Genomic DNA, 248,008 nt, shown 5'->3' on the forward strand with positions numbered 1-248,008 from the left:
TCGGTTCGGCCCCGCAGCCCCTAACCGCCGCCTGTTCCTAACGCGGCCCCAGCCCCTGTGGGTCTCTGCTTCCCTGGGGACACCCCCGCCCGCCCGCCTGTGGCCGCCGCGCCCTCGCCCTGCCGTCTGCGTTCCCACCGAGCGCTGGGTCAGGGCTCAGGTCCCGATCCCGTGCCTCAGTTTCCCTGCACCACCACGGCCCCGCCTCCTGGGGGTTGTGCTAAGGAGCCCACGAGACGAGGCGCCCCGCACCCAGGAGAGGCCGCGTTCCTCCCATTATGGCTACTTTGGGGTCATTGTCATGAGACTGCAGGATCCCTGCAGCGCGGCACGGGGCGCGGGAGCCACTCGGCCTCTGCCCGGCCCGCCGAGGCAGCTGGCGGGGCGGCACGGACGGCGTCGGCCCTGCCCAGCCGGGAAGGGCACGGCAGCACGGCCGTCTCACGGAAGGCCCGGCGCACAGGAGGCGCTTCAGAAACGGCCAGCCGACACCAGGCAGCCCGCGGCCGGTCCCCGCGCGCTCCCTCCCGCCCACGGCGCGCGGCGGGAGGCTGCGGCGGCCCGCACGGCGCTTCGGGCGTCTCCGCTTCGAGCGACACCCATTTCCACAACAAAGAGGCTCGCCTCCGTGGGGCCGCCTCCCCTCGGCGCGGCCGGCACGCGCGGTGGCCGAGGGGCCCGCCCCGACCCCGGCGTGGCCGCCGAACCCGGTGGGCGCAGCCGCACCGAGCGGGGGGCCCCGCACGGCGACCCCAAGCCGAGGCGGCGCCCAAGGGGCGTGCGGCGACACCGCCTCCAGCCCCCATTTAAAGGGCAGCGAGGGGCGGAGGGATCCCAGCCGCCGGCGCCGCACGGATCCCTCCGCCGCGGGGGGCGCTGCGGCGGCCGGGCGGCCCTGCACAGGCGCTGTGTGTCCCTCCGCCGCGGGAGCGCCCGGCGGGGACTCCTTTCTTTCTCGGGTTTCTCCGCCTCCCCCCGCGGAGTCCCGTAAAAGCAACAGAGGTGACTGGGACGCGCGAGCCGGCTGGTGTCCCTCCGCCCGGCCGAGGGCACTCCTTTTCGGGTCTGCCCACCGTTCCCGGGCGGCGGCCCGGCGGCTCACCGGGGGCGGCGACTCGGCTGCGGCGCGGGCGGTGAGGCTCCGGGGCTATGAGGTGAGGGCGCCCGGCTACCGGAGGCGGCAGCGCGGCGCCGGGAACCGGCGCGCAAGCCCTGACGCCGGACGCCGCCTCTGAGAGTCCGCGGCCGCGCGTGAGGCGAGGTGAGGCCTGGGGCGCGGGGGGCGCGGGGCCGCGGGGGCGCGGCGCGAGGGAGGCGGGGGGCTCCGACCGCGGCTGGGACTCATTTCCCGGCAGCGGAGGGAGCGGGCGGTGCTGCGGCGGGCGCCGCCATCTTGGATTTTACTCTCCATTTTTCTCTGGAATTATTTTTTGGTGATTAATTTTTGGGGGGGACGGGAAGTGTCGCCCGGCAGCGCGGACCCCCCCAGCGCAGCGACCGGGCAAGGGGCCTCGACGCGCCCTGAGGAGCGGCCAGGGCCCGGCGGTGAGCGGGGCTGCGGGCGCCGGGGCGGGGGGCGGCGGGCGGCGGCGGCGGCCGGCTGGGGGCGGGCGCCGGGGCGCGGGGCAGGGCGGGGGCCGGGGCCGGGGCCGCGGGGGGGGGGCGCGGCGGCGGCGGCGGGGGCGGCGGGGCGCGGGGCCTGCAATGGGCGCCGCCGCCGGAAGGGAGCGGTAGCGGCCCCCGGGCGGCGCGGGGCCGGGCCGCGGCCGCACGAGGGGAGCAGCCCCGCCGCTCGCGATTGGGGGACTCTGTTTTCCCTCTTCGCCAATGGGCAGCCGTGCGCGGCCTCGCCCAATCTGCTCCCGCGGCCGCGCTCGGCTCCGCGTGCTTGTGTTTGGGCTCCGGCTCCCTCGCGGGCCGGGCCCCCACCCCGCTCCGCCCCGGGCGCGGGGACTCGCGTGGGTCCTTCGGCGCGGTCGGCCTCGCACGTGCCCCAGATGATGTGCAGCCGCGTCACTGCCCCCCGTGAGGCGGGGACACGTGTTCGCGAGACGACGCGGGGACCCGGCCCGTTGGGAAGGCGCCGAGCCCGGGGCCCCGCAGACGCCCGCTGGCGTCGGGGCGCTTATTTCCCGCCGCCGCGTCGGGCCCCGCGGGCGTGGGAACGGGCTCTCGGAAGTTAAGTTTTAAGAACTTGCCGAAGGAAGGCCACGCGGGGGGCGGGCGAGGTGGCCGGTGGCCCTTCTCAGGTTCGAGCTGCGGGATGCGACCGGGCCGCGGCGCCGTGGGTCCCGGGATCGCGCCCGCCGTTGCGGGGATGGGCGGGGAGGGCGTGGACGTGGCGCAGAGCCGGGCCGTCGGGGTCGCCCGCGCGGCCACCGCTCAGGACTCCTCGCGTCCGCGGGGCAGACGAGGCTGCCGTGCACGCCGCGCTCAGCACCGGGAGCCGGGCCGCTTGTCTGCGCTCCGAGGTCCGGGCCCGGGCAGCGCAGACCCCGTGCTCACGTCTGAGCGTCCCGGCCCTCGGCCGCTGAGCCCTGCGGTGCACCCAGCAGCGCCTCCCGCACGCACGCTCCCCTCGGGTGGCCCTGCGCTGTCCCCGTGGCCCGCAGCGGCGGGTAACTGTGCCCCTGGCTACTGCCCTGCGTGTCCCCTCAGCTCCCTGCGGTGCTGCGGCCCCTTCTCCCCGTTCAGGGGCGGGCGCAGAGGACAGCGTTAAACTTACTCATCTCCGTGTGTGGTTTTCCGAAGTGCCCCGTCTAACGTCGTTAAAAAGTGTCATTAGCCAAACGACTTCGGCGGAGAGTGGCGTGAACGTCGCGGACATTGACTCTGGAGAGGGTGCGGGAGGGCTGTGTCCCTTGCCCCACGCTGAACGGGGCTCTTTCCCGGCCACTCCCGGGGCCCGGGGCGGCAGACACGCCCGTGGGCGCGGCTCTGAGCGCGGAGCCCTGTGGCTGCGGTGTCGGTCTGTACGGCTGCCCGGGTCTCTCCGGGTCACGTAGATCCGTCGTGGCGTTTGCTGCTTCCTCCCGGGAGGACGAGCTTGTTTGGGCCCCTTCCGTGCGTGCAGCGCCGGAGCAGCCCCACCCGCGGCCGTGAGCGTGGGTCCTTCCGGCAGGCCCCGCAGGTCCGCGGCCTCGCGCTGCGCGGCTTCGCGGGAGCTACGCCTTCCTCTCCCGGAGCCCGCGGGGGCCTCCCCACAGACGCGCCTGCTTTTATTCCGCCACGCTCCCGAGTTCCGGTCCCGCGCCTCGTCTTTTAAGTGCGTTCCAGGGCCTCACTGTTGGAAGGGGCGCTTGGAGAGAGTCGCCCGCTCGGGCGGAGTCCCCCCTTGTTCGTGGGCTTCACACGCGTGTGTGACGTCGACCGCGAGTTCGCGCAGGCGCGCTCTGTCCACAGCGTTGGTGGCGGGCCCAGGGGCCACCCGCGGCGCCTGTAAATACTCTCACGGAGACGGCCGCTGGTTCCGTGATACTGATGCTGAGTTACACGCGCTTCGTAGTTTTCTTCTCGTCGCGCCGAAGGGCTGCCAGGACCGTGGCCCCGCGTGGGCGCTCGGCGCCTCTGGCCCTGCCAGCGGGTCGGGCTGGCCGGTGTCTGCGCGAGGGAGGCTCAGCCGCACGCCCTGCGGGGCTGCGTGTCGTGCGTGTCGCTGTGACTGCTCGGCCGTGTCTGCACAGGGGCCCCCGCCCCGCTGCTTCGTCTCCAACGCGATTGAACGCTGATCTCTGCACTCGTTCCCAATCCCACATTTGTAGTTTATCTTTTCTTTAAGATAATATTTTTTTAAACTTATTTTTAGAGAGAGGGAAAGTAAGGGGGAAAGAGAGGGAGGGAAACAGATTGGTTGCCCCTCACATGCCCCCAACTGGGGACCTGGCCTGCAACCCAGGCACGTGCCCTGACAGGGACCCGAACCGGCGACCCTTTGGTTCACAGGCCGGCGCTCAGTCCACTGAGCCGCACCCGCCAGGGCCGTAGTTCACCCTTTAGACTTCATTGCTGCTCTTTTCTCTTCTAAGGTCTATTTTAATCATATTTTGACATCTTAATTGGTTTACATAGTTCATCTGTATATTCCATGTATTTTTTTTTTTTTTAATCAAATTGATGGTATACCTCACATTCGGGTGGGTTTGGAATGGAGAAACTCGGATGTGTCAGTGGCCCCGAAGCTCAATTCGTAAAGTCTGAGTGGCTCCTACTTGTCAGCTGCGTCTCTGCGAGACGTTTTATTTTCCGTGTTATAACAGTGCCCTAAAGACAAGAGTAAATAGACCTGGGAAGCAGTCCTCGGTGATAAGCCCCTTTCCTTCTGGAGGAGGCACATGTCACTCATGTCCTGGAGTCAGTCCCCAGACTGCAGCCTGAACACTCGGGTTTTAGAAGCAGCCTTACCGCTTAAGAGCAGCGTGCCGTCAGGAAAGCATTTCCATTTATGAGCTTCAGCCGACCCATTCGTAGTGACAGCACCTGACGCACCTGCATCGCGTAGGGCTGGAAATCCTCGCCCGTGTTCTAGTTGGGCTTCTGATGGCAACGGTTGGTCACCGGATCTCTGATGGCACTAGGATTGTCTCTCAGGTCTTAGGCAGAAGACCCCTTCAGTGAAGGGCCCTTCTGCTTGCTGGTCTGTGGACTGGTGGTCCTGAAGGCTGAGGTTCTCCCGCGCCCTCTGCTGTTCCCTGGACACGACCGATATCCCAGCGCCGCAAACAGTGCCCGCGGCTCCCAGGGGGCTCTGGGTAAATGCTGGAGTGAATGGACCCTAGGTCTGCAGGGTGATTCATTTTGTCTGTCTGATTTGTATGAGGGGTTGCAGTATCTGATGGAGTTTAGTTATCCCCGAGGAGTATTTCTATTTTCAGAGGAAAGGCTTATGTGGCATGATGTGAGGAATATATATTTTTAGTAAGAAAACCAACCCAACTCTTAGAAAGGTGGAGCTCCCTGACTGAGGAGGAAAGGGGGGCCTGCTCCTTCAGCCAGTGAGCCGTGGAGTCTGGGGCTAGCGAGGCCATATGGGAACCTCCTTTTTCCTCTTCCTTAAAGAAGGAACAAGAACAGTCCTCATTCTGGGCCCAAGAGGATTTAGACAGCCAGTTGCTCCAGACACTTTTGTTCATTGGATATAAATAGATACCAGGAGTGTTTTGACCCCCTAAAAAGGTGATTGTTCTTGTATTTATGCTTTTGATTTAGTTTCCTTGTTATCTGATCTATAAAGTCTGTTCCCACATTATTCTGTCTCCTAATACCCTATTCGTTTCCTTTATAGCTCTTACCAGAATTTATAGTTTCATGCCCATTAGGTTGTTTATCTCTTCCTACTCTGTATCAGGAACTATGTCTGCTTTGTTCTAGGGTCTTACTCTTCAAATAGGAGGCAAAGTACTCATGTAACATCATCAATGGGTTCCGCGACTTTAAGTCTAATAATGTGTAACGAAACCAATTTTAACCATAGGCTAATTGATAGAAACAAGAGTTAAGCGCCTGTCCTGGTTGGTGCGGCTCAGTGGGTTGAGTGTTTTCCTGCAAACTGAAAGGTCGCCGGTTCGAGTCCCGGTCTGGGCACAGGCCTGGGTTGCACGTTAGGTCCGCAGTTGGGGGCATGCGAGAGGCAACTAATAGGTGTTTCTCTTACACATCGATGTTTCTTTCCTTCTTTTTCTCTGTCCTTTCCCCTCTCTGAAATAAATAAGTAAAATCTTCTTTAAAAAACTGAGTTAAGCTCCTACAACATCTTATCAGGGTTATAATGAAACAACATCATTGGAAAACCTGCTTTATGTTTAAAAATTTGAGTCTGGATTATATTGCTTTCTTATATGGTGTGGTAAGGCTTGCTGTCATTTGTAAAATGGGGGTGATAATAGTATTTCATATGTTGTATAACTTAAATATTTTTATTATTTGTGAATGAATATGTTAAAGGACTGTGATAGGAGCAAATCGTATGATACACATAAAGTTATCAGCACAGATCTTGGATCATAGTTAGGGCAATAGTGTAAAGTAGTGCCCAGAAGACTAGTGCTCCGAGGTGTCTCTCTGTGGCGCCCAGGACTGAGAAGTTGTCCCCAGTGTTCAGTGTCACTTACACCTTGAGCAGACATTTACTGAAGCGTATGGTGGATGCTGTGCCAGGTACTTCCTAGAACGTAACCCCAACACTGGGAGTGGAGGTGCTGCTTTGCAAGACCTGTCTCGCTACTGTGACTATACGTGTGTCTCCTGCTCATTTCATTTCCTCCTCTTTCCTCCCCTTTTCTTTACTTAACTGCCCGTGATAAAGCTCAAAAACATATTTTTAATTGATTACAGAGAGAGAGAGAGAAGTGGCGGGGGGAAGAGAGCAGTTTGTGGCTCCCCTTATGCGTTCATTAGTTCTGGGTTCCCGTAGGTGCCCTGACGGGGGGCAGACCCGCGCTGCCTTTTGCTGTATTCCGATGACGCTGTAACCAACTGAGCTACCCGGCCAGGGCCTCAGATTTTTTTTGGTTTCATGTATTGTTAGCACATTATTTGGTCAAAAGAAGTGAATTACTTTAGGTAGATAATTTATACTCCTGAGCCTGTTTCTTTTACCTTAAGACTTTCTGCTGTGAAATTCTTCAGTTCTTTGAATTAAAATAATGTTGGATTACTTAGTAAACTGTACAGCCCTTGTTGTTAATGTTGCCCTCTTCAGTCCGGCTTCTCTCCTGAGCGCTCACATCCTGCGCCAGCTTCACCTGGGTGGGGCCCCTCCTCAGGTTCCACAAATCCACACTCCTCATCTTTCCTGCAGACTCAGTTAGGGGGCCACCTTGCAGTGCCCCAACTAGAGATTTCTGGCTCAGTTGGGATTCCTTTCTGCCCCCACCATCGAAACCTAATTTGTTACCAGGTCTTGTCAAGCTTGTGTTTGAAGCACCAGAGCTTTTCTCCCTTCCCACTCACTGCCCCTGTCGCATTTAACTTTCTAACTGGTCTCGGTCTCAGCCACACACTTGCCACTGCAGTCGTCCGTCTCTGTACCGCGGCTCACTTATCGCGGCCTCACTGTATCGCGCGATTTTTTGAATATTATATTTAATTATTTATCACGGATTTTTCGCTATGTCGCGGGATTTTGCGGTCCTGTATACGTATGGTGTTAAAGTTACGTGGGTTTAAGAGTGTAGGATAAATGTAAGGTTCCTACTTCGCAGGGGGTGGGGTCTGGACCGTAATACCCACGGTAAGTGAGGGAATACTGTAGTGGGATCCTTTCTAGAGGATGACTTTACAGGGTGTGAGAATCGTGATAAAGTGAGTATAGGAAGCCCTAAACGAGGGGAGGAGCTATGGTTTATTGATTTTTTTATTTTTATTTTTTGTGGGGTTACAGCCTACCAGACACACAACAAGCTAAATTCCACTGTAACAAAATCCGTGGTCCCCTGCATGTTGGTCATCAGGTGTAGTTTGGTATGATTTTGAATTACACTGTCACCAGAGTTAGGAGCAGCAGAGAAGTAAAGCTGCCCCAGCCCTGGAGCATGAATTCACACCCCAGTCCTTCTTTATTCTCTTGAAAACTTTTTTAATGCGGGAGATGATGTGATTTTTTTCTCCGGGTTGTGGTAGGATGAGGAGTGAGTGAACATTTATACTTGATGATTTAAGGTTTTGTGAATAATGCGCCAACACGCCCGGCCCTCTGTTTCTGCCTTAGTTACTCGAACAGAGACACTTGGATACCTTTCTTAGTAATTTCTGCTGATTTCATCCTTTTGCTAAACAGAGGAGGGAGGCTCTGTTTTCCTTTTACTAAAGCCATCAGCAGGGTTAAATGACAGTGTGTGGTCCCACTGCTAGAGTAGCGAGCGGGGCCAGGGTGGGACCCAGGCGCTTTCACTCCATCCAGGGCCGCGTCCTGAACCACCTGGCGAACTCAGTCCTGGCCTCTGAGCCAACCCCTGAGTTGCCTGTTGGAAGTTTTTCTCGCCTTTGTCTTTGCCAGTAAGAATGGATTCTTCTTTGTTCGACTTACCTGGGAGCTCCTGAGGAGCTGTGGGCTGTACTTACAGACTCTTGACACAAGGTGGCATCTGTTTATAGAAAAGTGAAATGTTTGGGTCTCAGAAAACAATAACAAAGGAAGCATCCTTGATGTTTTCCTAGGCCTACTAGGTAAGGAGGTGGGTCAGACGTGGAGAGACTGGCAGGCAGGCTGGTTGGTTGGTTGTGGGATTTCCCTCAACAGCTCTGTTTTAACAACACCTGCTGAGACAATTGGGGACCCAGATCTTCCTTACATGAAACCCTTTGCGGGGGCGTATATCAGACACGTTAAGGAGCTAAGGAGCAGCTTGGTACATGCCCGGCTCTAGATCCATGGTCCCGTAAGTAAGTGCTGTAAATACCTGGTCGTTGAGTTCCCAGTACTGGATATTATGCTGTTTAAAATGTGCCAAATGAAAAATTCTACTAGTTTTAGTTTCCTTTTTATTGTAAAGTTTATATAAACATAAAATGTTCAATCACAATACTTCCAAGGAAGGCCTTGGTTATCTGGGCTTAAGTACAGTGCTTGAGTCATTTCACGTGTGATTGGGACGCCAGCTTTATCTTTAAACTCCATGCTACTCTCTCTGTAGCTGTGTGTCATACCTGCAGGGAAAGAGGGAAAACGACTTTTTTAAAGGGTAACTTAAAACAACTTTTTTCCTTTATCCTCACTTGAGGACATGCTTATTGATTTTAGAGAGAGGGAACGGGAGGGAGAGAGCGAGGGAGAGAACGATGGATGTGAGAGAAACAGCGATTGGCTGCCTCCTGTACGCCCCTTAATTGAGGATGAAACCCACAGCCTAGGCGTGTGCCCTGGCTGGGAATCGAACCCTTGACATTTCGGTTTACAGGAGGACGCTCCAATCAACTAATCCACGCAGCCAGGGCTAAAATAACTTTTTAAAGGTGTTAGAATCTTTCTTCCTGTGGTATGTTGGACCTTTCTGTGTTTCTCAAGTCCGCTCACTGTACAGCACGTCTACTTTGGTTTGCTTTTCCGTGGTCTCTGTATTAGCTTCCTGTGGGCGGTGTCACAAGTCACTGCACACTTGGTGGCTTAGGACAGCAAACATTCTCACAGTTCTGGGAGGCCGAAGTCCACCGTCGGGTTCACCGGGCGTAGGGTTCCCTCCAGAGCCCCTAGGAGAGACTCTGTTCCTTGCTCTTCCAGCATCTGGGGACTGGCAGTCCTCTGCAGGAGGCCCTGTCACTAACCTTTGCCTCTGGTGTGTGTGGTGTCACATCTCCCTCTGCCCCTCTCTTATGAGGGCACTTGTGAAGGCATTTAGGGCCCACCTGGATAATCTCTTCCATTGCAAAATTCGTAATTGAATCCTATTTCCAAAGACCCTTTTCCTTATAAACTAACATTGGAGGTTTGCGGCCTTTGGGGATTGTTCCCAGCCTCCTGCAGTCTCTTTCAGAGCAGGGGGTGCTCCAGTTCAGCACAATGGGCGGTACTGCCCCCCAGCCAGCCTCAGAGGTGGGCAGAGCATTCTTACGCGGCGGCGGTGGGAAACTGCTCGGGGTCAGGCCGTTCTCTTGCTTGTCCCAGTGGCTGCTTGGGAGAGCTGAAATTGGCTGAAGCAAAGTGGATGTGAGTTTGACTCTATCAGAGCTGGAAAACTTAAAGATTTTATTTATTTAATTTTAGAGAGTGGGGAAGGGAGGGAGAAAGAGAGGAAGAGAAACATCAGTGTGTGGTTGCCTCTGGTGCGCCCCCAACTGGGGACCTGGCCTCCGACCCGAGCCTGCGCCCTGACTGGGAATTGAACCGGCGATCCTCTGGTTCACAGGCTGGCACTCAGTCCACTGAGCCACACCCGCCAGGGCAGAAGTGGTACTTGTAACAATAACATGACACAGGTACCTATGAAAACCTATTCTTTGCTCTGGAGTTTGGTGCTAGATACCAAATCAGCACTGAATTTGCACCGACATCTCCAGTCTTATAGCAACAGCTCTGCCTTAGGGGAGGCTTAATTGTGAATGCAGAAAAGCGGCATTTCCCAAGGCTTCTCTCTCCTCGCACTAGCTGAACTCTGACCAGTCATCTAAATTCTCAAATGAAGTTTGTTCCTGACAACAATATTTGTAGGAGCAAGTTTTAAGGTTACAGGTGTGATCATGAATTGATGGTAGTTTTCTCACAAATTGGCAATTTGAGCAGTTGCCCTGCCAAAGTGCGTTATAGTCTTATGAAGGGATATTGATCATAAATGCTCCTGCCAGCTTTGCAGGGCTTCTTATATTGGTCTAATCATACAGGTAATTACTAGAGGATTCCATGGAACCTTGGATATATAGTGACTGCAGATGGATTTGGATTAGCCATTGTTAAAAACCGATTTGGAATTATTTGATATATTGTAGGGTTCTTTCGTAATTTTAGATCTGAGGGAAAGCACTAGTAACTACTCAGGCTTATATGCAGTAGTTAGGGTTGGGACTAGAAAGGGAAATGTGAGGCCCTAGAGGTGACATTGATTTTTCACTTAACTAATAGGAAGTTGTTGGAAATGGTACCCGCCAGAGTGGCCTCACTCCTGGTCCAGGGTGGGCGCTTTTGTTCACGTGTGTGTGTGTGTGTGTGTGTGTGTGTCCTCCTGGGACAGAGCTTTCTCTCATTTCTGTGCTTTTATTTGTGTTCATCTTCCTTGTGCTTATTTTAAATATAAAATTCTGGAAAGTCTGGGATTATGGTACTTGAGCATCACAGAGCCCAGAAGTGAAGGTGTCAAAAATTTATACAAGTATTTCAATGACATGTTAGACTTCCCATCACTCTAAAAAGTCTGATTTTTGAATTGCTGTATTATGGTTTTAGAAATTGGTTTTAACTTACATACATATGAATGATGCAGAAGGATTTTTGTGAGGTCTTTTTTTCTTTTTATATATATATCTTTAAACGTTTCATTACGAGCCCTAGCTGGTGTGGCTCAGTGGATTGAGTGCCAGCCTGTGAACCGAAGGGTCTCCAGTTCAATTCCCAGTCAGGGCACATGCCTGGGTTGCAGGTGGGGTCCCCTTTTGGGGGCGTGCGAGAGGCAACCACATGTTGGTGTTTCTCTCCCTCACTTCCCCTCTCTCTAAAAATAAATGAATAAAATCTTTTCAAAAATTGATGTTTTATTACTTTCATAATAATGTTTTACTTTATGAACGTAATAAAACATTTTGAAAAGTTGAACCCTTTGAAGAATATGCCATATAATAGGCAAAAATTGCTTGTAATCTCATTCTCTAAGGGATACCAATGTTAATCGTTTGGTGTATTGAATTGTTTTCTTAGCAAATTGTATCTGAATCACTTAAAATGCTTGCTCTGCTTTTTCTCAATAAAGATTTCCAAAAGCTCTCTAGCAAGCTAGGACCTACATTTTAAAAATGTGTATTACTTTTTCTTTTTAACCACTTGGGGATGGTTTTGTTGCCACTGGATAATTTCTCTAAGATAAACTGTCTGCAGACAAGTTCAGCATGTAAACTGGTTAGAGAGTTCTTGGTAATGTCACAGGAATTATGTTAAAATCTTTGAGAGTCATTCAGAACCAATGTTTTCATTTTTCTGACAGTTTTTAAAATCCTGGTTTGTGTTTAGAACATTCAACAAAAAAACTCCTGTCCAAAAACTGTAAGTAAAAAAAAAATTGGAACCACAGTTCTCACATTGGGCATGAGCAATTAACTGAAAAGTCAGAAGCAGCCTCTAACCCTGTGTGTGTCCATGAAGAGACAGTGGGAGTTATAATGGTGGCGACATTTGTTGGTGGCCCCTCACTGCTGGAAATAGAGTGGACACTTCACATAAACCAAGCACATTTTCCATTAATCAGTTCTGTGCTTTGTTTTGAAACTTCTTTCAAATATCAGAGTATTTTTGTTTTTGTTTTCTAATTACAAATAAATTTACTATAAACATTTTGGGGAGAAATTTTGTTAACGTTAATCCCATTCCCTCAAAAATATCCATTCTGTTGTTGATTTGAAATAAGGGGCGGCGTGATGTGTGTATGCTCTTTCCTGTGGTGGTGTTACAGTGTAATTAGAAGTTTCTTCTTTAAATACAACTCTAGATCATTCTTTAAATACTTTCCTCTTTAAACGCAACTCTTGAACTTCCAGCCAAGATGGAGGCCTAGACTGACACGCTCCGTCTCCCTCCACAACTAAGAAGGAATACAATTGCCTCAAAACTAGAGACAACCAGAAGTTCCAGAAAATAAAGCTACATGGAAGTCCAACATATGAAATTATAAAGAAGTGGTGCTCGTCCGGATGGGTAGGAGGGGCGAAGCTGGGGCAGAGAGTTCAGGCTGTGCTGGCAGCAGCAACCTCGGTGGGACAGCGGTAAGCACAGACACCCGTATTTAAGGGGAGGTGAGAAGCACCTGGGGAGCACCTTCAGCTGCAGACCAGACCCGTCAGCTCCACAATTCCAACGCCAGGGAAGGCAGACCCCCATTACCTTGGACTGTGAGGCCCAGAGTGGGTGGGGATGGAGGAGGAGACTCCTGGTCTCTCAGCGGAGAGTGAATGGCAGGAATCCATCTTGGACCCCCGCCCCCACAGAAAACACCACAATGTGGTGAGAAGGGTGGCCCGGTTGTGATGAGTGCACAGGGCTCCGCCCCTATAGTGCAGGAGGTATGACAGTCCCACCCAGGAAGCAAAGGTAAACACAAAACTGTCAGGATGGCAGAGATTATGATAGAGATTCCGGTGACACAGCTGACCAGACAGCAAATATCTAATCTAAGAAGCAGCAGATAGGAAATCTTTCTGAGGCTCAGTTCAGAGCTTTGGTTATATGAATGCTTACAGACCTAACAGCAGATCTTAAACAAGACGGGGAAGGAATGAAGGCTAGTCCTGCTGAAGTGAACAAAAATACATACGAAACAAGTGGTGAGGGAAGGGAAAACCAGGGATCAAATCAACAAATCGGAACATAGGGAAGGAACAAACAGTCAACGAGGGCAGAAAGAGGAAACGAGACGTGAGGAAAATGAGGAGAGGCTCAGAAACCTATGGGACAGCTACAAGTGGGCCAGCATCCAAATCATAGGGTTGCCAGAAGATGAAGAAGAAGAACTAGAAATGGAAAAATTATGTGAAAAAATAATGAAGCAGAACTTCCCTAACTTGGGGAAGGAGCTAGACTCACAGGTCCAGGAAGCACAGAGAGTTCCAAAACAACTGGACCCAGGGAGAACCACACCAAGACACGTTATAATCAAAATGTCAAAAATTAAGGATAAAGAGAGAATCTTAAAAGCAGGAAAAGAGAAGAAGAGACTTACATACAAAGGGGTCCCAATAAGACTATCAGCTGATTTCTCAAAAGAAACTGCAGGCAAGAAGGGACTGGCAAGAAATATTCAAAGTAACGCAAAGCAAAAACGTACACCCATGATTACTCTATCCGGCAAAGCTGCCACTCAGAATAGAAGGGCAGAGAAAGTGCTTCCAGGACAAAGTAAAACTGAAGGAGTTCATCAGATCCAAACCACTGTTATATGAAATGTTAAAGGGACTTGTTTAGGAGGAGGAGGACCAAAACTATGAACATTAGAATGAGAACTGTATCACGACAACCAACAAAGGCAGACTAAGTAGGCAAGGAGAGTGGGAAAAGAAACAGGTATGGGGAACATTATTGGGGGAGGTCAGCAGGGAGGGGAAGGGGGAAGGGGAGGGAGATGGTACAGGACATAAGAAGCATAGTAGGAGGGAGTGGGGTAGACAGGAAGATGTTGAGAAGAACTATATGCACAACCAATGGGCATGGACTGACGGGGGGACAACTGGAGGGAGGGGGGTCACTGGGTGGAGGAGAACAAAGGGAAAAGGGGACAACTGTAACAACAGAATCAATAAAGTATTAAAAAAAAGCGCAACTCTTATTTTAGCAGTTTTCCAGTATATTTTGTGTTATAAATAGTCTGCCCTTTTATTTACGTTTGGTTTGGTACTAGAATCCGAAGCATGTGCTTGCTTCCCCACTTGTCCTGTCCTGTTGACTTTAGCGTCAGGGGAGCCCTCCCTTTGCAGGGGCACAGTCACACTGCATTTCCTTAGAGCCTGATGGCACCGTTTTTTGTGAACCCGTCAGAATAGAGGGAGCAAAGCTTGTGCAGTTCCCTCAGGAATTTCACCCCATTACCTACACTCAGATGGTCTTCAGTTCTTTTTTAAATCCTCATCCGAGAACATTTTTGCATTGTTTTTTAGAGACAGGAAGGGAGAGAGGAAGAGAGAGCAAGAAACAGCGAAGTGTGAGAGAAGCGACGATTGTTTAGTTGTCTCTCATATGCTCCCCGACTGGAGGTGAACCCACAGCCCAGCTGTGTGCCCTGACTCAGAATCGAACTGGTGACCCTTTGGTTACGGGTGATGCCCAACCCACTGAGCCACACCGGCCAGGGCCACTCAGATGATGATCTTTATTTTATTACTTCAGTCCAGAGAATTAACTGTTCATTTAAAAAGTTTTTTACAGAAAAGATTCTTACAAACTCTCTCTCGAGGCATACTGTTATCAAATTAACCTATCTGCACCTTCTCCCACCCTCTGAATTTAATTTGCATGTATCTTTTCTGGCATATGAAACGTCTACTCTTTTACTTGAAACAGATGACACAAGAATTTAGCACTCTCTTCCTCACTATTCCTTATATTCCCCTCTGCTACGTAGCTCTGTTCCCGTGAGCCCATGTTTCAAGACATTATGTCCATTTTAGGAGTTCTGTGTTGTTTCTGAAAGAGACTCACAGATCGTGCGTGGCCCGTCCCGTGGGTCTCAGCTGTCGCAGAGGAGGGCTTGCCTGGGAGCCTGGCGGCCTGTGCCCGGCCGGCCGCGCCGCCCGCCCCCGGAAGCGCTGGCCTCTGCTTTGCTCTGGCCTCCCCTCCTTTCTCACCAGCGCTTTCGCTGTTCTGCTCTGCTCTTTTATCGTCTTGATCGCTAAATGCCGGGGGACCGCCACAGTCCTTAGACTTCTGTTACCTACACTGCCTCCCTCCGTGATTTCGTTTCACCCCGTGGCTTGAAATGGCATTAGTACTGATTCCAAGTTCACCTGTCCAGCCTGGAGCTGCACCCCGGGCCTCGCCTCAGCTCCACGTGGCCCCTCATCGGCATCTCAGATGTGACCAGAAGCACTCCAGCACTCCGACCCCCGCCCGAACCGACCTTCTGTAATCTTTGCCACCTTCTTAAACACTGATTCCAGCCCTCATTTGGAGGCGTATTTGAGTCCTCTTTCTTCCACACAAGCTGTTCGCAAATCCCATGTATCAGCCAAACCTTGAGGAAAGACCCTGGAACCAGTCACTTGTCACCACCTCTGCTGCTGCCGGCCGCCAGTATCTCTCCTCTCCTTTATTGCAGGTGTCTCTCAGCTGGTGTTTTCTCTCTTGGCCTCCCAAATTATTAAGCGCTTTATTAGAACTTGTTTTTTAAAAGCACTCATTGTGAGCTCTTCGCCACATAGCAAGCAGCTAGCATGGGCCTTTAACACTGTAACTTGCATCACGTCACTCCTCTTCTTTGCGTCTCCCTGAAACTCAGTGCCCAAGCCCCCGCAGGCGTGGCTGTGGCGTCTTCAGGCCGCCTCTCCCACCGCACCCCGCCCGGCCACGCCATCCCCCTGGTGCGGCCCGGCTTTCCCCAGCAGGCCCCGGACACCCGCGACATCCCTGCCTTTATTTGCGAATGCGTTATTTCCCAGAGCTTGCTTTATTCGAATGCGAGCACAGGGGGCAGAAACTGGTCTTTGCTGTCTCCTCAGTGCCTAGAACAGCGTCTGTAATACAGGAGGTGGCTAATGATTTTTCTGATATTTTGATACTGGGAGATCAGAACAGACAAAGATTTTCTAGCTCTTATGCCATTTACGGAGTGGTCAGTACCCCTTTCTTGAAATTTTTTTTCTGCCCATTCTGGGATAAATTAGTGCTGTCAACCAAGCCCAGACCATGGTGGCATTTCTGTGTGCGCCAGCTGCCCCCTAAGCCAGGGAGACGCCCCCTTGCTTACGTTGGAGGGGGACCTCCATGGGGGCCAGGAAGCCTCCAGACTTTGCCCGCTGCCTGTTGCCTTCAGTCTGTCTCTCTGTGGTCTGCCGCCACAGGGTCTGGGTTCGCTTTTGAGATTCCATCTCCTCCTTTAACGTGTAAGTGTTCTTCCCATTTGTAACCTTACAGGAAAGACCATGCCAGCAAGAACAGATTCCACACTCGTGGAGCAGAGCAAAACAGTTTTTATTGTATATACTCATACTCATCTAGAAGATTATAATTAGCCCCAAAATTTCTGATAGCTTTACTATAGAAGCACTTTCAAAAGGTATTCATTTGTGAGCCTAACTTAATGAGCTGTCATTATCTGGACGAGTGGGGAGTATTGGAGCCTGCGCCAGACCCTATCCAGACACGTGCCATCTCATCAGACTGGCGCGACTCAGCCTTATTCTGTGATTGACAGAGCACCTCCTACACTGAGGTCTAGCGTCAGTGTAAATGAGACTGAGGTTATGCATTTACTCAGTTTGGGTCATAAAGCCACATTTGGTTGGAATTATGTGTAAGTTAAAGTGATCTCAATCTGTGTTCCATGAACTGGGCTGAAGTATGCTACTAGAATGGTTTATTGGTGAACTTTTCCTAATTCTCGGGGAAAATCGGGTTGATAGGCACACGTTTCCTCCAATTAAAATGTCTTATTCCATAAATTTTAATTAATATTTTAAAATTCTCACCCGAGAGAGGAACATTGACCGATTGCCTCCCCTATGTGCCCTGACCAGCGATCAAACCCACAGCCTTTTGGTGTAGGGGACAAACTCCAATCGCATGAGCCACCCGGCCAGGGTGCCTCCATAACTTGTCTTAAAATTTTGGCATCTATTCGTTGCCCCAACAGCTGATGAAGGGAATGACGAGGTAACCTAGAACAGTAGTTCTCAGCTGGAGCTGCGTCCGAATCCCCTGGAAGGCTCATTGAACCAGATTGCTGGGCCTTGTTTCAGGTTTCCACTTTCTGTCTCTGAGTGGGAATCTGGGCTGGGACTTAAGCATTCTCTGTGGACAGATGACTTGCTTTTCCTTGTGTCTCTTAACTCTTGCTAAAGCCAGCTTGCTCTTTTCCATTCCATGTAGTTACAGTCCATGTATTATCATGAGGGTCCTGGCTGGTTTGGCTCAGTGGATTGAGCGTCGGCCTGTGAGCTAAGTGTCGCTGGTTCGATCTTCCAGTCAGGGCACATCAGAGAAGGAAAACTCTGACTCCAAAAAACCTCCGCTGCCTTGCGGCATACCTCTTCAGGGGAAAGGCTAAGGGAGTAAACCCCGACAGAAAATCCGGAGCCGGAGTCCCTAAGGCGGTTTGACGTTGTAGTCAACACCGGCAACTCCTGCGGCGCACCTGAAACCAAGCTGTATTGACTCCGTCTTTCCCTTGGATCCTTCAGCTGCGAAGAGAGGGGGGGTCTGCTGCATGGGCAACAGCAGACCCTCCATATCACCCTGCCCAGGCTCTGTAGCTTCAGCTTCACTGGAGAGGACACTCCAGCGTCATCGCAAGATGTCGATTCAACACGGGAGGAGACAGATACCGTGTCACTCCCGAGTCGGACTGCACAGCCATTCTCGGCGGTGCAGATAGACTCTTAAGAAGCTACACCATCGTCTCTCGAGACGGACGGCTGCCGACGACGACGATTATCATGAGGAAGATGAGGGCTCCTAAGAGTCTTAAAAACACCTTCTTCAGTCATCGTCCATCAGTTCAGTGTCACATGTGGGCATCCTTGAGGTGGACTTGCTGGGAGACCAGAAGCACTTGACTCCTTGTTCTTTCTGTGCGGACATGCAGAGCTAGGCAGTGAACCAGGAAGCAGGAAAGCAGGTGGGGGGCGGGGGGGGCTCTGGCTGCTGCGTCTGAGCCTGTGCTAGAGCCCCTCTCACTGCCTGTAGCAGCAGTGGCGTCCTGAGAAGGCGACTTGAAGAGGTCAGGTGTAACTCCAGTGTACATTCAACAGACTAACAGAAGTGCAGTGTCTGTCAGGTGACTTAGACTACAGCCTGATTTATTTCCTCTTTCATCGGCCGAGTGCCTCTGATCCACTTTGCACTATGCCAGATACTAGGCTTAAAGAAAAGGAAAATAAATTCTTGACTTCAGGACCTGTCAGTCCATTAAAGAGGCAGAAAGACCATTGCTGTGCAGTGACACAGGGCTGTTACCTAAGTTTTAGAGTGGGAGTGTCTACGTGGCTGTGGCCTGAGGATCAGGGAAGACTTCCTGGAGCAGGAGGGGTTTGTGTGCCAGGCTCAGGAGGGAGGAGGAGTGTCGTGGGCACTGCCTTTCCCCTGACCTCTCTCTGCTTCTGTGCTCCAGGAGTATGCTGCTCTTGAGCTCCCTGCCTTCTCTTCTAAATGTGAGTATAGGGTATTTGATCCTCAGTGGGAAGTCTTATATTTAATTTAACAAGATGTAATAATTGAAAAATCTTTAGCCTATAACTGATATATCAGTAGTTTTACTCACCCTTTCCAAATACTTAACACATTGACTGCCACACTAGAAAAAAAATAGTTTTCCCTGGAGCCATGGTACTTTATTACAAAAATAGAATAAAAACATTGAAAACAAAATATTTCTTTGTGATTTGATGAAAAAGTAATGGGAGAACTTGGAAACAGTTCATAAAGGAAGTGTTTTTGTTTACATGTCAGACTTAGTGAAATTTAAAGGTTAAAATAAATAGAAAATAAATTAACTTCTATTCATTTGATCCATGTTTTCAAATTGCCAGTATTAACAATAACACCATCAGTAAGTAAGATTTTCACGAACCATCTGCGGGGTTTTATCCATGAGGCCACTCTTCACGTGATATGTATGTTATAGCATGGTAGCGTGAGCTGCCTGTGCACCACGAGGCACCCAAGGTAAAGTGACATGTGAGTTGTGTGCGCTTCACAAGGCTCCAGGCTTAAAACCAGGGTGAGTTAACTATAACTCACATGGCAGTTAATGTGTTAAGCAGCAGTATTTTTCTGGATTTAGTGAAGCCTATAAGAAGAATCAGAAGATAGGCACGCTAAAAGTTGAATGCTAATTGAATTTGAATAGTGAAGGAACCAGAAAAAAAATGCATGTTAGAGAATAATTGCACAAGTATCCTTAATATTCATCAGATATATATTTTTTCTTTTTTACTTAGGCATTTCGCTCACACATTTTATCCTACTGTGAATTCACACAAAATTCCTGTCACATGAAAGTGATCTGAAGTCAAGTAAAATTTAATGTTTCATATTTGTGTTGGTTATCGTTACAGATATGTCCAGTTAGTCATTTTTCTGGGGGTACTTCAAAATAATTTATCATTTTTACTTTTCTGTATGTTTATAAAACGTAAGGGAAAATGACTTTGGTGTCCTGAGAGACGCTTGAGCATGAAGGCTGGGTCATCATGCTTCTGCTGTGGGCTGGTTATGTGGCATGGGTCATGTTGCCTCTCCGGCCTCCGTTCCATCTGCAGTGGAAGGATTGTATGGGATCCTGAAGTTCCTTTAGCTCCACGTTGGTTTTCCTAGAGCCTTTTACATTTGACTTATGCTAAAAGCATAATTTCATAACAAACTGATGTCATGGACATTCTTTTATTCCATTACCAACAAACGTAATCACTTCAAAGGTCCTTGTAAGTTACAGGCATCCCTTACTGTCCAAATCGTTCCATTTCCAAATTCAGCTAATTAAAATTCATATAGTGGTAGATACAAATACAGTCTCAGTTTTCATGGCCATTGTTAACACTAAGGAAGACCTGTTATGATGGGCGGTACTGTGATGTTGATATGATGTCCCTAAATACCTTGAACGTTGACTTTAATAACAAAAAGATGTGACAAAACTGTTGTAGATAAGAGAGGACATCTTTGTAGTTTACTCAGGGTAGTTAATAGAATCTTGTGCCTTGCCTAGACACCAGCTTACTGAGGAACAAAGGTGGTTCTTGCTGATAACTGAAGGACAGAGGTTGGCCGAGCACTTGCTGTAAACAGCACCAGCAGTGAGGATGCGCCTCCTCAGGGCCTGGGGGCGTCGCAGACTTCGGGATAGGGGTGGCTGAGGGGCCAAGATAGTCTTCAGTTACTAAGTTACTTTTAGTACTCTGTGTCTTTCTCGGGCCTCTGTGGAGCATGGTCTCTTGTGTACTGACCTCCCTGTTTTGTTCTGTTTTTCTTATTTTGTTTCCATTAGGAGAGACATTGACCTTACCCTCTAAGCGATTTGAAGAGAGTGACTAAATGCACCTGGGTCAGGCTGTCTGTGGGTATGAAGTGGCTGGGAGAATCCAAGACCATGGTGGTGAATGGCAGGAGAAATGGAGGCAAGCTGTCTAATGACCACCAGCAGAGTCAGTCCAAGCCGCAGCACACGGGGAAGGACGCCGTGAAGGCCGGCAGGAACGCGGCGGAGAGGCGGCCGAGCAGGTGTACGTACGCGCGCCGACTGCCGCGCTTCTCTGTGCTGCGAGCGGCGGCTCTGTCCAGTTCGTGATTATTCTGTCCTCTGGTGTTCTCGGAACAGTGTTTTATGTTCTCGTAGTGAACAGCATAGTTGTTTTACTCTTTCCAAGTTATATCAGTCTTTATTCTCATCAAACATTGTGCACAGCTTCAATTGAATGCTTACTATAACTTCAATCATGCTTTTATATCCATGGCTTTAAATTATATTTTGTAGAACTTACACCTTAATGGTTAATCTATTCTGTAAAAAATATTAAAATAACTGCTACGGAATTGGATTTCTTAAAAGTTCATACTGTATTTTTTATATTTGATGTAAGTATGTATGCCTTTGAAAACTGCAGTGATAGGAATAATAAGGTCACCTCTGATCTGCATGATAAGTGGAGTTTAGGCCAGCCTCACAGATTGTCACTGCCACTTCTGTTTCTGTAGGTTGAGCAGTCCTTGATCCTGACCGCGAGACACTGTTGATATTAAGTTGTTTTTTTTTACCTCTCTACCTCTAGTAAGAATGAAACTACTTGTTGAGATTTCTGAGAAGTTGTAGAGTTGATACATGTTTTATAGTTCTAAGAGCAATAGATTGCCCTGGGATAAATTTAAACTGAAGTAGACAGCCATGTGAAGGTTGTCCAAAAGTATAAGGCCGCGCTAAGGGGCACAACTTTTTCTGTTGCTGTTTCCTGCTTTCGCTGAGGTTAACTTGGCCCCGGCGGAACGGCCTCAGCTCATGTTGGAACCGGCCTCCCCTCAGCGGGTGGGTCAGCCTGGGGTCTGCTGCCCAGCCTGACTCACTTCAGTCTCACCTTTCGGGGGTTTCCGCAGCTCGTTTGGGCCCACGCTGCCCTTACTCTTTGCGCAGCAGATCAGGTCACTGTTTCCGTGGGGAAACAGGCAAAAATTCCTACTTCAGGTAAGAGCGGAGGGAGAGGCCAAGACCAAACGGGTTCTCCACTGTGTGGGCACCCCCTCACCCCTTAGCAGGTGACGGGAACCTGACGGAGCTGAGAAATGCAGTGGCGAGCAGTGGCGTTGGCTCTTCAGTAAATTAGGCGTCTCTGAGACTTTGTTTTTTAAGCAAATTGTTATTGGCCTCCTTTCGTACATCACAGTGCAAAAAGGCCCTCATTGGTTTAGTTGTTGGAGGTGCATGCGAATTCAGAAAGTGACCATGGTGTGAGCTCCACCTTGCCGAGTGTAGACAGACAGAGGGATAGGTTGGAAAAACCCAAGAGTGTGGAGACGGGCAGTACCCCATTGCAGCCGTCCCTCGCTGTATCGCCGCTCACTTATCGCGGCCTCACTGTGTCGCGGGATCTTTAAAAATATTTATTTATCACAGATTTTTTGCTATATCGCAGGATTTTGCGGTGCTGTATACGTATGTTGTTCAAGTTCCATAGGTTTAAGGGTGTAGAATAAATGGAAGGTTCCTACTTTGCGGCGGTGGGGTGTCTGGCACGTAATATGCAGGATAAGTGAGGGAATGCTGTAAATGTTACTGTGGCGAAAACAGCCAGTGCTGACGAGAAACAAAGCAGCGCCCGTCTCAGGCAAACTGCAGTGACCTCACCTGACGTCAGAGCCGCAAGGACGTGAAGCCAACACTGACAAAATGGAGGGAAGAAGCAGAGAATTCAACAGTAATTTAAAGACTTTACTAACCTGCTCTCAGTAATGTATGTAGAACAAGGAAAGAAGACAAGCATTTCTCTAAACCAGCTCTCACTACAGGCGCTGTAGGGCAGTCCACCCAGCATCAGCAGAACGTATGTTCCTTTCAAGGGCACACGGAGCCTTTTTAGGGTAGACCACAGACCAGGCCGCACAGCAGGCCTCAGTAAATCTAAAAGGACTGAAATCACACATTATATGTTCTCTGACGAAAATGATGTAAAATTAGAAGTGAAAAATAGAAATTTGGGAAATTCACAAATATGTGGAAATTGAGCAACACACTTCCCAATAACCAATGGTTTAAAGAAGGAATCAAAAGGGGAGTGAGAAAATACTTTTAGATGATTGAAAACAGGATACCACGTACTAAAATTAATGAGGTGTAGCTGAGGCAATGCCTAGAGGGAAATTTGTAGCTGTGAACAACTATATTAAAAAAAAAAAGAAAGAGCTCAATCAATAACCTAACTTTTTTCCTAAAACAAGAGAAAAAGAAATGCAAGCTGAAAGAAGGAAATAATGAAGTGAAATTAACAAAATAGAGGATAGAAATATGGTAGAGATAATCAACAAAAGTAAAAGTTGGTTCTTTGAAAAGATCAATAAAATCGGCAAAATCTTTAAGCAAGAATGACCAAGAAAAAGAGAAGAGTCAAGAAAGAGGGAATATTACTGTCTCACAAAATTGAAAAAGATTATAACAACGTTATGAACAACTATGTGCCAACAAATTAGATAACTTAGTTTAATCGAAAAAATTCCTAGAAAGCAAAAAACTACCAAAACTGAGTCAAGAAGAAATACAAAAATAACACTGCTTACAAGAAAATCTCAGGCCCAGATGGCTTCATTGGTGAATACTGGCAGGTGTTTAAAGAAGAATTAATTCCAGTTCTTCATAGACTATTCCCAGAAAATGGAAGGGGAGAGAACACTTGCCGATACATTCGACGAAGCCAGTATTTTCCTGCTACCAAAATCCTCAGCAAATATCAACAAACCATATCGACCAACAGATGAAACGGTTCCACAGCATGGTGAAGTGGGGTTTATCCCAGGCATGCAAGGTTGCTATAACAGCTTTAGTACACTGTAATTAATTAATACACTCTATCAAGAGAATGAAGGACTAAAACCATATAGGGATCCTAATAGATACAGAAAAAGCATTTGACAAAAATTTAATACCCTTTCAGGGGAAAAAAAAACTCAACAAACTAGGAATAGAAGGAAAGATAAAGGACATCGGTGAAAAAAAAACACAGCTGATGTCATATTTAATGGTGAAATAGTGGTTTTCCCCAAGATCATGAACAAGACACAGAATCCATTCTCACCATTTCTTTTCAGCGTTGCACTGCAGGTTTGAACCCCCGCAGTTAGGCAAGGAAACAAACTAAGCATCCAGATCAGAAAGGAAGAGGTTAAACAGTCCCTATTTGCAGATGACATGATTGTGTGTATAGGAAATCCTAAGAATCCACTAAAAAACCATTAGAACTAATCAAGTTCAGCGAGGTTGCAGGATACAAGACCAGTATACAAAAGTCAGCTGCAGTTCTGTACATTTGCAGTGAACAATTCAAAATTGAAACAATTTTATTTACAGAGGTATCAAAAAGAAAAAGCAACAAATTTAACAATCAACATGTAATACCCAGACTCTGAAAACTACAAAACATTGTTGAAAGAAATTTAAAAAGCCCTAAATAAATAGAAAGATGTCACATACTCATTGATTAGAAGGCTTACTACTGCTAAGATGGCGGTACTCCCCAAATGACCTACAAATTGAATGCATTTCCTGTCGAGATCTCAACTAGCTTCTCTGCAGAAACTGATGAGCTCATCCTAAAATTCTTTTGAAAATTTAAGGGACTCATAATAACTAAAACAATCTTTAAAAAAAGGACTCTCAGTCATCACGAAAATGCAAATCAGAGCCATAAGATACCACTTCACAATTACTAGGATACCTGGAATCAAAAGGACAGATAGTAAGAAGTGCTGGTGACAATGTGGAGAACTGGAAACCCTCATATGCTGCTGCTGTTGGACGTGTAAAATGGTGTGTCCACTCTGAAGAACAGTCTTGACAGTTCCTCAAAAGGTTAAGCATGGAGTTCTCATATGACTTAGCAGTTCCACTCCTAGGGATATACTGGAGAGAATTGAAAACATGTACACACAAAAACTTACTTGATTGTTCATAGAAATGGTGCTCAGAATAGCAAAACCGTGGAAACGGGCCAAACGTCCGTCAGCTAGTGGGTAAACAAAGTGGTGTATCCATACGGTGGGACACGGGTGGTCCGTGATAAGGAGCAAAGTGTTGACACAGCGACACGGATGCACCTTGAGAACATCGTGCTCATTGGGGGCAGCCAGTGACAAAATCACACATCGTGTGTTGCCCTCTACAGGAAGTTTTCAAACTGGACACAGCCATGGAGACAGAAACTAGATTAATGGCTGCCAAGGGCTGGGAGGGAGAAATAGGTAGGGACTGCTAATGGGTGTGGGTCTGCTTTAGGGGGTGATGAAATGTTCCAAAATTGTGATAGTTACATGATTATGTGAATATATTAAAGAGAACACCTTTGACTTGTACGCTTTAAAAGCGTGAGTTGTATGTTATGTGTATTATAGTTCAATGAAGCTGTTACAGAAAATGCGATTTGATAGCTTTTCACATACCTGCATGCCAGGAAAGTGCTTAGTTTTCCTTTTACGTAGACGAGAAGAAGTTGCACCTCCCACTGCGTCTCTTGCTCTTTCACATATTATTTGGTTGGCCAGAAAGACCATTTAATTTTTCTGTAAAATAAGACACATTTTTTATTGTCATTTGGATATTTTGAGTGTCAGCCATCCCCTGCATGGTGTAACCTTGCCTGTTCTCAGTTAATGTCTCGATTTGATCACTGTTGACTTCAGCGGGTCTGTCTGACTGTGGAGCATCATCTGGCGAGACATCTCCAGCACGAAACTTCGCAAACCACTTTGACGTGTTCGGTCAGTCACAGCACCTCCTCCATACCCTGCACCAGTCTTTATTTGCATTTCAATTGCAGTTTTTACTTTTCTTGAAATAATAAAGCATAATATGCCAAAAATGTTGCATATTTTCTTCCATCTTCAATATTAAAATGGCTACACAAACATTCACCAATTTTGATAAGTTTTTTTCTTTCAAATGCATGCTGATATGACACCTGTCACAATACAATCAAACAAAGTTGTTTCTAAGCTAACTAAGTGCTACCAGACCCATCTTATGGAAAAACAAACTAACTTTTTGGCCCATTTTGAGTCGCTTCAAGTTTTATTGCTGGTGTCTTCACTGACCGCTGCCAAGACCGTCAGTGGCGTAGACATCAAACTTCAGTCAGCACTGACAAAACTTCAGACATCACGGATTCCGCCTGCCTTTCCTCTCTTCACATTGTTTTTCTTCCACGATTAAACCCGAGTACTTCAATCGCATATACATTCAGTCACCTTTCCTATTTTTGTCCAGTCATTCAGAATTATTTTAAAGACAGGCCAGGTAGAAGTAGGTTTGTCATTCTCTTCTCTTCTTTCCCCACCTCTACTACCTAGCGCTGTAGTCCTAGGCAGGTTTCCTGACCTCTGGGCCTGGTACTGGCAAAGTGGAGCTAGTCATCACTCATCTGCCCAAAGGCAGGAAGATGGAGTCAACTCCTTGGACTCTGTTTGGTCCTTAAGGTCTGCCTTCTGGCACTCACTGCAGAGGGTGTCTTGTGCCCCTCCTGTCTCCCCAGCCCAGCCCTGTCTGCAAAGGCCTTTGCTGCGCTCTTGCTTCCTTAGGGACACCTGCCCTCCTGTTTCTCACCTCTTCCTCAGAGGGGCAGGGCATCGGAGCCAGGGTCTCAGACCCTCTTCTTGGGAAACCTGGTGCTACCTGCTAACCAAAACACTCTCAGTAATGGGTTAGTTCACTGCATTTGGTTTTCTGTTTATAAGACTAGTATGCCACTCTCCATTATTAAAATTGATTGAAATAATTTCAATTCTTGATTACTAACTTGAATGGGCAAAAGTTATTTTAAGATAGAATTCAGTGGTTTTCAATTTGAGTTACTTTTCTTTCTTTTTTTTCTGTTCACAGGTAATGGTAATTCAGGATTCGAAGGACAGAGTCGATATGTACCATCTTCTGGAATGTCTGCCAAGGAACTCTGTGAAAATGATGACCTAGCAACCAGTTTGGTTCTTGATCCCTATTTAGGTTTTCAAACACACAAAATGAATACTAGGTAATTTTACATCTTTATCCTGAACAGAACAGATGATGTTGAATTTAAGAAAAGAGATGGCTAATTTTACTTTCAGTCAAAAATTTAACATTAAAGGAAAATTCTTTGCTGCAGAAAGATTGTTCTATATGTGTACCAAGAAAAGCAACAAAAGCTTCTAAAAATCTTGTCAGTTTTAATTCTGTGTTCTTATTTTATATCAGGATATTTCTGTTAAAATATAAGGCTGGGGGTGCATCTTTATATGCTATTTTAAATGTTGATAATTAGCTGAAAGAAAAATCTTAACAGGCTTCCTATAAAACCTTAAAAATGCACTGGGGTTTTTTCCTGCTAAAAGTAGGCTACATCAGTTTTTTCATGGCTTATTAAAGACTTCTAAATAAGTGCCACTATACGTAGGGAATTCTGCCATTTGTTTAATATTTGAGATACAGCTAAGCATTTAAGTGAGAGTGAATATTTTTAAAGGCGTGTGCTTACGTTCAGTGTGCACATAAAAATAGATGTACAAGTGCTTTATTGAGTAACAGATGGCATCTACATAAAATATTACTACATTGCCTTGAAATTCATCCTTTGAATTTCTTTATTCTAATTCTCTTAAATACCATTTCTTCCCCCCCAGCGCCCTTAGATAACTTAGTCATTGCCTCCCACCACACAGCAAGTCAGAGCTTTACAGCTTCTCTACCTCTGAACTTCCATGGCAAAGGGTTTTCAAGTCATGGAAAAGCACAGGGATTTAGAATGTAGAGCAAGTTCTAGACCACCATTCGCTCTTAACCTTTGTCACCCTTGCTCTGGTGTTCAGTAACTCCAGTGCCAACGACTGACCCTGGAGGACCCGGTCAGCAGGTGCCTAGTCACCGATAATTAGTTGGGGGGGTGGGAGTTAGTGCGGTGAGTAAAGGTGATTAGGAGGAAAAACTTGTGTCCACCTCTTTCTCTTTCAACTCTGTCCCTTGCTAGAATTAAAGCAATACTGTAGGATGCATTTATCCACCACTTTTGAAATCCAGAAGGAAGAAATTCAGGTAAAAATGTGCCTTTGGTGTTTTCATGTAATTTCTTGTAATCATATATCTTTACTTACTAAAATGAAATGAGAAGCTGGGATGGGCTTGAGAGATTCTGTCTTCAGAGGGGCAAATACCTAAATTTCCTAATTAGGCAGACAGATGGCTGTTCTCTCAAAAATCAGCAGAATTAGATGCCCTCGTGTGTAGGCACAGTCTAGTTTGCATTATGTTAAGTCCATTTCCCCTTTTTCCCCAGTGAACATGAGACCAGCACGGATTCTCTAGAGGATCCCGATAGTATTAAAATCACCCTTTAGCCTTTTTTTCCCCTGAATTAAGAAATGTGAATCACTGATTCACATAACATGTTGTCCAGTGGCGTTCAGGATATTACCACAAAGGCCCGTAATTATGACCTGGAGTCATCGAGAATGAGTTAGATTATATTCACTGAGCCTTACGTATGCTGAAATACGGAAGCATATAAACCATTTTAGAAAGCGTTCCATCAAAATTACAAAATATTTTCAGTGCTTGAGGGAAGAAATTTATGTATTCAGAACCCCCGTGCTTTGTTCCAAAGGGTGAAGGGTTGCCTTTGATTATCTTCTGCTAAGGGAAGTAACTCCTGTTTCCTATAAAAATCCTCCTTGACAACTGCTTCTCGTAATCAGTTTCTAGGAGTCATTTGGGGAATCTTGTTAGGATGCAGACACTGACTCCGTTTCTGACACATTCCCGATCAGGCTCTTAAGAGCAAGGCCCCGAGCGCCGGGCATGCTGAGCTTCCTTGTGGTGTGAAAAGTGGATAAAAAGCACCTCACCCGTAGTTTCCTGGGCTCCCGTAGAAACCTGTGTCCTTATATTGTAAAGTAGGACTGCCACACCAATATTACACCTCAGGGCCTTGCTATATACATCCAGGTACCCCCAAGTTGAAATGTATCCAATATGTAAAATTTTTTATGAATAGAAATTAAGGGTCTAAAATGAAAATCGGTTAAAACAAGTTAAACACGGAGAAGACATGTACTCATTTTTCAGTGCGATGTTCAGTTCCACTCACAGTGCCCGCAGCAGCCGCTGGAGGCGCAGACGGCCCCGCTGGCCCCTGGCGGCTGCGCTCCACTGTCGCTGTGTCCGGGAGGACACTTGGCATTCATTTCAAAGGCGCTTCAACAGGCTCATGAAAGCTGACATTTGGGAAATACACAGAAATTTTACTAATGAAGTTTTTAATCTTAGGGAATGATACACATTTTCATGTAATCTTAGTGGACTTAGTTGGAAATAAAACCATTCATTCTGGTTCTTTATCTTTTGAGCAAGAATTTACCAGAATGTTGACTTACATCATATTCAAAGATATTATTTTATAGATAATAAGGAAAATCTATAGTGCTTTATTTGAATAAGCCATGAATATTTTTTAAATTACTAGCTTGTGGACTTCTCTCTCTGTGAGGTGCAAATGAAGTGACTGGAAAATAGGAGTGGAGCTTGGATTTTAATAGTCCAAGTTGTCTATTACTCTTATAATGGTCTCTTTGTTTTCATGTTTACACATCTATAATTTGTCAGTTTTTAGTTTCTCTTTTTTTATGCCTTTTTTTCCTCTTCCCAGCCCCTTTCAGTGTGCTGTGTTCAGAAATAGCAGATCTTTGATGATTTGAGAATTTCCCAAACTAGCTATATTATGAATGTTCATGTTTTAATCTTAAAATATCCCTGATTTACTAACAAGTAAGTCAGAGTTATAGCATGAATACCTAGAAATAGTATAAACAAAACCATTTCAGCTTATTGGGAAATATTTAGACTAGTCGACTTGTCAATTATGAACCTTTTAGCTGGAGAACAGAGTTGTTAGTACCTGCTCTGATTTTAGAGCAGGATGGTGGGTATTCTGACGCCAGGGCCAGTGCCACTTGTTCAGGCTGAAGACCCAGAGGGTTGCCGGCGGCGTGAGGAGGGGGGTTCAGGGGAGCCGAGCAGGGACTGACGTCATGAGGCAGTGAAGCATCATCTCAGGACACTTTCTCTCTGGGGTGTCTCTCTAGTTTTCTGATCCGAACTCCAGGGCAGTCCCTCCTCACCCTTCCACTGCTGGAGCCATCGGGTTCTGCTTCCCTTAGTCACGTATTGGAGTATTCATGTCGGCTGCTGGGTGGGAATTTGTGAACCCCTTTAAACGGCACTCTGAGAGTAAGTGCTTGACTAGACAGCCTAAAGGAATTCTTAGGCCTTCTAATTCAGTACAGTCCAGGGTAAAATGATGTGCCATGGGAGGGGAGGGGCAGCTTCCAGGCTTTTACCATGTTGGGGCTCCCCGCAGCTCCGTAAAGTTCTGGAATTTCAGTGTTTGAAGGATTTCTGCTGTGGCTAATGTTGTAAACCTGCTTAGAGATGACGAGTACAGACTACAAATCGTTTTTATTGTTGTTGTTTGTTTTTGCATTTATATAGCGCCTTTCCTCCGAGGAGCTCAAGGCATTTTTCCAAATCCGACAGTTTCCCCCACAACAACCCTGTGAGGTAGGTGGGGTGCATTGCGGACGGTAACGAGAGGCCCGCTGCCCTGTCGCGGCCTTTGTGGTGTTCTTTTACGTTAAATGGTGGCCGTGGCGGCGAGAACATGAGTTCCAGAACGTTCTGCAAACCTTTGAAAATAGTTTGGTCTTAGTCATAGCTGTATTTAAAAAACCACTTGTACTCCATAACAGGGTAATTTTAAGAGAAATCATTCATCAAAAGATCAGGAGTCATTCCCTGGGATTAGCTGAGCACTGGGTGCAAGACACAGCCAGGTATGTTTCTGGTGGTTGTTTATTTTCAGGTGAAGAAGGAACAAAGCGTGTGGCTCTGGCACCTCCCCTCCTCAGCGCCATGCCCACCGTGTGCACTTGACCTTCCTCGGAGGGGAAACGTGTTCACAGTGCTGCCTCGTGGTTTTATTTTCCATCTTAAATATATGAGCATTTTTCTCTCCCTCTCTCCTTCCCCTGCTCCCTTCTCTCTGCCCCTCCTCTCCCGCCCTTCCTCCAGTCAGCTCTTGGTGGTACATGCTGTGGAAGGGGCGGTAGTGCAGCTAATGCAGCCCTGCAGCCTTGCTTCAGTGCCACAGTGGTCTGGGGTTTGGAGACAGAAAAGCCAAATAGCGAGGAAGCCTGGGAAGTGAGTCTCTGGAAAGAGTGGGGAACAGGTGTGTGGGAGTGTGGATTCATGTCTTTTTCCTGCCCCTTTTAATTGTGAATGATTGTAAGTGACATTAAGAAAAATTCTTACAGCAGCAGTCATCAGAGTTGTGGGAAGAGAAAACGAAATGTTTGATTTATTGAAAATAGCAGATTTTGTGTTAGAGAGGGAGGAGGGACATACTGATTTGGAAATATCAGGCGCCTGCTTTCCCTTGCCTCTCTGCCATGCCACTTCCCCCTAAAGGCGAAATTTTAAAGTATGTAGTACCCTCCACTGTATTGTCAGAATCCCAGCCGGTGCTCTGGCTGGGCTCCGGGCTGGGGCTCCGTGGCAAGCACAAGTCAAATCCTGCTCTAACGTGAAGCGCCACAAGAGGGCCCTCGGAGTCCACGCGGCAGCGGGCTTGAGAAAGGCCCCTGCTCATTAGCCCTCAGGAGCCTTAGTTTCCTTGTTTATGGAATAAGAGGGGTGTTTTTGATAGTCTAGATTTTCTTCTAGCTTTAGGAAGCATGGTGCAAGGACAGATCTGTGCAATTTGTATGGGAGATTTAGTGATTGTGATTGAGGGCAGAGGCTATCCCATGCAATAACGGGAACTTATTTTATGCCCTGGCTGGTGTGGCTCAGTGGATTGAGTGCCGACCTGGGAATAAAAAGGTCACTAATTCAATTCCTAGTAAGGGCATGTGCCTAGGTTGTGGGCCAGGTCTCCCGGTTGGGGGTGTGCAGGAGGCAACCAATCGATGTATCTCTTGCACATCGATGTTTCTCTCCCGCCCTTTCTCCTTCCCTTTTGCGCTCTCTAAATAAATAGTCTTTTTTTTTTTTTTAATTATTTTAATTTTTTCTGAGGTCCTTAGAGCACTATTTGCTCTGGCTCTAATAGTTGTAATAATCTCATGTTATTGGATAATTTTTATTTCCTCACAGTACTTGTTAATAATGAAATTTGATTTGAATTGTCAGCCAGGTGATTTTGATGTATTTTTGTAGGATTATTGAGAAGAGCCATTTCTCCCCCTTCCTGTCTGCACCAACCATTTTCTTCCTCCTCTGCCTGCCTATTATTTCACACCTGTAGCAACCAGCTGTGGCGGGGAGTTTGGTAATAAATTGTGTTTTGTGAAATGGAGGGTCTTGCTAGTGGGTAGCAAGTAGCAGTTTGGAGGGGTTTTGTTTTTATCTGAGCCGATAGAAGTCAGGAAAACAAACAAAAGTCAGCACAGGAGACGTGGAAGACAGTATTACTAAATCAAGAGTTCATTATTTGGGGCTGGTGTTAGCATATAAATTGGCATCACAAACAAAGAGCGGGTGAAGGTACGGGTGGCGGGCAGGCGCTCCCGGTCGGAAGGAGCAGGTTTCAGGAAGCGCAGCGCACACGGCACGCGCAGCAGCACAGCCCGTGTCCGGCCATGTCTGTACCTGTGTTCCTGTCATGTTTTTAAAGCTTCAGGTGAATTTCGCCCTGACTCTGACTTGCTTGCTAACGTGTTGAGCCATGCAATTATTTTAAAATAGGACGTCACCACTGGTCAGTTCCATGTTGGACACGCGGAGGTTGCTGGGCTCCTTCTGCCCTTTGTAGCCCTGTCATTGATGCCGTGGACTATACACTGCATTTGCCCAAAGGGGAGTGCTGCTTTTCTGTTCACTGCACTGAGCGTGGGTCACCCACTTCCTGCCATCTCGCATCTCCGGACTGTGTGTAGTGGCGTGCCGCAGCCCACGGCGGTGTGGTTGTCCTAGCTGTCCTTCGCGTGCAGGGACGCCCAGCACAGGCTTGCAGCGAGAACAGTTTAAGAAACCCAGGCTTGACAAAACCAGTTGTGATCTCTCCAAGTAGCTTCATGTCATGACTGGAAGTGTGGATACTTTCACAGCTCTGCAAATTTTTAGATTGTTTTTGTGGTGGTTCTCTGACACCATATCCTGACAGTCTAGTTAAAGACACTCTGGTTGTCTAAAGGACTTCCACGAATCTGTCCGTCAGGGCTGGTGTGCTAATTAATTGAAAATGGAAAAATAAAATACAGCATTGTCATTTCTTTGTATCATATCTCTGGGATGTGTTTACGCTGTTTCAGGTGGTTCTGCTTAGTTGTGAGAACTGAACTGAAACTAGAGTCTGAAGCTGGTAGGTTCCTAGGGGTGTCTGCGCCCGTTAACGCATCTGACATCCTCTGGAGAGCCTCCAGTGAACATAGTACATCCGTGCTGGACCTCACGTCTTCCCGCTTCCTGTTCTAGTACTTTCCTCTACTGTCCCCTGATGCCCTCCGCCCCTGTTCGACTCTCTGAATCTGGCCTTATTGAGATCCTCTGCTTAAGTTCCCTCACTTGGCCTGCCCTCCTTGGAGTCTTTCTTGCCCGTAGTAATATTCTAGAAAGCTGAATTCACAACTCTCCTCATTGCCCATATCAGTCTTTGCTGGAAAACTCCTTCCCAAACAAATCTTCACTTTAGTTATAATTTCCATACTTTATAAAGTGCTATAGCAATGTAGTCTGTACCATATTAATATGCATTTGCATATTGATGCCTTGCTTAACTGTTTGATGCATGTGTATATCTTTCAGTGTCAATTAAATTTTTCATTTAGGAGCAGCGGCCAGCCCTGGCTGTACGTCAGCTAGTTAGAGCATCGTCCCAGTACCCCAAGGCGGCGGGTTCCATCCCCAGTCAGGGCACGTGCTAGAACCAGCCAGTGATGCCTAAATGAGTGGGACAACAAATTCATGCCTCTCTCTCTCTCTCTCTCTCTCTCTTTCTCGTTCTCCCTTCCTCTTTCTCTAAAATCAATCAAATTTAGAAAAAGAGAGAGAGCAGTGGCCAGTCTGTCTCTTCTGTTTTTCACCACAGTGCCCGCGTGCACAGCGCCTGGTAAATGCCCTTGGTGCCACACTGCGGCTTCGCATCTTACCGAGATGTCGTGAGTGCGTTTATGACGGCGCCTCTAGAAGAAGTCTGCTTGCGTGCTGCTTTCCTGGGGTTCATGCTGCCTCAGCTCAGTTTCAGCACCTTCACATTCGTGAGGTGTGCAGTTCGAATTCTTAGTCAATTCATAGTTCAGATCTTTTTCTCCTTGGCCATTAATACATATTTTTAACTTTATTTGAATAGCAGTCTTGTGGTTCCTTTTTTGGTTGGATTTAAAAAAACAAGTTTATTTGGGAAAATAAACCAAATGAAACTGATATGACAAGAAATTTTTTAATTAAGATCCAAGTACCCCCAATTATAGTATGTGTTTTATTGAGAACACAACTTTGGAATGAGAGGCTTGCTAGCTTAGGTTTTCTTGGACTGTGTTGTATCATGTGTTACTCTGTGACTAGAAACGTAGTATTCTGAAATCATAATGGCCGATTTTACACTCGCGGCTGTTTATTATCCTGCGTCACCAATTTTTCTCATGTTGCCAGCAGAGCAGTGTCTCTGCGGGAGCTGCGCTTCCGCGCCCCGTGTGCTCTGCATGCAGCGGTCAGAGACCGACCTGGCGTGGTGGCAGAACACCAAGGTGTGTTTCACGACCCACCCGGCACTTGGTTTGGGGTTTTTCTGTCTTTGGAGAATGTTTGTTAGTGGCATGATTTTGTTTGCTTCTCCATTTTTCTGAAGCTCATTGCCTGGCACTCTTCTGGCTTGATTCTGCATGTTTTTAAAAAAAAAACCTTGTCATTCTAACACACGAGGAGAGGAGCGCTGTTGTAGGTCCTTCGTTCTGTGCCTTCCGTGGCCGATGACTAGTGCAAGCCTGCGTCAGAGAGCCTGCGCTCCAACCTCCAGTTCATGAGACGGCAGCGAAGTGAAAACAGGAAAGTGCAGTTGTAAGAGAGAGAAGTTCCCTCCCGGTGATAACTAGTACTGGAGTAGTAATTATCAGGATTATCGATCTCTTCTGTTAGGGCTGGTGGTTTTCAGGCTCTCTCTTTCTCGGGGTCTCTTTAACAGTGTCCCAAGGGTGATGGCACGCAACTCCAGCTCTTGTCTTGATTTCCAGATTTCGGCCTATTAAAGGAAGACAAGAAGAACTAAAGGAGGTAATTGAACGTTTTAAGAAAGACGAGCACTTGGAGAAAGCCTTCAAATGTCTGACTTCGGGCGAATGGGCGCGGCACTATTTTCTCAACAAGAACAAAACGCAGGAAAAATTATTCAAGGAACATGTAGGTTTATTAATAAGATTAATATTACTTATCTGTTTGGATAAGGGTAAAGGAAACTAAAGCCTAAATTTTGGTGAATACTGAAACTTGAAATCAGTTTTTTTGGCCCTGACCATTGTGGCTCAGTGGGTCTGTCATTGTCCCACAGAGCAAAAGGTCACTGGTACAGTCCCTGGGCAGGGCCCATGCCTGGGTTCTGGGCTTGGTCCCCAGTTGGGGTGCATGTGAGAGGCAACCGATCGATGTTTCTCTCTCACATTGATGCTTCTCTCCCTCTTCCTCCCTCCCTCCCCCTAAAAATAAATAATTTTTCTGTAAAACTAATCATGTGAAGATATAATAACATATAAGATCATTTGTATGACTATCCAAAGAGAAAACTTTGTCATCTAGAAGAAAAATTCTTTGTGAACTTCTAGAGTAACTTAGCCAGGAAGTTAGGTACTCACATACGTGAAATTTTAAAATACCAACAAACTTTGTTACTTGATGATCTTAAATTTTTTCTATCATTGGTGGTGGTTTGCTTTTATAATTCTAAGAAAGTCTAGCAGGATAAACAATATAAAATTAATGTCAATTTTTTTTCTGTTTTAGGTGTTCATTTACTTGCGAATGTTTGCAACTGACAGTGGATTTGAAATACTGCCCTGTAACAGATACTCATCAGAACAGAACGGGGCCAAGATCGTGGCGACGAAAGAGTGGTAACTATTATACTAGTACAGACTCATAGAGTTATTGTGTTTAAACTTGCTCTTAAGTGACTGCTGAAGTGCGAAGAGAGTTGTGGGGAGGGATGAAACCAGAGCTCAGCCTGGAGGAGCCAGCGCAGGGCCAGTGCTGCGGCCCGGAGAGCAAGGTCTGCTGATGCTCTCCATTCCGGTCTTTGGGGTTCAGGATTAGAATTCTGAGGTGAACCAGAGTCTGTCTCTTAGCCAAAGTGCTTTTTGTTTTTGCTTTTTTATTGAGTCCTGCTGCCTGCTTAATGAGGGAACTAGTGAAAGGTTTGGGAGGCCAGATGTTATGTTAAATTACATTTTTCGTTAATGTTTCTTACACTGACAACCTGCTGAAATTGTATTTGTAATGTAGTGGGTTGAGATACATTACCGAAAGTAAAAGAATCACATCACTATGAGACCACGGAAGACTCTGTGCTGGGCTTGCGTTCCATGTCTGTAGGGTGGCAGCGTCCCAGCTCTGGGTCCTCGTAGCCCTTCCCTGCTCTTGCACTCGTCTGGGGCTCCTTTGTCCACTGCCAGCAGGTTGAATTCAGTGGCCAGGGATTTGAGTCCTTTCTGCTTGCAAAACACTACACTAGTTGCTGCAGGGCATACGGAGACTTAGATCAGTAGCGCAGCTCTTGTCCTGGAGGACCTCCCAGCCTCTCACAGGGGCGAGGCAGCTGAACAGGTAACCGCGGCAGAGGCTCTGGGGCTTCCAGGTGGGATCCAAGTCAGCTACAAAGCGCAGAGCTGGGTCTTCTCAATACTTGGTATTAATTTTATTAAAAGAAGCCTTATTATTTATAATTACTAGTAATTTTTAACATCACATATTTTAAATAGGAAACGAAATGACAAAATAGAATTACTGGTGGGTTGTATTGCCGAACTTTCAGAAATTGAGGAGAACATGCTACTTAGACACGGAGAAAACGACTTCAGTGTCATGTACTCCACAAGGAAAAACTGCGCTCAGCTCTGGCTCGGTCCCGCTGCGTTTATAAACCATGGTAAGCGCTCTTCCTCGGGGGCGGCACTGGTGCCGGGCAGCGCGGCCCACGCTCGAGGGGCCGCGTCCGACTGCGGAAGGCCTTTATCTTTCTTTAAAGGGGGTTAAGAATGTAATTTTTATTACCACAAAGTTGTTAAAATAAATATTCCTGTAGTTAAACTTGAAACATAAACTTCTGTCAAAAGGTTGTAAACTCATATGGAAAGCTTATTTCAGATTTCTGTAATTGTTCGTGTTTCAGATCTTATCTACAGTTAATTGACTTTATCTTTTGGACATTTTTCAGATTGCAGACCTAACTGTAAGGTAAGCACAAACATTTTTGTATCTCAAGTATTCTGGTTTCTGCTTCGGGTACAAGTTTCTTAGTGAGCTCATTTCATTTCAGTTTGTGTCAACTGGGAGAGATACAGCATGTGTGAAGGCTCTAAGAGATATTGAACCTGGGGAAGAAATTTCTTGTTACTATGGAGATGGTTTTTTTGGAGAAAATAATGAGTTCTGCGAGTGTTACACTTGTGAAAGGTAAGGTACCAAGAAAGATTTTCAGCTTTTTCATGCTTTTAACCCCCTGATGATCATGGGCATTAAATCACATTATCTCCTCATCATTTAAGTGCAGAGACAGTCTCGTACATTCCAGAGTGTCGCACCCAGTACCAAACGCGTAACCAAAACCAGAGGGTCCCGGACTTCCAGGGGCCCTGGCACCGGGCCTTTCAGGTCTTACGGTTGCCGGCTGTTATTCTTATGAGTGGGTCAGAATTCAGATGTGCCCAAGGAAAGAATGGGAAATGCTTACACATACACGCACACACAGCGGGGTTGCCGTGAAAATGCCAAGTGAAGCTCTGCCTCTGACAGTCACATAAACCCCTGAGGTAGTCTTGTGAATGACCAGGCTGTGTCCTCTGGAATTTTTACTTTGATGCGTACACTCATCATAATTCCTAAGTTCCGTCACTTGGTGAGGAGTCTGTCTGTGACCCGTTGAGACCGGAGGCCTTGTAGGAACCCCCAGATCTGCCTCAGCTGCACGGCTGTCAGACGCCCCGCGGGAGCGACTCCTGCCAGCCTGAGCGCGCAGAGGCGGCATCAGGAGCACCTCAGGGTGGGACAGCGGGGGGCCCGCCACAGCCCGGTGCAGCCCGTATCACGCACCTGGCGCTGTCCCGGACACCACTGCTCTTGACTCGTTCAGCCCTCCCAGACTCCCTGTGAGGGAGAAAGAGCGGGCGCCCACTGCGGGGCCGAGACGGAAGCGCCGAGCCCCGGAGCCCTCGCTCCCACTGCACGCTGCCTCTGCCAACGGGAGCAGCAGTGCCGTCCGTGCCGCCCCTCCCACCGGCAGCGCCGCGCCTGTGCGTCCTAGAGCAGCAGACGGTGGGCCCCCCGAGGCCGCCTCCTCTTCCTCCTGGGCAGCCAGAGGTCTCCCTCTGCTGGGGCGGAGGATACAATTCCTTTTTCTACGTAAAAATGGTGTGAACATTGGTTGGATCTTGGACCAGGCCACAAGAGACCCTTTAATTAATGAAGCAGTTTAATTCTAGCTGGATAGGCTTTAAAGTCACGTTACGGAGACAGCACAGTGTGGCGGTCCAGTCAGCGCCCGCGGGCCGGGTCAGGCGGCCTGCGCGGGGCTCCTGCGCGTCTGCGTTGCGCCGGCTGCGAGCTCTTGGGCAGCCGGGCTGCTTTCGCACCTTAATTACCCACGTGTGATGTGAGGAAAACACGAAGTTATTTCATAGGTTTGCGGTGAGGATTAAATTGGTTATTTCACATAAAGCACGTAGGACAGCTCGTGGTTAATTCTCTAATGCTAACCATAAGATTGCATCGTGGTTTCTGGTTACTTTCTTGTTAGAGTAGAAGCTCCAAGAAGGGACAGATTTCCACCTCCACTAGTCCCAGCGTCCAGGACAGTGCCTGGCACATAATAGGTGCTTGATAAATATTTGCTAAAGGAATGATTGAACGGAGCAGATGATACGCTGATAAGGTGTTAGAGACTGTCCTGAAAGTGTAACCATGCTCACCGAATCCCAGAGCAGCCCTGCCGCTGCTCCCCAGCTCGTTCATAACTGCACGTCCCACCGTGGTCCTTAGGCAGGCCCGTCCTCGTGGGTGAGCCTTGGCTTCTCACGGGTCGCGTGGGGCAGCCCCACCTGCTCCCCAGGCCGAGTGTGAGCAGGAGGTAGAAACACGCAAGTCTGTCCTAGGCGGAAAGGCCGACCAGAGAGAGCAGTGCGCATGGCTGCCGTCAGACTGCATGGACAGTTTGATTTAAAGTATTGTTTAAACTCTCAGGGGCACCAGTCTGGTGAGAGGATGAGACTAGTCACAGAACTCATTCAGTTATTCATCAGATATTAACCGAACAGCTACGTTATGTTAGGCCTGCATGTGCATGATAAACAAGACTGGCACAGCGCCAGAGGTGAGGGTCGTGTGTGTGCACACGGACACACACTCCCTCACTCACTCACTGTGCTGGGCGCTGAAAGGGGCGGAGAGGAGGCCCAGTGAAGAACTGAGAGTGCTACAGTCGCAGGGTAGGTGTCCGGGATGTGTTGGATGCATGCATCTGGGCTGTAACTGTCCTGCCACAGCAGCAATCACAGTGTGTTTCTAATGAGCGCTGCAGGCTTCACTCTAGAACAGTTAAGGAATGAAATCTCATGAGGGACCAAATTGTTGTAAAGCTCATATGAAAGGATGTTTGATAATAGCCAAGAAAAAATTATTCTAAAGTATAGTTGGGGGAGATTTGCCTTAAAGATATTAAACGTTATTGTGAAACGATTATAATCAAAACTTGAAGATACTGGCCCAGAAATGGACCAGTAGGTAAGACTAGAGTCCTGAAATAGACACAAGCATGATGGCATAGCATTTTCGATCCGCAGTTGGAACTGCATGTGCAGAGGGCTGAATTTCTGACTGCACGAGTGACTGGCGTGCCCTAAGCCTACATGGTTCAAGGGACGGCTGTAATTCATTCATTCAGTGCCTGGAAGAAAACCAAGCTAAATCCTGATCTCACACTGTATGAAAATTAATTCCGTATGGATTAAGGACTTAAATTGAAAAGTACAATGCAGGACTATTAGAAAACCACTTAAGAGAATATATGTCTAACATGGGGTAGTAGTATTCTTTGGAAAGAAGACAAGAAATGGTAAATACTAACATTTTTGAATGGCTGAAAGTCAAGGCAAAGACAAATGATCAGCTGAAGGGGGACATAAGTACACACGCAGAGTTAACATAATAGCAGAAACTGCTGCAAAGAAAGCTGTTGTCCTAGACGCTCACAAGGGAGCGACAGACTCCAGTAGAAAAGGAAGGGTAGGAGGATGCTGCACAGAAAACAAGGACCACAGACAAGGAAATTAAGACAATTAGGTATTCATGCTCACTGTCAGCAGGCAGAATTTAAGGGGTGTGCTGTTTACTGCTGGCGAGGACGCGGAGAGACAGGCACAGTGTTACTAGGATCGTGAATAGCTGTAACCTTTTGGGAAAGTAATCTGGCAAAATGTGTCAAAAGTCAGTGCATCGTTTACCTGGCAGGCAGTCCCGTGTGGAAGAGTCCAGCCTGTGGGAGGGTGAACGCTGGGTAGCAAAGACTTGGTTTCAGGAGCAGCAGTTCCTGGGGGCAAACAGGAGAAGTAGCCTCCAAGTTTCAGCATCGCTGGTGGGGAGGGACTGAGTAAACTGTGGAATGTTTGTTCTGGGTAAAAGTGCAGCTTTTAAAACATGTCCTATTGTAGTGTGTTTGTCTATGAGGTAATGACGAATGCACGTGTTATCCTGAGGCTTCGTTTGCTCGGAAAACCCCAGCAGTGTAGACAGGTGTGCGGACCGTGGTAGAGACGTGGGGGCCGAGGTGCTGGCAGGCGGGCAGCGCTGGCACCACCAGCTCCTGCTTTGTGGGTGTTTATGTCCCGGGATTGTGGGGCCGGTCGCAGCCAGCGTGCGCATGTACCGCTTCCCTAGGCTAGAAGGAAGGAGGGCGCTGGAGGGGCGGGGAACGGTAGGGTTCTACCTAAAAAACTGATTTCCAGATAAACCAATCCCACTGCAGTCATTAATTTTGTGTTCAAGCATACCTTTAAGTCTGGCCCGTCTTTCAGAAATGCCGTGTGGTACGGTAAAGGCCATGGGGTGTCATTACTTTCTTTATCCACGTGGAATGAAACGGCCTTTGGGGTTTAGGGATTTACTTTCTGAACGTATTTTGGAGTGGGGCTGAGCGTCACTGGTTGCCGAGCTCGGTGAGGATTTCTCATGCACCTTTCGAACAAAAGAATTGAGGCTGGCCCACAATGAGGTTTTTTATTATTTTTACCAAAGCATTAATTAAAATTCCAGGTGACTTCTGTGAAGGTGAGGAAAACAAGAATTCCCACCTTACGTACCAAAAATAGCTGCTGCTTTAGGTTTAGGTCTGTGCTTCCAGCGTTAAGAGGTGAGAGGGTGCGGGGAGAATATAAAACGGCTGTCCCTTAGCAAAAAGGGGAGCACTCCATTGGGGGGAGAAAATCGTGAAGGGAGTCAGTCCCACAGGGTCTCACACAGGGCAAGATTGCTTTCCCACTGAGGGTGTTCGCAGTTTGCCACACACAAGCGTGCACTGGGTGGCGTTTCTTGTAACACGTTAAGGGCGATCTAGGGCAAGCCACCACGGAGGGCAGTGTTAGCCAAGCAGTCGTCCCGCTTCCTAAATGCAATGGATAATGCTTTTTTTAATCTCATTAATGTCTAATGTATTCATTCTTTTGAACAGCTGAGTAGAAATTTTCCTTTCTACACTGAAGAAAGCAAAGATTTGTAAAACTGGATTCCTTTAGGAAGTTTAGGGATTCTCTTAAGCACTCTCACTTCTGGAGACGAGGTACATGGCAGTCGTTGAAGCAGGTTAGAAGTTACTCTTGTCCAGTGGTAAAAGCAAGTCTTTCAGAGCCTTTTATTTAGTAACATTTTATTAACTTAATTATGGTCATTTATGTTTATTCCAAAAACGTCAAAGGAATGAGTTAACAGGTGTTTATTGTTCTGAAAGTCAGATTTTCAGTAGTATAGCCTCGCCTTCTAACACAGATTTTCAGTTGGAATTTGTTCATATCTGACATTAAGTTCTGTCTAAGCAATGACTTAACATAAGGAAATTTTCTGGTTTCTTTTTTTAATTTCTTAATTCTCAGTGTTTGGTAATGTGTTAAATTTTGCAGAACAAAGCTAGAATATAATGAACAGGTGGGTTATTTAATTCACAATTTAGACCTAACTATTGCACCAACTAGTTTAGAAATTGAAGAATCAGTTATTTATTGTTATCTACACATGAAATTATACAGGGTCCAATAGTTTCTTATGGGCAATTAATAATTGACAGTAGTCATAACAACTTGTTTTAAGATTACAGAGCTTTTTGTTCATTTTATATGCATATTTAAGTCTTTTGAGAGTCCTAGGCTTGGCAGATGTCCGTGAGGCGGGAGGCCTCCCCGGCAGCCTGGAGCCCTCAGCAGCCAAGCGATGGTCCGTAAGTGTGCCGTTGGTTTGACGTGTGCTCTTTTCTCTTTCAGACGGGGAACTGGTGCTTTTAAATCCAGAGTGGGACTGCCTGCGCCTGCTCCTGTTATCAATAGCAAATACGGACTCAGAGAAACAGATAAACGTTTAAATAGGCTCAAAAAGTTAGGTGACAGCAGCAAAAACTCAGACAGTCAGTCTGTCAGCTCTAACACTGACGCAGACACCACTCAGGAAAAAAACAATGCAAGTAAGTAAGGGACGTTGGATAAGCTTGTCTTCTTTTTGTTCTTAGTGTTTTCACACAATTTGTTTCCTGGCACGTGCTTCAATAGTTTTGATCTTTTAAATACTGAGCACATCCCTGGGACCTGAGCGGCTTGCAAGGTTCTAGTGATGGCCTGCCCACAGGAGCTGTCTGTGTCCCGCCTGCAGACTCAGCACGCTTGTCCAGACTGGTTGTCTGCTTTTCTGGGATAGTCGGTAATTGGACCTTACATGCTTCCTCATATGTTCCGGGGCCGTCATGTATATGTCTGAGAGCAACATTCTCAAGATGTTAGTTTCACTATAATTAGGTAGTTACGTCCTCCAAGCAGTTGGGATGGGGTGGAATCATACAGGCAAGGCACACACGTGTCCCTGTGCCCAGCCAGTCTGCTTGGGTGGCCGAGGGACTTGGGGAGCTCATAGCTTCTGGCTTCAATGTTTCCACCTTCTTACTACTTACCGTCCTTTTTCAAAATGAACGGACCCAGTTCGCTAAACCACCACTCGCCAGGTTCAGAATTGTGATAAAGGAGCATGTTAATGTCCGTGTCCCGTGACATGTTATCCACTACCGAAAAGCAGCAGGGTGAAAAGGAGAAAGAAGCAAGCTTTAAGATACCAGTTGGGCGGGGGGAGGCAAGACCTGATGAAACTGGAAAAAGAATAAAAAAGAAAGAGAAAAGGCAAGAAAGCCTAAATGAACAAAAGAAAATGCATCATCTTAGAGTGCTGAAGCCCTGGGACCATTTTGATTGCTACTGTTTTTCATCTGGGTATCACCGATTTTGTCTGGTTCCACCGAAGTAGCAGGCTCTTCAGTCTGACTTACCTCTACCAGGAATCAAGTTTGAAAGTTTTGACTTGGTGATCCCCAAAGCCTGCCTATTTTGGCACTAAATGTTCATAGATACTTCTTGGCACCTAAGGATCCTCTGAGAGCTGGTTATTTTGGGCTCTTCTCCCTATCTTCATGTCTTTTCAGCCCAGCACTGGGTGCTGCCCTCCCTTGCAGAAAATCCAAAGAAAAGGGAAGCTGTCTCCCATGGTGGCAAAGGTCAGTGCCGTGACCTCCCGAGCCTGCCTCCTGCTGGGAGTCAGAGGACAGGCGTAACCTCTGTAGTGTAAGAGGGACCCTGTGTACCCCGTTTCTAACGTCCCACGTGAGCAGAAGAAGGGCAGTGAGTCCACCACTCACTGTGGACTGTTGCTTCTGATAATAAATGCAGCATAATCGATGCTTGTTTTCTGAGTCTGGATCCTTGGCAAGACTGGAGGCATGTAAAACCTGTGTGTGGGGGCAGCCACGGCGCTGTCCCCTCAGGGGGTGTTTTGTGTTTTTACACATTAACTGTGTTTCTAAGGCACAGATTCTGAACTCACTACACCACTTAGTTTAAAAGATTAAAATAGAAATATTTTTTCAGGCAATATTTATTAGTAAACCTTTTTTCAAATTTTTAAATTTATTTTTAGAAGGGAAGGGAAGGAGAGAAACATGGATGTGCGAGACACATTGATTGGTTGCCTCTTGTGTATCTTTAGGTGGGGACCCGGCCCGCAACCCAGGCTTGTCTAGAATTTAGCAGCTGACAGGAGCTGCTTCCCTTGAGCAGCATGTGTATTCTTTTTAAAGGAACATTTATGCCTAGTGGGCAGAAAAATTGTTTCTTCCATGCAGATCCTTCTTCGGAAGGTATCGTGAGGGCCACAGTCTGACTGTTAGCTTTGGTGTCGAGAGAGGAGACAGTGAGAAATCCGTTCTTACAAATTCTGTTCACAAACGGGCATTATGCCATTATTGGAAGATTCTGGTTTTTAGGTCTCTCGTGCCTCGATGGCTGGGCCAGCCCCCATAGTCAATGCCCTGATAGAGGATGTGTGTCACTGCAGGTGCTACAGGTCAGCGCAAACCCCGGAAGGCTTGGCCAATGAGTGAAGTTTTCTCTGAACTAAGGAGAGCCTGTCCTGGAGGTAGTTCTTCAGTCCGGGCTGCTGCAGGTAGCACTCCCTGACCCGAGCGCTGCAGTCTGCGTCAGGTCCTTTCCCAGGGCCTGTTCCTGGCAGCCGTCGCCAGTCTGTGTTGGTCATGTAAGGTGGCAGCTGCGTGTAGTCACCGTATTACCTTGTCTGCACTGACAGTGCGTGCGTAGGGCTCCTCCTGCCCAGAGCGCAGGCGCAGGCGCAGCCCTGGCACTAAGGAAGCCTCGACATCGTTCTCCTGCTCTTGTATCTGGCTGTTGTCATTCCTGCTACCCACGCAGGGCTGCCTTATGACTGAGGACACCCTGAAATTACCATGATGGCCATGCTGTGGCTCCTTACCCATGATTCGGGACTGGCAGACCTTAGAGGCTATGCTTAAGACCTTGGGATCTTGGACGGTAGAGCCCAGCTCAAATCCCGTCTCTGCCCCTCTCCAGATGGACAGACAATCTTAGGCACATGGGTCCACGTGTGGTGTGGTCCTCACATAGGTGTGACGGCTCTCCCCTCAAAGAATGCTTACGAGCATTGAGACCGTACTGATTTGACCGTTCGTACAGCATCTGCTATATCCTAATTGCAAAGAACGTGTATCGCCACCTGAAATTACTGTTTAGGTTTACGCATTTGGGACTCGTCCTGGCCCGTAGGGAAGAGACTAACGGGGGGTGTCAGTGCTGGCGTACCCTGTCACCACTTAGGTTAGAATCTGTAGTCTCTGTCTCTTAAAAAAAGATTTTAATTTATTTTTCGAGAGCAGGGAAGGAGAGAGAGTGGGAGAGAAACATTGATGTGCGAGAGAAACGTCTTGTCGGCTGCCTCTCTCACGGCCCAGCCAGGGACCAAACCCACAACCCAGGCCTGTGCCCTGACCGAGAATCGAACTGGCGACCTTTTCCTTTGCAGGATGATGCTCAACCCACTGAGCCACACTGGCCAAGGCAAAACCTTAGTCTCTTAGTGGATTTTTATTAGGTTGCCACTGTCTTCCTCCTTGATCCTGCTGTCACTGATCTCAGCACCATGGATAGTGTGGCCCTTTGGGGACAGTGAGCAGCCCTTGGTCCTTACTGCACTCTCGTCTTGGTCACTTTGCTCACACTTCTGCCCAGCTTTTTTTTTTTTAACCTTTGACTGGATACACACACCTTTTACCTGGACTTTTGATGAGATCATGCTTTTTAGGCAAAATGAGAACACACCACAAAGATGTAAACCCAAGTGAAGCCTTGGTTGAAACCATGCGTAGCCTCGAGCGCTCTGTCCCTGCTGCTGAGAACAAACACCCAAGGGCTTTGGGAGCGGCTCACTGCGGTCGGGTGCTGGGGGAGCGGGTAGGGGCCGAAATCCTGAATCACCATAAAAGAAGGTTCATCAAATGGATTAAAATAGGTGCCCAAGTAAGGGAACACTCAGGTGTGGGACCCATAGCAAGGGCTTCCTGACCTACATAGAAAGTCAAAACAGGCTCGCTGGGCGAAGTGTTTTCCCCAGTTAACTCTTAAAGGCGGTGAAGCACATTCAAAGCAGAGGGAATTTTGTTTAAAAAGATAAATCAGCGCCCTGGCAGGTGTGGCTCAGTGGACTGAGTGCCGACCTGCGAACCAAAAGGTTGCCAGTTCAATTCCCAGTCAGGGCACAGGCCTGGGTCATGGGCCAGGTCCTCAGTTTGGGAGCGTGTGAGGGGCAACCGATGAATGTTTCTCTTTTGCCCTCCCTTCCTCTCTCTCTAAAAATAAATTTAAAAAGTTATTTACAAAAATAAATTGGGGGTGAGAGTAGAACTAGAGCAAGTAGAGTTTGTCATGGCTGGTAAATAGAAGGTGGGCAGAAGGAATGTGAGTCTGATTTAGTTTTGGACTTTATTCTTAGGGCATTAGGTTATTTAAAGGTTTAAAGTGCACTGGTGACGTGGTGTAGCGCGCTGGGAAGACCACGCCGGCTGCATGGTAGGCAGTGGGGTGTTGGGGAAGCACCAGCGGAGGGGACAAGGGCGGAAGCTGCTGCCCGTGGTCGGGCGGGAGGCCGCGGCGTTGGCGGTGGAGCGGGGCAGGCGGCCCCGGCGGCGTTGCCGAGTGGGCTCCGCTGGCCGCGGTGGGTCGGGTGGGCCCTTAGGGAAAGCAGCGCCGGGAATGCCCTCCCGGGCTCCGCTCAGGCAGCTGGGCGGTCGGTGGTGGCCGCCGGCTGGGGGGCTGTAGGGGCAGAGGCAGCCGTGACACTCAATGGTGAGTGCCGGCCAAGCCTGTCCACCGAGGGGCTCATGAGACAGCCTCGGAGGGGCTCCCGGTGCCCGTGGGTGTTTGGGGACACGGATCGTAATTCAGGGGAGAGCCGGGCTGGAAAGAGCAGGTGGGAGCTGCCAGCAGGTGAGCGGTTTCCCGGAGGCCCGAGGAGTGCGGTCTCGGGCGGCCGCAGGGGCAGAGCGCTCGGGGACAGCCAAGGGGACGGAGAGTTCCAGGAAGATGAGTGGTTAGCAGTGTCGTTCTGCGAAGGAAGGTGAGGGCTGAAAGCGTTGGCTGGATTCCACAACCCGGAGGTTGTCCGAGATCGGCCAAGGCGCTCGTGCAAGGGGCAGGCGGGGCCGGACTGGAGGGCTGTCGCCGTGCAGGAGGCCGCGTGCGTGTGACTGTGGTGCGTGGCTGGTGGGGGGTGGGAGAGGGGAAGGGAGCGAGGAAATGGAGAACCGCTGGGCTTGCTCATACAGCGGTCCTGGAAGGGCCAGGCTGAGCCAAGGCCCACCACGGCCGCCCGGAGCAGCCGGCACGCGGGACCCCGGTGGGCACGTCCCTCCAAGCGCACTGCTTGTCTGCCATGGCGCAGGCCTCGTGAGCAGAACAGAATTGTTTAGCAAAAGAATTCCCTGAATATCCTTATACTTTAAAAATAACTTCTAGCAAATTCTGTATCATTCCAGTTCATACACATCAGTTCTCAAAGGGAGTGGCATCCAAACTTGACTACTAGTCAGAAAATGGTGGCCTGCTTGATAACAGCCCCCATGGGCAAGCAGTGGGTCTCGCACTCGGCGCGGGCCCCTCAGCACCATTCAGGAGCCAGTCTGGAGCACGGAACTTTCCGTCCTCAGTGGTGTGATCGTTTTGGAATGCAGGTTACTCACGCTGGCTCTCCTCAGTAAGAACCAGTGGTGATGTCACCCCGCCATGCAGAGGGAGCAGCGCTTGCCCTGGCGGCCACAGGCGTGTCACACGGGCAGTGTGCTGGGCTTGCCTACCTCGTTGTCCTCCTCCTCTCTGCTGAGAGAAGGTGATTCGTGGTTAGGTCCCCTCTGCTTCCTGAGTAAAGGAGTTCAGAGGCATATTTTGATGGGGAAGAGGTTTTCCGGTGGGGGCGCAGGAAGCTGATTGAGGAGCCGGCTCGTGTAAAGCACTGTCTGTTGGGTCCACGTGTCACTGCAGAGAGATGCATAAATGTGGCGAGGTCACAAGCTCGCCTGGGGAACAGTGTAGACCTGAGTCACACGGAAGCCTGCGTAAAGCCGTTCAGCTGACACCTTGGTTCTCAGGTGACTGTTCTCAGTGGGGTCATCGCAGCCTGTCAGTGTCCCGGTCCAGAGGAAGGAAGCCGGAGCCCCTCGTCCGAGCGGAACTGGCGGCCCGCTGCTTCCCTGCCAGTCTGATTGCGAGCAGCAGGCAGGCCGTTCTGCCGACCCAGTGCCGAAGGGGACAGCGTGGTGCACTTCTTCGGGGTGACTGTCCTTTGGGAATGCAGTGTGTGGTTCCCAGGATCCCTTCTGGTTTGAAACCATTGGAATAGAATTGCTCTCTGAGCTCATTTGCAATATGTTTCTGTTCTATGATTTGAATTAATGAGTAATTGGAGTTTAGAAACCTACTTTGAATGATTAAGAATTGGTGAAAAGGAAAAAAAAACCTGATTTTTTCCTTAGCTTCAAATCTTTTATGTGGTAAAAATACTAAATTAGGAAAAGAAATACTTACTTTGGACCAGTATCATGATCGATTAAGGACAAGCATAGAGTGAAATCTAATTACTTGTTCCAAGAGCTCCTTACCCAGTTCAGAAGTGAGCAGGCGCTTCATAAGGCAGAGGCAGAAATTAGAAGGCAAAGAGCGTGGGAACACTTAGGGACAGGCAGAAACTGAACTGGGGTCTTTCTCCTGTGTGTTTGTGTAATCTAAATGTTACATCACTGAGAGTCTGGTTGGGGGCATTGTTTTGTGTTACCAACCCCGTTTTTCATCCTTTTTTTTTTTTTTTTTAACTTTGCAGCTTCTAGCCGAAAATCTTCAGTTGGCATGAAAAAGACCAGCAAGAGCAGAACATTAACAAGGCAATCTCTATCAAGAATTCCAGCTTCTTCCGACTCTACCTCATCTAAGCTGACTCATATGAATAACTCCAGGGCACCAAAGAAACCGAAAAAGCCTGCAAAGCCTTTACTTTCGAAGGTGAAATTAAGAAATCATTGCAAACGGCCAGAGCAGAAGAGTGCTTCGAGAAAACTCGAGATGGGAGACTTAGTCCTTAAGGAGCCTAAAGTAGTTCTGTATAAAAACTTGCCCATTAAGAAAGATAAGGACCCAGAGGGACCAGTACAAGCCACAGTGGCTAGTGGGTGCTTAACGAGACATGCAGCAAGAGAGCACAAACAGAACTCGGGGCAGGGGCCCCCTCCGCCAGGAGAGGGTGCTCCCAGCACGTACACAACCAGGCGGTCCGTGAGGACGAGAATGAACTTGAAGGAGACCTCTGACATCAGGCTGGAACCAAACAGATGGGACAGCTATGAAAACGGCTTGAATGAGCCTTGCCCAGACGGTGGCGAGCAGCCAGCTCCTGCGGCGCAGGAAGAAGAACTGGCTCGTGATGCTGCCCAGGAGGAGGAAGCGAAGTGTCCTAAGGGTGACAACAGCATTGCAAGAAAGAAGTCACGACAAGGAAAACTTGTGAAACAGTTGGCAAAAGCAGAGGGATCCCCTGTGGTGCATGATCCTCCTGGAAAAGCTGGCGCGGTACTTGACGGGATGGGGACCCTCCCCGACCAGGGCCAGCACAGCCGCACAGAGGACGGACCCGGAAGCTACCTGGACTGGACCCCTTCGCCTGTGGCCGGGTCGGTGGTGACATCAGATAGCTTCAAAACAAAAGACGGCTTCAGAACTGCAAAAAGTAAAAAGAAGAGGCGCATCACAAGGTATGATGCACAGCTGATCCTGGAAAATAACTCTGGGATTCCCAAATTGACTCTTCGCAGGCGTCATGACAGCAGCAGCAAGACAAACGACCCGGAGAATGATGGGATGAATTCTTCCAAAATAAGCATCAAGTTAAGTAAAGACCATGAAAATGATAACAATCTCTATGTAGCAAAGCTTAATAATGGATTTAACTCAGGATCAGGTGGTAGTTCTACAAAATTAAAAATCCAGCTAAAGCGGGATGAGGAAAGTCGGGGGTCGTGTACAGAGGGGCTTCATGAAAACGGGGTGTGTTGTAGTGACCCCCTTTCTCTCCTGGAGTCGCGCATGGAAGTCGATGACTACAGTCAGTACGAGGAGGACAGTACAGACGGCCCCTCCTCCTCCGAGGGAGATGAGGAGGAGGACGACTATGATGATGACTTTGAGGACGACTTTATCCCCCTCCCCCCAGCCAAGCGGTTGAGGCTGATAGTTGGGAAAGACTCTATAGATATTGACATTTCTTCCAGGAGAAGAGAAGATCAGTCTTTGAGGCTTAATGCCTAGGTTCTGGGTCTGAACATGACCTGGGGTAGCTACTTTAGAGAAATAAAGAATTCGTCGGTTCCTCCTCAACTGAAGCATTGTAGCGGCAGCACTTCTCCGTTTCTTCACTTCTCAGCGTAATGCGTAGAAAGTGTACAGCGTGCTGACTCTTCTGAAGTCTGATTTGTGCACATTTTTATTGTACTTTTTAAATAGCTTTCTTACGTGCAATTCTGAGTTAGAGGTAAAGCCCTGTTGTAAAATAAAGGCTTGAGCAAAACTGGACAGTGATAACGACTTTCCACACGGGACACTGAAAACAATAATGTGGCTACACAGTTTTTTTTTTAACCTTAAGAGCATTAACTAGCTCTTTAATATATGACTAAACAATAATTTAAAACAACCCATAGTAGCGGCATATTAAGGTTTTCTAGTCTATGCTAATATCACCAGCAATGATCTTTGGCTTTTTGGTTTATTTGCTAGATGTCGCCCCCTTGGAGTTCTGTCAGTTCACGCTGTTGGCTGGCCCAGGTGGACTGGGTGTGGCCTTGGTTGGAAGTCAGGTTGGTTTCTTAAAAAAAAAAAGTACAATTCCACGGGTGACAGCCAACTTTTCAGTACATTGTATGTACGAGGGTAGCAGTGTGCGGGATGAGTTTCGATACGGCGTATTTATTGCTTGTCATGTAAGTTAAAGACCTTGTATTTAACACTTTTCAATACTTTTAGATAAAATTGTTCTTTGCAAGAATGATTGGTGCTTATTTTTTCAAAAATTTGCTGTGAACAATGTGATGACAACAAGCAACATTTATCGGATGAACTACAGCTATCTTAATTTGGGTCAGGTTTTCTGTTGCACTTGTAAAATGCTACAAGGAATATTAAAAAACTATTCACTTTAACTTATAATAGTTTATGAAATAAAAACATGAGTCACAGCTTTTGTTCTGTGGTAACCTATAAAAATGTTTGTCTTTGAAATTCAATGTAAAGAACTGAAAACAATGTATATGTTGTAAATATTTGTGTGTTGTGAGAAATTTTTGTCATAAGAAATTAAAAGAACTTACCGGGAAGGTTTTTAAGTTTAGAAATATCCATGCCAATAAAATAGGAAATTATAAATATATAGTTCTAAGCACTGCATCAGTGGGAGTTCTTGGCTTATGTTAGTTTATGTATGAAAATGTCGAAGAGTTTTTGACTATATTATCAGTTAAACAAAAAAAGTCATTTAATTTGTTTTTGAAGCACTTTGAGAAGAGAAATTAATTTTAAGTAACTTAATGAGCAAAATTTTACTACTTTATGTTCAGTACCAGGCTTTCATTTTTCTGGATTATTTTACAAATCATTGAACAAAGAATTTGGGACTTGAACTTGTGACAGGTGTTGGACGCCAGTGGGTGTCTGTTTCTGGGAACTGTGCGCGTGTACTTTCTGATGCACAGTGTTGCTAAGTAAAACCCAGTTAGGGTGCTCATGTCAAGTCTAGAAAGGCAGCCAGGTTCTAAAATGTTCAAAGGAACTGGCAGGTAAGAAGTCCTGTGCAGAAAACCTCCCTGCTTCCTGTTGTTCCTAATAGATTCCTGCCAGTTTCCAGATTCTGGGAAACTCACTTCCTTCACACTATTGCCAGTAGGTTCCAAGTAGAAATGAATAATATTCATAAAAGTTTTTTAAATTTGAGGGTTTTGTTCTTCCTATGTTCTTCAAGGAATGACTTCCATAGTCGTGAATCGTCCCCTTGCTGTGCGTCACAGTGCAGTCGAACCCCTCAGGTACCCGTGTGGCGTGTGGCACACAGCTCTGCTCCATGCAGTTCCTCCCCAGGGCAGGTAGGGAGCCCCGCCGGGCCTGCCCCGAGGCACCGGGGGCACTTGACCGATCCCGTCCGGGCCACACGGAGTCCCTGTGCCCGTGCGTGAGGCGTGCCGCTTAGGAAGGCCAGGCTTAGACCCTGTGTCGGGAAAGTGACAGAGAGCAGAGGGTCCCCTCTTTCATTCCCACCTTAGTTTGGAGTGTTTTATGGAGGAGCAGAGACCGTATCTTGAATTATTTCTTGGAATACCAACAATAGCCATTTCAGGAATCTCAGTCTTAAGGAAAAAGTAATAAAATAATCATTTTTCTCACTTTTCTCCATTTTTTTTAAGCTTCGTTTTAGTAACTTATTTATGATGTTTTAACTTTATTGCGGCCTTGACCTTTGAGGCCAACCTTCCCGTGGGTCTGAGCGGTGACATGCAGCAGTCGCTGCCTCAGGAGTGGGCAGCCGCTGTGGGCGCCTTCCAGGGAAACCTGCTTCCGTTGTCCGTTAGGGGCCTCGGGGCCGGCCCAGCTCTGCCGTGCGGGGTGGCGAGGTCCCCACGCGATGATGGCTCGGAAGAGGTCAGCGACACTTACTCAGTAAAACTCTTAGCTGAGCTTATGCAATGATTGGGAAAGACTTTGGCATTGTAAGGATCAGGAAATGATCATAGAGATATATGTAAAGTATTCAATTTTCAATCATTTTTCAAACTACTGTTTTAAATTGTTTTGCTGAGTTGTAATACTTTTGAGATACAATGTATTCCTTGTACTGAAAGAATGAAAAAAGGACTTTTTCAGCATTTGAGGTAAGTTCTTTAACGTTTCATTAAAAACATTTTTTACAAATATTTTGTACATGCACTTGCAGTATTGAGGTTAATCATTTTAATAAATTCGGAAATTAAAACAATTTGGCCGGTGGTCACTGAATCTAAGAAAGAAAGTTATTTTCTCCCACAAGGCTTTTACTTAAAGTAGAATTTGGAAAATCAACGTTTCTAAAGCTTTTCAGTCTCTGGGAGTATTGAGTTCTCACTTTGCTTCTGGTTTAGAACACCTTTCTGCTGCTCAGTTTAAAGGAAAAGGGACTCAGCACTCAGTCTTCTCTCTTCCAGAGGCTACTTTTAAAGGACACTCCCTCTGTAGCCCTTGGGCCCACAAAGGCTTTTGCAACTCAGTTATTAGTGGTTCCTGATCACTCGGTTTTTTCCTCACTGAATGACACAGGACCGGCGTGGGCCCACCTTTCTCCCGGTTCCTGTAGCCTCCCCTAGTTGGGAGAGAGGAGAGAGAAGCTTGCCCAGCTCTGCAGCATCTGAGTGACCCTGGGCAAGCTGCCAGTCCCGAGACCTCTGCCCAGGCCCTGGAACCCTGGAAGTCGGTGTGGCCGCCTGGTGCGCGTGAGCCCGAGCCTTGGAGGAGGCGGTGAGGGTGCACGGCGCAGACCGCACTGCAGAGCGCCCCTGTCCTGACTCGCCGGGCACCGCCCCCACTCCCAAACCTGGGTTCCCAGTGTGAAAAAAGGCCGCCCAGTGGCCAAGCCTGTTAAGCACTCAGGCCTCTTACAGTCTCAGGTTTTCTGTCCTTTCCAGAAACCAGCAGCAGCCCACCGTGTGGTGCTACCTGCAGCCCCCGCGTGATTTCTGTTTCTCAAACGCCAGGGCTCTGGCACTGCGTGCCATCATGCTGCAGAACCCCTGGCACTCAGAGCACAGTGCGCGAGCTGGCTTCCTGGGCACGTCTGTAGCCCCAGGGTGCCGGTAAGCACGCCCCTGGCCCGCCAGGGTTGGGAGGGTAAGAAGGTCTCCAGCCATCCCCGCCCCTGACGTTAGAGCCTGGGCTTAGTGCTTGCTCGGGGGCCCAGAGGAAGCGGCGTGTGTGGGGGTGGGCAGGACTGGGAAGGGGTCGCCCATCCTCCCAGGACATTAAGCATTATGTTCACGGGCACAGTAGGAAAGCTGTCTACCTGGACGACAGAAGACGGGCTGCAGTCTCAGAGAGATGGTTTTGGTAATGTTCTTCTTTAAGAAAAGTATGCTTGTCAGGTTTCTGTTTTTCAGCTAAGTTGCAACGAGACTGACTTTTTTCTTTTTAAGTATATTTTATTATGTTGTTACAGTAGTTCCAGTTTTTATTCCCTTTGCTCCCTTCTGCCCAGCAGCCCCCTTCCCTCCAGCAATCCCACCCCCCTTAGTTCATGTCCATGGGTCGTGCATATAAGTTCTTTGGCTTCACCCTTTCCTATGTTATTCTTAACTTCCCCCTATTTTGTACCAACCAATGATGCTTCTTAGTCTCTGCACCATTTCCCCACTTCTCCCCCTCCCCCTCCCATCTGATAACCCTCCAAATGATCCCCATACCTATGATTCTGTTCCTGTTCTGGTTTGCTTAGTTGGGTTTTGTTTTTATTTTTTTAGATTCAGTTGTTGATAGTTGTGAGTTTGTTGTCATTTTAGTGTTCATAGTTTTGATCTTTTTCTTAAGTAAATCCCTTTGACATTTCACATAATAATGTCTTGGTGATGATGAACCCCTTTAGCTTCACCTTGTCTGGGAAGCACTTCATCTGCCCTTCCATTCTAAATGATAGACTTGCTGAATAGAGTAATCCTGGTTGCAGGTCGCCTTTCATCACATTGAATACTGCTTGCCAGTCCCTTCCTGTCTGCAAAGTGTCCTCTGAGAAATCAGCTGATAGTCCTATAGGCACCCCCCTGTAGGCAACTCTGCCTCTCTCTTGCTGCCCCCAGGACTGACTCTCTATCTTTCACCTTTGGCATCACAGTCATGATGCGTCCTGGTGTGGCCCCCTCTGGGTCCAGCTCACCTGGGACCCTCCGTGCTTCCCGGACCTGTATGTCCATCTCCTCAAAATTTTAGAAGTTTTCCTCATTTTTTTTCAATTCTTACTTCATTCTGCACTGGTTGACTGTTTTTTTCTTCCTTATGTTCCAAATCATTGATTTGAACCCCAGTTTCCTTCCCTTCACCATTGGTTTTGTGTGAATTTTTCTTCGCTTCACTCAGTGTAGCCTTCACTTCTCTTATGCGTTTGCTGTACTCAAGCATATCTGTCAAGCCTGGGAGCATCTTTATCACCAGTGTTTTGAACTTTACGTCTGTTAGGTTGTCAATCTCCTCGTCTGTGAGGTTGGCTATCTCCTCGTCGCTTAGTTCTCCCACTGGAACCTTGACCCCTTCCCCCCCTTTTGGGCCATACTTCTCTGTCTCCTCATTCTGACAGGTTCCTATGTGTGTTTGCCTCTGTGTCCCAGGTAGAGCTGCCCCACCTGTTACGTTGTAAGGGGCGGAGCCTTTAGGGATTCATCAGTGCAGGGCGACCTGTTTCACAATGTTATGGTGCTGTATGTGGGGGAGGGGTCAGAGAGGGAACAATGCCGTCTGCCCAGCACTTCCAGGCACCCCTCCTTCCTCCGCACCGGACTGGCGCCACCCCCAGCTGCTACCCTCGCCATAGCTCCCAGAGTGGGTGGGTCCACAGACGCTCTGGGACCGTGGGGGCTCCTCAAGCAAGCGGACTCTGCTGGGAGACTGGATATTTCTGCCTCCACCCCAGCCCCCACTGGTCTGCACAGTCAGAAGCAATGAGGCCTGATCTTCCCCGGTACTGGGACCGAGAGCTGCGAGGTCAGGTCTCGTGCTGGGAGCGCTCCCCAGGTGTCCCTCCTGACCTCCCAAAACGTGACTGCGCCCTCCAGCCCCCGCTGCTGCTGCTTCCGCCACCACAGCGCGCCCCCTCCGCCCGAGCTCCGCCCCTCCTACCTGTCTGGATGAGTGTTTCTTCTTTCTATCTTTGTTTGCTGGACTTCCATGCAGTTTGATTTTCTGGAACTTCTGGCTGTTTCTAGTTTTGAAGTAGTTATATTCCTTCTTAGTTGTGGAGGGAGATGCAGCGTGTCTGTCTACGCTTCCATCTTGGCCAAAGTCCCCATCTTCTGTCTTTGAGGTGTGACCCACCCAGTTGAGTCTGCTCAGGCCACCAGGGGGCGGGCAGGGAATTGGCAGGTGACTTTCGAGTCTGAGACCCGAGCAGGCAGCCTCCAGAGCAGCGGAGTCCAGGGAGTTCGTTGCATCGCTACAGTGTGTGTTGAACACAATGTGTTAGGGGCAGGGGCGGGGGCGGGGGCGGGGGCTGGGGCAGGGGCGGGGGCGGGGGCGGGGGCGGGGGCGGGGTGGGGTGTGGCAAAATCTGAGAGTCTTCCTTGTGGGGTGTGATTAAAGCTGTGGGAGCATGTGAAGTAGCCCAGGGGAAGGGGACCGGCAGGCCCTGCTGACACAGGCGGGATGCAGGTGCCATCAGGTCATTGGTCCTCCTGACCCCCGAGAGCGCACGCAGCCCGGGACAGCACTGTCGGGAGGCAACAGAGCGGCTGAGAGTGGGAAGAGGGGGTGTCTGACTGAGGCGGCAAAGGGTGGAAGCCGGCCGGAGAGGGGTGGCAGGAAGGAGGGAGTCCCTTTCATTAATAGACAGCAAGCAGGTCTGCCTGTGGAGAGGGGAAGCTCACACGCAGGACGTGAAGGCAGCGTTCAGAGTCAGGCGTGGGGTGGGAGGGTGGTCTTAGGAGTCTAGCTCCCGCTTCCTTGTGAGCAAGAGGAGATGGGGTGCTGGAGGGTGGGCGTTGGGGGACAGCTTGTCCCAGTGACAGGGAAATAACCCGCCATGTTCTGCTGCTGTAACCCCACTTGCGTGTTGCATCAGAAAACTTTGGAACAGTTTGCCCACGACCGATCCTCCAGTGGGCACTGACTTCCGCTTGTGCTGGTGGAAGGCCATACAAGCCCACGGGCCGTGCCGCCGCCCGGGGCTCGGGCCTTTGGAGACTGCCCCTCTGGGCCCGCGTGCCTGAACAAAAGTTTGCTCCTCCACCTCTCTGAGTGCCACTTGAGTTTCCTGCAGGAGGGCTTCTACTCTGCAAAGAAGGAGGCGGGGTCACCTGAGAGTGAGGAGGAGATGAGGGGCCCCAAAACTTGAGGAGCAGGAAGATTTGAAATTGAGAAAGGGACAGCAAGATGACTAGAAACCTAGTGTAATTCCCTGCGTGAATCTCCACCCAGTCACCGTCCGGGCACCCACGGGCCAGGGCTGACGGGAACGTGTCTGCCCAGGTGAGACACTGGGCCCCCAGCCCAGAGCCTGGGGCTGGGGAACATGGGTTCAGGTGGACAGGAGAAGGCTTGAGGGAAGAGCCCTGGAGTGCACGCAGCTTAGGGAAAAGAAAAGGCTGCAGCCCAAGTGGGCCAGGGCAGAGAGGGGCCCGAGGCCTGCAGGCGCTTAGGCTGAGGTCAGAGGTGGGCTCTCAGAAGTCTACAAAGGTCCTGGGGGAGAAAGTGACCTGGTTCAGGCAGACCAAGACAGCGAACCAAGCTGATGGCACCCATGGTGACATCCTTCATCACCCATCCCGGGAACCAGGCAGCCGTGCCCGCGGGCAGCCAGAGGCTGAGCCTGCGCCCCACACACGGACCAGGCGCCCTGCTGGGGCCGGATGTGGGACACCTTTCAGCACCTCCCGGAAGGTGAGTAAGAAGAGGTGAGTAAAAGCCCCGTAACTCAATGAGGGAGCGGGTCAGCCTGAGGCCACGCAGCCTCTGATGAGTGGCAGGAACAAATGTCAAGCCCCATCAACCCCAGGTCCGACCCCAAGGCCCTGCCCTCGAGGGCCACAGAGCCCAGGGTCACTCCCGCCAACCCCAGTGACGAGGCCCCGCCTCACCAGGCTAATTCTGGAAATCTCCATCTCTTTGGGTGACACATAGCAAATCACTGCCTTTTACCCTCGTTGGCATGCAGTTATGTGGGGCCAGGAGAACTCCGTCCAAAGGTTATTGCACCGATAAGTAGGGTGCCCCACCCCCACTGGTCAAATACTATACACGCGGTGTGCAGACTTATCTTTATCTGAAAAGGTGAGTCAGACACGAGGATGCTTCCCGGTGACAAGAGTCCAAGGTTTCCTCTGGCCTGGGCGGCTGCCAGAGCTGCTATTTTAACAGTGACCTTTCACAAAATATAATTCAAAGTCAAAGGAGGGACCAAATCAGAGCAAGGGGTTTCTTGTGTTACCCCCTAACGTGACTGTGGTCACCTTTGGCTCTGTCGTGGGTCAGATTTTGGAAGCCGTACTTAGACCAGTGGGAAGCAGGGCGGTATTCACAGAAAGCTCAGCTGTTACACTTCACAAGGACACCTCTGAAGCCAGCCAGTCACACTCCCCACTGTCTGCGTGTGTGTGACTCCCAGGACACCCCCCCTGGGGGTGTGACCAGGAATAAGTTCCTTCTCAGGGTCACCCTTTTCTAAACCAAACAACAATAGTTATTTCCTCCTCTTTCCCATCAGATGACATTTTCCCTCCTCGGGGGTAAGAGGGTGAGGGAAGGATTGAGCCTTGCCAGCTTCCACCTGGGCCAGAGCGGACCCAGGAAAGGGCTCCGTCTAGGGTCATGCCCGGCAGCGGGCACCTGGCCTGACCCCCCGCCCCAGGCTGCCGGCCCGGGGATTAAGCAGGGCTTTGGGTCGTGGCCCTTCCCGAGCTGTGTGCGCAGACAACACACTGCCTCTCCCCGGTCTCAGTTTCTCACCTGTGAAATGGGTGAGTGGCCCTAACACTGAGATTAGTGAGGGTGAAGTGAGAGTTCCAGCTGGGGCTTCTCGTGGGGCCTGGCACCCGAGCCAGCAGTGAGCGTCGGCTGGCATCAGTCTGTGCCCAGCAACAGTCTGGGCATGGCACCCTGACCCCCACGGCCCCTTCTCTCCGCCTCTGCCCCCTGCCCGCTCAGCTGACACCTGCTCAGACGGCGCTAATCACGGCCTCCGCCCTCCCAGCTTCAAAACGCCGGGCGGCTGACTCTGGTCTCCGCCGTGGACAGGGATTCCGGCTTCCTCCTCGGCCGATGCCTCCTCCGCGCACCAGAGGACGCCGCTCCGACCCTGTTCCTCTCCCGTCCCCAGGGGTCTTTCTGGGTTCATCTGCTCCCTTGACAGCCTTTCCTACTCAGGGACCAAATTGGTGCTGGACACTCAAAAGGCACAGGGCCACGCGTGGGTCCGGTCCAGCCCTCCCCTCGCTGAAAGCAGACACGCAGGTGGCAAGGAAGCGTGGGAAATGCTGGAGGGGACGTCTGGGAGAGGCCTCGTCCTCCTCCGCCTTATTGAGGGTGAACTAAAGCAGCAGGCGGTGCCGGGCAGTGTCTGGCCCACGGCGAGCGGCCAGTCACCACACGTTGCCTCGATTTCCTGGAGTCTAACTGCAAAGACTGTTTTCCTCTGGCTTCACCCACTCAGACCCGGCGCCCGCCAGGCCTCCCCAGCTCCCCTGCCCCTCCCCCACTGTGTCCCAGCCATCCCAGGAGGCCAGAGGAGAGAGGGCCAGGCCTCCCACTGGACCGCATTGTGCCGAGAGGAAAACTGGCCCCAGCGAGGAACAGTGGCTTGCCTGGGTCACACAGACAGCAGGGGACAGAGGTGGGCGGGACTTGAACCCAGACGCCCTGGCAGCCTAAGCCCCCCTGCAGGCAGGGGCAGGCAGGGCCTGCGGGCAGCAGCTGCTGTTGACATGTAATAGCTGTGATAGCGCGTGTTTGTTTAGCTGGAGCCTCGCATCAAAGCGGTTAATGTTCAACTCTCTCCGTCCCCTGGGGCTGCGTGCAGGGAGCCGGGTGGTGAGACACCCTCCCCCATTCCTGAGGCCCACAGTCTGTCTGCCCTGGACAGGACAGGAGGCCCCAAGTGAAGGCTCGCGGGCCCCGGGAGGACCTGGTGGGATGTGGTCTGAAGTATGAGGGAGAGGCTGGTCGGTGGCCCTGAGCTCACTCGGGCCGGGGGGCGGGGGCGTCTTGGCTTGCCTTTCTCTCTGCCAGGACCTTCTCTGTGCCCCACCCTGATGGAGCAGACCCCCTCCCAAGTCCTCTCAGATCCCCTCTACTCAGCCCTGACCCCTCCAGCCCTAGGGGGTCCTTGGGTCCTGGCCGTGTGGGCCCCAGGGAGGCCTGGGTGAGCCCCAGGCTGGTGGTGGGGAAGGGCCTCCTTCCTGGAGGAAGAGGCCCCGGGGCTCTTAGCCTCCCTCCTCCTAGAGTCAGAAAAGCCAACACATGGGCGCTGCTGGCAGCCCCCAGAGCCCCTGATGCTTCCCGGGAGCCTGTGCTGGGCAAAGGGGCTGTGCCCAGCCTGTGCCTGGGGACATGACATCCCACCCCGCAGAGAAAGGGCCGGAAGCAGGGCGGAGGTGCTGGCTCCGTGTGGGGACAGGGACGTAGCCTGAGGTCTGGGGTGGCCAAGGGGGACATGGCAGGGGGCAGCAGCCTCTCCCCCTCCCACCGGCCACGCCACTGCCTTCATGCCAGGGGAGCGCGTGGGCCTGCAGGAATGCACTGTCCTCCGGCCCAGGCCGTGGAGGTCCCCACACTGCCCCCAGGGCCCTACGAGCACTAATCTTGGCCACGTGCAACCTCAGGGACCTTCCAGATCCACCTCTGTGCAGCCAGGATATACAGAGAGGGAAACTGAGGCGCAGGGTGTGGTGAGCAGGGACAGAGCAGGCCACCTTTCCTTGTGCGTGAGAAGGGAGAGTGTTCTGAAGAGTGAGCAGAAGTGCAGGCCTGAGACAGAACAGGCCACCCGGGGCCACCGCTGAGACAGGAGTCGGAGGGGGTTAGGCTGTGGGATGCCCAGTGGGAAACAAAGGGCCTGGGGGCAGCCGCCCCCACCTGCCAGCCTGCCTGCGCTGGTGGCGCTTGAGCCCAGTACCACCCAGTTGAAAAGTTGCCCCCTCCGTGACCCCATGCCCTGCGGACAGGGCACAGTGAGGACAGAGCGGGGCAGCCAGGCTAGCCAGCTGGGATTGCCCCTGCTCCCGTGCCAGGCCGCATTCCGGGGCACCGGGTCAGATAAGCAGGCTGCAGCCAGCGTGGCAGTGTGTTGTTGCCACATCGCTTCCAACAGCCTCGTGTCACCTGGGTTGAGAGTGGCCTTTGAAGGAGGGTTGACCAAAAGGTCACTGGTTCGATTCCCGGTCAGGGCACATGCCTGGGTTTCAGGCCAGGTCCCAGTTGGGGGTGTGCAAGAGGCAACCAACCAATTGATGTTTCTCTCCTTCTTTCTCCCTCCCTTCCCCTTTCTAAAAATAAATAAAATCTTAAAAAAAAAAAAAAGGATGGGTTGACCTTGGACTCCGGCCATTGGGAGCTGCAGATAACCGGATCCTTTCTGCCACAGCTGCCTGTCTGCAGGGTTCCTGATGCCGCGATCCCTTCCCCCCGCTCTGGGTTTGAGCTCTGTGCCATGATCTACATTGGTCACCAGGGGCACCCCCTCCCTGGGGACTCCTTGTCCCTAGCCAGACACAGAGACAGACTGCTTGGGGCTCTGATGAGGGCAGCCCAGGGACAAGGAACGCAGAGGAGGCTTCCTGGGAGGGGCAAGCCGGGCAGAGAAGGCTTCCTAGAGGAAGTGTCCTTTGAGCTGGGTTTTGAGGGAGGAGGACTGGGGCCTGGCGGTGGGGGAGGGCCTCCACACTGTCTCAGAAGCAAGGATGCCATCGCCCTGTCACTGAGCCCAGTGACTCACCGCAGCCTCTTTCCTGGGCGCAGAGCTGGGGCCTCCCATGTGGCCCTTGACCTGTCACTGCCTCGTTTTACGAGAGCAGCGCTGCTGTGACAGCACATTGAAGACAATTCAAAAAGACAATAGAGAGGGCTGCATGGGGGTGCTGTGGCACGCAAGCCTGGAATCGAGCAGACCCCGGTTTGAGGCCGGGGCTCAGCCACCTGCTAGCTGCGACGAGTGTCTTCTTGGGTCTCAGTTTCTTCATTAAATGGGTGCTCATGGAGCTTTGGTGAGGACTGGCCTTGGTTAAGCCCCAGACCTGTTGGTGGAAGCCCCCCCCCGCTCCCAGAAGGTGGCCCCGTGGGACAGAGGCTGACCTGTTTGCGTGAGGGCAGACTGAATACTCCCCTCCCCCACGAGAACACTTCCTTCCTCTGGGGCTTATTACTCCCTCCAGCACGTCTCTGCCACCACCTCCAAAGTCCACCAGGCTCCCCTGTGGCCAAGGAGGTAAAGAAAGGACAGCCACTGTCACTGGGGCTGGAACCAGTGACAGGCTCAGACCCCAGATCCCTGGTCACGGCCACTCACTGCGCCCACCTCCTGGAGGCTAGTCCCCTTCTTTGGAAGAGGCCACTTTCTGCTCTCAGGCCATGTGGCTCACGGTGGACCAGCCACCCAACCCTGACTGTAGGGCTGGCCAGCCAGAGGTCCGGTCCCCAAGCACTGTGACCAGTCCAAGGAGGGACATATGACCAAGCTGGGTCAATGAAATGCAACTTTGGGACCCTGAGACCAGGGAAGCCCTCTCTGCCGGGTCTGGTATGAGCCTGGAGCTATTGCCTACCTTCTCGCCACCCCAGCTGAGGCCACCAAGGGAGGAGGCTCGATTGGACTGGCATTTCCACCCCTGGTGCTTTAGCCCACAGCCCAGATACATCGTCCAGGCCTTTGACACCTGCTAGTGCTGGGATTGGGAGACCAGTGGTCAGGCCAGAGGCCAGTGGCCAGCCTGGTCACTGATTTGCTATGTGACCCAAAGCCAGGCATTGCCCTGCTCCAAGCTTCTGTCAACAGCAGGCTCTGACCCCTGCCTTGAGAAGTGCGCAGGGCTGGCAAGGGCCTGCCCAGCCCGAAAGCAGCAGGCCTGGGCCCTGGCCACCTGCTGCTCCGCTTGGCAGGAAGCCCCAGGAGAGAGCGGGGCAGGCTGGCAGCCACCCTCCCTCCACCCGCTGTACCTTCCCCCGGACCCCTCCCGCCAGGCTCGCTGCATGCGTGGGGCCTGACTCACAGCCAGGTGACCGAGCAGCAGGAGGTCTCCTGCTCCTGGCCTTGAATCCACACCCCGCCACCTCCTGGCTGTGCGATCTGGGGCACGTGAGGTCACCTCTTTGAGCCTCGGTTCCTCACCTGCTAAATGGGAACAGTAATAACAACTAATGGCCGGCCGTCAGCGAAGGGCAGGTGCTGGGTCTAGGTGTCCCGTGCATTGTCTTGATTTCTGCCCAGAGCCCTGTGAGGCAGACTAGGCCTCACCTCTGCATGTTCCAGACGAGGAAGCTGAAGAAAGCAAGACTCAAAGCCACAGGCCCACAGAGCCACCAGAGCTGGGGCTTGGTCCCCGGTTTTTCTGTTCTAAAGTGTCCCCAACTACTTACCAGGTCCTGTCTCTGGCAATGCCGGGCCAGGAAAACAGGATTTCAAGCAGAAGGATTGGACCCAGGCACGTAAGGGCTTGCAAAAGCATTGGAAGAGCTGCGGGAGCCAGGGGGCAGCCCCCGCTGGAGTTTGGAAATCGGAAAGCACAGGAATTGCAGAATTCGTACACCTTGTACTCATGTTGGGCCCTGGGTGGGGCCATTGTGAGGGGTGCCGCTGGGCACGGCTGGACATGTCTGTCGGACACAACGCCCCTCTCTGTTTGTCCAGGAGTGCAATCACAGCTCCTAAGGTGTGTGTGTCCACAATCCAATTGTTCCTCCACACTTTGTTGTGAAAAATCTCAAGCCTACAGAAATGGGGAATAAATGTTTAGTGAATGCCACGTGCGCTCCCTCAGGAAGCTACATTCTACTCTGACTGCCTTGTGGGCTCTCTGTCCACCTGCCCGTTCCTCTCCCCATCCATTCCTCTACCTGCTTTTGTTGATGCCACAGCATAATTTTAAGGGAAAAAGAAAGCAACATACAAAATTACCCAAAGCCCCTGACCCAGAGAGATTGGGAGCAAGTGTGTCCACATGAGCTGTGTCTGGTGTAATTTTTTATCTATCTCTCTAGAATTTCTCAACTCTCCTGGTCAACTTTTTTGAGCAAGAAAAAAAAATCTTTCAAATAAAAGAAGAGCTTTATCTTTTTTTTTTTTTCATATTTTTATTGTTGTTCTATTACAGTTGTCCCATTTTCCCCCATTGCTCTCCCCTGTCCTGCCCCCTGCCCCCCCACAGTCAATCCCCACCCTGTTGTCCACGTCCAGGGGTCATTTATACTCGTTCCTTGACTAGGCCCTTCCCCTTCTTTCCCCCCTTCTTCCCCGTGCCCCCTCCCCTCTGGTTGCTGTCAGTCTGCTCCTTGTTTACATGTCTCTGGTTCTGTTTTGCTCGTTTGTTTGTTTTGTTCATTAGGTTCCTGTATTAGGTGAGATCATATGGTATTTGTCTTTCACCACCTGGCTTCACTAAGCATAATACTCCCCAGTTCCATCCATGTTGTCGAAAAAGGTAGGAGTTCCTTCCTTCTTTTATAGAGTTGGACTTTCTTTCTCTGGGAAGGAAGTCAGTCCATGGAAATGTGAGCAGAGAGGGCTGCACCCGCTTCAAACAAAGAGGGAGCCCAAGAGAAGGTGCTGGAGGGACCAGACCGCCTTAAGGCTGCCGAACGGTTGTCACAGCTCCACGTGTTCAGCCGAAATGAAGATTTGGAAGAGATTGCGTCCACTGGCCCGGAGTGCCCACTGGTGCCAGCCCTTCAGCGAGCGCACCGCGAGATGCGCTAACCCCAGCAAGCGTCCCGATCGTTGGCAGTGGGCTAGGGAGTGCTTCTTAAGCCACTGAACTCTGTGCCAATACTGTCATGTGGCTCAGTCTGAGCTGCCCAAACCAAGGAGAACTCACCTGAAAATAGCACGCCAGTTCCCCACGGCCCCTTCTAGCCTCGCGGCTGTGGCACCTCAAAGACAGGCGGCCCAGAGGTACAGGCAGAAGGGGCAGACCGTGGGTGTCTGCACTGGACTCTCCGGCGGAAAGAGGTCAAGCCGAGAGCGCGTCTGAGAATGTTACCTGCTTCACCTCGCAGTGGCTATCAGCTTAGGGGGGCGAGGCAGCGTTGGCCCGGAGGTCAAGGTCTGAGGAGGAAAAGGCTCTTCAAAACAGGCATCCACTTCTCACTCCTCTGGGCAGGGCAGGCCTCCGGGGGAGCCCCTCACTCTCGCCCAGAATGCGGCCCAGGCCACGGCATTTGGAGCTGGGCATCCACGTCTGGCCGCACGACGGTGGATGTCACGGTCAGCTTCACCAGATCGGGGAATCGCCAGGACAACATCAGAGGTCAAAAGAGGAGCTCAGCTGAAACTAATCCAGGATAGTGTTGAATGTAAACAGTAATTGAAAGGAAAAAAAAAGGGGGAGCTCAGCAACGGGAAGATCAGGAACAAAAGGAGGAAGAGGATGATGGGCAAACATCCCACCAAGCCCAGGGGCGGGACGACCCATCCTCGGAGCTATGGCAACAGCGGACATGGGTCAGTCTTCCCCGCCCCGCCTCCCCAGGCTCCTGCTCTGCTCTGGACCACGAAGGCAAAGACGCTTCATCTTGCTTCGCCTTCAGTAAGGTGTCCAGCAGGGAAGCATGGATTTGTGCACCGAATGATGGGCCAGCGGCCTTGTTTCGGCTCATCATCTCTCAGGGGTGCGTTCCAATTTCTTTCTTTCTTTCTTTTTTTTATTGTAATTTCTTAAGTGGAAGGAAAAGAGTACTAAGATCCCTGCTGGGTAACTCAGTTGGTTAGTGTCCTTCCGATAGGCCAAGGCTGTGGGTTCGATCCCCAATCAGGAAACAAACAAGAAGCCACCAATGAACGCGTAGCTAAATGGAACAACAAACAGATGTTTCACTTTCTCTCTCGCTCTCTCTCTGTAAAAAACCAATCAATAAATCAATGGCTGTATGGATTCGCCTTAAAAATAATAGAAGTTTCTCTACTACATGAACCTGTGCAGGGAAAAAAAAGAATTTATCTGAGCCAAATTTTTGAGGATGCCCAAAGCAAGGTCTCAACAGATGGAGAAAATGCTCCGGAGAATGGCAGTTTTGTGGCTCATTTTACACATTGGAACCAAAGGAGAAAACGTGAGGAGGGTTACGTGAAATCCATGGGCCGTAGATGGGCAGGGGAGGAGAAAGCAAAGTGGGGAACTCTCTAGAACCGGGTAAAAGGGAGAGACACATCCTTTTCCCATGGGTGGGTATAGGACGGTTAACATCTGCAGCACGTGGAGACGGGTGGGCAGGCACCAAGGTAGCCAGGAGGAGTTCCGGGGTCAGAGCTCTGGTGCAGGCGGGTGAGCCCCGGGGGTCTGGAAAAGAAAATTACTCGACAATTCAAAGGTGCGCTGTCCCAGGAGAATAAGCACAATGGACAGCGATCGCTTAGGGTAAAGATTAACCTTTGCTAAGGAAGTTACAGGCCTGGGAGACACCCCAACACAGCGCACCCATTAGGAACTTGCGATCAGGCCCTCCTGTGCGTGACTTCCGGTCACTGAGCTTGTCAAGCCAATTAGCCCTCTGAGCGTGTCCCGTCTGCTCTGTTGCCCCTTTTCGTTCACAGGTTTATGTATTTCCAAGTATTGACACACAACTGACAAGTTCAGAAGTTGAGGTCCCCAGGCTAGTTAACGGATTCGTTTTCTGTTTTAGCCCACGTCTTCGTAGCCTGGCTGTAACGACTCCATTTTGTTTCTTCGCTCTTTCCTCAAATTGTTAAATAAAGTCGTTTAGCGCTACAAATTTACTCGGTTGAATTATGGGTTTTTTCTTTTTGTAATTTTTACTTATTGATTTTTAGAGGCAGAGGAAAAGAAAGAGAGAGAAACATCGGTTTTGTTGTTCCACTTATTTATGTGTTCATTGGTCAACTCTATTTATTTATTTTACTTATTTTTAAAGAGAGGGGAAGGGAAGGAGAGAGAAACATCCATGTGTGCTTGCCTCTCACAGTGCCCCCAACTGGGTACCCAGCCCACAACCCAGGCCTGTGCCCTGACCGGGAATCGAACTGGCAACCCCTCAGTTCACAGGCCGGCACTCAATCCACTGAGTCACACCAGCCAGGGCAATTCCTTTTTCTTTTCTTTTCTTTCTTTTTTTAAAATTTCATTAATTTCTTTTTAGAGAGAGGGGAAGGAAGGGAGAAAGATGGAGAGAAACATTGATCAGTTGCCTCTCGTTCATTCCTGGACTGGGTGCAACCCAGGTACGTGTCCTGACCAGGAATTGAACCGGTGACCTTCTGCTTTGCTGGACAACTCCCAACCAACTGAGCCCCACGGGTCAGGGCCATGGTCCATTCTTGTATGTGCTCTAACCAACTGAGCTACCTAGCCAGGGCTGGTTGAATTCTGGTTTTCAAGGAATTCTCTAACAGCCATAGGAGATAGGGACTCACATGCCCCATTTCACAGGCAAGGAAGAGTCACAGAGAGAATAACTACCTGTCCAGCACCAAATAGCACATAAGTGGGGAGAACTGGGATTAGAACTCAGGCCACAGGGCACCATAATCTCAGTCCACTCATGCTTTCATTCAGACATTCTCTGGGCCCCTACAACGTGCAGGTCCCGAAGGTAGAGGAAGGACCGAGGGGCAGGCAGGGGTGTGTGTGTGTGTGTGCTCACAGCTTGACCCTCAAGGACTCCGGGCTACGGGGGAGGCCTGGCCTCCAGGGAGAATCTGCTGACCCAGCTGGCCCAGCAGCTTGCTCACAGCTTCAGGCAGTTCCTGTTGCTTTCCCCACTGTGAACATAAGCTCCAATTGCAAAAGGGGTTTTGTCAAGCCTGTGGAAGGAAACCAGCAAAGCTGCTCCCAACAGAACACTGCGGGGCTGACTTCCACCAGGTCCCAAGCGGTGGGTGCGTGGATGGGGGAGTGGGACGGCTTGTAGAGTAGGGAGGCCCCGAAGCTGCTGCAGAGGGCAGAGGGGGGTGGGGCCCACACACCCTTGATCTCCTGACGTCCCCACCTCCTGCTCTGCTTGCAGGTCCCAGAGAGTGGAGATGCACAGGAATCCTGCTGGTCCAGATTCCTGGGCTGTGAGGGGGGCGGGGAGGGAGGAGGGGCACAGACTCCCAGGACCTGGAAGATCTTCCAAAGCTACCTCCCCCTTTTCCTTCATTCCCTTTTGTCCCCTCCTTGCCACCACTCCTCCCATCTGCCTGGTTAGATGGCATTTTGAGACGTTCTAAAGGGCAGGCCAAGGTCACTGAGGGTCGCCATTGGGGCCCCGCCAACCTGAGTGGCTTCTCCAGGCCCAGATGGGGTGAGGGGCTAATTGTTGCTTCCTTGTCATCGCCTACGGGGGTCGGGACAGGGCTAGGGGTGTCCAGGCGAGGAGGGCTGAGACCTTCCCAGGCGGCAGGCGACAGACCCTAGCGCGAGACAACGGGGAGTGGAGAGGGCCCGGCGGCAGCCCTGGCGTCCTGGGTGAGCAGGACCCCCGACTCCTGCCTGGGCCTCAGTTTACCCATCTGCAAGGGGCCCTGGGGCCCTGCTGGTCCTTCTCCACAGAAAGGCAAGCCTGTGGGACCCAGGGCTGACTGTGGAGAGAGGAGCCCGGGGGGCACAGCCCCTGAACCAAGGTTTTCTGACTCCCAGCCCCGAAGTCTCGTCCTCAAGGTGTGACATTGTGTCACAGAGATGATGCAGGTCGGGCCCAGAACCACAGGACAGGTTTTTGGAAAGGGAATTTGGAAGGCCTGCTTTAAAATACAGGCTACGGGGCCCTGGCCAGGGGCTCAGTTGGTGGGAGCGTCGTCCCATAACCAGAGGGTTTTGGACTCAGTCCCAGGTCAGGGCACAGGCCTAGGTTTTGGGTTCCATCTCCGGTCCAAGTGTGCACAATCGCCAGTACGGGTGTGTAATGACGGCCACCAATCCACGCTTCTCTGTCGCGTCAATATTTCTCTCTCTCCCTCTCCCCCTAAAAAGCATGGAAAAAAATGTCCTTGGGTGAGAATAAAAAGAAATACAAACAAAAACAAAAAAACATAGGCTAGGGACATGGGGTCCTAGGAGTCACTTCTAGGAGATGGACGGCCACCGCCCAGGGTCTGCCACGGGACTCCAGGAGGGCCTCCTGTGCCCCTAGGGCCTCAGATGTAGCTTTTTTGGTGTCATCTCTAAATAAGGATAACCAGACTGTCACCAAGATACAGGGTCATGCTTGAAAGAGGTTCTTCGTACCACATCCCTTCCTCCTCCCGGCTTATGAACAGTAAAATCAGCTTGTGTGGGATCCTTTGCATGTGTGTTAAAAGCATCAGTTTGTTCAGTTTAAGTGTTTCAAATGCGTCCCGGTTTTGATCATCCTGTTGAGGTATTTCTTCATATTTGAAAGTGCCGGGAGCCTGAGAGAATGGAAAAGGGCCCAGGCCTTGTCAGACCTCCGGGAGGCCCCGCATTGTCAGAGCGCTGCAGGCTCTGCTCTCCCGGGGCACCTGGGAGGAGGTGCCGCCCTCACTAAGGGCAGGCATTGGTTGCTCTCTTCCAGCCGCTGAGAATTCAGCTAACAATCAGGAGGGCCAGCGACCCCTTGTTGGGCCCCAACTAGGCCCAGCACTTTCCCTGCTGGTTTTCAGTGGTGCCCCCAACAGCCCTGTAGCTTAAAAAGCATGACTTCCATCTGGCTTAGGGGCAGGTGGCTTGTCCGTGGTGTCGACTGAGCATAAACGAACCAGGGGCTTTGCTAAAATTAAAAATGGCTAAGATTTATTCAAGGGTCTTAGAATTTGCAAACTGGAAACACAACGAGGCAATCCTCAAGAGTGTTCGGGAGAAGACAAGCTGAGTTCCTACAGTAAAAATCGCATTCTCGATATTGTCCCTGTGAGGAACGTTCAGACCTGTAGAGAATTTTAATGAGTGTATTTGAGCTACACTGACATCAATTGCCGGGAAGCAAAGTCTCAGTGGATTGAGAAAATGCTCTGGAAAATGGCAGTTTTCCCACATATTTTACACATCAGAATCAAAGGGGAAGACATAAGGGGGTTCCGGGAAGTTCACCGGTGATAGATTCGGGCGCCAGGAGATCCAAAGTGGGGGAATCTCTGGATGGATACAAAGTAGACAGAACAGACACCTGCTTCTTTTCCACTTGCGGGTGTAGGATAGTTAATAGCCAACATTAACATGAAAACAAGATAACAATAACAATGAGGGAATTTATGGTCTATTCTTTGCTGAGGTGGTTCTGCCCGGAGGGGTCCAGGGGGGAAAGAAAGGAAATTCCCTGACCTTCCAAAGGTATGTTATCCTAGATGCAAAAAGACGATAGACAAGCTCAGTTAAGGTAAAGACTGACCTTTGTCTGGGAAGACACCAGCCTAGGGCATCACTGCCTGCCATGACCTGCCTTTAGTTAGGGGGTTTTAATTTCTGACTGTCCCATGTGACTACTTTGGTCTCTGAATTTATAAGGCCGCCACGCAGGCCTCCCCTGAGTTTGTCAGGTTTAGTATGTGGCCCTGGTACCAAGCAAACTGGGGCCAGCTCACATGGCAACTTGGTCTAACACCCAACAATGTGTCGAGAAAAACAGGTCTTCACTTACAATGTTCTAACCTGAAAGGGGCTGGGAACCCTCTAGTGCAGAGCCCTGTTCTCCCACAACACCAAGCACTTCCCTTGCTCCCCAGAATGCTGTAAGCCAAAAACATGCTCAGTAGTCCCCCATTCCTTATCTCTCAGCTCTATCCTTCAGGATCTGGGTACGATGTCATCAGCCTCTGTACAATAGTCCAGAAAAGCATGTGTTGCATTGCACTGGATCATGGTGAAGTCCAGGAAAGGCACAAATCCTAAAAGAGTCCTCTCTGCATGTCCTGAGTTCCAAGAGTCCAGAGAGAGTCCAGGTCTGCAAGGCACAGTCCTTGTGATGCAGAACTCAAATGTTGGGAAAACTTAGTTTCAGGTCACAGCTAATAAGCTCAGTAATCAATGTGTGTAAAAAGCGATTGTTTCAGGAGCTGGAGGTCTGACCCACCTTGCCTCCAGGAGACCAGAAGGAGTCCCACCTGTGCCTCAGGAGGACTGCAAGCCATCAGGATGGTATCTGAGCCCCTGTGCTCCAGGGTGAGGCGACCACCGCCCAGGACACGGGACCACCTCCCAGGGCACAGGGACCACCACCCAGGGCATAAGGACCACCGCCCAGGACACAGAGGAATGAATGCTGCAGCTTTTATCCGATTAACCTTTTCCCTGAATTTTAAACCCCTTACCTACGCTTCTCCTTATAAAAAGGGCCCATTTATAGTGGAATGTAAGACGGCCTGTTAGGGAACAAACCCACTGTCCTCTCAGATCACTGACCATCTCAATAAAGCGCCCATAAAGATTCAATCCCTGTCTCTGCTTATCGGGTCTGGCAGGTGACAGGCAGCAGAAACGTGGGCTTTTCCTGTTTCCCTTGGTGGCTACGGAGTCAGCCGGAGCAGGCACGATCAGAGCAGTGGCGTGCCTGCTTTCTTACTGGCCCAGGCCGCGTGGCCGGATTCTCCCTACGAACTGCACAGCTGCCTGCTGCTACATCCTGGCTCCTCTCACATCATGGCACCCCCACCCCCATCAGGCTTCTCCCACGTGCTCCCTCTGCAAAAGGCTGCCCGCCCTTTTAAATCCTGAAAGTCACATACAGTAGCCCCTCTCTATATCACAGTTCACTTATCGCGGCCTCGCTGTATCGCAGGCTTTTGCGGTACTGTATACGTAAGTTGTTAAGGTTATGTAGGTTTAAGAGCGTAGAATATGTTTAAGAACATAAGTAGTGTCTATAAAGGTGTGGAAAAGGTTAATAAGGGAGTGGGAAAGGTTAATAAGGGACTGGGAACGGTTTATAAGTGTGTGGGAAGGGTTTATAAAGCCTTAAAATATATATAAATACTAAAATAAATGTCAGGTTCTCACTTTGCGGATTTTCACCTGTCCGGGGGCGCAGTAAGTGAGGGAATACTGTACATCTTTCCCCCCCCGGGGCGGTAGCACAGCTATGATCTCGCTACCATGTTGCCATAGAGATGCAGAGTACCTTAAATGGTATATTATCTCCTTCCCCCACCCCCCAAACCAGGGACTGTTTCAGCCCCTTTGTGCTCACAAGAACCAGTCCTGTATTCTTAGTCAATGGGTTGGTCCAAGGCAGTGGCCCCCACATGACCGGTGGTCTGGATGCTGGATGTCAAGCGGTCTGGACACGTGGACATTTTCCCCAAACTTCTCCGTAGGGTTCTCTCTAGGATTTATACTTATCTCCAGGCGCTGAGATACAACTGAACAATTCGAGTTTAATTTCCCAGGCTGGTTAAAGCAGAAGTGGCATCGTTTCCTCATACCTCAGCCTCCCCACTTTTATTCAGAAACAGTGACCCTGCTTTATTTCTGCACTTTCCTCAGAGGTCACCCAGTGGTGCAGGTGTAAGCTCCAAACACAGCTGTTTACCCTTAATGCTACACCCAGGCTCCCTGCAAGTGGGGGCCGGGGAAGGGCCTGCTCCACCCACCCACCAGACGTGACCTGTGGGCATTCATTCAAGTCACCTGCGTTAAACCTTCTGGGCCCCAGGCCCTGCCTGTGACCGCAAGGGCATGAGGCTGGGTACATGGTCGGAGGAGGCCACCGAGAAAGACTACACTTGGGCTCAGAGACCTCCAGGAAGCTGCTCGGCCCACTCTGTCTCTAGCTAGATCCTGGGGCGGGGCCAAACCCGAGCTCCATGAAGGGGCCCCGACGCGCGTCAGACTGTAACCCAATCGGAAGCATGTAGGGTTTCAGCCCGGTGGCCTCCCTGCGCTCACATAAATATTTTAAGGCTTAGAACTGAAGTAGGGCACCGGGTCCGGGGGGAGCTGGGCGGGGGTGGTGTGCGCAGCCCGGCCCTCTGGTGAGCCCCCACTGGCCAGGCGTCCAGGGCTCCGGGCCAAAGGGTGAGGCTCCCTGCATTCAGAGGGGGTGCCCTGCGGAGGACCTGGGTTCTGCCCTTCGCTGCCTGCTTTGGACAAACTGTTTCGCCTTCTGGGGCAGGTCGTCCTCCTCACGTGGGAGGTGCAGGGATAATTACACTCACGGAACGTTCAAAGGTGCTGGGTATGGGGAAGGGCCGGGCGCAGGGCCTCCTCCGGCCAGTGCGTGCCAAGTGGTCCCTTCGTTTGGAGGCTGACGGCCTCACGAAGCCCTTCCGTGGAACGGGCCTTGCAGCTGGAGTTGGGGCAGGGCTGCGGCCATGGGTGGGCCCTTCTGTACCCTGCTCTGTCCAGTGGTCCTGGAGGTCCCTTCAGGCCAGACCCAAGGACCCAGTCTGCAGGAGCGCCAGGGACGGGACAGGGACTTCCCAAACTCCCCCCTCTCCCTCCCTCCTGAGCCCTGTCATCCACACCGTGGGTGCTCTCAGAATTCAGCACCAAAGAGCTTTGGGGAATTTTTTCTTCTGTCCTAGAAGAAAAGCTTTGGAACGGAACACCCTCTCCCCAGCACCAAGCAAATTCCTCTCCAAGCCTTGTCCACTTCTACCCTGGGGACCGGAACGTACATTCCAGTGTGAATTACTTTCTTACACAACGCTACTTCCCCAGGCTGAGTTGCTACAAGTGAGCACACACTCATTATCAAGTGCCAGCCACTGGCAGAGCCGCTGGCTGCGTGGCAGACTCTGTCACAACAATCCAGGCTTCCTGATCACTGGGCACTGTGCAGAGAACAAGATAAGCAAAGTCCCCAGTCTCCTGGAGGTTCCAGGTGGGGGAACGGGGAAGAGACAGACAATACACAATAAACAAACAAGGGGGCAGGGAGAGGAACAGGCTGGCAGTGTTTCTATTCTTGATGGGAGCAGGAGCCAGACGTGGCTGTCTTCCTTACTATCCAGCTGTGAACGAAAAGGGGCAACAGAGCAGACAGGACACGCTCAGAGGGCTACTTGGCAGGCCTGACAAACTCGTTGACCGAAAGTCACGCACAGGAGGGCCTGATCGCAAGTTCCTAACTGGGCGTGCTGTGGTGGGGAGTCGCCCAGGCCTGTAACTTCCTTAGCAAAGGTTAATCTTTACCCTAAGCGATCGCTGTCCATTGTGCTTATTCTCCTGGGACAGCGCACCTTTGAATTGTCGAGTAATTTTCTTTTCCAGACCCCCCGGGCTCACCCGCCTGCACCAGAGCTCCGACCCCAAGAGCTCAGACCAAGGGACTCCTCGCTGTTATCCTGTTGCCTGCATACTGTCTGCATGTGCTGTTAATGTTAACTCTCCTGTACCCACCAGTGAAAAGCGTGAGACTCTCCCTTTCACCCAAGCCTGGAGACTCCCTTGCTATGCTTTCTCCCACTCCCTCCATCGACCACCCATGGACTTCATGTAGCCTCCTGCCGTCCCTTTGATCCTAATGCATAAAGCGAGCTGCAGAACTGCCAGCCTCCGGAGCATCTCCTCCATCTGTTGAGATCTTGCTTCAGGCATGTCCTCAAAAATGTGGCTCAAAGAAACTGTTAAGTTTTCTATAGGGTTGGACATGCTTTCATGGACACAGTGCTGCCAAGCCCTATGGCTGGCCCTCGGGAAATGTGTACAAAATGAATCCTTCCTGCCACCTTCAATCTGGCCGTGTTTAACTTCCACGGGCCCAGCATTTAGGTCACTTCCAGCCCTCTCCAATTAGAGAGAACGCTGCGTGGGCAGGTTTCTGCATGGGGCTGTTTGCTTGCGATGACTTCCTCTGTTCGGAATGGGGAGTCCTAAGCGTATTTATCACTCTGGGTTTCTCCTTTTCGAAAAGCAGTCTGTGTCTGGCACGTCTCCTGGGCGCCGACGGGGCTCCAGGCCTTGCCTTCGTCACGCACCCTCACCGAAGACCGCGGCACGTGGGTGCCGTTACGCCCAGCGCAGAGGTGGATGGCAGGAGGCTCTCGCCTGCCTGGTAAATGCCTTTTCCGCTTTTCAAAGCCCTGTGCAGACACCCCCTGGGGAGGCCCCCCCACTCCCGCAGGCAGAATTCGTCTCTTTTCCTGTAAAACCTATCATTTTGGCATTACCCTATGCCAAGCTTCCTGGGTCTGGGCCGCAGCCCTGGGGGGGGGGGGGGGGGAGGCGCTGCCGTCGGTTTGACTGCCGGGGCGGGTAGTTGACTCAGTCGCCCTTTGGAGGCGATGCTCCTCGCACAGAGGAGCCGGCACACCTGCCTGGCACGTCCCTTCGCCAGGACTTCGGCCAGGGCACGCAGCCTCGAGTCCGCACATCTATTAAATGAAAGCAATAACAGATAAAACTTCTCCAGCGCCTTTAATGAGGTAACCTCTTACTCCCACGAGGCATTGCAGTCCGTAAAGACGCCTGCGGTTTCTAACAACCCAAACCAGCAGACGCCAGAACGAGTTATCCCGAACGCGAGGCCCAGCGCCGGCTGGGGTGCCCCTTCCCCCTCCTGGCCAGGCTCCTGGCGTTCCCGACCAGGCCGGTGCCAGGGCGCAGTGGGGGGCAGGCCCCGGGCAGGCCCCACCCCCGCTGCGGGCTGGTATTTTTAGACAAAGGCCTTGGGACCTTATCTAAATGGCCAGACTGGAGACCTTGATTTCTCAGCTTTTCAAACAGCCAGCGGGGCTCCCACCCACTCCCTCCTGAACGCCTGGGCCAGCCCCGCTCCGTCCGGGGCAACGTCCAGGCCCACCTCCACAGCTGTCTGGTCACCGGTCCCCTTTCATGATAGCCCTCACGCTCAATAAGGCCATTTTTCCTGTAGCAAGTTCAGCCAAGTACACACTATTTAAACAGAGGTTTTTGCTGGAAGCCGATTGGGAAATTCCTGCAAGGAAGCCATTTCCTGTGTACCCGGCGCTGAATTTTCTGGGCAGCCGGGGAAACTTCTTGCCCAGCTCATATCCCGTAAAGCGGACCCTGTAATTTTCATGTTTATCTGTATCCCACTAACTTCCAGACATGATTGCAGTGGCCGGGTCCAAGAGTGAGGGACACGGGGCGGTTTGCGGCAAACGGGGGCAGGGGCCCTCGCTCCCCACCGCGGGCAAAGGTGCGTTAGTCACGATCACGCGGCTGCCTCCGGCGCAGGGGCGGGCGAGGCGTCGCCCGCAAAGCCAGCGGCCCCGTGGCACTCACCTTTGCCCAGGGTTTCCGCGCCCCACACGGCCCCTCTGCGGGATGCCCTCCCGCCCGCCCCGAGCATCTAGGCCCGGAGTCCTCGGCACCACGATAGGGAAACTGAGGCTGCAGGAGGCCTCGGCGCGCTGGGCCGGCTGTGCGGCCTGGAACCGGCCCCCTGTCCCCCTTTCGGGCCTCGGTTTCTGACCCGGTGACAGCCACTCCTCTGGCTCCGGCTGGAAGGCGGCTTGGCCGAGCCTGGTACAGGGCTGAGCCGGGGCCGGGAAATGTTTTAAAATCAGCCCCGCGGAGCTGCAGACGAGATGCCCCGTCCCAAGGTCGTGCGGGAAGAGCAGCCGGCCTCCGGGCATCAGCTTCCTGCCTGCCCCCCGCCAGGCCCCGGCCTCCAAAGTCGCGAGGGTCCGAGGGATCCAAGGAAAGTTCCGGCCCCCAAGGCCGAGCCCGGAGTCCGCCCCCGCCCCCCTCCGGGAGCCTCGCCGCGAGCTCCGCTCTCCGTTTCCCCCACGACCCCCGCCGCCCGCTCCACCCCCAGCCCGCGCCGGGGCGGCCCCGCGAGGCCGCAGAGCCCGGGGCCGCAGCCAATGGGGAGGCGGCGTGGCGAGGGCCGTGGCGGTTGTGACGCGCCGGGCCGCGGGCGGCGGCCAATCAGCGGCGAGCGCGGGGGCGGGCCCTGACGCGGCAGGCGCTCCGCGTGCGGCGGCGGCGGTATAGGAGCCAGCGCCTCGGCAACCAGCGCCAGCCGAGCGTCGCCGCCGCCCCGAGCCGCTCGCAGCCTCCGCGCCGCCGCCGCCGCCGCCCACCGGTGCCCGCCCGGCGCGCCCCCAACCGCCGCGGCCCCCAGCCGGCTCGTCTGCGCGCCGGCGAGCGGCCTCCGTTCCGCGTCAGCCTCCGTGAGGGGTTCGCCCGGCCGGACCCTGAGCCTGTCCTTCTCGCGCTTCGGCCGCCTCCGTGTCCCCCGCCGCCCGCCCGGCATGAAGACCAAGTTCTGCAACGGGGGCGAGGCGGAGCCCTCGCCGCTCGGGCTGCTGCTGAGCTGCGGCGGCGGCAGCGCCACCCCGGCGCCCGGCGTGGGGCAGCCGCGCGACGCCGCCAGCGACCTGGAGCCCAAGCAGCTGGGCGGCCGGCAGCCTCCGCTCGCGCTGCCCGCGCCGCCGTCCCCGCCGCTGCCGCTGCTCCCGCCGCCGCCGCCGGCCGCCGAGCTCCCCGAGCCCCGGACGCGGCGCCGGGCCTATCTGTGGTGCAAGGAGTTCCTGCCCGGCGCCTGGCGGGGCCTCCGCGAGGACCAGTTTCACATCAGTGTCATCAGGTCGGTGGCGCGCGGGCGGGCGGGGCGGGCGGGCCGGCCGCTAGCGGGTCAGGTGACGCCGGCCGCGCGCGGGTGCCACCGCAGCCGGGTCTCGCGGCCCAGGCCCCGCGGCCGCCCGGGACCTTCCCGGAGGCGGGCTTTTCGGTTCCGCGGGGAGAGCGGGTCTGGTCTGCGGAGAACAATACCGCTCGCGCCCGAAGTGCGTGTTGTGCAGGAGCGGCTCGTGGGTGGAGAAAGTCCCTTTGCGGTTCTAGGACCTGAAAGGAGGGGGGACGCTATGGCTCGTTTAAAAAAACAAGACCGCCCGGTAACTTCCATTTCTCGTTTCTCGAGTCCACGATGCCGCTGGTCGGGGGCGGCCGGCAGCGTTTGCTCCAGCCCGGCTCGCGCTGCTCGGACACGTTCGGTGTCTGAGTCGCCCGGCCCGGGGGTGTGGCTCCGGGAAGGGCCCCGCGTCACGCGGGAAGCATCTCCCCCCCGTTGTTTCAGGGTTACCAGCCTTTAATCAGAGGGTCAGATGCGGTTGCACACAGGGGGGGACGTGGTCCCGCGGCGCAGCAGCACCTAAAGGGCCCCCCCCCACTTGAGTTTTGTCTCCATTCTGTTCCCGGGAGAGAAGTACGCGGCGGTTAGTGCGCATCCTTCTCTGCAGCCCTTTAAGGCTGGGCTGCCTCGTTCTGCGAATTTTATTTTACTAGCATTTTTTAATTTTCTCTATGTTGGTTTTTATCGAGAGAAACGTCGATTTGCTGTTCCATTATGTAGGCGCTCGTGGGGTGGCTCTTGTCCGCGCAGGTTGGTGCCTCCAAGCCTGTTTTCTGGAGATAACGCGAGATAGCGTCCGCTGTCCATTGCCAGCACCAGTCACAGAGCAACGAGTGATACATATTTTAAAGACTTTGTTTATTTATTTTTAGAGGGAGGGGCAAGGAGGGAGGGAGACACCCATGTGAGAGAGGAACTGCGAGGGCTGATGGCTCTGCAGCCTTGGCGGGTCGGGGAGGTGTTCTCCGGAGCTCGCGTCCCCCAGGCCTGGGCCCCACCGGCCTCTAAACGGCCGGCCACTTGGAGAGCAGGATCCGACCGTGGCTGCCGGGCTGCCATGGAGAATCCCCAAGCCCCATTTTAGTCACTTGATTGCTTTTCTGTGCCCAGTCTCTGACGGAGCTGCAAACGCAGCAAGGTGACCTGCGCGTCACGCCCGTCCTGTGCCTCTGGCCTGGCTTCCAGGCGGGCGCTTCCAGATGTGCGCCAGAGCAGGGAGTCAGCAGGTAGGACGCAGAGAAGAGAGACCCAAAGGTGTTCAGGTAACCCCTGAATTGCGTTTTTCACTTCAGTTTCTAGTTGTTCATTGTGGGTATGTAGGAAAGCGGGTGACCTTTTTAAAATTGATTTTTGGAGAGAGAGCGGGAGAGACAGACAGATGCTGCTCTCTTGTCCCACTTCTTTGTGTGTTCATTGGTGGTCTCTCACATGCGCCCTGCCCGGGGCGGACCCGCAACCTTGACGGTCTGGACTGCACCCCGACGCCTGGGCTGGTTGGCGCGGGCGAAAGGCACTTGACTTTCAGACGTGAACCCTTGCGTGCTGTAACCTTGCCATAATCGCGTGTCAGTTCCAGGAGTTTTTGTGTCTGTTTTCCAGTCTGGCCTCTGGGCTTGTCCAGCTCTGACTCAGATGCCATGTTCTCCCTCCTGTCCCTCCACAGTCTCACCACTGCCCTTCAGCGGGCAGGGGATCTGCAGCCGCCCTGGGATGGCCCTGTCTGCAGTGCCCCCGAGTCTGCTGTGCGTCCACAGTGAGATTGTCGCCCCTGCGTCTGCAGTAACATACTGACACGTTTCACTGTGCCTGCTGCTCCTTCTGTTGAGTGTCAGGCGAGCACAGCGGCTAATGGTGAAACAATAAAAAAGATAAGGTCCGGCCCCAACTGGTGTGGCTCAGTTGGCTGGGCGTGGTCGTCCCCGCAGAGTTGAAAGGGCAGAGTGAAAAGTCGCTGGTTGATTCCTGGTCAGGGCACACGCCTAGGTTGTGCGTTTGGTTCCATTGAGGCCCGTGTGGGAGGCAATTGATTGATGTTTCTCTCCCTCTTTTTTTCCCTCCCTCCCTCCCTTCTCTCTAAAAAAATAAAATAAAAGATAAGGTCTGGGAGGTCTGTGTGGGCTAGCAGGGCTGTGCAGCACTTTGCAAAGAAAGCGGGGGCATCTCTGCACTCGGAAAGGTACGGGATCTCTTCAGGGGGGGAGAGTAGGCAGGAGCACGCTCTCTTCCAAGGGTGCGAAGAATGGCAGCGTGAAATGGGTATTTTAGGAGCACTTTCTGAGGACATTCGCTAATGGCAGGACACATTGTTTGTCGTGATTTGGTGGTGGTATGGCTGTTACCTAGTGGGCACGGAGCAGGGAGACCACTGAACGCCCTCCTTGCACAGGACAGCCCCTCCTCTTCCCCAGCAAAGAATTATTGGGCCTCAAATGTCAACAGCACTGGAGGAGAGGACTGAGGATGGAGCCTTATGCTTTCATCCATCCGGCACTCTCTTAAAGATTAACCTCTGCTGCCCTGATTGATACGGCTCCGTCTGTTGAGCAACTCAGTGGGTTGAGTGTCGTCCAGCAAACCGGAAGCTAGCCAGTTCGATTCCGATTCCGGGTGTGGGCACACACCTGGGTTGTGGGCCAGGTCCCCAGTCGGGGCGCGTGTGAGGGGAAACCCATCCATGTTTCTCTCTCGTGTTGATGTTTCTCTCCCTCCTTCCCTCCCTCTCTCTCCCTCCTTTCCCCTCTCTCTATAAATAAATAAAACCTTTAAAAAATATATTACTTGTTGCTTTGTGATTGGTGCTAGTGATGAACAGCTGACATTATCCTGAGTTATCTTCAGAAAACAGGCTTAGAGGCATCAGCTTGCTCAAGGCCCTGCAGCTGTCTGCAGAGCCAGCAAAGGCCTGTTCTTTTAACCTGATTAGTACATATTGATGCTGTCATTTTATGGGAATATTTTTTGTTTCAGCTGAGCTGTGGTGGTTTCAAGTTGAGTTCTAGATGATTATAAGAAATTTTCCAAAAATTTTTTTTAATTTTTAAAAAAGATTTTATTTATTTTTAGAGAGGGGAAATGGGAGAGAGAAAGAGAGGGAGAGAAACATCACTGTGTGGTTGCCCCTCACACACCCCCAACTGGGGACCTGGCCTGCAGCCCAGGCACGTGCCCTGACCGGGAATCGAACCAGCAACCCTTTAGTTCGCAGGCCGGCACTCAATCCACTGAGCCACACCAGCCAGGGCATACAAATTTTTTTTCTTATTTCATTAACACTCTAAATTCAGTAGCTGTTTTGGTATTATGCTGCCTTCTGTTTTCTATATACCCAGTCCTTTGGACCTGATGGTTGTATTTTTTTTCCGCCGAGATACTGTTTATGTTGTGAATTCTGTTTTCTTTAGTCATTGACTGTAGGGTGATGCTCTTGGCACTCCCGGGCCCGGGCCCTACGCTTCAGGAGGACGTGGGCCTGTGTGTGCTGGACTTGACGCTGTCGTTTGCGGACTTTGCAGTGGTTTTGGAGCCTTTCTGGTTCTTCAGCAAAACAGAGCTGGGTAGGTGCAGACCAGATAGCCTCACCGGTGAGAATCTTCGTGTTAGAGGGCTCTCTGGAGCAGGTGGTTCCTTGGGGTTATCGTTGAGCGTCGGCTGACTCACCTAGATAATGAATTCTTTCCCAAGTGATCAAATACATATAGATGTTTTTGGTGGCTGAATGGATAAGCAAATGGGACGTTTAGATGCAATGGAATATTTTTCGGCCTTAAGAAAGGACATTCTGACATCTGCTACAGCATGGATGAGCCTCCAGGACATTACGCTGAGTAAACTAAGCCAGCGAGAGCGTGCAGTCCCCGGAGCAGTCAGACTCGTAGGAACAAAGTGGGCTGGTGATGGCCACGGGCTGGGGCGGGGAGTGTGGGGGCTTAGTGTTTAATGCGGCAGTGTTTTAGCTTTTCAAAATAAACGAGCTATGGAGCTGAGTGGGGGCGGTGGTTGCCCAAAAATGTGAATGTGCTTGATGCCACTGGGCTGTCCTCTTAGAACGGCTAAGATGGTAAATCTATGTAACGGATATTTCACCACAATTTAAAAATGGGAAGAAGTATAGAAGTGTCATTTCAAGACCGAGGCCTCCCCGCTGTTGTATCGCTGTAGCCTGGATTTCACGTCCTTCGAATGCTCTAGAGGAAAACAAGTTACATAACCTCTAAGCCCTGCTGGGTCTGCAGACGAAGGGTGCGGGCCCTTGGTAAAGCTGGTTAAATACACGTTGCTAAAATAAAATTGTGTTATACGGTAAACCACTATCTAGCAGAGTGGTTTTACTGCAAAACTTTAAACATGATTTTCTGTGAGGTGAAGAGTTGCACACGTTGAGGCCACTCCTGGATGTAAATGCACGCACTAGCTCAGGGGTTCTCTCCTGGTCACGGGCCTTATAACTTGCAGTTAAATCTTGTTCTTCGGCAGAATTACCAGCTGCTTCCTGTCACAGGCCGCGTTCTTGATGCCTGGGATGTGACGTTGACGAGCGCTTGGGATCTGTCCTGTGTATGCCAGCTCCCCGCTTCTGATGGGTTAAAGGGTCACGTGACACAGCTGGACTAAATCACATCTAGATTGCGGGGCTTTTTTCTTGGGGCTGAGGTTTCGATGACATCATCAACTCAGATTTGACTTCCTTTTACACGTGGACTGTGTTTACCATCTTTGGGAACTTTTCAGAGCAGCCAAAGTTGAGAAGTCTTCATAGCCGATGCCCGGTGGTGGTATCCAGCATTTCTGGTTAGCTGGGAGCGGAGTCCCTCTGGAGGGATTGGTGAAGCAGCCTTTGTTTCCTTTGTCTGCCCTGTGGAACCCAAATGACACCTTGTCCCTGTGGCATTATGGCTGGGGCAGAGGGCGAGTCTCAGGGCAGGGCTGCAGCCTTCCGTCCTGAAGGACTGAACCTCAGAACGAGAAGAAGTGGGAGCTTCTTTTTTTACAGCCACCACCACCTGCCTGTGCTCCTCAGCACACTTGGGGGTTTTCGGGCCTCCCAGGTGAGGCCCAGCCGTGCCTTTCCGTGAACTGGCAGGCCTCTGAAGTGAAGGGCACTTCCTCGTTGCCCCAGGCAGGGAAAACGTGTTTTCTTTCCCCTTGAAAAGTCTCTCCAAACTTCCGTTGCTTGGAAGTTACTTGTACTTTATGCTAAATGTTAAGTAATCTGTTTGACTTGTAGTGACCTAGTAGCAAATTAAGAGGAACTTGGTTAATTTTGAACCTTGCCTTATCTGAGGGTCCTGAGGGTTTGCCCTGGGTATAGGTAACAGGTGAATTTCCCCGGACGCCTCACTAAGACAGCCACTGAGGCAGTGGGCTTCTGTTACAGCAGTGGGGCTGACGCAGAGAGGGGCGGGGGGCTGGGGGCAAATCAGGTTGGCTAAGTCTAGAACTTTCTCTGAAGCTGAAGGCTAGAAATGTCACTAAGAAGCAAATTTGTTCTTTTTGTTGAAGATTGGTACGAATGAACAACATTTTGGCTTTTTCAAGGGTGGATCAGGGAATTCAGGGCAGAGGCGGAGGCCCAGGCATAAACAGTACGAGGAATGTTATCTGTTATGTCACCAGAGGCAGGAGATTTGCAGTTATTGTTCAATTAACTGGAGCCCAGTTTACTGAAAATTTTCCTTATTCTTTCAAGACAGAGTAAAAATAAGCCCTGGCCAGGCGGCCCAGTTGCAGAAGCATCGTCCCCTGCACAAAGGTTGTAGGTTCGGTCCCCGGCCAGGGCACGTACGGCAGGGCAACCGGATCGATGTTTGTCTCTCACATCAATGTCTCTCTCTTGCTAAAATCAGTGAAACGTGTCCTAGCGTGAGGATTGAAAAAGAAAGGAAGAGAGAATTCCCAGCAGGGACTCTGCTTTTCAGTGTCTGATCTGCCGTGAGTTGCCTGTACCTGTTGCGTGTGAAATGAATATATTATTCTCATTTTGTTTGCTGTTTTGCTTCTGTGTGTATCTCGTGCCTCCTAAATTTAATTATGACGTGTGTTTATTGTAAAGCTGTTCTTCCAGATGACAAAGTCTGTAGTTTGAAACATCTTTGAAATCCTTAAGAGTTCCTGGGGTTTTACTTGGGTGGATATTCTTGACAGATTATGCCATAAATTAGATTGTTGGATTTTTGCTATCATTTCTGTGGCATATTTTCCCAACACATCTCATTGTTCCTGGTCATATTATTTGGCCCATTGGTAATTGGCTTATTTCTAGATAGTTTCTCACAGTTTGGGTCATCCATGACTGTGACCTTTACTTTGATTGTCACTAAAATGTAATTGCTGGTCTCCCTCCTCCCGCTAAAGCCTGTTGAGCAATGGGCCACATATAGTACAGGAGACGAAGGATTTCCAGGTTGGGGGCCCGTTTCTGGCAAGCGTGGCCCAGCCGCCTTCCTTCCTTTCGGAGCACGGGGGTGAACTTTGAATGGAGTTACACAACCTCGAACAGTAGCTCATCTGTTTGCTCCCACTGTTGACTGAGCTTTCAAGAGGATGTGACAGGAAGGAGAACTAAGGCCTTTAACTACTGCCTGTCCTGGGCCTGGGAGCCGGAAGCACTTGTTGGCTGTGCCTGGAAGTGGCAGGCGATCCTGATAAGCTAGCACGTGAGGCGCTGCCGGATCCGTCCCCACACCTTCCTTCTGCGGTGCAGCTTGCTTGGAGGTGGAGGGAACCAGAGCCCTGGGCTCCCTTGTCTTGAACTGGGGTTAGTCCTTGACTGGGGTAGACAGCTGACTTGCCCTTGGGGTGGCTAGGTCCTTACTCCTGTGGAGGCTCCCAAGGTTGCCGGGTTTTAAATCCCCATCAGAGCACATACCAGGAGCAGCTAATGATGCATAAGTGGGGCAGCAAATTGATGTCTCTCTAAAAATCAGTAAATTTAAAAAAACAGCGTACGATTTAGCGGATTTTGGTGTGCTCACAGGCATATGCCACTGTTAACCACAGTCAGTTATAGAGCATTTTCATCCCTGAGAGAGAAACCTGCCTCTTTTAGCTGCCTGCCTCCCCAGCCCTGGGCACTCACTATCTGACTTCTGTTTTCGGGACAGTTCCTATGAATGGGACCCACGTGGTCTTCATGACAGGCCTCTTTCACTCAGCAGAACGTTTGTGGGGATCATGATGTTTAGTATACATCCGTGCTTCCTTCCCTTGTTTTAGTTGTGGGCAAATGTACACGTAATAACGTCTACCATTTTAACCCCTTTTAACTGTACAGTTAGTTCAGTGGCATTAAGTGTGCTCACGCTGGGCCCCTGGCGCCCCGTCCGTCTCAGAAGTGTCTCCATCTTCCCAGACGGAGCCTCTGTGCCCGTGACACACTGACTCCTCATTTCCCGTCCTAACTCCTGGCCTTTGAACTTCATTCGCCCAATCAGAATCTGTTTCTGGTGGTTTTGTGTTTCCTGGAATATGGTCTATAATCCGATGTGCAGCCCTGCTGAGACTTCGATTATAGCCCCGTGAAACCTGTCTTCGGGTGTTTGAACTCCACAACTGTAAGATAATGCATTTGTTGTTTTAAGCCATAAGTTTTGGTCCCGTACTGCAGCAGCCATAGGAAATGAAGACGTTTGTTTTGTGCGCGTGTGCGCAGACGAGTCTTTACGTGAGGCTCCTGGCGCCCCCGGCACCTACTGTCGTGTTCGCTGTGGCACGTGGCGCCCTCCTGCCCTGCCTCCGGTGTCTCACGGAAGCGGGGTTAACCGCGAGGACCCTGGAGCTGTCCACCCGCGTTTCAGTACTGGCTTAGCTTCTGCCTTCCCCGCTGTGTGCCTCAACTTCCTTATCTGTAAATGGAGGCAATACCAGCTTCTACCTCTAGGGCTGTCGGGAGGATGAAATGAGTTGATCCTTGTCAAATACTTGTCAAATACTGCAGTACCAGGGGCTTCACGACCCTGAGCTCTTACCATGACTAATGCAGTCCTGCTTTTTACAGAGGAGAGCATTTGAGGGTCAGAGAGGGTTAGTGATGTGCCCAAAATTGCACAGCTAAGAAGTGGCAGAAGTGGGATTTGACTCCCAGGCTCTCTGGCTCTGAAGCCTGTGGTCTTTCTCTTAGCAGGACGCCTTCCCCAGCAAGATGGGACTGTCCCTTAGGGAGCCTAGACTGATCCACCACACCTATCAGAGAACAGTGTGGGACAGTGGGACAGTTACCAGACACGACAGGGAGGGGTCTGGAGCAGGGAGACCTGGTGGGACAAGGGTGCTGCTGTTTATTGTCAGTTTTGGGAAATCTTGATGGAACCCCCACGATTGTGGTTTGGGGGCCTCTGGGCCTTGAGAATTGAAGTTGGACATTCCTTCGGCTCTCCAGGCGCTGGCAGGTAAGACGGCAGAAGCTGCTTGTGAAGGTTGGACTTTGAACGTGGTCTTAAGCAGCAGGTAGTTTTTAGATAGCAGAGAAGGAGGAGTTTCCAGATTGGAAGAACTTGAGTAAGTGGGTTTGATAAGCTTTATCGGTTAGTGCCAGGCCTGAGCTGCTTATAACAGAAAACTCGCGAGTAACAGTGGATTGGACACGGAGAAGTGTGTCTCCGTCTGCATTGGGGGCCAGAGGTCGGCGGGCCAGGCCGGTCCGGAAGCGCCTCAGGCTGGATGCGGATGCAGGCTCCTTCCAGCCCCGCGCTCTGCCGCTCCTCGGGGGTGGCCCTTGTGCTCACAGTCTAAGAACCTGCTGGGGCTCTGGCCCTGGGTGCCAGTCGGGGCCCTGGCAGGGACGTGGGAACAGCAAACACTGGGTACCTCGGCACAGAGAAGTTAATGTAGGGAATTGGGTGGACGGGCGTTGGGGGAACTGAAAAGGCAGGAGTTATTATTAAAACGATAACTGCAGGAAGCAGCCCAGTCCTGGGCCTTGGAGAACAGAGGGGAGAGGTTGGAGTTACCAGAGCCTGGCAGCTCCAAGGCGGGGCCCACAGGACCGGGCCGCAGCCTCCCAGGAGAGAGCCCTGGCCCTTCGGGATGTCAGTCTGAGGAGCGTCCCTGTGGTGCAGGAGCCCAGACCGACGGCGGGCACTGAGGCCGGTTCTGGCGTTGCCGGGAGGGGCGGGCTGCCGTGTGCTCCCCGCTCCCGCTTTCCTGCCCCCCCCCGGGGAGCAGCTGACCGCGGAGGCCTGCAGCTGGCGCGGCCCCGGTGCGGTGTCACAGCTTTAGGAGACACGGGCGGGTTTGAGGGTCAGAGACCAGAGCTCAGCTGCTGGCACACCACCCTCTCCTGGTCTCCGACAGCCGGTGGAGCGTGGGGAAGAAAGGGGCAGAGTGGGCGCGTGCCTTAGGCTGAGTTCCCCGAAGTCACACAGACACAGCCTTTCCCGTTCTGTGTGCCAGCACTCGGCTGCACGGTCCCACCTAGCTGTGACGGCGGCTGCTAAGTACAGTCTTGCTGCCTGGCCCTCCGCGGCCTGAGCGAAGCCCGGGCTCCCCCCGAGGAAAGGGAGGCGAAGGGCTGCCGCCGGGGCAGAGCTGTCGGGGCGGGTGTGCCGACACCGCTGTGGCAACGTGAGCAGCCTCCAGAGAAAACATCTCTCCCTGTTAGCCTCCCTCCCCACGCAGCTGAACTGTTTCTCGTGCTTCATGGTTCTCGGCGGCGTTCGTCAGGGTGCGCTCGCCGCCCCGTGTGACGGGCACACGGGGCCACCGATTCGCTCTGTGCTGTAAGCCTCATGTTGGGGGCGCGGTGGGCTCAGAGGGACGGGCCCGGGAGGGGGCTGCTGGCTCCCGTCGCGGGGGAGCGCATTCTAGAAAGCTGTGATCTGCTTTGCTGGTGCGTTTTTGTCCCCAGGTTGGGCATCCGATGTCGGGGCATCTGGTGGCAGGGGTGCCGGAGCGCCTAGTTGCAGACGCTGTCCCGCGGCTTTGAGTCCTGTCCTACAGTGGCATCGTCTGCTCCGGCAGAGAGGACATTTCCTGGGGCGGTTTTGTTTTGCCCTGGCTTCCAGGAGGGCGCTCCGCCCGTGTAATAGCTCCTCAAGGCACAGCGAGTGGGTGGGATGGAGCGGGTCTGGGGCTCCTGCAGGCGAGGCGCCTCCTGCCTCCAGCTCCTGATTACAGGGGCGTTTGTGTCCTGTCCTTTAACTCCAGCCCCTGAACTAGCTAAGCTTCCTCTGTGCCCGGGCATTTCCCACGCAGGCAGGCGATGTGTCCCCAAGGCTGTTGCTTCCTGCTTGGACGACCCCCGTGACTGGTTTCTTGTCCTCAGGAGTCGAAGCGGAAGGGTTAGAGTGTTGAGGTCTCTCATGTGTTACAGCTCTTTTGAAAAGGCTTACTAGTCAGAGTCAGTTAGGAAATTTTTACTAAGGCGCGTGGATCTCGGGACGTACTTTAAGTGGGAAGCTCTGGAGCAGATGCTCTGAGGACCGCCCCGAGAGTCTAACCTGGCAGTGGGGAGGGTCTGGTGCAGTGGGAGTTTGGAGGCACAGAAGGCTGTGGGGTGAAGGACCCCACCCGGGCTCCCCCATCCCCAGTGCTGGAGCCAGGGCCCCCGCTCTTGCCGTTCTCTGGAGGCCAAGGCCATGTGTGGGGCGCACGTGCAGTTACAGAAAACTCCCCCGGTGCTCGGCTACAAGAACACTTGGGGATGTGCCTGGTTTTTAAAGATTTTTATTTATTTACTGTTTTTTTTAGAGAGGAGGGAAGAGAGGGAGAGAAAATCAGTGTGAGAGAGAAACTTGGATCAATTGCCTCATGCACCCCCAACCAGGGGCCTGGCCCGCAACCCAGGCAAGTGCCCCGAGCAGGAATCAAAGCGGTGACCCCTCGGTTCACAGGCCGGCTCTCCGTCCTCTGAGCCACACCAGCCGGGGCTGACTCGCCTGTGGTTAACGGTCTTGTGGAATTGCTCTGAAAACTGGGGTTAACTGTTCATGTTGCAAGTTACCCCGAGAGGGCGGGTGGAGACAGAACAGGGCACGTGGGGCCCTGACTTCTCAGCCGCCCGCAGCTTTCCAAGCAGTGACTTAGCGCCCCTCTGAGCCCAGGCGTACTTACTGCCTCTCACTTCTTCGCAGGGGTGGCCTCAGTAACATGCTGTTCCAGTGCTCCTTACCCGACACTGTGGCCACCGTTGGTGACGAGCCTCGGAAAGTGCTCCTGCGGCTGTACGGCGCGATCTTAAAGATGGTGAGTCCCGGGGCTGCTTGGGGTCGGGAGGGCCTGTCACGTTCTCGTCCTCTTCTGGGTCACTGGGGAGAGACCTTAACTACTTCAGTGGTGTTATTAAAGCTATTTAAATGTATTGCTTTTATTTTAATTGGACTGCACAGCTTGTCTTTTTGTTTATATTCTAAGTGAACTCCTGTTTTTACTGATTATTTATTAGGAAACTAGTATAAACATTCCCAGCTCTATATTCAGAGAAAGTATAACGTTGGTTAAATCCTGAATAGTGCTCGGTGATGCCTGAGTTTTCCACACGTGGAGGCTTCCAGCTCCGACTCAGGCTGTGGACCTCCGCCGTGGCGGTGTTTTTGTGGCCTCATCACAGAGGCTTGCAGGGGAGCCCTGTGGGCAGCCAGGGCGCAGGGGAGCTGCGTTTGTTACCTGCCGCCCTTTGCGCTTTCCTTCATAAAACTTGGAATTTGTTAGATTTATAATCTTCTGTAATTTTCATATTATTTAAATAACTGAATCTAATGTCCAATTAAAGTACCTTAATTGTCTTAAACAATTATAGGATATCCCAAATATCTGGAATTTTTTCTTTTTTTTTACTATTTTTATACCACGAATTTACCATTTTACTGACCATGCATATAAATGTTTGGTGGATATATTTCTTTCTTTTCTTTTTTTTGAAGATTTGGCTTATTTTATTTTTAGAGAGAAGGGAAGGGAGGAAGGAAGAGAGGGAGAGAAACATCACTGTGTGGTGGCCTCTCTTGTACCCCCAGCTGGGCACCTGGCCTGTAACCCAGGCCTGTGCCCCAACTGGGAATCGAACCAGCAATTCTTTGGTTGGCAGGCTGGTGCTCAATCCACTGAGCCACCCCAGCCAGGCCTGGTGGATATATTTCTATGGTAGATTTTTTTTTTAATTGTTGTTCTATTATAGTTGTCCCATTTTTTCTCCCATTGCTCTCCCCTGCCCTGCCTCTATGGTAGAATTTTGATATCTAGTTCAGTCTTTGGAAGGGCTTGTTTTTATCTTTATGAAATAGAGAATAGTTTTCTGACTTTAATTTTTTAAAATACTACTCTCAGCTCAATCTAAAAAGCAGGTCATGTCCATGTCTATGCTAATTTGATTATGTTTAGAAATATTAGAAGTTAAGATTGGCATGCTGAATGATAATTCATTTAAAAAATGGTCATAATTTGACCGAACCTTTTCATTGGCTAATTATTCCCTGACCCTGTCCAGCTGTGGAAGTGGTCAGGCTCTGAAAGAGCTGGGAACAACCCCTTTGCTGCGGAGGTCCGGCCACTCGGGGCCTCTGAGAAGCGGCTGCAGGAAGAGAGAGGCCGGGAGGGGCAGAGCGGGCGCAGCGGGGGGCGCGCTGGGCAGCGGCTGCCGTGCTCGGTCAGGGATTTGACCGTGCATTTTTAAGTTCTTTTTCAAACGTTTAAACTCAGTTTAAAAATTCCTGATTCTTACTTTTTTTGCTGCAGTGTGGGTGCAATCATAGCGCTGGCTTATCAACTCTTTGAATCTGGCCTATAAGGGAAGGAGAGAGATTTATAATCTCCAATGACACTTTTGTTCCCACAAGGACAAAAAAATTTGCCAGAATCGATAGTAACTTGTCAGGGTCGGCATTAAGAGATGTGGCCAAGCAAATACGGAACTCGGTAAATCACATTACTTTCGTAAATGAATTAAAGGCAGAATTAAAAACAGTACGACCCAAACGTTATACCTTCCTTTTTTTTTTTCACTCTACCTTAGATAAAAGCACACATATGTCTATGCATGTTTGTACATTTGCACAAATATAACTGGTATGGTGGGTTAAAGTAAACTCCTTTCTTGAAAAATATTAATTGATGACTGCACTTAATATGTATTTTGTTAGAATATTTTGCTTAATTATATGATAAACCAGGTTAGTATGTCCCATCTTTCTCCTCCTCTTTGTTTTAAGCTTTTGAAATTATTTTTTCTCTGTGAGAATCAAATATTAAGTAGAAATATTTCTTTGATTTACGTTTACAATCATTTACAAATGACTTGGTTTAAATAATGGGGTGTTAGTGTTTTGGTTTTTCTTTATTTTGGTGTTGCAAGATGTCTAACTTCCTTTATTTCCGTAGTGCCAGTGAAATGACTGCTCTTTGGTGCAGTTCACTAAGGGTTAAGTAGCTGAAAGCCAAGGTAAAGCCTTCCGCCTGGTCCGAGGCCCACCGTTCCTGTCCCCCAAACGTCTGTCCCTTATTTCCATGTGAGATGAGTCACAAGCAGACCTCCTCGTGGTCCCCTAAAGGCCTTATTTGGGGTTCAAGTTAATTTTAAGGGTCTTATGGAAAGTCCTGTGTTGGACAAGCAAAGAATGTAAATAAGGTGAGACACACCGCTTTGAAAAACAGCCATACCGTATTATTCGTAGGGAATTGTTAAACATAAAGATACTGGTATGATCTTAAAGCAACACACGTCAGTACAGTTTAGTGTATTTCACAGAGACTAGCTGTAATTTTAACTTGAATTTTAAAGAACGAGAGGTTATTTACATTCTCTGTATAGATGATGAAAACTGAATTCAACGATAAAATTGCCCCTAACTTAAAATAGGATGGCTTAACAGGAGTTTTTTGCTCTGTTTTGGATTTGGTTTCATAGGAGTTTTGAGAAGAAGTCCTAGTTAGCTTTTGCCATTATGGTAAGAAATGTCATTGCCAGAAGAGAGCTTGACATCATAAAATTAGCTATAAATGTAACTCGATTTTTTTCCTTTCTGATACTGGGAAGGAACATGAGCTCGGCAGCGTCCAGTAGCAGCCTTTTCAAAGAAGCAACTGTGGCTGATTACAAATAACCAGTTTGCTTATTTATCATGAATTGTGGAAGACACAAATGTCAGTACGTATTGTTCATTCCATGTCACCTGTGCCGGTTGGCGGAAGTCTCAGAGGACTGCTTTGTCCCTTCCTCTGTCAGAACAGTGACTGCATTGAGCCAGTCCCTCCTGTGCATGGATGGAGAGATCTGGCCTCACCGTTTGAACAGTCTCACAGGCATGGATGTTTATCATACACATCAAAGACCTCTCGAGTGTTGTCTGAGAAAATGTTTTTGTTTTGTTTTTCTTTTTCTTTTTTCTTTTTTTTTTTTGAGTAATAGAAGGCTAATACTAGTGCTTATTTGAGTACTAACCGTAATACAATTAAAGGTATCAAGGCACAACGCAGGTATGTGTTAGTGACTCAGAAGATTAAAATTTGGAACCTGGTCTCTTTCTGAATGCAGGAAACAAAATGTCGTCTTCCCTGTTTCCTCTTAGCCCCAGTTTAATTAAAAATTAAACCACAGTAAAATATGGAACAGCCCATAGATAGTTAATGGGAAACTATTGGCTACCGAGAAATTGACACTTTTCTCTGGAACTACAGTCGGTCACCCTTCCTGTGCAGACGGTGTGACTGATCCCCCTCCGTGAAGAGCCTGAACGCACATAGTCCTGACAACCAAACACTGGATTCTGTACCTTTTTTTTTACCATTTTATTAGAGCCATCATGAATTTAAGTTGTTTTATTTACTCTGCATTAAAAAAAAAAAAGTCCCCTATACTTCGAGTATGGTGTCATTCTATGTGTCTCCATGGTAGTCAGAACTTCCCTCTCGGGAGTCAAAACATTTCCCTAGTATTTTGTTCCCATTTGGTTAGTACTCATCCCGAGTAGCTGCCACATTACAGTGCGTAGTCCTTCCCTACCTGCTTTGGTGCCTTCACTTGGTAACTCAACAAACTGCACATGACTGTGTCTAATTTTGACATATTCAAAGTGTCTTTGTCTTGCTGGTCTTCAATTATGCTTGAGATTTATAGCATGAAGCCAATACAGATTTCTGGCCCCTGGAACGGTGGTGTGGCCGCGGCCTGCCGGGCCTGGGAAGGGGTGTCTGTGTCGGGGGGCGTGAGGGCATTGGGGGCAATGTACCACTTTAGTTGTATGTGCATGTGTTCTCTGCTGCAGGCTTGTCCATGCGATCGTGCCTGGAGCACTCTGGTTTCCAGGTGACAGTCACGATTCACGGTATAGTATGCGTCCTCTGAAGCCGGAGCATTCTCTACAGCTTGTACGCCCCCCTTCTAGTGCTTGGTTTCAAGAAATGCTTTTTAAAAAGGAAGTTGTAATGCTTTGTTAAGTAGCACCAGCTACACTTCGTGCTGTTTTTAAAAAGGTACAGTGATTAAGGTGTCAGAATGTTACGCATTGAATATATCACTTTTGGGGTTTTGTTTTTGAGGGGGAGGAATGTTTAGTTTTTGTCCAACGCAAGTCAGATCCCCTTCTTCTGTTTCCTCAGTAGAAAATAGCATTGGGTAATTTTAGTCATTTATGGGCCTCAACTTGAGAAGTGAGTTCAAGTGCTAACCTTCCTTCATACCACTTTCAGTAACAGGAAGCACCATGATATTTCGGGCAGAGTTGGAAACAAACTTTCTCCCTTGTCCCGTCATTTGGGACCCTTCTGCGGGTCTTGCTGGGCCTCTGATAGCCCCGTCAAGCTCAGGAGCGCAGAGCCAGAGCGGAAGCAGGCCTGTGAGGGCTGGGGGAGCCATGGCGCCCCACCCGGGGGCTGCTGCGGCCTGTTCGTGCCCAAGGTGCTTTCGCCTTGGGTGCCTCCGGAGCCCTGGGGCAGCAGGCTCCCCTGGACCAGACGCAGATTGTGAGAAGGTCCTGAAAGCAGCCTTCTTTACCAAGACTCTCGCCCACCTCTCGTTGCTCGCCTGGTCTGCAGAAGCTCTAGCCTCCTGCCGATGTGAATCAGGTCACCCAGTTTTGCCAAGCTCAGAAGGGTCGGAGTGTTTTAGAATGTCCCTTGGGCTAATCGGCAACGGAGGCTGCCATAGAATATTGGGACTCGTCTGTCCAAGGCCTCACAGTAAATATCACATAAGCTCTTTCAGACCATTGCATGCCCTCTCCCATTTTAATGTTCTGTAAAATGTTTTCAGGAAACACTAAGGAACTGTAAAAGCGATAAGTACAGAATGTTTTCATAGGCATCCTGGAGAAGGAAGGTTAGGGTCCGCGGTGACACTGAGGACAGGCTGCAAAGTTGTCACGGAAAGAGCCACACGGCTGCTGTACTTTCCGAGGAGGCGAGGTTCTCAGACCTCTTCTGCCCCAGCTCACCGGAGAGGAGTACGGTCCGTCATTAGCAGGTGCCCGTCCTGCGTTGAGAATCTCTCCTCTCTTCTGAGCTGAGAGTGGTCAGAAACCAGGGTGGGTCTCAGAAGCCTTCAGAGCCAAGGGCTACACAGTGAAGAAGCCCGTGTTATTCCAGGACCAAAGAGTGTCCCCGTCACGAAGCGTTCCGAAGGGTGCAAACCCTGTTGCTCTCGGTGACGGTGCGAGGCCGGGTGTGGCTTGGGACTCGGCTTCGGAGGGTGATCCTAGGTCAGCGGAGAGGAGGAGGCTTTCCCGGCCCACATCCTAGATGCCCTCCGGGTCCTTAACATTTAGATTGCCCCTTCTTAATCACTCATTTCTGGATTCCAAAGTGTTTTCAAAGGCCGCAACCAACTACTCTCATACAGCGACAACCTTTAAAAGAGACAGTCCATTTAGTTACGTTTTGGTGGGGAAGAAGAGAAAGTATTCCATGTTTCCATAAAACCCTGTAGCCACCGTTGAGTTTAACGTGCTGGCCAGTTCCTTATTGTGACATTATCTGTGACAGACGGTGACTTGGTTTCTCAGGGCGCACTTCCAGCTCAGTACGCTGCTGCTGATGTGTCCTCCTCTGTAGCGACTCCTGGCTTCTCCCAGCCTGTCCCACTGGCAGCCACACAAGCCCGGGTCCTAAAGGCCCTTGGGAGATCAATGCTTCGGGCAGGACACACAGCGTTTGGAGAGCTGCGTGCCATGTAATGCCTGCCACCGGACTTGTTATTGATTGGTACACAGACCCGGGGAAAACCAGTTGCCGCTCCGTTTTGTCTCCCAAATGTTGTGGCTGCATTAGAGTAGTTCAGTCGCAAAAGTAGCTCCCTCCTCGCAGAGGAGCCTTGTAGTAAGAGCTGGCCAGTGACAAGGGCTTATCTTGCCCAGTGGCTTAAGCAAATTTAAAGAAGTAAACTGGTTAGACTGAAATAATCAAGTGGTATTTCCCTCATCTTAAGCCCCTGAAAGATGTTTTACTGGTTATGGATTTTTATCTTCTTTGCAAATCACGAAATAGAACGTTTTGAAAACTAATAACCTGTAATATAAACGTTTACTTCTTTATGGTCTTTTAAGTATAAAAGCCTTTAAATGTGATTTTGTCAGAAAAAGCAACATTGGAAACCTGTACCAAATATATTTATTATAAAAGAAACATACCTCTGAGTGCGTTTGGGAGTATGGAAGTATGTCAGGTAAAAGGCCAAAGTCCTCTAATTCTGTCATCTCAGTTTTTATCTAATAGAATGTAGGCTTCTAGGCACTTAGGTGTCATTGACTGACTGTTGGAGAAAGGGAGGGAGGAGAGAGAAACCCCAGCCTGTGCCCCACCCCCTTCTGCATCATTGGTTGGCTCTTGTATGTGCTCTTGCCTGACCGGGGATCAACCCTGCAGCCTTGGCGTGTCAGGATGATGCTCTAACCAACTGAGCTACCCGGCCAGGGCTGAATTTAGGTTTTACATTTAAAAGTCCTTGGTCAGTCAAAACCTGTTTCAGTTTTTAAAGTCTACTATAACATTAAAGCAAAATATAAACCGTACCCCTTTATTATTATTGCTACCAGTGAGTCTATTTTCTTCCCTGTATTCCAGTCTAATGAGTACAGGGGTTCTAAGAAACACTTCCAGGCTTCTCTGAAAACCAGAACAGGAGGAAAGAACGAGGAAGGTGGAAGGGAGCCAGGGCCAGGACACTAATCACTGCTCTTCAGATTTCTAATGCAAAAAGGCCTCAGTTTTATTTTATAACTTAGGAAAGCTAGTTTTTATGGATGTACAGGTTAGTTGGCAAAAAACTTGCGGGTCATGTTAAATATTTGACCAATATATTTTAATATCCACTTCAGATAAGTGTGTGCCTCCAGAGTAAAACCCCACAGGTTCCAAGATATGTTTTACTTACTGTTTTTTTTCAGACAGAACCATACTCTGACCCTGCCTTTGGCACCGCGAGCCTCTTCCCGGCTCCCTCAGAAGGAGGCCTCTTCCCTCACCTTCCCATGAGTGCCCTCCTGGTTTGAGGCGCCCTGGACTCCTGGCAGGATTGAGGCCCCAGCATTTTATACTGAGGAAACGGAACGGAAGGCTGGCTGCGGCAGGAGTCCGTCCTGCCCTCCCGTGGGGCTCCTATGGTATAAGCGGCGCATGCGCTGGGGCGGAGGGCAGGGTGCAGGGCTCGTTTTCACGCAGTGGTGCTAACATGTTCAGAAGGAGTGGCCTTGGGAACTAAGCCAGTTCTAACTTGGGGTGAAGGGACTTGATTTTTAGAGCACCATTTTAGACAAGGGAAGGGACTTCTGTTGGCTTAATAACCCGTTAACTGTGTCTCCCTAAGCAGACACAGTTCGAATAACAGCGTAGGAATAACCGTAGTTGCTTAGAATCCCAAGCAGGTTAAATCCCGTTACGACAGATTTCAGTAGGCTGTCCAAATGCCTTATTTGTCTTAAAGAAAGCTTTCCCTACGAAGTACCAATATGCAATATATTGGATTATCGAACTTCTTTTGTGCTTAACTTTCCTTGGGGATAAAAAGCACAGGGATGTGTTCTGGGGGCATTTGAGCCCCTTTCGGTGTGGCCGGTGCTCCCCCTGCTGGGACCATGGGTGCGAGTTTGCCGTAGCCCGTCGGCTCGCCCACCCTCGGTGGCACCCTGAGCTGGCCGCCATGGGCCCCACAGGGCCGGAGTGCTCATTTATTCGTGCCATTCAAAAAGTGTTTAAGCGCCAGGACCTGCTTGGTGCTTCTGGGGAGCCACAAATAAAGAAGGGGGTCCATGTTCAGAGCTAACATCAGGCCACTAGGGGGAGGGGGCCTGCTGAGAAGTAACCATGCAGCCGTGAGAGCATTTTAGGGCTAAGGAAGGGGTGAAGCTCTCCCGATACCTAATCGCCCCCTGGGGTTTCCCACGGCATGCACCAGCCCACCTGCAAAGGCCCGGAAGTCCTTCTGTTTTGTAGCTCCCTTTGTAACGGGATTTAACCTGCTCCACCTTTCCTCAGAGAGGTGCAGATTACGCAAATGAAAACGTTATATGCCTCATCTGTAGTCTCTACTTTGTGCAAAGTGTATTTAACTGTATGGTAAGATCCTATTGAGTATTTATGTAAGGGCAAGTCTCTGCAGATAGCTTCATGAACACGAATATTTATTTTGTTTACTTTTACACTGACTAAGCTAGAACACGTACTGTTTATACAGAACGCATTAAACTGTCTGTGGAATGCTATTTCTGTGTACGATGGATGAGAGCGTTGCTTTAGGACACTTAAGTGTTTTGAGTGGGGCTGGAGTAGCTGGTGTTGCTTAACGTGGCATTTTTTTTCCTGTCCACACTTTCCACCCTCGGTACAGGTATTTTTGATAAAGCTGTGGAATGTAAAGGTATGTTTTTCATGGGGTGTTCAAGAACCTTTTACCTTAACATTTTTAAAGGGCTTGCTTCTGTGTCTGACATAAGCAGACTTTAGTTTAATTTTAACAACATATTTCTAGAGGCAGCGTTTGATATAAAATTTCGATATGACGCTTAAGTTTCTCCCTTGTTTTCCCCATCCTCTGATTAAAAGTTAGTGGGAAGGTTTTTAAAGGCGTGGGGTGGGGGTTTGCTTTTAGACGATACGGTCTGTGCTGTGAAGAAAGCGTGTAGCCAGGGAGTTGCAGGTGGTGATTGTTCCGATTGCTAGAATCCTGGCTGCCAGTCATTTGCAATTTCATTGAGGAAAGCGATGTAAAAGTGTCCCTTCATATGCTAATACGGGAAGTCAGTTTAGGGACTTACTAAATGTGCACAAACCCCCCTTCGGCAGAGGACGGGTTCCTGTGGCAGGCAGCGAGCAGAGGTAGTCTGCAAGCGGCACGTGGGCGGCTCACCTGCCCGCACGGGGCTTCCTTCTCTGTCCCAGCGCTGTGCGGGCCACGGTTGCCCCAGGCATGTACGCGCTCCCGGTCCTTGCCAGAAGGAAGCCCCCCTCCACCCCGGGATAGAGACCCACCGGGCTGAATTGTGGCCGCCGGGCCTGCCCCGCTGTCGCTCCTCAGCCAATGAAATTGCCAGGCGGTGCGCCAGGGCGGGTGTGAGTCCCTGCCACCCGGCCTCTCAGCGCGCCCTGTCCTCGTAAAGGGACCGAGCGGTTCCTCGGGTGCTGGTGCTAGTGCCAGACCCTGTGGTGCATTTTAGACACCAGGGGGCTGAGCAGTGCTCATGGCAGACTGTGATGTTTTGTTAACCCCGGCTGTTCTGGTGGTTGCGAAGTTAGTGTCTGCGCCGCGTTCCCCATCTCACCGGAAGTGTTTGCTTTTTCTCATTCATAGAGGTCCTGTAATAAAGAGGGATCCGAACAAGCTCAGAATGAAAATGAATTTCAAGTAAGTAATGAAGCCCATTCTGCATCTATGTCGTGAGGTGTGACCGTGTTAGCCGACCTTGGCCACTGTGGTGGGGCAGTGCCTGGAGGACCCTGGTCTGTCTGTCTGTCTGTCTGTCAGTCTGAGAGGATGGGCTCTCAGTGTGTGGGAGCCACCTCAGGAGAACCGAGAGGACAGGGGCTGTTCCCGATGTCTACTCAGAGTGCAGGTAGCTGGTGTCTTTGGGGTGCTGAGCGGTGGCAGTTGGAGGTGACGTTTGCGCGTGGCATTCTGGTGTGGAGGCAGCCTGGGTTTCTCTGCTGGGTCGTGTCTGTCACTGCCTAGTTGTTTCATGGCCACTCTCCCTGGGGCAGGCTGGAGTGTCTCTTCTTAGGCAGGGTACCCGGGTAGGAAAGGGGTCTTCCTCAGTTGCAAGGTTGGAGTCAGATGTCCCCGCTTTCTGCAGTGCATGTATTCAGAAGGGCGTGAGGTCAGGAGCACTGACTGATGTGTCAGCCTGTCCACTCTTGGAGGCGGGAAGTGGGACGTCCGGAGCAGCTGCCTCCACAGTCCAGGGAGGACACGACTTCTGCGCATGCTCTCCCAGTATACGCAAGTTTGCGTTTAAGGCGTGTGTGCGCGAGTATGCGTGTACATGCACATGTGTGTGTGTATCAACACACAGAATACACTGGTTTACTGATTACTAATTGTGTGCTAGCTGTTAAAATAATCAAGACAGACATTTTTAAAAGGTGCGATTATAAAGGAATAAAAGTGCTGATATTTTATCCTCATGTTTCGGTGGGTTGCCTTGCCTGCGCCCTGCTCTGGAGACCCTGGTCTAGAGGATCTAGAAGTGACCAGGAAGTCGCTGGGTGGGAGGAGGCTGACATTCTGTTTTCAGCCATTCTGAGCCTTTATGTGCAGAACTTCATACCTCCTGGGAGTAGAAAAGGTCGTAGCCCCAAGACCTCCATAATGCTAAGTCCAAAGTATGTTTTCAGTTCTCATTTTATTGTGACTTTTCAGCAGCATTTGACAGGACCCCCACCTCTGGGAAATGTTTCCTTCCCTCGGGCAGCCGGGACACAGACACAAGGTCACAGTCTCTGTTCTGCTGCTGCTCCTCGTCTCCTTCCAAGGCTCATGTCCTGCTGCAATAATTGCTAGACGTCCCCACAGTTTGGCGCAGGGCCCTCTTGCTCTGTCCTCAGGCCACCTGATCCAGTCCCTGTCCTCCGCCCAGGCCCCTGCTTAGCACTCACACCATCAGCTCGCTGCCATCTCTCCCTGGGTGCTCACTTTCCTTACGGAGCAAAGGCAGCGAGGTGCTTGGAGACCGACCCAGGGGCTGTAGAAAGAGCAGAGTGCTCCGTGCGCCCATTCGGGGGGGTCACCTGTGAGTCTTCGTGTCTGACCCACTTGTCTTGCTTGCGACCTGGCGTTTTCTCTCATTTTCTCCCATTCCAGATTCTTCCCCCACCCAGCCCCCTCCTCCCTACTGTGAATAAACACTGAGCTGCAGTGTCACTTAAGAACAAAGGTGTTTCTTGTTGACACTGTTCACAGCAGTACTCCGGAGACCGGAATGCTCTTAAGTCTCTTCCCACGCTTGCCGCCCCTGGCAGTGGGCCGGCGCGGCTCAGGGGGCCCCGGGCCGCGCGTGTTTGGTCGCTTTCAGCGCCCAGCAGCCTTGGTGCGGAGCGGGCACGCTATGCAGAAACGCTTCTGCAATGACTCAGTTTGACACTTGAAACGTCACGGGATGTTTAGATTAGATGCGTGTATGTGTTACATACAGCGCTGCCCCGAATGCCCTTTAGTTTAGCTTCATCGCTCTGCACAGAGAAGTTAGAGACAGATTTTAATTCTTGCAGAGCTCAGGTGCCTAGACAGAAGAAATCCTCGTTGTGCCCTTTGGAAACGACCGGGGATGGGTCCGAGTTCTGGCTGGGAGGCGGTGCACATGGCGAAGAGCCGCTGACGGCAGGCCAGCAGGTCCGGCCGCCGGGGCAGCTCCCTCGTCCCGCCCTGGCTTCTGCGTTCCATCCAGTGCGGGTGGCGCACCAGGCCGCTGCCGCCTGGGGGCCGCAGAGCGGGGGCTCACGTAGAGGGTTTGAGAGGTGCTTTGCAGACCCCGGTACACTCCCCTGTGGGGGTCTCTGAGGCCAGGTGTGGTCCTCGCATCTCACACGGGCTTGCTTTCCGGGCAGATGCGTGAGCGAGGACATCTTGCCAGCTCAGTAGAGAGACCAGGAGTTGTTGCCATTCATCAAGGGTTTAAAAGAAAGAAAACCCATCTGATGTCCGTCACATCCTGCCCTGAAATCCATTAGCTTTAGCTAGAGCGATGCCATGTCCCTGTGTCAGGCTGCCTGACACACTCCTCGGGAGCGTAAACTGCAGACATTGGTTTCTCCACGGTCTGGAGGCTGGAGATCCGGGCGCCCTCTTCCAGCCCTGCAGACGCCCTCTCATGGTGAGAGTGGGGGGTGAGGGCAGCTCCCTGGTGTCTCATAAGGACACTGATCCTGTTAGGACTCCACAAAGGCCCACCTCCAGCACCGGGGCGCTGGGGGGCAGGGCTGCAATGTGTGAGTTCTGGGGGCACAGTCTGGCTCACAGCAGCCATTCATACGCAGCTGCAGTGAGTCACGTCGGGCCTCACAGGGCGACAGTTAGGCCACCACTGCGGGGCACCACCAGAGGATCCGTCCCCACCAAACGTACGGGGGGTGGCCAGATTACTTTTTAGTGTAACGCGGCCCCTGCCCTTCACAAGTAGCCTTTCTTTTCCCCTTTCCTTCTCAACACCTTTAGTTCGTATCGCTGTCCCTGAGTTTGTCTCAGTTCGTCTGTGTGATGTGAGTGTGAGCTCAGGAGCTCCGTTGTATTGTGAACGGTGTCTGTTCAGATCGTATTCCCCACAGACATTTGTTTTTTCTTTTAGTAACTTTTAATTTTTCAGTCACGGTTGAGATACAATATTAGTTGCAGGTGTTCACCCCAGTGATTAGGCGTTGGAAAACTTCCTGCATGATCCTGTGATAAACCTTGTACCCATCTGATGCCACACACAGGTGTCAGAATCCTGACTGCACTCCCAGTGCCACCTGTGCTTTACGTCCCCGTGGCTGTTCTGTGACTGCCAGCGTGCACTTGTTTATGGTTGTCTTGGTTTTAGAGAGAGAGGGGGAGAGAGACGGACAGACATCAGTTTGTTGTTCTAGTTATTTCTGCATCATTGGCTGGTTCCTGCATGTGCCCTGACCAGGGGTTGAACCTGCCACCTTGGCACATTGGAATGATACTCTAACCAACTGAGCTACCCAGCCAGGGCTGCTTGTTTGTTTATTTTGTTTTTAGATTCAATTGTTGAAAGATATGTATTTATTGCCATTTGATTGTTCATATTTTTTATCTTTTTTTTCTTCCTGAGGAAGACCCTTTAACATTTCATGTAATACTGGTTTGTTGGTAATGAACTCCTTTAGCTTTTACTTGTCTGGGGAGCTCTATATATCTTTCAGTTATAAATGATAGGTTTGCTGGGTAGAGTAATCTTGGTTGTAGGTCCTTGCTTTTCATCACTGACTATTTCTTGCCACTCCCTCTGGCCTGCAAAGTTCCTGTTGAGAAACCAGTTGACGGTCTTACAGGAGCTCCCTTATAGGTAACTAACTGCTCTTCTGCTGTTTTTGAGATTCTCTCTTCGTCGTTAACCTTTTGCATTTTAATTATGATGTGCATTCGTGTGGGCCTCTCTGGGTTTGTCTTGCTTGGGACTCTGCACTTCCTGGACTTGTGTGTCTTATTTCCTTCGCCAGGTCAGGGAAGTTTCCTGTCGTTTGTTCACATAGGGCTCCATTTCTTGCTCGCTCTCCTCTTTCCGGCACCCCCATGATGCAGATGTTGGCGCACTTGAAGTTGTCCCAGAGGCCCCATAGGTTAAATGAAGCTGCTTGTGGGGAAGCACTCTGATGCCTGGCCAGTATCCCCCCTCAGTGACATCTGGTTTGTTGCCCCGTTTCAGGGAGCTGAGGCCATGGTTCTGGAGAGCGTGATGTTCGCCATTCTCGCGGAGAGGTCGCTGGGGCCGAAGCTCTACGGCATCTTCCCACAGGGCCGCCTGGAACAGTTTATCCCGGTAAGATGTGCTCGCGACTCTTGGGGTGATATGTCCGTGGGCAGAAGACGGAGTCTTTGTCTCATGGCTACAGGAGCCAAAGGTACTGGGGTCTGAAAGAGTAAATGCGACCTATGTTCTTAAACTGTATCAGAAATAAAGAAAAACCAAATTTCTATTGAATCTACATCAGAACTTCTGTTTTTCCTGCAAATGTACGTTTATCCAAATAAAAAATATATATATGGGACTTAACGTCTGCTGTCCCCCAGAGCTGCTTGCCCCATAGTGTCCCCTTCTGCTATGACCCTCTGACCTGCTGGGCCTGCTGCGTGGAGGGGCGCTGCCTGGGTGCCGGCCCGGAGCCTCATGTGCATGGTCCGCGTGTGTTCATTTCACAGCAGCCCCGTCAGGGACTTCCTGGTGTTGGCACTTATGGGGCCTGGAAAACGAGGCGCAGAGGTGTAGGTAATGTGCCCTTGGCCTCGTGGCTTTGAAATGAGCATGGAACCCAGAAATTGAGTGGGGTTTTCTAGCTTGGGGACATTCACCCTTAACCCCAGGGCTGTCCCGCTTTGGATTGCCCGAGACATGTCTCAGAGTTTCTGTAGGGGCAGTTCGTGTGGGAAAGACAGGCCTCAGGTGACGGGGCTCCTCGTGAGTCGCTGTGAAAGGGCTGCCCCACAAGCGTGGCCGCAGGTGCGTCAGGGAGCTGGGGCTAGGTCCCACCGGCGGGGCGCCTCTGCTGCTTTGTTGAGAGCCTTCTCCGTGCCAGGCTAGGGAGGTGTTGGGGACACCGCTGAACAGTGGGACGTGACTCACCTGTGTGGGTCAGTGTGGACTGTCCCGGCTGATGAAGGAGCTGGATGCCGGGCCACCAAACAAAGTGCTGGAGACCTGGGGTTTTCGCCTTGGGAGGGTGCGTACTTTCAGTGTTGGGCAGAGTCACAGATGATATGTGGGATGGAAGGGTTCCAGATGAAATTGCCCTTTGCAGGTGGGCAGCCCCTCACCGAGGAGTGCCCTGGCACTTGCGGGTCACCCTTTCAAGCCCAGAGGCTGTTCTTAGGGAATTCGGTGCACTGACTGAGGCTTAGATGCCCCATAAAACCTGCCTTTTTGTTCCGAAGGGTTGTGTGAGCTCCCACGTCCTAGGTCACCTGGATAATGCCATTTCCCAACACCTGTTTTTATTTCAGAGCCGACGACTAGACACTGAAGAATTAAGTTTGCCGCATATTTCTGCAGAAATAGCTGAGAAAATGGCCACATTTCATGGTATGAAAATGCCATTCAATAAGGAACCCAAATGGCTTTTTGGAACAATGGAAAAGTAAGTGATCAGGTCCCTTGGCTCTCACATAGTTTTGCATGGGCAGCTTCCCGTGCTGCCAGGGCGAGCCTGGCTGGCCACCTGGCTGGGGGGCTCCCTCGGGCCTGCCGGTGCGCAGCTGTTGGCTGGCGGGTCTGCCCTGTGAATAGGTCTTTGTTCCATGTCAGATCAGTTCCTGAACCAGGGAGACTGGTCTGCAGAAACGCCACTGAACAGGTGGGCGGGCAGGAAGTCTGCTTCCCAGGGCGCCCTGAGCCCCATGCCCTGTCCTTTCTCCCTGCCATGGAGATTGGGGAGCCCTGGAATTGCATGGTGTCATGTAACTGGAGCCCAAGGACAAGCCACCATGAACTGAGCAATGCTCTTTGTTCCCCCTTTTTTTTGCAAGATATTTAAATCAAGTGCTGAGAATTAAATTTACCGGGGAGGCCAAAGCGAAGCAGCTCCACAGATTCCTCAGTTACAACCTGCCTTTGGAACTGAAAAACCTGAGGTGAGTGCTTGCTTCTGTTTCTGACCTTGGACAGTACCTCTGCCCAGAAATGTAAATATTCTCAGTCACTGAAACAGTTGTCTGTGATCACTTCCCAAGCATTGCTCGTTCTGGCATTTACCCTGGTTCTGCAGGATGGGTTCAAACAACGGGTTTTGTCCCCTGGAGTTAGTTTTAGTTTTATACAAGTGACATCACTTCTCTGGTCGTCCACGAAGGTTTCATGGCGCGGGTACAATGCCCTAGGGGTGGCCGGTGACGAGGGCAGTGGAGCGCTGGCGGGGTGGTAGGCTGTGTGGGCAGGTTGCGCAGTGCCGTCCGCCGAGAGGGACTGTCCAAGCTTTGGAGGAAACGGAGCGAGGAGCTTCACGTCGCCCTCTGAGTAGACGCCGCCGTGGAGGTTCCAGGGTGCGGGGCCGCAGGCTCCCAGCCCACGTCCCCCGGGTGGGAGTATTCATGCCTGTGGCACTCAGTCCTTGAGGGTCTGTCCGCCTGGGCATCGTGTTTGCTGCTGAGGAGACAGTAACCAAGGCATTCCCCAAGGAGCTCCCCCGTTTTATCAAGAGAGACACAAAGCAAGTAAAGAAATAACATAACATTAAGTTGTGACAAGTGCTGTGAAGGAAGCCCGGGGACAAAGTAGACGGACACGGGGACGTGCTCTGGTCGATGGTCAGGGCCGGGCTATCGGCGTGGGGACTGGGGCAAGCGGCCGCTGCGTGGGGGGTGGGGCCGGAGCTCCGGTCCTGCTGCCTGTGCTCGGGTCTCTGCGCATGTGGCCGAGTTTCCACGGCTCACGTGACAAACGTCACCCTGGTTTGGGGTGCTGATGCGGTGCAGGGCTTGCTGAGACAGCAGAACTTTGCGTTGAACTTCTTACAAGTTGGATAAGTAATAGCAAAACCTTCCTCTTCCAGATCATTGCTTGAATCCACGCCTTCTCCGGTTGTATTTTGTCATAACGACTGTCAAGAAGGTAAGAGTCACTGCCCACGATGCACGTGTGCTAAAAGATTGCCTTCTGGGTGTGTGGTAAGTGCCAGATGTCCGGGACGTGAGAGGAATGGCATGACACTGGCCGGCCAGACGCGAGGTGCTGTGTGCCCATGGAAAGGAGAAGGTTGAGTTTTATACAGACGAACAGGAAAATCTCCAGGACACATTAAAAGAAAAAAGCAAGTTCCAAAAAAAACGTAGAGGGTGTCATTCCATTTCTGTAAAAACTCTACAGGAGAAATCAGAGTATTCACTAAACTGGGAGCTGGGGTAAAGGCCTTAAACTTCCCAAGGCACGTGCCCCCTCAGTGTTGGGTGCCTTTCTGTGGACGTGACAGGTCACCAGGACGAGCGGTGCGGGGCAGCTCCCTGCCCTCCGCAGCGGGCAGCACCGTGCTGTGCATCAGAGCCTCCTTATCAGTTCACATCTCGTTATGACTTCTGGCTCTGCTTTGACAAAGTTCCTGGAACTGAACTTGACCCAACATGACCTCAGACTCAGCAGTTTGATCAGAGGCCCCATCTAGCCGGGCAGTTCTGCTGCCGCCACGGGGCGCAGCTGCGGGCCTGCTTTGCCCCCCGTCCTCGCCCCCATCACCGTTGGCTGAGGTCCCCTCGGCCAGACTGAGCAGTTTGCTTTAATTTTGAACACAGTCCCCGTAAAAGACTAGTCATCAGGAAGACGTAAGTTTAAGCCAGAGTGCCATTTAGTAACCAGTCGGTCATTGCTGGCCAGGTCTAGTCGAGCTGGGTGTAGACACGTCAGCCAGTTTTGTGCGTGAGGGATGTCAGCTGTCCGGTGGTGGCGGACGTGTGGAGAGGACGGAGAGGGTGCGAGGTGTGTGTGTACTCAGCCCTGCTCCTGGGGGCATCTGCCTCTGCTTCTCTTGGTCACGGCCACTGGCAGCAGGAGGCGGAGGCCGGCCGGCCTGAAAGCCGCGCCCCCTGCGCCGCCCCAGAGGGAGCGTGGCCAACAGAAGAGACAGGTGGGCCCTGCCTGCCCACTGCCCTGTGGGCAGAGTGTAGGCTGCGGGAGTGGGGGTGGGGGCCCCAGTACGCAGGCCTGAAGGCCAGTCGGTGGCCGGCTCACTTCTGGCCCAGAGCCCAGCCCTAAAGGAAGCACGGTCTAGGCACGCTGTCTGCGGTCTCCTTGGGAAGAAAACCCAGTAGGGGCAAAGGGGTGGGGGCAGCAGTGGCCCACGGAGCCCTGTAGTGGCTGAGCTCGCCACTGCCATCCTCAATGGGAGACACCAGAACCTGGCTTCCCAGTGTCCGCACCTTGGGGCTGCCGGGGGTGTCGGGGGAGCCAACGCTCCAGTGTGCTTGTCCCTTGTGCCCCATGGGAAAAGCTGGGGGAGCGCTGCCACAGGAAACTGGGGGCGCCAGGGCTGTGCTGCGGCTGCTGTGAGCAGACGGGGCCGAGGGCCAGGCCCCCCAGGACAGGGCTGCTCAGGGTGGCGGCCGCCTTCGCTCACCGGCTCTGCTGCTCGGGACCCGCAGCTTGGCATGTAAAAGGTGCCCGGACCGAAACTGAAGCCATCCCCTCCTGTCTGCAGGGAACATCTTACTGCTGGAAGGGAGAGAGGATTCTGAGAAGCAGAAACTGATGCTCATCGACTTTGAGTACAGCAGCTATAATTACAGGTAGTGTGCCGCAGTGCTCTCACCCCCGTGTTGCTTTATCTGAGGGCATGGATGGTAGAGGGAAGATAGGTAACCATACTGTTCTGAGGTCAAGTTTCTTCTGGAAGCGAACGCTTTTTGTCCCCGTGCCCTCGCAGGCGTGTGCAGCGGCACAGCCCGTTCCTAGCTTGTGCTACAGGGAGCAGGAATAGGCGTGATCAGAATCCAGAACTGGGTGATGTCCCTGTCGTGGAAGCAGGCACCCTCCTGGGACCTCAGGGGGAGTCCAGCTCGTTGGGGGAAGGGATGCTCATAACTCAGCCTCTTCCTTTCTGTAAACAGGCCTCATTCTCTGCATTTCTTACCTCTTTTTCAGGGGATTCGACATTGGGAACCATTTCTGCGAGTGGATGTACGATTACACCTATGAAAAATACCCTTTTTTCAAAGCGAACATCCAAAAATTCCCCACCAGGAAGCAACAGGTAGGGCTGGGGCTGGTCCACTGGCGAGTCGGTAGATTGCCCAGGTCAGCTCTGTGCAGCCAGTGCGATGACACCTGCATTTTAGAAGATGCCTATTTCACGCTGGCGTAATGCTTAGGCAGACCCTTCTGCTTTAGATGTTTTCTCATTAAATGTGGACACAAACTTGACGTTTGAGTCTGGCTCTTTGCTGGAGAGGAGTGCAGCCTCCTTTGTAGTTCCTTCTGGATTTTTCTAAAAAGCGCATCCTCCGCTCTGGGGCCCGCCGACTCCTCATTTCCCGCTGTGCGGAGGGAAGCACTCTCGGGCCCCGCGCGTTAGGCGCCATTACCCTGTTGATGTCCTTTTTCCGATCCAAGTCAGGGAGTCCAGTGACGGGCGGTGCCCCCCCAGAACCCTCCCTTCCGTTTCTCGGCCCCGCTGCAGCCCGGGCTGGGGGCGGGGCACCAAGCCCGCCCCTGGGGGCCTGTGCCTGGCGGCCACTTCGCTGCCCACCATCCTGCAACGTCCTGCCCGGTCAGAAGCATGCACTGAGGCCGGGGGCGCATTCAGTGGCTGCTGTGGCTCACAGAGCAGGGGCTCCACAGGCACCCACCCACCTGGGTGAGGCACAGCGACAGCATTCCAGGGGCGGCCCACACTCTAGGGGCGGCTGTGAGTGTAGCATTGTGTTGCTCTCTTCTGGCCATGTTTCAAGGCTGCCTGTGGGGAACTTGAGTGTGTCCAAAGTGGCCAGGATGGTCTGCATCTCAAGGTCATGCTGTATCAGGAGGCAGGGTGGGAGGGAGTGGGAGAAAGAAAGCCTGGGGAGGCGGGAGCACAGCAGCAGTCCCCGGTATCTGCCTCCTGGCCGTGCTGAAGAGGAACGAGACTCCTGCAGGAGCTGGGCGGCCTTGGAGGCGAGGGCTCAGAGCGGGGGTCCTGCAGTGTGAGCGCAGCTTTTATTTTCGGGGGGCGCCGGGCTGCAGCCGCTACCGCTGCACAGCCGCGGAATCAAGGGACGTCCTGTCCTTGTTTTCCGGGAGCTTTTAAAAGTCGCATCGAGGTACTGACCTTTATCAGGTTACCTCCAGATGCAGCAAGGTCAGGCCATGCTTTTCCCTCTTTAATTTATTAGCGAGTTGTTTTTGAATGTTAAACCACCCTGGAATCGCTGCCGCCAGGGGTGGGAGTGAGCTGTGCGGCTTTGTCATGCTCCAGTGGGCCCGGGTAGGCAGCGTCTTGTTCCAGGAGTTCTCCTTCTGTGCACGTCGTGAAATGGGCCTTGGACATCCGTCTTTTAAATTATTACATCTGCTTTTGGAATCGAAACTGTTAGTCTTTTAAAGTGAGCCGAGTCTGCCTTTTTATTTTTTGGGACAGCTTTGTATGTGATGAAGGGTATCTGTTCTCTGAAAGCGGGATAGACTTTGCTTGTAATGCAGTCTGGGCCTAGGATGCTGATTTCTGTTCCGTTCGGGTGTTGATCAGTTGAACTCAAGGTCTTGGTCTTCGTTTGCCAGTTTCGGCATTTGATGTGTCCCAGAAACTAGCCCTGCTGGAGCCGGGTCCGGGCGCGGGTCTTAAACACGACTCTGCTGGGGTGGGGCCCGGAGCCGCCACTGCTGGCTGTAACCCGCCGAGGGTTTCTGCACTTCGGCGTGCTCGCCCGTAAAATCTGTTCAGTTGGGAAGGGTGAGTTATATGCAGAAACAAGAGCTCCGAACTGCGCTGTTACGCGGGCTGTAGCAGGTCCCGGCCTGCACCTCTCTGTGTGAGGCCCCTCCCGGAGCCCCTGCCCGGGCAGTGCTCTAAGTGCAGCGATGCCTGGGGCAGCAGAGCATGACAGCGGCCCCCGCCCCCCGAGAGGAGAGGGTGGCCGAGGCCGCGCAGGGAAGGGGGAGGCGGAGGAGGGGGTGCGGGCGTCCGGCCCGGTGACCGTGCGTGAGGGGAGGGTGCTGGGCAGCCGTTCTCTTGTTCACCAAAGAAGGCATCGCTGGTTTGCCGTGTTCTGTTGCCTTCTGATAAGAGTGTGAAGTAGTCGAGAGCCGAGGAGCTCCTGAATTCTGACTCACATGTGGACTAAGGCGGGACCTGGGACAGCCGTCGGTGAGCTGTCTCTTCTCCAAGCCAAAATTAGACGTCGCCACTTTATGAGCATACGTGGGTGAAGAATCACGGTGCCTTAGTCGGGGCTCGCACTGTCGGCTGCAGCTGCCACTCTGGGGGGTGCGTCAGGACACCCCCGAGCCTCGGACCTGCTGAGCTGGGGGCGGGCTCGCCCTGCTTGACCGTCACACGGTGCGAAGCGCAAATACGGACTAGAGTTTAAATTTAAAGGGCCAGTCGAGAAGCAGCGTCAGTTCCCCGTTCCTGTCTTGTCAGCAGCGCGGCCTGAGCCCATTAGAACTCTGTCACTGGGGACCGCTCTAGGGAGGGAGCCTCCAGGTCCCCTCACCCCCCCACCCCACCCCCCACCGAGGTGCGCACGCCTCACGGCAGCTTTCCGCAGCGTCTGTTTTTAACCATCACTGGTCCGTCCTTCTGTTTTTGTTTTGTTTTTCAGCTCCATTTTATTTCCAGTTACTTGGCTGCATTCCCAAATGAATTTGAAAACCTCGGTAGTGAAGAAAAGGTCATTATGGAAGAAGAAATGCTGGTGGAAGTCAACAGGTAACGTTTTCCCTTTGCTGACCTGTAGAGGCAGCGCACCCCTAGGTAGGATGCAGTTGGGGACCGGCTGTGCGGTACTTAGGAGCCCTTAGGAGCTGTGTCCCTCCAGGGCCTGTGCCCCGTGAAAACTGCACGCCCGCGCTTCTCCGCAGCTGCGTGTGTCCAGGTGTCAGCGGGGCAGGACGCGCTGCGTGGGCAGCCCCCGGCCTGGGCACTCGGTCTCTGGGGCCTGTGGACGGGTGGGCACCATCTGACCACGTGTCTCCTGGAAAACAACCAAGAACGCTGTCTGCTGGTTCTGAGTCTTCCTTTTAACTCTTCATCAGCTCTCCAAGCAGGGCTTGGGGACGTCAGGCTCCACAAAGGCCTAGGCCGGAGTTACTGCGAATCCTTGGGGTCACCTAGGAGATTCTTCAGTAAAAGGAACCAAGTAACTTCGGTCCATCTTGTTCTGTCTACCCCACTTCATGGGTCACCTCTTCGTGTGGTTTAGTATTTTGTTTCTTTATATTTTGAGAGCAGGGAAGGTAGGGAGAAGGAGTACCCGTCCCTACCAGGGACCAAAGCTGCCCCTGGGCCTGTGCCCTGACTGGGATCGAACTGGTCGCTGGACCTTCCGCCAGTCAACCGAGCCACACCAGTCAGGGCTCTTAGTGGTCTTCAGATGCGTCCACACCCCTCTAGGGTGCTGCCCCCCCAGGTTCCCCTGGGGAAGTGGAGGAGACCCGCACCTCAGGGGCAGCACCCAGGGGTGGTGGCGGGTGGGCAACCGCCAGGGAAGTGGGCTGGGCTGGCGCGGATGCCAGGCCGCCTGTCCCAGCCAAGGGCTCTTCCTCAGTTGCCCAAAACCCAAAGGTGCGAGAGGGGTGGCCGGCCCACACTCTCCCGCGCTTGGGCTCTCTTCCGTGTGGCGCGGGGCTGGGGGTGTGGGGGCGTCAGCCTGCCGAGGGGAGGCGGCGCGTGTCCTCCTGCTGGGGAGTGGCCGGTGCCGGTGCTGCGCCCTCCCTCAGCGGCGCAGCGCATCTCCGTGCAGCCCAGGCTTCAGTGGCACGGCCACCGCGGCCTCGGGTGGGCCCTGTGAGTGCGTGGGGTGTGCCTGTACCTGCCGGAGGCGGGGTGAGGACGGCCGCGGCGTCCCCGCTGGGGGACACAGCCCCACTGGGCTTGCCCGGGCAGTCGGCGTCCAGGTGAGCCTGAAGGAGTTAGGCTGTCCGGCCGGCAGAGGCGCCCTCCGGTCCCCTGGTGGGTACCACGCAGGTAGTCACCCGGTCTCCTGCTTCTGTAATTACAGGTTTGCCCTTGCGTCCCATTTCTTCTGGGGACTTTGGTCCATCGTACAGGCCAAGATCTCATCCATTGAGTTTGGATACATGGTATGTTTGGGGTGGATTTTCTATTCTCCGGGGGAAAGAGGGCCACAGTGTATGTGAACGCTTGGTGGTGAATGGTGGCCCCTTAGGGTTCCCTGCGAGCCCCTGAACCAGGGGACCAGGGTGCTGCGGAGAAGGCACATCACTGCATCACTCTGACGGGTACCACATCTGCCCACGCAGGCCGCCCTCACTCCCAGGGCCAGCAGCCCGCCTTCCCTGCCTCGGAGCAGCGCGTGGGGGCCTGTGCTTCTGAGGCACCAGAGCTCCAGCCCATGACCGCGGGGTCTGCTGACGCAGGGACACCAAGGGTGGGAGGCGCCCCTGCGAGCCTTGAGTGTGCGCCCTGTCTGTCCCCGCCCACCCTTAGGTGGGAGCCAGTACCGGCCGGGTCAGACATGCTGTTCGTGGGCTGTCGGGGCCAAGCCAGGTCGTCGTTTCAGTCCAGCCTCAGGGACCGTCCTTGTTGCCCTTCAGTTAAGCCCTCTGCTGCTCCCCAAGTGTCGCGGGGCGTCCGGGGCAGAGGGGTGCATGGAGGCCTGTAGAGAGCACCTTGCTTTGGGACAAGTGGTGGGAAATGACTAGTGATTTCCGTCCTCGGTCCTGTATGGCGATGATTTCTGCTTCTATGCAGAGGTTTGGGAATGAACAGGAGCTATGAGGCAACAGAAAAGGGGAAATTTAGACTTTTAACGCAAATTTGGAGTCATGGGCAAATGGCACCGTAAGACAAAGCAGACTGCTTTGATGAGCGCCTCAAAAGAGGAGCCTCTGTTGGCGTCCGTCCATCAGTGTCTTGAGCACTTGGGGTAAAGGAGACAGGGAATTGGGCAGCGGCAAGTGCGTAGACAAAGTCCTGCCTGGGGCAGCGGGGCCGCGCTGTGGTGACCAAGCCAGCACCTTCGAGCCGAGGCTGTGGGCTGAGCACTGCAGCAGCGGGAGGAGACGGCTGCGGGGCGGGGCCCCTGGGCGGCCCGTGGCAGGCGTGGCTGTGCTGTGGCGTTGCCCCGGGCGGGACCCGGGCAGCCTGTAGGGCGGCAGGAGCCCTGGGTGAGGCTGGTCCCTTGTGTCTCCTAGGACTATGCCCAGGCGAGGTTTGATGCCTATTTCGACCAGAAGAGGAAGCTGGGGGTGTGACCGCCAGGAGGACTTGATACACTCCATCCCTGGACTGCGTGGCGCGGCCGACCGGCGGGGCCCTCTGCTCCGACTGCTGTCCCCGCGGCAAGAAGCTAGGATGCCTCGCTGCCGCACCCGGATGTGTGTGATACGAAAGACTGTATTAAACTGAGAACATTTATTTCCTATCCTGTTTACGACTCCGCTAGGCTCCGACGTGAACTCGGGCAGCAGAAACACAGCGTAGTGCAATAGCGTGGCCGCTCCGCTTCCTGTAGTCCAGGGAGGCCTGAGCTGGCGGGCAGACCTGCGGGCAGCCAGCATGTTAGCACGGGCGCTTCTGGCTGACGCTCATTTCTTACGGACTCCATTACCCTGCTGGGGAGCGCTGCGCCAGGCTGGCTGTGGGCTCACTCCCGAGGGTGGTGGGGCCAGGACAGACCGACGTGGCCGGGGGTGGCCTGTGGCCTGTCTCCAGAAGCGGCTCTTCCACCCTCTGGTCCCAGTGGCTGACGCTTGAGACCACAGACCGCACACACCAGGAGCAAGCCGCTGTCTCCGTGCGGTGAACGCAGCTCCCGGCACCTGCTGTGCGTTCCATTGTGTGGACCAGTCTCCTTCCCTGCCATGCCCGCCTCCTCACTGAATGTGCTTTATTGACCCTGACCTCAGGGCCGGGGCAGCGTGGGGGTGCACAGACACCTGCCTCCCCTCTGCCTTCCCTGCATGGAAGACGGCTTTTGTCTCCCACTCTGCAGCCTTTCCTCCTCCACAACTCTGTGCAGCCTGGAGCTGGCAGCTCTGTACAGGACTGGCTACCCCAGGGTCCCTGGCACCATGGAGTGCCAGACGGGGAGCCAGAAGCCTTGGCCGGGGCTGGCATTGGCCAGCTGTCCCTGCCCTCCCTGCTTCCGGACACACCCAGCGCCATCCTGGTGGGAACCAGCAGCCTGTATGTGACGTGTGGGGGCATGGATAGAGCATAGCTGTGAAATTTGTTAACGATCCTTTGGGATAAATGCCTTTTTTTAAAAATCTGAAATCTTATTTGAATTGTTCCTGTGCATACATTTCTGCCACCACAGAGATTGTACCACACAATCAGTGAAGAAATAAAAACCCATCTCAGCTGTCACCCTTGGCTGTGTCCTGAGTTGTGCCGACGGCAGGCCACGGCGCATTGCGCCAGCGTTGGGGAGGCGAGGCGGCTGGATGTGGGCCTGGCGGGAGGGAGGTCCCGCTGTTCACCTCGCAGACATTTAACATTTAACCAGCTGGATGTGTTTTGATGTCCAAGCAGTGAAACCAGGCAGTAAATGATGCTGAGCCCCCGTGGGAGAGCTTGCTTCGCATAAAGCTCCCAACCCTGTCCTGTGCCCACGAGGCTGGGCGGTCGTCTGGGCCTGCCGGCCTGGCCCTCGCTTCAGCCTTCCTCTTCCTCAAGAAGCCAGGCCCGCTCACGGTCCCCTCTGCTGAGATGCTTCGGGGCCAGGTCTTCAGATGGGCTTCTTCACGTCCTCCCATGATCAGCTCACAGCCACCACCCGCCAAAGGCATTGCCATTCTTGAGGCCGCCCCCTCCCACACCCTCCTGGTCCCAACACTTCCTCAGTATGCGTGGCTTTTCCTGACGTTTGGGTTCCTTCTCAGTTCTGCGTTAGACTATGAGCAGGGGTGAGACCTGTCCTCAGTGCTGGTGACCCACCTGTCCCCCTGTCTCCTGATGACCTCCCTGCCCCAGGCCCGACAGGCTCACTGCAAACGTCCCACAGCGCCCAGGCTCCTCCCACCAGCTGCAGGTCAGCCAGGGCAGAGCCAGCCAACATCTCCCTGGGGTCACACCCGCCTCCTCACAAAACACCACACACTGCTCAGGGTCCGTCTCCACCCCCTGCCCTGCAGCTCTGCTCCCAGGGATGGCGTACAGCTTGGGGCCTGGGCTCAGCCCAGATCCGTCTGCAGTCCCGAGTCTGCGCACCAGCGTCCTTGCTTCTTCAGACGCTGCTGCCATCGCTTTGGAGCTGTCTGCCAGGCATGTGGGATTGTCACACAGCCCCGGGCACCCTGCCTGGTATCCAGGGGCCCTAAGGGACAGGCTCCTCCCTGCAGCTGGCCAGCTCAGAGCCACGGTGACCGGGCCAGGCCACCTGGCACTCTGTGCCCAGGGGCATCTAGCCTCAAAGTGGCCTTTGTTCCTGGGGTGTCCTGCTGGAGAAAGCCAGGCCTCTGAGCAGCACTGGCTCTGCCTCGAGGCCGGTGGTGGGACCCAGGCCAGAAACCGACAGGGTGCCACCCCCAACCGCAGCAGCCGGAGGACAGCGTCAGGGGAGCAGGGCTGCCTGCCCAGGGAGCTGGGAAAGGCCGTGCCCTCCCCTGACTCGCGGCTGTCCCGTGGCCAGTCTGCCCGTCTCTGCAGGACGGTGGCACTGCTTCCCCGGTGCAGCATCAGGCTCGCTGGCCCAGGCTGTTCCGCTTCAGAGGGCGTGAGTGGGGCCAGCGCCAGCTGAGGGCTGGGACTGATGGCTGGTTCGTGCCAGGCCCCCCCCACCCCACCCCCAGAACGTCCTCTTACAGCCAGTGTGCACACCCTCAAGGACGGGAAGCTCCCTTCCCCAGGCCCCGCCTGGGAAGACACCCATTCGGAGCTAGAATCTGCTGGGAACACCCTCCCTGGTCCTTCACCCAAGAGTCTGGATTATCACAGATGTGCTCATGGGTCCTCTCTCCTCGACTTCTCAAGGCCCCAGGTCCTAGACCAGCGCTTCCCTCCCACCTCACTCAGCTGCAAAGGGGCAGGCATGGAGGCCAGCCCACGCCCGCAGCCCAGGGCCCCGCCATACCAGCCCCGCGGCCCCTGCCTTCCACACACCACCCAGACACCGTTCTGGACCTTCCTGCTCTTTATTCCCTCCTGGCTTCACCCAGCAAGCTGGGGCGGGGGCGGGGGCGTGGGCACAGCCCCAGGCAAGTGCTATTCATCCTCCGTGGCAAAGGTGAAGGGGCTCAGCTTGTAGCCAGTGCCCGAGTAGAATTTGTTCTGGAACTCCACCCTGGGGTGAGAAGGGGAGCTGGTGAGGGGAAGGCCCTCCACCCTGCCCCACACCGCCCGGGGCCAGCCACGTGAGCCGCTCACCAGTGCAGGCGCAGCGCGTGTAGGAAGGCCGAGAGCCCCTCCATCACCAGCAGGATTGCCACGGTCATCACGGCAAAGGCGGCAAAGATGGGGACCAGCGCCACGGCCACCACACCCAGCTCCCGGCCCATGCCCAGGCCCGTACGCATCACCATGGTCCACAGGACCTCCGACAGCTCTGGGGGTGGAGGGGGAGCAGTGGAGACCTGGGCCCTGGGGTTCCCACTCAGCCCCCCTTCCTGTGGGGCCGGCAGGGCACCTCCTGATGTCCCCACCCAGCCAGCAGCTGCGTGCGGGAGAGGGAGCCAGAACTGGACCGTGGCCGGGCCACCCCCCACACCGATCGGTCACTCACGGGCGTGCGCCAGGCTCAGGGCCCAGAGGCGCAGGTAGGAGGCCGTGTTGGAGATGCAGCCCAGGCAGAACTCGATGGTGTGGATGGCCTGGTGCATGAGCACCTCCGAGAGAACAAACTGCGGGGGGCAGGGGGGCAGGGCGCCAGTGAGGAGTGAGCCCGGCCGGGGCCGCCCCGCCTCAGGAGGGCACCACACCCACCTCGGCCTCCTCGTGGTCCCCTGAGCACCCCGCCTTCTCCTCATCAGAGCCCCAGCCGGCCACGGACGCGTCGGACGAGTCCAGAAGCCCCGTCTTGGCCTCATCCTAGGGACGGGGAGCAGGCAGCATCAGCAGTGCCAGCGCCGGCCCCAGCCGGGCCCACCCTGCCCCTCACTGCCCACGGACAGCCACCGGGGAGCCTGCGAGGACACCGGGGTGTCTCGGGCGGGCAGTGGCCCCACCTCCCTAACAGCCCCCACTATGCCCCCCTCCTCTACCTGCAGGTAGCCAGCGTGCCTTCTCTTCAAGTGACGCTGGTGCTTCCAGCGAAGAAACAGGGGTGTGCCGAGCAGCAGGACAGGCACCGTGGCCAGGGCCAGGATCACCAGTGCGGACTGCACCGCCTCCTGCAGCAGAGGGGGCTCGAGTCAGGGCCCCCTGCAAGCCACACACCCAGTCGGACACGCAGGAGCCCGCAGTCCGCTCCTCTCCCCGGGCCCCACGCATTATTGTGTTAAGTGATCCTTAGAAGGGGCTGCGACCTCGGGGACCCGCCGTGTGCCTCAGGGTCCCTGGACCTGCCTCCCAGGGCCTCAGGCCTGCCTCCCTGTTTCTCAGATGAGGAGCCAGCAGCCCCGAGGGGCCCCGTGACCCGGGCGCCCCAGCCCACCTGCCCCCGGAAGAGCGGCCGGTTGGCGGGGCTGCGGGAGAAGAGGAACATGTTGATGAAGTGGATGAGGATGCTGGGCGCTGTGGCGGCGCTGGCGGCCGAGACGTGCAGCCACTTGTAGCAGACCAGGAAGACCAGGTAGCCGAACAGGCCCAGGAGGAAGACCAGCTCGGGCAGGGTCTCCAGCAGCAGCCGGTGCCACTGGCCGAAGTGCCTGGGGCGGGAGGAGGGCCGCGTCACCGGACCACGCTGGCCCTGCGGCCCCCACTTTGCCCCACCAGAGCCTGGGCCCTCACACGTGGTTGAAGACTCCTAGGACCACCCCGAAGGCCATGTGCGTGACCCCCAGGATGACGGACATCTTCATCTTGAAGGAGTTGAGGAAGCTCAGGTGGTTGACAGCCAGGCTCCAGATCTGGGGTGGCGGGAGGGGCAGGCATCACGCAGGGGCCTCCCTGCCCTCGTCACTCATCAGCCTGTTTGTCCCCTTTGGGGCCTCAACACAACCTGTCACCTGCCCCCCGCGAGGCAGCAGGGGGTACCGGTTAAGCACGGACGGGCCAGACAACCTGGGCCCAGCCCCAGCGCTTCCTAACGGGGTCACCTTGGGCACCTAACCTCCTGTAAAGCGGGAACAATGCTAATGCACACCTTGGGGACTTGTCACATGAATGAGATATAGTCATTGCACATGAAGGTCTCAGAACAGCGCCTGGCACAGAGGGGACGCCACGGTGACCGCATGCTGCCGTCACCACGACACGCCTCTCTGCTGCAGGGAGGGCCCGACAAGGAGGCCCCGGTCTGTCCGGGGCCCGAGCCCCCTGTACCACCACCAGCCGCCCTCCCACTCGCCTGCAGCACCCGGGCCCAGCGCCTAGGACTCACGGGGTCGATGCCAAAGGGGTAGGGTCCTAGGAAGACGCCAGTGACGTTGGGGTCCAGGGCGAGCAGCGGGTGCTCAGCCAGGAACGTGTCACTGTGGCGACAGTGGGCAGGGCGGTCAGGGCAGGGGGGACCGGGGCGGCAGGGCCTGGGGGCGCTGGGGCAGGCAGGCCTCACCTCCAGCCGGACCGGTTGGCCATGGCGGCCACGCTCCAGCCCGAGGGGAAGATGGCGGTGGCGCGGCTGAAGCACTCGTTGTAGATGAAGCCCGTGTACACGGAGAACAGGCCCATGAGCAGCAGCAGGTAGCGGCCGCTGAAGAAGGTCCTCCAGATCTGCGGGGGCGTGGCTGTGAGACACGGCCCGGGCCACCCCGCCCGCCGCCCACCAGGCCCCCCACAGGCCCTCACCTCATTCTTCGCGGACTTCACGGCCGGCCGGTCCTCGGCCAGCACCATGGCCAGGGCGAAGAGGAACATGAGCAGCCCGTGGCCCACGTCCCCAAACATGATGGCGAAGAGGAAGGGGAAGGTGATGATGGTGTAGGGCGCTGCGGGCGAGGGACCGCGTGGTCAGCCGGGACCCCACCGCCAAACGCGCATCTCTGTGCGACATGCCACGGAGGCCTGAGCCCAGAGCACTTCCAAACACAGCATGGCCGAACAGGGCATGCCAGCAACAGACTCGCTTTGGCCCGCGGCCCGCTGGTCACCACCCCTGACGACGGTGCACCTTCCCAACGCTGCTCCGAGTCTGAGTCCCATTTTACAGGTGAGAAAACTGAGGCTCAGAGAAGCGAGGATGCTTATTGGGAGAGTCAGACCTCAAAGCCGGGCCATTCTTTCTGCAAAACCGCCTCTCCTCACTCAACACCCTGCCGGCTCCCTTGTAAGCTCCCTGGGGTAGGGGTGGGGGCAGGGGGGAGCTGAGATAAACACTACACCCCTCCATCGCACCCCGAGAGAGAGTGACAGGGAGTGCGCCCCTCATTTCCAGAGGGCGGGGCGGCCCAGGGAGGCCTCCGCCCCCCCGGCTTCCCCTTGGGCGGAGCTGGGGCACTGTGGCTCTCACCGGGGTTGACCTCCTGGTAGCGGCCCACGCCGTAGGCATCCACGATGCTCTGGAAGCTGGTCGTGAAGCGGGTGGTGCGGATGAGCGTGGGAGGCATGTCCCGGCAGGGGATGCGGTGAGCCACGGCACTCACGCCCGCTTCCCGCTGCGGCACCCAGCAGGCAGATGGACAGACAGACAGATGAGACTGGTGGCAGGGCCTTCAGGGACCCTCAGACCCCCCAGCAAGGCCCAGAGGGAGACATGGAGCACCGAGGGGGCTCGCTGGGCGAGCACTGGGGGGCCGGGGTCAGCCCCCCTACTCTGTGAAGTAGGCTGACCAGCCCCACCTGCCCCCATTCAGGAGCATCTACGGAGAGCCAGCTGGACCACAGTCGTTTGGGAGAAGTCCGCTACTGCTCATCTAGGCGGCCCAGGACAGGAAGTCCCACGGCCACCTGTGAGCACCCCTAGGCGGCACGGGCAGTCTGTGGTGTTCACAACACAGCGACCCCTGGAGGCAGGGGCATCTCTTCACAGATGAGAGGCCTGAGGCTCCCTCCAGGCCGCCTGGTCACAGGGCCGGTGCCTGCAGAGCCTGGATTTGAGCCTGGTTTCTGACTTAATGCCCACTGCAGCTTCCGGGGCGCTGGGACCTCAGGGGGTGGGCTCTCTGGGCCAGGGTAGACTCCCCGGAGAGAGGAGCCCTGGCAAAGGTGTGGCGCGGGGACCGGGAAGCACGTTGTGAGCAGGGAGGGCGGGGGTCAGTCACAGGCTCACCGAGCTCTCGTGCAGCGCCTGCTGCAGGGCGGGCAGGTCACGCGCGGCGCACCAGCCCTCGGCGATGAGGCACTTGTGCGTGGTGCTCACGCTGCACTGGTTGAGGGCCAGGTACACAGCCTTCATCTTGCGGATCTGCACCTGCCAGGGCGGCAGCAGCCGCTGCACCCGGCCCAGCACCTGGCTCAGGAAGCGCTCTGTCTCCCCGAGGACCTGAAGCCAGAGCGGGCGGTCAGGAGGAGCAGGCCAGGCAGGCTGGGGCTCAGGAGAAGGGGGGCAGGCGCGGGCAGGCCCAGGGCCCTGCCAGGCCACGGTGCCCACCTCCCCCAGCTCGCGGCTCTGCTGCTGGAGCTGCTGCAGGGCTCCTCGGCGGGCCTCCTCCTGCTCCTCGAACGGGAAGACGTGGCAGTGGAAGCTGGTGGGGGACAGGCGGCAGAGGCTGAAATTTACAGGGCGGCGCGGGGGACAGGGCAGGCTCGGTGGAGGGGACAGGCGGGGCAAGTCCCTGGAAGGGACAGCTGGGACACGGGCACAAGGGCGCTGGTGGCCAGACCCCGGGGGGCTCACCAGTCAGTGATCTTGCGGACCTTCCGCCCGATCTGCTCGCCCCAGTAGGAGATGAGGAAGGTCATCCACGCTGCAGGCTCGCCCTGCCGGATGGGGCCCAGGTCACCGAAAGTCCTGGCTCCGCCCAGCACGCGCCCCCGCCGCCCCCCCCCTCCGCTCACTGTCAGCGGGTCCTCCAGCTGCTGCTCCGTCTCCCTGAAGCTGGCGATGAGGAAGCCACGGCAGGCCCTCCAGAGCAGGCGCTCCAGGGCGGCGGCCTTGTGCGGCTCCACGGCCCCTGCCACGAAGCTGCGGGGGTGGGGGTGGGGGGGTGGGCAGGGCTGCACCTGCCTCCCCCTGCGCTGCCCCAGCCCGAGGCCAGCCCCGCTCAGGGCGGGAACCCAGGCACACTGGGCCTGCCCCCAGGGAGAAGGCAAGGGCCCACCAGGCAGGGCCAGAACAGGAGACACCCCCAAAAGCAAGGACATGCCGGGCCTGAGGGAGGAGGCAGGATGAGGGAGAGCGCTGGACAAGGGTTCCCAGCCACGCGGGCCTGGCCATCACTTGGGGCCTCTGTGGTTGACAGAAAAGCGGGCAAAGAGTGTGAAGCTGCCTTTCACTTACTTGACCCTCAGGTCCTGGTGTGGTCCCCCAGGTGACTGGAGCAAGGGGGTCGTTTCCAAGGGACCATCTGTGTGGGTGGCTGCTGACTAGGAGTGGAGAAGCACAGTGAGCCCCGGCTCAAATGGGGCCCGGCACCCCGCCCCTCCCCCTGCTCCGTCTGAGCTGGAGCTGACCTGGGGGCCTTGGCCCAGGCCCAGCACAGCCATGTGGAGCCGCAGTTCGTGCAGCTGGGCCCGCAGGGTCTGCTGGTTGCTCCGCACTTCCCGGAGCTCCAAGGCCAGGCGGTCGCTCTCCTCCTGGATGCGCAGCAGGTCGCGGGGCGGGGGCGCTGGCAGCCCACCCTCCGGCAGGGGCAGCACCAGTCCAGCCCTCCGCACCTCCTCCTGCAGGAAGGCTGGGTGCAGAGGGATGGGTGTCAGGAGAGACCACTCATGGGCCCCCACCAACTAGCAGCCACTGCTAGCCAAGAGCCGGCTAATGTCTAGGGGATCCCAAGTGCCACCTCAAATTCCACTGGCCATCTGCTGATTCACCGAGTCCGAGACCCCCAGGAAAATCCCAGGCCAACGCCCATCCCCACAGGTCTGCGTTCCTCCCTCTGAGCTCAGGGGGCTGCTCCCCAACTCCAGGCCCTTGGTCCCTGCCCAGCCCAGAGCCTGGGTCCCACAGCAGACTTCTCGGCAGGCCAGCCCTCATGATGCAGGGCCTGGGACACGGGCTTGCACGGAAGCCCACACAGTACCTGCCTGGTTACCTATAAGCTATCAATCAGGCTATCAAACCATCACACAGCTTGCTTGATCCTCCACGAGGGGCTGCCAGAGAGGAGTCCCTTTTGCCTGAGTCTAAGAAGGAACTGCTCCTTGCGGGCACCTGACCCTAGATACGGCCTCTGCCCTCCCCAGTCCAGCTGCAGTGGAGAAAATTGTTCATGCTTAGAAACTTCTGTGGCTCAACAGGACAAATTCCTGGGCCCTCGCGCAGGATTCAAGGCCTCTTCCAAGCCAGCTCTAGCCTAGGCCCTCTGCTCAGCTCACCCAAGTCTGCTCCATTCTTGAGAGTGGAGGAATTGCCCTGGTTGGTGTGGCTCAGTCAGTTGGGTGTCATCCCGCAAACCGAAAGGTCACAGGTTTGATTCCCGGTCAGGGCACATGCCTTGGTTGGGGTTTGGTCCCGGGTGGGGCATGTACAAAAGGAACTGATTGATGTTTCTCTCTCATATTGATGTTTCTTTCCCTCTCCCTCTCTTTCCCTTTCTCTCTCTAAAACCAATAAGCATGTCCTCGGGTGAGGATAAAATAAAAAATAAAAAAAGAATGGAAGGATTGTTCCTACAGAGCCCAGCTTTCCTGTCCTGGCTCTGAAGGGCCCAGCCTGGACCTCCATTCTCTGCCTTCCACCTGGGTGACCCTGACTTTTCCTTTCAGACCAAGCTCCTCTTCCAGGAAGCCTGCCTGGGATGTGGGCCTGGGGTCAACTCACTGAAGGTCTTCTCCAGCTCCTCACAGCGCCGAACATCCACCACAAAGCGTCTCTGGAAGGCGCTCACCGAGGCGTTGAGCTGTGGTGGTCAGGCATGTGGAGAGGTTCATTTCCTGGGGTGGGGGCCAGGGTGGTCCCCATCCCCAGGTCCAGGCAGGACTCTTCTCGAGCTGTAGCTGCCTTCCCCCAAAAGGTGCTATGCACACTGTGACCCTCCAGGTGCCCAGCTGGAGACAGACCAGACCCTACCTGCCAGACCTCAAGGAGGGCAGGGCCAAGAAGCCCTGGCTGAACTCAGGCCAGGGTGGGGCGGCCTCAGGTGAAGACACCTGCCTGCCTCCTATGGCAGAGGCTGCAGCTGTCAAGCAGGGCTGGGGGCCACTATGGGGGGAGAGGGCCCACCATCTAGGACGCCTAAGGACGAGGAGCCTCACGCCCTTCCCAGCCCCACTCACGTCTCTGAACTCCACGAGGCCCAGCTCGCCCAGCTGGCTCACGCAGGTGTAGGCAGCGGCTGTGGGCAGGAAGAGCTGGACCAGCGACACCTCCTCACCCCGGAACATGGAGCCCATGGTCCTGCGGGGCAGGTGGCGGGGGGTGGGGAGGGCTCAGTCGGGACAGGCCACAGGTAGGATCTGTACACCTCAGCTCACATAATCCTAGAAGGTCTGGCCAACACCCCCCTTTGACAGATGGGGAAACTGAGGCCCAGGGAGGCTCGAGGGTGTGCAGAGACGTCAGGAGTCTGGCCGGGCTAACCCCACATCCTGACCCACAGCCCAACTTCAAGCTCTTTCCCAGCTGGCTCTGCCTTATCTGAGACCTCTGCCCTCTACCCCTGGTGGCTCCTGGTGACACTGACCCTTCTCACACCTGGCCTCTGCTCCCACTGTCCCTCCTCTGAGACCTGCCCTCACCCTGGATCCTACTCACCCTTGGGGCCCCAAGCCAAGGGTCACCTCCTTCAGTGGCCTCCTGGCTGCCACAGCCCTCACTGGTCACTAGCCCTTGTCTTTCTACCCCAGGGAGCATCTGTGACAACTGACACCCAGGCTGGGGTCAGGCCTGTCTCCACAGGCAGCTGGAGCCCTCCTCCCTGTGGTGTCTGTGTGTGCCGAGGGGTAGGCGTCTCTGCTGGGTTCCCAGCGACTCAGTGAGGGGGGCGGGGCGGGGGTGGGCACTGGTGAACAGGGACCTTCCCCTGTGGCCCGGGCTGCCTGGCAGCAGCCGCTGTGGCCCTGGGTGGGAGCTGCCTTCCAGGTGTCGAAATCACTGAAAGTGAAACTGTAGAAACTTTGAAATGGGCAGGAAGGGCTGGGCAGGGCCTTGCTCAAACACCAACAGGGGAGGGCCATGGGGGTGTCCAGCGGGCCCTGCACATGGCCCAGCCCACAAGCCAGGCCTCTGCGGCCACTATTTCCTGAACTCTCAAACGGGACAGGAGGAGACAGGCAGGCGTTAGGGCCCCACTGAGGGTGAAGGTTTGGCGCCAGATGCCTGGCCTGCTGTCTGGGTCGGCGGGGTCTGGCCAGCTGGTCACTTCCTCCCCCTGGGTCCTGGTTTACTTAAGTATAAATGGGGAATGCAGCCCTGTCCCCAGCTGGGGACAGGAGAGAATGTCCTGGAGCCAGGCCGAGGCTGTAGAAGCTCTGGGCCCTGGACTGGGAAGGGTGTGTAGGAGGGGCTGGATTCCATTCCTGGAGAGTCAGGGACCAGTACCAGGAGCCCTGTCCAAGCTGTGATTCGCTGTGTGACCTTGGGGAAACCCCTTGCCCTCTCTGAGCCTCCACTTCCTCTTTGGGTAAATGAAACTTGGCCACCCCCAGAAGAGACGAGACCTCGATGGGGCGTTGACACTGCAGCCCCCATGTGACCTCTGTCCCCATACTACCTCATTTAAACCTAGCAGCACATTTGGAGGGACAGGGCACTGTAGCCTGTTTTATGGACGGATCAACTGAGACTTGGAGAGGGGAGGACCAAGATCAGATGGTCAGGAGGTAGCCAAGTCAGGCCGGGCCCAGGCCTAGGCGGACGTTCAGAAGTACCAGAACCAAATGTGTGCTCAGGGGAGGGCTGTTCTCTGCCATGGGCACCCCAAAGAGTTGGGCTGGCCAAATGGGAGGCTGCAGGAAGCCAGGTCTGGGGACCTGTGGGGCGCAGCAGCTGTGGCAAATACATCAAGGTGGCCCTGACTCACGGGGTCCTCAGGCCCAGGCACGTCCCTGGGTGGGACAAGCCGCGGTGGGCACAGGTACGTAGGGACCTGGCCTAGCCCACAACCTATACACGCCATGCATCCTGGTCCCCGCCTGAACCAGGGCTCACCCCAGTCCTGTTTAAGGAACGCCTTAAGGTGCTTCTGTCCCGTGGCCTGCAGGGTCCAGCCCACTCTTCACTCCGTGCCCCTCCCCTCTCCTGTCTCTCGGGAGGCTGGAGGCTAAGGCCAGCCGCTACAGAAACCCACCAGCTCTCTCCGCTGAGCCTCTGACCCGGGGAGCTGGGCCGGGCTGCAGGAGGCCAGCCCCGCCTCCACTCCAGCCTGGTGGGCTCTGGAGTCAGGACGACCCCACTCGCCTCTAGCTCTGCTTGTTCCTCGTTGGCTGGGTCTCAGTTTCCTCATCTGTAGAACGGGTCGCTCCCTCCAAGGAATATGCAGCAGAGGAAAAGGCCCCGCGGGCCGCCAGGCCTGGCGGAGTTGGGCTCAGCAGCTGGGAACCCCGTTCTGCTCTGCCTCCTCGTCGCGTGGCCCCCAGCAGGCTCACCCGGCGCGGGCACTCACCCCCAGGTCCGCCGCACGCGGCTCGCTCTGCACTCCCGCTGTGCGATCGCAGCTCGGCGCCCCGCAACTCGCTTCCCCGCCGGCGGAACCCCGCGGGGCGGGGCCCGTTGATCCCCGCCCACTGCCCCGCCCCGAGCGTCTGGGCTGTGACCGGGCGCGGGCTCGCGGGGAGGCGGGGTAGGGGCGAGACGAGAGCGGAGACCCTGCCCAGCGCCAGCCGGGCACATCTGCGCGGCCGGGCTGCGGAGGCGCCGAGCGCACGCCCAGCTTGGGGGCTAGAGAACGCGCCCCCACTACCTGGAGGGCTCGGTGGGCCTATGGCTGCCGGGACCCCAACACACTCAGGCCTGGGTCCAGAATCTGCCTAGGATGCAAGCCCAGCACGCCCCCCACCGCCCCGACCCCCCTTACAGGAGGCCGCAGTTACACGGGTCCTCGCACCGCCCTTGCTCACCTGGCCGCCCGTGCTCCGTGCCCTTGGGTGGGCGGCTGCCCCTCTCTGGGCCTCTCTCCTCAGTGGCAGCAGGACACTGAGGACCAGGCCACGGCTATGACGCTGCAGCTGCTGGGTAATGCTGTGCGCTTAGCCGCCACTCCACCGGCTGCTGGGGTGCCCCACTGTCCTTGCTCCGTTAGCTCCAGAGGGTTCGTCAGGGCCCCAGCAGCCCTGAACTGGGGCTCGCAGCCATCCAGCTGCCTGCACGTTAGCCAAGCCAGGACCGTACCCACCGGCGACCAGAGGGACCAGGGGCTCCTTAGCTCTGGTGCTCCTTGAACCCCACACTCCAACAGCCTCTGAGCGTTGGGGAAAGTGAGCACATGGAACCCCAGAACAGGGCCTGGGGACTGAATCACAGCCAAGGCCAGCATCCGGGAAAAGTGGGGGGTGTGTTCTGGAACGTCATAGGGCTGTTTCCAGAGGGGCCCTTCAAACACAACCAAACTGAGCCCAGAGTGCGGGGCAGGGGGTCTCGGGTCAGCACTGCTCGGTGCAGGGGCACCCTAAAGCTGCAGTCCTGGCACAGAAAAACACTCCCAGGAAGGGGAAGCATCACTTCAGGAGAGAGGTGTAGTCCGATCCGTTTAACTATTCGTTTTACGTCTACTCATTTAGGCTCCGTGCCAGTTCCCTGAGGCTGGTTGTCTGGTGAGAAGCAATTTTGGGTCTGTAAGCCTGCCTCCTGCCACTGCCTCGGTCTGCACCACTCCCGCCGCTGGGACTAGCAGATGCTTCCTGGGCTCCGGGTCCTGCACTGACTTCCCACTTCTGTGCCCTGGGCTGCACATGCCCCCCAAACCTCGGCCAGTGGTGGGGTCCAGCCTGGCCCAGGGGTCAGCAGTGACCTGGGCTAACGGGCTACCTGGGAATGAGCTGGGGAAAGGCTGGGTTGCTTTGCTGCAGGCCTTATCAGAGCCTTGACTGTGTCAACAAGCTGTGCCTGTCCTTGAGCAGAGCACCTGGAGAATTTCCCACACTTACCGGTCCACAGAACCCCCTCCCCACTTCTTCCCCAAGAAGCATCTTGAGAAATTAAATGTTTTGTAAAAAGTACATTTGGAAATGATGGAGGAGGGACACAGCTCGCAGACCAGCGTTAGGTTTTTCACTGGATAGAGGCTCGGCGACCCTGAGCAAGTCGCTTGATCTCTCTGAGCCAGTTTCCCTTTGGCTGGGAATATACTGAAGTCCTTTTGGTGCTTAGCACGAACCTCAAGGGGGCTCATTCTGGCTATTCCACGGGCACTGGGCTTGAGCGTGACCCCAGAAGGCACCACACCACGTTGCTGCAATCAGAGCAGGAAGTCCTGAGAACCCAAGCAGCAGCTGGTCTGGGGAACTTGGGGAGGAAAGGGGATGTGGCTGGAGCAAGGCGAGGCCAGCTCAGGGGCAGCAGGGCCTGTGTCACCATCTCATGACTGTCATCCCCAGAGCAGACCTCCCCCAACCTTCAGCAAGGATGAGCTGGCTGTTCCGAGTCTCTGCCATTGATGTGCTTCTGCCAGAGGCCTTGGGCAGCTCTACGTCCCTAGGGTTCTGGTTGTGGGTAGCCCTCAGGAGAGGGCAGGCCCAGGCCGCCACCTGTGGACACCCAGGATTATGGGAACAGCAGACCGGAGCTGGCGGCCAGCCTGCCGAGCCCCGTGGAAAACATCTGAAGAGAAGTGTGGCTTACAGGGTGCTGTGAGCTGGAGCTCACCCCAGGAGGGGCCGGACGGGTCCCAGAGTCCTACAGGAAGGCTGGGCCAGCTCGGCTGGCTCTGCTGGGCCCACTGAGGGACCTGGAGGAGCACACAGGCCACGGTCAGGCTGCGGCCACCCGGCTTGGACAGTGGATTCATGACAGAGGCGGTGGGGAGGTCAGAGCTCCTTTATTGGGCTGCGGGGCTGCGGGGGCTGCGGGGCTGCGGGGGCTGCGGGGCTGCAGGGCTGCAGGCAGGCGGGCTGGGCGTCACCGGTACAGGTAGTCCGCCTGGATGTTGGCGGCGATCTCCGCCTCCCACTTGTCCCCGTTGTTCAGCAGCTTCTCCTTGTTGTACAGCAGCTCCTCGTGCGTCTCCGTGGAGAACTCAAAGTTGGGGCCCTGTGGGTGGGGGCACAGGCCCAGCCGTGTCAGGCCCCTCCCAAGGAGCCTCTGCCCCGCCCCCCCAGCCCAGGGCACACGCACCTCGACAATGGCATCCACGGGGCAGGCCTCCTGGCAGAAGCCGCAGTAGATGCACTTGGTCATGTCAATGTCGTAGCGGGTGGTCCGGCGGCTGCCATCGGCCCGCGGCTCAGCCTCGATGGTGATGGCCTGCGGAGCGGCGCCCAGTCCTGGCTCAGCCCGCACTGTCACCCCCACCCCCAAGTCTGCCCACGTCCTTCTGGGGGCTCATGCCCCGGGGCACTACACAGCAGACACTCTGTCACCAGTGTCAGCCCAGCCCCGCCTATCCTGGCTCCTCTCCCAACAGGCACCCCCCGCCCCACTCTATCTCGGTGACATTTTCCCCGTTCGCTTCTTTTCTCGAGAACATAAGGGGCTGTCGCCTGCTTTGTCTGCTGCAGCACCTGAGCTCTGAGGGGTCACGGCCTGTGGCAGGTGTTGTCACTGCTGTTGGTATGTTGAACAACCCTCCCACTTATGTCTCGTTTTCCCCATTTGAAAGATGAGAAAAAGACTCAGAAGGTTGAGGGGCTTCCTAAAGCCACACAGCAAGTGAGGGGCAGAGCCCAGCCTCGAAGGCCAGTCCTCCACTCTCAGTTCCCGGGTGCAGCCCTGGGCCAGCCGGGGGACGGCGGCTTGGGGCCTCCCACTGCCGGGAGGGCCTTCAAAGGGCTGTGGCAAAGGCCCTCACAGCTCCCACGCACAGCAGGGCCTGTGGCTGGGGCCTCATCTCTGTGTGCCTCAGTGTCCTCATCTATTAAAATGGGGACGATCATCTCGACTTCCCAGCGTCGTAGTGAGATAAGTCATGAGCCTGGCACAGCGCCTGGTCCGTGGATGGCACTCACCACCTGGGAGCCATCACTGTTGGGGCTGTCCTACATGCCCCAGGTCGGTGGCTGGCTGAGGACATCGAGGCCACCGCCTGTGGCCCAGGGAGCCTGGGAGCGGGCCAGGAGACAAGCTAGGACTCAGAAAGGAACCATCGTGAGTCATGGCCCTGGAGCAACCACTGGGAGGGGCTCGCCGTGCCAGCTGGGACTACTGCTGGGCACACCACGGGTCTGCCCGCCACGACCATGTCTTTCTGTTTCTACACTAACAGGCCCTGCCTTCGGCGGCCCATGAGGGACCTTCCAATAGAACCAAACTTGGGGTTCAAGGGAGCAGCAACCAGGGACAGTGAGGGCTTCGGCTGTGGTGTGTGTCCTTGGGTCTGTCCCTTTGACAGGCACACAGGCAGAGAGCCTGAAACTGCTGCTGCGTCTGATAAAAAAGGGAGACCCTTGGCTGCCACCCTGTGACTCACGGGCCTGAATGTCACATCCCTGAGCAGACCCCCAAGGGCAGGACCCACTGCCGTCACATGGTGTGCTCAGAGTTAGAAGCTGACCCTGCTGACTCACGACTGAGCTGGTCCCAGCGACAGGGCCTCCTGGTTCCCACCCGCCGGAGGAAGTGGCTCGGGGAGGGAACGGGAGTTTCCACAACCAGTGGGGGGGCCAGCGTTCGGGCCACGGCTGCCCTGCGCCCCTTCGGCAGCAGGCTGCAGCCCCCCTCTCCCAGTGGCAGGGGCCGGGTGGCGGCCAGGGGGTCAGGGCTCACCTGGGCGGGGCAGACAGCCTCACAAAGCTTGCAGGCGATGCAGCGCTCCTCCCCGGACGGGTAACGGCGCAGGGCGTGCTCCCCACGGAAGCGCGGGCTCAGCGGACCCTTCTCAAACGGGTAGTTGATGGTGGCTGGCTCCCGGAACAGGTAGCTCAGGGTCATGCCCAGCCCTGTGGGCAGCATGGGCATGGTGGGTGGGGCTCTTCACCCCTGACCTTCAGTGCCCCCCCCCAGGCCTGTCTGGCCCTCCCCAAAAGGCCCACCTCGGATGAGCTCCGTCCACAGCAGGGTTTGAGCCGCCCGGTCGGTCACTGACTTCATGTCCATCGAGGGCTCCTGCAAGTTCACGTACTCTGCACGGGAGGCAGGCAGAAAGGCTGTGGCTGGGGGTCTCACGGTCTCACCCAACCCCCAGAATGCAGTTCAGGGAGGTGACGTCCCACGCTTTTGGCAGGTGCAATGGCTGCTCCTCTAACCCAGGGGCTTGTTCATTCACCAAAGCTCCCCAAGCTGGGCCTCTGGCCCTGGGGAGGCCTTGCTCACTTCTCCCTGTGCCTCTGTGGCCGTCTGAACCCAGGAGTTGGGGGGTACAGGAAGGGGCCTGGGTATTGGGGCCCTGGTGAAGGGGCACTGAGAGTACACTGTGTAGCCACGGGGAAGGCCCCCCACCCCCTGCAGTGTCAGACTCTGGTCCCGTGAGTCATATTCAATCTTGATCGTCATCCTCGTTTTACAGTGGAAACTGAGGCTCAGAGAGCGAAAGACCGTGGCAATGCCAGGCCTCCTCCCCGGCCTCTGGCAGGACCCTGATCAGGAAGCCCGGGACTCACTGTAGGTGGCCACCACTGCGCTGCCATGGAGGCTCCGAGCACTGGGACGCCCTGCAAGGAAAGGGGTTATGCTGTGCAGCTGGGGCCTCAGGCTGGGGCACTGGGTCCCCTGCACCCAGGAAAGGTTCCCTTGGTCCTACCTGCACGTACAGCCTGGGCCAGGGCCCCAAGCAGCGCGGGAGTGGGCAGGCAGCGCATCTGTGGGCGTGGAAAGGAAGGGAGGTGTGGTGGGTCCCAGACCTGGCCCCCTAGGAACTCCAGCTCTGAAGGGGCCGCTGTGTCATCTTGTCCCCCCTTTAACCCCATTCCTGTCGGGGGCGCAGATGGCCTTCTTGTCCCCGGGGTGGTACCTCCCAGCGCTCCAACCCAACTCAGCCCAGCCTGAGAGAGATCCCGAGTTCCATCTACCTTACCTCTTAAGAAATCTTTAAAATGCATCCCTCCTCCCTTCCCCACCAGTGCTCCTGCCTCCCGTCTCTCCCTCCTGTTCATCCTCAGATCCGACCCCAACAGCACGGCCAGGGGCCACCAGAACTGACCGCGAGCTCCCCGCACCAGGCCGCGTGGGCGGCCACGCGCACGGTCACGCAGCCTAAGGAGGGCGGCACCAGAGCCGCACTGATGAGAAGCTGCAGCTCGGCGTGACTTGTCGGAAGCCGCACACCAGGGCGTTGGGACCAGGACCTGAGCCCAGGCCAGGCCCCTCCCTTTACCCCCCCACCCCGGGACTCCCCTGCTGGAAACCCTCTAGAAACTTAAATAGTCCTCGAGATCGGATTTCCCCAGCGTCAAGGCCCTTCTGGAACTGTCTCTCAGGCTGCCCAGGTACCTTGGGCAGGTGAGGCCTGTTTTCTCACATGAGAAATGGGGGCGTCATGAGAACGAACGGAGTTCCCACATGCCAAGGGTTTAGCCCAGAGCCGGGCATTTACCCGCAGCGCAAGAGCGCCCCTCCCCTCCCCTGTGACCTCGAACGGGTCCATTTCTTTTGGCCACTGACTTGAGTGCCAGGAGCCCAAACCAACTCCTTCTTCGACCTTCCCCATGACCTCTGACCTCAAGGACGCAAGCGGCGCAGGCGCCTTGAAGATGCCAGCGTCGCTGTCCGTCTGCTGCACGCTGAAGGGCACGGGGAGCGCGGGTCCCGAGCGGGCGCAGATGAGGCGCGGGCGCAGAGCCAGCAAGACCAACGGGGCCACCACACTCGCTCCCGAAGCCGCGCCGCCCAAGCCCGGCCGCAGCAGCCGAGCCTGGAACACCCACCTTGAAGGGTTGCTGCTCCTGTCCCCTGCTGAGCGGCCTGTCCGCCGAGAGGCGGAGCCTGCACCTTGGGACGCTGCCATTGGACCGGCTGGCTTCGCCTTGTCTGCGTTGACTCTTCATGGTGTAATCTGATTGGCTAGTGGCACAACCAAGGGGGGGTGGTGGAAATGCAGAAACATCTTTCCTCCGATTGGCTAGGGAATAGCAGGTGCTTGAAGTTGTGTAGGGAGCTACCATGTTGGATTGGAGAGGCCAATCACGAGGGCTCCGAGACACTGGAGGCGGGACGTCCGGGGCGTGGCTTAGGAAGCTGCTGCGGCTCGGCCCCCGCGGGTGTTGACAGTCGCGCCTGGCTGTAATGCCGTCCCGGAGCCGCGCCTACTTTACGCTAACCCTTCACGCAGGCGCCCTTATTTAATCCTTACAGCAGCCCTGGGTGGAGGAACGGTTATGCTCGCTTTACCGGTGGGGAAACTGAGGCACGGACTGGTTTAACTGCCTAAGCCATAGAGCTGAGAAGTGCAGCTTCGTGAACCGCACCTGGGTCTTTATGACTCGGGAGCCCCGGCCCTCATCAGTCTCCAAATCCGTGATCCTCTCAGTGACTCGTGTGGCAGAGGGACACCGGAGGCTGCAGACGCTGAGAAGTCCCCTGAGGCTTCCTGCTTGGGGGCGTGGAGAGTGGGAGGTGATGGGGAAGGCTTTGGAGGAAGTGATGTTGCGGCGGAAGGCGGGGAGGAGTCGAGCAGGACAGGAAGGGCGGAGATCCTCCCAAAAAGGACGTGTCACGTGCATTAGAAGAAGACAAGGACAAGCCAAGTGTGCGGGCACGGGGCGTGGCAGAGCTTCCCAAGGACGGTCAGCGGCCCTGACTGGCGGACCACGGGGAGCCTCTGCGGGGTTTCAGGCCCAGGGCGGCACAATCCCGTGAGCTTCGGGCAGATCAGCGGGTGTGCGGAGGGGAAGGCCCGCGCCTGGGGGGAGAGGGCGAGTTGTGGATGGCCCTGAACGTAGTGATTAATGTGCAGATCAGGCAGGCTGCGTGGTGTCATAAGTCATCAGGCCTTACGGAATGGTGGCACTTGGGAGATGCGAAGGGGTGCTGAGCAGGAGGCTGGTGAGTGGGGCTTTGTGGATGCGTGTATGGGGGGCCGTTCCGTGGCCTCGCGGCCCAAGAGGATGGGCCGGACAGGGAATAAATAGGTGTGGGACGTGGTGTGGGCAAAGCACCCAGGGCTGGCGCTTGGGGGACAGGATTGTGGTCAGAGCTCTTGAGAAGCCTGAGCTGAAGGGAAGGGAGAGCCTGCTGCAGGCGGCTCCGCCTGACCTGCAGGGAGAGAAGAGGGAAGCGGCCTCATCCCACTTACACGAGACAGGATGTCTGGAGCTCGGGGTCAGGGACTCGTATTTATTAAGCTCCTGAATTTAATCTCACAGCCATCTCAGAGATACCAATTGTTAGTCATCTGCATCGTACAGATGGGGGACGGGGAGCAGTTCAGGACAGGGATGGCCCAGGTCACAACAGGTCCACGATGTGGCCGGGACCAGCTGTCACCGCCTCCTCTGCTGCGCTTCCCACAGGAAGAGGGCGGCTCAGGTGCCCGTGTCTGCCCAGGACCCACGTGGCTAGTGGAGCTGTCGCACACTCCCTCACTTTAGCCCGTCGCAGTTAGGGGGCAGCTGAGGGCCAGACTAGGGAAGCCCCAAGAGGGAGGAGGGCAAGCGCTGGGCTGGGCTGTGGCCTCGGCAGGCCTCTCCTCCTGGTGCCCTGGACCCTAGGCCGCCTCTCCGCCCGCCACAGGAGACAGCGCAGGACTCAGACCTGAGCCGGGAGGGCCACTTGGCGCCCGAGGGCGGGGGCGGGCTCAGAGCAGCGTGCAGCTGCAGCCGCGGGCCTCCATGGCCGCCAGCAGCACCCTCAGGTTGCGCAGGGAGTAGGGCGGGTAGCGCACGGAGTAAATCTTCTCCATCCCGGGGCGGCGCAGCAGGCAGGCGCGGTGGTGGGAGAAGGTGTCGAAGGAGAACTCGCCATGGTAGCTGCCCATGCCGCTGGCACCTGTGCGGTGGCAGAGAACATGGCAGTCGGGCCTTCCGTGGCCGGTTGAGGTGACGTCAGGCAGATGTGGGTCCTGCTAGTCACACGGTGGGACCCGGGTGGGCTCCTTCACCGCTTTAAGCCTCGGTTTCCCCGTCTGTAAAGTGGGCTGGCTCGTCATAAGAGATTGGGGAAAGGGCTTAGCCCTGAGCCTGGCACCCTCTCAGTAAACGTTGGGGACACCAGGTACCATGTGAGGTCTTAAGACAGGTAGACCGTGGTCAAGAATGTGGATTCTGGAGCGACTGCATGGGATTGAATCTCAGCTCTGAACTAGCTGTGTCACCTTGGGAGGTGACTTTGGTCTCCTTGGTGACATGGGGTGACAGTGGCACCCACCTCCTAGGGTTGGGGGGGACTTGGCAAGTGTTCAGACCCATGGACACGGTAAGCGCTGTGTTGTTATGAGTCCTCAGTGTCTAAGTAGGGAGGTGGTCAAGGATGAGGCAGCTTCTGCACTGAAAAGTCCAGGGGACCCAGCCTGGTGGAGTTGTGGGCAATCAGGGAGGGCTTCCTGGAGTAAGGCTGGAGGGATGTGGAGTTGACCAGATGAAGAGGGAGGGTGTGGAAAGAGGGACCCAAACTTAGGCAAAACTTAAGAGACCCTTGGAGGTGCTTGACCTGTGGCTTGTTAGGACCTGGGCAGAGCAAAGTGTGGCTGGGGCAGCAGGCAGGGAAGCAGGAGAGGAGGCCAGATCAGGGAGGGCCGGCCTCCAGGAGCTGTGAGTCAGGGGCCTGGCCTGATCCCAAGGGGCCTGGGAGCCCTGGGAGGTTTTCACTGGGAGCAGTACAGTCAGATTCACTCCCAGACAGACCCCCACCTACATATGTCAGTGCAGAGGCAGGTCTGGAAGGGAGCAGGATGGAGGCGCGGAGGTGTCGTCAGTCACAGGCGGGAAGGACGCCGGGCCCTGCCGGGGTACTCACCCACTCCTCCGAAAGGCAGGCTGGCCAGGGTCAGGTGCATGAAGCCGTCGTTCCCACAGAAGCCCCCGCTGCTGGTCCGGTGCAGCACCTGCTTGACCACCTGAGAAGCAGCAGCGAGAGGCTGAGTGGCTGGGCCGCAGGAAGCCAGCCAGCTGCCCCCGGGTCCCAGGGGTTCTGTCCAGCACCCTCAGGGCCCCAGGAAGGGTCTGAGCCCACCCATGTGAGCTGAAGGAGGTGGTGGGACAGGTTGGTGGGGGGGCGTTGTGGTATAGCGGCCTGCCACCAAACTCCCAAGTCAGCCCAGGTTTCCTGAGCATCTACTCTTGTGTGCAGGGTGCTGGGGACAGACTCAGGCCCGAAGGGGAGGTGGAAACACAGTGTCTGGGGACATGAGTGTGGGGGGAGGTGTGAGTCAGGGAGGCGTCCAAGGAAAGACATGTGAGGTACCTGCTGAGTCTCGAGGGGGGCGGGAGTCACTCAGGCCGGGAGGAGAAAGGGGGCCCCCAGGCAGAGTGAAGGGACAGGGCAGTGGGAGTTGGGGTAGGGCTGTGTGATCCGTGGTTAGACTGGTATTTTAGAAACATGAACTTAGCCTTTGCTTGACTTTATGAAGACCTTTTCTTCATAAAGGTTTATTTGAAGAATGAGAGGGAAAAGGATTAATTGACATGAAGTTGTCATTATATTTAGTTACAATGTGTGACTCTTGGTGATGGCTGAGTCAGGGCTTATCGGGTGTGGGCAAGGTGGAGCCCCCATCAGTGGGCTCGGAGGTCAGCGAGACAGCAGTCATGGCCACAGGAGATGGAGTGGGAAGCTCCAGTGCTTTGAGGGGCGTCAGGGCAAGTTGCCTGGGGTGAGACACGTCTTAGGTGTCCCTGTGCCCTGGGACCAGGGCTGGGCAGTCAGAAAAGCCACTGTGCCAGGTGATTCCCTTTCCCAAAACCCTGTGTTGTGCTTTCTAAAGTGAGCACGATCCAGGTGAACGGGGGCTGCCGGAGGGACGGCTGAGCGCAGGGTTGGGCTCAGAACGCGCAAGATGGGCCTGAGGCACCGTGTGGACCAAACAGGGGGGGCAGGGCTCAGACACAGCAGCTCCGGCCAGAGGAGCCGTGACCGCTAAATGCGTGGGACCCTGGCTGGCGTCCTGGGGCAGAAAGAAAAGCAGGCCAAATCTGAATCAAGTCTAGTTTACAGCATGTGCCAATGTCAGCTTCGTAGTTCTGACCAGTGTAAGTACGGGCCTATGATGACAGGAACGGGTGTGGGTCTATGGTCCCTGGGCTATCTCTGTAACTTTTCTGTAAATCTAGTTATCCCAGAATCAAAAGTTCATTAAAAAAGTGTCGCCTAGCCCTGGCTGATGTGGCTCAATGGATTGAGCACCAGCCTGCAAACCAAAGCATCACCGGTTCAATTCCCAGTCAGGGCACAGGCCTGGGTTGCGGGCCAGGTCCCGGGTTGGGGACAGTCAAGAGGCAACCACACATGGATGTTTCTCTCCCTCTCTTTCTCCTTCCCTCTCTTTTTAAAAATAAAGAAAATCTTTAAAAAATAAAAAAAATCCCCTAGTCTGTGAGGGATCTCATGAAACCTGGGTGAGAGGGTGAGGTGTGTCCTGAGCTGGGACACCTGCCCCTGAGGCTCCAGGCCACCCCTGGGGACTTGAGCAGAGAGGAGGCCATGGGGTGGGGTGGGGGACCATAGCTCATGCTTGGCCTGTGTGTTCCAGTCATCCACCCTCCCCACCCCACCCCATGTGTGTGCCTTCCAGGAGGCAAACACTCAAAGGGGACACCGCAGCCACTGGGCGGAGATGGAGGCAGGGCAGACTGAGGAGGACACTGGGCATCGGAGGAAGTCCTGGGAGCTGCCCACTAAGGACCCACATGAGGGCGGCCCAGAGAGCAGGGGAGGGAGGCCAGCCACTCCCGGGAGACAGAACAGGCAGAACCAAGATTGCCACCATTCAGAGACTCCTGTGACTGCCCAGACGGACCAGGACCCCCGGCGTCCCTCCAGTCCCTTGGTTGATGGCTGGCACCTGACCCCGCCCCTGTCCCGGCCCACCGAGCCCCACCTGGCTGCTGTTGGAGAACGCGTACAGGGCCAGCGGCTTCTCCCGACGGTTGATGAACTCGATGGCCTCGTCCAGGCTCCTCACGTTCACGATGGGCAGGATGGGCCCAAAGATCTCCTCCTGCATCACCGGCTCCTCCTCCCGCACGTCCACCAGCACCGTGGGGGCTGCCCGGGCACGGGGACGGCTCAGCCCCAGGCATGGGGCCTCGGGCCGGGCCCAGGGACCCGGGGCTCCAGGCTTGGGGTGTTCTAGGGAAGAGAGTCTCCCCACGGCCCCCCGAGAAGCGACCGGGAACCAGGGCCCAGACAACCCCCAGCCTCGGTCTTACAGCCACGAGGTGATGGGTCTCAGACCCCCGGAGCCCAAGGTCGCAGGTCCCAGCCCGTTGGAGCAGCAGTGGCACCACTGAGTCATGTGGCCCAGAGGCCGGGGCCGCTTTGTAAGGACAGCCGGCGGGTGCTCGGGGCGGGAACCGTGGGCTCACGGGGTCCCAGCCCGTGGAGCAGCGGATGTGGGATGGGAGTCGGGACTCTGAGCCCTCGGGTGGCCCGGGACGCAGGGAGCCCAGCTCAGAGAGGCCAGGGCTTGGAGTCCTGGGGTCACAGGCTCAGACCACGGTGACGTATGGCATTAGTGTCATGGACTCGTGGCACCAGAGCCACGGACCGGGCTGGGCTCCACCAGTGGGGCCGTGGGGACCTCGGGCCCAGATTCAGCCCAGCTGTGGCCTCCAGCGTGGAAGGGCCTTAGCCAGGGGGTCCCGTGGTCAGGAGAGTGGGACTCACCGATGTAGCGGTCATTTCTGTCACTCTGGCCCCCGATGGCCACACGGCCACAGCCCAGCAGGCCCTGGAGCCGCTGGAAATGCTTCTCACTGATGATGCGGCCCAGGTCTGGGGAGTTCCTGGGGTCTTCGCCGTAGAACCGGGTGATGGCGCTCTGCAGGGCGGGCACCAGCCGCTGCTGCATTTCGGGGCTGCACAGGACGTAGTCGGGGGCCACGCAGGTCTGGCCGGTGTTGAAGCAGCGGAAGAAGGCCACACGGTTGGCCACGGTCTGGGGGTCGCAGTCGTCATCCACGTAGCAGGGGTTCTTGCCCCCCAGCTCCAGTGTGACGGGCGTTAGGTGCTGGGCGGCTGCGGCCATGACAATCTTGCCGACGCGAGGGCTCCCTGCATTTGGGAAAAAACCAGAGTGACCTGCACTCACCTGGACCCAGTGGGATGGCCTCGGCCTGGGGACTGGGACTCCTTGGAGGGGGTTCCCTTCCTGCCTGGGTCTCCCCGGGTACGTGGTGAGTCAGGAGGGTGCCAGTCACTACACCAGCAGGCCCTCATGCATGTCCCCGCCCCCTTCCTGCCTCTGAGCCCCGGCTCAGCCCTGCAGGAGACTCACCCACGTGCCCAGCACCCCGCCACTTCTCTGTGCTCCTCGAGAAACTTCAGCGACCGCTGTCACCTGAGGCTGAGGCTGGAGTCCAGCTGTAGCCTCGGACATTTGGGTCTCCCCTCTCTGCCCTCACCTGGCAGCCCTGCCACCTTCACCTCCCCTACCACCCCCGGCTTGTCCCCACCTCTCCTCTGGGTTGATCTCCTGGGTATCACGGTTCACTCAGTTTCCCCTGACCTAAAGTCTGCACCCCCAACCCCCTACTCACCAGGGCCTTGAGATGCTGCTGCCCACACCTGGCCCAGGTCCCCCCATGCAGCCAGTTCTGTGCGGAGACCCTGGCCTTTCTCCCTGGCTCCCCCTGCCCGGGGAGCCTAAAACTCAGTCCCTTCTCCTTTCCTGGCACCACCTGCTCCCTCCCCATGGTCCCGGCTCCTCCCTCAGCTCCTCCTGTCTTTGCAAATATCTCCGGGTCCATGAGGATTTCTGCCCTGTCCCCACCGCACGCCCCCCACCCCAGCCCCCTGACCCCAGCCGCCCGACCCCAGCCTCCGGACCCCCGCCTCTGGCCGCAGTGGGCCGCACACCAGTGAAGAAGATGTAGTCGAACTTGTGTTCCAGCAGCTGCCCCATCTCCTCAGGCCCGCCCGTCACCACGGCAAAGCAGCTCTGCATGGGGGGACAGGTGGAGGGATAGGTGGAGGGCACCCCCTGGGACCCCGGCCTGCCTGGGACTGCTCCCCCCTGCCTGGCCTGACCCGGGGCTGCCAGGGCTCTAGGTGGTCTGGGTGGGGATGAAGTGGGGAGCGGGGGTTAAGGTCTGGCAGGGTTGGTGGGAGGGCTGAGGCTGTGGCTGGGGGAGCAGGGCCCCCCGGAAGACAGACGGGGACCTCGAAGACAGGCTTCTCAGGGCATGGCTGTGGCTGCCGCCTGCCTGTTTTACTAGGAGGGGCGGTGGCTTGGCCGTGGCCTGCAGGGCACAGGAGGCCGGAGTGAGGCCAGAACTGAGGCCCCACCCAGCCCGGGGGGGTGGGGGGTGCGCCTGCCTCTGCTCACCTGGTCCAGGTACCGCGGCAGCTGCTCCACCAGGACCTTCTCTGTGTTCTTGCTGATCTCGGAGGGCTTCAGCACCACGCAGTTCCCTGCAGGGTGGCAGGGCAGGCGAGAGCTGGGAGGGGGTAGCCACTCCCGGTCTCCATTCACTTCTCACACCTGCAGGCCAGGGGTGGGCCTCACTCCACCTTCAGGTGAAGAGTCTGGCTCAGAGAGGGGACAGGAAGTCGCCCAAGGCCACACAGCCTGGGGATGGCGAGCCAGATGCCAGCGGGACTTTCTCAGCTACCTGGGGCCAGCGCCCTGCTCCTCCCTGGCTCTGCGGGGTCCGAGAGGTCACCAGGGAGGGGACAAGGGGACGGGTGGAAGGTGGAGGCTTGGCTCTCACCTGCTGCGAGGGCGCCCACCAGGGGCACCAGGGTCAGGTTCAGGGGGTAGTTCCAGGGGGCGATGATGAGCACCAGGCCGAAGGGCTCCTTGCGGATGAAGGCGGAGTCCAGCTGCGTGGCCTGTGCAGGAAGGGTGGGGGGCCAGCGTCACAGTGAGAAGTGAGGGGCTGAGACCCCAGTCCCTCAGCACCACCCTCCACCCCAGGGGGTGCCCAGTGGGGAGCCCTCCACCCAGAAGCCCACCTGCCTGCTCACCCCAAGCCCGCTCACCAGGTTCTTGGGTACTTTCTCATCCTTCATCCAGGCCTTCAGGTTCCTGAGGGCCAAGTCAATCTCGGCTTGGCTGATGCTGATCTCAGACATCTCCGACTCGAACACCGACTGCAGGGGAGGAACAGGAGCAGGGCGTGGCCCCAGGACCAGGGTCAGCAGGTGGCCAGAGGGCTGGGCAGGACACAGCCTCCGCTAGGCAAGGCCTGCTCTTATTTTCCCATTCATCCAGTCTCTCCACGTTCAGTGAGTGCTTGCACTGAGCAGGTGCTGTTCTTGAGCCAGGGATGCAGCAGTGGCCGGAACAGACAGAAAGCCTGTCCCACAGAGCTGCCATTGCAGGGGGACAGTCAACGTGGTGATGGGAACACAGGCTACTACGTTAGGATGGGACAGTGCAATGGAAAGATGAGCAGGGTAAGGGAGGCAGAGGCTGCCGGAGTGTGTGTCCGTGTGTGCATACAGCTGTGAACAAGTGCATGGGTGAGTGATGTGTGTTAGAGTGTGTGGATGTGTGCACGTATGTATATGTGTTTGCTCCATTTTATGCAGGAGGCTCAGTGCCTGCCTCTGGGAGGAGGTTACAACTGAGCAATGAAGAAAGGTAGGGAGCCCATGAGTATCCAGAGGCAGAACATTCTAGGCAGAGGGCACAGCATGTGCAAAGGCCCTGAGGTGGGCACAGGCTTGCTGTGCTCCCGATTAGCCAGGAGCAGAGTGGGCGAAGTGACGGGGCCGGGCAGCCAGGGTGAGGACTGTCCAGTAGAGAAGGGACAGGATCTAACTCAGGTTTTAACACGATGGTCTGTGTGTTCCATTGCGGCCTGCTCTGTGGATACCAGTCTGCAGAGGACACGGGGGCCAGGCATCACAGTCAGATTTCCAGGGCAGGAGGGAGGAGACAACCATCAATGGGGACGTCGTCCTGATCTCTGACCCCATGGGGCTGTCCCACCCCCACCAGGGGGAAGAGACCCAGCCCACAGGCTGTGGGCAGCATGAGCCCCATGGTCAGGGACACTAGGCTGTCCTAACGCCTGACACTTGGTCATCACAGTGCAAACTCTCCCCTGCTAGAGGAGAGGGCAGTGGTCTAAGGGGTGCCAGGATGGTTCTGAGGGTGAACCAAAGCCCAGAAAGGGAATGCTCTGCTCAGGGTCAACTCAGCAGGCCAGTGGCAAGGCCAGGGCCAGAGCTGAGCCCTGAGGGGAAGGGTGCTGGGGCCTTAGAGGGGGCAGAAGCCATACCTACTGGCACTGCTGGGAGTGAAGCCTGTTTCAAGCACACTTTCCCCGCACCTGTATGCTCCCCACACCTGTGCGCGCTTCCCGCACCTGCGTGCTCCCCACACCTGTCTGCGCTCCCCGCACCTGTGCGCGCTCCCCGCACCTGTGTGCGCAGCCCAGCTCCTGCCCAGGTCACTGCTGGGCCTGACCACTGCACCTGCTAGGCCCTTTTGGTGTGTGAGGTTTGGGCTGGTTTAAGGGACAGTCTGGACCCAGCTGGACACTGAGATTTGGGAAGAATAGGCCATTTTGCATCTGAGCTGTGTGCCCTCTCTGAGCTTCCTCTAGGGCTGACCAAGTGTGGCCTCCTACGTGGAAGGCCCATTGGGGTTCAATGAGAAGATTCATGCAGAGAAGGGCAGGGCAGGTGCCACATACTGAGAGGGTTGCAAGCCAGAGGGAGGGACCTGGGTGGCATTTCTGGGCTGCTGCTCCCTTTGGGGGGCCCAGCTCCTGGAGCTGTGAGGAGCTGGAAGGGGATGCGGGACAAAACCTGAGCCAGAGAGAGGAAAGGAGCCAGACAGACAGTTGGCTCAGGTCTCCCGTGGAAGGGCAGCCGGACCAGCAGGCGGACGGTGGCAGAGGCGCGCCAGGCCCCCAACCAGTCCCAGGGAATGGGACACTTCCCACAGGAGGCAAAGCAGCCCCTCGTGATGCGGAGGCCCGTGGAGAATATGGTTGGGAGCCCTGGTTTCACAAATGAGACAGCAGATAATTCCAGAAAAGGCTGATGAGGGGGCCTGGGTGTCACCTGGCTATGACAGTGGCAAAGAGAAGGTCTGGGGACACCGAGAAAGGGAACAGGTGTTACTAGGAGGCCATATGCTCAGGACAAGCCTTTGCAGCCAGCCTTGCTCCCCCGTGGAATGGGGATGCACCTCACCCGTGACTCCAGACGCTGCCAGGCACGCGTCTCCACGTCTGTGACTGCTCCGGGGGCAGGGCAGGCACTAGGCTGGGTGCCTGTGAGTAGGCTGGGTCCCAGGGAGGCTGCTGAGGGACCCCTGGCCCTGCCGGTGCCAGCGTCTCTATCATGACCTCAGTGGAACTGGCTGGCCCACTGGAAAAGGGGGAGCAGCATGTGGGCTGGCTGACCCTCGGGGGTCTAAACAGCAAGCAGCAAGGAGTGGACCCCAGAGGTCAATGTGGAGTCTCGTATGGGGGCTCCAAAGGTCCCAGACCCTTCTGGGGACATACTTGGGGTTTAGGACCAAGACAAGTTGAGCACAAGCCAACAGGGCACTGTGGCTGTCTCCTGGGGACAGGAGGTGACCATAGGCACTGGCCAGCAGCCAACATGCATTGTGGGCCCATCCCAGGTGTTACATATCAACATAACCAGCACCCTGCCAGTTGGTAAAGAGCCACTGGCCTGGCCCTGGCGGTTCCAGGTGGAGAGGGGCTGGTGGGACGAAGGGGAGAGTCTGCAAAGTGTGGCCTTTGTAACATGCACAGGAGACATTTTCCAGAGAACCCGGGACAGCTGCCCAGGGGTAGCTAAGCAGAGGGCCTCTTAGTGAGGAGTTGGGGGGCTGCCTGCGAGAAAGTGTGCTTCTCGGAGTCCTGCCAGGGCTGCTGCTGGAGTTGGGAGGGCTGAGCCCCCGGGCCTCCAAGGTTTGGACAGAGGCCACGATCCCCGCTGTCCTAAGGGAAGCTGACGTCCTCCAGTCTGTGAGGCGCTGCATGCTGTGACCCACCTCTCTGGATGGAGCTCATCTTTGGTATATCTCTGCTGGCCCCTCTCCAGCCATGCTGGCCTCCTGGCTGCTCCTCAAGCACAAACATGCCAAGCTCCTCCTGCCTCAGGGCCTTTGCTTATGTGCCTGCTGCCATTTCCCCCAGTATCCGCGTGGCTCCTTGCCCCTCCTCCTTTACGTCTCTGCTCAGAGGCCATCTTCTCAGAGGAAGCTTCCCTGACCCCCATTATAAAATAGCACCTGGTCCTGGGCCTCTCTCACCCGCTTCAACCGGGAGTGTCTCTCCGCTGCACCTGTTACCGTCAGCATGTTACGCGATCATTTATTTACAGAAGGCCAGCTTGCCAGGCACAGGGACTTCGTTGTACTCTCTGTTGCACGCCCAAATCCCAGAACAGTACCTGGTGCATAGTAGGTGCTCAGTAAATATAGTCCAGTGGATCAAGAAATGGACGAATGGGTGAATGCAGAAGAGTGGGTTACGGCACCAGAAAGGGGTGGAGTTGGATGGGCTTTTAGTTCCACTTTGTAGAGGAGGCAGCTGTCCCCATGTCTCCGTCCCAGCCTCCCCACCCCGCCCGCCTCCAGCCACCCGTCACCTTGCGCAGGTCCCGCGCCAGCGTCTCCTGCAGAAGCTGCTTGTTCTCCTGCAGGAAGCGGCCCAGGCCCTTGAGCTGGGCAGCCCGGAACCCTGCCGGCCGTGTCCGCCCCGTGCCGAAGGCCTCCCGCAGCCGCCGCAGCGTGTCCTCGAAGGGGTCCGTCCTGCAAGCGGGGAGGGGGAGCATGGGCTAGGGCTCTCCACCTTCTCAGGCACCCGCTCCACCCCTGCCTGCACCCATGTGGGCTTGCAGACACCCTCACCGGGACTCACATGTAACCCCAGAGGGCCAGGGCTGGCCCTGTTCACACATGCACACGCAAAGCACACACACACAGCACACACCAGCAGGCCCACAGACAACTCCCCTTGGCCAGTGGGCAGGAGAGCCCTGGACTGGGTTTGGGGACAGCTACTCCACAGCCCCTGAGAGTGGGCAGGTAGCCAGGAACCAAACAGAAATTAGCCCCAGGCCACGGCCTCACCCCTGTCTGGTACCCCCGAGACACGGGGCCACCCACACCCAACCAGGCTTCGAATAACCAGGAGTTTGATAAGGAGAGGGACAGTCCGCCAACCACCACCATGGCCATCACTTGGGACATTCCAGACACCAAATATTCTGTCCCACTTGCCCCCAGCCTGGCAGCACTGCCCAGGGAGGCCAGGCGGGCTGGCAATGGCCCAGAGGACTGGGTGACAGTGGCCAGTGGCCTCTCCTCCCTGTGCTCCAGCTCCCAGACAAGACAGGGGAAGAACTCCAGCCTCCCAGAGGCCCTGCCGCCTACCCCAACCTGTGTGGGAGGAGCAGGGAACAGTGGGGACAAAGGGTAAAAGGGAAGTCATGCCTCCTTGCTGTTATCAGCCAGGGCTGGCAGGTGGGGTAGGGGCCCCAACATTCCCGGGGCCCCCACTGGTTTACCTGAAACTCAACAGAGGAGCGCTCTGACGCATTCACTCCTTAGTCTGGTGCCAAGGACCCATGGGAACCCTCTTCTCCTGCCCTTTCTGACTTCCCACCTTTCAGGTCTCAGCTTGCCTGGCACCTCCTTCAGGCAGCTCACCTTGGTTACTTGCTCACACACGCTCTCACAGTGGCCCCTTGGCTCTGCTCCCAGTGGGTCATCGTGTAACAAATACCTAGCTTTATCCTGCCCACCTCCCTGGATCCTTCCCCTCTGCCCAGTGGACAGGGGAGACAGACCCTCGTGGCTACATAACTCATCATCTGGGTCCTAGCACCCCAGTCTCCTCACCATTGGGGGGATAGTGACAGCATCCCCAGCTGGCATGGTGCTCATCAAGGGTGAGTTCAGCCCTGAGCCCAGGGCCAGCGTCAGTGCCCCCAGGCTGCCAGCTTTTGTTTAGTGGCCACTGTCACCACCGCCCTCGGATTTCTGGAAGTCTCCATGGCCCTAAGGGCTGAGCCTGCTGCAGCCAACAGGATGGCCTGGCCCCACCGTTACTCTGTGCTGAGAGCCTGGCTGGAGCCCTGGACTCCCCTTGGGTGTGACTGGGGACCATGTTGACCCCATAGGCCTCCTGCTCTGTTTGGGAGAAACTGAGCAGTTGCCTTGGGCCCCATGATCCCTAGAGAGGGTGGCAGTGTGGCAGAAGGGGGACATTCTCAGAGCTTCTCTTGGCCCCAGGCTCCACCCTTTTACTGGGAGGAAGGAGCCCTGGTCGGTGCCGGAACCCAGCAACAAGAACCCCGCCACCATCTGGGCTTGTCCCCGGCTCTGCCTCTTAATGGCCTGACCTTGGGCAGGTCACTCACCTTCTCTCTGCCTCAGTTTCCTTGTCTGCCATTGGGGTGATTAAGCACTTGCTGTCGTCCTGAGGATTGAAACACAAAATGCCACACAAAGCATTTGCGTTTGTGTACGTAAGTGTCCAGGAACGCTCAGCTGGGTTACGTCACTCAGCACTCCGCGGTGTCCTTTGTCCTCCCCGTCCCGCTCTCCGTCGCAGGCTGAGCGGGTGCCGAGGGCCCAGCGCACCCACCGCCTCTTGCCTCCCCAGGGTTGTTTGCACTTCATGAGAGTCATTGCTAAACCCACAAAAATGTAAGGCGTGGTGCACCTCTGAGCAAGGTGCGGGGTGGGGGTGGGGGGCTCTCCTGGCAACACTGAGGCAAAATCACTCAACATTGCCCCCTGCTGTTGGTCACTCTGGATGGCGCCCCCCCCAAGGGCTGCCTGCTGGGGACCGGGGAACTGGGCACCACCCAGGCCAGCAGAGGAAACAGGGCTACCTCCCATCTGGGATCTGGGGGGACCCAGGGCCTGTGACCTCACAAAGGACCCACAAACAAGGGGGTTCCTGCATCAGACCGGGTTGGGGTTCCCAAGCTGCTCCCCCCCCACCCCCGGCACATGAGAGCTGCCTAAGTTCATAGGAAAGTCACGCTCCATCGCCTGTGCCTCTGGGGTGCATCTCGCCACCATGGCAGCCTGGAGAGGGTGCTGTCACTGTCCCTGCTGGAGGGGAAAGAGAGCAGGGAGCCTGCCTGATGCCACCTGGCTTCCTCACCCCCGAAAACCAGAATCCAGAGGAATCCAGGGGAACAGAGGGCTGCCCGCCCCCACGCCCCAACCCCCTCCCCGAGGCTGGGTGGGAGCAGGGCGGCCTGACCTGGGGAGAGGGGCACCGCTGAGCAGACCTGGGGCCTGGCAGGCGGTGGGCGCCCAGCCAGGGTGGACAGGTGTGTTGCTTGTGCCCCACTCCCTAGGCCTCCGCCCCCTCGGGCTGAGCTGAGCCACCGGGGGCCCAGGGCTGGCAGGCCACAGGACCATGACGGCACAGACAGGCTGTGCGGACAGCAGGCTAAGGCGGCCCCAGCTCCAACCGCCCTTCTGAGAGCACCCTCCCAGCATGATGTGGTCTGGGCTCGAACCCTAGCGACAGCTTGTAGGGGCTAGGAGACCCTGGGCAGGTGGCCTGGCCTCTCCGTGGCTCACTGTCCCCACCTGTGCCGTGTGGGGGTGGGGGGTGGGGGGGTGCCAGTAGCTACCAACAGTGCTGCCAGGAGGAGCGCGTGAGCCCGTGGGAGGCTGAGCCCTGAAGTCTCCCTGATGCTGCCTCAGCGACTGTGCTCCTAGTGTCAGGGGAGACAGCGCAGGGAGAGGGGGAAGGTCAGGGAGGAGACCCTGGGGTGGGTGGGAGCCTGCGGGGACAAGAGCCCCATGTGAGCACCAGAAAGGTGAGGACATCAACCCAGGCGGGGACAGGGAAAGGTGACAGAGGTAAACATGGTGGTCCGAGGGCCCGGGGACCCCCTCCGCTACCAGAGGTGCAGGTCACAGGCCTGCCTCGAAGGTCCCGATACCCTAGTGTCTCCAGTCTGATCTCTCCCGTGTAGCCCGAACCTGGATTTCCACTAGGTCCCCGAAGCTTTGGACAGCTGCCCTGTCCCTTCCATGGAGGCCGTGGGCAGCTGGGGACCAACCGCAGCCCCACCCTTCAGCAAGGCTGCGCCGCTGCTCCCTGCTGCCCGAAAAGCCCTGCTGAGGATCCGTTCCCGCTCAGTGAGGCACTGCCGTGGGCGATCTCCTGGAATCACTCACCGCAGACCCCGGCTCCAGCTCCAGGCACACGGCCGTGCCCAGGAAATGTGAGCTGCCAAATGGATGCTTGACCTCTGCTCCCCACCCTTACCCCGGGATGGGGAACTCTCCCTTCTGGGGCCACGGGGTCTAGAGCTGGGACCCTGGGCTCCCTTCCAGGATGTACAAGGGAGGACTCCCCCCAAAAACCCGGAATTATCTTCTGCAGGGTGGGCCCTTGCAGTCCAGGCTTCCCCTGCTAAGGGGTGTCCAGCTGGCACTGCTGTGAGAGGCTGCGTTCGGCTTCAGTGCACTTTTTTTTTTTGAAGACTCTTTCAATGAGTTTGCCCATTTCAGGACGGGTGACTTACGAGCACACCTGCCCACACGGGGCTGGGTGTTCTCAGCAGCTCTGACCAAAAAAACAGCAGGACCCCCATGCCCCACACCCCATTCACCCGATCTTGCCCCAAGTGACTGCCTTTGTTTCCCCAGATGAAAAAAGTCCTCAAAGGGAAACGTTTTGCTGACATGGAAGAGGGGAAACAAAAAATGGCAGAAGCTCTGCAAGGCATCAAAATCAGCGAGTTCAAACCTGTTTTGAGCCGTGGGGAAAGGTCTGATAGGCGTATTGCATCAAATGGAGAGGACTTTGAAGATGACTGAAGAGTGAGCATGTAAGAATGATTACACAACTTCTTATAAATAAATTCTGGGTTTTTCTGGGCCCCGCCTCAGTATAACCCCACGAGAGGAAAGACGGCAGCCGGCCTCAGGGACCCCAGCCTCTCCTCAGCGCCCCCTCTGCCGGGCTCAGCTCTCCTCCGTCAAAGGGAAGTCCCTCCCTCCTTCCCCTTCCTCCCCAGGCAGGCAGAGGAGCTCTGGGAGGACAAAGCCAGTCTGTATGTGGCCCGAGTGGCCCTGCCTGGCCTGGCAGCCCGCAGACCGGGGTCCCGAGCCAGCCCACCAGCCAGGTCCTCGGCTGCACGCTGCTGTCCCCGCAGCCTCCCCAGGACACCGTACCTGAGGCTCCACCAGGCTGCCTTCCTCCTGGCGTCCGTGCTCTGGCCTCGGGCCCTGCCCGTTATGAAATGTCCGTGGCTGGGCCGGCCCCTGGGGCGGGGCTGCCCTGGCCTGGTGCCCGGGCTGAGATTCAATGGCACCCCCGGCTGTGAGCAGGAGACTGTAGGATGGCAAGACCGCTGCTGGACGCCCGAGCTTGATCTGGGCCAGAATGGAGATGGCTTCCCTTCAGTCCCCCCGAGACCGTCCTGTGGACCCCTCCACCAGGCCCCGGGGGCTAGAACGGGCCACTGCCCCCGCCCCCACAAGCATGGGAGGGGTTTTCCCTCACGTGTTCGGGACAGGCCACACTCCGGCAGCCTCATCCATCTTGGCCTGTCCTACATGACTCCTTGACGCCGGCCACACATCCACGTCCTCATATGTAAGTTCCTGGGACGGACTTCATGTGACGATGGCGTTCTCAGCCCCTTCCCTTGGTCTCCCTGGCGAGGAAATTTCACATAACACTCAGGAGCCTCTAGGTCCTCCCCCGGGTTGCAGAGAAGGAGCTGGGCCCAGAGAGGACCAGCCGCAGGCTGGGGCCACACAGCAGGTCTCCAGGGAGCTCTGAGCTGTGGGGTCCACCTGAGGCCTGGTGGGGGGGACCCAGGCCCCACTGGAGAAGGAGGGGAGGCCCGGGCAGTTGGCCCTGGGGATTATGGTGTGGGGTGGAGCCCCTGGCCTGGAATAGCAAGGACAGTCCTGTGCCCACCCCGTCCCCCAGCCCGCCCGAGCCTGTCTCCCACCTGTGAAACGAAGAGGGCAGATCCGAAGATGGCTGCAGTCCAGAAATGCAATCTCAGGGCGTACGGCCTCCGCGTGGCTGTGCCGATCAGCGCCACCTCGTCCAGCACCCACTCACAGAGCCTGTCCGCCTGCACCCTGGCGTTTTACAGGGAGAAAATGGAGTCCCAGACAGCACAGGCACGAGTGGCAGGGCTGGGATGCACCCGGAAAGCTTGTTGCTTTGGAGCAGGGGCTGCGCACTTCCCCGGTGTCCCTCCCACCTCCCGGGAAGAGCCCGCCCTCTGCCCTCTAGGGCAGTTGTCAGGATGGTGTGTCACCATGGTGCTCCCACTCCTCAGGTGCCTGAGCTGTGCCAGGGAGACTGTCCTCTGCCTTGCCCGGGCCCCCACCCCGGTCACACCTGTCGGAGCCAACACAAAGCGAGGTGATTCCTGAGCAGCTGCTGGTGTCAGCCAGCCAGGTGATTGGGTTACAGGTGTGGGGGCAGGAACATCTTCCGTGCCATCGCCCGGTGCCTGCTGCCCCGGGTCCGCCGCCGGTGTTCCGCGGCCCCTTTGCCCAGGTGCCCTGGGTCTGCCTGGGATGCTGGTCTGAGGCCTCCCGGCCACCCGGTCCCTGGGAGAAGCTCCCCACTACCCCTGCCCTCCCTGCTCCCCCGGCCGACCTGGGAGGGCAGAGAAGGTCTCCGGGCCGCATCTGCTCTGGTAGCCCCTGGAGGCTTCAGCCACTTGGGACAGGGGTCAGGGGCTGCAGAGGCCCCCATCCTCCGTGAGGGATGGAGCCCCCAGCCGCCGCCGGTCACGTGGCTCTGCATGTGACAGCCCTGCTCTGCTGTCTGGAGCTGAGCCAGGCAGAAGCAGCGACAGAGCCAGCTCGGGTGGGGCTGGGCTGGGGCCGAGCCTGGCAGCCCTCAGCCAACAGTCAGGCCCAGAGAGGGATGGCCACTGGCCGAAGGCCACACAGCCTATCAGGGACCCACCTCGGGAGGTACCAGTGAGTAGGAGGGGTGCTGCAGGATCCCGAGGGGCCCCTCCCTGGCCAGAGATTTCCCCCTGCAGAGGCTACTCCTGAACTTGTCATGAATTCAGGGACATCCTGGGAGGTCCCCAAAGAGGCCTGACCTGCTGGCACAAGAGCCCTAACGGGGTCTGGCAGTCTGAGGGGCGCCGCTTCTCAAGGGGGAGTAGAGGCTAGTCCGCTCCCCTCTCTGGGACACATGCCTCTGTTACAGATGAGGCAACAGGCTCAGAGAGGTGCAGTGACCACACCAGGGCCACGCAGGGAGAGGGACTGGCGGGGATTCTAGCCCAGCAGGACCTGACTGCCGGCCCTTGTTAGGAGCTGGGCAGGGGGGCGGGTCACTCATCCTGGGAGCCTCATGTGTCAGCTGAAAGCAGCAACCACCATTTCCTGGACATCTGCCGTGCCGGGCACAGGGCAGGGTCCTTGGCACCTCTCCGCGGGGGACTCCCAGTGGCCTGTGATGGTCACCCGATAGCTTTTAGTTTTAGAGACATGGTAAAGATTTGCCTCAGTGCAGAGATGGGTGTCAGGTGAGTGCGCAGCGGGCCCAGCATGCTCCTATTTGGGACCCAATGCCGGGTGACACGCTTGGGCTTCTCCACAGCCCAGGCGCTATTTCAGGGTGTTCGGATTGGGAGCAACATTTCTCTCTCCTGTTTGCTTTTCTGTAAGGAAATCTCACTTCATAATGAGAACAAAAAATAAAACCTATTACAGAGAAAGTCCTTTGGAAGCAGTGAGGGAGATGTGACAGCTTATTCCCAGGGGTATGACAGGGAGTGTTTGTGGCCTGGATGGCGGTGGGAGGGACTGCTGGCCTCCTGGACCTCCTCCGCCCCTCCCCACCTTGTACCCCGGACTTCGTCATCACTGGCGTCCACTCTCTGACCTTGGCCTCCCAGCACCCACTACATCCCTGATCTCCCAGCTCCTCTTGCCCTCCAGCCCCTTCTATATCTCTCCCCTCCAGGCACCACTGACATGATTCTCACCTGTGTTTTTTACCTACATCTGCACATGGGTGTGGCCTGGAGAAGTTCCACCACCTCGAAGCCAGAAGCCTCTGCAAATTCATGCCCTGCACACTGCCAGCTCTCTGCCTTCCTGGGCCCCCTCTCTAGGATAGGTATTTTTCATCCATTCACTTATGCATCCATTCACCCACATTTATTGAGCACCTACTAAGTGCCTGACACAAGCCTCTGCATGAGGGGTACATGGTGAGCAGTCACCTGGGGGAACAAACCAGAGAAGAGGAATAGTTCATACTGTCTCCAGAACGGCTGGGCCAGTTTACAATCCCACTGACAGGGCACAATGCTGCCCTTTTCTCTACATCCAGGCCAACACTTATCTCTTGCCTTCTTGGCAGCCATTCTGACAGGTGTGAGGTGATACCTCACTGTGGCTTTGATTTGCATTTCCCTGATGATTAGTGATGTTGAGCACCTTTTCATGTACCTGTTGGCCATTTAGATGTCTTCTTTGGTAAAAAATAAAAATGTTTATTTCCTCTGCTCAATAAAAAAAAATTTTTTTTAATTGATTTTAGAGAGGAAGGGAGCCAGACACACACACACACACACACACACACACACACACACACACACACACATCGATCGGTTGCCTCCTGTAGGCTCCCCGACCAGTTTTTCCAACGTAGTCTGTTGGGAAGCGCGTAGTTTAAAAAGCTTCCCAAGTGTTTGTGACCAGAGCAACAGCCAGTGCTGCGGAGCGTGAGCTCGGGCAAGGCTGGACCTTCATGGGCTCCCCCTGCAGCCCTGGGCCCGGTGCCCAGCCAGTGGGTGCAGGAGGCTCTGATGAGGTCACACCGCTGCAGTCCAGCAGGCACCACAATCTCGGCCTCCAAGGGGCCCCGCTAGAGTTTTCACTTGCAGGTGCCCAAAGTGAAGCTGGGGGTGCAGGGGAGGTGGGCACCGGCTGCCAAATCCTGTGGTAGAAGCCCTCTGGGGGCTGCTAGGGGGGCTCTTTGCTGACCTGCAAACGCACCCCGTGGGGCCTGGAGGCGGGGCTCGGGATGACAGTAGTGACGCTGAGAGGAGCTTATTAGGGGTCTGGCACTAAGGCTTTGCGTTAACTCGACAATCCAGCGGTGGCCCCGGGACGCAGTGCCCAGTGTCTCCGTTTTACAGGCGAGGAAACTGAGACGCAGAGAGGCAGAATTAATTCCCAGAGTCACAGAACCAGGAAAGGCTGAGCGGTGATTGGAACTAGCGTCTCACATCGCCGAGGCCGGGTCATGGCCGCACAGGGACACACACACACAAACGCAGACACGCGCGCGCAGGACACGCCCCTCGACGTGCTGGGCCGCCCCTCCCGGGGTAGGAGGCCCTTGGGGCAGAACGGGGCGGGCGCGCCGGGGGCAGGTCCCGGCCTCCTGGAGGAAGTGCTTGGCCCCGCTGCTGGGACACTGGGGGCCGCCACCTCGAGTCCTCCGGCGGGGTCGGGCTATGGCGGAGCCGCCGCTCTACCCGGTGGCGGGGGCCGCGGGGCCGCAGGGCGACGAGGACCGGCTCGGGCTCCCCGACGGGGCCGACGCCCCGGTGAGCGGGGACGGGGACCGCGGGAGGGCGCGGGTCCCGGCGGGCCGGGGGTCTCCCAGCCGGGGGGTGAGATGCGGCCCCCGAGACGGGCCGGGACAGGGGTGCGCGGGGCCGGGCGGCGAGCTCGGGGCGGGCCGGGGCTGGGATGCGGGGCCCCGGGCGCTGAGGGTGTGAGCGCCGCGGTGCCCCGCAGCTGGACGAGCTGGTGGGCGCGTACCCCAACTACAACGAGGAGGAGGAGGAGCGCCGCTACTACCGCCGCAAGCGCCTCGGGGTGCTCAAGAACGTGCTGGCGGCCAGCGCGGGCGGCATGCTCACCTACGGCGTCTACCTGGGTGGGTGCCTTGCCCGCCGCGCGCCCGGCCCGGGCCAGGCTGCGCGCGGGACCCCGGGGCTTCCCGACCCCCACCCCACGCCATCCCCGTCCCTCTCCAAACTCGGCCTGGGGAAGAGAAACCTTAGGGGCCCGTCAGTCCCCTTCCTGTTTCACTTCCCAGTCTGACGCCTTCGGGCTGCAGCGCCCCAGCACCACCACCACCACCTGGGGGTGGGAGACGGTGCAGTACCTCCGGGCCCCAACCAGAGCCTTCGTGAATGTGTGCGTAGGGGCAGGGGACAGGGACGGGGTTCCAGCCGCTGAGGATGCCGTAGCTGGTGGGGCGCTCGGCCCAGCCTGGCTTCCCCCCTGTCCTCTGGGACGTGGCAACAGGGGACCCTTTGGTAGAAGAACTCCAGCCTCTGCGTGCTGCGCTGGTGGCCCCCCGAGCCAGGCTGCCCCCTCCACGCCGGGCCCCTGTCCCCCCAGGCCTCCTGCAGATGCAGCTGATCCTGCACTACGATGAGACCTACCGGGAGGTGAAGTACGGCAACATGGGGCTGCCGGACATCGACAGCAAGATGCTCATAGGCATCAACGTGACGCCCATCGCGGCGCTCCTCTACACACCTGTGCTCATCAGGTGCGGCTGTGCGGGCGCTGCCCTGGGGTCTCCCGCGGGCGGGGCTTGGGAGAGGCCTTGCCTACCCGGGGCGGGGAGAGAGAAGGGACGGAGCCGGGCTTGGGGAAGGAAACGAGCTTTGCCCAGGCCACACTGGGTTCAAGCGACGGAAATTCACCCAGGCCGTCTTCCGTCAGCGTGCCTGTGCCCTCCTCTGCGGCCTTCTGCGGTCAGGGCTGTAGAATCTCGGGAGAGAACCTGATCTGCAAGACCCAGGCACCCACCCCGGGACCCGTCAGCTGTGGCTGGTGTAGAGGGATATTTCTCTCCGAAAGGGCACAGCTGGGCAGGGGCCCCAGAGGGCCTGCTCTAGACTGAGTCTGAAGGCACCTCAGCCACTTCCACAAACGCGCCCCACCTCCCAGGTGGTGGGTCTGGGTCAGACGGGACTCAGAGGCCAGTGGACAATTACTTGGGTTTCAGTTCCTCTGTCTTAAAAAAAATTATGTGGTCACAACTGCACACACAGCATTAGAATCATAATTGAAATCAGAAAAAAGAACCCCCCCAAAGCCCTCCAGTAAATCAGCTACCCTCATTGTCCCACCAACATGCGAGGATGACACTGATGGCCTTGTCACCAGAGCATGTGTGTGTCACATTCACTTTTGCTTTCTCTCTTTTCACTGCACACGTCTGGGCCTGCCCCTGGCTTCCCAGTGGGGACTTCGTCTGCCGAGTTGCGGGCGCCCCAGCTGCAGTTCAGAGCTGTACTTTGTGATGCCCTCCCCTTTTCTGCTTGTTCACATTGTGCTTTGTAGCTGTTTTCTTCTTAAAGTTAACAAGAGAAACTTCCCAGGGTAAATTCCCCGCAGGGCCCTTACAAGGTCGGAGGCATAAGAAAGGCTTTATGGCTCTTGAAAGCCACCACTATTAATAATAACCACCAGCATATCGCATCTCCTATGTGCTGGACACTTTCCTAGGTGTGAGCTTATTCCTTACAGTCTGAGGCAGGTGCTCTAAGCTTAGACAAGGAGAAACCAAGAGACTGAATAGCTTGCCCAAGTCCCATGGCAGCACGTGGCAGACTGAAGGTTTGACCCCAGGCAGAAGGTCTCCCAGTCCCCATACCTGCCCCTTGCCCAAACTACCAGGCTGATTTTCCGCAGGGCAGTGCTAATCTGCATGACCGCTGGCTGTGTGTGTCATTTTTAAAAAGACTTTATTTTTAGAGAGCGGGGAAGGGAGGGAGAAAAAGAGGAAGAGAAACACTGATGTGAGAGAGAAGCATCAATTTGCTGCCTCTCGCACATGCCCCAACTGGGGACCGAACCCGTAACGTAGGCACGTGCCTTGACCGGGATAGAACCGGCGACCTTTTGTTTTAGGAAAATATGCCCAACCTATTCAGCTACACCGGTCAGGACTGGACCGTTGATTTTTAAAACCAGAGCCTCACCAGCAATGACAGCTAGTGTTTTCACTTTTTTCTGTTTTACTCCATTAATAGGTACAGTGCATTTTGTGTGACCTGCCCTCCCCCAGAGAGATAGGAGGTGCTGCTTATCTCTTTATTATGCGGCCAAATAAGGACAATAAAGGAACCAGGGCCCTGTAACAGGAGAGAAAGTAATTGTCAGAAACCTAGGGTCATTTTGCTTTGGGCTTCCTGGAAACCAAAGGGAACCCATGAGCACAGATACTTAAAAAAATAAAATTAAGATCTTGGTGGTGGTTTCTAGCTCAACCAGCTTCCATGCCCTGACTGGGCTCGTATCTTGTCATTTGCCAACCCCCTTGAACATGGTGTGACAGTTCCCCAGAGCCAGTGAGGTGAAACCTTCCTGACGCACCACATGGACTGCAAAAGCAGTGGGCAGGGAGGAAGGGCCACCAGGGTGCCCGCCTCATTGCTGACCGGCACCGGAGCCTCTTCCACTCCCTGCTCCTAAGTTTCCTTGAGCCAGCTTGGGGACAGATGCCTGGGCCCTGCAGTCCCAGCACATGTGCGTGGGCGGAGAAGAGGGCTGGTGAGTCAGCCCAGAGCACAGATGAAGGCTGGATGGGCACACGAGCCCCTGGCTTCTGTCCCTCACCCTCACCTACTTTGTCTCCTTGTGTCCTGGCCGCGGCTAGGAGACACTCGTGGTTGGGCTCTGTGCTCCCTTACAGCCGGGAAAGCAGGGCTATGGATGCCTCGCTTGCCTGAGGCCATCAGCAAGTCCCTATCTCTGAGACTATGCTTTAGGGTCTTTGACTCCATGGCCAGGGGGTCTCTCCCCACCTCACACAGCCTCGGGGACTGAGCGTTGCGGCCACTCTGGTGTTGGCCCCGGCAGTCCCGGTGAGCCCGTGGTACCAGCACCCCTTTCACTGCCCACAGGTTTTTTGGCACCAAGTGGATGATGTTCCTGGGCATGGGCATCTACGCCCTCTTTGTCTCCACCAACTACTGGGAACGCTACTACACGCTTGTGCCCTCAGCCGTGGCCCTGGGCATGGCCATCGTGCCTCTTTGGGCCTCCATGGGCAACTACATCACCAGGTGAGGCTGGGAATGGCCCCTTCTGCCCTCTGGGCCTTTGTTTCCCCATCCATAAGATGCGGGGCTTGGCCAGCCCATAGCTCCGGGTGCAGGAAGCAGAGGTGTCTGGCAGAGGTGGGACTGGGAGAGCCTTCTCTCTCTCCTTTGTGGTCCAGGATGGCCCAGAAGTACTATGAGTACTCCCACTACAAGGAGCGGGATGAGCAGGGCCCCCAGCAGCGCCCGCCACGGGGTTCCCATGCGCCCTATCTCCTGGTTTTCCAAGCCATCTTCTATAGCTTCTTCCACGTGAGTGCCACATACAGGGCCCTGGGGTGGGTGTGGGTGGATGTTCTGGCCCAAGAACCCACACGTTGGAGCCCATTCCAGTCTTTTCAGCCTTCTAGTCCCACTGCCCTTTCTTGGGGCAACCCCTGCTTGCTTAGCGCAAGTGACTGAGACCTCATTCCCTTGATGTCCACAGCACCGACCAGGAGGAAGTCCTCCTGCATTGAGCACTCCCCCCACCTACCAGCAGGCTTCCCTCGGAGGTGGGAGGGCTCCTGTCCCCACAAGGCTGTGCCCAGACCCTTCCAGGTCATGCCTGTGCCCCATGCCTGGGTCCGTGCCCGAGCCTGGCCCGAGCTGTTTTTCTGCCTACAGCTGAGCTTCGCCTGCGCCCAGCTGCCGATGATCTACTTCCTGAACCACTACCTGTATGACCTGAACCACACACTGTACAGCGTGCACAGCTGCGGTCAGTCCTCATGGGGTCGGGGTCCCCAAGTCCTGCTCACCTCCCCCATTGAGTTAGCCTGCAGACACTGGGCCCTCAGAGGTAGAGAGGCTGCTCTCTCTCACAGTGTTCAGGGCTGAGAGTCCCGTGTCCCACAGCTCTGTTGGGAAAGGCACAGGGCCCTGTTGGAATACAGTTAATCTGACCCAGCAAGGGGGAAGCGGTATGTCAGGGAAGGCTGCCTGGAGGAGGTGCCATCTGGGATGAAGCTGCCAGTGGGATCTCTCTTGGGGTCAGGTCATACCCTCAGAGCTCAATCAGTACACAGTTAATGAATGGAGGTGGGAGATGGAGCGGCACCCTGCACCCCCCACCCCCAGCCTCTGTTCAGTAGGGTAAGAAGGGGGATAGGGGAAAGTGTTCCCAGTGGCCCCCACCTCCAAAGTACTCCCCAAGGAATCCTGCATTTGCGGGCACTGCCCTCTCCCGCCCCCTCCAACCCTCCCCTCCCAGCCTTGCCGCATTTCTTTGCGATTCCGTTGAGAGTATGCCCCACTTCCTGCCTCACGATGCTCTCGCCGCCCCTGCTCAGGCACCAACAGCCAGGGGATCCTCAGCGGCTTCAACAAGACGGTTCTCCGGACGCTACCGCGGAGCCGAAACCTCATTGTGGTGGAGAGCGTGCTCATGGCCGTGGCCTTCCTGGCCATGCTGCTGGTGCGGCCCGGGATGGGGCGGGAAGCCAGGGGCGCAGTCTGGACGCGTGGCGGCGGCGGCCCGGGCTGGTCCTGGGGAGGCGCACCCCTGAGCCTCGGGGCAGTAGGACAGGCAGATGTCTGTGGACTGACACTGGGGCTGGAGGGGAACCAGGCCAGGTCTGGGGTCGAGCTGGAGACTTGGTTCGAGAGGACTGGCGGCGACCTGGGCTGGAGGTGGAACCCAGGGCCGAGGGTCGGAAGGTGTGGCTCCGACCCAGGGGCGGTACTGGAGGCAGGACTAAGGTGTTGGGGGCGTGGTTAGGGTGTGGGCTAGGCCTGGAGGCGGAGCTGGGAGTCAAGGCCGGGGTCCGTGGGTGCGTTTGGGGGCGGGGCTTGTGTCTGGGGGCGGGGCCTGGTGCCTGTCTGCCCGCCCCCTCACGGCGCCGGTTTGCAGGTGCTGGGCCTGTGCGGGGCCGCGTACCGGCCCACAGAGGAGATCGACCTGCGTAGTGTGGGCTGGGGCAACATCTTCCAGTTACCCTTCAAGCACGTGCGCGACTTCCGCTTGCGCCACCTCGTGCCTTTCTTCATCTACAGCGGCTTTGAGGTGCTCTTTGCTTGCACCGGTCTCGCCCTGGTAAGTACAGCCTGCATAACGTTGCTGGGTGAAATACAGTATGTATGGTTCAATTTAAATTTCAGATAAACAGCAACTAAGTTTTGAATATAAGTGTAAATACGTACGAGTATGTCCCAAATATCCCCTTCCTCTTCTCTTATTCCGCCTCGACCTTGGACAAATTATTTTAAACTCTCTGTACCGTAGTTTCCTCATCTGGGGCGTGAATCTAGTAATGACGTTCACTCCCAGGGGTGTTATGTGGTTGAAGTAGGATAATGCCCAACAAGCATTTGGTTCCGTGTGGGTGCAGCCTTGGTGTCTGGGGACAATGTCCAAGCGTTTTCTCATTCTCTGTCCCCCCACATCCCCGAAGCTTCCCAAGAGCCTCGGAGGGGTGTTAGCCCCCCGGGTGACCCAGAGAGAGCATGTGTGACCTAAAGTAGGACCTCATGTGGGGAGAGCCAGAGCCTGGGCCAGCTGACCTCACATGCCCTTTCTCCCCCCCACCCCAGGGCTATGGCGTGTGCTCCGTCGGGCTGGAACGACTGGCCTACCTCCTCGTGGCTTATAGCCTGGGAGCCTCAGCCGCCTCAGTCCTGGGCCTCATGGGGCTGTGGCTGCCGCGTCAGGTGCCCCTAGTGTCCGGGGCCGGACTGCACCTGCTGCTCACCGTCAGCCTCTTTTTCTGGGCCCCTAAACCTCAGGTCTTGCAGCACATCTGGATCCTCTATGTAGCAGCTGTCCTCTGGGGTGTGGGCAGTGCCCTCAACAAGACTGGGCTCTCCAGTGAGTATAGCCATGGGCAGATGACTGGACAGGGGACCCTGTGGCTACCTTGGGACACTACACGGGTGGAAGGAAACCTCATGGACACTGTAGGGACAATGGGAAGGACACCCTGGGGGCAGATATGGGAGTCGTATGCCATGGACATCCTGTGGACACCCTGGCGTGGGCATGGGGTCCTGTGGACACTGAGGGGTCAGTGTGCGATCGTGTCGTTATGTGGGGCAGGTATGGGGCTCTGTGGAGCCCTCTGAAGGACAGTGTGGAAAAACACCGGGGATCCTTGCCTTCATACCAGGGAACAGGGCCCGTTTGGCATAGTTTTCATGACACTGGGAGCAGATTCCAGGTCTGTGCCCTCTGGAGCATGGGCAGCAGCAGTGGCCCTATCCCCATCCCAGGGTGCAGGTGCAGATACAGTCTTCACAGAGGGGCTAGGCGCAGGTATGAAGCCTCAACACTAGTCTGCAGACTAGCAGAGTCCAGGTCCCAAGTCTCGGCCGGGGTGGGGGCGTCGGGGAGTGGGGCCCTGCTTGCTGAAAGGAGGGGGTGAGTCAGAGTTCAGCTCTGTGATGTTCTGTGCCCACGGGTGGGCACGTGCCAGTGACATGCAGTGGGTACACAGAGGTGCGGCCATCTGGGTCCTCCACGTAGGCATCTGTTCTGATGGACCGGTGCTCTTAGAGGTTTTGAACATCACTGCGGGGTGCGTGGCATGGTGGAGGTCGTGCTTACTGCAGGCAGGGCAGGGGCTGGCTCAGGACCCGGCACTCACCATCAGAGAGTCAGGCATCTGTATCTGTCAGGATGGAGCCACACCCTCTGGACTGCACTCCCTTGGCTGTTTTGCTCAGGGGCAGCCAGTTCTGGGCAGCACCCGGTCTGGGTATCTTGGACTGATGACATGTCTGGACTTGGGCCTGGTCCCACTATCCCCTTCTGCCAAGATCTCCTTCTGTTCCCTCCTTGTGGACCCCAGGACCCCACATCTCTTCCCAGCAGCCCCATGGGGTACCGTCACACTGTGGGACCTTAGGACAGAGGTATTCATGTCTGAGTGGCAGGAGAGGGTACGACTTGCCAGGTGCTATGTGGCCTTCCTCACATTAGAACCTCCCAATGTAATGTTTATGCCTGATCTCATTTATAGATGGAAAAAGTGGCCCAAGTCACCCACAGAGCCAACATTCGAGTCCATATCCTTGTACCAACTCTCTCCACTTTACTGGCCTGAGAGTAGACTCTGAGTCCGCTGACTTCCTGTCCACTAACCCTTCTGCCCACCCCAGGAAGGATTCTTTGGGAAATACGTTCAAATCCCCCAACTTGAGGTTTGAATTGTAGAAAGCTTGTTGCTGCAAGCAGGTTGCCTTCCCTGAGCCCGGGGTGAGGAGGAGAAACAGGCCTTTCAGGCCTGGCACTGGACAGCTGGAGTCCGAAGGGGGACAGGATGCGACTGCACACAAAGCTTTCCACTTCTCAGGCCCGCTGCCCCAGAGCGAGGCCCACCTGCATGGCGTCTCACCTGCTCTTTAACCGGCTCAGCTGTGGGGCAGCGTGGTGACCAGGGTCTCCACTAGGGGGCAGGCCAGGACCGGCCTACAGCAGCTTTCTTGGCGATCCCAGGCCAAGGGCTCCGACCCCGCACAGCCTGGGAGGGTCCCTGGCGGGAGATCGGGCACCCTGAGCCTTGGGTGACACTGCTCCCCTTCCTGCCCTGTCCTGCCCGCCTGCAGCTCTGCTGGGGATCCTGTACGAGGACAAAGAGAGGCAAGACTTCATCTTCACCATCTACCACTGGTGGCAGGCCGTGGCCATCTTTGTTGTGTACCTGGGCTCCAGCTTGCCCATGAAGGTGAGGCTGCGCGGGGTGGGGGAGGGCCTCTGGGGCGTGGGGCACCCCACACGCCTGCCATCTCAGGCAACAGATGCCTTCTGAGTGCCCACCCTGGCCTCACAGCCCCTGAAGGCCACCACTCTCCAAGGGCTGGGCCCTGGGCCAAGCCCACTGGGTGGCCCCAAACCCAGCCTTCACTTTACCTGAGGGCCTCAGTTTACCGCTCTCTGAAGGGGTTCCCAGTTTGCTCTTTGCCTCTATAGTTGAATAACCTGTTCACCAGTTGTTGGAGCTGAGTGTGATGCTGAGGGTCTGTCTCCTTTCAAAGCCATAGAGGAGCAGGGACCCTCATGCTCCGCTCCCACCCAACTGATGGGTCAGTTCAGCTTGTCTTTCCTAATGTTTTAAAAAGTGAAATAGAATAGAACATAGCAGGGAATGCATGCGATTATGTGAGTAGGTACTGAGTCATGATGTATGTAGACTTCTTTCTGGCTGTGGGTAACAGCCAAAAACGTCCGAGGAGCATTTCCTGTGGTCCCCCCATGTAAGGGACAGTAATGTAAGCCCTAGTAAAAGGGGGCCAGACTGTGTCCCGCCCTTGTCAGCGTCTTCACATCTGCCCGTAAGGGGCAGGGCTGGCATCTGAATCCTGCCGACAGGGGTGCTCAGGAAGCGGGTGGCGGCGGGCCAGGCCGGGGGAGGCCGGCGTCCCCAGCATCCCTCCCCGTGCGCCCAGGCTAAGCTGGTGGTGCTGTTGCTGACGCTGCTGGTGGCCCTGCTCTCGTACCTGTTGATGGAGCAGAAGCTGCGGCGGGGCGCGGTCCCGCGCCAGCCACGCATCCCGCGACCACAACACAAGGTGCGCGGCTACCGCTACCTGGAGGAGGACAATTCTGATGAGAGCGACGCGGAGGGCGGAGGTGGCAGCGGCGGCGGCGGCGGCCGGGGGGACGGCGCGGAGGAGGAGGCGCTGCCCGCGGGGCCCCGGCCCGGCCCCGAGCCAGCCGGCCTCTGCCGCCGGCCGTGCCCCTACGAACAGGCGCAGGAAGGGGACAGGCCCGAGGAGCAGTGAGGGGCCCAGCCCTCTCGCAGGCCTCGCTCACCGCGTCTCCGGGCAGGGGGCTGGCTCCCCTGACTTGCAGTCTCCAGGAAGGACCTCCTGCCCCCACGCCCATGTTTGGGAATCCCCTCCCAGGACCCGGGACCACCTGGAGCTTGGGATCCGCTCCTCAGCCTCCTCCTAGGCGGGGCGGGTCCTCGAGACCCCTCGGCTGAGCCTGGGGTCTGAGAGCACAGCCGGAGGCCCGCCGCCTCCCAGCATGTGCCCCAGCCGCAGAACAGGGACGGGGTCCCCTCGCCGCACGCCTGTCCCCCTGTCCCGCCCCAGCTCTCAGCCGCATCCTATCCCTATAGCCCACCATGAGGCACGACTTTGTATAGAAAGTGAACAATAAAGAGTTTCGTATTGTCCTGACTGAGAAGTCCCAGGCCGTGAGGGAACGTGGAGCTCCCGGGTGTGTGTGGCTGACCCAGTTTCTTGGCCGCTGTCTGTCGTCAGAGGCCTTGACCTCCTGGTGGCTGCCAAGTCCCCTAGGCCCCGCCCACCAAGCTGGACCCCCCCCAGAAGCCCCGCCCCTCCGGGAACCGGCCAGGTCTTGCCAGTCCCACCCCAACGGCCGCGGGGAAGGGCGTGCCTGGGTGGCCTGTAGGGACCTCAGCAGAGACTGATGTCCTCCAGATCCCAGAGATCCAGCTCCAGCTGCCCCTCCTGTAGTCTTCGTAAGCAACCCCAGCCTCCTTGCCCACCCCCATCCTTTTGTCTATTGGGGTATTTCTGCCCACAGCTCCCCAAGAGATTCCTTGGGGGACAAGGCTCACTTCTAAGCCGTGTCAGGGTCACCCTGGCCGGGCCCAGGTGAATTTGGCCACTACTCTATTGGCTGCAGTCTCAATGACCATGAGAGGCTCAGACCCGCTGCCGCCGGAGGGCGTCCCTTACTCCATCCCGCCCCGATGGCAGAGGGGACGGAGAGCCCACTGTGAAGGTTTGAACGCCACGGGAGGGTCACGGCGCCCCCGACTGCACCCCAAAAGTTCCTCTGCTGGGGCGACACCATTCCTCATGCCCCATGCCCCCTCCACCCCTGGCTGCAGGCCACCCTTGTGCACACCATTCGGGTCTCCGGTCTCCTAGATTCTCCCGCCCCTGAACGCGCCGCCTCCTCTCCGCCCCCCACTCCCCTCGCTGGGGTTTTGTTCCAGCAACCTCCAGGGGGTGCCGGAGCCAGGCTTGGGACTTCAGGCAGGGGTTCCCCCGTCTGAGTCCCAGGTTCCTTCCCCTGAAGTTTATCTCCATATGAGACAAGTAGGGGGGAAACCCCTCGACACTGTGGCTCCGAGGTCCCTGGGCCCTGCGGGAAACTCACAGGGCGCAGAGGCTATTTTAGGTCCTCTACGTTTTAGGGGGAAGCAGTTTCCTGCCCATTTCTGAGCAAGTTCAAAGCTCCAGGTGGTTTCAGCGTTAGATCACTCCACACTTTCACGTGGTAGCTTTGAGAAGCTGGTTTCCTGTAGTTCTGGGGATAAAAAGTGAAAATCATCATGGAGCGGGAAATGATGCTGGGGCGCATCCCGTCTGATTTCTTTTCAAGGTTTGAGAAACTGGCCGGAGCACACAGTCAATGAGATAGAAGCACCGTTTCTTCTTTCTATTGCTGTGAATTCTATTTTCTAAATGACTGCTAAGTTATTAGCACATAAATGCTTGTGAGTTATTTAGACCTAAGTAATTCATAAGTGGAGCTATTGGAGATTTCTTTTGGCCTTAGGAGCACCGTGAAAATGACAGAGACGCCAAGGGTGCCAGGAACCGAGAAGGCCTGGGTGCTCAGAATAAGCCCTCGGTGGAACTCAGCTGTGGACATTCTGGACCTACGAGGAGTCCCTTGCTGGTCCCTGTGGCCCCGTCCCCGACCCAGACAACTGGCTGCGTCCTTCCTGGGCCCAGTTCTGCGGAAGGCGATTAAACCTATAGTCTGTGATGCCTGCGAATGAAGCCCCCAGTTACCAAGTTGTCTTTGGCAGATTAGGGGGTCCTGCAGTCACGGGACCAGTGAGAGCTACGGCCACAGGGAGGGCCACAGGCCCCCTCTCCTCAGCCTCCCCACCAGGTAGCCTGTACATTCAGGCAGGTGGAGGGCTGAAAGCTGTCTGCCTCTCGGTCAGGCTTTCAAAGCCAGGCAGGCCCAGAGAGGGTCACGCAGTGTGACCTGTAGGTTGGGTGAAGCGCCAGCACTCTGTCCCTCCAGGTCCCAGCCAGCTTCTGGACTGGAAGGGAGAAGTCTTTGCCAGCAGATGTGACATGCTCCTGGCAGGGTTCCGGCTGTGCTTCCATCGCGGTTGGGCAACCAGACACGAGGAACCTGTGAATGTAGGGCAAGGGGCCCTTTGGAAGAGTGTGGGTCCCCGGACATGTGGGGTGGGGTAGGGCGAGTCTGCAGTTTGTCATAGTTCCAAGTTATTTCTAACAGCCATCTCGATGCTGGACAAAGACTGGTGCTGAGCCGACGCAAAGGCGACTCAGGCACGTGGATCAGGCACTCGGGGCAGAGCATGGCTTCTGATCATGCTGCCTCGTGCCAGAGTGGGTTCCATAGGCCCCCTCACTGCTCCTGGCATGTGGATAAGACCCACATGTCCACACAGGACAGGCAACAGACACGCACACCCAGGATAGCCGGTGTGACCGGTCATGGCTGCAAGTCCCAGCAGGCTGGCTCTCTGGGGGCAGGTGTACTGATCTGTTAGGTGTGAATGCCCGGCCCTTTGGCAGCTTGCAGTCTGGTCATAGGTATGACATAGACATTGGTGTCATCTCCCCTGTCTCTGTCACCTCTGGATGAGGTGACTGGGTGGAGGTTCTGGACTCCTGAGTGTAACCTCAGACTCAACATCATGGCCTCTGTCTCCGTGACTCTGAGACTCTACAGGCTAAAATTATAACTCTCTTTTAACTCCTCAATAGCTGGTTTGATCACCTGAAACGTCTCCTTCACCTAGAGATGTTGGATAAGAAACAAACATAAAAAAATATATTGCTAAGCTCTTAAGAAAGTCCGTTGGCCCTCCAGTGTCAGAACTGAAGTGAAAACTAGAACCCAGATTATTGAAAAGAGGGGCTGCCAGGGCCAGGTGGGGGTGCGGAATGGGCTGGGCTCTGAGACCAAGGGCTGGGATCCTGATGGTCACAGGTCGCAGGCCGAGGGCTAGGACCACAGGAGACAGGGCGTGGCTCCGGGGCCATGCAGAAAGTTGGCACCGTAGAAAAACGACACTTGTCAGAAACGGGGTGGAAGGAATTCTGCCCACAGGCACACAAAGATGGAAGGAAACTTGGGCTCTGGGAGGGGAAGAAGTTTCCCGTGAGAGTTTCACGATTTCAGACCTACTTTTAATCAGTTACAGTTCCCACAAAGGAGCCCCCCCGAAGTTAAGAAGTTAATGTTAAAACGTAGTCATGGCTTTTAGTGGCACCCCTGAGGCTCCTCGTAAAAACACACAGAAAATCTTTCTAGATGGATCCCTGAAGCCTGGCCACCCCAGATTCCTCAGGTAAAGCCCTTTGGAAGCTGAGCTCGCGATCCAGAACTACAGAGCACGCTTTGAGAAAGAGGCTGTTGATCAGGTATGTATGGGGCAGCTTCTCACATGGCTCCCGGTGAGCTCTGACCCTTGACCCTTGACACCGCTATGTCATCTCCTCCCCTCGGCTGTGGAGTGGACCTCGTGGTTTTCCCCTAACAAGTAGAACTGGGCCGGCCGTGGCAGGCAGAGTGTTAAGCCGGCCTCCAAGGCTCTGTTGCCCTCCCAGTGCGTGGAGGCAGGATGGTGGGCTATGGCAGTAGGGGACCCAGTGACCCGGTTCCCAATCAGTTCATGGAAAGGAGCATCGTGGGTGGGCCTGAGCTGAGTAGGTGAGTCCTTTAAAAGACATACTGCTGGTCTGGAAGAAGGCAAGCCAGGCGCTGGGAGTGGCCCCTGGTTGACAGCCAGCAAGAAAATGGGGACCTCAGCCCTGGTCGGGTGGCTCAGTTGGCTAGAGCATCATCTTGTACATGGAAAGGTTGCAGGTTCAATCCCTCAGCAGGGCACATGCCTAGGTTATGGGTTCAATCCCCGATCGGGGTGTGTATGGGAGGCAACCGATCGATATATCTCTCTCTCTCTCTCCCCCTCTCCCTCTCTCATCAATAAACATATCCTTGGCTAAAGATTTAAAAAAAGAAAGATAAGATCAAGAAAGTGGGGACCTTAGGGCTACAACCACGGGAAAGTGAATTCTGCCAACACCCTGAGTGAGCGTGGTGGATTCGCGGTCCAGATGAGAACACAGCCCAGGGATGCCTCCTCTGCAGCCCGGCGGGGCCCTGAGCAGAGCACCCAGCTTCGCCGTGCTGACTCCTGACCCACATCAACTGCCAGATAATAAATGGGTGTTGTTGTAAGTTTCCAAGTTTGTGATCACTTGTTACACAGCATGTAAGAATGGATGCAATGGCAAACATGGTAGAATATCACTTCTGAGGTCAGGTTATCAAAGACTGTGATCCGTTTGCTCACACGCTCTCTGGCACCTGTCGCTCTGTCACCCCGAGGGAGCCAGCCCTGCCCTGCGGAGAGGCCCACGTGGCAGGGAACTGAGGGCGGCCGCGTGCACGGCCGGGGAGGGCTCACTGCCTGCCACCCCAAGAGAAAATGAACCCTGCCAGTGACCATGTAGGAGCGATTTCCTACAAGAAATCGCTCCCCTACCCCAGCCGCTCGGCCACGGAGAAACCTTCATCTCCCTGAACTCCCACTTTTTTGTAATGGACTTTCATTCAAAGCAACCTCTTCCTCCTTTTTCTCCATAAACTAACGTTCCTCTCCTTTGTGGGTTGGACTTCCCCGTGGGTTTCGCTCAACCCGAATTGTAATTCTTTGCCATTGCAACTACCCGCCTTCCCCACCTTTTTCTTTTTTGCAGTTAAAAGAACTGACTTTTATTTCTAAGGTCAACACTGGTCATTGCAGAGCTCAGAAGGGAGAGGACCCAGATCCAAGCTCCCTCCCCCGGCTGTCAGCAGGCCGAGTGCCTCGTAGGCTGCCGGGCTGAAGGTCTCAGTTCCTCCCTGGCTGTTACCCAGAGGCCACCTTCGGTCCCTGCCACGTGGGCCTTTCTACAGGACACGCCCAGCATGGCAAATGGCTTAATCCGAGTCCGCAAGCGAGAAGAACCAGAAAAAGCAGGAGCGGATGCAATCATTCTTTTTTCATTTTTGGTGGAGGTAAAATTCGAATGACATCCAGCTACCCATTTTAAAGTTACAATTCGGGGCCGCTTTCTCCCTTCGGGATGTTGTGCAACCACTGCCTCTTTCTAGTTTCCAAACGTTTTCATCGCCCCAGAGAACGTTCCGGACCCATGAGGTGATCACACCCCGCCCCCAACCCCAGCCCCCGGCCACCGCCGTGTGGCTCTGTCTCTATGGGTTTGCCCGTCCTAGACGTTTCACATAAAAGGAATCATACAGTCGGTGACCTTCGGTGTCTAGTTTTTTCACTTAGCAGAATGCCCCAAGGTTCATCCACATTGCAGTGTGTGTAGGTATCAGTACCTCATTTTTCTGTAGATAGACTTTATTTTTGGGAGCGGTTTTAGGTTCACGGCAAAACTTTTCCTTCGTGGCTGACGAATGTTTCATTGTATGGAGATACCATGTTTGGTTCAGTCTTTCATCCGTTGATAGACGTTTGGGTTGTTTGCACATTTTGGCTCTTGTGAACGGGGCCACTTCCAACGTTTGAGAACACATGTTTATGAACCCTGGTTTTTGTTCAGGGGGCGGTGTGTACCCAGGAGGAGGATTGCTTGGTCATTGTTAAGTCGATGTTATACTTTTCAAGGAAACAGCAAACTCTTTTGCAAAGCACAGGCACCGTTTTCCATTCCCACCAGCGGTGTGTGAAGATCCCAGTTTCTCCACATCCTTGCCGACAGCTGGTATTTCCCGTTTTTCGGGCGGTTTGTGGTTGTCTCGTTAAAGCCATACGTGTGAGTGTAACGTGGTACCTCACTATGGTTTTGGTTTGTATTTCCTTAAGATAAATGAGGTCAAACATCTTTTCATGTGTTTTTTTGGCTATTTGTGTATCTTCTTGGGAGAAATGTCTATTCAAGTCCTTTGTGTATATTTATATTGGGTTGTTTGCCTTTTGTTGCTGAGTTATATTCTTTATGTAGTCTAGATATGTAACCTTTACCAGATCTACAATTTCCTCCCAGTCTGTTGGTTGTCTTTCACTTTCTTAACAGTGTCCTTTGATACATATTTGTATAACTCATAGGCTCACTTATCAGTGTGGCGATGGCCAGAGAGAAGGGGGGTGGGGGGCTGGGTGGGGATGGGCAGACGGCGCGGGTGGGGGAGGGAAACCAGGACATCTGTCATAGTGTCCACAATAACAATAAAGAAAAAATAATAATTTCCTTCGATGCACAAAAGTTTTAAATTTTGTTGAAGTCAGATTTATCTTTTTGTTGTTGTTGTTCATGCTTCGGTGTCAAATCTAAGGATCTAAGGATCCATTGCCAAATCCATAGATTTAGCTCTATGTTTTCTTCTGAGAGTTTTATTGTTATAGCTCCTGTATTAGTTGATTCATTTTTAGTTAATTTTGTATCTGGAGTGAGGTGGACATTCAACTTCTTTTGCATGTGGTTGTCCAAGTGTCTGAACACTATTCGTTGGAGAGACTTTTTTTTTCCCTCCTGAGTGATCTTGGCACCCTTGTTGGAAAGCAATGGACCACAGAGGTTTGGGCTTATTCCTGGATTCTCGGTTCTGTTCCGTTGGTATATATGTCTGTCCTTAAGCCAGTAGGCACACTGTTTTAATTATTGTAGCTTTGTAAAAGGTTTAGAAGTCGTGAAATGTAAGTCCTCTGACTTTGTTTCTCTTTTCAAATGCTGTTTTGAGTATTCAGAGCCCCTTGCAGTTACACGTGAGGGTCAGCTTTTCCATTCCTTCACAGCACCAGAAACTGCATTGTAGCTCAGATCGCTTTGGGGAGCATTGCCATATTAACAATTATTAAGTTATCCATCTCTCAGTCCCTCGCTTCCAAGATGACCAAGAAGAGAAGGAACAATGGTTGCCCCCAAAGAAGCTGTGGCCACAAACAGCTTATTTGCTGCACCTACTGCACCCAATGTGTGCCCAAGGTCAAGGCCATTAAGAAGTTCATCATTCTGCCCCGGCGGGTGTGGCTCAGTGGACTTAGTGCCAGCCTGTGAACCAGAAGGTCGCCAGTTCGATCCCCAGTCAGGGCACACGCCTGGGTTGGGGGTATCTCTCACGCATTGCTGTTTCTCTCCCTGTCTTTCTCCCTCCCTTCCCCGCTCTCTAAAAGTAAATAAATAAAATTAAAAAAAAGAAGTTCATCATTCAAAACATAGGAGAGGCTGCAGCCATCGGGGATATTTCTGAAGCTTGCGCCTTCTGTGACTTTGTGCTTCCCGAGCTGTACGTGACTCTACGTGACCGTGTGAGTTGTGCTGTTCCCAGCAAGGTGGGCAGGAGCCCCTCTCCTGAGTCCAGGAAGGACCGAACAGCCCCTCCCTGTTTCACACCTGCGAGGGCTATCCCACAACCCCTCCCAAAGCCCATGTAAGGGGCTAAGTCCTTAAAGGCTGAAGAAAAACTGTCTTCTGGAAAAAAATAAAATGGAATTATACGTTTAAAAAAAAACTCAAGTTTTCCAATCCACGAACATGGAATACCTTTAAATGTATTTATATCTTCTTTAATTTCTTTCAGCAACGTTTTGCAGGTCAGTGTAATGCCTTTCTCTGCCTTGGTTAAATTTATTCCTAGGTATTTCATTCCTGTGGATGCTATTGCAAATGAAATTGTTTTTTAAATTTCCTTTTCAGATTGTTCATTGATTATGCATAGAAACACAACTAATTTTGTTTCAAATTTCAAGATACTTTAATTTTAAAATAGGTCACAACACCAAGCTACAAGCTTAGCTGTACAAGCTACAAATACTTACTCAGCAGCTGAGGGGAACTCTTTAGTTGCAGGTTTGAAAAGTGAATCAAGATCCACATAAAACAGACATTCAAATAGTGTCCCTGGGTTTCATCGCTCGCATCATCCCCTCGTGACCCATGAGACCAGCTGCCAGACGGCAGCGCTTGCCCTCAGGCCCACGTGACTGCTCCTCTCCCGGCCAGAACCGCCCTCAGCTCCGCTCTGCCAGCCGCCGGACAACAGAATTTTATCCAGAGCTACAAAGAAATGAGCTACAGACCCGTGGAAAGACACGGAAGAAACTTACATGCACGTGACTGAGTGAAAGAGGCCAGTGACAAAAGGCTGCATACAGTGCGATTCCAACTACATGGGGTTACAGAAAAGGCAAAACTATGGAAACAGTCAAAAAAAGAAAAAGAAAATTAGCGTTTACCCGGGATTGGGGGGCGGGAGAGACGAATAAGTAGAACACAGAGGATACTCTTCAAGGCCGTGAAACTATTCTATAGGATGCTATAATGTTGGGTACGCCTCATTATGTATTTGTCAAAGCCCATAGAATACGCAACAGCAAGCGTGAGCCCTCGCGTGAACTGTGGACTTTGGATAATGACATGGCATTGTAGGGCCACAGATTGTAGAAACTGTGCCGCTCTGGTGGGGGGTGTTAATAGTGGGGATGTTGACTCTGTGGATATATGGGGGTGGGGGGAGACAAGAAGTATATGGGGAATTTCTGTGCATTCTGCTTCATTTTTCCATGAGCCTAAAATTGCTCTAGAAAATGAAAGGTATTAACTTAAGAAAGAGATTCGTGGCAAAGGATTACTATTGCCGATATAGAAATAACACAATAGAAAATCAAGCAAAAAAAAGTGAGCCGACAAGAAGCCTGCATAGCCCATAGCAAATGAAAATATGCTCAACCTCAACAGCAACTGGTAAACTGCAAAATAAAACAGCTGTAAGATGATTTGCCTGCCTGTTGTGTGACGTTCCTGGGGTTGCCATAGCGAGTTACCACCAACTTGCTCACTTAAAAGACAGATATTTATTCTTTCACAGCTCTGGGGCCAGAAGACCGAAATCAGGGCATCACAGGGCTGCACCCCCTCTGGAGGCTCTAAGTGGGTCGGGTGGAATCCTCCCTGCCCCTTCCAGCTTCAGGGAGCTCCATGCCTTGCTAGATTGTGGCCACATCCCTCACTTCAGTTTCTGCCTCTTCCTTTTTTTTTTTTTAGAATAAAATTTTTGAAGTATATTTCATTAATTATGCTGTTGGTTGTCCCAATTTCTTTTCCCCTAGCTCTCCTCTTCCCAGTACCCACCTCCTTCCAGCAATCCCACCCCCCTTAGTTCATGCCCATGGGTTGTGCATATAAAATCTTTGGCTTCACCCTTTCCTGTTTTATTCTTAACTTCCCCCTGTCTATTTTGTACCAACCAGTTATGCTTCTTAGTCCATGCGCCATTTCCCCATTTCTTCCCCGCCCCCCTCCCAGCTGGTAACCCTCCGAATGATCCCCATACCTATGATTCTGTTCCTGTTTTGGTTTGCTTAGTTGGATTTTGTTTTTATTTTTTAGATTCAGTTGCTGATAGTTGTGAGTCTGTTGTCATTTTAATGTTCATTGTTGATCTTCTTTTTCTTAAATAAGTCCCTTTAACATTTCTTATAATAATAATGGCTTGGTGATGATGAACTCCTTTAGCTTTGCCTTATCTGGGAAGCACTTCATCTGCCCTTCCATTCTAAGTGATAGCTTTGCTGGATAGAGTAGTCTTGGTTGTAGGTCCTTGCTTTTCATCACCTTGAATACTTTTTGCCAGTTCCTTCTTGCCTGCAATTTCTTCTGAGAAATCAGGGGATAGTCTTATAGGCACCCCTTTGTAAGTAACTCTCTGCTTTTCTCTTGCTGATCTTAAGATTCTTTCTTTATCTTGAACCTTTGGCATTTTAATTACGATGTGTCTTGGTGTGGTCCTCTTTGGGTCTAGCTTGTTTGGGACTCTCTGTGCTTCCTGAACTTGTATGTCTGTTTCCTTTGCCAGATTTGGGAAGTTTTCCTTCATTATTTGTTTTACATATGCTTTCAATTTCTTTCTCTTCCTTTCCTCCTTCTGGCCTCCCTATGATTCAGATGTTGGCATGTTTAAAGTTGTCCCAGAGGTTCCTAAGCCTCTCCTCATTTTTTTCAATTCTTGTTTCCTTGTTTTGTACTGGTTGACTGTATTTTCTTCCTTATGTTCCAGATCATTGATTCGAACCCCAGTTTCCTTCGCTTCATCATTGGTTTTGCGTGGATTTTCCTTCATTTCATTTAGCATAGCCTTCACTTCTTCCCTTATGCATTTGCCATACTTAAGCATATCTGTCAAGTCTGTGAGCATCTTTATCACCAGTGTTTTGAACTCTATGTCTGCTAGGTTGGCTATTTCCTCGTCACTTAGTTCTCCCACAGGAACCTTGATCTGTTCCCCCTTTTGGGCCATACTTCTCTGTCCCCTCATGTTGACAGGCCCCTGTGTTTTTTGCCTCTGTGTCTTAGGTAGAGCTGTCACACCTGTTACATTGTAAGGGGCAGAGCCTTAGGGATTTGTCAGTGCAGGGCGACCCGTTTCACCACGTTGTGGTGCTGTATGCGGGGGAGGGGTCTGAGAGGGAAGAGTGATGCCCGCTCAGCACTCGCCCCTTTTCCAGGCACCTCTCCTACTTCTGTATGGGACTGGCGCCCCTCTAGCTGTTGCCCTGGCCGTCATTCCCAGAGTGGGTGGGTCTATGGACATTCTAGGCCCGTGGGGGCCCTTTAAACAAGCAGACTCTGCTGAGAGACCAGCAGCTTCTGCCTCCACCCCAACCCCCACTGGTCTGCACAGTCAGAAGCAATGAGGCTTGATTTTCCCTGGTGCTGGGACCATGAGCTGCTCGGCCTGGTCTGGGGCTGGGAATGCTCCCCAGGTGTCCCTCTTGCCTTTTTTAAATGTTTGACTGCACTTTCTGCCGGCTTGCTGCTGCCACTGCTGCTGCCACCGCCACTGTACCGTGTCTTCTCCACCCCTCCTACCTGTCCAGATGAGTATTTCTTCTTTATATCTTTGTTTGTTGGACTTCCATGCAGCTCAACGTTCTGAAACTAATGGTTGTTTCTAGTTTTGAGGCAGTTGTATTCCTTCTTAGCTGTGGAGGGAGGCGCAGCGTGTCTGTCTAGGCCTCCCTCTTGACCGGAAGTCTAGAATAAATTTTTTATAGTTAGAATTAGCCAGCTGGACTCAGTGTAGATGATCCCAATGTTGTTGGCAACATCCAAAACGTCATAGTCTGGAGCCAGCTGAACATACGCCTTCTTCTCTCCATCAGGCCTGATCAGGGTGTTGACCTTGGCCACGTCAATGTCATAGGGCTTCTTCACAGCCTGTTTGATCTGGCACTTGTTGGCCGTGGCATCCGCAGTGAACACAAGTATGTTGTTGTTTTCTACCTTCTTCATGGCTGACTCAGCAGTCGGAGGGAACTTGATGATAGCATAGTGGTCAAGCTTGTTTCTCCTCGGAGCGCTCTTGCGAAGATGTTTAGGCTGCCTTCGGAGCCGCAGCGTCTTAGGCCTCCGGAAGGTGGGTGGCGTGCGGATCTTCTTTTTTTGTGGCTGTGGACGCCTTTCAGCACTGCTTTCTTTGCCTTCAAAGCCTTTGCCTTGGCTTCGGCTTTGGGAGGGGCAGGGGCTTCCTTCTTCGCTTTGGGCGCCATCTTCGTGAAAACCCTGCCTCTTCTTCATGTGACCTTCTCTTCTTTCTCAGACCTCTCTTTCTCTTACAAGGACACTTGTCTTTGGGCTTAGCGCTCACCCTGACACTGCCGGATAATCTCATGTCAAGGTCCTTAACTCAATTATATCTGTAATTTTACCTTATGTTCGAAACAAGGTCGCATTCACAGATTCCAGGGTTAGAACACGGGCCTACCTTTTTGGGAGGTACTGATCCACCAACCACAGTCGTTGGCAAAAAGTAAAACATCTGGCAATACCAAGTGTTGGAGGAGATACGCAGCCAGGAGAACGTCCGTGCAGTGGTGGGTGTAGTTTTAATGAGCCTGTCTCTTTGGGGGCAGCATCCGGTTCACACACAATGATACCAGGGACATTAGAGATACACACAGCTCATCACCCACCTGTTCCACTCCCTACACACACCAGAGGGGAACACGAAGCAGCAACGTTTGTCATCACCAGAAAGGGTGACAGTCCCTAATGTGCTCCGTTATGGGGCAGAGCAGTCCCCTGGGGCGTGTTTATCGGACAGGAGCAAGTGTGGCCCAGGGTAGGGAAACGTCAGACGTGGAGTCTTGAGGAACAAAGTGAGTTGCAGAACGATGCATAGAACCTTACACTCACGGCCGGAAGCTGAAACACAGGTGAAGCCATCCTGGATAATGTTCAATGACAGGACATCTGGAACCTCCTCGGGGCCACCAGGTGTGACCTGAAACCCCGCCCCTTGCACGAGGGAGGACCTGGAGAGGCAGGTCCCACCAGATGGGTTGGTGGCAGTTTTACTAAGCCAAGAATGTACTTCCCAGGCTTGCCTTGGGCCCTACAAAGTGGGGAGATCTCCACCCCCACCCCCAAATCTTAACCATTTACACAGAAGGAGGCCTTACCGGGCTCAGTCTTGTCTGCCATCCAAGCGAGTCCCAACACCACGTGACTACCTTCAGGCCTTGTGAGCTTCTTTTCCCCATAAGAGTGTTCCTCTCCTTTGTCTGTCAGACTTGCCTACGGCTTTGGTGGTAGCTTGCTCCTCCCAAGTTGCAGCTCTTTGCTGTTCCAATAAACCTATGTCTACTGGTAAAATAACTGTTATTTTTAAGCTCAACCTGCCGCAGAGCCTTGGCAGGGAGTACAGACAGCCTTGCTGTGCTTTGACCTTGGACTTGTGACCTCCACCTCAGGGAGACAATACGTTTCTGTTGTCTTCAGCCACGTGCTTGTGGTCTTTTGTTACAGCATCCCCGGAGACTGGTGTTAATACAATGGGTACACACGGGCATCTTACTGTTTTTTATTGGACATTTTACCAGTTATTGGAGGTTGATCATGCTTTTATTTGCTCGTGGGCTCTTCGGGCTTCGTGTTTGGTTCAGTTTCGTTTTAACAGCTTTATTGAGATACAATTCACCCATCTGAAGTTCGCAGCCCAGTGAGCGCCAGACCTCCTGAGCCACGGCACTCACATCCCTGCTCGGCCTTCCCTTCCTGGTGTGGCACTGACACCACGGGGTGCACGGGGGACTGTGGCCCCTGCTGGGCTGGCTCCTGTCACAGCTAAGCATGGCCTCAGAGGGACACACGTGGGTTCTCCCACACTCTGCCTGAAACAGCTCATTTCCTTCCCAGACCCTGGTAAGTGCTTGAGAAATACTTGCAGAAAGTCAGCATTTGTGGGCTCTGACTTTGTACCGGGAGCTGGGCTTTTCTCAAGAACCATGATAACTGAGCACTATTGGTAGCTCAGAGAGACTCAGAGAGGTGCAGTAACTCGCCTTGGGTCACACAGTAAAGAGGAAGGCAAAGGAACAAAGAAGAGATGGACCGTGGGGCAGCCACAGGCACCCTGGCTGGGCCAGGCTCTCCTCTGCCCTGAGGATGCCGGCCGGGCACCTTAGGAGGGAGCAGATGAAGGAGCCTGTGGTGTGGATGGTGGTATTGGGACGTGGGAGGGCTTTAGAGCTTTGCTGGTGGAAGGCTTCCTGGAGGAAGCAGCACTTGCTGCTAGGGTCCCACTGATATTTTCATTCTGTAATCCCCGCACACCCTGGACTTTTCTGTTTATTATGTGATTTCCTGACAGTCTGGAGTTGCCAGACCTGTTCCTGAGCCGATGGAGCCCGAGGCGGGGAGGGGCGCCGCCCACTTGGGAGAAGCACAGGTGTGTGAAGTGGGTGGGCGGCAGCTGGTGCCACCCCACTTCTAGGCCTGGGCAGAGGGACTCCAGTGGCAGCCAGTGCTTCCCAGGCGGGTTGGCAGGTGGCAGGGGCACGCGTGAGACCTGGGCACCAGCAGCGTTGGCACCTCTGGAGGCAGAATGTCAGACAACGAGGGCAAAGCCACAGTGAAGGAGGCACGGTCACAGCCTACACTGGTGTACGTGGGGCCGTGGGGACAACGACCAGGGGGAGGGGGGCAACGGGATGTGGGGCCACAGGGCAGGAGCCACGGGCTGGGGCGGGGAGTGGGTGCTGTCCCATGTGGCTGAGCCGTGTGTCCTCAGGTCAGCTCTGCTGTCTGAGCCTCTCTGTCCCCCATGGTGGCACTTGGGAGCAGCCCCAGAGGAGCCCTGCGTCCTGGCCCAGTGCTGGCCTGGCCCCAGGATAGGGACAGACCCCTTCCTTCCTCGAGGGGCTTCCAGGCAGGGGAAGGAGGCAGGGATGGACTGGTGTCCCCAGGACCGTCCCGGGGAGCCGGGGAGAGGAACGGGGAGCTTCTTGGGAGGAGAGGCCAGAACTGAGTCTGATGACTGGGTATAAAAGCGACACTCCCTGTTTGTTTCTGGTTCCGGAAGTATTGCACTCTCGTCAGAGACGATCTGGGAGCTGCAGAAAGGTGCTGGGACGTCAATAAAGAGCTCAGGCACAGACAGGCACGGGATCGCCATGCCGGTGGGGCTGGGCTGTGGGGAGGGGCGGAACCCCTATATCCCAGCTGTTCGGAGGCAGCTCCGGCCACCTCCTCCAGGAAGCACTCCAAAGGAAACGGGACCTAGGACAGACTTCACACTGCCCCTCTGCTCTCTGGGGCAGGGGTTAGGTGGGACCCCACCCCACTCTCAGGCCTGACTGGGAGTACAGGATCTGAACCCTCTTCTAGCCCATGACAAGGTTGAACACAGTCAGTAGACAAGTCTTTACTGAGCGTCCACCATGGGCTGCGTCGTCCTCCAGGTGCCAGGGAGCCCCTGTCCCCATGGGAGGGTCAGACAGTGCCAGGAAGGGTGGCCTCACTGCCATGGGAAGGAGGGCGTGTTTGCTTGCAGGACTACTCAGCCCCGGCGCCAGTGCCCGGCCTTCCGCCGCTGGCAAAGCCCACTGAGTCAGCATCGGCTGCTTGGCTTGTCTCGTTGTTCCGAGACTAGTAACCGTGCCCCTGATGGCCGGCGTGTGTGGATGGCCAGGCCTGAATGCCCCTCCTTTCCAGATGAGGAGACTGAGGCTCAGAGAGATGGCGTGACCTGCCTGAGGCCCTGGGAGTGGTGGAGGTGCCCAGTCAGGCTTCTGAGCCCGTCTCACACCACGGCCTGAGCTCTGAGCCAGAGGTCCCGGGCTCGGGCCCGTCAGACGCTGCGGGAGGCTGAAGACGGCCCTGGTCTGCACACACAGACAAACGCAGAGACGGACACATACACGGAGAGACAGAGACAGACACACAGGGACACACAGAGAGACAGACACACAGACACAGAAAGGCACAGAGAGACAGAGGCACACACAGACACACAGTCTCTGCTCTACCCACCTGTCGGTCCCCATCTGCCTCCTGGCGGATGCTTTGCCTACCAGATGCCCACTCTGCTCCTTGCTTTGAGGCCTGCCTCCCGGGGCCCCCTGCCCAGAGCAGACACTGCACCCTAGTCACGTCTTTGGTACCTGTGGTGAGCCCTGGCCTCAGCCCCCCATCTGCCACTGCAGAAGCTCTGTGGCCTCTGAGGCAAAGGAGCCTCCGAGTGCCAGGTTAGGCCCAGAGGCGGCCTGACCACTGTCCAAAGAACCCTGCTCCCCAGTTTTGCTCATGGCCTGGTGGTCTGGGTGGAGGGGGCAGGCATGAATGTGGGTATGGTGCATGTATCGGGGTACAGGGGTTACATGTGAGACCCAGTGAGGGTGCCTGTGAGCCCACATGGGTGCAGGCAAAGGAGGGGTGGGTGCCCGAGACAGTGGGGAGCCCGGCCCACACTGCCCCTACCCCGGCAGGACGGACCCCTTCGAGGACACGCTGCGGCGGCTGCGGGAGGCCTTCGGCACGGGGCGGACACGGCCGGCAGGGTTCCGGGCTGCCCAGCTCAGGGGCCTGGGCCGCTTCCTGCAGGAGAACAAGCAGCTTCTGCGGGAGGCGCTGGCGCAGGACCTGCGCAAGGTGACGGGCGGGGGGGGGGTCGGGGGGGCGGGGGGGGAGCTGGATGTGCCCCCCGCCCACCCCTGGGTATCTCACAGCCCCTCCCCGGCACGCAGCATGCACGGGCATTCTCCGCATCAACTCAACGAACCTGTGAGGCAGACTCGATGGCTGTCCCCATGTCAGCGACGGGGACACTGAGCCATGTGGGGCTGCATTACTTGCCCAAGGTCCCAGAGCGAGGCAGTGTCTGAGCTGGAATCAGAGCCCAGCCCACCTGGCCCAGGGTCCGTGCAGTGCCCAGGGGACTGGCTGTGCTGTCCCGGGAGACTGTCACCATATCCCTAGTAGGGACCTTTGAGGACCCCACATGCGGGATCCTCTCTCTGGCCTGCCCCCGGCCTGCCCCTTGAACTTCACCCCCACTGCAGTCTGCCTTGGATTCGGACTTGTCCGAGCTCATCCTGTGCCAGAACGAGGTCGACCTGGCCCTCAAGAGTCTGCGCAGCTGGATGAAGGACGAGCCGGTGGCCAAGAACCTGGTAAGCTGCTTGCGGGGGGCGGGGCAGCACCTGCAGGCAACTCTAACCCGGGCTCCCTCCCCACCCCTGACCCCAGGTGGGTCACTGACTCTCTCAGGACCTCTGTGCTGGGGACTCCACTGCACAGGCCCCTCAAGGACCCTGGAAGTAGGGGACTTTTGGGGGGCCCTTGGCTGAGCTTCACTGTCCATCCTGTGTCCCAGTTAACACAGCTGGACTCCGCCTTCATCCGCAAGGAGCCCTTCGGCCTGGTGCTCATCATCGCCCCCTGGAACTACCCCCTGAACCTGACCCTGATACCCCTTGTTGGCGCCCTCGCTGCAGGTGAGGGGAGGGTCCCCAGCCCTGTGCCTTCCTGGCCCACAAGCCTTTCCCAAAGAAGGGGTCTCAGATTCCATTGGGTTGTGCCCCTAGCCTTGCACACCCTCCCTGCATCCCTGCTTTCAGCTGCCTGCCCCTGGGTGGGGTGGGGACGCCAGCCTCTCCCCATGGCTCCCCGGTCTGACCCTGCAGGGAACTGTGTGGTGCTGAAGCCGTCAGAAATAAGCCAGGCGGTAGAGAAGGTCCTGGCCGAGGTGCTGCCCCGGTACCTGGACCAGGTGAGGGAGGCCCTGCGCCATCAGCCCCATGTCCCGCATCCCTGCCCTGCCCTTCCAGCCTGGGAGGTGCAGCTGTCCCCCGGGGCCCGCAGTGTCCCCTGAGCTGCCTGTCCCTCCGTGCAGAGCTGCTTTGCTGTGGTGACGGGCGGGCCTGAGGAGACAGGGCAGCTGCTGAAACACAAGTTTGACTACATCTTCTTCACCGGTGAGGATGGCTCTGGCCAGTGTTCTGGGGGGGCTGGGGACATCCAAAAGCAGTGTTGAAAAGGCTTGGGGACAGGTGGCTGTGGCCACTGGTGGGGAGCATCTCGGACAGTAAGAAGCCAGGCCTCTGGGCCTTGGAGCGGTGGGACCCTGGGGACAGCACAGCCAGGAGCCGATCTGAGGCGGTGCGTGAACCGTCTGGCCAAGGCCAGCGAGAATAGAGGGCAACCCCTGTGTCCCCAGGGAGCCCTCGCGTCGGCAAGATTGTCATGGCCGCAGCCGCCCAGCACCTAACGCCCGTCACACTGGAGCTGGGGGGCAAGAACCCCTGCTACGTGGATGACGACTGCGACCCCCAGACCGTGGCCAACCGTGTGGCCTTCTTCCGCTGCTTCAACACCGGCCAGACCTGCGTGGCCCCCGACTACGTCCTGTGCAGCCCCGAAATGCAGCAGCGGCTGGTGCCCGCCCTGCAGAGCGCCATCACCCGGTTCTACGGCGAAGACCCCCGGAGCTCCCCAGACCTGGGCCGCATCATCAGTGAGAAGCACTTCCAGCGGCTCCAGGGCCTGCTGGGCTGTGGCCGTGTGGCCATCGGGGGCCAGAGTGACAGAAATGACCGCTACATCGGTGAGTCCCACTCTCCTGACCACGGGACCCCCTGGCTAAGGCCCTTCCACGCTGGAGGCCACAGCTGGGCTGAATCTGGGCCCGAGGTCCCCACGGCCCCACTGGTGGAGCCCAGCCCGGTCCGTGGCTCTGGTGCCACGAGTCCATGACACTAATGCCATATGTCACCGTGGTCTGAGCCTGTGACCCCAGGACTCCAAGCCCTGGCCTCTCTGAGCTGGGCTCCCTGCGTCCCGGGCCACCCGAGGGCTCAGAGTCCCAACTCCCATCCCAACTCCCATCCCACATCCGCTGCTCCACGGGCTGGGACCCCGTGCGCCCACGGTTCCCGCCCCGAGCACCCGCCGTCTGTCGTTACAAAGCGGCCCCCGGCCTCTGGGCCACATGACTCAGTGGTGCCACTGCTGCTCCAACGGGCTGGGACCTGCGACCTTGGGCTCCGGGGGTCTGAGACCCATCACCTCGTGGCTGTAAGACCGAGGCTGGGGGTTGTCTGGGCCCTGGTTCCCGGTCGCTTCTCGGGGGGCCGTGGGGAGACTCTCTTCCCTAGAACACCCCAAGCCTGGAGCCCCGGGTCCCTGGGCCCGGCCCGAGGCCCCATGCCTGGGGCTGAGCCGTCCCCGTGCCCGGGCAGCCCCCACGGTGCTGGTGGACGTGCGGGAGGAGGAGCCGGTGATGCAGGAGGAGATCTTCGGGCCCATCCTGCCCATCGTGAACGTGAGGAGCCTGGACGAGGCCATCGAGTTCATCAACCGTCGGGAGAAGCCGCTGGCCCTGTACGCGTTCTCCAACAGCAGCCAGGTGGGGCTCGGTGGGCCGGGACAGGGGAGCTGAAAGGGGTGCAGGCTGGTGGCCTCCCCCTCCCAGCCTGCTCTAACCCAGGTCACCTGGATGACACAGGCAGGAGAGGGCTCAGCAGCAAAAACCTGCCACGCACGTGTCTGGTCAGCTTCCTGCCCTAGCAGGGGCGTCTCCCCCCAGACGAAGAGCCCCTGCCTGCTGAGCGTACCCCCTTTTCCTAAGCCGTGCAGAGGCTCTGTCTGGGTGAGCAGGGCCCCGTGGAGGAGTGGGGCAGAGACAAGCAGGGCCCCGACAGGCGGGCCAGGCTGGCGCTCGCTGCCCTCTCAGCCACGACTTCCAGCCTCGGCCCCTCCATGTGGAGTGTGCTTGAGAGGTGATGTCTGCTCAGCAGAGGATGGAGACAGGGGAGGCCCCTCTGCTCCCCCTGGGATGGTGGCGGCCCCAAGCCCCCGTTCCTGATGGCGAGCCCACCACCCTGCCTCCCTGCCTGCCCCCAGGTCGTGAACCAGGTGCTGGGCCGGACCAGCAGCGGCAACTTCGGGGGCAACGACGGCTTCATCTACCTCACTTTGTCATCCATGCCTCTGGGGGGAGTCGGTGAGTCCTGCCCTCCTCTGCCCTCCAGCCCCCACCTCCGGGAAGCCTGCGTTGGTACCCCAGACCCAGGAAGGCCCAGTGTTGCCTTCATTCACCACTCAGCCATGGTCCAGGCCCTGGGCCTCTCAAGGCTTCAGTTTCCCTGTCGGCCAAACAGGCTCTTAAAACGGCCTGGCTTTCCCTGTGCTCCCTGGCTGTGGTGGGCCGTGGGCTGCTGCTGAGGCTGGGGCTGCCCGGCCTCAGACCCTCACTCCCGTGCCCACGCAGGCAACAGCGGCATGGGGAGATACCACGGCAAGTTCTCCTTCGACACCTTCTCCCACCACCGCGCCTGCCTGCTCGCCCACGCAGGCCTGGAGATGCTCAACAAGGTCCGCTACCCACCCTACTCTGTCTGGGACAAGCAGCTGATAAGGTGGGCCGCGAGCACCCGGAGCTGCACCCTTCTGTGAGCACTCTGCTGGCCTCCAGTGCCCTGCCACCAACCCCTCGGTCCGAATGCTGCCCACATGCTCAGTGGTCCCTGGGAGGCATGTGTCCCATCTAGGGGTGCAAAGATCCCACTCGGGCAGACCTCTGGGCTGCTGGGCCGCCTCTCTCAGGACCAGAGTCCCCTCAGCATCGCCTGGCAGATTCGTCAGGTGACAGAGAACTCACCCCCCCCCCCCAACAAGGCTGGGTAGCTCCTGGGGTTAGAAAGGACTCCCTTGTATCGGATCTGTAAGTAGGCTCCCAAAATACAGAGCTGCTCCTAACAGCTTCACTCACACCTGGTTTCGGGGGCTGGTCTGTCTGACCTGAAATGATCTGGTCTGGAGCCCAGATCTGGCCAATCGCCTGAAGTGTGTAATGGCAAGAACTCCGTCTGACGCTGTGTGTGGAATCAGTAGGAAGGAGAGGAACGATCGGTTAGTGATGTCTGCTACGGGCTCAGGAAGCGGCTGTGCACAGGCGGGTCAGCTGTCATCCCTGCTCTGGACTCCCGTAAGATCAGAACGGGCAGAGTCTAACTCTGACCACTTCACCTGACACATGGGGAAACTGAGGGCTAGAGACAGAACAGGGCTGCACTGAGCTTATAGGGGAAAGCAGGGCAGACCTGAGGGGCGGTGGGCTTTCTTGAGCAATGTGGGGTGGGGATCAGTAAACAGAGCCTCCCTGGCGTGACAGCCTCTCGCTCTCTCCCCAGTCCGCAGCCTGGGAGCCCACGTCCAATGCCCTTAATCTTGCTTTGGTGGGCTCCTCACCCCGCAGAGCCTGGGCTAGTGACCTGAAGTTGAGGGAATAAGGGGAAGTATGATCTTCCTGCTCCCCTGGGGACTTGTTAGGCATAGTTGTCTCCAAAAGGGTACAGCATGGACTCAGGTGATTAATGAGATTGTCAAATGAGGGAATGGATGAGTAAATAAGGAAGTGAGAAGATGGAAATACGGGTGGGTGGATGGATGGATGGATGAATGGTGGCTGGGTGGATGGATGGATGGGTAGATGGATGGATGGATGGTTGGATGGATGGATGGATGGATGGATGGGTAGATGGATGGATGGATGGTCAGATGGATGGATGGATGGGTGGATGGATGGATGGTCGGATGGATGGGTGGATGAGTTGATGGTCGGATGGATGGATGGGTGGATGGGTGGATGGATGGTTGGATGGATGGATGGATGGGTGGATGGATGGATGGGTGGATGGGTGGATGAATTGATGGTCGGATGGATGGATGGATGGATGGGTGGATGGATGGATGGTCGGATGGATGGGTGGATGGATGGATGGATAGATGGATAGATGGATGGATGGTCAGATGGATGATCAGATGGGTGGATGGATGGATGGTTGGATGGATGGATGGATGGATGGTTGAATGGATGGACAGATGAGACCATGGGTGGGTAGAAGGGCAAGTGAGTGGATGAATGAGATGGTGGGTAGTTGGTTGGGTGGATGGATGAACTGATGGGTGGGCAGGTGGCCCACATAGAACTGAGTGACCACTGGGCCTGGGTCTCAGAGATCCCACTCTCCCCACCTCTGCCCTTGGAAGTTCTTCCTCAGAATGACCACTGGACTAAGAAAAGAGTGAGTCAGAGGGACAGAGAAGAATCGGAGGCTGTCTGGGCCACAGTCTGGGCAGTGGGTCCAGTGAGCAAAGAGCAGAAGATGCTGCTCATGGAAGACTCTGAAAATTTCACTGTCCTCACCACACCTAATCTTGTTGCCTTTGCTCTCTTGGCCATTGGTTGCTGTGCTTCAGATAGAGGACAAATCTTCCAGAAAAAATGTGGCTCTGGGGGGGCCACTGGAGTCGGGGGGAGGGCGGTCCCAGAATGCCAGGCTCTTGGTGGTGGCTGACCAGTGGAGCAGAGTCTCGTGACTTCATCCTGGCTGCAAAGGAGGCTGTTCCAGAGAGGCCACAAACGTGACAATGTCACCTCCCCACTCCCTCCTCCCAGTTCCATCCCTTTGTTTCTCCGTCCTGGCGACAGTGCCACCCAGACACAGGACGAAGACTGTCCTGCGTTTTACGCCCCCGCACACAGGGTTCCGGAGAGCCTTGAGCCCCTCAGCTGCTCTACCCTCCCACTCCCCCCTCCCTCCCACCTCTTCACACACCCCAGCTCCCCCAGGACTCCAGCTCAAATTCCAGACTGACCTCTATGGCCCCGGCTCACAGAGCACCCTGCGCTGCCCTGCTGAGCTCCCCAGCCCGGACAGCGTGGATGTGCGGCGCTGCACGGCCACCTCGAGACTGGGGGCCTTTGGGCAGGTCCCTTCACTTCTCTGAGCCTCTGTTTCCTGAGCCTGTAAAAGGGGGTTCCCGCCCACCTCTTAGAGTTGCTGTGAGGGTTCAATGAGACCACGTGTGTCTGGGACCCTGAGGCCCCACCCCGGGAGGCAGTGGAGTCGAGGTTCTTCTGTAAGCTGAGCGGGTGTCGGGCACAGAGGCCCTGGCTGCAGAGGGGCGCCCACCACGCACCTCCCAGAGCCTCCCAGAGCCCTGTCATGGCCTCTCTTGACTGGTGGTCACTGGCTCTCCCTGCCCGAGGCTTGGGGGCCACCCAGGGCTTCTTAGGGCTCAGGGGTCAGCTTCAGCCCTAGCTGTCTGTTCCGCTGTGGTAACTGCGGGCCTCTAGGAAAACTATAGCCCTGGCCGGGAGGCTCAGGCGGTTGGAGCCTCGTCCTGTGACCGAAGGGCTGCGGGTTTGGTTCTCAGTCAGAGCACAAGCCTGGACTGCGGGGTGATCCCCAGTCTGGGCGCAGGCACATGCGACCCCTGCTTGGATGCACACAATCCCTGAGCCAGGCGCTGGTGCCCGGCCGCGGCGCATACAGGAGGCCACGGGGACATGCTTCTCCCTCGCATCGGGGCTTCTCCCTCCCTTCCTCTCGCCCCTGCCCTCTCTCCCTAAAGCAACAACAACGACAACAACAAATGAAAATGTCCTCAGGGGAGGCTAGAGAAAGAAAAGAAAGGAAAAGAAAGCTATAATATGGGTGAGTCCTCTCCCCCCCGACCCCTCCCCACAGTAGGCCAGCTGGGAGGAGTGGACAGGGGGCTGCGGGGTGCGGGTTGGGGTGAAGGAACTGGCTGTGATGAGGGTGCTGCAGAAGGACAGGGCAAGCAGAGGCCGGAAGGGGAGTTAGAACCTGCTGAGGATGGTGGGCAGTCAAGCGGGGGCTCCAAGCCACTGGACAGTGGCCCTTAGGATGGGCTCCCAGGCCATGTGACTCCTGGGCCAGGCCATACAGCTCTGTGGGTTGTCTCTGGTTTTGACCCCGCTCTGGGCCTCCGCTTCCCCAACTGCAGTGAAGATGTCGGACCTGTTGTAATGCTTCCAGCCTTGGCCAAGCCAGGGTCTGCTGCGCGTGCGTCTGGTCGCAGCTGCGGCTGCCGCTTCTCACCCTCCCTCCTCACAGCTGCCTCGGGCCAGGGCAGGGCCTAGGCCCAGAGAGGGTGCTTACTCTCCCCAAGTCACACAGCCTGTCAGGGGTGGGTGTCAGAGACAAGGGGGCCTAGAGGCCCCTCCACTTCCTGGGGCTCAGCGGTGGGATTCTGCAGGCCACCTCCAGACTGTCCTCGCTGCTGCAACACAGACACACATGTCCGTGACACAGATGTGAACACACAATGCTTAGGCTCACACACATGCATGTGCGCACACACAGTGAGGGCTGCTGTTTCTGGGGCTCTGGCCCCAGCCCCCAGCCCCCCTTCCATTCTATAAGCACCCTCTGAAGCAAGGGAGCTAAACCCCGCCAAGGGAAGAAAAACTTTCCAGGACCCCCTCAGAGCTGGGGGCACAGCACCTCCTGGCAGGAAGCACCCTGGCCCCCAGCAACCCCTAAAATAGGTCTGCTGAGCAGGCCCTTCCTTCCCCTCCCCCCACCCCATCTGATGCCCAGTCCTGAGTCAGCAAATCTCAGCAGAGCCGGGCGGCCTCACTATCAAAGACCGAGGCTCCCGCCTCCCATGCATGGACCCTGAGGCCTCTGCCCCGAGCAAACAGGTAGTGGGGCCTAGGAGAGAGGCGGACATGGGCTCACCCGCCGACCCCTCCGCCACCACCCACTGGCCTGGGCCACGGCTTTCCACCTCCTAGAGCCCAAGTGTGATCGTGAAACAGTGTGATAGCTGCTCACCAGACCCCTGCCCTCCCCATCTCCCACGAGCTATCCGGGAGTCCTGCCCCAGTGGTGACCCAGTTTCACACTTTATCACCCCCGCTGCCCTGATGGGAGCCACGATCCCATAATCCCAGGACCCAGGGTGGCGGGCAGGAGGGCAGGGCAGGCCCCACCACAAGGTCGGTGTGACTGAGCAGCTGCGAAGAGGGTGGGCCTGGCGGGTCCCGGCCACTGGAGCTCCCGGCGGGTGGACCTGGTTCCAGCCACGGCTGGACAGCCTGGGAGGACTAGTTATGGGGAGATGCAGGCCTGGGAAGCCTGGTGGGGGTCCAACTTCAGGGCCCCAGTGCCTGGCGCAGAGTAGGCACTGGATGACCAGACTAGAGGGTTCACTGTCCAGCTCGGCCTCTCTCCTCAGCGACCTCTGGACCATCCTCGAGGTTGCGACAGAGCCCGGGAGGCTCTGGCAGGTCTGTGGTCGGCCCCTCCGCAGCCAGGGCCTCTGTGCCCGGACTTGCTAATCTTATAGAAAAGTCTGGACTCTGACTCCCAGAGGGGGGGCCCTGGGCCCGGGACGCACATGATCTCACTGCACCCTCACAGTAACTGAGCTACACCTGTCGCTCTGGGGGCCATAAGGGCAGGAGCAGGTCCCTGCGGGGGCGAAGGGAAGAGGGCATTCCTCATCTGGGGGGCCGCCAAGGTGCATGCCTCAGTGAGTGACTCACCAGGGGCTGGAGCGACGCCCACCCTGGACAGGACACTTGTGAAGTAAACAGGCAGCCCCCTGGGGCTCTTTCACGGGGGGCCGATGTTCACCCCAGGCCTCAGAGTCCCTGCAGGCAATTTTCCAAGGCCACGCGCAGCTTGCCGCCACTGGGAGCCCAGCCTGGCTCTGGGCGGTGGGGCTGTCCCAGAGGAGGACAGGGGGCTGCGGGACCTGAACCCCGTGGACTGTGGAAGCGACCAGCGCAGTGTGGTGTGCCGCAGGGCGGGGACACCCCACACGCCTGACCTCTGGCTGGACCTCAGCCCGCACCACCCACCCCTGCTCCTCAGGAACACTGCCTGCTCGGGGCGCCTCTGGGAGCATAAATACCTGCACGCCCCAGTCCTGGAGGCCCAGGAAGCCGGCGCCCACTGGCAGCCAATCACCAGGGACGTCCTGCACCCTGCACTGGAGCATGCGGGAGGGGCAGGAAGGAGCAGGAGCGTCCTGGGGCCCTGACCCCTCCCAGCTAATGCATGTGGGGCTCTGCTCCCCTGCGGTGCCCTGGCTTCCCCATTTACAACATGGGAGCAAAGCCCTCTTGCTATCGGGAGTGCACCCTGGGGAGTCCATCGGGCTGAACGTCTGGGCCCCTCTTCTCAACTCAGGAGAAAGAAACTCCTCACCAAAGGGAGCAGAGAAAGGAGGGGAGGGCGATGCTTCCCCTGCCCGGAAGGGTGCTCACAGGGGCTGCCGACACTAGGAGGGACAAACCTTGACCGGGCCACCGGAGGTGCAGTGGTCTCAGCTGAGCTACCCACCAGCCGCCTCTCTGACAGGCAGCCGACCTGCCTGGCTTGGCCTGGCAGGTCTCAGGGGGCTCACCACCCCCCAGCACCCGGCACTGGGCCCTGCATCGGGGCCAGAGCCGCCTAAGCAGGTCCACCCACCAGGCCGTCCTCCACCGCACCCCGGGATGTGCTCACTGTCGGTGCCTCAGGAGCCCCTGCGCCATGTGGCAGTGACCGGGGGCACATGGTAATGAGATGTCTGGCATCTGCCTGTCCTGGTACCGGCCGCAGGCCCCGGGAGAGCTGCAGAGACCCAGCTTCCCCACCACGCCTGTGCTGGTCAACCCAGCAGCGGCAGCAGCCTGCTGCTACGTGGGCCGCGACCTCAGCTGCCCCTTCACCAGCACCTTCCTCACGTGAGTGTCCTTGTTGCTGTGGGGCCCCTGCCCACCAGGCCAGCCCAGCCCCTTGGACTGGTACTGAGGTTCGCAACTCAAACTCCCCCTCCAGCTACTAGCAGGGCATACCCCTCTGCTTTCACTGCCTGTTCTTTTTTTTCAGCTTAAAGAAATCCAAATTGATGTCACTTCCTCCAGGAAGCCCTTCCTGATGTCAGACTGGGTCAGGGCCTCCTCTGGGTTCCCCACACTTTGCCATAGGTCATCACCACAAGCTGAGTTTACTTGTCTGGTGCCCCAACCACTCTTTCACACCTTCCTTTAATGGATATTCGCTGAGCCCCATTTCTGAGCCAGGTTCTGGCCAGCTCGGGTAGGAGGATGGGAAGTAGAACCATGGCATTGTTCTCAGCTTCTTGGGGGAGACAGAGGAAGAACCTAGCAACCACAACCCAGGAAGCTAAATGCAGGGTGGGAGCTACACTAACCTGACCAAGGGTAGTCATGGAAGACTTCCCGGAGGAGGTAGTACCTCAGCCAAACCCCAAAGGGTGAGTAGAAGTTAACCAGGTGAAGAGAGGAGAAAAGGAGTTTCCAGGGAAGGGCCCAGCAGGTGCACAGGTCTGGAAGTGAGGTCAGCATCGTGCTTGGAAGTGTGGCTGAGGCGAGAGCTGATGAGGCAGGCAGACAGGGCCAGGCCAAGGGTTGGAACTTTATGGGGACGGTGGGGGGGGGCCAACAAGAGCCCTGCGTGAGCCACATGTGCTGCAGAGGCATGAGGGAGGAGCCCTTGAGCTGCTGTCTCTCCTGCAGGGTCTCCGGGGCTTCCCTCCTGTCAGCATGTGAAGCTCCCTCCCTCCCTGCCCCCCAGTAAACCTCTGATGATGACTGAGACTGAGGGTGGCTGATATCCCTGTCCCTGCCCCCACCTGGATGACCCATACAAGGTGACAAGGGCCTGAGACCCGCATCCGCAGCTGGGACCCAAGGCCTCCGGCTGGGCCTTTGACTTTGTTCCGGACCTGCACACACCACAGCCAACACCCGAACCTATGTCACCTGCAAGCTGCCCACGATGTCTTTGCCATGCACCTGTGCCTGCAGAGTGTGGAGCGGGGGAGGGTTGGGAAGAGGCCTCCGGTGGTGCTGGTGCCTCCGTGGAGGGGGTGATGCTCCCGGAGCTCCGGTCCTAGGGACCTGCCACCTACAGGTACTCCAGGCCCTCTGGATCCCCCCTTCTCCCCCATCCCGTGGTGTTCTGTGCTCCCTCCACGTGCCCACCCCTCCCCCATTTCCGTTTCCCCTCCCAGGCAGGCCTGGGGCCCTGACCCACCCCTCTGCTCACAGCTGCAGAGCCGGAGCTGCCCGGCCAGGTCTTCTGGTACCAGCTGCCTGGAAAAGACAGTTACAACGTACACTGGTCAGAGGCAGGTTAAGGTCGGTTCAGGTCCCGGGCCTTAAAAGACAGAGCCAGGGAAAATAAAAATACATGTTAACCATATTTTATGCAGCATAATAATGAAACCAAACTTGGTGTCATTAGAAAAAAGTATAATGTTGGGGTTTTGCGGGGCCCTTCGGAAGTCAGGGCCCAGGGCACGCACCCGGTGAGCCCACCATTAAATCCGCCTCTGCCAGTGGCCAAGGACAGAATGGGTGGGCCCAGAAGAACTTGATATTTGAAAATACTCTGAAGGACCAAAGTCACAATTGTAGGAAAAATCAGAACTTAGTTGTACCTTTTTGTTCTGGTTACAGCTTCATGTTTAGCCCTGGCTGGTTTGGCTCAGTGGATTGAGCGTCGGCCGGCGAGCTAAGTGTCGCTGGTTCGATCTTCCAGTCAGGGTACATCAGAGAAGGAAAACTCTGACTCCAAAAAACCTCCGCTGCCTTGCGGCATACCTCTTCAGGGGAAAGGCTAAGGGAGTAAACCCCGACAGAAAATCCGGAGCCGGAGTCCCTAAGGCGGTTTGACGTTGTAGTCAACACCGGCAACTCCTGCGGCGCACCTGAAGCCAAGCTGTATTGACTCCGTCTTTCCCTTGGACCCTTCAGCTGCGAAGAGAGGGGGGTCTGCTGCATGGGCAACAGCAGACCCTCCATATCACCCTGCCCAGGCTCTGTAGCTTCAGCTTCACTGGAGAGGACACTCCAGCGTCATCGCAAGATGTTGATTCAACACGGGAGGAGACAGATACCGTGTCACTCCCGAGTCGGACTGCACAGCCATTCTCGGCGGTGCAGATAGACTCTTGGGAAGCTACACCATCGTCTCTCGAGACGGACGGCTGCCGACGACGACGACAGCTTCATGTTTTATTTTGAGGTGTTATCTTGTAACAGCGCCATGGAGAAGGGGGTTCGTCCTCTCGGTGTTTCGGGCTAGAGGGCCTCAGGCGCCCTGCCTGTCTTCCTTGCAGGGGCTAAGTGATAGCAGTCATTGTGAGTAATTTCTTCCACAATTAAAATTTTTATTTTGCCCTGGCTGGTGTGGCTCAGTGGACTGAATGCCGGCCCAAGAACCAAAGGGTCGCTGGTTCGGTTCCCAGTCAGGGCACAGGCCTGGGTTGTGGGCCGGGTCCCCAGCTGGGGGCACGTGAAGGGCAAGCACATTAATGTCTCTTCCCCTCTCTTTCTCTCTCCCTTTCCCTCTCTCTAAAAGTAAATAAATTTTAAATTTTTACTTAATAAACTTTTATCTTGTGTTTAGTAACTGCCAGGCACAGGTTTCAGCGCTGTGAGCCATTTACTTTAAACCTCAGGGTGACGGGGAGAGATGAGAACCCCTGCCCTACAGACGAAGGAGCTGAGAACGCGGAGGCGAAGAGCCTTGCCCCAGGCCACAGCTGGTAAGAACTCGACCCCGACCCTCGTTATCTGTGCCCGCGACTGCTGGGCTAGGCTTCCACCATGATGAACGTCCTTCTAAGGTGACCGGCGTCTCCATTTCTAGTCACGGGGCCAGGGGGCATCTTGGTCGACACTCTGTCACATCGAGTGAAGAAGTAAAGGAGTGAGTGGGCGAGGCCACAGTGAGGGGCATCTCTTGGGCTGTCCCTGCTGGGGCCTCCCTTCTGGGGCTGCGGCAGAGGTCGGCCTCAGCACCCTTGGCCTTTGGCGCTCCTCCCAGGACCTAGACTTCAAGCTGCCATGGCCCGGTGTGCCCATCTTCCAGATGTTCAGCGGTGAGGACGTGCTCTATGGGGGGAGTCCCCTGGGTACCCTGCATTCATCAACGAGGCCACCTACTATGAGAAGAGCGTGGCCTTCTTCCAGGCTGAGCAGCGCCCACTCCCCCTGCCGGCCCTGCCCGCGCTGCCCGCCCCCCCATCTCCGGCTCCCTGACCCAGGCCACACCTGCACGGCCTCAGCCCTCCCCGCTGAACAGCGGGTCCTGAGGCACAACGCCCAGCTCAGGGGCCCCCTTTGCCACCACCCATATACACTGATCCTTGCCAAGCCCCCCACCTCCACATCTACGTCTCCCATTCTATAAAGTGGGAGATGTGCAGGGGCCCACGCCTGTGTCCTCTGTCCCGTGTGGCCTCCCTCTGTCGCCTCAGCGTCTGGGGCAAGTCCGGCCCGGTGTGGCCTTGGACACTCTGTGTCCTGGGGCCGGGGGTGGCTGTCTCTGTACCTGTGCTTGTCCAGGGAAGACCCTGTACTGGAGGGGAAACTGAGGAGGACTGTCCTCAGGCCAGCAGAGGGGCTTCCGGAGGCCGTGAGCAGAGAGGGATCCCCAGCCTCCTACACTCCGGGGCCAGTGAGTCAGACTGGGAAAACATGTGCCCAAGGATGTGCGCACATGTGTGGGTGCCTTTGCATGTGCCTGGTGCTGTGTGCGCGTGCACACGTGTTTCCAAGAGCATCAGTTCCTTGGTTGTTCTGGGGGGATCTGTATGTGGCTGGGCGCACAGACCGGAAGTGCATTTCCAGGCGTATGAAGAGCCCAGCGCCCGTGGGAGCTCAGGGGTGTCGGCACTAGGGGAGGAAGTACAGCTTGACAAAGCTCCCTCCTCCCAGGACAGCAGGTCCCGGCGCAGGGACACAGGGTGGAGGTGCCTTGGCCTGGGGTAGGGAGAAGTCCTACCAGGGAGGCAGAGGTTCCTTCACCACCCCGGATGCCCCACATCGTAGCCAGGGAAGGAGTGGGCCCAGGGTCTACTTCTGGGGTCCCCTGGTCCTGACCTAGGCACCCTGTGCAAGGTGTCCACACAGGGCTGAACTAGGCAGGGCGGGCAGGGCCCTGAGGGCCGCCTTACACAGCCCACGCCTGCCCGGGCTGGCCGGACAGAGTTCCTGGCTAGTGATGGGGCTGGTGGAGCCCAAGCTCCGACCTCTGGAAACGTCCCTCCCCGGCCCCTCTGCAGGCCGCCTGGCCCATCCGTCTCCCTGCGGCCACGGCTGCCATGCTGCCTCCTGCTATTGAGCAGCGAGATGAAAAGGTGTGAAAGATATGGGGACACAAGGGACAGGCTGGCAGGCAAGATGGATGAGGGGGCAGGGGGCCAGTAGGTGCCTCCGGCAGGAAGGGCTGGCCAGCCGGGAGGGGGCGTGCGGGGAGGTGCGCCTGTGTGCCTGGTGTGTGTGCGTGGGGGGGGGGGGTGTATCTGTGCACACGGGAACTGGTGCACCTGCCAACACAAGTGGTGGCAGGCTGGCATCTGTGTGCATGTGTGTGCATGTGGGTTGGCATGTCAGTGTGGGGGTGTTTCACACCCTCACTCACACGCACACACACACACACACACACATACATCAGGAGCCAACAGAACCCCAGACTGGCCCGCCCCAGGGGTCCAGGGTGAGAGGGAGCTCTCAGGCCTGTCTGTCATCTCTCCCACCTCCTACTGGACCCACTGCAGATGCTGGGGCAGAGCGGCATGGCCATGCCTCACTGGGTGGCCCTTGGGTGCCGCTGGGACCCTCCCCCACAAGCACAGAGAGCTGCCCCCCAGTCTTGCCCAGCAGCAAACCCCAGAGCGGGCACAGCTGGGCACGAAGTGTGCCAGGGCAGGCCCACCCCACCCGCCCCCAGCCCAGCTCAGCAGGCGGGTGTCTGGGAGCTCCAACTGCAGCAGCAGGCGTGGCTGAGCTGAAGGGAGGCTTGTCAGCCCCTCTGGGCCCCCTCTTAAGTATGGGCCTCTGCCAACCCCACGTACCCAGTGCCAGGCTCCAGAGGAGGTGGGGGTGTGGGGTCACACTGGCCCTGCAGACCCTGGTGGGCCTAGCACTGCAGTGCTCTGGCCTCCTGTTCTGGCCTGGGGGCCAGCCAGGGGGCTCCCTGGCGAGTGGGCCAACCTCAGGTCCAGCCAATGACCCTCCCTGGGCCAGGTGGAAGGAAGGGGTCGAATGGCCAAACAGCACTCTCAACTGAGAGCTACCAGCCTGGGGGACCCCATGCCCTGTGCCCTCCTGAGCAGTGATCCGCCTGTCCCCTGAGTGCCCAGCATAGGACCAGCAGGGGGCAGGCAGGAGACAGACCTGCGGGCAGAGCAGACACCCACCCCAGCGGCTTCCCACCTGGCCGGCCTCCCTCAGGGGGGCTGCGGTGGCCTTCTCAACCAGGATGGGGGCAGCTCCCCACTCCCTAGGCTGGGCCAGCCCATCCCAGGCAGAAGTGATTACGCGCTCAGTTCATTTGGGGAACAGCAGGGGCACCAGCATAGCACAGGTCACTGGGCCAAGCCATCAGGAGGACAGCCTTCCTCCCACCCGGTCCGGGGCTCTGTCTCTTCCAGGCTTGCTGCTGCCACCCCCTGGTGACTCCACACCTGCAGCCCCCCTGGCCAGGGGTCTGGGTGCTGCTGGGAGGGCACTGCCTCTGCCATTCAGCCCCTGATGCTGCTGCCACTGCTGTGGCCTCCCCGACCTCCCTGAGGCCCCCCGGCCTCAGCGCCTCTAGTCACCAGGCCTGGGCCCCTGTGGACCGCCCAGCCTGTCCTCAAGATGGGCCCCCACCCTTGCCTGGGCCCATTGATCAGGAATGGCTGGGGGGCTCCTAGCTGGAAAGGGAGGGAGCCAGGAGGAGACCGGGAAGGGGCGAGGGAGGCTTTGCCACGTCACAGCCTCCCCACCTGCCCCCCTCCCACCCAGCATCTCCAGGGCAGGACAAGCCCAGCCAGTGGCCTCAGACAGTGCAGCGAGAGGGTGCCGTGGAGAAGGGGGCCCCACACAGCCCAGAGCCGGGGTCCCACCTGCAGAGACCAGGTGGACAACCAAGACCTGGGCGATCGGGGAGGGAAGGACGGTCCTGCCAAGAGACCGGGTACGGAGTGAGCCCCTGAGAGCTGAGCTGTGCTGCTGAATGGACCAGGAGACCAGCAGTGGCTGACCACCCCCACCCCCACCCTCACCCCCCACGGCGGGCAGGGGCCTTGGCTGCTCCGGGAGCTGGACACCCAGGCTGTCTCCATGTCAGGTACGGTGCTGGCAGCCAAGGCGCCCCTGGGTGGGCTCAGGCTCCAGAGAGGGCAGGGCCAGGCGGGAACTGTGTGTGGGGACCGAGGAAACCGGGCGAGGCCAGGGGACAGACCTGTGGGCAGAGCAGACACCCACCCCAGCGGCTTCCAACCTGGGCCGGCCTCCCTCCGGGGGGCCACGGTGGCCTTCTCAACCAGGATGGGGGCAGCTCCTCACTCCCTAGGCTGGGCCAGCCCGTCCCAGGCAGAAGAGATTACGCGTTCAGTTCATTTGGGGAACAGCAGGGGCACCCCATGCTGTCAGGACAGGGCTGATAGACTTGCAGCCACCCAGGCACAATTACGGGGTGCTGACAGGCAGGGTTCTGAGAGGTAAAAGCCTTATCAGACGAGGGTGACCTTGGGCCTATGCCCCCCGCCCCGGGCCTCACCCTTTGAGTGTCAGGGTAAGGGCTGGGCAAGAAGCCTCTAACGTTCCCTCCAGACCTGACAGAAATTGTCATCTTCTAACCCTGAGGGGCACTGGCTTTTAGAGGAATGGGGCAGAGGACAGGCCCCTCCCCAGAGCTCCTGTGGGTGCTGAGGAGCGGGACATTGACTGGGATGGGTGGGGGGCTCCAAGAAGACGTGGGAGCCAGTGACCAGCCTGTGAAGCCCCAAGGCCCAGACAAGCCATGAGCTTCTCCCCTTGGGACCCGCCACCATGGATGCTGGGGGCTGGATATTGTACCTGCAGTTGCCCACCTGATGGCCTGGTCCCAGGTGGTTGGGGACATCTGCCTATCTGCCCTTCATGCCCCACTGGGGGACACAGACCTGATGTACCCCATCTCTCTCAGAGAGTCCCTTCCTGCCCACCCCCAGAGCTCAGAAATGCCAGCAGCTTTAGTGAGGTGCCCACACTCTCACCAGGTACCTGCTCAGTGCAGGCTCTGGCCAGGCGAACTCATTAGATGCTCCCTCCACCCACCAATCTGTCCGTCTGTCCATCCACCTGACACTGATGTTCCACCTCTGCCCAGGCCTTCGGCTCCTCCTGGGGCTGCCTGAAACAAATCACCTATTTTTCAGGATTTTTTTCCTATTAAAAATTTTTAATTGTGTAAAATATACATAAACATAAAAACTACCATTTTCACAGTTTTTAAGTGCCCAGCTCGGTGACATTAAGCACATTCACATTGTTGGGCCACCACCGCCACCACCATCTCCAGAGCTTTGCGTATCTTGCAAAACTGAAACTGTTCCCATTCAACAGCAACGCCCTCCCTTCACCCAGCCCCTGGCTCCCACCACCCTACTTTCTGTCTCTGGGGGTTTCAGTCCTGCAGGGACCACCTATCAGTGGAATCACAGTATTTGTTCTTCTGTGTCTGGCTTATTTCCCTCAGCACAGGGACCTCCAGACTCATCCCCACTGTAGCAGGCGTCAGAATTTCCTTCTTTCTGAGGCTGAATGAGAATGAGTAATATGTCAGGGCAGGCCACATTTTGGTGATCCATCCCTCCACTGATGGGCGCTCAGGTTGCTCCCACCTCTGCCTCTTGCTGCTACAATCACGGACACACAGGCATGTGTTCAGGTCGCTGCTCCCAGTTCTCTTGGGTCTATACTTAGGAGCAAAGTTGTTGGGTCACGTGGTAATTCGAAGTGTAATTTAAAAAAGAAGATTATATTCATTTATTTTTAGAGAGAGGGGAAGGGAGGGAGGAAGAGAGGGAGAGAAACATTAATATGAGACAGAAACATCAATCAGTCGCCTCTTGGTTGCGCCCCAACTGGGAATCAGACCTGTGGCCCTTCACTTTGCAGGGTGCCGGCCAATCAGCTGAGCCATGCTGGGCAGGGCAGGATTTTTTTTTTTTAATCAGAAGAGTGGAGGGTAGCAAAGGTTTTGGCCAAGGCTTATTTCAGGATTACAGATCAAAAGGCGGGAACTTGAGAAAAAAGTGAGAAGGCCAGAGCAGAAAGCTGGCTTCTGGAGGCAGGCTTGGGCCAGTTTTCAAGGTCAGAGAGATGGACAAGAGCACTCCGTGGTCCCCTGGGGGCCCTCCTCTCAGCTCAGCTCTCCTTAAGCAGCAGGCTGTAGGGTCTCCATGGAGCTAAGACAGACTGCCACCCAACCGCCATGATCCCATGTGTCCCGTTATCTATAATATGTGTCATTCATGAAAGGTCTACTGTGTGCCAGGCCCTGCGTGTGTCCTCACAAATCCTCCCATCAGCCCTTGTGATGGACGTGGAAACTGAGGCTCGGGGAGGTGATACAATCTGCGCAAGGCCCCAGGGCTGCCTGATGGCTCACAGATTCCCTGGGGAGCCGCACAGGCCTGGTCTTCGGCCTCCAGGAGCTTTAAGCAAGCATTTACCTCGGGAGGTGATGCCAAGTCAAGTTAACCATGGGAACACACAGACCTGGCATTCAGGGAGGGCTTCCTGGAGAAAGAGGCACCCAGAATCAGCCTGAAGGAGGAGGGCTGGCTGGGTGGGGTTGGGGTGGGTGAGGTGAGCAGGGGCTTCCGTCTTCTCCGCCCAGCTTTCCTCTCTGCCGGCCTTGGGATACTGGGACCCTTGGAGACCTGCACCTCGCCCATGACCAGCTCCAGCTGGGAGCCCCGGCTGCTTTCTTCGTTCCCATTGGACCCTTCCCTTGGCTCCGCAGGGGCCCAAGCCATGGGCGAGCCCACTGGGCAGGGCCCCAAGAACCCGCATGTGTCCAGTGTGACGGTCCAGCTGGAGATGAAGGCTCTGTGGGAGGAGTTCAGCCAGCTGGGCACAGAGATGATGGTCACCAAGGCAGGCAGGTGTGAGCAGCATGTGCACTGTGCATGCGTTGGGGGGCGGGGCAGGGGCCAGGCGGTGCGAGCTCAGGCTGCTGGCACCTCCCCCCCGCAGGAGGATGTTCCCCACCTTCCAGGTGAAGATCCTGGGCATGGACCTGCTGGCTGAGTACGCCCTGCTCATGGACTTCGTGCCGCTGGACGACAAGAGATACAGGTCTGGGGCCACGCGGGGAAGCAGCTCGGGCCTCAGATGCTGAGATGGGGAGGTCGACCCCAGCTGCTCTTGGGGTAGGCAGGCACCAGTCCAAGCAGCCTCAGGGGGGCCTCTCCTGGGGCCACAGGGGGGAGCCTGGTGGCAGAGGGAGCCCAGCCCCGGGCAACTGACAGCCAGAAGTGAGCCGTGGGGGCCTGGTCTGGCAGAGGCGCCAGCCCCGGGCAGCAGGTGGGGCCACAGGACACTCAGGGCCGGACGGCAGTCTCAGCGTCTCAGGTTCCTTGCGTGCAAGGTGGGGACAGCGTGTGGGCAGTAGTGGAGACGCTGACAACCCCTTCGCCCGCCAGCCTTGGCTCCCGGGAGGCAGCAGGTGGGTGCAGGCGGGGCACCCTCACCACCACCCTGCTCCCCAGGTACGCCTTCCACAGCTCAGCCTGGCTGGTGGCAGGCAAGGCGGACCCGGCCACACCAGGCCGTGTGCACTTCCACCCCGACTCGCCGGCCAAGGGCGCCCAGTGGATGCGCCAGATCGTGTCCTTTGACAAGCTCAAGCTGACCAACAACCTGCTGGATGACAACGGCCACGTGAGGCCTGGGGCACAGGCAGAGGGGCTGGGCCTGGTCAGGGGATGCTGGGGCCCGAGGGTCACGGAGCCGGGGGCCAGGGCAGGCCGGGCCTTTGGTGCCCTACGGCCTTGCTGCCGGGCATCTCCACCCTCTGCTGATGGTCAAAGCTGGGGGGGCCACACTCACTCAGCCCAGGGCTGGACAGCGGAGGGGACTGTCCAGGCAGGTGGGGAAGCGGGTTGGGGAGTGGGAATGTCCCAGCCAACACTGCCGTTCTCATGGACAATGTTCACGGGCCGCCCACCACAGAGCTGGCCCATTGTAGGTGCTGGATCACAGGACTGGTGACACTTTGTCGTACAGACGAAGGTCCCACCTCCCAGGTTCACCTCCAAGGGTGGGGGGCAGGTGATAGGCAAGAACTCCAGAAGGCACTGGATGCAGTGTCTCGGGTGGTGACAAATGCCAAGAGGGAAAGGAGCCCGGGAGGGGCCTGAGACGGAGGCAGCTGTGGCTGTCAGGGGCCCGGGAAGCTGCAGAGGAGACATTTGGGACAGTGGAGGGAGCCTGCGCACCTAGAAGGGAAGCTGTTGCAGGTGGGGAAACAGCATGTGCCAAGGCCCTGAGGCTAGAGAAATGTTGGGAGAGTTGGGGGACCTGCAAGGAGGCTCCTGTGCAGCTGGATTGGAGTCAGGAGGGGGCAGGGGGCGGGGAGAGGTCCTGGGGGCAGCTGGGCTCATCTGTGGGGCCAGCGGCTGCAGAGAGGACTCTGGCGTCTACTCTGCGTGGCGTGAGGTGCCACGGGAGGCTGTGAGGAAGGGGTGACATGCTGCGGCTCACTGGGGTTTCTGTGTGGAGAATGGACAGAGGGGCCCGTGGCAGCAGGGAGACCCCCCCCGGGAGGCAGCTGAGGAAACCCAGGTGAAAGACGCCAGACGCCAGGTGGGGCAGCGGCGGCGGATATCGGGGAGCTCTGAAGGCACAGCAGGTGGCTGGGACGTGGGTGTGGGGAAACGCAAAGCAACAAGGAGGCTCAGACACAAAGGGGCCCTGACGCAGAGCCTGCACCACCAGCCCAGGAAAGGGGGACAGCAGGCCCAGGGCATCCTCTCTGCCCCAGGGATCAGGGCTGCAGCCTCAGTGAGAGCTTGCTGCTGTCCCCCACGACTGCACCCCCTGTCCCGCGCCCCCCCCCCCACAGATCATTCTCAATTCCATGCACCGCTACCAGCCCCGCTTCCACGTGGTCTTCGTGGACCCGCGCAAGGACAGCGAGCGCTATGCCCAGGAGAACTTCAAGTCCTTCATCTTCACGGAGACCCAGTTCATGGCTGTGACGGCCTATCAGAACCACCGGGTGCGTGGGGCCCCAGCTTGTGGGGTGCCTGCCAACACATTCCATAGAGCTGGAGACGGAGGCTCTAGGCTCTTGGCCCCCAAGTGCCCGTGGGCCCCAGCCCTTCTGTCCTTCCCTGGGACTCAGCGAGCATGTGCTCAGGCATTCCCTTCCCTTCACACCCACTGTGGTGCTGGTCCCAGGGCCTTGGACTGGCGAGTCCAGGGATGTCGGGATGGCTGAGCCCGGGGCCCCACAGTCTCTCCGCAGATCAGGCTGACCCATAACTTCGCTTTCTCCTCTGCAGATCACCCAGCTGAAAATCGCCAGCAACCCTTTTGCCAAGGGCTTTAGAGAGAGTGACCCGGACTCCTGGTACTGTCTGACCCCTGCCAGTTGTACCCTGCTGCCCTGACTCAGCTCCCTACCCCCACCCCCAGACATCTTCTAAGTCCTTGGTCTCACTGGTTGGCTCTGAACCAGACCTGTGGCCTGGGTTCTTCCCCTGACTCCCTGCCCCCTTCCTGCCTGCCCCACATTCAGGCCTGTCCCTCCACGGCCCCTGCCCGGCGTCCCAGCCCGGAGCCGCAGCAGCCCCGGATCCTGTCTGCTGAAGGGCTCCACAGAGCAGGAAAAAGGTTAGTCCCCACACCCACAGACACAGTGGGACCAGAGCCTACACGGTGGGTGAGAAGCAAGGGGACAGGCCCACAGAGCCTCCAGCATGCTCAGCAAGCCCACGAGGCATCTGTGTGGACGGAGAGGGGGAAGCAGATTTCTGAGACAATCGGGGGCCCAGGGCAGAGAGAACAGGGTAGGAACGAGGTGTTGAGAGCAGGGGTAGAGGGCGACAGGTGGGCCTTGGAGGACTGGCAAGGGTTTGGATAGAGGGAGAAAGTGGGGAAGAAATTCCAGGCGGGGGGGAAGAGCAAGAGCAAAGGCTGAGAGGTACGTCACTTGGGATGGGAGGAGCGGAGAAGGGGACAGCATAGATGAGGTGCGATGGGGAGCTCTAGGGTTCACTCAGACCATTTCCTCCCTCTGACCCCAACAAAGCTCCAGCTTCCACCTCCAGGACCCCTGCCCGGCTCCACCATCAGCTGCTGGCCGCCCCTGAGGTGCTGCTGGCTCCAGCCACCTATCGGGCCCTCGCCTGTCAGGACCTGTACCCTGGAGTCTCAAGCCCCCTTGGAACCCCAAGGGCCCGACCGACACCATACCCCCTCCCCAAAATCCAGGCTGACAGGGATCAGAGGGGCCTGCCCCTCCAACCTGGGCTGGGCCTCTTGTCCCCCACTGCCTTGTGCCTGGGGTCTCACCAGGACCCTCAGTGATGGTGGGTACCCTGTGGACAGAGTCCTCTTACCCTGGACCCCACTCCCTCCAGCCTCATCTCTGCACACACCCCTGTTCCCAAGGAGAGCAGTGAAGATAGCCCAGAGAGGGAGGTTAGCTGCCCAGAGTCACAGCAAGACAGGGATGGTGTCAGGCGTGGAAACAGACCTCCTACATCCCAACCTATCCCCTCTGCCTTGGGGGTGACTCCTCCAAACCCTGCTTTTCTTCTTCCTCACCCCCAACATTAAACCATTTGGCATGGGTGGTCAGAGCGCTTCCGTATTAAGGAATCGGGGTGGAGGGCCTCAGGAACGTCCAGACCCCAGAGTCTGGGCTGCAGACACCCCGGAGCTCTCCCAGTGCCGCTAGTGATGGTAAAGGTGGCGACACCAGTCGAGCGGCGGAGGGCTGTGTGGGAGGCGGGGGTTCCCGCTCCCTGCCTTGTGCACCCGGACAAGGACTGAAACTGCAGCCCAGAGACGTACTTGCTCAAAGTCAAAGCCCAGTATGGTGGCACCTGCCATTCCACGTTTGGGTGCTGTGCGTAAGGTGGCAGTTGTGTCGTCCTCGAGGGATCAGGGTCTGGCCAGGGTGGGTTGGGGGGAGGGATCTGAGAATCTGATCAAGATTCGAGACGGGAGAGCTTCTACAGAAAGTGGAATTTAAACCAGCACCTAAAGGAGCAGAAAATGCAGGAGAGAAGGCACAGGAAGAGGCGAAACATCGCAGGGCAGACGCCAGGCGGGAGTGGGTCCCTCGGGACGGGAGGGTGCGGCGCGCGCCACCTTGCGGACACAGGAGGGTACTTCTCCCGCTGCCCCGGACGTCCTCGGCCTCCTACGGGGCACTCCATGAACCCTCTAAACGCCGGGCCCGCCCATGTTGGAGCACTTCCTGGGAGGTCCTTAGAGAAGAACAGACACCAAGGGCGCCAGGGACGCGAGCCCAGCGGGGCCTCAACAGCAAGACATCCTGACCCGAGCTCCTCCTGGGAGGGCGGAGGACACAGGAGCCTGCCTAAGCTTCCTTCCCAGCTTCGGCCCCGGCGCAGCCCCGCCCCTCGCAGGCCGCTCAGGGCACCTGTTCACGCCCCTTCCGGCCCCGCCCATGTGCGGCGAAGTCACTCCCTCAGGTCCCGCTCACCGCCTTCCCGTTTTGGACCACGCCCACTTTACGAAGGCCCCGCCCCTAAGGCGCCGCCAGGGCGGCTTCCGGCCCCAAGGAATGGGGCGGGGCGGGGGCGGGGCTTTCGGGCCGACTCCTCCCACAGCCCCCACGTGTTCCTGATCCCCTTGCGCGCTGCCCCGCCCCTTGCCTTAGTCCGCCAGGCTCCCTCTCGTAGCGGCGGCGCCGGGCGGGACATGCAGCCCGACTGCCTGTCGGTGGAGAGCGAGCGGCGTTGTCGGCGGCTGCTGACGCAGGCCACAGCCCGGCTCCGCGCGCGGCCCGCGGCGGCCGCAGTGCTCGTGCCGCTGTGCTCGGTGCGCGGCGTCCCGGCGCTGCTCTACACGTTGCGGTCCAGCCGCCTGGCCGGGAGGCACAAGGGAGACGTCAGGTACAGCGCCGGGACTCCCCTCTTCCTTCTAGGAGGCCGCCGAGCCCCGGAGACCGCTGGGGCCGCGGCCGGCGCACTTAGCCTCTCCGAGCGCCGGTTCCCGCCCCTGTAAAATGGGTCTGCAGGCCGAGGCGACCCGGCCCCTCTTCCCGGAGCTTGGGGGTGCTCCCTCGAAGCGCGTCTGCATCACCTCCGGCTGGCGTGACCTCTCTCTGAGCTGTGTGCCCCTCTAAAAAGGCAGGACCCCGCGCCCTCCCGGCCGCTACGGGGAGATTCGGGTCCCAGAGCCTTGGAAGCACTCTGGGTGGGGCTTTCCGGCTTCCCGCACTCGCTCCGCCCTCGCGGGAACTGGGGACACCCTAGGGCAGGGGCCCCCAACCCCCAAACCGTGGACCGGTACCGGTCCGTGGCCTGTTAGGAACCGGGCTGCACCGCAGGAGGTCAGCGGCGGGGTCAGCCAGCGAAGCTCCGAAGCTCCGCTCAAATTACCGCCTGAGCTCCGCCTCCTGTCCCACCCACCCCCCGCCCACCCGTCCTGGAAAAATTGTTCTCCACGAAACCGGTCCCTGGTGCGAAAATTGTTGGGGACCACTGCCCTAGGGTCAGTGTCAGTGCCACTGGGGCCACAAGAGACAGGATTTGCGTGCCTGAGTGCCACGGCCTCTTTCCCTTACCCCCCGTTGCTCGGGGGTAAACTGAGGCTAGAGAGGTCTTGCGGCTTGCCAGAGGCCTCACTGCAAACTGGGGGCAGAAGCTTAGATTGGTCGCTGGCTCTCTTGTCACCGCTGCCACCCCCGCCCCTGCATGGCCCCAGCAAGCCCAAGCCCCAGGGTGCTGTGCCTGTTTAGTTTCCCAGGCGGCAAGTGTGACCCCGCTGACCAGGATGTGGTGCACACAGCCCTGAGGGAGACCCGCGAGGAGCTGGGCCTCACTGTGCCTGAGGACCACGTGTGGGGTGTCCTGCACCCTGTGTATGACCAGGTGAGTCCACATTCACCCACCCTGCCCGCCCTGGGGCCGGGAGCCGGGCCCCCAGGGACAAGGAGCATGGTCATGGCCTGCAGCGGGTGTAGGACACAGCGGACTGAGCCAGCTCTGCTCACTGTGGGGGCCGGGGCCGGGGAAGCCTTCCCAGGGTAGGAAGGGACTGAATGACAAGTGGCAGGTTTTAGGGTAGCAAAGGTAAGGCAAGGGTGTTCTAAGTGGATGGACACTTAGCCTGGCTGAAGTGAGCCCAGAACAGGGTCGCCGCGGACCTGGCCTTGACTGCTGGAGGCCTCTGGATGGCAAGGGTGGGGCCTTCCTCCCAGCCTCCCCGCCCCAGTCCCACAGCCCTGCCGCGGCCATGCCTCCCGTGACGGCCTGCCCCCTGCCCCAGGGAAAGAACACCGTGGTGCCGGTGCTTGCCGGTGTGGGCCCCCTGGATCCCCAGAGCCTGACACCCAACCCTGAGGAGGTGAGTAGGGGCAGGGGTGCTGGGGGACCGGGTTGTCCCAATGCAGTGGCCAGTCGTCTATTCACCCTCTCGCCGCGTCCTGCTCACAGGTGGACGAAGTGTTTGCGCTGCCGCTGGCCCACCTGCTGCAGGTGCAGAACCAGGGCTACACCCACTTCTGCCGGGGGGGTCACTTTGGCTACACCCTGCCTGTCTTCCTTCACGGGCCACACCGTGTCTGGGGGCTCACGGCTATCATCACCGAGTTCACTCTGCAGCTGCTGGCACCTGGGGCCTACCAGCCCCGCCTTTATTTCCCTGGATTTCAGCCCAAGGGCTGAAGACCTGGCCCTGAGGAGCCTCTGCCTTCACCCTGCTGGGCTGGCTCCACTCCAGGACTGAATAAAGAGCCTTCACCAACTTCGTGACAATAGTGTCTGCTGCAATAGCACCTGACCTTGGGTGCACCACACTGGACAGCTGGTCTCCTGGCTGGGGTGCCTCTGTCCAAGCACACTGTCACCCACAGCAGCTGGCACGTACTGTGTAGCAGGTAGTTGGCATCATTTCTCTCATTCAACACTCACTTCAGCCCTGGGAGGTGAGAGTGGGGCTCAGAGAGGACAGACACCTTGCCCAAGGTCACCCTAAGCTGGGACTCGAACCAGGCCCTCTCTGACTAGAGCCCAGACTCTTAGCCACTGCGCTGTTCCCTCCTCCGTGCCTGGCTGACGATGTGCCGGGCTGCAGGAGCCCACAGGGGGCCCTGCACATGGCTGCTGAGTGCCCACCATGCACCAGCGGCTGTCCCGCCACTCGCTGTCCTGGCCCCTGGGGGGGGTTGGGGAGCTCAGTCTAGGGAAGATCTTAAACCGGGTCACACTGATAAATCATGTGATTGCACATTCATCAGTCACATATGAATAGTGGTGGAATTATACATCAATCATATAGACAAGGGTTCTGTGAAAGAGTTGAGGGGGTGGATGGTTGGACTTTGATATGTGGACTGGGCAGTATTAGCCAGGACAAGTGATAGAAAACCCCACCCACTAGCAGCTTTGCCCAAAGAGGAATGGTGATCATGAACTCCAGAGATGCACTAGCTTCAGGCACAGCTGGGTCCAGGGGCTCCCTTCCTCCGGCTGTGCTTGCCACTGTGTCGGCCTCTGTCCCAGGAGCAGCCTCTGTCCCACAGTGATGGGATGAGGAGGGGCAACAGCTCTCAGAGGGCAGCCAGCCTGCCCCAGGACTGCACTGTGCGGGCCTGCCCTGGGTTACATGCCCTTCCCGGAGCCCGTCGGGTGGGCTGCTGGGTTTGGAACCCAAATGGCAGGGTGTGGAGCAGGAGCCTGGGGAAGAGGGTGAACCTCCCAGACTGGGAATAGGTAAGGGGGTGGCCTCTAAAGGACCACTGGGCAGAGGGAAGGCTGAGCAGGTAAAGGCAGCTAAGGTCCCCTTCAGAGAGTGACTTTGACATTGAAGGTGAGCAGGAATGAGCCGGGTCAAAGGGCAGGGCAGGGAAGTCGGGGCGGAAGGAGCAGCATGTGCATGAAGCTCGGGGTGTTCAAGGACCCACGAAGAGTAATGCGGAGGTGAGGGGGCCGCTGTGACGTGCCGAGGGTCCACGCCCCAGTTAGGGGTTAGGATTTTAGTCCAAGTCTGCAAAAGGGGAGAGAGTTGTTGACGTGACCTGATCCACGTTTTAAAAAGCTTGAGCTGCAAGGGGACCAGATGGCATGTGCCTCTCCCCCAGGCGCCCCCTCCTTCCCGGGCACCTCCCTCCACACTGCCCAAAGTGCCCCATGCCCCTTCCCCTTCCCACACACCTCCCCTCCCCTGCCTCCTCATCCCCACACACCCCTCCCACTGCCCCTCACACCCCCGTGTCACCTCTGGGCCTCCAGCCTCCTCACCTTGGAGCAGGTCCCATGACAGGGGTAAAAATAACCGACAGCATGAGAATGGGGGAGGCGGAGGCCCTGCTCCCGCAATAAGTGGGGGACCCTTGGTGTTGAGTGCTGGCAGGCGCACGCTCCTGAGCCCTGCAGGTGGGCGCCGAGCTCCGCCCCTGCCCCTCCTCCACAGGGACTGGGGAGGCCCTGGGTCACACGGATGAGTCATCTCGGTTAGGTGCCCACCCAGCACCAGCAGCAGACCGAGCTAGATGGAGGAGCTCTTGGAGAGGTAAGTAGCCCAGCGGGCACTGCCGGCACACTGGGTCCCCTCCAGGCTGGAGCCCCCGCTTCTATTCCACGTGCCCAACCCTGCCCTCTGTCCTCAGGTCCCGGCTGCCACCCAGGACCCCCTCAGCACCTTCAGTGATGCCCCTTTGCCGTGTCTTGTTGCCCCAGTGTGGTCCCCTCATGTCCAGTCCGAGGGGGCTTGTCTGAGCCCCCGCCCCATGTCTGACCCCCCATGGGGACAGCTGCAGCAGCGAACTGGAGGCAGCCCCCCTGGGGGAGCATGCGGAAGCACGTGGCCATCAACGTGAACCCAGGACCCATCCAGCCCATCCGCCTCATTTCTGACCTCTTCCGGCACTTCTACCCCTTTGCTGAGCCGGCCCTGCGCACCCCAGACCTGCACCCTGCAGTGACCCCTGCCATCCACTCTGCACCCCAGCTGCAGCCCCACCCAGAGCCAGAGGGAGACTCAGATGACAGCAGTGAGTCAGGGAAGGGGCTGAGGGGACACCCTGGGCCCGGCCCGGCCAGTGTGGGGTCAGGAACCCCGGGCATCTGAGCGGTGAGGGGCAGGGCAGGAGGCATGGTGCCATGGAGGGGGTTCAGGTAGGAACTGACCTTGTGTGCCACCTGCCCTCAGCTGCCCTGGGCACCCTCAAGTTCACCCTTCTTTATGATGCGGACAACAGCGCCCTGCACGGCACAGCTCACTGTGCCAACGTGAGGATGGGGCCGGGGTCCCCAGGCCGGGGCCACAGGCATGGCCCACATCCAGTCTCTTCCCCGTGTCTCAGGCCACCGGCTTCAGGCTCCGTGGACACGTGTCAAAGCCAATCTGCTGCCGGGGGTCAGCAAGGTGAGGGCAAGGCCCAGGCCCTCCTGTGCCCCTTGGCCACATACCCAGCCAGCAACACCCACCCGTCCTGCCCTGGACTTTGGGCCTGGAGCTCCTCATTGCTGGATGGAGAGCTGAGGATCCTATCAGGGAGGTGGGGCCCGGAGCCTGAGGAGACCCCGGCCCACCCTGCCTGGCCCTCAGGGGCACAAGGGGACCTCTCTGGGAAGACACTCCCTTGCCATGGCTTCACCCGCCAGGATGCTGGGCGCAAGACCCTGCAGTGAAGATGGGCCCTGGGCCACGAGGGAGCAGGGAGGAGTGGGGGCTCGCCTGTCCAGGTCAACGTGGGGGGCCACCAGGCTGTGTGTGAGGACCCACGGCGGCAGCATCAGCGAGTGCCTCCCCTGGGGGGGCCGTGGGTGCCCCTGAGGAAGCTGGTGCCCAACCGAGCCAGGGGCTTCAGTGTGGGTCTGGGGAAGCGGAGGCTGGTGAGTGGGGAATGGCGCGCAAGGTGGGGCTTCCGGGGGGGCCGGAGAGGGGAGCAACGGGGAGGGGAACTTGGGCAACGTCCGACCAAGTTCACCAGGCTCTCTGCCCTTTCAGACCTAGAGGCCCAGGAGCCTAGACACATCCGTGGCGTGTCCCTTATGAGGTACATAGGACAGTGGAACAGAGCGGGGGGGGGGGGGGGGCGCAGGCCCGGGGGGCCCGGCTAGAGTGCCTGAGGCAGGGGCAGAGGTGGGCTTGGAGATACTGCGGCCACCTCCCTCATGTCCTGAGTGCTCGGAGCCCCGCAAACAGCCAGGCCAGAGATGTGGGGCGCTGGGGTAAGCGAAGCCCTCGGGGGGCAGCGACTGAAATTGGTGGGGCTTGTCTGTGGCCAGAGGGGCTGGAAGGCAGGAGAAAATGGACAGGGTGGGGTCCGCTGACTGCTGGGCTGACCCCCGGGACAGCGTGGGTGCCACTCCTGGGACTGGTGGCCCTAGACAGGGACAGTGAGAGCCGGGGCCCCACCAGAGACCAAAGACTAGGCCAGAACCACTTCAGCCCGGGAGGGGCGGGGACACTGCGAGGGGGACACAGGCCCCTCGGCGGCAGAAGGGCCGGTGCTGCTGCCCTGCCACCTGGTGGAGCCACAGGTCACTGCAGCTGCCGGCCGAGTAAGGCCAGGCAAGTCCCACAGGGGTGGGGCAGGCACCCAGTGCCACCCACGTGCCGTCCCAGGCCCCGCACAAAGCGGGTCCTCACGGAACACTCCCATCCTGAGAGCTGACTGTTGGCCCGGTGGTGGGACTTTCTGCAAATCAAACCCCATGTTAAGTGCGGGAGAAGCACGTTCTCCCCAGCCTCCCCGAGTCTGTCTGGAAGCACTGGGGGCCAAGTGAGGCCAAAGACGTTCAGCACCTGGTCCCCAGGGGAGTGGGTCTGTAGCTGGAAAGACCCGCGTGTCCTCTCCGAGTTGCTCCCGTGACACGGGGTTCGCCCTGCAGGAGGGTGGTGACGGCCCGGAGAGGGAGGCCCCCTGGGACGCTCCTGGCATGTCGTGGCACTCGGCAACATCAGTGCCCCTCCTCCCACGACAAAGATGCGCTGAACTGACCAGCCACATGGCCTGAGCAAGCCCCTCCCTTTCTTAGCCCCAGAGGGTAGAGCCGACCCGTCGGGTTCAGGCCACCCGGTCAGTGGCGGTTTCTGGAGGTTGATCATGAAGTCAAATCATTGGCCCCCGACTTTCCTGCAGCCAGTCGGAGTCCCCACACCCTGGCTAACACTGGCGGTGGGCGGGCTGTGGGCCGCATGGGCTGACCCCAGCCGGGCTGGCAGGAGGCGGCAGAGACAGAGGTGGCGAGGGCACCGCCTGCTGTCACTGTGCTACAGCTCTCAGCGGGGCGGCCTGCTGGCGGGGGTGCTGCGCCGCGCCCACCTCGCACCCACGGGCGCCAATGGCCACTCGGACCCCTTCGTCCGCCTGCAAGTGTGAACCAGAGGCAGGCGGGCGGGCATGGGGGTCCCTCAGGGCCCCTCTGGGGCTCACCTCTCCGGGCCACACTTAACCCAGACCCGTCCTCCCCAGCCAGTTTCCTGCACCCAAATGCGGGAAAGAAACCTAAATACAAGACCAGCGTTCGGAAGGAGACCCTGAACCCCGAGTTCAGTGAGGGAGGCCAGGGCTGGGCCCAGGCAGTTCTGGCTGCTCTGGAGTGGGGGAGGTCAGTGCCCTGCTTTGGTCAGAAACTGCAGACCCCAGGTAACCTGAGGCCCTCGCCAGCCTGAGCCGGTTTCTGAAGCTGTAAAGGGCTGGAGGCTGCCTCCTTCCTGCCTCCTTCCCCCCAGGAATTCTTCTGCAAAGGCTGAGGGAGGGGCTGGCCAGGAAGCACTGCTATTATCTGTGTGCTACTATGACCTGGGCACAGTGGACGACTTCACTGGTGAGTGACCTGCAGGAAAGCCGGGTGGGGGGTCCAGTGGGCGCCCACACAGCTGCTGACCGCACTGCCAACCCAGGTGGGGTGCAGCTGAGTGGTCGGGTCAGTGGGGAGTGCCAGCGGCCCTGGAGAGTGGCTGGGCCGCAGTGACCACCGGCCGGAGCTGAGGCACCCGCCGGATGGTGCATCCCTGTAGCTCGGCCACTAGTGGGGGCACCTGGCCTGGCCTGGCTCACCGCTTCTCCCCTGAACCGACCCGGGTATCTCCACAGAGTCGGGAGGGCCTGGGGCTGCCTCATGCACCACGCCCGGCACCTGGTCAGACTGTTTCCCGTCGTCTCCCTTTCCAGTCTGCCCGCTGCCGAGCCGGGAAGCAAAGACAAACCTCTCCTCCACACCGGCCGAGACGAAGCCTGCGCTTTCCCTGCCCGTCACCGCACCGGGCGGACGGGGCCCCGCCTGCCTCGTTTACACCCTCCAGCACGCCCAGGCTTTGGTCCCAGGCCACAGCTTTCCCCTCCTGCCCACACCTGCTTCCTGCACGGAGGGCTGGGTGCGCAGGAGGCCGAGGCCTGGGTTCATGACACGACCCTGAGCTGAGCTGCCCTTTCCAAGCCTCCCCGTGGGAAACAAGGCTCCATGAGTAAGGGCGAGGTCACAGAGGAGCTGCAACGGGACAGTGGGCAGCACTCACTTTATTGTCCAACCGTCTTCCGGACAGATGCCAGCCCAGGGCAGCGGGCTCAGGAGGCGGCTTGCCTGGCCTGGTGCTGCTGAGCAAACCGCTGCATCCGGTCCTCGAGCTCTGGCCGGAAGTGGCGGATCAGGCCCTGGAGGGGGACGAAGGCATTGTGTGAACTGGGATCCACAAACCCTCCACCACCCTGGGCTTTCAGCACCCTGTCCCTGCGCACAGCAGGGCGTGAGTACCTGCACAGGCCAGGCGGCCCCGTCACCCAGGGCACAAATGGTGTGGCCCTCTATCTGCTTGCTGATCTCCCACAGGGAGTCGATCTCAGCCGGCCGGGCGTCCCCCCTCACAAAGCGGGCCATCACCTTGTTCATCCAGTCCACACCTGCGGCACAGCAGCAAGAAACTAAGAGAAGCCAGAGCAGGCTGCGAGGCAGTATCCGTTTATTCAGGGTCCAGAGCCTACCCCACCTTTGACCCGCGCCCAACCCAGGTCCCGGATGAGCCACAGAGAAGCCCCCACCCTGCCCGGGTGCTCACCCTCGCGGCATGGGGTGCACTGGCCACAGCTCTCATGCTTGTAGAACTCAATGAGGCGGGCGATGGCTTTCACAATGTCTGTCTGGAGGCACAAGGGACAGTAAACGGGCATCCAAGGCCTGAGCCGCAGCCCCTAGACGCAGCCCCTTCCGCTTCCAATGGCATTCTGGCTGCACCCCCGTTCTCCCCGGGGCGTCCTGGGCTGCCCCCTCTTCAAGAGCATCCTGCCCCAGAGCAGCCTTGCTGCCCCCCACTCCCACCCGTATCTCAGGCTGCAGGATCAGGGAACCAAGAGCTGGCCGGAGCTCTCAGAGAAGCCCAGGGAGGGGCACTACGCAGGCCGGCATGGGGTGGGGAAGGGCGGGGGGCGGGGGCCAGCCCTTACCGAGCGGTCCATGACGATCACTGCGGCCGTACCCAGGCCGGTCTGCGCCTGTACCAGCCCGTCGAAGTCCATCAGCACCGTTTCACACACGGACTTGGGGATCAGTGGGGTGGACGAGCCGCCAGGGATCACAGCAAGGAGGTTGTCCCAGCCACCCGTGACACCCCCTAGGGTCCCCGTCAGTCCCCAAAAGGACGGAAGGTCAGAGCTGGGACCAGCACACCTGCCTAGTCCCGAGCCCAGGACCTGTCAACCCCCATCCCAGCCCCGGCCGAGACCCTCCCAGCCCTGGCTGGCTTCAGGGGCACGCCGCCCGCCCCCGGCCCCAGGGCTCACCGGCATGCTTTTCGATCAGCTCCCTCAGCGGCACGGACATCTCCTCCTCCACGGTGCAGGGGTGGTTGACGTGGCCGGAGATGTTGAACAGTTTGGTGCCTGAGTTGCGCTCACGGCCGAAGCTGGCAAACCAGGTACCCCCACGGCGGCAGATGGTGGGGGACACAGCCACTGTCTCCACATTGGCCACAGTTGTGGGGCAGCCAAACACCCCTGTGGGGAAACGGGACACGAGACGGGTGGCTGCCAGGGCCGAGGACCAACGGGGGCAGGTTTCCTGGCAATGGGTGTCCCAGGGTCCTGCTCCCATGGCAGAGTCCCCCCTACCCCCTTATCATTCTCATTCCCACTGGACCCCAAACTCCACCAGGGCCTGCACCGCCTGTTCACCACCCTGCCCTCTGCTCCCGAGGGTCTGACATGGGGCTGTGGCACCAGTGGGGCCTCTATATTGTTACCACCCTACTCTGCGTCCGGCCCCCAGTGCAGAAGGAACTCAGAAATGTCCTAAGAAAGACCAGCGGGGCCTTAGAAGCCAGATTCCGGGTTACACAGGACACAGGACGAGGCCCAGGACCGGGCCAGGCCTCACCCACGTCTGCGGGGAAGGGTGGCTTCAGGCGGGGCTTGCCCTGCTTGCCCTCGATGGACTCGATGAGCGCCGTCTCCTCCCCGCAGATGTACGCGCCCGCCCCGCGCACCACGAACACATCAAAATCATAGCCAGAGCCGCAAGCGTTCTTGCCGATCAGACCAGCCTCATAGGCCTCTCGGATGGCCACCTGTGGGACGGGGGTGACAGCATTGTCCCCAGGAGCCTAGGAGTACTGTGTGCGTATGGGGTAGGGGTGGGGACACAGGCCCTGTGAACCTATCACCAAACCCAGGGCAAAAGCCCCCTCTGGACACGAATGAAGGGTGCTCGGGGAGGGGCGAGGACTCCTACTGTGTGCGTGCTATTGTAATAACACTTTCTATTTTTAAAAGAAAGATTTTAGGATAATGAAAATATAGCAAATAATTTCTCTAGGTAGAGGATCTGTGCGAGATTTTTCTATTTTGTGTGTGGTTTCCTATCTTCCCAATAAGAACTGCTTCTGCAATAGAGGGAAAGACCCTAGAGCAGTGGTTCTCGACCTTCCTAATGCCGCGACCCTGTAATACAGCTCACGTTGTGGTGACCCCCAACCATAAAATCATTTTCGTTGCTACTTCATAACTGTAATTTGCTACTGTTATGAATCGTAATGTAAATATCTGATATGCAGGGTGTATTTTCATTGTTACAAATTGGACATAACTAAAGCATAGTGATTAATCACAAAAAACAATATGTAATTATATATGCGTTTTCCGATGGTCTTAGGCGACCCCTGTGAAAGGGTCGCTCGACCCCCAAAGGGGTCGCGACCCACAGGATGAGAACCGCTGCCCTAGAGGTTTATTTAAAAATGTGTAATAACTCTCATATATAATGCTGCTGTGTGCCAGGCACTGCTCCAGGTGCTAGTCCCGTATCCCTTGTCATTGTGTAGGAGCTGAACAGAAAGGAGTGACTTGGCCCGGACCCATCACTACAGGCATCACCAAGCTTAGAATTACTGAAATGACCCCTTGGCCCTTCTGCAGGAAATACGGCCTCATATGAGTTCCCCGGCCCACCCACACCCTAGTAGTCATGGGAGTCCTGGAAGGCCTCCCAAATGGAGTCTCTGGAGCATACTGGAAAGGCCCAGAGGAGGCTTGGGGGACCATGCATGCAGGAGTGACCACTACTCTCCCAGTTTGACCCCAGACAGATCAGGCCCTAAAATCTAAGAACAACTATGCCCGGTATGTGGGTGCGTGAGTGCCCATAGAGCATTTCCTCCTCTGTGGACATCCCTCCCCGGCCCACCTGCAGATTGGAGGCCTCGTTGTAGAATTCCCCACGGATGTAGATGTAGGCCGCACGGGCACCCATGGCCCGGCCCCCCACTAGGCAGCCTTCCACGAGCTTGTGGGGGTCATGGCGCATGATCTCCCGGTCCTTGCAGGTGCCTGGCTCCCCCTCATCTGCATTCACCACCAGATACTTGGGCCTGTGGGGGGCCAACAGGTCAGTTAGGCTACAGGGACCCCAGGGATGGCCCCTCAACCCCCACTCTACCCAGGGAACCCCCAAAGATGTCTCTTCTGCCCGCCTTCCCTCCCTGCCTGCCCAGCATGTTCCCAGGGGCTCTGCCTGCTCACCATGGATGACAGGGAGCTCACTGTCTCTGCCACCTTTGGGTGGCTGTGACCACAGGAGAGGTCTTTGTTCTGCCCAAATGTCCATCCTTGTGCTTTCCCCAGAGCCCAAATCTGCCCTTGGTCTAAAAGGGCCTTCCTGACCTTTATCACATGGTTTCTTTTCTTTCTGTTTTTTTTTTTTATTGTTGTTGTTGTTGTTTTTGTTTGTTTTTTAAAAGAATTGCTGCAGGAGCTTTTATTTTTCCTTAATTAAAGATTTTATTTATTTATTTATTTAGAGAGAGAGGAAAGGAGGGAGAAAAACAGAGATTGGTTGCTTCTCACACGCCCCGACCTGGGGACCTGGCCCATAATCCACACACATGTGCCCTGACCAGGAATCGAACTGGGAAATTTTTAATTTGCAGGCTGGAACTCAATCCACTGAGCCACACCAGCCAGGGCTATCATTTGCTTTCTGCGTGTGGACCAATGAGCATGTCCAAAGCTATATAAACATTATCTCTTTAATCCCTACAGTATAATATCCACTTACAGAAAAGAACACTGAGATTCTTCAAAAAAGCCAAGAGACTACCCAAAGCTAAATGATTCGAAGGTAGAGCTAGGAACTGACCAGTTAAGTCTGCCTGAGTCAAAAGCCTGTGCTGATTCTCCTACTGCTCCAGTCCCCTCTGATGAACACCAGAGAAAACTGGGTCCCGCCTGCTTAAGCTCTGGTAACATTTTCCCACTTTATTCTCTCCAAGGAAACAACCCAAAGCCCTGGGTAAGCCACAGCCACCCGCAAGGTTTCTCCTGCAATCCCATACCTGCCTCCCTAAACACACCTGCCATCCGAGGGCTTATTCATGAAGCTCCACTTGAGGCCGGTGGGGAAGCCGGCGCCTCCACGGCCCCGCAAGCCTGATGTCTTGACCTCACCCAGGATCCAGTCAGGCCCCTTCAGCAGGATCTCCTTTGTCTTGTACCAGTCACCTCGACTCTGGGCACCTTTCAGCCTGGACAGAGTGGGGAAGGCAGTGAAGGGGAGGCCCTGCCCCACCACCCATCGGGTTAAGGGCACCGTCTCACCTCCAGTCGTGGCGGCCATACAGGTTGGTGAAGATCCGGTCTTCATCCTTCAGCGAGCCAAATGAGGTTTTCTTGGGTGCTGTCTGGGGACAAAGAGGGTCAGAAGGTCCAGCGGAGCGCTGGGGTCATGAGGGACCAGATCAGAAGCTACAGATAGAATCTTGGCTCCCTGGATTAGAGGGGGCTGGGCTGGGGAGAGAATAGGGGCCTAAACAGAACCCTGCGTAACTTCACAGTCGCCACCACCACTCAGTAAGCACTTCCCGTTCCGCAGGCAGCAGCCTAAACATTTTACATCCAAACCCCCTTTCATCCTCCTAACCCTGGGACAGGGAGGCTCTCACAGAGGAGGGAAGTGAGGCTCAGGGCACAATGAGCTCATGGAAGGGCATACAGCCAAAAGCGGCAGATGGAATTTGAGCTCGGGTCTCTCCGTGGCCAAAGCCCACACCTGACCCACAGCACCGCACGCCCTCACCGAGCCCAGTGTGTGTGCCCACCGCCTCGCGTGGTTGGCCTACTGGCCACAACTTGGTTGTATCACTAACTGCGGGAAGCAGAATGTGTTTGCTGAGGGAAAAGGAATGCCTCAGTAGGGCTCGATGATGAAGGGAGACCCACCTGGGGTGAAACTGATGAGGGTGGGCGGGGGGACCCAGTGATGAGCACCCCAGCTGCTAGCTACGGGCAGCTGGCTTCCGGACTCCCATCCCCCTAGAAAGCACTACAGAAGCAGAGCGCTGCACAGGGAATCGGGCGGTGCGCAGCCCTCTCCAAAAGCGTTTTCTGCATCTGCAGAACGGGGCAACGACACGCTCATTGCGTACAAGGCTGGGGCAAGGGAGGGGTGAGAAACGGAAGCTTCGCCACCTGGGACACTTCCCTCCACCTAAGCCAGAAGTGAGGGTTTGCGGTGTCGGCCTCCTGTTGAGACCCATTCCCCGCCACACCCATGCCGGAGGGGCAACCTTCCTGCCGGGTTGGGGAGGCCAGGAGGGTTCCCCAGGAGGCACTACAGACGCAAGGGACAGCGCGCGCAGAGACATGGCAGCCAGACCCGCCCGCGAACATCCTTGGCCCGAGCCAGGCCAGGCCTCACCGTGTCGCCGCTGAAACGCACAGACACCCGCGCGGGAAGCGACCCGCCGAGCAGCCGCCGTGCCGCCAGCATCGCGGGGGCCAGCCCAGTCACCTCCCGCTGTCACCTTCACGGGTCTGAACGCCGAGAAACCGGCGCGACCAAGACGCTAGGCGGCGCACAGGAAGCACGTCACGCGCCCCCGGCGCCGGCGGCGCGCCCAAGCATTCCTGCGCCTCTCCCACCCCGCCCTTAGCCCCGCCTCCTCTGGGGAGGGTGTAGAGGCCGGAAGTGGCGCTGGGGCTGCTGGGAGATGTAGTCCCACCGGCCTGGGACCAGCCTTCCTCCGGCCACCGGGCTGGGAAGCGCTCGCTCCCTGGGCCGAACGCTCGCCCACTCCCTTCCTCACGCGCTCGGCTTTCTTGCTTTCGCTTCCCGACCTATACTTTCAAACCTCAAATAACAAACCTCGCGCGTCGCCTTCTGTCGGATTCTGGTGTTTTACGCTTTCTACAGGTTCAAGCTTGAGTGTGCACCTGCTCTGTGCACAGGTGCATGGGGGGAGGAGGAGAAGCCTGGCCGGCTGCAGCCCGACGCTCGTGACTGTATTGTAATTATCCTGTCCTAGCCCAAGCCCTCCTAGACTGTGATTCTCCCCTCCCCTGCCCCCGTGCTCAGGGAAAGATTGGCTCATTACCAGCAGAGAGCCGGCGCAGCTCCAGAGGCGGGCAGGGGTGGATGGCGGGGGCCTTCCCGGAGGTGTGTCTACAGTACTAGGCTGGGCGAGGACGGAGGTGGGCAGCGGATGGCACGTCCTCCTGCCGGCTCTGCTAAGCTCTCCCAACCACTCCCTTTTCAGCCTCCTTCGGAGAGTCTGGCCCTTGGCGCTCCTGCTGAGAACCCTGGAGTGGCTCCTACTGCCTTCGCAGTGGGGCCCTGGCCTGGCCTCTGAGGACTCCGCCCCTCCGTGCAGAGGCATCCGGCCCAGAACCCCTTCTTCTTGGGGTTTTAGGGCCCTTGTGTGGCCGCCCTCCCTCCCACTCGGTGCTCCCCTGACCTGAGGGGCTCCTCTGTCCTGTGCCATTTGGTGAAGTCTTGGAAGCCTAATTAACTAATGTCTTCTTCAGTTCTCTGGAACCCTTCGACTCTGAGACCTTGCCCTCGTCCCGAGTTAAGTGTGTCCTTTCTGGTCTCTTCCGAGCTTCTCTGTTCTCCTGTCCTGTGATCATCCTTTCTTATTTCTAGAGAAATGTGCTATGTACAAAACTCATTTGCCCCTCTTTCCTCATATACTCCCCACAGCAGCCCTGGATGGTGTGAATTCCGTTTTAATGTGAAAAGAATCGAGGCCCGTGGAGGCTTCATCCCTTGTCTGTGGGCATCCACTCAGAGCTGCCTGGTGTCAGAGCCGGACTCAAACCCAAGCCTTCCTTCCTTCCCAGAATGCCCCACACACCACAGAACCACAGAACAATTGACACACATGTGACAGTCATTGTGAGATGTCAGTGGTATTTCCAAGAGGTGCCAAAAATGCTGGCACTTTGTCTGAGTTCTTACAGTTAGATAGCACAGTCCAGGCCCAGAGACCAGCAGTCCTGGCTCCCAGCTGTGGCCCCCTCTCCTGGCTGGGGAAAGAGATTGCCCAGACAGATCTGGGGATTACACAGCTAATCCTGGGTTCATACCTAAGTCCATGGAATTCTCCCTCTGGGGAGGGAGAAGGGGGTCAGGATGGAGCCAGAGGAGGGGTTCCTTCCTCATCCCTTTCTAACTGGGTCAAGGGAACACAAGGCCATGGGAGAAGACAGCCTGGGGACAGGAGAAGGCTGGGCATGGGGTGATGGGAAGTGCAGAGTGAGGGGCAGCACCTGTTCATCCAATCGCAGGCTCTGTCCCAAGCACTTGCCATGTGTTATCTCCTTAATCCTCCTGCAACCTGGGGTGTAGGGATGATGAGCCTCTGTTCTCCAAAGAGGATAGAGTATCAGCAGCATCGAGTGGCCCACTCAGGACAGACAGCACAGCTGCCAGGACTTGGTTTGAGGTCTCCCGACCCTACATCCCCCACTCCATCTGCTCCCACCTAGAGCACCTGTTTGCCAGGCGCCCTCAATGTCACCTCCCAGGAAGCCCTTCTCTGACATGCCCCAGGCCCTGGCTCTCACCACTCCCTCTGCACCATTGTCCCCATCTGCCTCCCCCACCAACCTCCAGGTCAGAACTGAGGAGGCATCAAGATCCCATCTGCAAATCCACTGCATCCTGCTAACTCTGCCTTCTGAACATTCCGAGTTCCTGCACCTTCAGGCTCTGCCCCTGGCCATGGCCCCTCAGATTTGCCCTGGAATCTTGCAGCGCTTCCTTGAAGCCATCCAGCCTCTCATTTTGACCCCTCCAATCCCTTCTTTATACCCTGGAACAGCCATAAACCTCAGATACATTTTGTCTCTGTCCTAAGGCACTTCCTGGTTCCCCAGTGTCCTCGGGACAAAGCCCTAGCCCCTTGGCCTGGCATTCAAGGTCCTGTGCCCACCTCCCCGGCTCCAGTTTGGATATTTGTACCCACACAAGCGAGGTGGCACAGAGGGTCCATCTTACCGCCTTCCTCCTCCTCCTCCTGAGGAGTCCTCCCCAGCAAGCTTTCCTCCACCATCCGCACAACCATCCTGAGCAACTTCTGCCACCGGTCTGGTGTGACCACAGCAGGATCCAATCTCTCGACACCCAGCAGGGAACTTCTCAATGGAGGTGCTAACTCAGTGTATCATCTAATTTTATATTTGAAAATGGAAAACATCAATGTTTCTCCTTTGCTGGCAACTTAAGAAATACAGAAAAGACAAAACAAAGTAGTACCATGTTTTCATGATCCTGGCTTACTCCCCATTATTATTTTTGTTTATTTGTTTGCACTGTTTTCTAGGGGATTTAAAAGCATTTCACAGGAGCATATGAATGATCCTTAAAATTTTAGACCGAACAGAAAAAACTAAAGTTCCTCTGCCTCAGAGCCAGATTCTGTTGAATTTGATATCCTTGTTCAATTCTCTTTAAAAAAATACCTTTTTTTGTACACATGCTTACTTACCCATAGAAAAATATGCATATTTGGTGTTTTCTATGTTTTCCGTCTTTCCCTTGGACCTTTCAGCTGCGAAGAGAGGGGGGGTCTGCTGCATGGGCAACAGCAGACCCTCCATATCACCCTGCCCAGGCTCTGTAGCTTCAGCTTCACTGGAGAGGACACTCCAGCGTCATCGTAAGATGTCGATTCAACACGGGAGGAGACAGATACCGTGTCACTCCCGAGTCGGACTGCACAACCATTCTCGGCGGTGCAGATAGACTCTTAAGAAGCTACACCATCGTCTCTCGAGACGGACGGCTGCCGACGACGATGTGTGGTAGTGGTATCTCGCTATAACACAATTCCTCACATTACTTTTCTTCATTCAATGCTATGTTTTTGAGATTAGTTCATGTGATACAAATAGATTACCTACATGTAACACCAGAGCTTCAAGGTTAAGGGCCGGGATTCAAAATCTTGCTTCTACCATTTACGACCTGTGTGATCTCATGGCCGGCGCCTGAGGCTGAGCTGCCTCCCACGCCCCGACTCGGGTGGAAATTGCTCTGTCTAGCAGAGATTTCAGGACCACGGCGGAACAAGTCTATCCAGGACACTGTATTTTGTCGGGGGTGGGGGGTGGGGATGGGAGGTGGCTGTTCCCTCAAGTGGGGAAAGCACAAGACCTCTGTCCCTCATGCTTTTTATTGAGAAGGGTACGCATGGGAGATACAAGGTCAAAATTCATGAATCATCAATAGCTTTTAGGTGCCTGGATTACAGTTGACAGTTACAGATTACAAGTACCAATATAGAGGGCACAGTGACCAGGCTATGTTAGGGTCTATTAAACATCTTGACGCCACACTGGCATTAGGTGCATGGCTTCACACATTTTTAGCTACAGCTTGTTTATAGGTAACTAAGAGATAGGAAAAGCAGAGCAAGCTCTAAAGCATAATAAGCATTCTTTAATCCCAGTTCCCATGGAAACCCTCTGAGTGGCCTTCAGTCTTGGCTGCGTCCGCCTTCCAGTTTTCTGCTGAGACTTAGAGGTTTCCCCGGGGGGCGGGGCAGCCTGGCTCACTGCTTGGTCTACAATTCCCGAAACCACAAGGAGCGGTTCCCCACAGGTGCCCTTCATTTCCTCTAATGGGAAATGAAGATACCAGCCTCAAGGAGCATCTGTTAGGGCTGGGAACCTTTGGGAGCAGCACCTGGCACAGCAGATGCCCAGAGCTCTGTGCACTGGCTGTGCACTAAGTTAGGGAAGACCCACACTGCACAGTATTGAGTCTGCCCACCTGGGAAGGGGACGTCACTTCATTTTTCAGATCTTTTAGGTCCTTCACTAAACATTTAGGATGTTTTCTTTTTTAAAAAATCTGCACATTTTAAAATATAGGAATTAGATGTGATGTTTTGCATTTCTGTGTTTTGTGATCTCTGGTCTGACAGCATTTTCTGATTGGCCATTGATTGTGAATAGAGAGCTATCGATTTGCCTCTACTGAGTTTGAATCTGGACCCCTTAATGGACTCCCTGTTACAAAAGTGTGTGCATTGAGGCCTTTCCACTTTCTATGCTGAGGATCATATTGTTGAGAAGTAATGGGAGTTGGGTCTCTCCCTCTCTGATATCAGACGTCTCATTCCTTCCTCTTGCCCTATCGCACAACTAAGAACTTCTGCCCGAGGTGGAAGGGCGGTGACAGTAGTGAGTCCCTCATACGGTGTGTGACCTTACAGAAGTGTGTGAAGTCTTCATGCGAAAGCCCCCGAGTCCACTGGTTCGAATTTTTCTTTCTCCTTCTCATTTCATGTGCTTTCGGGCTTCCTCGGGCCATGTTTCCTTGGCTGCTCAGAAATGGAATTTCCACATATGGGTGTCTGATTCTCCCCTAATTAGTAGTAGCTGATTGTGAAAATAAAAAAAGTGGCTGCAGAAAAGCACCTTTGAAGTGGGCGCCAAGGGAGCTGGAATCCTAAACAGTTAGCACCTTAAGGCCTGTTGAGATAAAGCTGGAGACCGGGACATTCACGGCGTGTCCTGTCCTAGTCTTTTCTCCAACGCCCTTTCTTGACTTCACAACCGGCTTCTTCCTGGTCAATCAGCGGTGTCTCCCATGACACCCGCTGTGACCTGGGACTGTACCTTCCGCCTCCACGTCTGTGTGGCCAGTGGTTCTGGGCACTGGCATTTGAATTGCCCTGCCTGATCTGCGAGTGGCTTGGTTGGCTGCCCAGAGGCATTTCAAAAACGGGCCCCTCCTCCCATCAGGGAGGAAGGTAAAACTCCAGGGGGACTCTGGCCCATTCCTTACCTCAAAACGATACAGGATGAGGTTTGCTGAGGCAGAGTTTTACGATGAAGGGGTGCTCAGTTCCATTGAATACTTCTTCTATATCTAAGATGATCCTATTGTTTTTCTTCTTTCTTGTTAATGACAGCAAACTTCTTAAGGCTCCATTGCACTATTGTTGACCTAAAGGGGCAGCAGAATCAGGCAGCTAAGAGAGCAGGCTGAAGCCTGTTGGGACAAAATACTGAGCTCTACCACGTTCCAGCTGTGTGGCATTGAGCATGTTCCTTGACCACTCTGTGCCTCCTGGCATCTGCCACATTTTAATCTCTGTAAAAAGCCCATGGTACAGGGCCTGGCGTGTAGTAACTGCTATGTGTTTGCTGTTCTCATTTTCCATTCCTCCGGGAACAAACCTTTTGGTGATACTGTAACACTCTCTCATTGTGCTGCTGAACTGATTTTACATCAGCGCTCACAAGTGAGGTTAGTTTTATTTTCTCCAGGAGACTTTGTTAAAATGAGAGGGGCCACTTTCCACCTTTTCCTGATCGTTTCCTGAAGTATGGCTAGAACTCAGGTAAGACCACCTGGAGCTGGGGCCTCTGCTTAGGGGGGATCTGATCCCCGATTCCTTTATGGTCATTCATGTCCTTGAGCCAATTTTGAACACAGGTATTTTAAAGAATGTTTTATTGATGGATTGTTTTTTCTCACTTGAAATATTTCTGTGCCCTTTTAACAATCTTGCCTTGAGGTCCAGTTTCTCTGATGTTACTCTTGGTACACAAGCTTTCTTTTTATTTGTATTTGGTATTTTTTTCTGTTTTATTTTCCATCTTTTCCTTGTTTTAAGAATACATCTTAAAAACAACAGCTAGTGACATATTATTTGGTTTTATTTTAACCCAATCAGTATCTGTGTTTTAAAAAGAGAGTTTGAGCCATTTACATTTATTGTATAGCCATTTGGGACTTACGTCTGCCGTATTGTATTTCTGTTTAGCATTCTTTCTCTGAATTTCTTTATTCCTCTACTTTCCTATCTTCCACTGAATTCATTGAGTTTTCTTTGTGCTATTGCCTTCTCCCCCACTCTTGGTTTGGAAATGATACATTTTATTTCTATTTTTAGTGGTTTTCCGTATATTTCTAACAGTCATAACTAAATTTCTTTTTTTCAGAAAAAGCTAATTAATAAGGTTATGCGCTCACTGAAGATGAATCTAAAACAGGGCATACTCATCCCCTCTGGCTTCCCTCCCCTCCCAAATTCTTCACTCCTATTTTCTGGGCTGGCTTCATTCCAGACGTGGCAGGCAGGGCATTCCTGGCCCCCTGCTTCATGCTGCTGGTGGAGGCCTGGCCTCAGGCACAGGTGGGCTGGGGGTGGGTCTCTCCACTGTCCAGAGCTGGACACAGCCTGAGGACCTGGCCCCAAGCCCTGTGCATTCACCTGGCTGCATTCCTGCCTCTTGGCTAAGACGGGGGGCTGCAGGTCCCACCCAGGCTGAGTTTCTCCCTAATTTTTTCAGAGACAGGCTTATTTGAAGTCCGCACAGAACTGCCTTTTTCATTTCTGGGTGTCTGAGATTTCATTATTATCAGTGTTCTCTTCTCTGATTTTGATGTGTTTGAGAAGGTCAGGGTGGATTTCAGGTTGTACTCTGCTATCCTGAACTGGAGGCTCCCTTTCTTCCCCCCATTAATTTAAACTTGAGAAAGTAAAGTCAATCAGTCATGGCTGGTGGGACACACACAGGACAGGGGGACCGCCTTCGGGGAAGCAGCTCCACGATGACCCTGGCCAGGTCCCCCTGCTCTCTGGCACAAGTGCTGCAGATGCTAGCATGTCCCGGGAGTCCCTCCCTGTCAGCCGGCCAGTGTCGCAGGGGCCCTCCTGGCCTACACTGTCTGCAGTCTCCACCAGGGAGGACCTGTGAGGTCTCAGTTGGGCACAGGCACCCAGCCCCAGTCCAGTCCCCGCAGCCCACGCATCCCAGCACCTCCCTGGCAGCAAAGCGACGGTCAGACACCTGCACCCAGGTCAGGTTGAGTACCCAGAGTGTCCCTCACTGTGCTTTTTTGCCACAAAAGCTTGAACACAACACTTTAGTCTATTCTTTCTTTCTTTTTTTGTTTTAATAGTTCATTTTTTACTGTATTTTTTTCCCATTACCATTTATCCTCCTTACACCCTCTTCCACCTCCACCCCCACCTCGGTCAGCTCTTCGTCACCCAGTGCAGCCCTGGTCACTCCCTGCGGTAACAGACACAGAAGGAGCTCACACCCCTTGACTGGGAATGTGAGGCTCCTCTTCCCCAGTCCCCAAGAGTTCAGTTTTTAGAAATGCCAGGCCCTCGCTTATAAATCAGCAAAAAGAAAAGAGAAAAACCTGTTGAGTGTTTATTATTAGAAACAGGTTGAGCCGTTTGTCATCTGTCACAGGCTCCTCCTCCCGTGACCGCCTCGAACCTTACAAAGGCCATTTCCTCCCGATATACAAAACTCGGAGCCACAGGGACATACGGTGGGGACTTGCTGCAATGGGTCATGAGGCACAGCCAGTATTTATGGCTTCCTTCCTCCTCCATGACCCCCAGTGCCCGCCTCCAGCCAGCAGCCCCTCTGCTGCTCAGGGGGCTTCACCGGGTAGGGTTACTGGATATGACAAAGGTGTCGAATCTCTCCAAAGGAATCTGCAAACTCACTGCGACTCCAATCTGAACCCCAGCAAGGCTTTTCGTGAAACTGGGAAAACTAATGCTAAAACGCAGCTGGAAAAATGAAGGGCCAAGGACGGTGAGGCCAGTTTTGGAGAATAAGGGCTCAGGGCATGTGTCCTGTCAGACAGCAGGAGTCATTATAAAGCTAGAGTAACCGAGACCAGCAGACCTTTGCCTGCGATGTGTGGCACTTCTGTATTATTTTTATTTACTTTTTAAATTTACTGATTTATTTATTTTTAAATAATTTGTTTATTTTTAGAGAGAGGGGAAAGGAGAAAGAGAGGGAGAGAAACATCACTGTGTGGTTGCCTCTCACACGCGCCCCCAACTGGGGACCTGACGTGCAACCTAGTCATGTGCCCTGACTGGGAATTGAACCAGCGACACTTGGCTCGCAGGCTGACGCTCAATCCACTGAGCCACAGCAGCCAGGGCCTAAATTTATTTTTAGCGAGAGGAGAAGGGAGAGAGGAAGAGGAAGAGAAACAGCAAAGTGAGAGAAGCATTGATTGATGGCCTCTGTACGAGCCCCAACCAAGGATCAAACCCACACCCCACGCAGGTGCTCTGACCGGGAAGCAAACCCACAACTTTTGCTTTGCGGGACGACACGCAACCAACCGAACCACACTGGTCAGGGCTGGTGCTTCTTTATTTTAATGTGCTAGAAGTTCTGCAGTTTAGGTTTTGATTTCTTCTCAGACATGAGTCATTTTAAGAGATTTATAAATATACTTGTATTATAACTCTTGTAACTATTATAACTATAGACATTAGTGTCTGTTTCTTGGTTTTAGTTTTTGTTGTTTTAGATTCTTTTTTTTTTTAAGATTTTTATTTATTTTAGAGAGAAGGGGAAGGAAGGGGGAGAGAGAGGGAGAGAAACATCGATGTGTGGGAGATACATCCATCACACGCCCCCAGCTGGGGACCTGTCCCGCAACCCAGGCCTGTGCCCTGACTGGGAATTGAACTGGGAATTCGGTTCACGTGTTGATACTCAGTCCACTGAGCCACACCAGCCAGGGCTCTATCTTATAATGAGAAACTGTTGTCTGGACTATTTCTCTCTCCCTCTGGAATATTCTAAGACTTCCTCTAAAGACTAACAGATGGTTATTATAGGAAAAGTCCCAAGAGCCATTGAAAGGACAGTGCCTTCTCGTTTCCTTCTGCAGTTAGAGATCTGTTTTCTCCAGCTGCCGAAACCCTTGTCCTCCCGTCAGCGTTTGCTTTATAAATGTGGGGCTGTCTGGTGCATAGCAGCTCATGACTGTAATCCCTGCAGGTGTCTCTTACGGTCACGAGAGATGGAGGGTGTGTTTCAGATTCTCGTGATCTTTGTGGCTTTGGGAGGATTCTGAAGGATTAGTGGGAATGCCGACGCCAACGTTGCAAACCACAGGCGTTTGCAAGTATTTCCTTTGCGTTTGCCATCTGTCTGATCATCGGAAGAGCAACAGCCATCCCCGTGCACGGGAAAACCCTCGTGGGGGTGCAGTCCCGTTTATTCACCTGGGGACCTTGCTGAAGAAATGTATCTGCAGCCCAAGACCGTAAAGACACCTCTTAGATTTTCTTCTGTACTTTACTTTTCTCTTTCATGTGGAAGCGGGCCTTGGTGCAGGCTTCCTCAGCCTTGCACTGCGGACATCTGGGGCTGTCATTCTTTGTGGCGGCAGCTGCCCCATGCATTGTTGGACGTTTGCCAGAATCCCTAAGTGCCAGTAGCTCTACAAGTTGTGGCAACAAAAATGTCTCCAGACACTGCCAAACATAACCTGGGGGACAGAAGCACCCCCAGGTGAGCACTACTGGTCTATCCAGAGTTTATTGTTGTCTACGGTGTGAAGTAAGGACCTAGTAATTTCTCACTATGGTGAATCAATTTCACTAACACTAAAGAACTCTTCTTTTCCAACTTCATGATTCCACGGCTACTACACACCAAGCTCCTGTATATCCTATGCTCTCCGCAGCAGCCAGTCACTAGGCTGGGGTCTCCATAGCAACACCTGTTGTGCCCACCACCCTTCAATAGGGCACCCCAGCACCTGGCCAGGGCCTCATGGGTCTGTTCTACTTTCTCCAGCCCGAGAGCCAAGTGTCTGCGCCAATGAGAGGGCTGGGCCTTCCACTTTCTCTCTGATCACTTCCTACAGCTTGGGGCCTTCCTCCCACCCCGAGGACTTTTCCTCATTCTCCATCACTGATGGAGATCAGGGTCTGCGGGAGGCAGAGGGGCCTAGTCTTAGAGTGGGGAGAACACCCCAAAGTCATAGCCCTCTCCCTCTGTCCCCTTCCCTGATCACCTCTGGAGGCAGGAAAAACTTGAGAGGTGACTGGGATCCCTTGGCCGGAGCTGAGAATGAGGGGGGACCAGACAGGATGAGTTAGGTTATGCTGCAGTAACAAACCACTCAACTTCCAGGAGTGCAAAACCACAGACGTTGCCCAAGTGCCCACGTGTCTGTCACACGTTAGCAGGGGCTCTGCTCCCCATCATCCTCCCTCGTGGACCAGGCCACCAGAGCCTCCGCCATCCGTCACTGGTCGTGGAGCCAGGGGGGACAATGCAGGGGTTTCTTGTGCTGCCAATCACATGCTGTCCTGGGAGTCGTTCGCCCTCTCTGCCCACAAAAAGGGGAGCAGGGAAGTCTCGCTTTCCCGTGTCATAGCTGAAGAGTAGGAAATGCTTCCTGGCAGAGAAGGCTGCACTCAGCCGTCCCAGCACCCTCTGGGCCGGAGAGCCTGACCCAGGCCCCTCGTTCTTCACAGCAGCGATTTCTAACCTACTTAGCCAGTCCTGCCGGACACGTAAGCTGCTTCAACCTGTGTGACCCCGGGGGTGTGGTGAATAACCTCGTTTGTGCCTTGATCAATGCTCACATCGGCAAGCTACCAAACTTCCTGTGACTCAGTTTCCTCACCCATAAATAGGGATGAGTATCTACTCATGTGTGGTGAGGATTAAGGAGGTAACAGCGCAGCCTGTGGCACGCCCGGCGCGGGCAGGCACTCAGTCAGCATCAGCGACTGCGGTTACCATTTGCACGTGCGGATGTAGGCAGTGGGAGGGTGCAGGCTCTTCAGTTTGGACCTACACTTCCTGAATCCAAAGTCCTGCCCCTGGTAGTATCTGTTCCACCTCTAGCCTGTTCCCTCAGCCTCCGGGGCAATGAATGCCCAGGGAGCTCCTGGCACTGCTCTCTGCTGCCCGGCGCCCTTGGGGCTCCCAGCGGGCGTGGAGCGCTGAGCCCTGGTGCCTGGGCCATGATTGGTCTGGGGACACAGACGGCCCCGACAGGGGGCCTCTAAGGGGCAGGCAGGGCCAGCATTCCTTTCCTGACTCCTCTGCAGCCTTCGGGTAGAATGCCTCCTCCCGGCTCTTGAGTGGCATTTCCAGGAAGGTCTCCAACCTACTGAGGTCTCTCAGAAACCAGAGGTTGACTGCCTGAGGGACTCCCCTATGTGGGGGCTCCCCCTTCTGGGCTGGTGGCCGGTGACTCTAAGGTTGGGCAAGGCTCCCCAGAGAAGCACCTGCTCCTCCAGGCTGCATGCCAGGGTGGGGGGTAGAGTGGCGAGAGGCTCCCATGACCTCTGGGCTCCAACCCTCCCTGGAAGCCCTGAGGCCCCTGACATGCTCTTAGCCCAGTGCCTGCACTTTGCCTGGGGCTCTCACCACTATGGACACACCCCCAGCAGCTCAGCCAGGCTCCATTCCTTAGTGACCCGCATGGTGACAGGAGGCGCCGGGAGAGGCGCCTGGGTCGTCCAGTGTGGCTCGCATGCCCTCGATGCCCAGGGAAGCCAGGAGAGCCCCACCTGAAGAGGGCAGGGACTGCTCTGCCCACGCCCGCCCCTGCAGGGGGCCAGGGCTAGCCCTCGGGCGGGCAGCGGGCTGGGATGAGAAAGCATGCTTCCAACAGTGAGCCCTTTCCCTCCGGACTGTGGGAACCTCTGGGGCAGGGACCAGTGACTTCTCTTCCTGTTTCTTTTTTTATCGCTCTTCCTGGGGTTGAGTGCTTCTGGAATCCACTCTGATTGGGTTTTAGGATTTCGAGTAGCCTAGCTGGCTGCCACCGTCCCTGAATCTGACACATGAGGGTCCCGGGACCCCTCCCCATGGAACTCAATGCCCACAGCACCACGTTTCTCTGGAAATTTTATTGGAAGGGAAGGCAGGCAGGCCACGCCTCCCCCTGAGGGCGCCACCAGCCCTCACTGCTTCCCATTGCCATTGATGGGGCGGTTCACGTGCTCGGGGGAATCCAGGAAGGCCTTGAGCTTGGGCCGGGCGCTGAGGCGAGCCACGTAGGCAGAGAGCAGGGGCAGGGAGTCCAGGCAGCCGGGGGCCAGGACCTGGTGGACCAGCAGCAAGTCCAGCAGGTTGTAGTCGGCGAAGGAGATCTGCAGGGCAGGGGGGGGAGCTCAGCAGGGCAGGGGAGGAGGAAGATCAAGAGCCTGAGCCGTTCCCTGGGGCTGCCCAGCAGTGAATGGCTCACATGCTTTCTCTGTACCTGTCTGCCACCTGTAGGAGAGGGTGACATGGCAGGCGCAGCACGGAGACAGTCGCTCACCTGGCTGCCCACGATGAAGGCCTGGCCCCCCTGGTTCTGGGAGAGCAGAGTCTCAAAAGGCTTCAGGCGCCCCGGCAGCTCCTTCACGTAATCCTCCTTGCCCGCCTCCTGCCAGAAAGACACCGCTGGGCATCAGCTCCTGACCCTCACACTGCTGCCCACCCCTGTCCCGCCCAGAAATGCCCCTTTCTGTTGGGCCAATCTCAGAATCACTCCCCACCCCCAGGCTACTGTCACATGCTGTCCACTTGAGCAGCCAGTTCTTTTCTTCTCTACTCGGTGATCTTCAGTGAACTCCCACCAAAGCCTGAAGGATCCTTCTAGAAGTCACATTTGGATGCCACCCTGCTTAGGCTACTCCATGGCTCCCTACTGCCCGCAGGAAAGGGCCTAAGCCAGGGGGTTCAGACCTTCAGGCCCTGGGCCTGCTGCCCCCCCGCCACACCCCCTCTCTCTCAGGCACCCTGCCCTGCCTCTGCTAAACAGGTCTCGGGTCCCGAATACACTCCGTGCCTGCATACTTCGCGCACCTGAAAGTGCCAGCACCCCCTCCCACAGGCTGGCTATAGATCCTCCTCCTCCTCCTCCTCCACCTGCTCCAGGAAGCCCTCCTGACCACCCCCAGCCCAGGCAATCACGAACCACTCCTGGCTCAGTGTCCCCTGTGCTGTTCTGCCACTGCTGGTTCCTGGCCCCCCGCACAGAGCCGGAGCCAGCCCTGGCCCGACCGTGGGAGGGCTCCGCCAGAGCCACGAGGGGTGCGGTGTTGGGTGCGAGTTCAGGAAGCCCCTTTCTTCGCCGGCGCCCACACTCACATAGTTGGTGTAGATGAGGGAGCCGTATTTGCAGCGGAGGTCCTCCACGCCGTCGTTCACCACGTCCACCAGGGCCGCCTCGCGCTGGTCCTTCCCGTACAGCCCTAGGGTGGGGGCGCGGGGGGCAGGGTGGGAGAGCAGACAGCGTGACTGGTGGCCTGACACGCAACAGTCAGCTGATTTATCGACAGGCCACGTGGCCGCCTGTGGGCCCCGGCTGGGGAGGAGGGAGGAGGAGGTGGATGGGAGGATGAGACCTGACCCACAAGAGGTGCTCAGAAGTCAGTGGGAGGCAGCCTGACACAGGGCAAGGATCGCAGGCGGCCCTGGGCCTGACCTTGGGCAAGTCATATAACCTCCAGGTACCTGCGTTCCCTCCGCTCCACAGGGGCACCAGGCAGCTCAACTTAAATGGGAGAGGCTGGCTCCAAGCAGGAACAATAGCTGATGCCCACCCACCCCTGCCCTGCACTGGGCCCCCCGACCCTCAGGACTCACCGAGGGAGCGGCCCAGATGGCGCAGGATGGCATTGGACTGGTACAGGGTCAGGTCTCCGTCCTGGAACTTGGGGAGCTGCCCGTACAGCTGGGGGTGGCACAGGTCTGTCAGAGGTGCCCCGCTTGGCTTCCCCATCCTACTTCGCCCCCCAAGGCCCAGCCCCTGATCCCATCGGGCACAAGCACTCACACAGGAGGCCTTGAGCGAGCCCTGCAGCCAGGTGTCCTTGGTCACCACCTCCTCCTTCCAGCTCTGGCCCTGGTCAGCCAGCAGCATGCGCATGGCCTCGCAGCGCCCTGGGGGCGGGAGGCAGGGTAGTGGGGATGCGGAGACCCCAGCCCCATAGTGCCCTGGGGAGGGGCCCCCTCCACTGATCTCAGAGCACACTGTGAGGGGGACAGGCCGCACTCCAACCCAGGGAGCTCAGGGACACGGAAAGAAAGGTCCAGGCTAGCAGCCACATGAGGAACGATAAGGGGGCTTGGGGACTCCCCCAGGTGGGTGAGAGGCCATGGGCTGCCGCCCCCAACAGCTGCCTCCCTCCCTCCCTCGCAGTCACAGGCCCCTACCTCGAACAGGAAAGTAGACGACGGTGTAGGGCGGCACTAGAGGGGACAGAGGGCTTGTTAGAGTTCGCTGGAAGAGCACCATGCGGGACAGTGCACCGCCCGTCCTCCCTGGAGCCCCATCCCTTGCCCTGGGCGCTTCGGGCCCCTTAGGGGCTGATCTCCGCGCCGGGGGCGGGGAGACGGGCCCCTGAGAGCCCCAAACCTAGGCTGGTGCCCTGGATCCCCGTCGTGGCTGTGGGTGGTGGGGCAGGGCCTTGTAGGAGCCCCGGCCCGAGGCGGGGATTCCGGCCACGTGCGGGGCGCGCTCCGAGCCCCCGGGAGCCGCGCCAGCCTCAAGCACCACCCCCCCCAATCCTTCCCGAAGCCACAGCGACGACTCACTAGTGGCGGTGCAGACAAAAGCCCCAACAACGGCGAATGCGGCGGCTGCTGAGCTTAGGCGACCGCTTCCCGGGTCTTACAAAGGTGGTCCCGCCCCGTCCTGCCCCGCTCCGCCCCCAGTGCTGAGTCACGCGCGGGCCCCGCCCTTGGCTGCCCGGCCCGCCCCCCAACCCTTCGCCCCGCCCCACACCCCGGCACCCCACGGCCCACCTCGCGGCGGAGCTCCGTGCGCTCCGCTGCACCCGCGGAGATTTTGCCCCACATCTGCCTGGAGCCGGTGGAATCACGTTGACGGCTGGGTACGGGTTCCAGAATCTTCTAGAGGCCTTGGGCTTTTCCGTGTCTGCGCCTGTCTCTGCCTGGGTCGCAGATTCCGAAACACAAACCCTTGCGTTCGTCCCCGCAAAGGATGTGACAGACGCTGCACGAGACCCCACGCGCCCTGGGCGCAGACGCGCGTGCGGCTCAGAAACTCGCGAGCACTCCCCGAGCCGCGCTCCAGCCGGGCTTGTCCTTCCTCTGACCGTTGGGATGCCGCCTCCCAGGCCCCTGTCCTACCGCGTGTCCGGGGGGCCGGCCGCTTCCCATTCTGCTCCAGGTCCCCGCGCTGAAACACGCCTGTGTAATGTGGAAGCTGCTCCCCTGGTTACAGGCAGAGAGAGGTCGCTGGGAAAGTACGAGAAGAACAATATGGTTTTTGAAATCTGTCTGGACAACGGGACACGGAGCCCTTCCCTTTTCAAAAGTCACGTTAGCGAGTTGAGGTGTTCCTGGCACCACACCAAGCTGCGCAGCCCGCTGTCATGGGGGCTGAGGACAGTAGCAGAGGGGCCCGGGGTGAGCTGCAGCGCCGTTCACCCCGTCTGTCTCTCCAGGGACCCTTTCCGAGGTTCAGGCCCGACTGTGGGCCCTGGTGGCACCGTTTCACGAAGACCCTCCCCACGGAGCTGGCCAGGTGTGCTGGCCAGGCGGGGGCTGGCTGGGCCTCCGGGTGGAAGCTTCCAGGCTTGGTGATTGTTGGGGAGGCGGCCTTCCCTGAGATGGAGACCCAGGAGAGGCAGCCACCCGGGGAACGTTGTGTTCCCCGGGCGGCTGTGGAATAGGTTGACGGCGGGGCGTCCCCAGGAGGCAGAAAGGAAATTGAGACAGGAGCTCATTAGAGAGACAGAGAGGGGCTGAGTGGGGAGGACCCGGCTCCTGCCCAGGTGCCGGGTCCTCGCTTCTTCTTTGACGCCCCTTTCTGCCCGGAGCCGCAATTCCTCAGGAGCGATAAGCTTGAGGACGCCCTCGATATATAAGGTCACTTTATATATGGACAATAAAGTGATTACGTCCTTGCAGTGCTTCGGCAGGTAGAACGCAGGGAGGCACCCTCTGGGACTGGCCCAGCCTGAGGAGGGACAGGCGGGGACAGGTGCTGTTCCCGCAGACAGCCCTGGCCCACCCAGGGCTGGGCCAAGTCCCCACCAGCAGTGTGCCCTGTGCCTTACAAGCTCCAGGTTCTGGCGCAGGGGCCTGGGCTTAGGGTCTCTGCTGCTCCCTGCCTTTGGTGACCTTCTTCCCTCAGCTCCTGCCAATACCCTCTTTATCCCTTAACGAAGCAAAACTCTTTCCTTACTCTTCTCCCAGAGGAGCCTAATCTGTTCATTTTATGTATGCTAAAAGCAACCCGAAACTCGCTTTCCAGTGCTTCCTAGGTATAGGTATTCAATGAGCTACAAAAAAAAAAAAAAGAAAAGAAAAGAAAAAGCAACAGTTGCAATTTTATATCTGAAACAATGTGTACGCCCTCCTGCTACATTCTTTCCCCCGCCCCAGCGCTGGGACACACACACACACACACACACACACACACACACACACACACACACACAGAAGGGACTGGAATCTCTCAGGCAACGCAAAGGCCTCCTCCTCTGGGCTCCCCAGGACCTGACAGGGACAGTGAGCCGTCAGCGTCTGCCTGTGTAGGCAGGGGCCTGGGTTCAAGCTATTAAAGTGGAGGTGGGGGGGTTGGGGGAGTGGCCATGGCTGATGCTTCTCCTTCCCACCCCTCCTGCCACCACCCCAGCCCCAGGTCTCTGTCCCCTTCCCCTCTCAGAGCCTAAATCAACCTCCCTGTGTGCCCTGGGGTGTGGGGAAGCATCTGCTTACCCCCACCTCCATCCCTGTGCCCCGTGAACCATAGACAATTCCAGAGTTCGTTTCAAATTGTCCGGTTTCTCTCTCCTACAGCAGGGTTACAGAGGGGCCCTGGGCTCTTCCGGCGTGCCGGACCGCAGGAGTGTGTGTGTGCGCACATGTATGCTCCCCAGTTCCTGATGCATTATTACTGCTCGCCTGTGTGGGACCTCCCCCCGCCATTGGCATGCATGAATGTACTATAGGTGGGCCTCATCTCACCAGCTGAAGGGTTTACAAAAAGACTGGCTTCTCCCAAGAAAGAGGGGATTCTGCCAGCAAACTGCCTTCAGGCCCGAACCACTACATCCACCCTCCCCCCGGCTCTCAAGCCTACCAGGCGGATTTTAGAATATCAAGCTTCCACAATCAAATGAGCCAATGCTTCGTTCCTAGCAGCCAAAAACCGGTAGCCACCCAAATGCCGACAGCCAGGAGAACAGGAACGTCACTTATTATATGATATACAACGGAGTATGGCCACGGACGTTATAGAAGTGAAAGAAGTCACTCAGAAGAGTACCCGGTGTATCACTCCCTTTATATAATTTAGAAACAGGCATCTTTGTAAAAACCAACTGGGCATATTTGTGTGAGTAGTCTATTTCCACTTAGCTTAACTGGTCACAAATATCTGTGCTTCGACCTGTGTCTTCTGCTACCTGCTCTCTTGTTCTGCTCTCTCTCTTGCCGCCTTTTGGATTGATGGATGGTATCATTTCATTTTTCTTACTGCTAGTTTACACAACATACACTCTGTTTCTGTTTGTCTTGGGGCTCCCCTAAAAATTACACATTCACCTCTTTGCCTGCTGGGGTTCTTGCCTCTCTGTTCTTCTACCTGCAGTCATCCATCTTCTGCCTGAAGAACATCGTGGCCTATTGCAAACAGACAAGTTCTTCCCATTCCCCTGCATGAGCAAGCCCCGCCACCCCGGGAATTTGCTGATCCTCCCATTAAGAGGTAAAGGATTTCTCTACCTCCTGAGGTCAGGGTGTGACAACCTGACTTGCTTTGGCCAATATGATATCAGCAAAAGTGACACAAACAAGGGCCTAAATGAACTTGTGCATCAAGGCTTGCCAGATGGACAGACAGATATCCTGTCGGTTCTGTCTCTCTGTAGAACACTGGCTTGCACTAGTTAAACAGAAGAACCGCCTGTCAGACCTGCCTCCGAGAGGTAGCTTTTTAACCCATTGTGATTAGAACAATCAACTTGGTTTCCACTCATATGTATTGGGAACTAATTCGAAAAGATAGATACATCCCACCCTGGCTGGTGTGGCTCCGTAGATTGAGCTCTGGCCTGCGAACCAAAGGGTCTCGGGTTTGATTCCCTGTCAGGGCACGTGCCTGGGTTGCGAGCCAGGTCCCAGGTTGGGGGCATGCAAAAGGCAACTGATAGATGTTTCTCTCCCTCTTTCTCCCTCCCTTCTTTCTCTCTAAAAATAAATAAAACCTTTAAAAAGACATGTGCATCCCTATGTTCACTGCAGCATTATTGACAATAACCAAGATACAGAAGCAACCTAAATGTTTAGCAACAGATCACTGGATAATGTTGGCATTGGACTGGTACAGGGTAAGGTCTCCATCCTGAAACTTGGGGAGATGCCCATACAGCTGGGGGATGACATGGCTCAGTGAGGGACACTGAGCTCAGCTGTCCCCCACCTTAGTGTTGCCCCCCAAGGCCCAGCCCCTGACCCTATCGGGCACAAGCACTCACACAGGAGGCCTTGAGCGAGCCCTGCAGCCAGCTGTCCTTGGTCACCACCTCCTCCTTCCAGCTCTGGCCCTGGTCAGCCAGCAGCATGTGCATGGCCTGCAGCGCCCTGGGGGCAGGGGGGTGGGGAGACCAGAGTGTGCAGACAGGAGTGTGCAGATGGGACAGAGGAACAGGATGGAGACCCTAACCTTGAAGCCTTCTGGGAGACGATGGACCTCAGAGGAAGAACGGAGACCGCGGCCCCAACAGTGTCTTTGAGAGGGGGACACCCAGCCCCGCAGGGCCCCAGGAGAGACAGAGGAATAGTGGCAAAAGCCAGTTCTGGCCCTGCTGCCCGCATCCTGCCTCTGGCCCTGGCCCAAGTCCAGGGAGCAGCCTGAGCAGCTGGCCTGTGGCCGGCCTGAGCCCTTTGTTCTCGGGAACAAACAGGTGCCACACTCGGACGAGGAGGTAGATGATGGTGCAGGCTGGCACCAGGAGAGACAGACAGACGGACGCAAGATGAAGGACTGACCTCAGGGCTGCAGCCTGGGGGTCAGACTCCCTGGAGAGAGGGCAGCTTAGCCGGGGTCCGTCCCCCACCCGCTGCAGACCCTACACACTGGCAGGCAGAGAAGGGCAAATGTGCAGGAAGTGGAAAGGAGCCCAGAGGGCTTGTATTTACGGTTCTGCTCCACCTCCTCTGTCTGCCCTGCCTCACCCCAGGAATGCGCTAAGTCACTTGGCTTAGACCCAGGCGAAACACTGGGTGTGGTGGGGGCAGGGCTGGACAGGCCTACCTGCGCATCTGCAGGGGTATGCCTTGCCTGCAGGCCAGTGGCTGTACACAGGATATGTTTGTACACGGCCCAACACACTTGGGTAAGTACTCAGGGACCCCAGAGGGCCAGGACTGAGTACCTTGCTCACTGCTGGGTTCCTAGCATCAGCACATAGTAGGTGCTCAATAAATGTGTGTTGCCTGAATAGATGCAATTTCAATAGACTTATCTAAAAGGACAAAAAGCCCGTTTCAGGTTCTCTTTACCAGAACTAGCTAACCTCTTCTTGACCCTGTCTGCCATAATTAACTGCTGTTTCTCCCAGTCGCTATTATCAGGACTGGAAAATTGCTGAAAGTATTCTAAAGGCACGGATGTGCTGAAAAGTTGCCAAACAGGACGTGCGCGGTCACAACGACCAGACCCTGCACCTGAAAATAACATCAAAGCAAAGTGAAGCGTCACCCCGAAGCACCCTGTTCTGCAGCCACCCTGACCACGAGTGGCAGCCTTTCGGGCGGGCGCTACTCTCTGCACCGAGGCCCCTTTTCCGTCTTGGAAAGTGAAGAAAAACTTCACTGTCTGCATTTCCTTCTCTTTGTGGATTCCTTCACCATCCGTGGCACCTGCCCACCTAACGTGACACACTTACACATTCTCTAGCTGTGACAGTAATAACAGCCAACCCTTAGGGGCTGAGGGCGTTACAGATATTACAGCCCTACGCTTGGTACTGTTCCGATCCTGGTTTGACAGAGGACGAAACTGAAACAGAGAAGTTAACTGACTTCCCCAGGGTCACAGCGCTGGTAAACAGGATTTACACTGAGGCCTGGCCAGCTTCAGCAGCCTCACTTTTAACCCTCATTCTTTCTTCTGCAAGGTCTGTCACCACCAAACCAGTTTTTGACTAAGTCTAACTGCTCAGTACTCTTCAAATACAGGCTGGGCCTGGGGATATGGGCGGATGGGAAGACAGAAAGAGTGGAACTGAGCCCTGGCTGGTGTGGCTCAGTGAACTGGGGGCCAAAGGTCGCTGGTTTAATTCCTGGTCAGGGCACAGTCCTGGGCTGCAGGCCAGGTCCTCGGATGGGGGTGTGTGAGGGGCGACCAGTCAATGTACCTCTCCCAGATGGATGTTCTCTCCCTCCCTTCTCTTCTCTCTAAAAATAAATAAAATCTAAAAAGAAAAAAAGAAAAAAGGAAAGACTGGAACTGAGACAAGATAGTAAGGAGCTAGAAAAATTCTCTGACAAGCGGAATAGGAAAACTGGGATGGATCACTGAACAAACTGGCCGAGCAATTTGCAGCCAGGTGCAGACAGTCACCGAGGTGGAAGGCCTGGCAGGGGCAAAGCTGGGAGAACAGGCACCTCACCCCCGGGCTAACCTTTCCTCCCCTGGTCTTTCCTCCCTGGAGAGAGCAACCAGGCCTCCGTTATGTTTCAGCTCCAGGCCCAGAAAAGCAGCAAAACCAGGTGAGTGATGCCAAGACCAACTGCACTGACTAAAGAGCTGCCCTGGCACTGACCAATCAGTGGGGACCACGACCCTGAATGGGCACACGTGGAGAACTGATGGATATTCTGCTGACACTCTCCCCTGATGCCTCCCCTAAAATACCCCCACCTGCGCCTGCAAGAGAGAGAGAAAATCCTCAAGACAAAGGACCCGGCACTCACGCTTTCCCTCTGGGAAGCAGCCTGTGCCATTCCCTTTTCCTTTTCCTTCTCCCGCCACCTCTTTCCCCAAAGGCCCGCGTCTCCTAAACTCGAAGGCAGTGGGCAGCGGGCAGCCTGTCCCAGGCTAATCCCCCGAACCTGTCCCCAAAGCCCCCTTTTCTCTGACTTGCCAGGGAGCTCAGGCAGCCCAGCCCGGGCTCTCCTGTTGCTTCCTCTATGCTAAACCCTTACCTTGTTTCCCTGGCCCCAGCTTTAATAAACGCAACCCCGTAGACACCGGGACTCGTGTTGCAAAATCTTTCCTACACGAAGTCAAGACTCCGCACACTACAGCTGGGCCTAGGCCAGGCCCCTGTCTGGTAACAGAGTGAACAGGACCTCCTGAGGCAGGACAGAGACTTGGGAAAAACGCTGAGTATCCAGGCGGCCAAGTTAAGACCAGGTGGCCAGAAAGAACACCGGAGAAGCTCACTGCAAAAATGTCACCTCTTCTCGATTCTACTCAGAAACTCAGAGGTAGGTGGTCTCATGTCCCTTCTCACCTTGCTTCCCTGCAGGGGTTGAAACTACTGCCCCTCGTATAAGGTCGACCAGGGTCTGACAGCTCTCTGACCTTCCTGATGGGGCGCCAGTGAACACCACCACCATCTTGCCCCCACGCCGCAGGTGCAAACATAGTTGCCAGGCAACGCGGCGGCAAAACGAAGTCACGAGACCCTGAAATGGGAAATTTATCAAAAAGCCTGCTTTTTTCCCACAAGCCCACGTGTCCCCAGCGTATAAAAGCAGCCAGGCAGGGTCAGCCCCCAAGTGAGTTCAGGGGACCTCCCTCTCCTCCGGGCTGCCTCCCCTGTGCTCAAGCTTCCTAAAATCTGCCTGGAAGTTCCTCTGGGGTTTCCTCTCAATTTCTATCTGGGGGAACCCAAGAACCCCAATGCCAGTAACACCTCTGGACTTGGGAGAGCTGCACCCTTCCAGGCAGAGCCCAGTGCCTGTCTCCCTGCACCATCCCTCTGGCACCCACGACCAAGTTCTCCTAGCTGCCCTTACCCAAGGCAGGGCATAGGGGGGCTCTCAGCAGGTGTGGTGGTCTTCCCTGGAGACTGGGGCCCAACAGAGCTCCGTCTCAGCTTGGCTTTCCTGTCAGAGCCACAAGGCGAGGAAGGTATCCTTCCCAGGGGTGTAAGTACCCACCCAGAGCATGGGGGGCAGGGGGGAGCCATCCCACCTAATCACCAGCGTCTCTGAGTCTCGTGGGAGCTCGTGGCTGCCTGGGGCCGGGGGTAGTGCTGCCCGAGCGGACTTCTATCCCTGATCCACAGCTGGAGGAACATCTGCCCAGCACTTAGCAGCTTAGGAAAAAGCTTTCATGTACATGGTCTCGTTTCATCTCCACAACACCCTGGGAGGGAGAGAGTCTCAGTGCCATACACAGACGAGGACCCCAAGGCTCAGAGAGGTTCATTCACCTGCTCTGGCCTGGAGCGCACCCTGCCTCTGTGCACAGGCATCACGGATCTGAGCGAATGGGAGACCCCCGTCCTCTGCTGCACTAGCCTCCCGAGGCTCACCCCCTCCAGCCATCACTCTCAGGTCCCCTGAGGGGGTTGTCACCCAGATGGCTTGGTACTATGCTGTAGTGTTCCCGGTGGCTGCTTTTACCCACAGTCCTCTGGCTCCATGGGCCCGGCCTGTGCTCTAGCTCTGTGGCCGCCCTGGGGCCTCTGCTCTGGGGCCCAGAAACACAGCTTTCCCAGCCCACTGGCCAGACGCCTCCCTGTGTCCCATCCCCACCTACAGTTCATGTACACCTCAGCATCTGTCTTTGGTGGGTTTTTAAATATATAGAAACAAAGAGCTTTATTGCTACATAAAATGCACCCTTCTAAAGTGTGCATTCCGTTGTATTTGTTACATTCAGTGTTGTGCAACCATCACCACTATCTAATCCCAGAACATTTTCACCATCCCCCAAAGAAACCCCCTACCCATTAGCAGTCATTCCTCACTCCCCCTCCCCATCCTTGGCAACCACCAGTCGCTATGGCTCTGCCTGTTCTGCACATGTCATACAGATGGCATCATACACTGTGTGATCCCTCGTGCCTGGCTCCTCTCACTTAGCATCGTGGTTTCCAGGTTCCCCTACACTGTGGCCTCACTGGTGCATCACGTCTTTCTATGGCTGAATCATAGTCCATCGTCTGGACACGCACATTTTCTTCACCCACTCATGTTGGGTTGTTTCACCTTTTAGCTATTATGAATAATGCACTTTGTACATTAGCATACAAATTTTGTGTGAACTTATGTCTCAATTCCCCTGGGTATATACCTAGGAGCAAAATCTTGGGGTCATGTGGTAACTCGTTCTGAGGGACTGCCAGATTGTTCCAAAGGAGCAGCGCCACGTTATAAACCCAACAGCAGCGTGTAAAGGTTCCAACTTCACATCCTCACCAGCAATGGTTATTGACTGTCTTTTTTGCTTTAACTATCCTAGTAAGTGTGAAGTGTTATCTCAACGTGGCTCTGGGTATGTGCTTACCAGGCTCCAGACCTGGGTTTGGCTTGCGGGGAACAGGGTGGGGAAGGCACCGTCATCCTTGCCATCGGAAGAACTGCAGCTTGGAGCAGCGGGTAGAGACAGACACAAGCCTTCATTCACACGTTGATTACTATGTATCAGGCGATGTGTGGGCTAGACATCGTGGGAGACCCCGGAATAGGTAAGATCTTCTTACCTATCTCCCCCTAACGGACTCTTTTAATAAAGAATATAAGACCTTCATCGGCAGTCCATCTGTCTGTATGGCCATGTCTAGCAAGGCCTCCCTGGTGTCTGGGTCAGTGCCCCAAGCCCCTGCAGCCGGGCTGAGACCGCTTTCTGAGTGACATGGGCCTGAGAGCAGGGCCTCGGGCTGATGAGGTCAGTCGTGTGGCAGACGTCTGCCAAAGGAATACATGAATGGGTGGCCGCGTGGCCGAGAGAGGCCAGAGCCCGCAGCTCAGGTGGCAGGATCCGGTTCCCTCGGACAAAAGCTGGTGCGGGGGGCAGGTGAATAAATCATGAGGGACCTGAAGCAGGGCCGGGCAGGACAGCTGACCTCATTCTGGGAGGTGAGGAGCAGCAGCTTGGTGGTGAGTGGTCTACGGACATAACAAGGGGGCACAAGAGGCCGGTGGGGCTGCCTGGGTCACCCCCATCCTTTACCCTGAGGAGCGGGAGGTTGGAGGTGCTGGCAGGAGGTGGGAGGGGGAAGTGCAAGGAACCCTGCGGTGGAGGGAGGCGGAGGGTCTGGGGCAAGCTGGGAGACCCATCTTTCCACAATGCAGGAGCCCTCCTGGGAGGAGAGGGGAGAATAGAAGGACGAGGGTGGACAGACAGAAAGACAGGCCAGTGTGAGAAGGAGCCCCGTCCGACAGAGGGTGGGGAGTGACAGAGAGCTGGGCCTGAGGGGGCCATGTCAGCGGGGGCAGGGTGGGGAGAGGGCCTGCAGGTGAGACAGCCACGCAGACCCCACAGGGCAGAGAGCAGGACGGGACCAGGGGAGGCGGGCCGTGCAGGGAGACTCGGAAGCCAGGAGCCGGAGAGGCTGGGCGGCCGGGGTCTGCCCAGCCTGGCCCGCGGGGCCCCAGGTGCTGTCTGTGGCCCGCGTGAAATTGGAGGCAGCGGGGTCGGGGGAAGGTGAGGCTCTGGGAGAGGCGCTGGAGGAGACGCATGGGGAACTAGGAAAGATTGGGAATTGGGGGGCCCTCCCAGCCCACGGATCAAGGAACGGAGGGGAGAGACACAGGGACCTTGCGGAGACCACGCCCACAGCTGCCCACTAAGCGACCCTCCTGCAGGACCACCAAGAAGACTGGAGTGGGGCAGCGCCTCCCCGGCCAGCAAGAGGTGCCAAGCCCTCGTCTCCATGGCCCTTCCCCAGGACCCGGAAGGTGACAGCGTCCCCACGGGGGACCCCAAACCCTCTGAGGGCCCTGCAGGGCCCAGCCAGGCCCCTGCCAGCCCAGCAGTCACCCGGCGGCGGCAGCTCCTGCAAGAGCTGGAGGCCCAGGTGCAGGCGGCCTTCGGGCAGGTAAAGTGGGCAGGAGTGTGGGGCCGTCCTCTGCTGAGGGGACCGTGAGCAAACAGAGGGCATCCTGAACCTCACCCAGGGCCCTATAGGACAGGCCCAGGCCGAGCCCAGGGAGGGAAGCCTGGACACGCGTGCCAATGGAGGGGTCAGCCAGGCAGCCAGCTGCTCATGAGTGAGGCTGGCTCCGCTCCTCACCTCCGTCCTCACTGAGCACCGCGGCAGGCCCATGGCCCCCAGCCGGAGTCGGGGGGCTGGCCCAGGCAGAGGGGCCAAGGGCAGGCAGCCTGTTCAGATGCTTGAGGAGAGAGCCCAGGCCCTGGCTGACAAAGGGGCAGGGACCTCCTGGGCCGGGCAGGAGAGGATCCGCAGAGTTCATACCACCTGGTGTCATTCAGATGGGAGAGAGCCCTCGGACCCCCCGGGTCCAGGCCCTGCTTCCAAAGAAACTAAATCTCTCCTGATTGAGGGACAGTAGGGGTAGGGGTTGGGGGGAGAGGAATGCTGGAGACGGAACACCTGGAAGAGCCTCGGGAGTGAACACGGGGAGACTGGGCGTTCCAGGGGGCCTTGGGTCCTGAGTGGCCCCCTCACCAGCAAAGATGCTCAGAGATAATCCCAGATTAGGACCCAAGCCCCCGAGCCCAGGGTTCCCCGCCTGCCTGCCCGCCCTTGATCTTCCCCACAAAACCCTTGGAAAATCCCCCGTGGTTCTCCCAGACTCCCTGGGAGCAGCTGGGGGCTGGCAGGAGCCCACAGCATCTGCTGAGGCCCAGCCCCGGGCTGTCCCTGGGACTCCAGGCCTGGCATGGTTCGGGCGTCCATGGGAAACTGTGCCAAGCGGCCCCGACACCGAGGGCCTAAGGTAGGAGGGCTAAGGGGGACAAGCCAAGCCAGGGGCCTGCGCTAGACCACGGAAGGGTCAGGTGGGTGGGCAGGGCCCTGTATGAGGCTGGGCAGGGGTTAGAGGTGGGCCCAGCCCAGGCAGGGGGAGGAAGGGGTTGGTTCCCACTGGACCTCCCCTGCCAAGCTCCACTGCCCCCCAGCTGCCCATCCAGCTGCCCATCCAGCTGCCCGACCCTGCTCTCTCTTAGTCAGTCTTGACCTGGGGGACACAGAGCTTGAGCTCAAGCCACAGGCTTTCTGAGTGACATTGGCCAAGTCCTTTGCCCTTCCTGGGCCTCAGTTTGCCCAACTGAACAGCAAGGGTGGACCCTTCCCGCCTAGAGCGTTAGTAGGTGAGGGCCCCCTCTCCTTGTGCCAAAGACAGGAGAGGCTGATGAGTAGGGGTGCAGAGGGACCCGTGCCCCAGCTCATGACCGGCTCTACTGCAGGACAGCTGGCAGTGGCCCAGCTCCCCCCCATGGGGCTCCCACCACAGCCGGGGCCCCAGCCTCAGCCCTGAGGAGCAGGCAGGCTCCAGGCCGGGCATCCAGGGCTACTCAGTGATCAGCACCCTAGTGGGGCCTGCCTGCATCTTCCTGCGGCCCAGCATTGCTGCCACCCAGCTTGTATGTACAACTGCCCGCCTGCCCACCCCCTGCCGCCCTCGTTCCCTCGCTTCGCCCGTCCCCGAGTAGCGGGGAGAGGACTGAGTGAGGAGGCTGCATCAAAGGCACACAGATTCAGCGGGCGGAGGAAGCAGAGAGAGACCCAAAGAAGTGTCAGAGACAGCCACCCTGGGGATGGGCAGGGAGGTGGCGTGGCCTCCAGGAGACAGACAGTGACACTGAGGACCCCAAGCCTGGGGTCTGCCCAACCCCAGACCCCCTGGAAAATGAAACTCTGTACCCTAGAAGAGGGTGACAGGGAGTGGGAAGGGCCTGGGGGAGGCCTGGCAGGTGGCAGGGAACAGGGGATCCCAAGACCCCCAGGCCAGTCAGCAGGAATGGGTGGGAGGCACCGGGTCTGAGCAGTGTCAGACAGACACGGGCCCTGTGCGTGCGTGTTATGGGGGGCTGAGTGGGGAGCCCCAAAGAACAAGAAGCAAGGGGTACAGGGAATTCCTATCCCCTCTGTGCCCCCTCAGGACCGGGAGCTGCGGCCGGAGGAGATTGAAGGTAAAGGTTTGGGAAATAACTGGAGGGGTGGGCTTGGGGGGGGGGTGCACATAGGGGAGGGGTGTTGGGTGGGACCTAGGAGCAAGAAGGACCTAGGAGCAAGAAGAAGCCTGCAGGGGACCTGTGCGAGGAGACTGGGGACAAGACTGAGCTGTCAGTTGCCTGGTCTCGTCTGCCATGTGGGTCATGGGCTACTTTTATATTTGTTCATTCGGCGAATGCTTCCTGGGTGCCCACGGTGGGCCTGGTCATGTGCTGGGCACCGGGAAGCATGGCAAACTGGAGAGATGGGCTCGCGTCCTCTGCAGAGACAGACGTCAACGAGTCAGCAAGGACCAAGGGTGCACAGTGCTTTCAGTTACAAGTACAAACGGGCTGGAGGAGTCTGAATTGAGAGGGAAGACTTCAGTGAGTAGGTGACGGAAGGACCAAAGAGGAGGGTTCAGAACGCGAGCTCCTTGACGTCAGGGATTTCCTCCCTCCCTCCCTTCTTTCTTTTTCTTTTTTCCTTGTCCTGTCCCCACTACCTAGAGCAGAGCTTGGCACATAGTATGTGCTCCTTAATATTTGTGGAAAGAATGAATTATAGGAATGGCATGTGCAAAGGCCCTGAGGCGGCAAAGAGAAACTGATGGTCAGAAGGAGGGAATGACTGGACCTAGAGGAGAAGGGTGAACTGATCGAAATGGGGACCCAAGGGGACACTGGGGAAAAACTGACCCTGCCCGGCTTGGCAGAGCTGCAGGTCGCCTTCCAGGAGTTTGACCGAGACCAGGACGGTTACATCGGCTGCCGGGACCTGGGCGCCTGCATGCGGACGCTGGGCTACATGCCCACGGAGATGGAGCTCATCGAGATTTCCCAGCAAATCAGTATGTGCCTCAGCCCGACCCCCTCTCCTGTTCTCCAGAGTCCAGGCCAGGGCAGCCCAGCAGCCCAGGCACAGAGATGCTGGCACCAGTTGGCCCGCAGAGCCCAGACCTTGGTTCATTCTAGAGCAAGGACTCTGCCTCCAGAGAATCTCACCATGTCCTACGAGATGGGCCTGGCAAGGACCACTCTTCCCATTTTTGAGATGAGGAAATTGAGTATCTGAAAGGTTAAGTGACTTGGCTAAGGTCACACAGCCAGATCATTGGAGCCAGGACTTAAACCCAACCAAATTCTTCAGGAAAATTAAGGAAAGCCATCAAAAAACACAGAGGACCCAGGCTTTGGGGCCCGGAGGGAGGGAAGGGCAGAGGTCAGAGGAGGGCCAGAGCTGGGCAGGGGTCTCTGATAGCCCCAGGGTCCCTGATGAGCGTGACCCCCAGGTGGCGGGAAGATGGACTTCGAAGACTTTGTGGAGCTGATGGGCCCCAAGCTGCTGGCCGAGACTGCAGACATGATTGGTGTCCGGGAGCTGAGGGACGCCTTCCGAGAGGTGCAGCCACCTGGGCAGAAGGCGGGTGGGGGCCTGTCTGTCTGCTGTGAGTGAGGAGCTCTGAGCAGATGAGTGATTAGTCTGTCGTCAGTGACCCAACACCATGACCAATGCTTCCACAGTTTGACACCAACGGGGATGGCTGCATCAGCTTGGGAGAGCTCCGGGCAGCCCTCAAGGTCCTGCTGGGTGAGCGCCTCAGCCAGCGGGAGGTGGATGAGATCCTTCACGACATTGACCTCAATGGGGACGGTCTGATCGACTTTGAAGGTACCACCTGACGCCACACACCCTGGAAGCTTTTCTAAGAGATAAAAAACAATAAAGGCAGGTGTATGACTGTGTGTCAGGCCCTGCGGTAAGCATATCCCCATCCTCTCCGGGTAAATCAGCACAAGCACCCTCAAGAGAGGAACTATTATTATTATCATCCTCACGAGCAGGAGAAGGACGTCTTTTCTTAGGGAAGTGGAGGTGCAGCACAAAAGGAGGTACATGGAGCCAAGAGTTGAGTCCAGGCAGCCTGATCCAGAATGCAGCTCCTCTTCTACACTGTGTTTCCCACAGAGAGAAAACAAGGATTAAATAAGCATAGGAAGCCCAGGAAAATCAGTATGTAGAAATTCTTCAAAGTAGGCCCCCAAATCATCCCTGAGCTTCCTAGCGGCCAAAGCAAGAACAGGTTCCATTACAAGATATTTTCTGTCCATAAGGCAAAGCCCCTCTTCTTAGCCCCAGAGATCTATTACCTCTCAGATCCAGGAGATTGCCCTGCAGGCCCTGCCCTTGACCACCCTCCTCACGCCTCAAGGTCAGTCTAATGGCCTCATCCAGGCAGCAGACCTGGAACCTTGGTTCTGTTCTGGCAGAGTTTGTGCGGATGATGTCTCGCTGAGCCTGCACAGAAGCTGGAGGCAGCAGAGGGGACCTGGGATGCCAGCCACTGCTCACGAGTGTGTTCCTGGAAGCCCATCACCTCCCACCGGGACTCTCTGACTCTCTTCCCACCCCCCGCCCCCCACCCCCCAACCTGTGTGCAGTGCCCTGCCTGCCCTCACCCCATCCCCAGTCCCCCACAAAGTCCCTTCCCCAGCTCTGTTTCTCTGACAATAAAGTACCTTCAGACCTGGAGGATGGCTTCACCTCTCACTTCCTCATCCTGGACGACCCAGTATTTGGCCCCCAAAAGTTAAGTCCTAAGCCACAAGCCCTTTCCATTGTGAGCTCTGGGTGAGCGGGGACCCAGTCAGGATCCTGGACCCAGTCCACAGCAAGCGTTGGGAAATACCCCTGAACAAATAAACCTAATCTTCCTCTCCCAGGGGGCGCGTGCACTGTCCGCTCAACCAGGGCATGGCCTCTGCCAGACCCGGGGTTCCTCTAGAAGGGGGATCAAATGCGTGAGGGCATTCCCCCAGGTCCATCTCATTCACTCTTGGAGAGGTGCTGCTCAGAGGCCTTCGAGAAAGAACACGCGTTCTTCCCAGGTTTCACTCTCAACTGGGAGGAGTGGCTGAGCTGTCAGGCTCTGGCTGTCGGTCCCTGCAGCCAGCACCTCAGCTTCTGGGCTGCTATCTCGCTCTTCCCAGGGTGGGGAGGTCCCCAGCCACCAAGCCAGCCTGGCGGGCGGGCGCTAGGACATGCAGGGTGCTCTCTGCCCCCAGGTAGTCTTTGCCTCAGGCTCCCCTTACATTCCACCAGGCTGGTCAGGCTGGTCTCGAATGGGAGGCCCTGCTGTCAACCCCGCTTTCCCCCTCTCTCTGCTTTGCCCTCCTACCTGCATCTCACTGTGTGCTTCCTGGGTCACCCGAATGTCACATCTGCTCTCTCTGACCCTGGCCTGGTCTTCATAGTCCTATGTGCAGGCTGAGGCAATGGAGAGGCCCAGGCTAAGTACTTCGCTGGGGTCACACAGCCCGCTGCCCTCTCTCCATCCAGTCCATGCAGCAAATGCTGCTGGATTGTTCTCCCTACAGGACCACTTGTATTCTGCGACACTCCGGTCCAGGAACTGACTATGACCCCCACCATGGTCCTCAGGTTGACCCCGCCCCTTTGCCTGGCACCAGAAGTCTCTGGGAGGACAAGGGACAAGCACAAAGTCACATACATTTAGGATGAAGTGGAGGTGGGACTTGCACTCAGGCCTGGGGACTCCACAATCACAGTGCCAACAAGGGAGGGTGCCTCAGGGTCAGAGTGGACCCAGGATGGGCCTCAGCCTCTTCTAACTACAGGGCAGGCCTGGTCTGCAGAGCACAGCCTGCCTGGGGGGCACAGTCCTGAACTTGGGCGCAGGAAGGGGAGGGAGCGCTCAGCCCCTTGCCTGGCTCTCATCATCGCTGCTGCCAACAGGCCGGCCTTGGGGCTGAGCCTGGACCCCAAGGGGCCAGGGCTGGCTACAGCAGCTTCCACCGTCCTGGAAGATCCCAATTAATCCTTAAGCCTCAATGAGCTGATCTCTCCTGCCGCCCAATCTGGCAGGCCTGGGGGTGAGGTGGAGTCGCCCAGGCCAGCAGCCTCACTGGCAGCATGCCCCCCCCTTCCATCCCCCCTTCCACCCCTCTACACCAGCTGGCACAGATGGCACTGCCGCTTGAGATACCTGTTCTCTCTGCAGGGATTTGGGGGTAGATGCCAGGGGGAGACCAGAGCGCCGCTCAGGGTTATAGCCTCCCACCGTCCTCTGGCTCACAGCCTGGGAGGCTCTGTGGTTGGGGGGCTGAGGGACTTGCCGGGACAGACTTAACTGCCTGCGGTGGGTCTGCTGGCACCAGTCTTACGCACGCCCTCTCACCCCCAGGAGGCTGCTAGCCTGGAAGATCTCAACAGATAAGAGCCTGAGCCAGAGCCAGGGCGGGAAGGAACAGCAGGTCGGCAGAGCCTGTGCTGAGGCAAGAGGCCCTTCCCCACATAAGAGGGGTACCTGCCGGTCAGAGCAGGCCAGAGCCACAAGATCTGATTTTTCAAGAAAAAATGTATGTTTAGATTTTTACACTATTTTAAATAGTTTGAGTATAACATACATTCAGCAGGACATATAAATCTTGAGTACAGCTCAATCAATTTTTACCTGTGCATGTACCCAGGTAACCATCACCCAGAGGAAGATGCTACATCTATTGACTTTAGGACAGTTCTAGGTTTACGGGATAATTTCGAGGGGTTACAGTGAGTTCCCACATACCCCACACCCAGCTTCTCCTACGTGTTAGGCCGGGTTCTCCAGAGAAACAGAACCAATAGGAGATGTGTGTGTGTGTAAAGGTATCTGCTGTAAGTCATTGGCTCAGGTGACTGGTGGGGCTCAGCAGTCCCAAGACCTGCGGCCAGCAAGCTGGAGGCCCCATAGATCCCGCGGTGTGGTTCCAGCCCAAGCCTGAAGGCCTGAGGACTAGGAAAGTGGGTGCTGCGATTCCAGCCTGGGGGCAGGAGAACACCGGTGTTCCTTTCCAGCTCAGCAGCGGGCAGGCAAAGTTCCCTCATCCTCAGCCTTGTATTCTATTTCGAGCTTCAACTGATTAGATGAGAGGGTCACCCCGTTGGGAAGGGCAATCTGCTTTATTTAGTCCGCTGGTTCAACAGATGTTAATCACATCCAGAAACACCCTCACGCACACACACCCAGAATCAAGTCTGACCACGTTTGGGAACCCCATGGTCCTGTCAAGCTGACACATACAATTAACCATCACACTGTTATTAACATCTTACACTAGGATGGTAAAGTGGTCACATTTAATGAACTCATACTGATACATTATTATTAACGGAAGTGCAGATTTCATCAGTTTTTCTCCTGACTGTCCTTCGTCTGTGCCGGAATGCCGTCCGGGGCACCACAGTACATTAGGCATCATGTCTCCTTAGGCTCCTCTTGGGTGTCATGCTTCCTCTGACTTTCCTTGGTTTTTTGTTTGTTTGTTTTTGTTTTTTAATGATTTGACAGTGTTGAGGAAGACTGGTCAGGCATTTTACATAATGTCTCTAAACTGGGATTTGTCTGATGTTTTCTTCATGATTAGCTGGGGTTGCGGGTTTGGGGAAGAAGAGCAGAGAGACAAGGTGCTGCTCTCAGGCATCATATCAAGGCTGCAGGCTGGCTGGGGGCGGTGTTTATCGGATTTCCATACTACAAAATTACTCTTTTGAAAAAAAGATTTTATTTTTAGAGAGACGGGAAGGGAGGGAGAAAGAGAGAAACATCAACCAGGTGATTACCTCTCGCACACCCCCATCTGGGGACCTGGCCTGCAACCCAGGCATGTGCCCTGACCAGGAATCAAACCAGTGACCCTCTGGTTCACAGGCCAGAGCTTAATCTACTGAGCCACACCAGCCAGCATTAAAATTACTTTATTTTTTCCCTCCCTGTACACATTATACTCTTTAGAAGGAAGTCACTATGCACAGCCCACATTGCAGGGCAGAATGCCGACATAAATTACTTGAAATTCTTCTGTATGGGAGCTTTGTCTCTTCTCCCCCATTTATTTACTTGTTTATCCAATCAATCATTTATTTACATTTGTATTGTATTTTCTGTACTTAAAAGTTTAATCTAATACTGTTTTATTTATTCTGTTGTTCAAATGGTCCCGATCTTGGCCACTAGGAGCTCTGCATCCCTTTGACA

General features: G+C 55.8%; 15 protein-coding genes, 1 long non-coding RNA gene and 1 pseudogene across 26 annotated transcripts; 10 read left to right on the forward strand and 7 right to left on the reverse strand.

The window, feature by feature from the left end:
- Positions 1-962: 962 nt before the first annotated feature.
- On the forward strand, positions 963-50,939 carry KMT5B (lysine methyltransferase 5B). Of its 3 annotated transcripts, none has more exons than XM_090257446.1 (11): positions 964-1,261; positions 20,322-20,556; positions 26,406-26,553; positions 30,042-30,110; positions 34,778-34,943; positions 35,541-35,650; positions 36,515-36,681; positions 36,970-36,989; positions 37,072-37,208; positions 42,275-42,471; positions 48,726-50,939. In XM_090257446.1, exons 2-11 carry the CDS (start codon positions 20,397-20,399, stop codon positions 50,201-50,203), a joined length of 2,652 nt encoding a protein of 883 aa, XP_090113572.1. In that variant the 5' UTR covers positions 964-1,261; positions 20,322-20,396; the 3' UTR covers positions 50,204-50,939. The 3 variants fall into 3 exon arrangements, with proteins under 3 accessions (XP_090113588.1, XP_090113572.1, XP_090113578.1); XM_090257452.1 differs by lacking the exon at positions 964-1,261 and adding an exon at positions 1,408-1,545; XM_090257462.1 differs by lacking the exon at positions 30,042-30,110 and having other exon boundaries at positions 963-1,261.
- Positions 50,940-76,757: 25,818 nt separating this feature from the next.
- Positions 76,758-113,374, forward strand: CHKA (choline kinase alpha). 6 transcript variants are annotated; one of them, XM_090257476.1, is made up of 13 exons: positions 76,758-77,257; positions 88,369-88,480; positions 97,047-97,076; positions 98,007-98,060; positions 102,076-102,189; positions 103,368-103,501; positions 103,890-103,994; positions 104,912-104,970; positions 106,547-106,634; positions 106,990-107,098; positions 109,644-109,750; positions 111,042-111,123; positions 112,198-112,420. In XM_090257476.1, the coding sequence occupies exons 1-13, from the start codon at positions 76,923-76,925 to the stop codon at positions 112,255-112,257; spliced, it is 1,389 nt and encodes a 462-aa protein (XP_090113602.1). In that variant the 5' UTR covers positions 76,758-76,922; the 3' UTR covers positions 112,258-112,420. The 6 variants fall into 6 exon arrangements, with proteins under 6 accessions (XP_090113602.1, XP_090113593.1, XP_090113606.1 ...); XM_090257467.1 differs by lacking the exon at positions 111,042-111,123 and having other exon boundaries at positions 112,198-113,374; XM_090257480.1 differs by lacking the exon at positions 97,047-97,076 and having other exon boundaries at positions 76,759-77,257.
- Positions 113,375-115,176: 1,802 nt separating this feature from the next.
- On the reverse strand, positions 115,177-124,830 carry TCIRG1 (T cell immune regulator 1, ATPase H+ transporting V0 subunit a3). The gene is made up of 20 exons (XM_090257519.1): positions 124,747-124,830; positions 122,420-122,540; positions 121,965-122,043; positions 120,656-120,876; positions 120,483-120,568; positions 120,041-120,167; positions 119,880-119,962; positions 119,634-119,727; positions 119,313-119,525; positions 118,554-118,698; positions 117,893-118,032; positions 117,660-117,817; positions 117,486-117,576; positions 116,894-117,012; positions 116,598-116,811; positions 116,188-116,334; positions 115,928-116,032; positions 115,728-115,845; positions 115,373-115,550; positions 115,177-115,289 (listed from the first exon to the last, which is right to left on the reverse strand). Exons 2-20 carry the CDS (start codon positions 122,534-122,536, stop codon positions 115,211-115,213), a joined length of 2,514 nt encoding a protein of 837 aa, XP_090113645.1. The 5' UTR covers positions 122,537-122,540; positions 124,747-124,830; the 3' UTR covers positions 115,177-115,210.
- A 2,267-nt stretch (positions 124,831-127,097) lies between these two features.
- On the reverse strand, positions 127,098-131,230 carry NDUFS8 (NADH:ubiquinone oxidoreductase core subunit S8). 3 transcript variants are annotated; one of them, XM_090257526.1, is made up of 7 exons: positions 131,096-131,230; positions 129,973-130,030; positions 129,833-129,883; positions 129,266-129,355; positions 129,000-129,172; positions 127,413-127,541; positions 127,098-127,328 (listed from the first exon to the last, which is right to left on the reverse strand). In XM_090257526.1, the coding sequence occupies exons 1-7, from the start codon at positions 131,213-131,215 to the stop codon at positions 127,197-127,199; spliced, it is 753 nt and encodes a 250-aa protein (XP_090113652.1). In that variant the 5' UTR covers positions 131,216-131,230; the 3' UTR covers positions 127,098-127,196. The 3 variants fall into 3 exon arrangements, with proteins under 3 accessions (XP_090113652.1, XP_090113660.1, XP_090113667.1); XM_090257534.1 differs by lacking the exon at positions 131,096-131,230 and adding an exon at positions 130,889-131,089; XM_090257541.1 differs by lacking the exon at positions 131,096-131,230 and adding an exon at positions 130,833-130,889.
- Positions 131,231-132,483: 1,253 nt separating this feature from the next.
- On the reverse strand, positions 132,484-143,046 carry ALDH3B1 (aldehyde dehydrogenase 3 family member B1). The gene is made up of 9 exons (XM_090257550.1): positions 142,887-143,046; positions 139,305-139,415; positions 139,034-139,154; positions 138,649-138,734; positions 138,180-138,261; positions 136,989-137,375; positions 136,201-136,367; positions 134,121-134,220; positions 132,484-133,154 (listed from the first exon to the last, which is right to left on the reverse strand). The coding sequence occupies exons 2-9, from the start codon at positions 139,395-139,397 to the stop codon at positions 132,964-132,966; spliced, it is 1,227 nt and encodes a 408-aa protein (XP_090113676.1). The 5' UTR covers positions 139,398-139,415; positions 142,887-143,046; the 3' UTR covers positions 132,484-132,963.
- A 1,596-nt stretch (positions 143,047-144,642) lies between these two features.
- LOC150017401 (uncharacterized) lies at positions 144,643-148,598 on the reverse strand. Its single transcript, XR_016507233.1, has 3 exons — positions 148,242-148,598; positions 147,454-147,938; positions 144,643-144,721 (listed from the first exon to the last, which is right to left on the reverse strand). It is a non-coding gene; the product is annotated as an uncharacterized LOC150017401 (long non-coding RNA).
- Positions 148,599-151,627: 3,029 nt separating this feature from the next.
- On the forward strand, positions 151,628-161,454 carry UNC93B1 (unc-93B1 regulator of TLR signaling). The gene is made up of 11 exons (XM_090257560.1): positions 151,628-151,832; positions 152,026-152,167; positions 152,638-152,791; positions 155,157-155,318; positions 155,474-155,606; positions 155,961-156,054; positions 156,626-156,750; positions 157,186-157,368; positions 157,866-158,139; positions 159,876-159,994; positions 160,716-161,454. Exons 1-11 carry the CDS (start codon positions 151,740-151,742, stop codon positions 161,049-161,051), a joined length of 1,815 nt encoding a protein of 604 aa, XP_090113686.1. The 5' UTR covers positions 151,628-151,739; the 3' UTR covers positions 161,052-161,454.
- A 6,692-nt stretch (positions 161,455-168,146) lies between these two features.
- On the forward strand, positions 168,147-168,691 carry LOC150017403 (small ribosomal subunit protein eS26-like). The gene is made up of 2 exons (XM_090267428.1): positions 168,147-168,281; positions 168,458-168,691. The coding sequence occupies exons 1-2, from the start codon at positions 168,147-168,149 to the stop codon at positions 168,689-168,691; spliced, it is 369 nt and encodes a 122-aa protein (XP_090123554.1).
- A 3,598-nt stretch (positions 168,692-172,289) lies between these two features.
- Positions 172,290-172,804, reverse strand: LOC150017404 (large ribosomal subunit protein uL23 pseudogene; annotated as a pseudogene).
- Positions 172,805-175,076: 2,272 nt separating this feature from the next.
- On the forward strand, positions 175,077-181,196 carry LOC150017405 (aldehyde dehydrogenase family 3 member B2-like). The gene is made up of 10 exons (XM_090267429.1): positions 175,077-175,199; positions 177,023-177,185; positions 177,596-177,706; positions 177,910-178,030; positions 178,220-178,305; positions 178,429-178,510; positions 178,753-179,139; positions 179,774-179,940; positions 180,438-180,537; positions 180,805-181,196. Exons 1-10 carry the CDS (start codon positions 175,141-175,143, stop codon positions 180,987-180,989), a joined length of 1,461 nt encoding a protein of 486 aa, XP_090123555.1. The 5' UTR covers positions 175,077-175,140; the 3' UTR covers positions 180,990-181,196.
- A 5,656-nt stretch (positions 181,197-186,852) lies between these two features.
- On the forward strand, positions 186,853-190,410 carry ACY3 (aminoacylase 3). The gene is given in 7 exon segments (XM_090291781.1): positions 186,853-186,908; positions 186,910-187,082; positions 187,975-188,093; positions 188,095-188,172; positions 188,421-188,477; positions 190,196-190,282; positions 190,285-190,410. Coding segments are annotated over 7 exon segments (696 nt in total).
- A 5,751-nt stretch (positions 190,411-196,161) lies between these two features.
- On the forward strand, positions 196,162-199,722 carry TBX10 (T-box transcription factor 10). Its single transcript, XM_090291793.1, has 7 exons — positions 196,162-196,292; positions 196,384-196,485; positions 196,899-197,070; positions 198,254-198,409; positions 198,696-198,763; positions 198,932-199,026; positions 199,445-199,722. The coding sequence occupies exons 1-7, from the start codon at positions 196,162-196,164 to the stop codon at positions 199,720-199,722; spliced, it is 1,002 nt and encodes a 333-aa protein (XP_090147919.1).
- A 1,307-nt stretch (positions 199,723-201,029) lies between these two features.
- On the forward strand, positions 201,030-203,136 carry NUDT8 (nudix hydrolase 8). The gene is made up of 4 exons (XM_090257565.1): positions 201,030-201,281; positions 202,130-202,262; positions 202,660-202,737; positions 202,827-203,136. The coding sequence occupies exons 1-4, from the start codon at positions 201,088-201,090 to the stop codon at positions 203,055-203,057; spliced, it is 636 nt and encodes a 211-aa protein (XP_090113691.1). The 5' UTR covers positions 201,030-201,087; the 3' UTR covers positions 203,058-203,136.
- A 1,542-nt stretch (positions 203,137-204,678) lies between these two features.
- Positions 204,679-208,362, forward strand: LOC150017409 (double C2-like domain-containing protein gamma). The gene is given in 12 exon segments (XM_090291803.1): positions 204,679-204,903; positions 205,001-205,384; positions 205,543-205,623; positions 205,690-205,723; positions 205,725-205,774; positions 205,938-205,965; positions 205,967-206,030; positions 206,100-206,228; positions 207,344-207,711; positions 207,819-207,988; positions 208,246-208,294; positions 208,296-208,362. Coding segments are annotated over 11 exon segments (1,290 nt in total). The 5' UTR covers positions 204,679-204,903; positions 205,001-205,134.
- A 483-nt stretch (positions 208,363-208,845) lies between these two features.
- Positions 208,846-214,690, reverse strand: NDUFV1 (NADH:ubiquinone oxidoreductase core subunit V1). The gene is made up of 10 exons (XM_090257570.1): positions 214,524-214,690; positions 213,425-213,507; positions 213,181-213,351; positions 212,016-212,199; positions 210,711-210,900; positions 210,119-210,331; positions 209,783-209,949; positions 209,398-209,479; positions 209,097-209,242; positions 208,846-208,996 (listed from the first exon to the last, which is right to left on the reverse strand). The coding sequence occupies exons 1-10, from the start codon at positions 214,593-214,595 to the stop codon at positions 208,910-208,912; spliced, it is 1,395 nt and encodes a 464-aa protein (XP_090113696.1). The 5' UTR covers positions 214,596-214,690; the 3' UTR covers positions 208,846-208,909.
- Positions 214,691-226,757: 12,067 nt separating this feature from the next.
- Positions 226,758-233,707, reverse strand: GSTP1 (glutathione S-transferase pi 1). The gene is given in 11 exon segments (XM_090291814.1): positions 226,758-227,019; positions 227,190-227,297; positions 228,005-228,108; positions 228,503-228,590; positions 228,693-228,799; positions 229,073-229,108; positions 229,454-229,510; positions 229,513-229,721; positions 233,191-233,261; positions 233,368-233,473; positions 233,556-233,707. Coding segments are annotated over 11 exon segments (1,227 nt in total). The 3' UTR covers positions 226,758-226,830.
- Positions 233,708-240,697: 6,990 nt separating this feature from the next.
- LOC150017412 (calcium-binding protein 2) lies at positions 240,698-244,285 on the forward strand. 2 transcript variants are annotated; one of them, XM_090267430.1, is made up of 7 exons: positions 240,698-240,754; positions 241,224-241,400; positions 241,919-241,949; positions 242,687-242,821; positions 243,263-243,372; positions 243,495-243,642; positions 244,242-244,285. In XM_090267430.1, the coding sequence occupies exons 1-7, from the start codon at positions 240,698-240,700 to the stop codon at positions 244,265-244,267; spliced, it is 684 nt and encodes a 227-aa protein (XP_090123556.1). In that variant the 3' UTR covers positions 244,268-244,285. The 2 variants fall into 2 exon arrangements, with proteins under 2 accessions (XP_090123556.1, XP_090123557.1); XM_090267431.1 differs by lacking the exon at positions 241,224-241,400.
- The last annotated feature ends 3,723 nt before the right edge of the window (positions 244,286-248,008 follow it).

The sequence above is a fragment of the Furipterus horrens genome, unplaced genomic scaffold (genome assembly GCF_987537825.1).
Source record: "Furipterus horrens unplaced genomic scaffold, mFurHor1.1.pri manual_scaffold_2, whole genome shotgun sequence".
Lineage (NCBI taxonomy): Eukaryota > Metazoa > Chordata > Mammalia > Chiroptera > Furipteridae > Furipterus > Furipterus horrens.

What these genes read in the sequence shown, in the direction of transcription:
- LOC150017405 (XM_090267429.1), top strand. Translation starts at nt 175,141, where the DNA reads ATGTCAGACAACGAGGGCAAAGCCACAGTGAAGGAGGCACGGTCACAG. An exon ending in CGGTCACAGCCTACACTGGT is followed by an intron (nt 175,200 to 177,022) that starts GTACGTGGGGCC and finishes CTACCCCGGCAG; the next exon opens with GACGGACCCCTTCGAGGACA. An exon ending in CATGCCTCTGGGGGGAGTCG is followed by an intron (nt 180,538 to 180,804) that starts GTGAGTCCTGCC and finishes GTGCCCACGCAG; the next exon opens with GCAACAGCGGCATGGGGAGA.
- NUDT8 (XM_090257565.1), top strand. Translation starts at nt 201,088, where the DNA reads ATGCAGCCCGACTGCCTGTCGGTGGAGAGCGAGCGGCGTTGTCGGCGG. An exon ending in AGGCACAAGGGAGACGTCAG is followed by an intron (nt 201,282 to 202,129) that starts GTACAGCGCCGG and finishes GTGCCTGTTTAG; the next exon opens with TTTCCCAGGCGGCAAGTGTG. An exon ending in TGACACCCAACCCTGAGGAG is followed by an intron (nt 202,738 to 202,826) that starts GTGAGTAGGGGC and finishes TCCTGCTCACAG; the next exon opens with GTGGACGAAGTGTTTGCGCT.
- UNC93B1 (XM_090257560.1), top strand. Translation starts at nt 151,740, where the DNA reads ATGGCGGAGCCGCCGCTCTACCCGGTGGCGGGGGCCGCGGGGCCGCAG. An exon ending in CCTTCCTGGCCATGCTGCTG is followed by an intron (nt 156,751 to 157,185) that starts GTGCGGCCCGGG and finishes GCCGGTTTGCAG; the next exon opens with GTGCTGGGCCTGTGCGGGGC. An exon ending in CTTGCACCGGTCTCGCCCTG is followed by an intron (nt 157,369 to 157,865) that starts GTAAGTACAGCC and finishes CCCCCACCCCAG; the next exon opens with GGCTATGGCGTGTGCTCCGT.
- TBX10 (XM_090291793.1), top strand. Translation starts at nt 196,162, where the DNA reads ATGGGCGAGCCCACTGGGCAGGGCCCCAAGAACCCGCATGTGTCCAGT. An exon ending in GAGAGTGACCCGGACTCCTG is followed by an intron (nt 198,764 to 198,931) that starts GTACTGTCTGAC and finishes CCCCACATTCAG; the next exon opens with GCCTGTCCCTCCACGGCCCC. An exon ending in CTCCACAGAGCAGGAAAAAG is followed by an intron (nt 199,027 to 199,444) that starts GTTAGTCCCCAC and finishes ACCCCAACAAAG; the next exon opens with CTCCAGCTTCCACCTCCAGG.
- CHKA (XM_090257467.1), top strand. Translation starts at nt 76,923, where the DNA reads ATGAAGACCAAGTTCTGCAACGGGGGCGAGGCGGAGCCCTCGCCGCTC. An exon ending in TAAAGCTGTGGAATGTAAAG is followed by an intron (nt 97,077 to 98,006) that starts GTATGTTTTTCA and finishes TCTCATTCATAG; the next exon opens with AGGTCCTGTAATAAAGAGGG. An exon ending in TCATAACGACTGTCAAGAAG is followed by an intron (nt 104,971 to 106,546) that starts GTAAGAGTCACT and finishes TCCTGTCTGCAG; the next exon opens with GGAACATCTTACTGCTGGAA.
- LOC150017403 (XM_090267428.1), top strand. Translation starts at nt 168,147, where the DNA reads ATGACCAAGAAGAGAAGGAACAATGGTTGCCCCCAAAGAAGCTGTGGC. An exon ending in TCATCATTCTGCCCCGGCGG is followed by an intron (nt 168,282 to 168,457) that starts GTGTGGCTCAGT and finishes AAAAAAAAGAAG; the next exon opens with TTCATCATTCAAAACATAGG.
- NDUFV1 (XM_090257570.1), bottom strand. Translation starts at nt 214,595, where the DNA reads ATGCTGGCGGCACGGCGGCTGCTCGGCGGGTCGCTTCCCGCGCGGGTG. An exon ending in ACCCTTCCCCGCAGACGTGG is followed by an intron (nt 210,332 to 210,710) that starts GTGAGGCCTGGC and finishes GTTTCCCCACAG; the next exon opens with GGGTGTTTGGCTGCCCCACA. An exon ending in GTGCACCCCATGCCGCGAGG is followed by an intron (nt 209,243 to 209,397) that starts GTGAGCACCCGG and finishes GCTGTGCCGCAG; the next exon opens with GTGTGGACTGGATGAACAAG.
- LOC150017412 (XM_090267430.1), top strand. Translation starts at nt 240,698, where the DNA reads ATGGTTCGGGCGTCCATGGGAAACTGTGCCAAGCGGCCCCGACACCGA. An exon ending in GCATTGCTGCCACCCAGCTT is followed by an intron (nt 241,401 to 241,918) that starts GTATGTACAACT and finishes GTGCCCCCTCAG; the next exon opens with GACCGGGAGCTGCGGCCGGA. An exon ending in CGAGATTTCCCAGCAAATCA is followed by an intron (nt 242,822 to 243,262) that starts GTATGTGCCTCA and finishes CGTGACCCCCAG; the next exon opens with GTGGCGGGAAGATGGACTTC.
- NDUFS8 (XM_090257526.1), bottom strand. Translation starts at nt 131,215, where the DNA reads ATGAAGAGTCAACGCAGACAAGGCGAAGCCAGCCGGTCCAATGGCAGC. An exon ending in AGGAGCAGCAACCCTTCAAG is followed by an intron (nt 130,031 to 131,095) that starts GTGGGTGTTCCA and finishes CCACGCCCACAG; the next exon opens with ATGCGCTGCCTGCCCACTCC. An exon ending in AGGCTGTCTGCCCCGCCCAG is followed by an intron (nt 127,542 to 128,999) that starts GTGAGCCCTGAC and finishes GCCGCTCCGCAG; the next exon opens with GCCATCACCATCGAGGCTGA.
- ALDH3B1 (XM_090257550.1), bottom strand. Translation starts at nt 139,397, where the DNA reads ATGTCTGAGATCAGCATCAGCCAAGCCGAGATTGACTTGGCCCTCAGG. An exon ending in CAGAAATGACCGCTACATCG is followed by an intron (nt 136,368 to 136,988) that starts GTGAGTCCCACT and finishes GTGCCCGGGCAG; the next exon opens with CCCCCACGGTGCTGGTGGAC. An exon ending in CCTGCCTTTCGGAGGAGTGG is followed by an intron (nt 133,155 to 134,120) that starts GTGAGTACCCCG and finishes GCCACCGCACAG; the next exon opens with GTGCCAGCGGCATGGGCAGC.
- KMT5B (XM_090257446.1), top strand. Translation starts at nt 20,397, where the DNA reads ATGAAGTGGCTGGGAGAATCCAAGACCATGGTGGTGAATGGCAGGAGA. An exon ending in ACACACAAAATGAATACTAG is followed by an intron (nt 26,554 to 30,041) that starts GTAATTTTACAT and finishes GCATTTATATAG; the next exon opens with CGCCTTTCCTCCGAGGAGCT. An exon ending in GAGTGTTACACTTGTGAAAG is followed by an intron (nt 37,209 to 42,274) that starts GTAAGGTACCAA and finishes TTTCTCTTTCAG; the next exon opens with ACGGGGAACTGGTGCTTTTA.
- TCIRG1 (XM_090257519.1), bottom strand. Translation starts at nt 122,536, where the DNA reads ATGGGCTCCATGTTCCGGGGTGAGGAGGTGTCGCTGGTCCAGCTCTTC. An exon ending in CTACCAGGAGGTCAACCCCG is followed by an intron (nt 118,033 to 118,553) that starts GTGAGAGCCACA and finishes CCTCGCCCGCAG; the next exon opens with CGCCCTACACCATCATCACC. An exon ending in GCCAACCGGTCCGGCTGGAG is followed by an intron (nt 117,577 to 117,659) that starts GTGAGGCCTGCC and finishes CTGTCGCCACAG; the next exon opens with TGACACGTTCCTGGCTGAGC.